This window comes from Phyllopteryx taeniolatus, chromosome 19 (genome assembly GCF_024500385.1).
Source record: "Phyllopteryx taeniolatus isolate TA_2022b chromosome 19, UOR_Ptae_1.2, whole genome shotgun sequence".
Lineage (NCBI taxonomy): Eukaryota > Metazoa > Chordata > Actinopteri > Syngnathiformes > Syngnathidae > Phyllopteryx > Phyllopteryx taeniolatus.
The window spans coordinates 2,290,685-2,496,076 of NC_084520.1; the positions used below are offsets into that span (position 1 = coordinate 2,290,685).

General features: G+C 44.4%; 3 protein-coding genes and 2 long non-coding RNA genes across 29 annotated transcripts in view; 3 read left to right on the forward strand and 2 right to left on the reverse strand.

Moving 5' to 3' along the window:
* Positions 1-12,316: 12,316 nt before the first annotated feature.
* On the forward strand, positions 12,317-102,420 carry LOC133469204 (1-phosphatidylinositol 4,5-bisphosphate phosphodiesterase delta-3-A-like). Its single transcript, XM_061755983.1, has 16 exons — positions 12,317-12,629; positions 15,532-15,587; positions 21,072-21,183; positions 33,018-33,246; positions 33,726-33,855; positions 33,971-34,196; positions 34,657-34,858; positions 39,409-39,553; positions 57,319-57,471; positions 63,490-63,585; positions 63,688-63,841; positions 79,627-79,743; positions 82,746-82,924; positions 90,625-90,760; positions 97,375-97,524; positions 99,901-102,420. Exons 1-16 carry the CDS (start codon positions 12,539-12,541, stop codon positions 100,047-100,049), a joined length of 2,325 nt encoding a protein of 774 aa, XP_061611967.1. The 5' UTR covers positions 12,317-12,538; the 3' UTR covers positions 100,050-102,420.
* Positions 102,421-113,968: 11,548 nt separating this feature from the next.
* On the reverse strand, positions 113,969-119,113 carry LOC133469318 (uncharacterized). 2 transcript variants are annotated; one of them, XR_009785672.1, is made up of 3 exons: positions 118,976-119,113; positions 118,051-118,272; positions 113,969-114,136 (listed from the first exon to the last, which is right to left on the reverse strand). It is a non-coding gene; the product is annotated as an uncharacterized LOC133469318 (long non-coding RNA). The 2 variants fall into 2 exon arrangements; XR_009785673.1 differs by having other exon boundaries at positions 118,962-119,098.
* Positions 119,114-119,528: 415 nt separating this feature from the next.
* Positions 119,529-173,438, forward strand: galk1 (galactokinase 1). 3 transcript variants are annotated; one of them, XM_061756215.1, is made up of 8 exons: positions 119,529-119,866; positions 122,019-122,208; positions 131,366-131,485; positions 138,175-138,310; positions 142,238-142,419; positions 149,181-149,337; positions 154,038-154,200; positions 173,100-173,438. In XM_061756215.1, the coding sequence occupies exons 1-8, from the start codon at positions 119,702-119,704 to the stop codon at positions 173,172-173,174; spliced, it is 1,188 nt and encodes a 395-aa protein (XP_061612199.1). In that variant the 5' UTR covers positions 119,529-119,701; the 3' UTR covers positions 173,175-173,438. The 3 variants fall into 3 exon arrangements, with proteins under 3 accessions (XP_061612199.1, XP_061612200.1, XP_061612198.1); XM_061756216.1 differs by lacking the exon at positions 131,366-131,485; XM_061756214.1 differs by lacking the exons at positions 138,175-138,310; positions 142,238-142,419; positions 149,181-149,337; positions 154,038-154,200; positions 173,100-173,438 and adding exons at positions 127,358-127,482; positions 132,147-137,026 and having other exon boundaries at positions 119,664-119,866; positions 131,388-131,485.
* A 9,497-nt stretch (positions 173,439-182,935) lies between these two features.
* Positions 182,936-188,880, reverse strand: LOC133469316 (uncharacterized). The gene is made up of 5 exons (XR_009785671.1): positions 188,609-188,880; positions 184,831-184,917; positions 184,164-184,258; positions 184,019-184,066; positions 182,936-183,163 (listed from the first exon to the last, which is right to left on the reverse strand). It is a non-coding gene; the product is annotated as an uncharacterized LOC133469316 (long non-coding RNA).
* A 5,254-nt stretch (positions 188,881-194,134) lies between these two features.
* The window catches only part of llgl2 (LLGL scribble cell polarity complex component 2), a 137,209-nt gene continuing 125,951 nt past the window's right edge, over positions 194,135-205,392 (forward strand). For 7 of the 22 annotated variants that reach the window (XR_009785640.1, XR_009785639.1, XR_009785641.1 and 4 more), the window contains exon 1: positions 194,136-194,432. The gene's annotated coding sequence lies outside the window, so the exon portion shown is untranslated. Of the gene's footprint in view, positions 194,433-205,392 lie in introns of all 22 variants that reach the window. The other 15 variants (XR_009785646.1, XR_009785648.1, XR_009785647.1 and 12 more) reach the window with 6 other exon arrangements.

Here is a 205,392-nt window from a genome sequence, read left to right on the forward strand (position 1 = left end):
TGTCGCTTTGACATCTGTGGTCATGAAGTCCTTTGAACGTCTCGTGCTGGACCACCTCAAGAGTGTCACAGGTCCCCTGCTGGACCCCCTGCAGTTTGCCTACCAAGCGAACAGGTCTGCGGATGATGCAGTCAACATGGGACTGCACTTCATCCTAGAACACCTCGACAGTGCAGGGACCTACGCGAGGATCCTGTTCGTGGACTTCAGCTCAGCGTTCAACACTATCATCCCTGAACTCCTTTCATCCAAGCTTCTCCAGCTCAGCGTCTCACCTGCCATCTGCCAGTGGATTTACAGCTTTCTGACGGGCAGGACACAGCAGGTGAGGCTGGGGGAGACCATCTCATCCACACGCAGCATCAGCACTGGGGCGCCCCAAGGTTGTGTCCTCTCTCCGCTGCTCTTCTCTCTCTACACGAACGACTGCACCTCAGCGAACCCGACTGTCAAACTCCTGAAGTTTGCAGATGACACCACTGTCATCGGCCTCATCAAGGACGGTGACGAGTCTGCATATCGACAGGAAGTGGAGCGGCTGGAGCTGTGGTGCAGCCGACACAACCTGGAGTTGAACACGCTCAAGACTGTAGAGATGATCGTGGACTTCAGGAGGCATCCTTCGCCACAGCTGCCCCTCACGTTGTCCAGCCACCTTGTGTCAACCATCGTGACCTTCAAGTTCCTGGGAATTACAACCTCTCAGGACCTGAAGTGAGCGACTAACATCAACTCCGTCCTCAAAAAGGCCCAGCAGAGGATGTACTTCCTGTGGCTCCTGAGAAAGCACGGCCTGCCACCGGAGCTGCTGAGACAGTTCTACACAGCGGTCATCGAATCAGTTCTGTGTTCTTCCATCACAGTCTGGTTCGGTGCTGCTACAAAAAAGGACAAACTCCGACTGCAACGGACAATCAAAACTGCTGAAAGGATTGTCGGTACCCCCCTACCCACCATTGAGGACTTGCACGCTGCCAGAACTAAGACAAGGGTGTGCAAAATCCTCTCGGACCCTCCGCACCCAGGTCACACAGCTCTTTCAGCTCCTTCCCTCAGGTAGGCGCTACCGATCAATGCAAACTAGAACTAGTAGACATTCCAACAGCTTCTTCCCTCTTGCGATCAACTTCTTAAACACCTGACCTACAATTCCATTACAACATGCTGGCAATTTTTTGACTTCGTTGTCACATTTCTGTGGGGCCAATTATGTATTACTCGTGCACTCACTGTAGTTGTCTCGCCATGCTGCACTATTTGCATATACTGGCCACTCTTGCCAGAGTAGCATCTGCTCCATTGCACACTGTTTGAGGAGTATCTGTAACATTTGCACAACCAACATTGTCCCAGATTATCGCACTACTCGTCACTTTAAACCGCATACACTCCTTGAAGTCTCAGCGCCCCTTGCACAATGGTCATTGCACCGGTCTATTGCAATATTAGTCATTCGAACTGCTCTAAGTGCTAGAGGACTCTGCATCTTTTTGCACAATTGTTTTTTGTCAATGTCTTTGTCTCCAAAGTGTTCTGTAAATTGACTGTCTGTTGTACTAGAGCGGCTCCAACTACCGGAGACAAATTCCTTGTGTGTTTTGGACATACTTGGCAAATAAAGATGATTTTGATTCAGCCACCCCCCAGCTCACACTGCACCCGACCCATATGGCCCCTCCCACAGGTGGTGAGCCCATGGGAATGGGGACCCACATTACCCTTTCGGGCTGTGCCTGGCCGAGCCCCATGGGTGCAGGCCCAGCCAGCAGGCACTCACCTTCAAGACCCACCTCCAGGCCTGGGTCCAGAGGGTGGCCCCGGTGACCACGTCCGGGCAAAGGAAACCTAGATCCATTTGTTTTATTCTTCATAGGGCTTGACATAGAGCCATGCTTTGTTTTGTACGTCACCTCGGACCAGTTTGGCATGGGTGACCCTACCAGGGGCGTGAAGCTCCAGACAACTTAACTCCTAGGATCATTGGGCCACACAAACCCCTCCACCACGATAAGGTGATGACACAAGGAGAGGAAGTCCAGCATCCCCCAAGTTAAATATTTCACTCGTACAAAGGGTCCTCATTCCGCTCCTACGGTGACGTCACTCGGAATGTGCTATGGTTTATCACTAACCTATGATAACTCAGTCGTTAAAACAGAATTACAGTAGTAAGTTTTGCACCCGCTTTGAGTATTTGTCATGACTGAGTCCTGAGCCGATACCTCGGCAATGCATCAAGATAAAAAAAGAACGTGTCCAAATTGTCTCAATTATCTTTTTCTTTTTATTTAATTTGAATTAATGTCTCTCTACATGATACCTTTTCTTCTGACTATAAGTCAGCAGTGGTTCAAATCTAAAACAATTTTATTCTTGACTTTAGAAATTAAGTTTAAGTTGGGGATCGAGTACCAATCCAAGGTAAACCATGAGGACCCCCTGTACAATTGTTTTTTTGGGGTTTTTTTCATTTTCTAAATTTATATGAAAACTTTGTGGTGAATTTATTTTTTAAATCGAGAAACACATTGACTCTGTTCTTGAAAGGTTAAGCACCAACTGATTTTTACTGAGCCACTACCTGACCTCGACCAGCGATATACTGTAGATAGAGCATCAACACTCTGCTCTGGTGTTTTGGCGGGGGCATCAAGAAATGCATCATCTGGATACATTTATAAAGAGATTAAACAGCAATGGTGCGAGTCCTGTGGGTGGCCCATTTGTGTTTTTCCATCCATCCATTTTCTGAGCCGCTTCTCCTCACTAGGGTCGCGGGCGTGCTGGAGCCTATCCCAGCTGTCATCAGGCAGGAGGCGGGGTACACCCTGAACTGGTTGCCAGCCAATCACAAGGCACATACAAACAAACAACCATTTGCACTCACATTCACACCTACGGGCAATTTAGAGTTGTCAATTAACCTGCCATGCATGTTTTTGGGATGTGGGAGAAAACCGGAGTGCCCGGAGAAAACCCACGCAGGCGGGGCCGGGGATTGAACCCCGGTCCTCAGAACTGTGAGGCTGACGCTCTAACCAGTCGTCCACCGTGCCATTTGTGTTTTTAGAAATGGAAATTTATCTTGAGCTACATTAACACACTGAACCTGTGCCTGAAGAAATTATGCAAATCAACATATTGTCTCATTAGCGATATTAAAATTGTGTAATTTGGACAAAAGTAAGTTATGGTTGACTAGAAAATAATAATATAAAGCAAATGTCAAAATGATGGATGCCGTATGTGACGTCATCGCTTGTTGCCGGAAATGTGTCAGAAGAGACGTCATTGTTGCCTGAAATCTAAACTGGAAATCGAATGTGGCGCCACCGGTTATTGTTGCCGGAAGTGCGGAAGGTGTGAAATGTGATCAGAAATCAGAAAGGATGTCACCATGTTTCAACATGTCTAGACATATTCTAAACATGTTTAGAACAAGTCCTAGACTTGTCTTGACTCGCCACACCCACCATAAACGCCACAACCCTCTTCCACCAGTAGAGGGGCCTTTCTTTTTTCCCCCAATAAAACAAACAACACCCTCTGAAAACATGCCCAGATATGTCCAAACCGATGGTCGATATCTGAAAGATCAGCCTCTCTGTATTGATCGTGAAGACTTTCTACATGGCTATGCTCTTTATGTCTAATTTGAAACCTAATGATGACAAAGGGGCTCTTCCCCCCGTCTCCACCGGCAGTTTAAGGTTAGAGATGAGATTCAGAATCCCCTTCCCCCATACAACCACTCTCATTGTGTACGCTTGCTATGACTCTATTCTCAAAATAAATTCAAAAAGACAGGTGTTGGTGGATTATTACTAAAAGGATGAACGGAGCTTGAAACGCTTATGAAATGCCTGCAAGGCAGATTATTCGGCGGCGTGTACGCTTCTGATGAGTTACAATTTTTACAGCCTACACCCCCCGTATTCTACATTGTCAATACTCATCCGAGAAACCTCCCGAGAGAACACTGGCTGACTCTCACCTTAGAAAAAGACAGGATAGGTACTTTTTTGATGCATTTGGTTTTCCCCCCGAATTTGAATATTACCCACAGACTATAAAATCATGCTTGGAAAACCATTCTGAGTGTATATTATACCATAACCGTCATCTACAACAGGAGCTGTCAGTCACTTGTGGTCAACATTGTGTTTATTAATTAACCAGTAGAGGCTGTGGTCTGTCTTATCAAGATGTATTGGCTTGTTATACCGATATGTAATTAAAAATTATGCTATGGTATCCAAGTTTTTTAGACGGCATCCGCTTTATCCACGCCCACCATGCAGCGGTCAGATGTCATGTTCTTTTCAAAAATAAGAAAAATGGCATTGTGTATAACCATTTTGTTGCTTTTCTAATATTTGTATTCAATATAAAGACAAGAAAATGTACAAATACATTGTTTCTCATTATTAAATATTAATCATCATTAAGGGGAAAAAACCTATCCTCTTTACTCGAGCGGCGGATCTCTTCTTTTGCCTCTTTCTCTTTTTACTTCCCGATGTAGACAACTGCTCCGGCATATCATTCTGATGAGCTACAATACCATCGTTTCAGTTGTCTAAATTGATGACATGCTTGGGGATTAGAAATAGACGTCTCGGGGATGTTTAGCTCATAGAGGGTGTGTAGGAACTCACTCCATCCTCAAGTGGGGCGATCTGTATTTTATTTTTTTTACCCGTGACAGCTAAATGTTTGAGTAAATAGGTCATATGTGATTCTTTTACAGGCTGAGCTTTAAAGATAAATTTGCACCATTGGGTCCAACCTTTTCCATCATCCATTCATTTTCTCAAAACATAATCGGTGTTTTTTCGATACCGTGAGGGAATAGTTTGAACATCTTGCCACGGCTGTCGTCACTTGTTCGTTGTTAATGGGCTTTGTTAAACCTGTGGTTAACTCGTCCTTAACGCTCGTCCTTCATTCTTTGTTTGACAAGCGTTAAATAGCATTGCATCAAAACTTCATACTTTTAATTTTTTTCATACCGAGTCATTGTTCAGTCCTCTAAAACGTCTTTCATTTTTGAAACCAAATCTCGCTCGGCCGTCTGTCGGATAGCTGGTTCGGGTCTGCATTTGTTGAAGGAGTGATAAGAAATATTTTCTGAGCACTTCTCACACATTTAAAAAACGTTTTTTTTAAATGGTATTATTCAGTCTCTCCTTATTATTCCGCCGAGGACACTTCATAGAACAGGTGCTAGTGCAGCCAGCAACGGGAATACAAAACCGCCCCATTGTGTTAGAGCACTGTGGGGGTTTTTTTCAGGCTATTTTTTTTTTTCTTATCAGCCAATAGTCTAATAATACTCTTTTCTTCTTCCAATTTCTTGTACTGTGAAGGTGAACGTGGGATATGACCTTTCAAAAGATTCAAACCGATTTCACAGAAAGCCTTAATCAAATCCGGTGGACTGTGTGACAATATGTCTTGACGCCTCTTTGGTGTGGCGTGATACAGAGCTTAGAGAAGCGATGCATCTTAGCCTTTACCAATGTAGACAGTAGGCCACTGACCTGGGAGCACATCGGTTCTCAGATGGAATTGTTCTGGACAGGTGGGGGTTAAATAATAATAATAATAAATACCCATGGGCATCTCGCGTGGCGTCTTCATAGCTCTCTAAAAAGTATTTTTTCTTTGTAGGGAAAATCTGATGAGTCAAAACAGCTGTTTGTAATTAATCTCTAGGATATTTAAACAATATCATATAATTACAATTTAAGCCGATGGTCCAGCTCTACTTGGCTTGATGGAATACATTTTGTGTCAACATTATAACACTCATGTTCTTATGATGCCTATACTGTGTGAATATTTTCACTTCCGGCTGTTCTGAGGCTAGAAAGATGAGGTCATCGAGGATGATCAGATGGCTTTGTCGAGCTGGAAACACGTTTTCATCCTCAAAAGAAGCAGGCAGACCTTCGATGAATTTGATCTTTTTATTCAATTTTGTAAGTTCATTGTACATGGGTAATCCCGAAACTGTTTGACTATCCAAAATCTCTTGTTCCTTTCCTTTCACAATATTTTGGACATTTCCAACTTTGTGGGAACAGTTCGGAGATGGCCCCTTCCTGTTCCAACATGACTGTGCATCAGTGCACAAATCAAGGTTCATAAAGACATAGATGAGAGAGTTTGAACTTGACTGGCCTGCACAATCCTGACCTCAACCCTATAGAACACTTTTGAATGAATTAGGGCGGAGACTGAGAGCCAGGGCTTCTCGTCCAACATCAGTGTGTAACCTCACTAATGCACTTCTGGGAAAATGGTCATACATTTCCATAAACACACTCCTAAACCTTGTGGAAAACCTTTCCAGAAGAGTTTAATCTGTTATAACTGCAGAGGGAGGATCAATGTCATATTAACTTCATATCTGAGTCAAGGCAGGTGAGTGAATACTTTTGTCAATTAGTTTACCTTAAAACTATTTATTTAACTATTTAATATATTTAGAAACAAAACACAACAATACCCTTGGTTCAACTTTAAGGTCTAAGGTCATATCCGTACATATAATGTCAGCACTCACAGCTTGTGACTTTGGATAGATTTTTGTCACTGCCAGAGAGCAATCTCTTCTCCACTGGGGCACTGTTCATAAAAACAACTACATGTGCAGATGCCTTATTTTTAGTGTTGAGAGTGACAGATCTCAGACCCAGACGTTTTGCCATGATTGCTTCAAATAACTTTCCCAAGTCACGTTGAACATCCATCCATCCATTTTCTGAGCCGCTTACCCTCACAAGGGTCGCGGGAGTGCTGGAGCCTAACCCACCTATCAACAGGCAGGAGGCGGGGTGAACCCTGAACTGGTTGCCAGCCAATCGCAGGGCACATATAAACAAACAACTATTCGCACTCACATTCACATCTACGGGGAATTTAGAGTCTTCAATGAACCTAGCGTGCATGTCTTTTGGGATGTGGTAGGAAACCGGAGTACCCGGAGAAAACCCACGCAGGCACGGGGAGAACATGCAAACTCCACACAGGCGCGGCCGGGAATCGAACCCCGGTCCTCAGAACTGTGAGGCAGATGCTCTAACCAGTGGTTCACCGTGCCGCACGTTGAACATGTTAATGCATTTTCAAAAACACCATCCGGAAATGTGCAGTAAGTGGGGCACAGATGAAAACATAGGGAGTCTACTCTGACAAATGTACTTTTCATATGAATAAATCATACTGTATATATTATAAATATGATATGTCCTAGAGATTGGAGCATATTGGAATGTCTTCAAAAGCAGTCAAATGGTTTGGTAACTACTTGAGTGGGAGAACACAAAGGGTTCAGGTTGATGGTCTTTGTTCAAACCCCTTAGCTATTTGAAAGGGGTCCCAATTTTATTGATTATTTATATAAATGTCTTGTGTCATAAGGTAACTGATGCCAAATTTCCCTTTTGTATGGATGACACCGTTTTATATTGTTCAGCTTCATCATTAACAAGTGCAATAGAACATCTTCAATCTGCCTCATCTTCATCAGGTGCGCCTTGTACTCAATTCTGACAAGACTAGAATGACGTGTTTCCAAAATCAAGGAATAAAGAGGACGTTTGTCAGATTGTTACACAAAACGAAAAAGTGATTGAACCAGTTCCTGTGTACAAATACCGGGATTTTATTTGGAAGAAGATTTGTCATTTGAACAGCATATTGAGTGTCTCACAAAGAAACTTTGCAGGAAATTGGGTTTCTTTTATAGCGACAAAGGATGTTTTTCCTTTAGAGCTAGAAAAAAAAAACTTACACAGGCAATTTTCTTTCTGTAATGTACTAGGTTGACATTTTATACAGTCGTGCTAAAAAATACCGCTCTCGGACACTTCCTGTATCTGGTCACGCCATTCGGTTTAACCAACGCCCCTGCAGTTTTCCAAACATTTATTACTGACGTCCTCCGTGACATGCTCAACCGGTTCGTGTTTGTATACCTCGATGACATCCTCATTTTCTCCCGCTCCCCCGAAGAACACCGCATCCATTTACGCCAAGTCATTTGGACAGACCACAAGAATCTCTCTTACCTCCGTTCCGCCAAACGCCTTATCCTCGACAAGCTCGCTGGGCTCTGTTCTTGAGCAGGTTTGATTTCAATCTCTCCTTCCGTCCTGGCTCCAAAAACAGCAAACCAGATGCCCTGTCTCGACTTTACTCACCCCCCACCAGCCCTGACAAACCGGAACCCATTCTTCCTGGTTAAGGAGGCCCAAAAGACTCACCCAGATCCCAGGACAGGGCCTCCAAACCCCTTGTTCGTACCAGATTCTGCACGCTCTGACGTTCTTCAGTGGGCTCACAACTCCAAACTCACCTGTCATCCTGGCATCACCCGCACCATTCAGTTCATCCAGCAGCATTTCTGGTGGCCCAGCCTTGTTCAAGACACCCGGTAGTTCGTCCAAGCCCGAAGTAAGTCTTCACACCTGCCCCTAGCTGGGCTGCTGCGTCCATTGCCTATCCCGAGCCGCACTTGGTCCCATATCGCTTTGTTACCGGTCTACCTCCTCCTGAAGGTAACTCTATCATTCTCACTATTGTCGATCGCTTTTCCAAATCCGTCCATTACGTACACCTCCCCAAACTACCATCCGCCTTCAATACTGCTAACCTCCTTGTCCAGCATGTCTTTAGACTCCACGGTATTCCCATCGATATTGTCTTGGACAGAGGTCCTGGGTTCTCCTCCATGGTATGGAAGGAATTCTGGAAAGCGGTGGGCGCAGCAGCCAGCTTGTCGTCATATCATCCGCAGACCAACGGCCAGACGGAGCGGGCAAACCAATCCCTTGAATCTTCCCTCCGTTGTGTTGCCGCACGCAACCCCTCCTCCTGGAGCTCATTCCTCCCATGGATTGAGTACGCCCACAACTCACTCACCAGTTCCGCTACCGGTATGTCCCCATTCATGATTACCAAAATCATCAATCCCACTTCCGTCCAGTTGAAGCTTCCACAGTCCTTAAAGAGTCACCCAACCTTCCACATCTCGTTGCTCAAGCCTGTCTCCACCTGCGCCCTAAACCCTCTGGCCGAACCCCCTCCATCCCCCCGGATTATTGACGACCATCCAGCCTTTACGGTGTCGCGCATCCTCGACGTGAAGCCTAGGGGTAGGGTTTTCCAGTACCTGGTCGACTGGGAAGGGTATGGGCTGGAGGAGCGATCTTGGATTTCCCGGAAGCTTATACTCGATCATACCCTTTTGGACGACTTCTACGTGGCTCACCTGGGAAGCCTGGCAGGACGCCGGGAGGCGTCCGTTGAGAGTGGGGTACTGTCATATAGTGCCCTGCAGTTCCATTATTGGAGCCGGGAGGGCGCTTTGCGTCGTCTCTCTCTCCCCCCTCCCCTCTCTGTTTTCAGCACCTGTCTCCAATCAGCCTCATCACCACTGGTATATAAGCCTGTTCCAGGAAATCCACGCCAAAGTATTGCAGTTACTTCCAGCGGTACCATGGCCCATTTACCTCACGTAAGTCACTCTATTCATCGTTCCTTTTTTTGACTCCTGTGTCTCCTACACTTCTCGGGTTCTGATCGGGGGGGGGGCTGTGCCTCCTAATCACGCCGTTCCAGGTCTCACTGTCATTTCCAACGTGAGCATTGAAGTCCCCCAGCAGAATGATGGAGTCCCCAGCGGGAGCGCTCTCCAGCACCCCCTCCAAGGACTCCAAAAAGGGTGGGTACTCTGGGTACTCTATTACATTTATAATCATGTTTATTATATGAATTTGTTTCTTTTAAAAAAATCCAATTGTGTATAAAACTGTGGGTCTGAAATCAAGATATGAATCCAATTTTATGAAATTAAAAGTGCCTCGATATTGTCATGGTCTTGTCTCTGTATAAAATAATGAGCTGTTGGCCTTAAAATGTAATTTTGAGACAGCTACATGAATCCACGCCATTTAGCCAGGCTGCTAGAGCGCTTCACTTCCTCATTTGAGTGTAAACGCACCCGATTGGATGCTTAACCCATGTGATCATGTGGGTACATCACGAGAAACACTCCATACAAATACTGACATCAATGCAAAAACAAATTGTCTTACATACTTCCCTCTCTTCAAATGAAATGTCCACATTTCAAATGAAAACATATTTCAAAGGCTGCTCAGAAATATAAATCATTTTACCATATCAATAAGCAGAGAAACTGAAACTAAGTAGGTTGGTACTTGGCTGTTTCTAAACCTGCGTAGCCTTTAAGAGTGTTCCTGTGTTTGACTTGACTTGAATTTTTGGACTCAAGCAAATAAATCACTGTTAGTAGGCAGTATTCCATCCCATTAAATAAATATGACAATAAATACTGTAGGTGGCACGGTGGGCGACTGGTTAGCACATGTGCCTCACAGTTTTATGGACTGGGGTTTGAATCCAGCCTCGCCTGTGTGGAGTTTGCATTTTCTCCCCCTGCCTTTGCGGGTTTTCTCCAGGTACTGTTTCCTCCCACATTCCAAAAACATACATGGTAGATTAATTAAGATTAAAAGCCTTTGAATTGGCCGTAGGTGTGAATGTGAGTGTGAATGTTTGTCTATTTGTGCCCTGCGATTGGCTGGCAACCCCTTCAGGGTGTACCCCGCCTCTTAGCCAGTCAGCTGGGCTAGGCGCCAGCATGCTCGTGAGGCTAAGCGGTACAGAAAATGGATGGATGGATGGAATAAATACTGTTAATTTAGTGAATAGACACTATTGTTATTGTGAGCATAGCATGATTATTACTGCTGAAATAATAGTGTTTTTGGAGGTACCGTCCACGAATGTAAACATTGTATCGATGAGGATAGAAGTGCACAGTAATACTGTATATGATTTGAAGATGTCATTTTCACAAAAACCTGTGGGAAAACGTACATTAACTAGTAAAGCCAATTGAGAAGGACTCGACCAGTATGAAAAAGCGAGCTGTTTCGGTTCTCCTGCTTTCACCTCTTCACCCCACATGTACCGTGAACTTTCCTGCAATACTGTGAGTCTTACTGCAATACCGTGAGCTGGCCCATGATATCGCAATATTTTATCCTAGCGTGAGATTAATACACTGATAATACCGAACTGCAAGATACAGTACAGTATTGATATCATTCCATCCCTATGAATTAACTGTATGTGGGTCTTGTTTAGCCAGTTGTGTCATAGTTTTGTTTTTGTTTTTTTTACTGCTCAGGCTCTATTACAGGTGCACATACATACATCTTCTGTTTATGACAATATTTTAAGGTTATAAATAGGCTTTACACGATCGGGATTTTTGGGACCGATCCCCGATCAGCAAGTTTTAAAAAAACAATAACCGATCAAAAGATGGAGCAATGTGTCTAGTTACATGACTTGAAGCATTTAGATGACGTTCCCCATGACGTAGTTCAGTTGTGCAAATAATTTACGTGTTGTTTGTCTGACACACCGCAAATTAGTCCCACACCGACGACGTGTTTTTTCACCGACAAGATTGAAAAAACTTTATTGGCCGTCAGATAGTTACAGTACTGCGCAGCAAAACACGTGACAAGGCTAAAAATAAGCAGAGCTTTTTTTGGATTCACACGCGACCAAACATCAGTAGTGTAGCAAGGCAGGAGACGAGAGTGTCAATTTACTGTGTGATTCATTGGCTCATCTGATCACTGGCCCCGGTCAGACAACTTCAATATAGAGGCGACCACAGTAATCCAGGATTAGCACTTTATGTCGGGAGAGTAAAAATCTTTTAAAAGTGTTTCGGAGAAGAGCAGTCTTCGGCACACTGAAACGCTGGTTTTAGATCACGTGACTTGGAGGCTGCTGGACAATGTTCAACCAAGAGATGGATTGGACGGCTACAGCATAATATCTATCTGTAAACATGCCAAATGACAGTGAAAGACAGTAAGAAATGTCAACAAAGCCACATCATGAGTATTTCCTTGTATAGTTGCAACACTATAATATAATTTTACACTAAAGTAATCCGATTATCATTTACCTGATGTCAAGCTATTGTAGTTCACAAACTGGAAATACGTAGAAATGTTTTTTTTTTTTTTTTTTTGGGGGGGGGGGGGGGTAAAACAAATGGTAATGAATAAAACACGGGTCAACATGATTTTTAGTAGCTGAATCGTGTAATTGATCGTGTTTTTTTTTTCTCAGGATAGTCCATTACGGTATTTGATTATTTAGTCTACATTTTAGTAGTAGCATATCGTTTTAGCTAGGACTTTCAAAATTTTATTTTGAAAGTGACGCCTACAGTGCGTTACTGGCGCTTGACGTTTGCCAAATACTGCAGAAAGGTCCAAGCAATACTGATGGATGAATGAACGGATGCTTTTCCCAATCCGTATTTTCGTGACGTCAGCAGCGAGAAGGTTGGGTCAATGTATTTCCGACTACAGCAGAATAAAAAGTATGCGTGTATAGCAAGACACCGTCAACTATACAGCAGTGACTGAAGCGACGCGGACTAAAGAAAGTGAAGCAGCTCCTCCTAAATATTATGCTGGGGAACAGAAGGAAAGCAGCCCCCGTGCGTAAGAACGCCACCGGGACGTCCGATTCCAAGGCCATCGATCCCATAAGGAGTCTCGGTAAGCCTTTGTGTGTGCGCGTGTGTGTCGTTCAACGCAATTGAACTCATGCTGCAGTTCATGTTAATTCATGTTAATTGGTCGTCAGACAGACCAAGAGGGACTGGAATACAGCTCGTCATAGAATAATTCACGTTTAAATGTGGAATTAACAAATACAATACAAATCAAAGTCCGAAGATATTTTTTTTTTGCCCCCCTACAGATTTCATTTGAACGTTTCCTTGAGTCTCCTGACCCACAATCATAGGCTTTTCTAGAACAATTACTAAAATGAATTGCAGCAAATTTGAGATTTTTAAAAAAAATTGTTATTTTTAAACAAACTAAAAAAGTGTAAAACCACAATACCTGGTTTTAACGTAATATTTGAACAACAACAAAAATAATTATGAAAAATACAGGAACCCCCCATCATTGCCTTAAAAATGGTTTGCTCCTGCGTTGCTAGCCTATTTTCATCTCCCAAAATGAATCCTAGCACCTTCCCGTCCCACATCAACTGCCGACGAAAGGACAATGAATATTTTCTTTAATTGGGATTCAACTTTAGATGTCTAAAGCTCTCTTCAAACACTTGAGTTACTCTTAATCAGAGTAAAATACCCTGCAACTCACAGTGATAAAAAATAGCTAATTCAATTTTGAACTGTTTGACCGATAGATAGATAGATATAGATAGATCGATAGATAAATTATGTTCAGTCGCTAATTTAAAATGCTAAAAAAAATCACTACTTTATTACAGTGTCATGTATTAAAATGGCACAAACACAGCCCTCGCTAGCCCTGTCCATCAAAGTCTGCCGCAATCACATGACGCCACCACCGTACGAAAAGCCTTTAACTTAACAAAAGCTAACACCTGTGTCACGCCATCTTTCCGAACTCATTTTCACAGGTGAGTGATACAGTCAATACAACAATGAGCAAACAAAACCCGTATATATAGGCGGAAAAGAATCTGCACGCACTGACCTCATGCCTTTCTTCTGCAACAAAACATTACAGCGATCAATTTGTACAAAACAAGCCTACTCAAATGTATCTAACCTTAATATAGTCACTCATTATAGTCTAAAAAAAGACTTTCGCTATATGTGACAATTGCGCCGCAGAACACGTACTAGTTTAATAGGGAAATGTCCTCATTCTCCGTCGCTGATGTCAGCAGGCTCACACAGTTTGGACCTAAATGTGTGTGGGCCAAAATCTGTCTGAAAATCAAATAATTCATCAGAAATCAAGCATAAAATGATGACTGAGTTTATTTTGAGGGATTTTTTTTTAAGTCTGGAACTATGGAATAAGTGCCAATGTTCTCAGCATTAGAGAGGTCCTTTAAATTATGTTAGCATCAACCACAGAGGCTGGGGCACGGGAACAAAGTCAGCTCCAATGCTCAATCGACTGAAGTGAATACATGATACAGGATAATTGTTTTACAGTCAAATATCCTGGGGGTGTTAATGCCCAAATCTTTATATATAGGTGTTTTAAAGTTTGGTATCAATCAATGTATTACAATAGTGCGGGGGGTGGGGGGGGGGATTGGTGCACATAAACATTGAATTTCTCGGTTCTACTACTGTCATGTAGCTTGGTCTACAATTTTCTCAAGGGAAAATCAACTACAGTACACATTAGTGGTCACAACTCTGCATTCTGTCTGCCTCCATGAACACATGTGAGCTATTACAAGTTTCTAAACCTCCTTCAACTCAGACCACTGAAACTGCTCCTCCCATCTTTTCTTACTTTTATTTGATGTCTCTTTTACTTATTTTAAGGTCCCATTAGGTCATTTAGTTTCAGTGTATGCAGCTCACCATGTCTTTCAATCGTGTGCAAGTTGGGTATTATTTGGTTTGTTGAGAGATGTTATGATGTTATACTAACCTTAGGGTACAGTATCTTGCATATACAGCATATACTGTACTGTAACATGGGTGGCACGGTGGATGGAACGGTGATGCATACAGGATGATTCACAGTCAAAAACATCTGTTTGAATCTGGCCTTTCTATGTGGAGTTCTGAGTCTGTTAATTGAAGACTCTAAATTTCAATAGATGTGTATGCAATTGGAGTCACTGATGGTGTAGTGGTACACTCGCCTGACTTTGGGCAGCGTGGGATCAGTTCCCACACAGTGACGGTGTGAATGTGAGTGCAAATGGTTGTCCGTGTCTATATGTGCCCTGCGACTGACTGGCGACCAGTTCAGGGTGTAGTCGGCCTTTCGCCCGAAGTCGGCTGGGATAGGCTCCAGCACCCCACAACCCTAACCAGGATAAGCGGTGTTGAAAATGGGTGGGTGGATGTATGCAATTGTGAATGGTCGCTTCCCTATACAACCCCAATTCCAATTAAGTTGAGATGTTGGGTTAAACATAAATATAAACAGAATACAATAATTAGCAAATCATGTTCAACCTATATTTAAGCATGGTGGTGGGAAAATAATGCTTTTGTTGCTTAGGCACACAGCATTGTTGGAATATTGTGTTTTGGCCCATAAAAAAAATGTGTTGATATTTAAATTTTTCATTTAGTTTTAGGTCATCACTGAGTTCTCTAACAAGAAAAAACATCAAAATTGGTCCAAAACCTTTGAAAGACACCCAAATAAACATTGTGGTGAGGCCTTTCAATCCTATCGAGTTGCCAGACAAAAAATACTTTCCTGTTGTCAGTGGCAAATTTTATTACAGTTTTCCAGGGGGGACTACATTTTGGGGCATCATGTTTGTAACCCTTAAAATATATACAGGTACATAAAAATTCTAAATACAACAATTCCAAGTGGCTAAAAAATACCTCAAGAAGTAGAGATTGAGGTAATTCATGTTTACTGTACCTTTCCTTTCCTTAACAAATGTTGCTGTTTTTTTTCTTCGTAGGATTGCAGGATGATGAAGATGTCAAGTGGATGTTGAAGGGTTCCAATATGGTAAAGGTATGAGGTATATTGAATTGAACTTGGTCAGTATTAGGGGTTGCACAACTTCAGATTTCATCGCTAATGTGATGACCACCAAGTCGAGATTGACTAGTTGACAACGCCTTTGATATTTTTTCAGTTACAGTACTGTAGTATGAGTACTGCAGATAATTAGGCTACCTCCGGTGACAATGGTAAAGACAGCTTGAGTGACATAGACGGAACTCTTAAGACACTACGGGCCCTATTTTCGTGACCGGCATGAAACCAGCGGAGTGGGCGGCGCAACTGTGCGCCAGGACTGGTGTTAGTAATTTCATAGATCAGCGCAGCCTGGCAGATCTCCGAGTGGGTGGGCTGCGCCACTTTGGGTGTTTTAACAGCTGACTTCATTCACCACTAATCACAGCGGCTCCTCTCATTCCCTCCCGGGTACAAGCAGCCCTGCCTTTAAATCTGGCGCAATGCTTGTCTGAACAAAGACATCTCTGTGCAGAAGAGGACGATTCGCAATCGCAGGGATCAATAGCAGATCCAATCTGCTATTGGCCGGTGTGGCAACAGACAATGCAAGCAGGTACCCTTATTAATACAGAATGAGCTGGTGATTACCGCTGGCGACTTAAATATGTCCGCCAATCTCTCAGTATTCGTCTGCCTGTGCCCTGATCGAAATAATCAAAATCTCGTGAGAGTGCCCAAACCTTGCGCCCAAAATTTAGACGCGGTTTAGAGCGACTTTCTGCCACCAAATTGTCACTCCGCCGGGGGCATCTCCAAGGACACACCCTCGCTGTGCTAAAATGCCCAGCTTGGTGAACACTGCTCTGCCAAATTGGCAAACATGCTCAGCAAGCCTTGCGCTTGCGCGAAAATTAGAGTGCGCCAACACTTGAGCCGTGCCACAAGATGCGATGTCTACGAAAATAGAGCCGTTTTATTTTTCCTGGAAAAGGCATATTAGCAAGAGGAGAAAAATCCTCGTATACCCAAAAACTTAGTTAGCGTCTTTAGAAAACATGTTGTAAATCATGAAATTTCATTTGCGACACATACCAGTAAAGACATTTTGGCATTAAAAGTGTGAAAAATCTTACTGAAGAATTTTTCTCTTAGAAACAATTTTTACCTTTTGAATGACAACAACTGCCAATAATTCAAATACTCATATCAGTAAATTTAATTTATTTTTTAAAAGGAAATTCAGTGGGGTATGTCTTTACTATTATTAGTGAAATTATATTAAATTAACTTTGGGGGCTGGACTCAATTTTTGAAAAATCTAATTAATTAGAGGCTTTGTGATTAATTAATGTTGATTAATCGCATTTTAATCATATAACAATATTTGTCCTAATAAGCAACATGGTTTATGTAAATGTATTTTAGTGGCCGACTGAATCAAATAATTGACAGACATGAATTTTGTTAAATCTAGAAAAATGCATTTAATTGCATTTTAATACAAAACAGTAGAAAAAACAAATAGAAAATATCCCTGGCCATAGGTAAACAGACTTAAAGCGACATTTTAGGATATTTTTTTTAAATATTATTGCCTTTAAATGGTTTCTGCATGGCAGTTGAAATATTGGATCACATCTGATTGAAGTGCTTTGGTGGTATGAAAATAGCTTTTTGCACAATTTGCACAAAACCACGCTTAAGTGTCACAGTTGGGCTTTCGTGGTGTTGGTGTGGAGGCAAAAGGTGGAGGACCCAGATGCAGTGAAGTAGGAAGGCAAGGCAGGAGTGCAGGAGGAGTGCGCTAAGAACTGTTACACACATTAAGATTTTTCAAATCTTAAATTCTTATTTTTCTGTGAAAGACCGGACACAAAAAGATACAAAATGTGGCAGTTAACTGTTTTGCTCATATTGTGTGTGCTTTGCTCTGATAATCTCAACACAAAACACGACACACCTAAAAATTCTGTGACACTGCCGATCTCGAAATCATGCGTGATCTTGCAAAACCGACCCCCGGGTTTGCGCAGATCTTTGCCAGAGCCGTGTAAAATGGCGATTTCCTCAAAAAACGACTTGCTTTGGAAAACACTTTGTCTTCTGTGGAACCCACTTTTATACAGGAAAAAAAAAATCAAAAAAACAATATCGGGTAAGATGCGCTTGTTTTTCCTTTTGTGGTCGACACAGTGAACAACTGGTTAGCACATCTGCCTCACAGTTCTGGGGACCGGGGTTCAAATCCCGGCCTCGTCTGTGTGGAATTTGCATGTTCTCCCCGTGCCTGCACGGGTTTTCTCCGGGCACTCCGGTTTCCTCCCACATCCCAAAAACATGCGTGGTAGGTTAATTGAAGACTATAAATTGCCCGTAGGTGTGAATGTGAGTGCTAATGGTTGTTTGTTTCTATGTGGCCTGCGATTGGCTGGCGACCAATTCAGGGTGTACCCCGACTCTCGCCCGAAGATAGCTGGGGTCCAGCACGCCCGCGACGCTAATGAGGAAAAGCGGTACAGAAAATGGATGGATGGATGGAGTCAGGGCGCTTTCTTGATTCACTATATTCTGTTCCACGTCACAATTCACTGCGTCAGAACTTGGTCGTAAATATTGAGCGCGGTCATAATTTAAGATTGTCGGCCTCACCCTGTTTCAGACCATAAATTTAGGACGAGTCCACTTTTAACACACATCAGACCTAAGGACAATCGTATAAAATAATCTAATCGTTTTTTTTTTTTTTTTTTTTTTTTAAATGAAATTTGCCTCCCATCAGTCCTAGCATGGGAATTGCCATGCCATTTCGTAGCTGAGCGCTGACGTTTGCATCAGTGTAATCGGTTTATATGGGTATGGAAAGTATTCAGACCCCCTTAAAATTTTCACTTTTTGTTATATTGCAGCCATTTGCTAAAATAATTTAAGTAAAAAATGTTCCTCCTTAATGTACACACAGCACCCCATATTGACAGAAAAAAATGAATTATTTATTAAAAAAGAAAAACTGCTATTGGCCGGTGTGGCAACAGACAATGCTGCCACCACCATGCTTCACTGTTGGGACTGTACCGGACAGGTGGCCGACTGGTTAGAGCGTCAGCCTCACAGTTCTGAGGACCCGGGTTCAATCCCCGGCCCCGCCTGTGTGGAGTTTGCATGTTCTCCCCGTGCCTGCGTGGGTTTTCTCCGGGCACTCCGGTTTCCTCCCACATCCCAAAAACATGCATTAATTGGAGACTCTAAATTGCCCGCAGGCATGACTGTGAGTGCGAATGGTTGTTTGTTTCTATATGCCCTGCGATTGGCTGGCAACCAGTTCAGGGTGTACCCTGCCTCCTGCCCGATGACAGCTGGGATAGGCTCCAGCACGCCCGGGACCCTAGTGAGGAGAAGCGGCTCAGAAAATTGATGGATGGAAGTTATATCTTGGTCTCATCAGACCAGATAATCTTATTTCTCACCATCCTGGCGCCCCGACAGGTGGAGGGCTCCAGTAATGGTTGACTTTCTCCCATCTCCCGACTGCATCTCTGGAGCTCAGCCACAGTGAGCTTTGGGTTCTTCTTTACCTCTCTCACCAAGGCTGTTCCCCCGATTGCTCAGTTTGCCGGACGGCCAGCTCGAGGAAGGTTTCTGGTCGTCCCAAACGTCTTCCATTTTAAGGATTATGGAGGCCACTGTTGCCCTGCGACTGACTGGCGACCAGTTCAGGGTGTATTCCGCCTTTCGCCCGAAGTCATCTGGGATAGGCTCCAGCGCCCCACGACCCGAACCAGGATAAGCGGTGTAAAAAATGGATGGATGGAGGCAACTGTGAGCAGCAGAAATGTTTTTGTAAGCTTGGCCATATATGTGGCTTGCCACAATTCTGTCTCTGAGCTCTTCAGGCAGTTCCTTTGACCTCATAATTCTCATTTGCTCAGACATGCACTGTGAGCTGTAAGGTCTTATATAGACAGGTGTGTGGCTTTCCTAATCAAGTCCTATCAGTATAATCAAACACCCCTGGACACCAATGAGGGTGTAGAATCATCTCCAGGATAATCAGAAGAAATGGAGAGCACCCGAGTTAAATATATGAGGGCACAGCAGGGGGTCTGAATACTTATAACTGTGATATTTCAGTTTTTCTTTTTTAATAAATCTGCAAAAATTTCCACAATTCCTTTTTTTTCTGTCAATATGGGGTGCTGTGTGTACATTAATGAAGGAAAAAATTAACTTAAATGATTTTAGCAAAATAGTGAGAAATTTAAGGGGAATACTTTGCGTACCCACTGTGTATGTGTGTCTATATATATATATATATATATATATATATATATATATATGTATATACACACACACACACACACACATACACACACACATATATACTGTATATGTATATCCATCCATCCATTTTCTGTACCGCTTATCCTCACTAGGGTCCCGGGCGTGCTGGAGCCTATCCCAGCTATCTTCGGGAGAGAGGAAGGGTACACCTTGAACTGGTCCCCAGCAAATCGCAGAGCACATGTTGCCTCCATCGTATCTAATAAAATTTATTTGGCAAAATGCATCAATGGTAAAAGAGCACTTCGCCAAGATCTGCCTGAAAGGCACAGGCAAATAAATGTCAGCTTTACATTTACGCCAGTTAATCTGGAATTCAGCATGAAAACAGCTTTTGTGTAGAGCATATTTCCTCTGACACTTGCATGGGTTCTTCCGAATAACTTTCTGGCCTTGTGCCACAGTTCAATATATAATATAAAACCTAAATTGCCACTGCCAGGGGCGGCACGGTGGACGACTGGTTATGGCATTTGCCTCACAGTTCTGTGGACTGTGGTTCAAATCCCGGTCCCGCCTGTGTGAAGTTTGCATGTTCTCCCCGTGCCTGCGTGGGTTTTCTCCCGGTACTCCGGTTTCCTCCCACATCCCAAAAACATGCATGGTAGGTTAATTGAAGACTCTAAATTGCCCGTAGGTGTGAATGTGAGTGCAAATGTTTGTTTGTTTATATGTGCCCTGCGATTGGCTGGCAACCAGTTCAGGGTGTACCCCGCCTCCTGCTCGTTGATAGCTGGTATAGGCTCCAGCACTCCCGCGACCCTTGTGAGGATAAGCACTTTATAATATATATAAAGTGGGTACGCAAAGTATTCGCCTTAAATTTTATAACACTTTGTAATATTGCAGCCATTTGCTACATTTTTAAATTAATTTTTTCCTCATTAATGTACACACAGCACCCCATATTGACAGAAAAAAATGGAATTGTTGAATTTTTGGCAGATTTATTAAAAAAGAAAAACTGAAATATCACACAGCCATAAGTATTCAGACCCTTTGCTGTGACCCAGTAGGTGTGAATGTGACTGAATGGTTGTCTGACCTTGTTAGCTGTCAGCAGGCATATCATTTGGTTCTTTCTCCACCACCACCATCACAGGATAAGCAGTACAAAAAATGGATGGATGAAGTGTGTGAGAAGTAGCTGGGCCAAACAGAAATAAGAACTAACTGATTAATAATTCCTGTGTATAGGTCAGATCAGCTCATTGGCAAAAGCCACGTACTCTGAAGCTGCTGGAAGATGGCGTCACAATTTGGTGCCAGTCCCACAAAACTTTCAGTCGAGCCAAGGAGCAGCAATCGTGTAAGTGTTTTGCATTTTCACTATAAATTATATTCCTTCATTAAGACATTTGTACTGAAAACAACTGCCATTTGTCAGAGTGTAAGTTGAATTACCTCATTAAGTATGATAAATTTAAATTAAATTAATTAAAAACAATACAGAACTGATTTAGAATCCATCCATCCATTTTCTACCGCTTATCCGAGGTCGGGTCGCGGGGGCAGTAGCTTTAGCAGGGGCGCCCAGACTTCCCTTTCCCCAGCCACTTCATCCATCTCTTCCGGGGGGATCCCGAGGCGTTCCCTGGCCAGCCGAAGGATGTAGTCTCTCCAGCGTGTCCTGGGTCGTCCCCGGGGTCTCCTCCCGGTGGGACGTGCCCGGAACACCTCACCAGGAAGGAGTCCGGGAGGCATCCGAATCAGATGCCCCAGCCACCTCATCTGGCTTCTCTCGATGTGAAGGAGAAACGGCTCTACTCTGAGATCCTCCCGGATGACCGAGCTTCTCGCCCTATCTCTAAGGGAGAGCCCGGACACCCTGCGGAGGAAACTCATTTCGGCCGCTTGTATTCGGGATCTCGTTCTTTCGGTCACGACCCACAGCTCGTGACCATAGGTGAGGGTAGGAACGTAGATCGACCGGTAAATCGAGAGCTTCGCCTTTCGGCTTAGCTCCTTCTTTACCACAACGGATCGATACAAACTCCGCATCACTGCAGACGCTGCACCGATCCGCCTGTCGATCTCCCGTTCCATTCTCCCCGCACTCGTGAACAAGACCCCAAGATACTTGAACTCCTCCACTTGGGGCAGAATCTCATCCCCGACCTGGAGAGGGTACGCCACCCTTTTCCGATTGAGGACTATGGTTTCAGATTTGGAGGTGTTGATTTTCGTCCCAACCGCTTCACACTCGGCTGCAAACTGGTCCAGTGAGAGTTGGAGATCACAGCTTGATGAAGCCAACAGAACCACATCATCTGGAAAAGCAGAGATTCAATACTGAGGCCACCAAATCAGATCCCCTCTGCTCCTCGGCTGCGGCTTGTAATTCTGTCCATAAAGTTATGAACAGAATCGGTGACAAAGGGCAGCCTTGGCAGAGTCCCACCCTCACCAGAAACTAATCTGACTTACTGCCAGCAATGCGGACCAAACTCTGACACTGGTCGTACAGGGACCGAACAGCCCGTTTAAGGGGGTTCGGTATGCCATACTCCCGAAATACCCCCCACAGGACTTCCCGAGCGACACGATCGAACGCCTTCTCCAAGTCCACAAAACACAAATAGAGTGGTTGGGTGAACTCCCATGCACCCTTGAGGACCCTGGCGAGGGTGTAGATCTCGTCTCCTGTTCCACGGCCAGCAAAAAAACCACACTGCTCTTCCTGAATCCGAGATTCGACTTCCTGACGGACCCTCCTCTCCAGCACCGCTGAATAGACCTTACCAGGGAGGCTGAGGAGTGTGATCCCCTGTAGTTGGAAGACACCCTCCGGTCCCCCTTCTTAAAAAGGGGGACCAGCACTCCAGTCTACCAATACAGAGTTACTGTCCCCGATGTCCAAGTGATGTTACAGAGGCGTGTTAACCAGAACAGCCCCACAACATCCAGAGCCTCGAGGAGCATTTTAACCACCGCGGTGACGTCAACTCCAGGGAGAGGAGAGCCCACCTTAGAGATCCCAGACTTTGCTTCCTCATGTCAGTAGTATTGAGGAGGTCTTCGAAGTATTCTCCCCACCCACGTCCCGAGTCGAGGTCAGCAGCGCCCCATCCCTACTATACATAGTGTTGATGGTACACTGCTTCACCCTCCTGAGACGCCGGATGGTGGACCAGAATTTCCTCGAAGCTGTCCGGAAGTCATTCTCCATGGCCTTGCCGAACTCCTCCTACGCCTGAGATTTTGCCTCAGCGACCACCAAAGTTGCATTCCGCTTGTCCAACCGATACCCATCAGCTGCCTCAGGAGTCCCACAGGCCAAAAAGGCCTGATAGGACTCCTTTTTCAGCTTGACGGCATCCCTCACCGCTGGTATCGACCAACAGGTTTGGGGGTTTCCGCCACAACAGGCACCGACCACCTTACAACCACAGCTCCGGTCGGCCGCCTAAGCAATGTACAGGCACCGAGCCGGAGGGAAATAAGTATACACTCACCTACTCGGCGCCTCTCACCGGGGCTGGTACCAGAGCCCAGCTGTGTGTGGAGGCGAGCCCAACTATGTCTAGTCGGAACTTCTCGACCTCACACACCAGCTTGGGCTCCTTCCCTGCCAGAGAAGTGATGTTCCACGTCCCTAGAGCCAGCTTCTGTAGCTGGGAATCGGACCGCCAAGGTCCCTGCCTTTGCCCACCGCCCACCTCACACTGCACCCGACCCCTATGGCCCCTCTGACAGGTGGTGAGCCCATAGAAAAGGGACCCATGTTACCCTTTTGGGCTGTGCAGCCATGGGTGCAGGCCTCACCTTCGAGCCTCTTCTCCAGTCCTGGCTCCAGAGAGGGTGTAGGGGTTCAGGGTGTAGTCCGCCTTTTGCCCGAAGTTAGCTGGGATAGACTCCAGCGCCCCGCGACGCTGAACAGGATAAGCGGTGTTGAGAATGGTTGGATGTTATGTCTATTTTGGTTAAGTGTAATTGGTACTTTCTCCTCTCTATGGGCACACAGCTTCTTACATTCTCCTTAGATGTGGGAAAGGGAAAGGCTGGGCCTTTATTATAGACTCTCCAAGTTATATTTAAATCTTGAATGGCAGCTGACCCAAAAAATAGCTCAAACATTGAGATTATAGGGCATGCCAACCCTTTTGGTTTTATAACCCATGGATTACTGCTCTATAGTTACTCTAACAACTGAAATACTATGCTTGACTCACTCTACTATTAAAGGTCTTAAATTGTTACAAGCTCTGATGTAGAACATTGATGGGTCACTGTGTATAACAAATCATGCATGTTTTTGGGATGTAGGTTTTTCCCTCAATATTCGATTAAAATTGTACAAAGATGGACCTGCACATGTACAGTACATTCTTACAAATGTTGAACAGAAAGAATAAGCAGATGAATCACAACCTTAAGAGGGTGGATAGACGTCAGTGTCCAAATGATCATCGGAGCTATAGTAGGTTGTCGGGGTATCCTGAGGCAAACCAGTTCGAGGTGAAGGGCCAGATTGGACCTGGACATGACATGGACACAATGAGCCTGATTCACTAAGATTAGTAATGATCACATTTCTTTTTACGTCCATGTAGAGTCACTTCAGTTTGAGCAATTTCTCTGCAATGTGTAACAATGCATTTAAAACTTACAATACACCTGCAAAACTGCGCTGGGAGAGGCCAGCGGCAAAAGTCACCATATGATGAAATAACCCAGATACATGAAAATTCCTTGTGTGTTTTTGACATACTTGGCAATAAAGAGGATTCTGATTCAGATTCAGATTCTGAATCTGATTCAGATTCTGAATCTGATTCAGATTCTGAATCTGATTCAGATTCTGAATCTGATTCAGATTCTGAAATGTCATAGAAATTGAAAATGCATTTTCCAGGTTCCGGTTCAGGGTGTACCCCGCCTCCTGTCCGAAGATGGCTGGGATAGGCTCCAGCAGCCCGTGACCCTAATGTGGATAAGCGGTAAAGAAAATGGATGGATGGATGGATTTTCCAGGTTCTTGAGAAGTTGTGCAAAAAGTCATGGAAATATTGTGTGAATAATATTTATGATGCATAAAACAAATACAATGATGGAGCATGGGATTAAAATGGAAGTGCAACGCCTTTATACAGGAAATGCGACAGTTCATAACATTAGCGTCAAGTGGAGCGTTCAACTACACTCTCCAACATCATATAATATTTGAGAACAAAATACCAGGAAAGTGTCATTTCGATTGAGAGGTTTCAACTTTGGATACAGAAAGACCCTGATAAAGGACGTGCGTAAAGTCGGCTTTCCTCAAAATCTTTTGATGAAACCAACATGGCAGAAGTGGAACTGGTAAGCCACATGAAGGGGAAGAAGCATATGGCGGCTGCCAGAGACTGCAAAAAAAAGTCCATCAGGGAGTTTTCAGGTGATGGCATTACATGTCATTACATACAGGACCACAGACGGCCATGGCTGCGTGGTCTGCGATTCCAGCAGCAAAGCAGACAAAGTAGGATGTACCAACGACAACAGTTCTAAGAGCCCAAGTTTTGTGGTCATTAAAAATCATGAACTCCTACTATGAATATGACAGCCAGATTGCGAGCAGGTTTGTGTGTGGTGAGAAATAAAATGCAGTTATATGTGCACGTACGGTCTTGCCCTGTATTTTAAGAAGCTACTACTTAAAGAAGTGTCCCAAGAAACTGCATACATTCTGTTACTTGATGAAAGTCTCAGAAAGCATTTGCCGTTGAATAAAATTAACATTCAGATTAGATTGTGGGATGGACCAGAAGTCAAAACTAAATACATTGGCTCTGAGCTATTGAGGTACTCTTCAGTCGCCGATATAGTTGAAAATTGAGCCAAATGCTGTCTAAGAGTGGGGTGCATTTTGTCCTGCAACTGTCCACATGTTAAGTGGAAAGTTTTTGAACTGACTCAAAAGGAGGTGAATAAGAAAGTGGACATATGTCGGTTCATGTGGTGTACACATTGTGCATAACTCATTTAGTGATGGAGCAAAAGCTACAGGCTGGAGAATCGATCATGCCCTCTGGAGCATGTACTGGCTATTTCATGACTGCCCAACTCTTCCGGGAGATTTCACTCACCCAAAATATTTCACTCTCAATTGCATTCATTACTGCAATGGTCAAGTTCTGCAGGCACCACTGGGTTGAAAATGTAAATGTATCCAACCGTGCTTTGCAGCTTTGGCCCCATGTGAAAGCCTATAGAGCTGGGGCGCAGGGGAGAGCTACCAGATCCGAAGAGTCAAACTTTTGAGGTTGTGAATAAAAGTGAAAAAGATATTTTTATCCCAAAAGTAATGATCTTCAACAGCATCGCACAAGAGATGGTCTGACGCTGCCAGATAAGCCTAGGCATGTGACCCTTCCTTAGCTGGGACATCTACAATATTCGATGAAAGCTAAGCATTCTCATATCATTGCATTGTATCACTGGCTGCCGTCATTACTGACGTCATTCCTATTTGAGGCGTATATGTATGATTCTCACTTGCAATGCCAACCTGGTTGCAGACAGTCTTTGAGACAGGGGTATATATATATATATACAGTGGGTACGAAAAGTTTTCAGACCCCCTTAAATTTTTCACTCTTTGTTATATTGCAGCCATTTGTTAAAATCATTTAAGTTCATTTTCCTCATTAATGTACACACAGAACCCCATATTGAGAGGACAAAAAACGGAATTGTTGAAATTTTCGCATATTAAATAATAAAAACTGAAATATCACACAGCCGTAAATATTTGAACCCTTTGCTGTGACACTCATATATTTAACTCGGGTGCTGTCCATTTCTTCTGATCATCCTTAAGATAGTTCTACACCTTCATTGGAGTCCACCTGTGTTTGAATATACTGATTGGACTTGATTAGGAAAGCCACACACCTGTCTGTATAAGACCTTATAGCTCACAGTGCATGTCAGGGCAAATGAAAATAATGAGGTAAAAGGAATTGTGGCAAGACACAGATCTGGCCAAGGTTATTAAAAAAATTCTGCTGCACTTAAGGTTCCTAAGAGCGCAGTGGCCTCCAAAATCCTTAAATGAAGATGTTTGGCACGACCAGAACCCTTCCTAGAGCTGGTCGTCCAGCCAAATTGAGCAATTTGGGGAGAAGAGCCTGGGTGAGAGATGTAAAGAAGAATCCAAAGAGGCTGTGGCTGAGCTCCGGAGATGCAGTCGGCAGATGGGTGAAAGTTCTAGAACGTTAACCATCACTGCAGCCCTCCACCAGTCGGGGTTTTATGGGAGAGTAGCTCGACGGAAGCCTATCCTCAGTGCAAGACACATGAAAGCCGACATGGAGTTTGCTAAAAAACACCTGAAGGACTCCAAGATGGTGAGAAATAAGATTCTCTGGTCTGATGAGACCAAGATAGAAATTGTTGGCCTTAATTATAAGTGCCATGTGTGGAGAAAAACAGGCACTGCTCATCACCTGTCCAATACAGTCCCAACAGTGAAGCATGGTGGTGGCGGCATCATGCTGTGGGGGTGTTTTTCAGCTGCAGGGACAGGACGATTGGTTGCAATCGAAAAAAAGATGAATGCGGCCAAGTACCTGGACGAAAACCTTCTCCAGAGTGCTCAGAACCTCAGACTGGGCTGAAGGCTCACCTTCAAACAAGACAATGACCCTAAGCACACAGCTAAAATACCGAAGGAGTGGCTGCAATATAAAAAAGAGTGAAAAATTTAAGGGGGTCTGAATACTTTCTGTACCCACTGTATATATCCATCCATCCATCCATTTTCTGTACCACTTATCCTCATTATGGTCCCAGGCGTTCTGGGGCCTATCCCAGCTATCTTCGGGTGAGAGGCGGGGTACACCCTGAACTGGTTGCCAGCCAATTGCAGGGCACATATAAACAAACAACCATTTGCACTCACAATCACACCAACGGGTAATTTAGAGTCCTCAATCAATCTACCATGCCTGTTTTTGGGGATGTGATGTGATTCTTCTTTTCCTTTCGGCTTGTCCCGTTAGGGGTCGCCACAGCGCGTCATCCTTTTCCATGTAAGCCTATCTCCTGCATCCTCCTCTCGAACACCAACTGCCATCATGTCTTCCCTCACGACATCCATCAACCTTCTCTTTGGTCTTCCTCTCGCTCTCTTGCCTGGCAGCTCCATCCTCATCATCCTTCTACCAATATACTCACTCTCTCTCCTCTGGACGTGTCCAAACCATTGAAGTCTGCTCTCTCTAACTTTGTCTCCAAAACATCGAACCTTGGCTGTCCTTCTGATGAGCTCATTTCTAATTTTATCCAATCTGGTCACTCCAAGAGCGAACCTCAACATCTTCATTTCTGCCACCTCCAGCTCTGCTTCCTGTTGCCTCTTCAGTGCCACTGTCTCTCATCCGTACATCATGGCTGGCCTCACCACTGTTTTATAAACTTTGCCCTTCATCCTAGCAGAGACTCTTCTGTCACATAACACACCTGACACCTTCCTCCACCCGTTCCAACCTGCTTGGACCAGTTTCTTCACTTCCTGACCACACTCACCATTGCTCTGGACGGTTGACCCCAAGTATTTAAAGTCCTCCACCCTCGCTATCTCTTCTCCCTGTAGCCTCATTCTTCCCCCACCACCCTTCTCATGATGTGAAACCGGAGTAACCGGAAAAAACCTACGCAGGCACAGGGACAAGATGCTAACTCCACACAGGCGGGGCTGGGATTTGAACCCCAGATGCACTAACCAGTTTCTGCCTTATATATATTATCAAGAGGAAAATGAGGGGCACCAGACCCAAAGACAAAGAAGAAATTTGAGCTTCCATAACTCCCAGGGAATGCCACAGGCTGATTACCTCAATGCCACAGCGCATTGAGGCAGTGATGAAAGGAAAGGAATTCCCAACCAAGTATTGAAGAGTAACATTCCGTTTTGAAAGTATTTTTGACTGATTTAATGTGACCCTAATTTCTTTCTTTTTTTTTTCTACAAAAACTGTGAAGTAAACGGTAATTTCTTTATAGTATTCTTATTCTTTGAATTCCTGATTTTGTGTGTTTTATGAGCCGGAAGCCCAAATTATGTAAAAATAAACAAATAAATACCAGAAATTTTTTAAATTGTGGGCCCTGAATCGATAATCTATGAAATTTCAAATTATTGAATGGAAATATGGAAATAAATGAACTTCCATCCATCCATCCATTTTCTGAGCCGCTTCTCCTCACTAGGATCGCGGGCGTGCTGGAGCCTATCCCAGCTGTCATCGGGCAGGAGGCGGGATACACCCTGAACTGGTTGCCAGCCAATCGCAGGGCACATACAAACAAACAACCATTCGCACTCACACCTACAACCATTCGCACTCACCTACAACCATTCGCACTCACACCTACGGGCAATTTTAGAGTCTCCAATTAACACGTTTTTGGGATGTGGGAGGAAACCGGAGTGCCCGGAGAAAACCCACGCAGGCACGGGGAGAACATGCAAACTCCACACAGGCGGAGCCGGGGATTGAACCCGGGTCCTCAGAACTGTGAGGCTGACGCTGTAACCAGTCGTCCACCGTGCCGCCAAATAAATGAACTTTTCCAAGATATTCTATTTTTTTGGAAAGGGTCTTTACAAAAAAACAGACAAAAAGCTGGCCTTCATTTACTTGTCTTAAAATATGGAAAAAGCGGCATTTTCCAAAGTCTGTTGGAGCTCCTGCCTGGCAGTTTGTTTCCCCTTTCACTGTCAACACCAACCGATTGGCACTAATAACCCACCATTGGAGGGCCCCAGCTGGCCAGGTGTTCAGCTCCACCGGCCTGCGTTGTCACCTCCAACGCGGTCTAGGAGCACGTCCAGGCCTACGTGAGCTTGCGCCTCTCCGGCCGAACAGCATTCCTTAGCGGGACCGAGATGGTCCGGCCGCGGACCTCACCACCTACTCACCCAGCCACCTCCAAGCGACTGTCCAGCAAGCACCAAGTTTCTCCAGCCTGCTTCTACTCTGCCATGCGCGGCTCAGCGGAAAAGCTTAAAAAAACTAAAAATCTGTTAATCTAAGTTTTAATTTGCAATGTATTTTTGTGAGGCACAAAATGTGAATTTTGACTCCTAAATTGCGATTTGACTCTGCTTATTTTGAGCCTTGCCGAATGCTGCATACGTCCAGTAATGGCTGCTCTGTAAATGGGAAAAGTAAACAAAGATGTAACATTCACACTAGTGACAAATGTCTGTGTCAAACAATAAGTGTTCATTATCACAGCCCGCCGACTCAAGAGTTCCTGTTAGTCTTCAGAAGACCCTGAGAGACAGGAGACACTAGGGAACCTACTTTACCATGGTAGTTTTTCGTGGGAGAAACATACGGGGAACTCAAACAACCAGGATAAGGGACTTTTCCACCAACCAGCCCAGGAACTTTGTGCTCCTGAAAGTAAAAGGTTCCTGTTCCCCATGTAAGTTTGTCTTTCCATCGCACTAATTATAACCCCAATTCCAATGAAGTTATGTTAAACATAAATAAAAACAGAATTCAATGATTTGCAAATCACGTTCAACCTATATTTAATTAAATACACTACAAAGACAAGATAGTTAATGTTCGAACTGATAAACTTGATTGTTTTTATCAAATAATCATTAACTTAGAATTTTACGGCTGCAACACGTTCCAAAAAAGCTGGGACAGGTGGCAAAAAAGAAAGTTGAGGAATGCTCATCAAACACCTGTTTGGAACATCCCACAGGTGAACAGGCTAATTGGGAACAAGTGGGTGCCATGATTGGGTATGAAAGGAGCTTCCCTGAATTGCTCAGTCATTCACAAGCAAAGATGGGGCGAGGTTCACCTCTTTGTGAACAAGTGCGTGAGAAAATAGTCGAACAGTTTAAGGACAATATTCCTCAGCGTACAATTGCAAGGAATTTAGGGATTTAATCATCTACGGTCCATATCATCAAAAGGTTCAGAGAATCTGGAGAAATGACTGCATGTAAGCGGCAAGGCCGAAAACCAACATTGAATGCCCGTGACCTTCGATCCCTCAGGCGGCACTGCATCACAAACCGACATTGGTGTGTAAAGGATATCACCACATGGGCTCAGGAACGCTTCAGAAAACCAATGTCACTAAATACAGTTCGGCGCTACATCTGTAAGTGCAACTTGAAACTCTACTATGCAAAGCAAAACCCATTTATCAACAATACCCAGAAACCCCGACGGCTTCTCTGGGCCCGAGCTCACCTAAGATGGACTGATGCAAAGTGGAAAAGTGTTCTGTGGTCTGACGAGTCCACATTTCAAATTGTTTTTGGAAATTGTGGACGTTGTGTCCTCCTGGCCAAAGAGTAAAAGAACCACCCGTACTGTTATGGATGCAAAGTTCAAAAGCCAGCATCTGTGATGGTATGAGGCTGTGTTAGTGCCAATGGCATGGGTAACTTACACATCTGTGAAGGCACCATTAATGCTGAAAGGTACATACAGGTTTTGGAGAAACATATGCTGCCATCCAAGCAACGTCTTTTTCATGGAAGCCCCTGGTTATTTCAGCAAGACAATGCCAAACCACATTCTGCACGTGTTATAACAGCGTGGCTTCGTATTAAAAGAGTGTGGGCACTAGACTGGGCTGCCTGCAGTCCAGACTTGTCTCCCATTGAAAATGTGTGGCGCATTATGAAGCGTAAAATACGACAACGGAGACCCCGGACTGTTGAACAGCTGAAGCTGTACATCGAGCAAGAATGGGAAAGAATTCCACCTGCAAAGCTTCAACAATTAGTGTCCTCAGTTCCCTAACGTTTATTGAATGTTGTTAAAAGAAAAGTTGATGTAACACAGTGGTAAACATGACCCTGTCCCATCTTTTGTGGAATGTGTTGCAGCCATAAAATTCCAAGTTAATGATTATTTGCTAAAACAATCAAGTTGTCAATTAAATATCGGTTGAACATGATTTGTAATTCATTGTATTCTGTTTTTATTTATGTTTAACACAACGTCCCAACTTCATTGGAATTGGGGTTTTAGTTCAGGGTAGCTTAAGCAAATGAGGCTGATGTTGCTCAACACAATCATCAATAATAACCACAACATGAAGGAAAGAGGTTAGCTAAGAAGAAGTGGGATACTGAGAGGACGAAAGAGAATGAGCTGGATTGTGTCTTTGTAGCTGCATTGTGTCTTTGTAGATCTGGAGAAAGCCAATGACAGACTACCCATAAAGGAACTGTGGTACTACATGGGGAAATATGGAGTGGCAGAGAAGTATGTTAGAATAGTACAGGACATGTAATGTATGAGGGCAGCAGAACAGTGCTGAGGTGTGCTGTAGGTGTGACAGAGGAGTTTAAGGTGGAGATGCGACTGCGTCAGCGATCATCTTTGAAATGATGTGATCTGCAGTGAAAGCAGGGAGCAGGTGGGGGAACATTTAGAAAGGTGGAGGAATGCACTGGAAAGGAGAGAAATAAAGATTAGCCGAAGACATAATATACTCTATGTGCTTGAATGAGCGGGGTGGAGGGGGAAGAGTGAGGCTATAGGGAGAAGAGATAGCGAGGGTGGAGAACCTATACTTAGGGTCAACAGTCCAGAGCAATGGTGAGTGTAGGAAGGAGGTAAAGAAACTGATCCAAGCAAGTTGGAACAGGTGGAAGAAAGTGGCAGGTGTTATGTGGCAGAAGAGTCTCTGCTAGAATTAAGGGCAAAGAAAGTGGTGAGGCCAAAACATAATCTACGGATTAGAGACAGTGCCAGTGAAGAGACGAAGGAGAGCTGTAAGTGGCGGAAATGAAGATGTTGAGGTTCTCTCTAGGAGTGACCAGGTTGGGTAGGATTAGAATGAAATCATCAGAGGGGCAGCCAAGATTAGATGATTTGGAGACTAAGGTAGAGAAAGCAGACTTTGATGTCCACAGGAGAGATGATGAAATATGGAGCTGCCAGACAAGAGAACTAGAGGAAGGACTCAGAAAGTTTGATAGATAGATAGTGAGGGAAGACGTGAGGACAGTTGGTGTTTGAGAGGAGGATACAGAAGATAGGCTTACATGGAAAAGGATGATGCGCTGTGGCGACCCCGACTGAGTCAAGCCAAAAGAAAAAAAAGAAGAAGAATAGTACAAATAACTTGATTTTTTTGTTTCTTCTCTCTTCATCTCCCTCCCAGTCTCTGTCACAGAGGTGGAGTGCGTATGTGAGGGCTGTCATTCGGAGACATTGAGGCAGATGGTTGGTACAGTTCCTGAAGGACGGTGTTTGACGGTGGTCTTCAAAGGTCCCCGAAAGAATCTGGATCTTCTCTGCCAAAACCACGAGGAGGCTTTTCATTGGACCCGTGGCATCCGGACACTGCAAGAGAGGATTAGCAACATGACCCACAAGGAGAAACTTGATCAATATCCTTAGATAAAAGTGGAGTATTCTGGCCATGTTTTTACAGTATGCCACATGCAAACAGCCAGAATTAGGTATATACAAGTATTATGTGTAATTATCTGTTTTGTAAAGTCAAAAAGCCATAAAACCTCTAATAAGAAATTATACATAGACACATTTATTGTTGATGAGTTTGACAATTCACCATTAGAAGAGCTAATTATTATTCAGACGATTCTTTCGATATTCTAAAACTCTTTCAACATTGATGAGATGATAGTGTTTGTACAAACTAAGCCCAGTTTTTACTATCTTTTACAGATCTTGTGTTGGAACTCATTAGTTTGTGGTCAGAGTGTTGTAGCTGGTTGGCGTACATTAAATCCCTGTAATCCAATGTTAGTTTAAATTCAACACAAGCCGTCTAAATATTATCATCAGCTGTGTAAAATAGAATTTTACTCGAGTGTGACATCTTCCTTGATCATACATGTTTTACCTGGATTCATGCTTACCTGAGTCGGGCTGATAAGAATCGTGATGATAAAATGAGTTATGAGGAAGTGCAGACATTGCTACAAATGATCAATATTGACTTGAGTGACCAATATGCTCGCGAACTTTTCCAGGTGTGTATCCTGCCACATAAGACGATTATTGTTTAACTTCACATCTACTGTATTGTTAACACAGAATCATTAACAGTTGTATTATGTATCTTACTCTCGCATGATTCTTTAACAGAAATGTGATCACTCAGCCGATGGCCGATTGGACCATGGGGAAATCGAAGTTTTCTGCAGAGAGTTGTTGCGGAGACCTGAGCTAGATGCTGTCTTTATGCTATATTCCACCAACGGATGTGTCCTCTCAACTGCAGACCTGAGGGATTTCCTGAATGATCAGGGGGAGGATTCTTCATTCACACATGCCCAAAGCCTGATACTCACTTATGAACTTAATGAATGGGGTATGCTCCTAAACATAAACATTCAAAGTCATGCGGTATGTGTTCATTAACCCTCTGATCAATTTGACCCATAATCCAAAAATGACCAATTAACAATGTTTACATCTACTGATTAACTCTTAATTACTCACAATTTCAATCACTTTGTAACGTTGATTCCAATTATTAAGCCACTACACTTACTACGCAAAGAATACTTGATACTAAAATAAAATTTCCTTTTCATGAAAACGTTTCATGGGTCAATTTGACCCACTGCATAAGGGGATTTCAAAATTGTTTTTAAAAAAAAGTTCCAAAAACAATAATAGCGCAGGCAAACAAGTTTCCAGGTGAGCTACAAAAAAAATTAAAAAGCATTTAAAATAGAATTGAATGGAATCCCATTGACAAAAGATATCCACAAGGAAGTTCATTAATTCCCTTGTTGTCATGTTTTTTGCCTTTTGCCCAAACACAGCTCAGAGGAACCATTTGATGACACTCAATGGTTTCACCATGTATATGCTGTCCAAGGAGAATTCTGTGTTCGACCCAGACCATGTTTGGGTTTATCAAAACATGAAACAACCTCTAGCACACTACTTCATCTCCTCTTCCCACAACACGTACTTGACTAAGGACCAGCTGACCGGGGAGAGTGGCGTCGAGCCATATATCCGGTAAGAAAGAAAAGGAATCGCTACCATTTTTTAGTATGTATTTACAGTGCCGTGAAAAAATATTTAACATTTTTGTGTGCATATTAATCACACTCAAAGGGTTTGGCTCGTCAAGACAATTTTAAAATCTCACAAAGACAATCCAAGTAAATCCAAAATGTAGTGCGAAAAAGTCATTTATAAATCATGAGTTATCCGTGATAAACCAGTTTTGGGAAAGCTCAGTTCAATTTCACTGGCCACACCCATGCCTGATAATCACCAGATATGTTGAATCAAGAATTAATTTAAATACTACCTGTCAGACAATAATGAATGTTCTCAAAAAGAAATGCTTTGGGACTCCAGATAACCACTGTCAGAACCATTATCCACAGACAGAGAAGACTGGGAACAGTGGTGAATGTTCCCATGTCAACCAAAATTACTTCAAGAGTGCAACAATTAATCATTTAGGAGGTCACAAAAAATGCAAAGAGAAAAGAATTGCGGGCCTCCTTTAAAGTCAGTGTTCATGACTCAACCATAAGAAAGACACTTGGCAAAAAATGACCCCCAAGGGAGCGTTCCAAGGCAAAAACCACAAATGACAGAAAAGAAAACAAAGACTCATCTTGCATTTGCCAAGAAACGTCTTGATGATTCCCAAGTCATTTAGAGACATTTTCTATAGATGACAAGACAAATTGAACTTTTTGGAAAGTGTCCCATTCCATCTGGCATAAAAATAACACAGCATTTGATAAAATTACCCAAACCCAATTTAACACACAATTGGGTATATTTCTCCACTCTTTTAGCTCCTTGTCGGGCTGAATAAGACCAACAAGAAAACGATTTATCCTCCTTCTTTTCCTTTTGGCTTGTCCCGTGAGGGGTCGCCACAGCGTGTCATCCTTTTCCATGTAAGCCTATCTCCTCCATCCTCCTCTCTAACACCAACTGCCCTCATCTCTTTCCTCAGTACGTCCATGAACCTTCTCTTTGGTCTTCCTCGAGTTCTTTTGCCTGGCAGCTCCATCCTCATCACCCTTCCACCAATATACTCACTATCTCTCTGGACATGTCCAAACCATCAAAGTCTGCTCTCTTTAACTTTGTCTCCAAAACATCTAACCTTGGCTGTCCCTCTGACGAGCTCTTTTCTAATCCTATCCAACCTGGTCACTCCTCGAGAGAACCTCACTATCTTCATTTCCGCCACCTCCAGTTCTGCTTCCTGTTGTCTCTTCAGTGCCACTGTCTCTAATCTGTACATCATGGCTGGACTCACCACTGTTTTATAAACTTTGCCCTTCAGCCTACCAGATAATCTTCTGTCACATAACACACCTGACACCTTCCTCCACCCGTTCCAACATGCTCGGACCCATTTCTACACTTCCTGACCACACTCACCATTGCTCTTGACTGTTGACACCAAGTATTTAAAGTCCTCCACCCTCGCTATCTCTTCTCCCTGAAGCCTCACTCTTCCCACTCCACCCGTCTCATATATATGTTCTGTCTTCGGCTAATCTTCATTCCTCGCCTTTCTAGTGCATAGCACCTTTCTAACTGTTCCTCCACCAGCTCCCTGCTTTCTCTGCCGATCACAATGTCATCTGCGAACATCATGGCCCATGAGGATTCCAGTCTAACCTAATCTGTAAGCCTATCCATCACCACTGCACACAGGAAGGGGCTCAGGGCTGATCCCTGATGCAGTCCCACCTCCACCTTAAATTCCTCTGTCACACCTACAGTACTGCTGCCCTCATACATTGTACATCCATTCATCCATCCATCCGTTTTCTGGAGCGCTTATCCTCACAAGGGTCGTGGGTGTGCTGGAGCCTATCCCAGCTATCTGCGGGCGGGAGGCGGGGTACGTCCTGTACTGGTCGCGAGCCAATTGCAGGGCATTTATAAACAAACAACCATTCACACTCACATTCTCACCTACGGGCAATTTAGAGTCTTCAATCAGCCTACCACGCATATTTTTGGGATGTGGGAGGAAACCGGTCTTCAGAACTGTTAGGCAGATGTGCTAACCAGTTGGCCACCGTGCCGCCACTCTCGTACATGTCCTGTATTATTCTAACATACTTGCATGCAGTACCACAGTTCCTCTCTGAGTAGTCTGGGTAGGCTTTCTCTAGATGTACAAAGACACAATGTAGCTCCTTCTGACCTTCTTTGTACTTTTGCATCAACATCCTCAAAGCAAATAATAAATCTGTGGTACTCTTTCTAGGCTTGAACCCATACTGATGCTCGAAAATAATCACATCTGTCTACCCTCCACTACTCTTTCCCATAACTTCATTGTGTGGCTCATCAACTTTAGTCCTCTATAGTTCCCACAGCTCTGCACATCACCCTTGTTCTTAAAAATGGGCACCAGCACACTTTTCCTCCATTCCTCAGGCATTTTCTCATCTGATAGAATTCTGTTGAACAAGCTGGTCAAAAACTCCACATCCACCTCTCCTAGATGCTTCCATACCTCCAAAGGTATATAATCAGGATCAAGTGCCTTTTTGTTTTCCATCCTCTTTCGTGACTGTCTAACTTCCCCCTTTCTAATCATTGCTACTTTCTAGTCCACCACACTTGCCTCTTCTACTCTTCTTTCTCTTTCTCTCATTTTCCTCATTCATCAACTCATCAAAGTATTCTTTCCCTCTGTCCACTACTGGCACCAGTCAACACGTTCCCATCTCTATCCTTAATCACGCTTACCTGCTGCACATCCTTCCCATCTCTATCCCTCTGTCTGGCCAACCTGTATAGATCATTTTCTCCTTCTTTATTGTCCAACCTGGCATGCAAGTCATCATATTCCTTTTTTTGGCCTTCACCACCTCTACCTTTGCCCTTACGTCGCATCTCAATGTATTCCTTTCTCCTCTCCTCGGTCCTCTCAGTGTCCCATTTCTTCTTAGCTAACCTTTTCCTTGTATGATTTCCTGTACTGTGAGGTTCCACCACCAAGTCTCCTTCTCTCCTTTCCTGCCAGAAGATACACCAAGTACTCTCCTGCCTGCCTCTCTGATCACGTTGGCTGCAGTGGTCCAGTCTTCTCGAAGCTCCTCCTGTCCACCGAGAGCCTGTCTCACCTCTTCTCGAAAAGCCGCGGAACACTCTTCCTTTCTCAGCTTCCACCACATGGTTCTCTCCTCTATCTTCCACCCCACCACCAGAGTCATCATACACACCACCATCCTATGCTGTCAAGCCACAATCTCCCCTACCACTACCTTACAGTCAGTAACATCCCTTAGATTACATCATCTGCACATGATGTCATCCACCTGTCTGCTTCTGGCTCCGCTCTTGTAGGTCAGCCTATGTTCCTGTCTCTTCTGGAAGAAAGCCATTTCCATCCTTTTTGCAAAGTCTGTCACCATCTGTCCCTACAAGTTCCTTTTCTGATTGCCTAATTCACCCATCACTTCTTCATCACCTGTTTCCTTCACCAACAGGTCCATTACAGTCTGCACCAATCACGACACTCTCTCTGTCTGTGATGCTCAGAACTACTTTGTCTAGCTCCTTCCAGAATTTCTCTTTCACCTCTACGTCGCATCCTACCCGTGGGGCATAGCCACTAATCACATTATACATAACACCTTCAATTTCAAGTTTCAGCCTCATCACTTGATCTGGACATTCTGAGCTAACTCTTCCTTTAAAATAGACCCCTACTCAATTTCTCTTCCCATCTACACCATGGTAAAATACTTTGAACCCTGCCCCTAAACTTCTCGCCTTACTGCCTTTCCACCATCTCTCCTGGACACACAATATATCAACCTTTCTTCTAATCATACTTTCAACCAACTCCCGAGCTTTTCCTGTCATAGTGCCAACATTCAAATTCCCCAAATTCAGTTCTAGGCTCTGTGGTCTGTGCTCTCAGTTCTTCTCTTTCTGCCTAAGAACCCACTTTCCACCTCTCGTGTGTCTTCAACCCACAGTAGCTGAATTTCCACCGGCGCCCGGTAGATTAACGGTGGACGTTGTTAACCCGGGCCACGACCAATCTGGTATGGAATTCTTTGGCTGAATGCTCTTATTTGTTTGGCAAAGTTTTAAGCCAGATTTCCTTCCTGAACCAACCCTCTGTATTTATCTGGGCCTACAGTTTGTACTGGCTTTTGCCCCCATTGCACTGGATAAAAAAGTTTTATCCTCCATTTTATTCAAAATTTTGTTGCATTAGTTCCAAGTTTATAAACTTAAAACTGTTCAATTTGATCTGCAACATAAGAAGAGGGTTTAATGAATACCTTCTGACAGTGTCGCTCAAAACAAAGTTATTAATGCAATATAAAGGTTGCGTGTTTCGAAAAGCTGTTGTATTGGGTATCATTCATCATTGTTCTGGTCTGTGTGTGTCTAAATTGCTACTTTAAGAATGATCGCAGTCTTGCGCTAATTCATGAAGTATACCTATATCCCATGTGCTCGTAGTGTAAATTGCAGCTCTTGCTGAACTACAAAATAAAATATAAAAGAACATGTTGTCAATCACATACACAAAGTTATCTCATTTCTTTTAGAGTCCTGAATCATGGTTGTCGCTGTGTGGAGTTGGACTGTTGGGATGGAGATAAAGGACAGCCAGTCATCTACCATGGCTACACGCTCACCTCCAAAGTGCCTTTTGTCGACGTCATAGAGACAATCAACAAGTATGCATTTAAGGTAAGGCCAAAACACATTACCATTCAAAATGAACAAATACAGGTGTCTACCTATTGCTCTCCCCACTGAACATCTATTTTTTACTCTGTTGAGCAGTAAAAATGTGAAGCTTGTTGTACAGATTATATAAACAGCGGAACCTCGTTTTTACGGTCCTTGATTTCATGGATATCTGAAATAATAGACTTTGGACAGGACATGTGTCCAAAAATAGCTTCCAATTGTCACTTAAACTGGCGTTGACAAAGCGTCAGTTCCAGAATTGAAGGCTGTTTTCTGGCACTGTGGCGCAATATTAGGCTGAGACACATATTTCATACACACATATTTCCGGGCATTGACCTATGGGAGCCATGTTGAATGCGTACATTCCCAGGCATTGTATAGATGGCAGTAGTTCTTTCTATGGTCACACAGAGCTCTGTGCAGAGAGTGCGCACATGGCTGCAGTGTTAACTTAAGGAGAAATATGTAACACAAGTCTCCGGAGTCTGGAACATGCTATTATTACATGCTATACAGTAATATTTTTTTGTCAAAGCCGTTCGTCTATGGCAACAGATTTGGAAATAGGAAGCCCACTCATTTTTCACAGCTCATGAATGCGACTGCCTTGACTCCAATATCAGTACGTCAACAGTGTCACCATCCAGCACACCAGCGTGGTAAGTTTGGATAAAACTTAAATATTCAACATCTCAAACATTTTCATCTTTTTTTATATTTATTTACAATAACTTTGTACTGCAGAGGGCGTTTTAGGCCACAAAAAAAGTACAAAACAATAATTTTGGACTGTACACTAATGTGGGCGCCTATGGTTACAAAAAATGTTTTTCAATAAAACAAACAATCAGCTGTAATGGACAGCTAAATCAAATTTCTGTTGTATATATATTTTTTAGGCGGCACGGTGGACGACTGGTTAGAGCGTCAGCCTCACAGTTCTGAGGACCCGGGTTCAATCCCAGTCCCCACCTGTGTGGCGTTTGCATGTTCTCCCCGTGCCTGCGTGGGTTTTCTCCGGGCACTCCGGTTTCCTCCCACATCCCATAAACATGCATTAATTGGAGACTCTAAATTGCCCGTAGGCATGACTGTGAGTGCGAATGGTTGTTTGTTTCTATGTGCCCTGCGATTGGCTGGCAACCAGTTCAGGGTGTACCCCGCCTCCTGCCCAATGACAGATGGGATAAGCTCCAGCACGCCCGCGACCCTAGTGAGGAGAAGCGGCTCAGAAAATGGATGGATGGATATATTTTTTAAAAAGTGCTATGCTTGTAGGCGGCACGGTGGACGACTGGTTAGCACATCTGCCTCACAGTTCTGAGAACCCAGGTTCAAATCTGGCCTCGCCCGTGTGAAGTTTCCATGTTCTCCCCATGCCTGCGTGGGTTTTCTCTAGGTGCTCCGGTTTCCTCCAACACCCCAAAAACATGCATGGTAGGTTAATTGAAGACTCTAAATTTCCCATTGGTGTGAATGTGAATGCGAATATTTGTTTATTTATATGTGCCCTGCGATTGGCTGGCGACCAGTTCAGGGAGTACCTCTTCTCTTGCCCAGAGTCAGCTGGGATAGGCTCCAGCATCCCCGTGACCCTAGTCAGCATAAGTGGTACGGAAAATGGATGGATGGAGGGCTATGCCTGTACTATTTTTGTAATTGGGTGACAGTTGTAAAATGGATGGAGTTTTCAATTGCCAAAATGTCATCTCATCCCACAGTCATCAAGTTGATGTCAGAATTATTGGCCCTCTTTTTGAAATAAATCAAACTCATATTTTTTCGATTTACATGACCTTTGTTAAATTGTTGAATTCGGATTAATGACGATGAAGTAAGAGTATATTTAGCCAAACATGGCATATTTACTGTGTGGGAACATTCACCGTGGCTTTTTTGGCCTTGTTTCTTAGAAAACTACACCCACTCAACTAAACATATGCAGGGAGAGAGGAATTGTAGTTAATTTTTTAAGTAAAGGAGAATTGAATTTGCGAGTATTTTCTTGAATGCCCTTATCTATTAAATCTGGGTACCTTGCAGTGCTTGACACTAACTTGTTTTGCTCCCTCAGCACTGTGGCTAGTGGCTTCCCAGAGTCAGTACCCACTTGGTATTTTTACGAGCCACAATTTTTTTGTTGGATAATTATGTTTAAAATGATTAAAAGTACGCCGGTTTCCTCCCACATTCCAAAAACATGCAAGGTAGATTCGATGAAAAGACTCTAAAAATTGCCCGTAAGTGTGAATGTGAGTGGGAATGGTTGGTTGTTTTTACAGTATATGTGCCCTGCGATTGGCTGGTGAGCAGTTCAGGGTGTGCCCTGCCTCTCGCCCAAAGTCAGCTGAGTTGGGTTCCAGCACATCCTAAAGTGACACATCAGGAGGATAAGCGGTACATAGAATGGATGAATGGATGATTAAAGCTTGATGAAATAACTACTCCAATTTAATAGCAATTGAAAAGTTCCATTTGTAGCCACTGGGTATTTGCAAACAACTCAAAAGTGAATGCTGAAGACAACATTAAAAAGTGTAAAAGAGTTGACTGTTTTTAAAAAAAATAATCCATAAGGTTATTTGACTTTATTAAAAGGGACTATACATTTTAACAGTGCAGCTGCTTTCGAAATATATAATATTTCAAATTACTACTAAATACATTAGTTAGAAGAGTTCCATTGTTTTTGTTAATGAAGGCATTAACTTGGGAATTTATGGGCCCCATCAAACCCTGCATGGCAGTATGAAGTAAAGTGGGTCTTATATTTATTGGGGAGTGGATATGGGAGTTATGTGAGAGACTATTCAGGAATTATGGTGGTTGTACTGTTCATAAAATGAGTTGCCTGGTAACCTCCAGACCTGTTCAATCAAGAAATCACAAAAGAATCTGTCCGGCAAAGTCAAGCCGGACAAAAGATTTAAAAAAGCTGCAACAAAATGACATGATCCAAAGAAATTCCAGATCAATGGAGAAATAAAGTAATTAACATCTGTCAGTCTGGAAAGGGTTAAGAAAGCCATTTCTGAAGCTTTAGGGTGTCAGCAAACCATAGGGAGAGCCATTATCCTCACATGGAGAAAACATGGAACATGGAAATGAGGAAGAGACTAGGCAGAATTTGCATCCATGGCAGGTTCCAGCCGGCACGGTGCTCGACTGGCTAGCACATCTCCCTCACAGTTCTGGGGACCGGGGTTCAAATCCCAGCCACGCCTGTGTGGAGTTTGCATGTTCTCCCCGTGCCTGGGTCGTTTTTCTCCTCCCACATCCCAAAAACATGCGTGGTCGGTTGATTGAAGAGTCTAAATTAGGTGTGAATGTGAGTGCGAATAGTTGTTTGTTTTATGTGCCCTGCGATTGGCTGGCGACCGGTTCAGGGTGTACCCCACGTCCCGCACGAAGATAGCTGGGATAGGCTCCAGCAGCCCGCGACCCTAGTGAGGATAAGCGGTAAAGAAAATGGATGGATGGATGACAGAGTTCCAAGGTGAAAACCACTGTAGACGAAAAAGAACATAAAGGCTTGTTTTACTTAAAAAAAAAAAAAAAAAAAAAAAAAGTAGAATGTTATATGGACTGATGAGATGAAAGTTTTTGGAAGGTGAGTGTCTTGTTACATCTGGCGTACATGTACCACAGTATTTCAGAAAAAATACATCATACCAACAGTCAAACATGGTGGTGGTAGTGTGATGGTCTTAGGCTCCTTTTCGCCTTCAGGACCTGGAAAACTTGCTGTGATTGATGGAACCAGGAATTCTGCTCTTCTACAGGAAATCCTAAAGGAGAATGTTCAGCCATTAGTTCGAGACCTCAAGCCGAACCGTGTCCGTATATTTGTCTGATATTTACATTTGTTTGACGATTTTAAACAAAGTGGGGAAACGATACAAAAATATAAGGGGGACAATACTTTTTCACGGCACTGTACTTTGAGAAGTGTCTCAATATAGTGGGAGCTGGCGTCTCTCCGCACTGAACCGCCTCATCAATGCTGCATTCTTCCAAATTTGGAATTTGTGAGGTTCGTTTCAAAAGTAAGCTGAATCACATGGGTCTTGCGTCTGGGCAGCATACTGCACCGACTGCGTCGATGATAGTTTTCACACATTGCTGTGGAACCTTCGAAAGTTAGGGGTAGGTTGCAGGCACAGCAACAGTAGTCGAAGCTTGCAGTGCACATTTGAATGTGGTAAGTATGTTAGGTATTGTGCATTTTCCATCTTCGCGGGAAACCGTGGTGCAGCTGTGTTTTTTTTTTTTTATCAGGAATACACGACGGGCCACAGTATATTCCGATTCAACCACGTCAGTCCCAGCTAATACAACTAGAGGTGGTTGAGTTTTCAACCACTTGCATAAGTCCATAATACAAATGTCAGTAATTATCAAAAATACTCGCAGATTCACTTCGAAGTTAAAAAAAACATTGTGTGGGACTTTTATGAGCCAACATGATGTGCATGTCACATAGGCCTATGCATTACACAGTGGCCTGACTTTTTTTTTCACCAATGCTGTGATAGGCCGTTGAAGATTAGGTTCCCATCAATCAAAAATAATCACACCATTGTTTTTTATATTTTTAATGTCTTAGTGATAAAGAACTCAACATTAGTATTTCTTAACACAAAGGAATTACCAAAATACCCCAAAAATGTTTGCTTATAAAGAAGTGGCAGGGTACAAGCATCTTGATGGGCGGGCACGCCTCCCTATGGCATGCCCCCTCTGTCTTAGCACCTCACTGTGGCACAAGCATAATGCCTGAACATCATTGGACATCAACCGTGGACTTATGTCCAGCATCTATTAACATCCACTTGTACTCATGCTGTTGTCATTTAAACAAAACGAAGAAAAAATACAGAATGAGTGTGAACCTCTGACTTACACATTTCAAATTCCAAAAATAATACCTTACCGTTATTATATCAGCAACCTTGTCATCAGTCTGAAGTGAGTCTCCCCTCACTCACAGTAGACCCGATAAAGGGGTACTTTATGGCCACATGTTTATATTTCTCTCTGTTGACAGGTTTTTGGCAAGAGTGATTGTCCCTTGGCTGTCATCATGTACTATTGTTGGTGTGTACCTGTAATTATTAATCCCTCCTAGTAACTGTATACTGTGTATAAAAGTATAGACACTCCTGTATGGTTGAAGCCAGTGCCATGTATTCCGCCTCACAGGTGGCGAGGGCAACTGTAGGATGTTTCTTCATTATCATGAAACTAGAGAGCTATTATTGATAAGAATCACACAGTATCCTGTGGGATTGCACCTGTCGCTGGTACCAGCTGCCCAGTCAGCATGACTGTAGGCCTTTGGACCGAGTTTCTCACTGTCATTTCTTTTAAAACCTAATCCTTTTTCAGAAGCGCCTTTGAGGTATCTTAGTACGTGTTTCACATGAACCCACTGCTCCTCTGTAGGGTCACCAAAGTACTGTGATAACCTGCTCACCACAAAGCACAAACAGCCTACAACCTATTACAACCGGAGGGCCTATATTTCACTAACAAGTTCTCTTTATGTATGTTTTGCTCAAGAAAATGAAAAAAGTAATTTCCAATCATATCAGTTTTGGCGCATTCTGTAAATAACTAATGCCCTGGGAATGCCCCTTTTACGTTATCAAAATCCCCTCCTTGAGCCGTCACCTTATCGTGGTGGAGGGGTTTGTGTGTCCCAATGATCCTAGGAGCTAAGTTGTCGGGTCACCCATGGCAAACAGGTCCCAGGTGAGGGACCAGACAAAGCACGGCTCAAAGACTACTTATGAAGAAGACAAACTATAGACTCAGTTTTCCCTTGCCCGGACGCGGGTCACCGAGGCCCCCCTCTGAAGCCTGGAGGTGGGGCTCGAAGGAGAGCGCTTGGTGGCCGGGCCTGCACCCATGGGGCCTGGCCGGGCGCAGCCCAAAAGGGTAATGTGGGTCCCCCTTCCCATGGGCTCACCACCTGTGGGAGGGGCCATAGGGGTCGGGTGCAGTGCGAGCTGGGCGGTGGCCGAAGGCGGGGAGCTTGGCGATCCGATCCCTGGCTACAGAAGCTGGCTCTAGGGACGTGGAATGTCACCTCTCTGGCAGGGAAGGAGCCTGAGCTGGTGTGTGAGGTCGAGAAGTTCCGACTAGATATAGTCGGACTCGCCTCCACGCACAGCTTGGGCTCTGATACCAGTCCTCTCGAGTGGGGTTGTACCCTCTTCCACTCTTGCCCACAGTGAGAGGCGCTGAGCAGGTGTGGGTATACTTATTGCCCCCCGGCTCGGCGCCTGTACGTTGGGGTTCACCCAGGTGGACGAGAGGGGAGCCTCCCTCCGCCTTCGGGTGGGGAGACGGGTCCTGACTGTTGTTTGTGCCTATACACCAAACAGCAGTTCAGAGTACCCACCCTTTTTGGAGTCCTTGGAGGGGGTGCTGGAGAGCGCTCCCGCTGGCGACACCACCATTCTGCTGGGGGACTTCAATGCTCATGTGGGCAATGACAGTGAGACCTGGAAGGGCGTGATTGGGAGAAACGGCCCCCCCGATCAGAAACCGAGCGGTGTTCTGTTGTTGGACTTCTGTGCTCATCACGGCTTGTCCATAACGAACACCATGTTCAAGCATAAGGGTGTCCACACGTGCACTTGGCACCAGGACACCCTTGGTCGCAGTTCGATGATCGACTTTGGAGTCGTGTCATCGGACTTGCGACCGCATGTCTTGGACACTCGGGTGAAGAGAGGGGTGGAGCTGTCAACTGATCACCACCTGGTGGTGAGTGGGCTCCGATGGTGGGGGAAGATGCCGGTTCGACGTGGCAGGCCCAAACGTATTGTGAGGGTCTGCTGGGAACGTCTGGCAGAATCCCAGAAGGAGTTTCAACACCCACCCCCAACAGAACTTTGCTTATGTTCCGGGGAAGGCTGGGGACATCGAGTCCGAGTGGACCATGTTCCGCGCCTCCATTGCTGAGGCGGCCAACCGGAGCTGTGGTCGTAAGGTTGTCGGTGCCTGTCGTGGCGGCAATCCCCGAACCCATTGGTGGACACCAACAGTGAGGGATGCCGTCAAGCTGAAGAAGGAGTCCTATCGGGCCTTATTGGCCTGTGGGACTCCTGAGGCAGCTGATGGGTACCGGCTGGCCAAGCGGAATGCAGCTTTGGTGGTCGCTGAAGCAAAAACTCGGGCATGGGAGGAGTTTGGTGAGGCCATGGAGAAAGACTTCCGGACGGCTTTGAGGAAATTCTGGTCAAACATCCGGCGTCTCAGAAGGGGGAAGCAGTGCACCATCAACACTGTGTATAGTAGGGATGCGGCGCTGCTGACCTCGACTCAGGACGTTGTGAGCCGGTGGGGAGAATAGTTCGAAGACCTCCTCAATTCCACCGACACGCCTTCCCATGAGGGAGCAGAGTCTGGGTTCTCTGAGGCGGGGTCTCCTATCTCTGGGGTTGAGGTCACCGAGGTGGTTAAAAAGCTTCTCGGTGGCAAGGCCCCGGGGGTGGATGAGATTCGCCCGGAGTTACTCAAGGCTCTGGATGTTGTAGGGCTGTCCTGGTTGACACGCCTCTGCAACATCGCGTGGACATCGGCGACAGTGCCCCTGGATTGGCAGACTGGGGTGGTGGTCCCCCTTTTTAAGAAGGGGGACCGGATGGTGTGTTCCAACTACAGGGGGAACACACTCCTCAGCCTCCCTGGTAAGGTCTTTCAGGGGTGCTGGAGAGGAGGGTCCGTCGGGAAGTTGAATCTCAGATTCAGGAGGAGCAGTGTGGTTTTTGTCCAGGCCGTGGAAGAGTGGACCAGCTCTACACTCTTAGCAGGGTCCTCGATGGTGCATGGCAGTTCGCCCAACCAGTCTACATGTGTTTTGTGGACTTGGAGAAGGTGTTCGACCGTGTCCCTCGGGGTGTCCTGTGGGAGGTGCTTCGGTAGTATGGGGTACCGAACCCCCTGATACGGGCTAGCCAGAGTTTGGTCCGCATATCCGGCAGTAAGTCGGACTCGTTTCCGGTGAGGGTTGGACTCCGCCAAGGCTGCCCTTTGTCACCGATTCTGTTCATAACTTTTATGGACAGAATTTCTAGGCGCAGCCGAGGCGTAGAGTGGGTCCGGTTTGGTGGCCTCGGTATTGCATCTCTGCTTTTTGCAGATGATGTGGTTCTGTTGACTTCATCAATCCGTGACCTCCAACTCTCACTGGAGCAGTTCGCAGCTGAGTGTGAAGTGGCTGGGATGAGAATCAGCACCTCCAAATCTGAGACCTTGGTCCTCAGTCGGAAAAGGGTGGCGTGCCCTCTACAGGTCGGGGATGAGATCCTGCCCCAAGTGGAGGAGTTCAAGTATCTTGGGGTGTTGTTCACGAGTGAGGGAAGAATGGAACGGGAAATCGACAGGCGGATCGGTGCAGCGTCTGCAGTGATGCGGACTTTGTATCGATCTGTTGTGGTAAAGAAGGAGCTAAGCCAGAAGGCGAATCTCTCGATTTACCGGTCGATCTACGTTCCTACCCTCACCTATGGTCACGAGCTGTTGGTCGTGACTGAAAGAACAAGATCCCGGATACAAGCGGCCGAAATGAGTTTCTTCCACAGGGTGTCTGGGCTCTCCCTTAGAGATAGGATGAGAAGCTCGGTCAACCGGGAGGATCTCAGAGTAGAGCCGCTGCTCCTCCACATCGAGAGGAGCCAGATGAGGTGGCTGGGACATCTGATTCGGATGCCTCCCGGACGCCTCCCTGGTGAGGTGTTCCGGGCACGTCCCGCCGGGAGGAGAACCCGGGGACGACCCAGGACACACTGGAGAGACTACATCCTTCGGCTGGCCTGGGATCCCCCCGGAAGAGCTGGATGAAGTGGCTGGGGAGACGGAAGTCTGAGCGTCCCTGCTAAAGCTACTGCCTCCGCGACCCGACCGCGGATAAGCGGTAGAAAAAGCATTGATGGATGGACATTGCCAAAATCAATACGCCACCATTTCTCGGTGGGACGTCAGCAACAGAACTTGAGACCAAATTTGCTGTACAGCTTGTGTGGACAAACAAATGTACTGTACTATAGAGTAGTAGTATTTACTCATCTTTTATACTGTACATTGTCGCCTTTGGGCTGTCCCCCCAACTCCAAAATGACTTCTGTTCAGGAAATAAAAACAAAACAGGGCAGCACGGTGAACGACTGGTTCGAGCGTCTTCCTCACAGGGGTTCAATCCCCGGCCCCGCCAGTGTGGAGTTTGCATGTTCTCCCCTTGCCCGCTTGGGTTTTCTCCGGGCACTCCGGTTTCCTCCCACATCCCAAAAACATACATGGTAGGTTAATTGGAGACTCTAAATTGCCCCATAGGTGTTAATGTGAGTGTGGATGGTTGTTTGTATGTTCCCTGCGATTGGCTGGCAACCAGTTCAGGGTGTACCCCACCTCCTGCCCGAAGATAGCTGGGATAGGCTCCAGAACTCCCGTGACCCTTGTGAGGATAAGCGGCTCAGAAAATGGATGGATGGATGAAAAACAAAAATGCCATCTTGCTTGAGTTTTCAAACACCGTTTTGTTCAACCTGGTATTATACCTTATATTGCTACCATATACCGTTTCACACTCACATGAACACAACAGCTTCCCAAAATTATGTTCAATCACTAATTTAATATGCTAAAAAAATACTAAGTTATTAGACTGTCATTGATTAAAATGGTACAAACACAGCGCGGTGCTGGATGGTGTTTGCCGTGATGACAGCCATGCACATCAGTCTGCAGTCATTCGATGCTACCAACCTTTAGTGGATGAGATGCCTTCAAAGAATGTGCATTCGGGGCTTTTCCACCAACCAACCCAGAAACTGGTAGCAAAAGGTTCCTGTGGTCCATGTGGTTTGTGTTTCCATCACACTTATTAGTTCAGGGTAGCTTAAGCAAATGAGGTTGATGTTGCTCAATATTGACACCTAGTGGATTTTTAAAAAAGCTGTTATTTCAAGCTTTCAAGTTCATGTCTTGTTTTATATCCTAATCTAAATTTAAAAAATTTATGATACCTTTAAAACCTAAACCTTTATCCAATTGAGAGCTGATTCTCATTTGCAATACCAAACTGGGTGCAGACAGTCTTTGAAGTAGGGAGTTTTATTATATACAGGTATATTTCAATAAATTAGAATATCCATCCATCCATTTTCCCTACCGCTTAACCTCACTAGGGTCGCGGGCTGCTGGAGCCTATCCCAGCTATCTTCGGGTGGGAGGCGGGGTACACCCTGAACCGGTCGCCAGCCAATTGCAGGGCACACATTCCAACAGCTCCTTCCCTCTTGCGATCAACGTCTTAAACACCTAACCTACAATTCCATTACAACATGCTGGCAATTTTTTGACTTGAGTTCGTTGTCACATTTCTGTGGGGCCAATTATGTATTACTCGCGCACTCACTGTAGTTGTCTCGCCATGCTGCACTATTTGCATATACTGGCCACTCATGCCAGAGTAGCATCTGCTCCATTTGCACACTGATTGAGGAGTATCTGTAACATTTGCACAACCATCATTGTCCCAGATTATCGCACTACACTACCCTTTGCACAATGGTCATTGCACCGGACTATTGCAATATTAGTCATTCGAACTGCTCTCAGTGCTAGACTCTGCATTTTTTTGCACAATTGTCAAAAAATAAATAAATGTACCGACATTACCAGTTAACTAGCAACCCTTTACTGCTCAGTGACTGTTTTTTTTTTTTTTTGTCAATGTCTTTATGTCTCCAAAGTGTTCTGTAAATTGACTGTCTGTTGTCGTACTAGAGCGGCTCCAACTACCGGAGACAAATTCCTTGTGTGTTTTGGACATACTTGGCAAATAAAGATGATTCTGATAGAAACAAACAACCATTCACACTCACATTCACACCTACGGGCAATTTAGAGGCTTCAATCAACCTACCATGCATGTTTTTGGGATGTGGGAGGAAACCAGAGTGCCCGGAGAAAACCCACCCAGGCGCGGGGAGAACATTCAAACTCCACACAGGCGGGGCCGGGATTTTAACCCCGGTCCCCAGAACTGTGAGGCAGATGTGCTAACCAGTTGATTACCGTGCCGGCTAAATTTGAATATATTTATTCTTTTTTATTGAGATGATATACCTAAATAGTGCAACAGGAGCTTGCAGATGACTATCGATGTGATTTATCAGCTGGAAAATGCAATAGGGACATGAGTCTGAAGCCTTACACTGTTCAACTACAAATCTGAGAACAATAAATCACATCTACAGTCATCTGCAGGCTTCTACATTTATTTATACGTATATTTATTTATTAAAAAAGACATGTTTTTCTAATGTCTTGGCCTTGACGCGGTTACAGTTTTTGTCATGTTCTCCAGCTTGAGGGAACATCCACTCACATGCTTTTAATGGACGTTTTATTCACCGTGTGCGATGATGTAATGTAATATTTAACGTGTTACTATATCACATTGTAGAGTTTGTATATGTATTTGCTTCTATTTTGCTTTGTTTTACTCTGCTCTCTGCAGCCAGGTTTGCATTGCAAATATTTTACCTGACTGACTTCATTGACAGCTGTTAGTCAGTTTTTAAATACAGCAGTGTGAAGTATTTCTGTAAATGTTTTTGGATTAAAAAAAAAAAAAAGACTACATTGCAAATATTTATTTGTTAACGTACAAACACAGACAAAAGCCGGGTTTAATTTCCTTATCTTGCACTATGGCAAACGTGGCATTTTTTCCGCAGGCTGGAAGAGCTCCTGCCAGAAAAGGTTTTTTATTTATTTTTTTGCCCCGCGACTGACTGGATTGGACCATCAGAGCGTCCCCACTGGCTAGCTTCACGTTCATCTCCTCTAACCCGTCCGATGAAGACTTTTATTTAACACAGTTTTGTTAAAGCAACAGCTCAATAAAAAGTTACAAGTAGTTAAAAACATCATTGCAGACCAGCTCTGGTAGGAAGCCGCAATGTTTTCAAGTTGGTAAACGGTGACGTCACCGCATATTTAGGCCAAGACGGAGCATGCGCAGACAGCGCAGCCCAACACCATTCTGATTCACGGTTTACATAATAAAAATTTACTTCTGATCCATTTGACAAAAGCAATATTCCACCACGGCGGCACGTTGGACGACTGGTTAGAGCGTCTGCCTCACAGTTCTGAGGACCGGGGTTCAATCCCCGGCCCCGCCTGTGTGGAGTTTGCATGTTCTCCTCGTGCCTACGTGGGTTTTCTCCGGGCACTCCGGTTTCCTCCCACATCCCAAAAACATGCATGGTAGGTTAAATGACAACTCTAAATTGCCCGTAGGAGTGAATGTGAGTGCGAATGGTTGTTTGTATGTACCCTGCGATTGGCTGGCAACCAGTTCAGGGTGTACCCCGCCTCCTGCCCGATGATAGCTGGGATAGGCTCCAGCATGCCCGTGAACCGAGTGAAAAGAAGCGGCTCAGAAAATGGATGGATGGAATATTCCACCACTGGGAATCTAAATGAAATTCCAATTCAGATTCTGCCTTTTTATTCCAATTGAGGTGTTTATATGGAGCATTCTTATTCAGTTTGGACTTCTAACCCGATTCTAATCGGAATACAAGGCTCCATGTAAACTCGACTAGTGTAAAAAATCTGGCATTGGAATTAGCACCTCCGAGTTGGAAGCCTTGGTCCTCGGTCAGAAAAGAGTGGATTACATGCTTTAGGTTGGGAGTGAAGTCCTGCCTCGGGTCAAGGAGTTTAAGTATCCTGAGGACATTCCAGTAAACGTGCATATGCTGCACCAAGATGTTAGGGTGGACAGAATTGATCCAAAGGGTAAAGCTCAACTGGTTGATTTGCATTACTACCCTCGCCTTTGGTCACAAGCTCTGGGTGGTGATCAAAAGGACAAAGTCGAAATCAGTTGTGTGAGGCACGAGGTCATAAAGTAATCTAGTCCAATCCGGTATCATATTTGGGCCTACTTAAATTTACAATGTACTGTATATGGTTCTTTTACAAAAACATTGTTAGTACTGTATGTAAACAGACAATACAGAATTCTCCTTGGACAACAATTCATAATAATTTTTACATACATGCAAATCAGTTGCCTTTTGGCAAAATTCGCTGTTTTGAACTCTCAAAATAGGCCATTTTCTTGAATCGTATAGATCCGGTGAGTTTTTCCTGGGGGAGGTCGCTGTCACTCTCGTCATAGACTGTTTCGTACTCCTTGAACACTGGCAGCTAGATCCATTCCACACATCCACCATCCACACACAGATGTAATTGTAATATTACTCTGCGGCGGACTAATATGCGAGCGCATTGGACTGAGGTTCCGCCTGTGCGCTCGGGACCTCCTAAATCACAGGAGTTGACGAGACCAGAAAAAACACTTCCGCCGCTTCTGCTGTTAAGAAGTAACGATGCTTTTACTCCGTTACAATGATCTAAATGTTGCTTGCTACTTTTCTTTATCTATTATTGCTTATTTATCAACTATTTTGTGCGCAAAACTACTACTTCGACTTCCGTATTGGGCGCTGTTTGCACCAATCCAATTGAAGCGCTAGTGACGTGTAAGTCTAGTTCACCAATCAAACGACACAAGAAAGTCACATGACCTCACACAGGGTCTTCTCTTGGGCTTCCTGGGCATAGGTATTAACACTAGATAAGCCAGGACGAAGGAGAGGTGGAAAGTTTATTCTTAGGCAGAGAGAGAAGACGGAAGCACAGCGCCTAGAACTGAATGTGGGGACTTTGAACGTTACGAAAATCTCAGGAGTTGGTTGACATGATGATGAGGAGAAAGGTTGATATATTGTGTGTCCAGGAGAGCAGGTGGAAAGGCAGTAAGGCTAGACGTTTAGGGGCAGGGTTTAAATTATGGGAAGAGAGATGGAGTAGGGGTTACTTTAAAAGAAGCGTTAGCTAAGAGTGTCTTGGAAGTGAAAAGAGTATCAGATCAAGTGATGAGGGTGAAACTTGAAATTGAGGGTGTTATGTATCATGTGATTAGTGGCTATGCCCCACAGATAGGATGTAACCGAGAGGTGAAAGAGAAATTCTGGCAGGAGCTAGATGAAGTAGTTGTGAGCATCCCAGACAGAGAGCAAGTCTTGATTGGTGAAGATTGTAATGGAGATGTTGGTAAAGGAAACAGTAATGACGAAGACGTGATGGGTAAATTTGGTATCCAGGAAAGGAACTTGGAGGAACAGATGGTGGTAGACTTTGCCAAAAGGATGGAAATGGCTGTAGTGAACACTTTTTTCCAGAAGAGGCAGGAATATAAAGTGACCTACAAGAGCGGAGGGAGAAGCACGCAGGTGGATTATAGTTTGTACAGATGATGTAACCTGAAGGAGGTTATTGACTGTAAAGTAGTGGTAGGGGAGAGTGTGGCTACACAGCATAGGATGGTGGTGTGTAAAGTGACTGGTGTTGGGGAGGAAGATTAAGAAGACAAAGGCAGAGCAGACCATGTGTTGGAAGCTGAGAAAGGAAGAGTGTTTGGCGGCTTTTCAGGAAGAGGTGAGACAGGCTCTTGGTGGAAAGGAGGAGCTTCCAGAAGACAGGACCACTACAGCCAAGGTGATAAGAGAGACAGGCAGGAGAGTACTTGGTGTATATTCTGGCAGGAAAGGGGAGAAGGAGACTTGGTGGTGGAACCATACCGTACAGGAAATCATACAAGGAAAAAGGTTAGCTAAGAAGAAGTGGGACACTGAGAGGACAGAGGAGAGGAGTAAGGAATACATTGAGATGTGACGTAGGGCACAAAGGCCAAACAAGAGGCATATGATGACATGTATGACAAGTTGGACACTAGGAGAAGGAGAAAAGGACATTGAGAAAAACAGTCACTGAGCAATAAATGGTTGCTAGTAACCTGAGCCCCTTCCTATGTGCAGTGGTGATGGATAGGCTTACGGATGAGGTTAGACTGGAATCCCCATGGACCATGATGTTCGCAGATAACACTGTGATCTGCAGTGAAAGCAGGCAGCAGGTGGAGGAACAGTTAGAAAGGTGGAGGCATGCACTGGAAAGCCGAGGAATGAAGATTAGCTGAAGTAAAACAGAATATATGTGCATGAATGAGAGGGGTGGTAGGGGGAAGAGTGAGGCTACAGGGAGAAGAGATAGCAAGGGTGGAGGACTTTAAATACTTGGCGTCAACAGTCCAAAGCAATGGTGAGTGTGGTCAGGAAGTGAAGAAACGGGTCTAAGCAGGTTGGAACGGGTGGAGGAAGGTGTCAGGTGTGTTATGTGACAGAAGAGTCTCTGCTAGGATGAAGGGCAAAGTTTATAAGACAGTGGTGAGGCCAGCCATGATGTACAGATTAGAATTAGTGGCACTGAAGAGACAACAGGAAGCAGATCTGGAGGTGGTGGAAATGAAGATGCTGAGGTTCTCTCTAGGAGTGACCAGGTTGGGTAGGATTACAAATGAGCTCATCAGAGGGACAGCCAAGGTTAGATGCCTAGAAAGAGTACCACAGATGCATTATTTATTTTCCTTGAGGATGTTGATGGAAAAGTACAGAGAAGGTCAGAAGGAGCTACATTGTGTCTTTGTAGATCTAGAGAAAGCCTATGACAGAGTACCCAGAGAGGAACTGTGGTACTGCATGCGGAAGTCTGGAGTGGCAGAGAAGTATGTTAAAATAATACAGGACATGTACGAGGGCAGCGGAACATTGGTGAGGTGTGCTGTAGGTGTGACAGACGAATTTAAGGTGGAGGTGGGACTGCATCAGGGATCAGCCCTGAGCCCCTTCCTGTTTGCAGTGGTGATGCATAGGATGACAGATGAGGTTAGACTGGAATCCCCGTGGACCATGATGTTTCCAGATGACATTGTGATCTGCAGTGAAAGCAGGGAGCAGGTGGAGGAACAGTTAGAAAGATGGAGGCATGCACTGGAAAGCAGGATGAAGGGCAAAGTTTATAAAACAGTGGTGAGGCCAGCCATGATGTACGGATTAGAGACAGTGGCACTGAAGAGACAACAGGAAGCAGAGCTGGAGGTGGCGGAAATGAAGATGTTGAAGTTTGCTCTCGGAGTGACCAGGATGGATAAAATTAGAAATGAGCTCATCAGAGGGACAGCCAAGGTTTGATGTTTTGGAGACAAAGTTAGAGAGAGCAGACTTCGATGGTTTTGACACATCTAGAGGCGAGAGGTCGGTATATTGGTAGAAGGATGATTAGGATGGGGCTGCCAGGCAAGAGAATGAGAGGAAGACCAAAGAGAAGGTTGATGGATGTCATGAGGGAAGACAGGGCATTTGGTGTATGAGAGGAGAATGCAAGAGATAGGCTTACATGGAAAAGGATGACACACTGTGGTGACCCCTAACGGGACAAGCCGAAATGAAAAGAAGGAGCCAGCCCGGCTGAATGTCGTGCCTGAGTGGCCACCATTTTGGGAAGGTCGTCGTTACCATGAAGGCAACGGCACACTACTCTCGTTTACATTTCGACGAACAAAAACAACAGCTTTCATGTATTTTAGTATTTGTCTGGCACTGTCTGGCCAAATGTGCATATCAGAATCAGAAATTATTTCAGCTCACTTATAACTTTAGAAAACACCGTGCAGTAAATTGCAGATGTGTTGTTGTAGTTTTGGCTGTGCGCACACACACTCACACAGCAAAATCCGAATTTGCACATGCACACATTTTTTTATTTATTTTTTTATTGATGTTCATGGCTGTGGTTAAAAAATCAAATGTTACTCACTATTTACTCAATTATTTCACTGTGTACTTTTTACTCTGACTCAAGTAATTTTTTGGAGGACTACTTTTTACTTTTACTTGAGTCACATTATTGTCAAGTAACAGTACTCTTACTTGAGTACAATGTTTGGCGACTCTACCCACCTCTGGAGCGGACATCCTCTATTGCTACTCTTCCATTTAAGCAACATTTTTGCTCATCAAATCAGCCAGTGTTGTATTTGTTGCACTGTTCTTTTAAATTTTCACGCTGCCGTGCTGCGGGTCGTGGCCCTGGTTGTGGTCCCAGTGGACCCACAAAGCACACGTGACATCAACGACAAGAGTTGATCCGCTTGTACATATTGTATTATTCAGGAAACGCGGCTACAATGATCTAATTAGTTTACGGATGTTAATGTTAAATGTATTAAGCAACGGAGCAATGTTAGGGATTATTTCACAACACAGAATGAACTAACTTCAAATTCAGAAATGGACAATAAAACATAAAAATATTGTACTTAATATTTTCCTGGAGGATGCATTTGGGATTAGCCTTTGATGTTGGTAATAGTGAAAAATGAAGTGAAACAGATAATTATTTTAGTAAGTTATTTTACAGAATGAGTGCTTAAAGAGAAGGATGCTATTCATGTGGCACAGATTGAAGAAGTGCAGTTGCAGGTGGAGTTGGGCCTGGCTCAAGTTCTATAGGCCAGAACAAAAAAAGCAAAGAAATTAGGCAAATTTAATTGTAATCTTAAATTTGTACATCAACATATACTTGAGTGGTGTAAATAAGTTTTTCTGCATGAAGAATTTTTATTTATTTATTTATTGCCTTATTGTACTCTTCAGAGTCATCCAGATTGCTTAATTTATCTTAAAATAAAAAAAACTCTCTGCGGGGGCCCGGGGGATCCCCCCAGACCCCCCCTACAATGTTTTTTTGTTTTGTTTGTCACCTTCATGCCTTTGATGTTTGCATGTCTGTTTTTTATAATTCCCACCCACTTTTTCATGATCTAGGCATCACCTTACCCTCTGATCCTTTCCTTGGAGAACCACTGCTCTGTGGCGCAGCAGGCGGTGATGGCTCGACACCTGCAGTCCATCCTTGGGGACAAACTGCTCACCAAGGCCATTCGTGGCCTCGAATCCAACATCCTGCCTTCACCGGAGGTATGTTTCATAACTGAAAAAGGCAATCCAATGCAGATTATACAGATCTGTTTAAATTCATGAATGTGCTAGATGTATAAAGTACTGTAAATTCTAGGTGTTCCAAAAACAGTGGCATAATCCAGTGTTTTAACAACTTTGCTTTCACCAGGGCGGCACGGGTTAGAGCGTCTGCCTCACAGTTCTGAGGACCGGGGTTCAATCCCTGGCCCCGCCTGTGTGGAGTTTGCATGTTCTCCCCGTGTCTGCGTTGGTATTCTCCGGGCACTTCGGTTTTCCCCCACATCCCAAAAACATGCATGATAGGTTAATTGACGACTCTAAATTGCCCGTAGGTGTGAATGTGAGTGCGAGTGGTTGTTTGTTTGTACGTGCACTACGATTGGCTGGCGACCAGTTCAGGGTGTACCCTGCCGCCTGCCCGATGATAGCTGGGATAGGCTCCAGCACGCCCGGGACCCTAGTGAGGAGAAGCGGCTCACAAAATGGATGACTGGATGGATGCTTTCACTGGAACATAATACAATAATAAAATGAATTAGAATATTGTGCAATGATATTACAGTACAGTATTTCAATTATACAGATTAATTAAATACATGAATTGGCTTTCTGAAAAGTGTATTATTTTCTACATTCAAAAGAATGTTGATTGGTTCTTGGGATATTGAATTTGGGGGTTTTGTTCGCTGTATGGTATAATTACCAAGATTACTTAAAGGTCCCCTTTCATTCCTGTTTTTCTATTTAATTTTGATAATCTTGATGTCCTTTTAATGCAGCCCTATGGGGGGAACAAGCCAGTGCAAACTGTAGGCCGGTCCCAAGCCCGGATAAATGCAGAAGGTTGCGTCAGGAAGGGCATCCGGCTTAAAACTTTGCCACACAAATATGAGCATTCATCCAAAGAATTCCATACCGGATCGGTCATGGCCCGGGTTAACAACGTCCGCCGTCAACCTGCAGGGTGTCGTTGGAAATTCAGCTACTGTGGGTGGAAGTCGAAGAAGAAGAAGTGAAAATCAGGTTCTTCGGCAGAAAGAGAAGAGGAAAGCACAGAGCCTAGAACTGAATGTGAGGACTTTGAATGTTGGGACTATGACAGGAAAATCTCGGGAGTTGGTTGACATGATAATTAGGAGAAAGGTTGATATATTGTTTGTCCAGGAGACCAGGTGGAAAGGCAGTATGGCTAGAGTTTAGGGGCAGGGTTTAAATTATTTTACCATGGTGTAGATGGTAAGAGAAATGGAATCGGGGCTATTATATAAGAAGAGTTGGCTAAGAATGTCTTGGAGGTGAAAAGAGTATCAGATCGAGTGATGACGCTGAAACTTGAACTTGAGGGTGTTATGTATAATGTGATTAGTGGCTATGCCCCACAGGTAGGATGTGACCTAGAGGTGAAATAATAATTCTGGAAGGAGCTCGACGAAGTCGTTCTGAGCATCCCAGACAGAGAGAGTCGTGATTGGTGCAGATTGTAATGGACATGTTGGTGAAGGAAATAGGGGTGATGAAGAAGTGATGGGTAAGTATGGCATCCAGGAAAGGAACGTAGAGGGACAGATGGTGGTAGACTTTGCAACAAGGATGCAAATGGCTGTAGTGAACACTTTTTTCCAGAAGAGGAATACATTGAGATGCAACACAGGCCAAAGGTAGAAGTGGCAAAAGCCAAACAAGAGGCATATGATAACATGTATGCCAGGTTGGACACGAAAGAAGGAGAAAATGATTGATACAGGCTGGCCAGACAGAGGGATAGAGATGGGAAGGATGTGCAGCAGGTTAGGGTGATTAAGGATAGAGATGGAATTATTTTGACTGGTTACAGCAGTGTGCTAGCTAGATGGAAAGAATACTTCGAGGAGTTGATGAATGAGGAAAATGAGAGAGAAGGGAGAGTAGAAGAGGTGGACCAGGAAGTGGCAATGATTATTAAGGGGCAAGTAAGAAAGGCAGTTGGTCTTGATGACATTCCTGTGGAGGTATGGAAGCATCTCGGAGAGGTGGCTGTGGAGTTTTTGACCAGCTTGTTCAATAGAATTCTAGCGAGTGAGAAGATGCCTGAGGAATGGAGGAAAAGTGTGCTGGTGCCCATTTTTAAGAACAAGGGTGATGTGCAGAGCTGTGGGAACTATAGAGGAATAAAGTTGATGAGCCACAGAATGAAGTTATGGGAAAGAGTAGTGGAGGCTAGACTCAGGACAGAGTATTTGTGAGCAACAGTATGGTTTCATGCCTAGAAAGAGTACCACAGATGCATTATTTATTTTCCTTGAGGATGTTGATGGAAAAGTACAGAGAAGGTCAGAAGGAGCTACATTGTGTCTTTGTAGATCTAGAGAAAGCCTATGACAGAGTACCCAGAGAGGAACTGTGGTACTGGATGCGGAAGTCTGGAGTGGCAGAAAAGTATGTTAGAATAATACAGGACATGTACGAGGGCAGCAGAACATTGGTGAGGTGTGCTGTAGGTGTGACAGACGAATTTAAGGTGGAGGTGGGACTGCATCATCAGGGATCAGCCCTGAGCTCCTTCCTGTTTGCAGTGGTGATGCATAGGATGACAGATGAGGTTAGACTGGAATCCCCGTGGACCATGATGTTTCCAGATGACATTGTGATCTGCAGTGAAAGCAGGGAGCAGGTGGAGGAACAGTTAGACAGATGGATGCATGCTTACATGGAAAAGAATGACGCGCTGTGGCGACCCCTAAATGGACAAGCCGAAAGGAAAAGAAGAATCTTGATGTCCTTTTATCTGGTTTGCATGATAATTTTGGTTGGAAATGCCAAGAATATCCTTTTGCAACCTAGTCTAGTTGGTTTTGTTCCACTTGGCATTTGAGACAGTTGGAATTCTTATTATATTATGTGACATGTAAATGAGCTTTGCTCTGATTGGATTACTCATCTTCCCTAATTTAAATATGGAAAACAGCTTGGGTCTGATTAGCCCATATCACTGAGCCTGCTAGATCAATGTCACCCTTCTATGCCTAGTTCAGACTCGAATCCCTCGCATGCGTTTCATCATGGGAGTCATTTATACACCCGTAACACACATTCAAATACAGTCTATAAGTACACATATGATGTGTTTTACAACAACACTTTGCTACATTTGCAACTTCCAACGCAACCGTGATGGCTAAAATAGCAAGGCCCACACATAGTCGCCAGCAATGGTCATCTGGCCACCCCCATTTACATAAATGGGAACAAAAGACGAGCTCAAAACAGTCTCCTTGGCCCATCTTACATCTCAGCCATCCCACAGTGGCAACAATTACACCCGTGAACTGGTGTACTGTGCCTCACAATGACCTACACGTATTAAACGGACACCCGGGCCATCCCGCCAGCGCCGCGGCGCCACACAGACATGCTGCCCCAGTCCTCCTCAGCGGCCATGAGAGAGAACGCTCCACAGAACTCCCGTCATGCTCCAAGAAGCCGCGGTGGAGCGGCGACGACTCGGCGGCCCAGAGGTGAGGACCTCCACCACTCCGGTGCTCTCGCCGTCCTGTGGGGAGCAGCGGCGCACTCCCGCTTCGCTGCCCCCGAAGAGGACCAAGGCGGCACATCGGCACGGTGCGGTCAAGACGAGTTCCCAGTGTGCACAAACCACTGTGAAGCACAGTTCACCAAGCGCTGGACCGCTGGCCCACCAACAGAACGTGAGCCGGCCGAGACACAGAGGCGGCGATGCTCGCCCTTTATAGAGTGTATTTTTATGGCTCTGCAGTGGCTGAGACTCGGTCGTTTAATTTTCTGAAAGTGAAGCCCTAAGACATCCATTCATCCATTTTCTGAGCCGCTTCTCCTCACTAGGGTCGCGGGCGTGCTGGAGCCTATCCCAGCTGTCATCGGGCAGGGGGCGGGGTACACCCTGAACTGGTTGCCAGCCAATCGCAGGACACATAGAAACAAACAACCATTCGCACTCACAGTCATGCCAACGGGCAATTTAGAGTCTCCAATCAATGCATGTTTTTGGGATGTGGGAGGAAACCGGAGTGCCCGGAGAAAACCCACGCAGGCATGGGGAGAAATTGCAAACTCCACACAGGCGGGGACGGGGATTGAACCCTGCACCTCAGAACTGTGAGGTAAATATTTCAGTTACAAAAAACAATGTCATAAATATTAAGATAAAATATGTTTTGCAGTGGCGGCACGGGGGACGACTGGTTAGAGCGTCTGCCTCACAGTTCTGTGGACCCGGGTTCAATCCCTGGCCCCGCCTGTGTGGAGTTTGCATGTTCTCCCCGTGCCTGCATGGATTTTCTCTGTTTCCTCCCACATCCCAAAAACATGCATTAATTGGAGACTCTAAATTGCCCGTAGGTGTGACTGTGAGTGCGAATGTTTGTTTGTTTGTATGTGCCCTGCGATTGGCTCGCAACCAGTTCAGGGTGTACCCCGCCTCCGATGACAGCTGGGATAGGCTCCAGCACGCCCGTGACCCTAGACCCTGAGGTGAAGCGGCTCAGAAAATGGATAGATGGATGGATGTTTTGCTGTGAAAGTTCAATAATAAGGGTGCTATAATCAAATCAGAGATGACCTACACCATCCATCCATCCATCCATTTTCTGAACCGCTTATCCTCACAAGGGTCGCGGGAGTGCTGGAGCCCATTCCAGCAATCATCGGGCAGGAGGAACTGGTTGCCAGCCAATCGCAGGGCACATATAAACAAACAACGATTCGCAGTCACATTCACACCTAGGGGGAATATAGAGTCTTCAATTAACCTACCATGCATGTTTTTGGGATGTGGGAGGAAACCGGAGAAAACTGACCTACACGCACCTTGCAAAAAAATGCAAATGGTTTGTTCCACCCAGCACATTTGTTGCAAGGTACACAGTGGTCTGGGTACACACAGTACACACGAAAAGAGAAGATAAAGGAGAGACAGGCGAGGTAAAGAAAGCTAAAAGTAGGCCGCCAAATGTTTACTTTTTTTTTTTTCAAAGAAAGGTTGCCAAATGTTAAAGCATATACAGTAACTGATGAAAAACCATTGTTTTAATCAGACCTTCATATCCAAGCTCCAATACCTATTTGTAACTATTAATCTATTCATTTTAAAAACATGCTTATTAGGTATTATAGGGATTATGTTCAACACACTTCTGGATTCGGCAAAACAAGTTGAAGCACTTTCTTCTGGCTCAGGGAAATGGTGGAGCCCTATGGCAGTTGACCGGGATAAAGCACTGTAAGAACTTTAAATGTCTACAATGTCTTCTGTTTTACACAAGCTGTCTTCAAGAGCTACCAAAGACGACAATATCCTATGTTTAGGCTTTGTTGTTTGTGTTTACATACTGTATATCATATCATATATTTGTATAAATAAATGAGGTACATGTATTTAGCTTTTGTCTGAAGACACCAGCCATAAAGAAAACCACATTTTAACAAGTTCCGATTCAAACCATCATATCATCAACCCAAAGTTATGCTAGTTAGCGCAGCATACACAGGAAGTCTGCTAACCTGTTTTTCCGGGTTTGATGTTTCACATTGATGATATTAATGGTGATATAATACTTTAATGTAACGTAATAATTTAGAAATGTAGTTAATGTATCCTAGCTGCTAGGATACTTATGTCATTAATTAGATATTTAAAGGGCCCAGGACATTTAATGTACAGTAGCCTTAGCAATTTCCGAAATAACCTATAGAAAGGAAATTATAATAGTTATATTTATTGTAGTATATCTAGTTTGGGGGTCCTAAATAGGCCTGTATTTTGTTATGAACTGGCCTGTCTTTTGTTATGGACTGGTTAGTAATGGAGTTATAATGCGATACAACCAATGTTTATCGGGATTTTTTTCTGACAGATTTCTGACACTTTTGAATGAAACACACCCTGCTCAAGTTGACCCAGGAACATTGTTCTTACAGATAAATTAACGTAACAGAAGTGTTGAACACCTTGTTTCTGTGCGTTTTGTGTGGGTAAGCTGTGTTTGTGTGTACTGTGTGCAGGATCTTAAGGGTAAAATCTTGATTAAGGGGAAGAAAGAGAATACAGCGGAGGAGTGCACATCAAGTTTGTCAGACCTCAGCTCGTCAGATGAGGAGGTCAGCCAAGCTGAGAGCAGTATTCATGAAAGGAAGAAAGATGACAAGGTGAAGGTGAAGATGTATTGGGAGTGACCAGTTGTTTGTTGTATGTAATTCTAGCCAGCTGTGTCTAAGATGAGTCCAGAGCTGTCAGCATTGGTCGTGTACACTCGCAGTGTACACTTTAAAAGCTTTCAACATGCTGCCAAAGCCCCGGAAAGCCACATGTCTTCATTTTCTGAAAGTGAAGCCCTAAGACATGTCAAAGACTCAGGTATTGTATATACTGTGTATGTATTGAAAGCTACGTACTTTAAAAGTGTATGAAGGAACAATTTAAATACCTATATGACTAAAAGACAAGTAACAGGTATCTTGCCAAAGCGTCTTTCCAAGCAAATTTGATGTCTACCTTCTCACTAGTGACCTTTTGACTGAGGGGTTCCTTCTACTTGTAATGTTCAAAGACAATGAACAATAATCAGATGGGCTCAGTAATTTGGATCAGATTGGTCTGCTTAGGATAAAATCTCAAAATAGGGTATTTCAAACCAGGATATGTGATCCTGACCCGAGTGAAATTGGCATATGGATTTGGTAATCCAATCCTACCCAGAATCCCGATCAAATGCTGTTCTTGGGAAAGTCAAAATTTCAAGGTAGAAATTTAGCTTAGTTATGATGCTAAAGATCGGGATCATCCTGATCCTACTTGAAGGGTGGCTCAAGCAAGAATTCAAGGTGGATAAAGTGATGATAGGACACACGGCACATTGTACGGTGTACTAACACTGACTGTCAGGCTAGAAGGAGGGAAACATGTCATGAGGATAGGACCCAAAAATGCACAACTACAAAACAAATGGACAGTTTCAAAAAAGAGAGGTTTAATATACGGGCATAGGTCGGTACACAGGCAGCCAATCCAAAAAAGGCAACAGTATCCAAACACATGAGGCAAAAAGGCGAGGTCGATAATCGGAACAGGGTCAAGTCTTACTGTGAGTCTGTGACGTGGAAACAAGGAATGCTGGAACGCGACGACAAGGTACAACGAACTGGCGACGAGAGAGAATGAGACACGAGGTTAAATACAAGGGGTAATTAGGGTGAACGAGGCACAGGTGGTGAAGATGCTCTTAGGAGCAGGTGTGTGTGAAACAGGGGGAAGACAAAAACCGGAACACACACCCATGACAAAACAGGCATAATTACTTTTTGATTTCCTGTATTTTTCCTGGAAAACAGAACAGATGAAACATGTAATTTTAGAGTACAATATAATTTAAAATGAAGTGCCACGATAAGAGCCGCTGCATAAGATCAATAATTAACAAAATACATAGTAATAGGATTGTTGTGATGCTAAAGATCAGGATAATCCCAATCCTACTTGATGGGTGGATCAAGCAAGGATTCAAGATGGATATAGTGATGATAGGACACACGAGCCATTGTACGGTGTACTAACACTGACTGTCAGACTAAAAGGAGGGAAGCAGGCATCATTAAATTTTGATTTCTTATATTTTTCCTGGAAAACAGAACAGATGATTCATGGAATGTCAGAGTACAACATACTTTAAAATGAATTGTCACCACAAGAGCCGCCGCACAAGATCAAAATACAAAGTAATATTACAGAAATATAGTACAACCGACCTAACCAATTCCCACAGTTATGGAATTTAACTCAAAATACAAATAGATTTTCTGTCGCGTGTGGGGAGTAGCTGGACCCAAGAGCAGGCGGAGGCAGATGTAAAATGATGAACAGTTTATTGAGGAAAGGTTGTGCAGGTGGTCCTGGATGTGTTGGCAGGCGGCTGCGTGGACAGGTGGCAGGCAGTGGACAGAACAGGCGGCTGTCTTGGTGACAGGAATGACGTGGGTCAGGAACACAGGGGAGCACTGGGAATGAGGAGACACGAGTTAACAAGGGAAGCAAGGAACAGTATAGCTTACTTGACATAAGGTGGGCCATGGTACCGCTTTGAGAGGCTGCAATACTTAGGCGAGGATTTCCGGGAACAGGCAGGTTTATATACACCGGTGGTGATGAGGCTGATTGAAGACAGGTGCTGAAAACAGAGAGGGGAGGGGGGAGAGAGAGGAGACAAGTGCCCTCCCGGCTCCAGTAATGGACCTGCAGGGCAGTGTATGACCTTTGAGCCACTTTTACAAGACCCTGACCAAGAATGCTCATTATTGGAGCCGCGTAGAAGTCGTCCAAAAGAGTAGGATCGAGGATGAGCTTCCGGGAAATCCAAGAACGCTACTCCGGCCCGTACCCTTCCCAGTCGACAAGGTACTTGAACCCTCTACCCCTAGGCCTCACGTTGAGGATGTGCGACACCGTGAAGGCCGGATGGTCGTCAATAACACAGGTGGGTGGAGAGGGTTCGGCTGGAGGGCTTAGGGCGCAGGTGGAGACAGACTTCAGCAAAGAGACCTGGAATGTGGGATGAATTTTCAGATACTGTGGAAGCTTCAATTGGACGGAAGTGGGATTGATGATCTTGGTAATGGGGAAGGGACCAATGAAACGCGGAGTGAGTTTCCGGGACTTTGTCTGAAGCGGGAGGTCGTGAGAAGAAAGCCAGACAGATTGGCCCACCTTGGATTCGGGCATCGGGGACCGATGACGGTCTGCAAGTTCTTTATTGCGTGCGGCGGACCGGGCCAACGCCGCTCGGACATCTTTCCTCACCGCCTAGATCCTTGACGACGCCGACTGGCAATGCCTGCTCCTGTTCTTTGAATAACAGGGGGTGGTAACCATAGCAAGGCATGAATGGGGACATACCGGTAGCAGAACTGCTGAGGGAGTTGTGGGCGTACTCAATCCATGGGAGGAATGAGCTCCAGGAGGAGGGGTTGCGTGCAGCAACACAACAGAGGGCAGATTCAAGGGATTGGTTTGCCCGCTCCATCTGGCCGTTGGTCTGCGGATGATATCCTGACAACAAGCTGGCTGCTGCGCCCACCACTTTACAGAATTCCTTCCATACCAGGGATGAGAACCGAGGACCTCTGTCCAAGACAATATCGATGGGAATACCGTGGAGTCTAAAGACATGCTGGACAAGGAGGTTAGCAGTATTGAAGGCGGATGGTAGTATGGGGAGGTGTACGTAATGGACGGATTTGGAAAAGTGATCGACAATAGTGAGAATGATAGAGTTACCTTCAGGAGGAGGTAGACCGGTAACAAAGTCCAGAGCGATATGGGACCAAGGGCGGCTAGGGATAGGCAATGGACGCAGCAGCCCAGCTAGGGGCAGGTGTGAAGACTTACTTCGGGCTTGGACGAACTCCCGGGTGTCTTGAACAAGGCTGGGCCACCAGAAATGCTGCTGGATGAACTGAATGGTGCGGGTGATGCCAAGATGACAGGTGAGTTTGGAGTTGTGAGCCCACTGAAGAATGTTAGACCGTGCAGAATCGGGTACAAACAGGCGGTTTGTAGGCCCGGTCTTGGGATCCTGGTGAGTCTTCTGGGCCTCTTGAACCACCTGCTCGATCTGCCAAGTGGCTGCTCCAATGAAGCACAAGGAAGGAAGGATGGGTTCAGGTTCGTCAGGGCTGGAGGGGGGTGAGTAAAGTCGAGACAGGGCATCTGGTTTGCTGTTTTTGGAGCCAGGACGGAAGGAGAGACTGAAATTAAACCTGCTCAAGAAGAGAGCCCAGTGAGCTTGTCGAGGGTTAAGGCGTTTGGGGGAACGGAGGTAAGAGAGATTCTTGTGGTCTGTCCAAATGATGAATGGTAGTTCAGTCCCCTCCACCCAGTGCCTCCACTCTTCCAAGGCCCATACAATGGCCAGTAGCTCTTGGTTGCCGACGTCGTAGTTCCCTGCCCCGTGTCCGAGGCGTCAACCTCGACCACGAACTGGAGGGAGGGGTCGAGTGGCAAAGAATGGGTGCACAGTTGACTAAATGCTTGGGATGCTGCCGGGGTCCACTGAAAGGGGGAGCTGTTGGATGTGAGGCTAGTGAAGGGAATTGCGACCTTGCTGTAATTACGGATGAATCGACAGTAGAAATTTGCGAATCGAAGGAAACGTTGCAGTTCTTTGCGGGTGGTGGGAGTGGGCCAGTTAACGACGGCTTGGATCTTAGCAGGATTGGATTGATAACAAAGCCGAGGAAGTGTACGGAGGAGAGATGGAATTCACATTTTTGGGGTTTAACATACAGGCGGTTTTCAACAGGCGTTGGAGGACTTGGTGTGCATGACGGTGATGTTCTTCAAGGGAGCAGGAGAAAATGAGAATGTCATCCCAATAGACAAAAACAAACCGGTTCAGCATATCATTGGAGGACGTCGTTAATGAAGGTCTGGAAGACAGCGGGGGCATTAGTCAATCCAAATTACCTGGTATTCGAAGTGTCCGAGAGCAGTGTTGAAAGCGGTTTTCCATTCATCCCCCTCTCGGATACGGATGAGGTGGTAGGCGTGCCGTAGATTCAACTTGGTGACTATCCGGGCGTCGCAGAGGGGTTCAAACGAGCGGTCGATGATGGGGTATCAGAGGAAGGGATAACAAAAAGTGAGATGTTCTCACGGTGATTACCCGAAATGAGCAAGGTGAATGGCACTGTTTGGTGGGTAATGGGGAAGATGATTCGGCCATCCAGGGCTGGGACTTTCTTCGGGGACAGAAGTGGTTGGAGAGGGATTTGTAGCTGGTGAATTATTGCTTCATGAATGAAATTGTCATCATTCCGGAATCTATCAGGGCAGTAATGGAGGTGTTCTGAGCAGAAACTATAATGCAAGCGAGAACGGTCATGCGAGAGGGAGAGCTTGAGGGAATGGAGGTTTGGCTCATCACGACACTCTCGGGTCGCGGTGAGCCTGGTCTTTTGATCGGAGGGGGCATGAGGAAATAAAGTGACCGGCTTGACTGAAGTAGATACACAGCCGCTGGATGACTCGACGCTGACGCTCCTGTGGGTCTAGACGCGTTTTACCAATTTGCATAGGCTCTGTGGTAGCTACGGGGAGTGACGGAAGTGCGGGAGACGGTGCAGGAGGCGGGTGGGAAGCCGACGGTGTGGTGCTCTGAGTGGGAGGATTCTTACATACGCGGACCCTCCCCTCTCGTGCTCTCTCTCACAGTCGGTTATCAAGCCGACTGGAAACGGCGATGAGATCCTCGAGAGAGGAGGGCTCGTCCCGGACCGCTTGCTCATCCATGAGTAGGTCGGAGAGGCCATTTTAAAAAATCCCCCCAAGCCCCGCATCGTCCCACCCGCATTCACCTGCCAATATCCGGAACTCAATGGAATATTCCACTGCATATTTAGCACCCTGCGCGAGCGTGAGGAGGCGACGGGTGGCTTCTTTGCCGTGAACTGGGTGATCAAATACTTTGCGGAGTTAAGCGGAAAAAGAATCGAATGAATGTAGTACCGGAGAGGAGTTTTGCCATAATGAAGTGGACCATTTTACTGCTTTGCCGCAGAGGAGGTTAGTGACATATGCTACTTCGGAACGTTCGGTGGGATAACTGTACGGTTGGAGATTGAATACGAGTGAGCAATTAAGAATAAACTAGCTACATGTACCTAAGTCCCCGGAGTAGGGCTCGGGCGGAGGGACATGAGGTTGTTTGTACAGGAAGTAGGGTGGCTGCAGGCTTGAGTACTTACAGGGGGTTGAATGGATTACATCTGTTGGGAAAGGAGGGAGACGTTGCGAAAGGGAGTGGAGCGTTTCGGTGATTTCTTGCAGGTTTTTGTCCTGTCGTCCAATGTGGGTCCAATGTTAGTGCGTTCTTCAGAGCCTCCGGAGTTGCTGGGTCCATAGTGGCCTAAGTAGTCTGTCACGTGTGGGGAGTAGCTAGACCCAAGAGCAGGCGGAGGCAGATGTAAAATGATGAACAGTTTATTGATGAAAGGTTATGGAGGTTGTCCTGGATGTGTAGGCAGGCGGCGGCGTGGACAGGTGGCAGGCAGTGGACAGAACAAGCAGCTGGCTTGGTGGCAGGAATGATGTGGGTCAGGAAAACTAGCGATGACTGGGAACGAGGAGACACAAGCGTTAACAAGGGAAGCGAGGAACAGTATAGCTTACTTGAGATAAGGTGGGCCGTCGTACCGCTAGGAGAGGCTGCAATACTTAGGCAAGGATTTCCGGGAACAGTCAGGTTTATATACACAAGTTGTGATGAGGCTGATTGAAGACAGGTGCTGAAAACAGAGAGGGGAGGGGGGAGAGAGAGGTCACAAAGCGCCCTCCCGGCTCCAATAATGTAACTGCAGGGCAGTATATGACATTTGAGCCACTTTTACAAGACCCTGACCAAGAATGCTCATCCCCCGCCAACCCTGAAAGGTATGAAACTAAATCATACCAGAAAAAAATGGCATCCAAACATTAATAATTAGTGATGGAGCTGTCAAGGATGTGAAACGTTTTTGCAGTGAGAAGAACACCAAAGTACTGTGTTTTACCAATGACAAGGTGTCTGATATCTCTAAAAAAAAAAAAAATCTTGGAGATCACTAATCAGCACACAACTGTGAAATATGTTATTATACACAGGGGCCCTGGATGTTCTCAAGCAGCAATCAGAGGTACTGAAGCGAGATTTCATTGACCTCCTAACAGAAGTGCAATGTTTGGATGCTGAGGTTTTTATTAGTGGACCTCTCCCACTTGTACGATTTGGAGATGAACGTTTCTCTAGGCTCAGTCAATTAAATAAGTGGCTCAAAGAAGTGTGTACGGCACTATCCGTGAGTTTCATTGACAATTTCTGGATTTTTGGGGAGCGCAGACATCTTTAGGCAGATGGTTTCTGTCTAAATAGACAAGGGGTTAAGTTATTGGCTGCCAACATTTTTTACTGTGTACGTCATTCAGCGGCCCAAAAAGAAAACACTGGCCTTGGTGACAAGGCTGAAGGACAAAAAGATGTAGCTGTTCCCAAACAATCGGAGGAACAGGCGATGAGGCGACACGAGGTGCAGACGGATTCACCATGGTCATCCAAACAATCGGAGGAGCGAATGACAAATGAGCATGTTGAATCTCCCACACCCACTCCCTGCCCCATTGGAGCAAAGCCCAACGCAAAACTCACTCTCAACTGACCTAAATTCTCTGCGAGGTGTGACGGACAGGATGAAGACGATTGTCAATTTTGGAATCCAACGCACACCACGCCAAGATCTTCCTCCCATTCCCCCTCGCCTGCAACCACCATCCACGAAAGGTTTCTTTATACTAGCGTGAACAGCGACCGCGCTGACGTCACTGCGGCTGTCCCGCGCGTAGTTTGACTTTATACTCTAGCGCAACCCACGCGCGTAGTTTGACTTTATACTCTAGCGCAACCCACGCGCGTCGCTACGGCTGGTATTGGGACGCACACCACAGGATGGAGTTTCCTCTACATTTTTTGGGGCAATTTCCGGTAGCCGCTTTTACTTTCCTTTCACTAACAAGGAACAAAGCAACAACAAAGGGCGACCGTGGAACAGTGTCTGCTAGAACAAATGGACCTAGATGATGCGTTTAATTATGCTGCAAAATCGATCGAGAAGGCGGCGGCATAGATGGTATGTAGAACCAAGGGGCACGCTGAGTACGTTATCACAGCATGTGACTAAAACGGACCAATCACGAGAGATGATCTCCGCGGCGTTCGGCGCGCAGCAACATTTTCTGCCAATTCGTCAGTCACGTGATGCAATGCAGGCGTTGTCGGCCGCACGACCGTGGGAGTATAAAGAGGCCTTCAGATGCGAAGGGCCCCTCCTCCACCCATGAAGAAACGTATCTGTGAATCTGACTGATATCTCCGGGGTCTTTTCCAGAATAAGTCAGACTCCTATGGAAATCAGGCATTTTGGATCCCTGTAATTCCAAGGGACAGAAAGTTGGTCAAAGAAATATGGCACAAAAAAAGTAGAACTTCAAACGTAGTGAGGATAAAATGTGAATCGATCAAACCATTGTCTCCAGTTATCTCTGCGAGACTAGCTCTTTTCAACATCAGGTCACTGGGTAATAAATCAATGTTGATTAATGACATCATTACAACCTATAATCTGGACTTTTTGTTACTAAATGAAACGTGGTTAACAGAAAGTAGCTGTAATACGATTTTAAATGAGGTAACACCAGCAAATTTTAATTTTATGAACAAGTGTCAAATAGGGGAAAAAGGCGGTGATATTGCTGTTATTTTTAAGTCATTAATTCAGTGTAAAGAAATTATACTGGGTGATTAGAGCTCTTTTGAATATCTGTGTTTTTTTAGTTAAAGGTGACCCAAAGGTTATTGTTTTAATAATTTATAGGCCTCCAAGATACAATAGAAAATTTATGGAGGGCTTTTCAGAACTGCTGTCAGTTATTTGTACTGACTACAACTATTTTGTCATAACGGGAGACTTTAACATTCATGTTGACAATAACAAAAATCTAAGAACTCTCTGCTATACTAGACACATTTGACCTCTCTCAACATAATAAGAGTCCAACCCACACTCCAGGTCACATCTGGTCAGACCTGGGGCCTCATGTACAAAGACTTCCATGGATTTCCTACAGAAACATGGCGTACGCTCAAATCCAGAAAACGTACGCATAAAAATATCCAGATGTATGAATCTGTGCGTACGCATGAATCCAAGCACATTTCCTTCGTACATCCTAATCAACGTGGAAATGAGCCCACATGTTGGAGTAGCCGACTCCTCCCTGTCCACGGCCACATTTAAATATGCAAATCATATTTAAATGAAAACTGCTCCTGAGATCCCAATCTCTGAATGATCAGAAAAAAGGGAAAATGAGCAAGGTAATGAAGAAAAATAATTTTTATGCCTGTGAAGTTGCTCATTGAAGTGGAGGCGCGCAAGAAAATCTTCTTTTGGGCACACTGTCGTCCGGCGTTAACAACACGCGAAGAGGAGCGAATGGGACAGCACGTGTGCGGCTGTCGATGCTGTGTGCTCGGAACAGCGCACACACGCTGAACTAAAAAAGTAGTGGTCAGACATTAAGGTGGATGTGAAGCGGAGAGGAGCTGCCCACCGCCAAAGTGTGCCCAAAACAGACGGAAGGACCTCCACTGAGGGCTTCACCCCATTTGAGGAGAGAGTCGCTGCAATCATGGGTGACGCTGCTTTCTCAGGGGTGCTGGGAGCACATGTGGCTGACTCGAATTACCCCACAAGGTTAATACCAAGTATTTTTTATAACTCACAACAAATATGTTCATACAGTAACCTACACTCAGCCCTGTGAGATAAAGGTTAATGCGTAAATGTTGTATGTATGGTATTTGTAATAAATCTTTTCAATTCAAATAGAAGCACATCAGCATATCAAAAAGGATATCAAAAACTTTGACTCCTTCTTGATTACTCAATTTATTATTTTAATACACAGGAGAGGACACGCACATTGAAAAAAAAGCTTTTTTTTTTGGAGAAGAGGGGTAAATTATGTCATTTTAACACATTTGAATCATGTGCAACCGATTTACATGTTCAAATTAAGTAAATTGAAAGGACTCTTTATCACTGCAGTCGCAGCCACGTGCTACAGTACATGTTCGCGGGATTCGTCCGTCATCCCCAAGGTCTCCGACGCAATTACGCTCCAACCGGCTGCTGCTGCACCCGTGCAGACTGATAAAAAGAGTCCTTTGAATGTACTTAATTTGAACGAGTACAACGGTTGCATGTGATTAAAATGTGTTAAAATGAGATAATTTACACCTCTTCTCCTAAAAATGTTTCACTTTAACACATTTTAATCATGTGAAACCAATGTACATGTTCAAATTAAGTAAATTCAAAGGACTTTTTTTTTTCCAGTGCATGTGCTGGAGTCACAAGAAATGATCACCTTGATCAATTAATAGGTGTCCTCACAAATATCAGTGAGTCATTAAATACACTGGTTAACAAGTGAATTCAGAGTCCTTTCATCTTTTACATTGTTGAAATCAAATGTTGTCGGGCATGAATTGTTCATCAGTGCTAATTGTTCATGTGTCTCAGATATATTATAACAGTTTCCTGGCAACACCTCTAAGTGTCGCCAAAGCACCAAAAGCTGTAGAAACGTGCGTATGCCAGCCATGAAGTTGGCGTGAGACACCGCACATTTCCACGGTCATTTCACTCTTCATACATCTGAACTTTGCCGTGAAAAAGAACGTACGCCACATTTTTGTGCGTACGCACCTTTTGTACATGAGGCCCCTGGTCATCTCTAAGGATGTTGAAATTTGTTGACATTAAGGATATGGCTATTTCTGACCATTTTTGTATATTTTTTTAATTATAGAGTCTTCCATAAGTTCAGACAACCTCTGTCTATAAAGAAAAGGTACATAAATGACCACCATTACCAGTACCACCATTAAGTTTATGGAGACCATTGTTGTGTCACAAACTGTGAATGGCTGAGACAGTTGATGAACCTTTGGATAGTTTCACCTGTAAAATCTCAAATGTCATGCACGCTGTCGCTCCTATTAAAACTAAGACAATCTTGAGGCGACCTAGAACATCGTGGAGGAGCACAATGATGGTAAAGACCTCGAAATCAAAGTGTAAGAAAGCAGAACGCTAGTGGAGAAAAACTAAACTCCAAATTGACTATGACGTCTACAGACAAAGTCGTTGTAATTTTAATCAAGAGTTAGTCAGGGCTCGACAGCAACACTTTTCTGAAATCATCAGTAAGAACTTCCACAATACTCGCACTCTGTTTGCTGTGGTTGTCAAGCTCACAAACACCCCCCCCCCACCCCCCTCCGAATCAGATAGCTCCAGAAGTCCTAACAGCAGATAAATGCAATGAATTTGCTTATTTTAGTGAAAAATTACAATCCATCAGGTTAAATATTACTACAAATCAGCAAAATGATAAAATGATACTACATCTGAAGCCACCCAGGAAAAACTCTATAACCATGTCAGCATTTCATACAGTTGACCAAAAAACTGTAGAGAAAACGGTTCAGTAGCTGAAACCATCAACGAGCTGTCTTGACTCAATAGCATCTGACTTTTTCAAAACTATTGCAAAGTCTGTGCTAGCTGATTTGCAGCAAATAATCAAGTGCTCACTTCAGTCAGGCGAGTTTCCTAAAGCTCTTAAAGTAGCTGCCATTGAGCCTCTGCTAAAAAATAGAACGCTGGAGTCTTCCATGTTAGCAAGCTATAGACCCATCTCAAATCGCCCTCTCATAGCCAAGATTGTTGAGAAATTTATTTTTAATCAACTCAGCAATTTCTTGAACTTAAATAGACTTTTTGACAAATTTCAATCAGAGTTCTGAACTCATCACAATACAGAATCTGCTCTTATCAAAGTGCTAAATGATATAAGGTTGAATACTGACGCGGGAAAGGTGTCAATTCTGGTCTTGTTGGACATCAGTGCGACTTTTGATACAGTAGATCATAATATACTGCTGAACAGGTTGGAAATGTGGGTAGGACTAAATGGAATAGTCCTTAAATGGTTCAGGTCCTACCTGGAGGAAAGGAGTTATTTTGTAACCATTGGAAGTGTTCAATCTCATCGAATGGCAATGACCTATGGGGTCCCTCAAGGGTCAGTTCATGGACCCCTCCTGTTCAGCCTGTATATGCTACCCTTGGGTCAAATTCTTTAATTTTGATTATCATAGCTATGCAGATGACACACAGTTATATCTAGCAGTGTCTCCAGATTACTACAGTTCAATTGAGGTGTTGTGTCACTGTCTAAAACAGATAAATATCTGGATGAGCCAAAATTTTCTTCAATTAAACCACAACAGCCGGCACGGTGACCGACTGGTTAGCACATCTGGCTCACAGTTCTGGGGACCGGGGTTCAAATCCCGGCCTCGCCTGTGTGGAGTTTGCATTTCTCCCCGTGCCTGGGTGGGTTTTCACCGCGAACTTTCTATGTGCCCTGCGATTGGCTGGCGACCGGTTCAGGGTGTACCCCACCTCCCGCCCAAAGATAGCTTGGATAAGCCCGCGACCCTAGTGAGGATAAGTGGTAATGAAAATGATGGATAAACCACAACAAAACTGAGATAATTGTTTTTGGCAATAAAGAAAAGAGGATTGCTGTTAGTAAATAAAGTCACTCTCTTTAAAAACCAAAGACCAAATCCAAAACCTTGGTGCTCTGATAGATTCCGACCTGACTTTCAACAGTCATATCAAATAAATTCCTAAAACCGCCTTCTACCATCTGAAGAACATATCCAGAGTGAAGGCTTGCATGTGTCAAGCAGACCAAGAGAAGCTCATCACATGCTTTTATCTCAAGTAGACTTGATTTTGTAATGGCCTGGACTCCCTAAAAAGAGCACTAAACAGCTGCAGCTCATTCAGAATGCTGCAGCTCGGGTTCTGACCAGAACAAAGAGGTCAGAGCATATTATTCCAATTCTAAAGTCTTTACACTGGCTTCCAGTCAGATTTAGAATAGATTTAAAAATTCTGCTACTGGTCTATAAATCACTAAACTGTTTAGGTCCTGAATACATGAATGAAATGCTAATGGAATATATACCCAGTTAGGGCTCTGAGATCGACAGACTCAGGACAAATAGTGGAGCACAGAGTCCAAAGCAAACATGGTGAAGCAGCATTTAGCTATTATGCTGCACACAAATGAAATAAGTTGCCAACAGAAGTGACGTCAGCCCCAAGTGTGTATGTTTTTAAGTCCAGCTTAAAAACTCTTCTTTTTTCCCATGCTTTTCAGAGCATTTCCACTTTTAAATGATATTGCTTGCACTGTACGCTGCTTGAATTTTTTTTGTTTCCTCTGTTTTAAATGTTTATAAGCTGTTTTTTTTCTTTGTTTTGAAATGCTTTTAATCTTGTAAAGCACATTGAGTTACCTTGTGCATAAAATGCACTATATAAATAAAGTTGCTTTGCTTTATTTACGGTGGTATCCAGGAAAGCAGGTTCTGGGACAGAGCAATACAAGTAATCATGAGTGAGTTCAACATCCATCCATCCATCCATCCATTTTCTGTACCGCTTATCCTCACTAGTGTCGCGGGCGTGCTGGAGCCTATCCCAGCTATCTTCGGGCAAGAGGCGGGTGCACCCTGAATTGGGCGTCGGTGTGGGCCTCTGGGGATGCTGGGCCTATTTCGCCCTCCTCCTCTTGGGTCGGGTTTTGTCTCTGTTGCCCTCCTGCGAGGGGGCGGGCTTCTCCCGGTCCTTGGGTGCCGGGTAGCTGCCCGCTGGCCCCACTCCCGGGTCTTCGGGTGGGGGCCTTGGTGTCGTGGTGCTGCACCCCTGGTCTGTGTCCTCCTCTTCCCTCTCCTAGGGGCGCTCCACCATGGTTGTCGACTCTCTCTCACTTGGGCTGTGTAAGGTCCCCAGCTGACTTCGGGACCTATGGTAGGGTGTCGGCGCCTCCCGCCTTGTACCTTGCCTTCTGGTCACTGGGTGGTGGTGCAGGGCTGGGGTGTTAGCTGTAGGGTGGGGAGGGGCTGTCCCCCTTTGTGGTCTTCCAGCCGGGCCCGCAGAAATCTAGCCTCTTACTTCACACACACTCCACATTTTTATTACTCACACAGTCCATATTTTACACATTGGGCACATTTACATCTCATTCATAGTCCCCTGTTGGGCTAGCACAAATTGATGAGGCGGATGCCGGGCCACGTCCTGGCACATCTGTGCTGGTCTACGCTCTGGTCACGCTCCTTCTTGGGCCTGCCAGTCCTCCAGTTTTAATGCATCATACACCCGTCAGTGGGAGGAGAGCAGTGTCAGGCTGGGGAGGACACTCTGCCAGGTTTTCCGGCACTCCAGTCTGCTCTCTGGCCCGCCATACCTTTCCCCCGCAGATTTTTAATGCACCACATACATTCGCACCTTTGGAGGTGCCCGGTACTCTTGCCCCTCCCTTTGGGACTGGTCGGGCACTTTGGTTAGGCTGGGGGGACCGCCCTGGGTCCTGGGGAGTGGGTGGCGTCTCCCTGGCTGGGTCCCCCGTGGGATGGGCTCGCTGGCTTGACCCCCCCTTGCGGGTGGAGGGGACCGGACCATCCCTTCCTCAATGTGCCTGCTCAGTAACTCCATACACCAGTTGACTAACATGCATGTTATATGGTGCTCATTCACTAATAAGTTCCATAGACATGGCTATAGGGTAACAGCTGTTTTTTACGTTGTACCTCGGTATACCAAAATTGAGAGGCACATGTAACAGCCCAAAAGTGGGGGAAAAAAGTCTCTTGGGGCCAAAGACATGTATTGGTAGATACGACAAACCCATTTTGAGCTCCATGCTAACTCCAACGCTAAGCTAGGGAGGTCGAAGTTCACTGTGTGTACGGCAAGAAAACCAAAAGACTAACGGTGCCTCTAAATTATGCTGCTTACAGTTGTGCAAAACAGCATACAGTTATGACAAGGGAACTGGGAGTCCCTTTCTCATGAAAAAATATATTTAAATATATTATTTTTTGCTTTTTTAAAAATCTTGTTTTTTGGTAGCATACGCTTTGGTGTTGACAAAACAGTACCCCTAATGAAAATCGATTGAGGAATAAGCAAGTGACTGACTTAATTTCAGTGTCCATGTAGCGCCTTCTATGGGAACGTCGACCTCCCCAACGTGGCCGCGATATAGGCAGGTCGGTTAGCCGGGCTGCTTCATTGCGCTGCCGTTCATATCTATGCATGGAGTCATACTCTCAACCCAACAGGAAGTCTGCCATTTTAAATTTTCTTTCACATTCACTTCCACATTTTGACATACTTTCTGCCTTTGATAGAGGTCATATTTTAACTAACTCCTCCTATAGAGTTCATCCGATCGACTTCTAACTTTGTGTGTTTTCTCTAAAGTTGTTGACGATGAAAAGTTATTAAAAGTTTTTGATTTTGTCGAATGCCGTTGCTATGGCGATGCGACAAATTTTAATGTTTCGCCGTGACAACAAAAGCTGTTTTCACCTCACCACAAATACCCATATCTTTTCCAAATGTTGCACACTTTATCAGTCCATAAGACGCCTACAAACAATTTTTTACTCATAGTCATCGCGCCACCTACTGTCAAACTTGGCATACCCATCAAAATTTCTCTTTATTCCTGTATATACAGTACCTTGGAAAAGTATTCATACAATTCAACTTCCCACATTTTGTGACCTTATAATCAGAAAAGTCAATGTATTTTGTTGACATTTTATGTGACACACCAACACAAAGTCATGAAGTGGAACGAAAATGATTTACCGTTTTCTACATTTTACGTGAATATAAATCTCAACTGTGCTGTGCATTTGTATTTCTCTTCAAATGATCTACAACATGCCCAATCGGCCAGTACCTGAATGTGCCAGTACCCCAACGTGGCAAGGGGTGCGACGGCCCTTAATAGCTGCTTGTAGCTCTAGTTTAAATTTCTTTTTCATTTCTGATGCTTTTGGATAACTAGCCTTTTTTAGGGAGGACATCATTGCTGTACCTGAAAACCAACACAACAGAAGGTTCACAGGTACGGTCCAGGACTGTCACAGAGAGAGCTGAGCCAGAAGATGAAGCTCTCAATTTAATTAAATTCTAAATCAAAACATTTTCATCCCCACCCTCACCTATGGGCACAAGCTTTGGGTTATCACAGAAGGGATACGGTCGCGGATTAGTGAGTTATGTGTTTCTATATGATGACTACCAAATGAGTTTATACTGGTTTGTGACTTTAATAGGAAGGGGAAATTGGAATCCTAATTGTTGGTCATGACCTGGGAGGCCCCTCATCAACGGCTTTAATTTAAATTTAAATGTAATTTCTTTTTTTGAGCTAATTACTCATGAACTTTGACATTTGGCAAGCTCCTTAATTACCAACTAATTTGAGTGGCCCTCCACCTAATACATGGACACAAAGATTGACAAAACATTGCATACAGCAATGTAAAAAAAATTTAGAAAGTAAGGTTGTTTGTTTTACTGTACATGTTTGACATTTTGTAGCAGTTCAGTGAAATCAGTTTTGTGTGGTGTTTCTTCAGCGTGTTGGATTTCTTTGTTGTTACCCTCCAGGGATGTATTTTGTGCGTCACAATAGCCACCATCTTAGCAGGATCTACCCCTCAGGACAGCGGCTACAGTCTTCCAACTATAACCCTCAGGAAATGTGGAATGGAGGCTGCCAACTTGGTAAGACCCCTTAAAATACATCCAGTTAAAACAAAGAAACATACAGGATAATGAAGCTTCATGACGTCATAGATTCTGAGGTCTTATGTTTATATTTTTCTTCGAGTCTGGTGCTATTGCGTCCAAACATAAACCCCACTCACAGAGCTTGTTAAAGAAGCTTGTTATCCATCCATCCATCCATTTTCTTTCGCTTATCAGAGGTCAGGTCGCGGGGGCAGTAGCTTTAGCAGCGAAGCCCAGACTTACGTCTCCCCAGCCAATTCATCCTAGTCTTGCAGGGGGATCACGAGGCGTTCCCTGGCCAGCCGGGAGACATAGTCTCTCCAGTGTGTCCTGGGTCATCCCTTGATTCTCTTCCCGGTGTGACGTGCCCGTAAAACGGTCACCACCCACAGCTCGTGACCATAGGTGAGGGTAGGAACGTAAATCGGTAAATTGAGAGATTCGCCTTTCAGCTTAGCTACTTCATCACCACAACGGACCGATACAAAGTCTGCATCACTGCAGACGCTGCACCAATCCGCCTGTTGATCACATTGTGAAAAAGACCCCAAGATACTTGAACTCCTCCATACAGGTTATGGACATAATTGGTGACAAAGTGCAGCCTTGTCCAACCCTCACCGGAAACGAATCCGACTTAATGCCGGCAATGCAGACACCCGTCGTACATGGACCGAACAGCCCCTATCAGAGGGTTCGGTACCCCATACTACCGAAGCACCTCCCACAAGACTTCCCAAGGGACACAGTCAAACGCCTTCTCCAACTCCACAAACACATGTAGACTGGTTGGGCAAACTCCCATGCACCCTCGAGGACCCTGCCAAGGGTATAGAGCTGGTCCACTGTTCCACGGCCAGGTTGAAAACCACAGTGCTCCTCCTGAATCTGAGATTCAACTTCCAGACGGAACCTCCTCTCCAGCACCCCTGAATAGACGTTACCAGGGAAGCTCAGGAGTGTGATCCCCCTGTAGTTGGAATACATCCTACGGTCCCCCTTCTTAAAAAGGGGGAGCACCACCCCAGTCTGCCAATCCAGAGGCACTGCCCCTGATGTCCACGCGATGTTACAGAGGAGTGTCAATCAGGACAGCTCCACGACATCCAGAGCCTTTAGGAACTCGGAGCGGAGCTCATCCAACCCCGGGGCCTTGCCACCGAGGAGCTTTTTAACCACCTCGATGACCTCAACACCAGAGATAGAGAGCCCACCTTAGAAATCCCAGTCTCTGCTTCAACATGGGAAGGCGTAGCGGTGGAATCGAGGAGGTCTTCGAGGTATTCTCCCCACCAACTCACAAGGTCCAGAATTGAGGTCAGCTTGCCCATCCCCACTACACACAGTGTTGATCGTGCACTGGTTTGCCCTCCTGAAACGCCGGATGGTGGACAAGAATTTCCTCGAAGCTGTCTGGAAGTCATTCTCCATGGCCAGCTGGTACCCATCAGCTACCTCTGGAGTCCCACAGGCCAAAAAGGCCCGAGAGGACTCCTTCTTCAGCTCGATGGTATCCCTCATCATAGGTGTCCACCAAGGTTGCCGCCACGACAGAAACAGACCACCTTACGGCGACAGCTCCGGTCGGCTGCCTCAGCAACGGAGGCGCGGAACACGGTCCACTCAGACTCAATGTCCCCCGCCTCTCCCAGGATGTCGGTGAAGTTCTGCTGGTGGTGGGAGTTGAAACTCCTTCTGACAGGGGATTCTGCCAGACGTTCCCAGCAGACCCTCACAATTTGTTTGGGCCTGCCAGTTTGGACCGGCATCTTCCACCACCATCAGAGTCAACACACCACCAGGTGGTGCTCAGTTGACAGCTCCGCCCTTTTTTTCACCCGAGTGTCCAAGACGTGCAGCCACATGTCCGATGACACCACCACAAACCCGATCATCAAGCTTCTGCCTCGGGTGGCCTGGTGCCAAATGCACGTATGGACATTTGAACATGGTGTTCGTTATTGACAATCCGTGATGAGCACGGAAGTCTAATAACAGAACACAGCTCCGGTTCTGATCAGTGGGCCGTTCCTCCCAATCACACCCTTCCAGGTCTCACTGTCATTGCCCACGTGAACATTGAAGTCCCCCAGGAGAACAATAGAGTCCCCAGTGGGAGCGCTCTCCAGCACCCTCTCCAAGGACTCCTAAAAGGGTGGGTACTCTGAATTGCTGTTTAATGCTTCGGCACAAACAATAGTCAGGACCCATCCCTGCACCCAAAGGCGGAGGGAGGCTACCCTCTCATCCACCGGGTTGAACCCCAATGTACAGGCGCCAAGCCGGGGGGGCAATAAGTGTACCCACACCTGCTCGAAGACTCTCAACGTGGGCAACTCCAGAGTGGAAGAGTCTAACCCCTCTTAAAAGGACTGGTACCAGAGCCCAAGCTTTGTGTGGAGGCCAGCACACCTATATCTAGTTGGAACATCTTGACCTTACAAACCAGCTCGGGCTCCTTCCCTGCCAGAGAGGTCACGTTCCACATCCCTTGAGACAACTTCTGTAGCCGGGGATCGGATCGCCAAGGTCCCTGCCTTTGGCCACCGCCCAGTTCACACTGCACCAGACCCCTATGGCCCCTTCCACAGCTGATGAGGCCATGTGAAGTGGGACCCACGTGACCCTTACAGGCTGTGCCTGGCCGGGCCCCATGGGAGGAGGCCCAGCCACCAGGCGGTTGCCTTCGAGCCCCACCTTCAGGCCTGGCTCCACAGGGGGCCCCAGTGGCCCGCGTCCGGTCAAGGGAAAACGTTCTCTAATATTTGTATACATCATAGGGGTCTTTTGAGCCGTGCTTTGTCTGGTCCCTCACCAAGGACCTGCTTACCATGGGTGGCCCTGCCAGGGGCATAAAGCCCCAGACAATTTAGCTGCTAGGATTATTGGGACACACAAACCCCTCCACCACGATAAGGTGATGGCTTAAGTAGTCGAAAGTCGAAAGCTTGTTACGAACAGTGAAATCATACACTTTTGTGTTGTTGTTTTCCCAGTGGCTCTAAATTTCCAAACTCCTGGGGAAGAGATGGATCTAAATCGAGGCAAGTTCTTACAGAATGGTCAGTGTGGCTACATTCTGAAGCCCCCTTTCATGTGCCAGCCGTACAGCACCTTTAATCCCGAGAATGTTGGTGGAGGTCCTGGCCATGCACCTGTTCTGCTTACTGTTCGGGTAAGAAAACTAACCCAACAGCTATGAATACCAATAAAAGCAAAGTTTGCATAACACCTTTCATAAATACATCCATCCATCCATCCATCCATTTTCTGAGCCGCTTCTCCTCACTAGGGTCGTGGGCGTGCTGGAGCCTTCCGGGCAGGAGGCGGGGTACACCGTGAACTGGTTGCCAGCCAATCGCAGGGCACATACAAACAAACAACCATTCTCACTCACATTCACACCTATGGGCAATTTAGAGTGTTCAATTAACGTGCATGTTTTTGGGATGTGCGAGGAAACTGGAGTGCCCGGAGAAAACCCATGCAGTTGCAGGGAGAACATGCAAACTCCACACAGGCGGGGCCGGGGATTGAACCCCGCTCCTCAGAATTGTGAGACTGACGCTCTAACCAGTCGTCCACCGTGCCGCCCCTTTCATAAATACAATAAATATAATTTTCAGTTAAAAAGTCAAACTCATCATTAAATGGAGATCTGGGATTTTTATTGGACAGCGACACCATGTCAACATCAGTTGCTTTTGCACTCCAGATTTACCATTGCTAAGCTATTTGACTGCCAGAAGGGATAATCATAAATTACTACCTCTTTCAGTGTTATGATGCAAAAATACTAGCAAAGTGTATAGGTTTACGACTTAAATCTGTTCTGATTAACCTTCACCTAGACCAGTCAGGTTTTTTCCATGTCAGAAATATAGGAAATAATATTTGATAATTGCTAGAAATCATTGAAAACTATAGTGTGGAGAAAAAGAGGGAATGTTTTTTTTCATGCAGATTTGGAAAAGGCCTTTGATAAAATAAGTTTAGATTTTGTTTGCAGACTCTTGCAAACAAAATCACTTTTTTTCCACGTTGGTGACTCCAACGATAAATTGGGTTAAAGCATTCTATAATGAAACAAATTGTAGAATCATCAATAATGGCCATATTTCATAGATTGTGCCATTCTAAAAGGTGTTAAGCAACCCCCATATTTATTTATAGTTGCTATAGCGATATTAGCTATTAAATTGAGATTAGACAAGAATATAGAAGGGTTTTACATTATTAATATTGAAAATAAAATGTCTATGTATGCGTACAATACTAGCTTCCTTATCAGCCCAAAACCTCCACTGTCTACAAAAACATAGCTTAATTACGATAAATGTAAACTACTTTGGTAGTTGGTAGTTTAGTTTAGTTTGGTGGTCTGAAAGGAACTGGTTTTAAAATGGATTGTAATGCACCAGTGGTGTGAACTGATGGACCTGTTAACGTACTATGTATTGTTATCCCAGAGAAACTGGGAGACCTATGTTCAGAAAATTATAATAAAAAACTGAAAAAGCCAAATCTTACAATTATGGAGAGGAAAATCAATGACACTTTACGTGAAAATCTCTATCATTAATTCTTTGATAATTCCACAATTTATATATCTGTTCATGTCATTACCATCTCCACCACAGTCCTTTTTTGTAAGTTGTGAGCAGAAGGTCTTTGGGTTTATCTGGAATAGCAAACCTGAAAAAAATCAAATCAAAAATCAGTGAGTAAAAGGCAAATACAGGCAAATGGGGAAGGGGAGGTTGGAGTGAAGGAGTCTTACACCTCAGTCAAACACCCCCTGTGTTTGTGATAAAACGGTGGCAACACTATGTCTATAAAAACTGATGTTCCTCCTCAGAATACAGAATGGCATTCTGGTGTTCTGTTGGATAAACGCCATTTACTGTGACAAACAATTATTATATCCTTTTTTAATAACTAATGCCCTCTCATTTCTTGCATGCAGATGACTTGCTAGGAAATTATTCAAACGAAAACGATAAACGAAATGATGCACTCGTAGTGGAGTTTTCAGTTATATAAACCAGAAAAGAGAGAGGAAATTTTACAGCAAAGTATTTTGTTTAATTAAAATTTTTCAATTGATGGAAAAGCTTTATGTTGGGGAAAAAATATTTAAAAATTAAATGTATTTCTGTTCACGATATTGTGAATGACAATGGTAAAATTATGGAATATTATGACTGTAGAGCCATATATGGTCCAGTTTGTTCAGTTTATTCATTAACTCAATTCACTGGGTAGAAAATCCATCTATCCATTTTCTATACCACTTATCCTCACTAGGGCCACGGGCGTGCTGGAGCCCTATCCCAGCTGTCTTCGGGCGAGAGGCGAAGACCCTGTAGTGATCGCCAGTCAATCGCAGGGCACATATGAACAAACAACCATTCTCACTCGCATTCACACCTACGGCCAATTTAGAGTCTTCAATCAACCAACCATGCATGTTTTGGGATGTGGGAGGACATGTGTCCAGTACCCGGACAAAATGCGGGAGAATATGCAAACTCCTCACAGGTGAGGCCAGGATATGAACCCCAGTTCTCAGAACTGTGAGGCAGATGTGCTAACCAGTCGTCCACCGTGCCGTCCGGGAAGAAAATGGAAACAAAAAAATCAACCACCAATACAAAAAATTAAAATGGTAGTAAAGATTAACACTACATAGGACAATATATGGTTTTCTAAGTTTTCTAATCTAAGTCATTTAGGATTGTTCTGTACAATGCATGCAGGAGGTGGGAGGATATGTTTGATTGCCCCTTACCATGGGAAGGGATATTTAAATTAATTTATAGCGCCAATGTAGATGTACAAAGCCTTAGCCTCTCTTATACCTGGGGACTTTATTAACTTCAGTGATGCTGTAAATTTAATTATAGGAAAACAATTTATTTTTAAAGCTGAGTAGATTTTCACTCAGTATAACAAGGTTTAAAACTTACATGAGGCAATACAGAATATGGGAGTGTTACATGGTTGAAACAAACCATGAAGTCAAAAATTATAAGTGGGAAAATTGTCATGGTCTCTCCCTGCAGTTCCTTTTTTGGTACTTGGGTGGCGTTTTGTGCCTCGCCTTTCCCTCCCTCTCTCACTCTCCCCTGCAATCAGCACCTCCTCATTTGCACACCTGTTATCAATCTGCACTCATCTGCCTGCTTTTAAGCCCATCAGATCCAGGAATTCAACGCCAGAGTATTGACGTTCATCTGTGGTACACAGGCCTATACTCACAACTACTCTCGCAAGTTACTCAACTCCCCGCAATTGTGCTTACCCCATTTTGTTCTTCTCCGTCTCCAGTGGTCCTTCCATGTCACCTGCCATGCCATCCGTTCCGGCCACGGCGCCAAGCTGTTTCACCTGCTCGAGCTCCCACTTCCTGCATGTTCCCTGGTCCGACCAACCACCATCACTCCTCGAATAGCCGACCCCTGAGATATCCCTTAATAAACCATTTTCATCTACTTCCTCCGCATGCGGCTGCTTTTGGTTACAGTCCAATATCTTATGGTTATAGACCGTGACAGAATACTCTGGGCCAAACATTTACTCAGCAAACCCAGAAGCATTGAGCAAAATGCTCACCCAGCAAGGCGACCACATTGGCAGACAGGGCAAAGCTCTCCGCGGGATTATGGACTCCCTCAACAACCTCGTACAACAAGTTTCCTTCATATCCTCCCAGATGCACTCCGATAACCCCCACTTCAGCAACCCTCCCGAGAGTATTCCTCCTGAGCCTGAAGCCTTGGATAAACCCCTCCTCCCGTTCAAAGAGCCTCATATTCGTCCTCCCGAACCGTACTCGGGGATCTAGGTTCATGTAGTCAATTCCTGCTAACCTGTTCATTAATTTTTTTACCTACAACCGTTAAGTTATCCCACAGATAGATCCAAAGTCGCATTCATTATCAACCTTTTATGCGGCAGATCTGCTAAATGGGCAACCGCACTGTGGCATAATTCCTTGCTTCCTTCGACTCTTTTTCGGCCGAATTTAAGAAGGTCTTCGACCACCCCATTCAGGTCAGGTAATCCACTCGACGCCTTCTAGCTCTCACGCAGGGCACTAGTTCCGTGGCCTCCTATTCCATTAAGTTTAAGATTTTAGCGAGTGAGTGTGAGTTGGATGACGCTGCGTTGAGAGGAATCTTTTTTAAGGGACTTTCGGAGCAGCTCAAAGATGAGCTCGTAGCCATGGACGAGCCCTCCTCACCCGAGGAATTAATCTCCTTAACTATTAAACTGGACAATCGATTACGGGAAAGGGCAAGAGAGAGAGAGGTTCAAGCGCACAGTTTTGCACCCTCCGTGGACACCGTGCTGCATCCTGATTTCCCAGCCGCCTCCACCCCTTGCTGCTGAAGAGGAGACCATGCGGCTCGACGGGACAATATTAGACCCTCGGGAACGTCAGCGCCGCTCTTGCCAGCATTTATGCATCTATTGCGGACAGCCAGGTCATTTCATTGCTACATGTTCCATGAAGCCAAAAGACCAGGCTCACCACAACCCGAGAACGCCGTGGTGAGCCAAACCAACACCTCTTCAAGCTCTCCCTCCTGCATGACCGTTTCTTCATTTGTCCTTGCCTCTGAAGGTAAAACTCCGGTTCCTGCCCTTATTGACTCCGGCGCTGACGTTAATTTCATTCATGAGGGTTTAGCACGTCAACTCCAGCTCCCTCTCAAAACGCTTCAGGTCCCTAAGAAAGTCACTGCCCTGGAACAACGACTCATCTCCCCTGTCATTCACCAAACTGCCCTGTTTAAATTACTTATATCTGGTAATCACTGGGAAACCATCCAACTTTTTGTCATTCCTTCCCCGGAAACTCCATTAGTCCTTGGTATCCCCTGGCTCAAGAAGCACAACCCCACCATCGATTGGACCTATCGATCACCGGGTGGTCATTCCCATTGTCTTCTTTCGCCCGTTCCGCCCTGCGGCAAACCTCAGCCACCTGCCACACCTGTCGACCTCTCCCGGGTTCCGGAAGAATACCACGACCTCGCTCCTGTCTTCAATAAAGATCTTGCCATCTCACTATCCTACTACTTAGGACTGCGCTATCGACCTCCTGCCAGGAGCCCCTCTCCCCTCCAGCCGTCTCTTCAACATTTCCCATCCTGAGAAAAAGGCTATGGAGGACTATATCCGTGACTCCCTTGCTTCCGGACTCTTCCGGCCCTCTTCTTCCCCTGTGGGGGCTGGCTTCTTCTTTGTGGAAAAGAAAGACAACACTCTGCGCCCCTGCATCGATTTCCGTGGACTTAATGACATCACCATGAAAAATAAATCCCCGCTGCCCCTCATTGACCCTTCATTTGAACCCCTCTGCGACTCCCAGATATTCACCAAATTGGACCTGCGCAACGCATACCATCTCATCTGCATTAGAGAGGGGGGCGAATGGAAAACCGCTTTCAATACACCCCTCGGCCGCTTCGAATACGTAGTCATGCCCTTCGGGTGAACCAACGCCCCCGTAGTTTTTCAAACCTTCATTAACGACGTCGTTCGTGATATGCTCAACTGATTCGTCTTTGTCTATTGAGACGATATCCTCATCTTCTCCCACTCTCCCGAGGAACATCACCTACATGTCCGCCAAGTCCTCCAACGCCTACTCGAGAAAGACTCTTTGTGAACCCGGAAAAATGTGAATTCCATCTCTCCTCCGTACACTTCCTGGGCTTCATCATTGCCAAAGGACAGTTACAACCACACCCGGCAAAGATCCAAGCAGTCGTCAACTGGCACATTCCCTCCACCCGCAAAGAACTACAACGTTTCCTAGGCTTCGCTAACTTCTACCGTCGATTCATCCATAATTATAGCAAAGTTGCCATGAAATCCTCTCTCGCATCTATTCACCCCCCTCCAGCCCAGCAGAACTGGAACCCATCCTTCCTTCCTCTTGCTTTATTGAGGCAGCCACTTGGGACGTTGAACAAGTGGTAAAGGAGGCTAAGAGAACCCAACCAGATCCCAAGACTGGACCTCCAGACCGGCTGTTCGTGCCCAATTCCGCAGGCTCTGACGTCCTTCAGTGGGCCCTCAATTCCAAGCTTACCTTTCACCTCGGAATCACCCACACCATCCAGTTCATTCAACAACACTGGCCCACTCTGGTTAAAGACACCTGGGAATTCGTCCTTGCCTGCTCCGTCTGTACCCAAGGAAACACTTCACATCGGTCCCCAACTGGTCTGCTGCGCCTCTTAACCTTCCCGAGCCGCCCTCGGTCCCACATCGCCTTGGACTTTGTTACCGGCCTGCCCCCCTCTGAAGGTAACACCATCATTCTTACCATTCTCGATCGTTTCTCCAAGTGTGTCCATTACATTCCCCTCCCCAAGTTGCCCTCTGCAATTGAGACCGCTAACATCCTAGTCCTGCATGTATTCTCCACGGCATCCCCATTGACATTGTCTCGAACCGAGGTCCTCAGTTCTCCTCCCAGGTTTGGAAGGAATTTTGTAAGGCAGTGAGCACAGCAGCCAGTCTGCCCTCAGGTAACCATCCACAATCTAACTGCCAGACGGAGCGGGCGAATCAGAATCTGGAGTCTACCCTACGTTGCATGGCTGCACGCAACCCCGCCTCCTGGAGCACCTTTCTCCCATGGGTGGAATATGCCCATAATTCCCTCACCAGCTCCGCCACAGGTATGTCTCCATTTATGGCTTGTTGTGGTTTCCAACCACCCCTCTTTAAGGAACAAGAGCATACTGTGGTGGTTCCTTCAGTGAGGGAGCACCTACGACGGGTACAATCCATTTGGAAGGACGTCAGGGCTGCCTTACGTTGGACAACCGAAAGAAACAAGCAGTTGGCAGATCTGCTTCACTCCCCTAGCCTGTTTACAAGGTGGATCAATCGGTTTGGCTCTCCTCCCGCCACCTTCACTTCCAGACCGAATCACGTAAGCTCACGCCACGATTTATCGGTCCCTTTCCGATCACTAAAATCCCACAGGGAGGTGGGAGGGTACTGTCATGGTCTGTCCCTGCAGTTCCTTTTTGGGAAATTGGGTGGCGCTTTGTGCCTCGCCTTTCCCTCCCTCTCGCTCTCTCCCCTGTAATCACCACCTCCTCATCCGCGCACCTGTTATCAATCTACAATCATCATTGCCTGGCTTCAATCCCGCCAGATCCGGGAATTCAAATAAGTATTGACTTTCATCCGTGGTACACAGGCCTACTCTCATGACTACTCTCGTAAGTTACTCAACTCCCCGCGATTGTGCTGACCCCATTGTGTTCTTCTCCGTCTCCAGTGCTCCTTCCGCGTCACCTGCCTCGCCGTCCATTTCAGCCATGTCGCCAAGCTCTTTCACCTGCTCAAGCTCCCGCTTCCTGCATGTTCCCTGCTCCAACCAACCATAATCACTCCTCAAATATCTTACCCCCGAGATATGCCTTAATAAACCATTTTCATCTACTTCCTCCGCCTCCGCCTTCTTTTGGGTCCAGTCCAATATCTTACGGTTATAGACCGTGACAAAAATATTAATAAATGTTTAGGTCCATACTAAGAATAACATAGAAATCCTGGGTTTTGATCTTGGTTAAGACATTTGCAAATTGCAATTTTGTTGTTGCTGTTGTTTTGCTGACATTATTACTTATTTTATTTTTATGTCTTCATTTTTGTATGTGTGTATGTGTTATGCTGATTGTTTATTGTTTTGTGTGTTTATTGCTTATTGGTTTTATTGTTGTTTGTTTGGATGTCACTGTTCTGTTTTGTGTTGTGATATGTTACTGGATTTAATCAACTTAAAAAAAGAATCACTACCTTTTTACCTAAGATTCATTCATTCATTCATTGTTATTCCAGGTTATTTCAGCACAGCAGCTACCTAAGCAAGAGAGGAACAAGCCTTCAGATATTGTGGATCCACAGGTTTGGGTTGAGATACATGGTGTTCCAATAGATAACAACAAGAAGAAAACCCACCACATCCAAAATAATGGTATGTAGACTGTAACTACTACAAGTACAAGGCAATTGGGCTGAAGCTTTATATTCTCACATGAGCAGAGTTACTTATTCTCCCTTTACAGCAATACACTTCTCCCAGAGGTCCTTACTTATGTGCACTGGGTATCATTGGATCTTTGGCCAATGTCTTGTCTATGTAGACCTCCGCAACACTAGATGGCAATTATACTGTTCTCAGATTTTAGCTGGTTTTTTTTTCAGGAAGTTGTGGGTTACTATATACACACACACACACACACACACACACACACACACACACACACACACACACACACACACACACACACACACACACACACACACACACACACACACACACACACACACACACACACACACACACACACACACACACACACACACACACACACACACACACACACACACACACACACACACACACTAGGCACGGTGGGCGACTGGTTAGAGCGTCAGCCTCACAGTTCTGAGGAGTGGGGTTCAATCCCCGGTCCCGCCTGTGTGGAGTTTGCATGTTCTCCCCGTGCCTGCGTGGGTTTTCTCCGGGCACTCCGGTTTCCTCCCACATCCCAAAAACATGCATTAATTGAGGATTCTAAATTGCCTGTAGGTGTGAATCTGAGTGCGAATTTTGTTTGTTTGTATGTGCCCTGCGATTGGCTGGCAACCAGTTCAGGGTGTACCCCGCCTCCTGCCCGATGATAGCTGGGATAGGCTCCAGGACGCCCGCGACCCTAGTGAGGAGAAGCGGCTCAGAAAATGGATGGATGGATGGATTTTATAGGCAGTTAAGGAAAGAGAACACATGAGGGCAACGCACTGTGTAGGCACCCAGTCAACATTGTCCCAACAGGACTTCACAAAGGGGCCACGGTTCCTTGCCTTGCCCCCTGTTTTGACCAACTGAGTGACATTGGGGAAGGCACCTGGGACACTGTAGGGGAGTGAGTTTTTCAGGCGGGAGATTAACAGCTGCGGCAACACCCACGAAGGAAACATAAATGTCAAAAAGAGACAACCATAGCAGAACAATAGTGAGACAGTCTAGATATTTGAACACAAGTAACAGTGAGGACATGCAATAACTGACCAAGAGAACCAGATAAGAGAGGAGAGAAAAGGCGTGGGAAAATTAGCAAGGCAGTGCGAATGTCAAGTGGTGCAGTGGGATTCCTTTTTAGTGTCTAAACACCTGTAAGAACCTGTGAGTTGATATGTTAGTATAACCTGTCTTGTTATTAGTGATTCCAGCACAAGTAATTAAAAGTCTATAGTGTTTCTATTGAACTTATTAGTGAATGAACACCATATCACGTGCATGTTAGTCAATTTTGTATGGAGTTGCTGAGCGGCACATGGAGGGAGGGTGAGGCCGCCCCCCAGCCCCCAATCTACAAATAACTGTTGCAATGTTACTTGTGTTCAAATATCTAGACTGTCTCACTATTATTCTGTTGTGGTTGTCACCCCTAGTCCCCTTGTTCACTCTGTCCCTCTGTCTGTCCCCTAAAACCCTTTTCTGTCCGACTGCATTTTCAATAAACATCAGAATGATTAAAAAATTAAAAAGGAGAGGGAGAATTTCAAACTCCCCAGTTGCAAAGCAAAACTTTCCCGTCCAGCAGGGGACCCAACCAGGGGGACGCCACCGACCAACCAGGACCCAGGGAGGTGCCGAGCCCGACCGAAGCTCCCCGACCAGTCCCAAACGGAGGGGCACGGTCACCGGACCACCTCACCCCAGGTGCCCCTATCATCCCCGGAGAGCATGGGGACCCCAGCCACCAACAGGGCCCAATGCAGGAGCCGGCCACCACCCAAAAAAACGGTCGTAGCCCGCCAAAGCGAGCCCAAGTTAAGCGCCCATCGTGAGTAGGGTTGGGCATCGAGAATCGAGAACCGACCGGAACCGGGACGAACGCCTCGGCCCCCCCAAACCAGAAAAACCCCGGCCCCCGGCCCCGACGCCCACAGTCCACCCACCCCAAAGAAGAAGCGGCGAAAAGCAACGAAGAAGCGGCGAAAACGAACGAAGAAGAACGCGTATGCAGACGGGCCCTCGCCCAATGGCGGCGAACAAATGCGCCCTCCAACCCCGCCAAAGTCAATGACCAGCCGCCCCAGTGCAACACCCGGAACAAGACCAAACCGCGAAAAAAAGGAGGCCCCCATGACGTGCAGCGCCCGACGCGCCCCGAGCCCCAGCCCATACAGCACAGAACCCCAGCGAAGCCAACTCCCAGTTAACTGGGCGAGCGAAACCACAAAACACATCCATGCCAACACACAGACAGCCAACAAGACAAACGGCTGGCCGCACCTCATTCCTCAGTGCCCACTCCAGTCCCCAATGCAAGCGCCGACGACAGGAAAAAAAAAGCTCAACACTAATCCAAAACCTTTAAACATTTTTTAAAAAATTTATCGGCATTACCACATTACTGGTAACCTCTTATTTGCTCAGTGTCTGTGTTTTTATGTCTCAAAAGTATTCACTGTCAGTTGACTATCTGTTGTCGTACTAGAGCGGCTCGAACTACCAGAGACAAATTCCTTGTGTTTTTTATACTTGGCAAATAAAGATGATTCTGATTCTGAAATGTCATTAGGGCACAAAATGTCACGACCGATGAGGTTAACAGGGCAATTCGGAGATAGAAGGAAACGGTTTGAAAAGGACAAGGGACCCCGGGTACATGGGAGGTCATGAGATAGTGGCCACTCTTCAGATGACCCCGAGAACCCCAAAAAAGGCACACCTCGGATCTGTTCGTCAGTAGAAGGTTGGAGTGGCGCATTCAAGGTGGAGTACCTGGCTCCCATATCAAGCATACATGAGTAATGGATGCCGTCGGTAAAGATGGACAGTAGCGGTTCGGCGTAAAAATGGGAACTCAGGGACGAGCCTGTGGAGGAACTGTGGCACCCCTATTGGGGAAGCTTTGCGGCAGGCGCCGTCCAGATGGCGGGTACAGGAGAAGGTCCTGTCTCGGAAGGTGGGGGAGGCTGCGCTAGGGGCAAGATGTGAGGCAGATAGACATTGTGTTGATACACAGGGACAGCAGTGGTTTGTTCCAAAAGATAGGGTCCATTTCTGACCAAGTGTCAAGTGCTTACTGCAATAAAAGCGAGGAGAAGAAGTGGACGAACCCTTGGAACGCGAGCCACCGCAGCGGGAACCTCCTCCCCGACCACGTCCGTAGCCCACAAATCCCTGCTGATAAGTCAGAGGCCACTGGGGGACCAGATAGGGCCCACAAGGCAGCGGGACTGGGTCAGGGGGCTGAGGAACGGGCGGCATAAACGGAGGACCAGATGGGGCAACTGGTGCCGCCAGGGGTGGTACTGATGACACCACACGCATCTGTTTAGGATTTTCAGCCTTTACCTTAGTTTTGCCTTCCGCTAAATGGGTCTTGACCAGCTGCAGCTGAAGGTCTCTGAGCTGGTTGGTTTTAGACTTTTCAGCAGCAGTGGCACGCTTTTTCAAGATTAGTGCACACATGATCTGCCCAATCGTCATAGGACATGCGCCTGAGACCCACCACAGCGCATAGCTTTGTTTGGACGGGGTTTGGAGACCGGCAACTACCTGCGCCCTAAAAAGAGGATATACAGAGCTGGTGGGTTGGACAGGGTCTTCATCCAAGGTGTCATGCCACAGGGTGGTGACTCGCATCGAATAAGCACAGCCCAGTTCTCTGGCCAAGGGTTCAGTTAGTTCATGTGAAGAGGTGTAAATAGGGAACAAGGTGTGCAGTGCAGTCCAGATATCATCAGAGGCGCGCGTTCAAAAAGACAGCGGTCGTTTCGCCTTTCAGTTCCCGTGTGGCAGGAAATTTCTCAATAGCCTCCGGTCGCAGTCAAGACTGCACAAATAAGCAGTAGGGCCCCATTTTCAAGAAGAGGGAAAGAGGAAGTCATTGACTTCAAGTCATGATGTCCAAAAGGACAATAGGAAACCCCGACTGCATCAGGCGAGGCCTTCTCTATAAGCGGGGTCCATGCATAGATGTTGTTTTGCATGCAGATTCGCTGGTCGGGGCGTGCTGGTAATGTCTGTAGGAGCCCATGCAAGAGAAGGGGTGAGTAATATATGGGGTCCCCCTCAGGCACAGGAATGGATGGAGGGGATAAGACAACGCGGCAGGTATCCTTAACCAGAGGTGAGTCGTTGATTGGTGTGATCATCGCTTTAAAAGGATTCATTGGTGTCAATCCAATATGAGGAGGAGGCTGAGGAGGGCCCGTGTCTTTGGGTAGAAAAGCTGATAGGATGCTGCAAGAAGGTGCTAAAGGGACAGGTGGGTGACCAGGGACCTCACCCCGTGGTTTACCGAGGGTCAGTTGGCCACCCAAAACAGTGATGGTGAATGGTTCAAGTGTGTTAAGAGTATCAGGAAGATGGCGCTGTCGCCATACGTTGAGGAGCTGTTTTGGCAAATCTTTTCTGACAGATGAAGTAAGGAAGCAATCTTGTCTTTGTGGGTTTTTATTACAAGCAAAAAAGAAAAGTCTTTGCAAAGAGTGGAAAAGGTACAAGTCTTACGAGTTGTCACCCCTCACTGAATCCAAGCAAACAATCACCTCGGTTATACACAAGTGAGAGAGACAGAGAAGAAAAGGAAAGCAAAACAATTATTTGTCCAGCTGCACTCAACTTATTTTTATCGAAAAACAGCTAGTAGTCACAACATGGAACAATAAAGAATGTGAAAGTTGTATAAACTAATAGAAGTAATATTTGGTATAGATGAAACATACATTTTCCAACTCAGCTGCCTGCAAGTCCGGTTAGGGAGGTGGGCACTGAGGACAACTGTTATCTGATCCCAAGGCCTCCGCCTGCTGCAAGGGTTTATCAACTTCCCTTATCACTGGCAGTTGAGATGCACTGGTATCTGCAGCAGCAGACAGTTTCTTGTTGACGATGACAGATTTTAATTCACAAAAATAGAGCCTACACTCTGCTTGCATTTTTTCTGCTTCCAGAACAGAGAGCAAGCCGACAGTTCTTCTGTCTTATGATCGACAATGGCGCTTACTTGAGAACCAATCTTATCAATGTCGCGCATGGTTGGAGCTACACCAAGGGCGGTTCCCAAATACCCACGAGCCTCATGAAACCATTTCACAGCCTTCCTAATGGACCTGTCCCGCTCTCTCTGATCAACCTTACTGTACCACCTCATCGCAGTCAAATAAAACATTCCTCCCACTGTAGTGGGAGGCAATTACTTAAATTTATCCATTGCATCAATTTCCCACAGCTGTCCTCCAAAAAACTAAAATAATTTCTTAATATACAGCAAAAAAACAAAATCCGAGGCCTGATCCTCGGTCACAGTCCTTATAACACCAATATATGCACAAACATGTTAATAACACTGACCCGGTCCCTCTGGGGTTTTACCGCGTCCTCTCAATAATAGAGGGCTGGACGCTCCCACAGCGTTTTCACCCCCTCGGGTGGCGCCCTCTTGTTCCTTCCTTATATTGGCGACTTTCTAAAACAACAAATAATGAAAATATACTCCTTGCCGATATTTAAAAATGACAAATCGTATTGAGTATATTCAATTAATCAGACGGTTTATTATGACAGGATTAATTACTTACGGATTACTGAACGGACAAGAACACCAACTAAAGAGAACAAAATTGTTCCTACCTTAGCCTGGGTGGGTGGATTGTCCGTCCAGTTCTCCACAAGGAGAGGGGAGTGGAGGTTCAGTACGGAACTCAACAGCCGCTTTTCTCACATCCCACTTCTGACACCATCTGTTAAAAATTGGGGGGGGGGAGATATTAGCCAAAAGTATTTCTACCAACCAATTGTGAGTTCTTTTATGTGAGAAAACATCAATGAAGTTCCATGAGACCAAATGGACAGTTGTCTGTCATTTATTGGCAAAAAGTAACTATGCGTTGGAGACAGATAATTTCACGAGTAGTGCAACCATGTGGTTGCCTAAACAAAGGGGTGCTATCTATCTTATACTCTGAGTAGGGGGTAGGGTGAAAGGTGCCAAAAAATTCCACTCCTTATAAGGTAAACAACAGATGTTAAACCTTCAGAGATAAACCCAGACAATTGACTTAGGCTTGCGAATATACAGTCAATCTTTTCTGTTCCTTCTCCCAGGCTACGCCTGTCTAGATCTCACACAACCTTCTTTATTTATTTTGATATACAGGCATTATATCGTTATAAAAATAAGTGTATATCAATGCTGGTACCTCAGTTATTGAGGGTTTTATGCCACAGATAGGGTCACAAAAGACGAACAGATCCGAGGTGAGGGACTTAACAAAATGGAGTTTAAAAGGTTTCCCCCACCCAGTTGTTCCTGGTGAGAGGCAACAAGCAGCTGTATGGGGGCATACTTATTTCCCCCGAGTTTGGTGCCTTTATGTTGTTGTGGTGTGTTGTGGACGAGGGTAGTGTCCCTCCACCTCGTGGTGGAGGTGCCAGGTCTAACTGTTGTTTGTGCCTTTGAACGTGTGTCTGGCAAATTCCCAGATGAGAAACAGATTCCAAATGCCTAAAGTAAATGTGTGTAAATGGATGTGAATACATATTGAATTCTTCTATTGTTGTTCCAGGTTTTAATCCACAGTGGGACTGCACCTTTAATTTTACCATCCATTCTCCTGGCCTGGCTCTCGTTCGCTTTGTGGTTGAAGATCATGACTATACTTCAAGTAATGACTTCCTTGGACAGTACACCCTACCTTTCACAAGTCTCCGCACAGGTACAGTATTTGTGAGAGAGCAGGCTCAAATCCTGACTGCTCAGATTGAGGGGGCAGGGAAAAATGTGGGGTGGGTACCAGAGAAGTCTTTGTGTCCACAGCTCTAAAGATGCAAGACTTTACTCTCATTAGGGACTTTGCTGAAAAAATGCAATGCAGGCCTGCATGACATGAAGCTGCTCACTGTATGAGGGTGGAAATCAAGCTCTTAACTTTCAATTAATTTATCTTGGCAGCAACATTGATTCATTCCATCTACCCAGCGCAATACTGGCACCAGTCAACTCATTTCCATCTCTATCCTTAATCACCCTAACCTGATGCACAGTCTTCCTTTCTCTATCCCTCTGTCTAACCAACCGTGTAGATCTTTCTCGTCTTCTTTAGTGTCCAACCTGGAATTCATGTCATCGTATGCCTCTTGTTTGGTCTTTGCTACCTCTACCTTCACCCTACGTCACATCTCCATATATTCTTTTCTCCAATCCTCGGTCCTCTCAGTGTCCCACTTTTTCTTAGCTAACTTCTTTCCATGAAGATGATGATGATGATTTCCTGTACTTTGAGTTTCTACCACCGAGTTTCCTTCTCCCCTTTCTACCAGAAGCTACACCAAGTATTCTCTTGCCTGACTCTGATGACCTTGGCTGTAGTGGTCCAGTCTTTTGGGAGCTCTTCCTGTCCACCAAAAGCCTGTCACACCGCTTCTCAAAAAGTCGCACAACACTCTTCCTTTTTCAGCTTTCACCGCATGGTTCTGTGCTCTGCCTTTGTCTTCTTAATCTTCCTCCCGACCACCATAGTCATCTTACACACCACCATCCTATGCTGTATAGTCACACTCTCCCCTATCACTACCTTACAGTACATCAGATGTCAGTAACATCCTTCAGGTTACATCGTCTGCACAAAATATATTCCACCTGTGTGTTTCTACCTTCACTCTTGTAGGTCACCCTATGTTTCTGGCTCTTCTGGAAGAAAGTGTTCACTACAGTCATTTCCATCCTTTTTCCAAAGTCTACCACCATCTGTTCCTCCAAGTTCCTTTCCTGGATGCCGAACTTACCCATCACTTCTTCATCACCCCTGTTTCCTTCACTAACATGTCTTTTACAATCTGTACCAATCACAACTTTCTCTGTGTCTGGGATGCCCAAACCTACTTCGTCTAGCGCCTTCCAGAATTAATCTTACAGCTCTAGGTCACATCCTACCTGTGGAACATAGCCAGTAATTACATTATACATAACACCCTCAATTTCAATTTCTACCAGCGCCCTGTAAGTTAACGGCATCAGTGGCGGGCCATGACAGATTCTTTGGATGAACACTCATATTTGATTGGCAAAGTTCGAAGACGGATGCCCTTCCTGACGCAATCCTCTGCATTTATCCGGGCTTGGGACTGGCCTACAGTTTGCACTGGGCATGTTTAGTTATCCAAAAGTGTCAAGTGAAAAAAATATCAACGGACAAACATGTGAAAGAGCAATTTCAAGGTGCATTGTAAATATTGATTACTAATAGAATAGAATAGAATAGAACAGAACTGTAATGTCATTGTCACAGGAACAATGAAAATCAGTTAGGAAGTTGATTCTGAGAAGTCTGGAAAAGAGACAGGCAGAAGTGATCCAGATGCAATGGTTGTTTGCAAAATAAATGCTCCCCAAAACCACACAGGATTCTAAGCAGGTCGATATTTAACTATTTTCACCACATTGCCAGACCATCTCCCAATATCTGAAGAATAGTGCTGAAGAAATACCTACATTTCCAGATTTTCAGAATTTCCCACAGGCTCAATACAGTATCTATGTACTGTATGTATCTACTAACCTACCTTAAGAACTAGGATAAATTTTTGTTTGTAGGAGGACTTCACACCCACCCATATCACAAGATTCATCTTATATTTCAATACAGTGGCACAAAGTGGAGATGGTTGGTTTTAAATAATCATCTCCATTCTTTTGAGCATCAAACACCATAAATGTTTCTTTCATTTTAAAACCTTAAAGTCTTGTTGAATCACGGTAACTGGAATCTTGGTTGAATAAGTTTTATCCCTCCCCTAAAGATGGTCTCATACCCAGGGTAAAGTGGCCACTCATGAGACGTTTGCTATACCGAGCAGGTGAAAGACAGGTCATTACGCAAAGTGGTTATTCACCTGGCAACAACCCTCTGTGACCACCCCCAAGGGACACCCCAACCCCAGAGACGTAAATAGGGGAACTCTGCACACATTTCAAAGCAGAAAGTTTGTTTTTACAACTACTTTTAGTGGGTCAGTTTGACCCATAACCGAACAAGAGGGTTAAAAAAAGTTAAAGATGTTTCCCCTAACATGCAATAATTCGGCTCTTACAGGTTATCGCCATGTCCGTCTGCTCAAGCAGGATGGTTCCAGCCTTTCACCCTCCTCACTCTTCATCCACGTCAAGATTGTTGACTGTCAGAATAGCCCTTCCAAGTCATCTAAAGGACTGGCCAGTGCATCTCAAGCCGACAAGATCTAATGCCATTCTGTAATGATTATGTGTTACCTTTATTTATTTTTAAGCAGTATGCAGCTCTCTCGCTCTCTCTCTCTCTCTCTCTCTCTCTCTCTGTCTGTACATATATATATATATATATATATATATATATACACACACACACACACATACATACATACATATATACATTAGTGGTGGGACTCAAAAAAATAATCTAATTAATTGGAGGCTTTTTAATTAATTAATCCTCATTTTAATCATATCACAATATTTGTCCCAAAGAGCATTTTTTCAATGGATTTTAGTGTACGACTGAATCAAATAATAGACACAGATGTGAATACTGTTGACTCTGGAAAAATGCATTTAATTGTATTTCAATACAAAACAAATTTAAAAAACATATAATATTCCCTGGTCAAAATTCAGTAGACCTAAACGTAAAATTTAATTTCCGGATACTTTTTTTAATTTAATGTGCAAACCCATTGGCCTCACAATACCTCCATGACCACTACTTCTCCCTCTCTTTCAGCCAGTTGCTAAGACACTAGCCTGTCACATTACCAGAGCTCAAGGCAGCTCTCTTTTTTGTAACTATGTGACCTGCAAGTGGGAACAGCTTCTCACGTGGAACAGAAGTGCCAGGGCTAATCAGATACTTGTGGGCCAGGACAGACAGATGTGAACGAGTCCCTGTTCGACTGTACCACCACTGGAGTGGGCAGACTGTTTTGCTGATGGTACTGCTCTGTACAAATTCAGGGCACTGCTACACAGGGCTTCCTCATCTGAAAAAATTTAAGAGAGAAAAAAGCTCTTTTTCCTTGCTGGCTACTGTGTGGTGGTATGCTTACACTGTTCCAAAGCTGGTCCAAACCTCTGCTTGCTTTCCCCTTGCAAGACATTTTAAATATTTAAAGAGTAGGTCAAGCACAGCGGCCATCTTGAGCCATTCGTGGTTCAGTGTAGCTACACGTTGGGATAAGTCCTTTGTGAATGCTGTCTTGAATTTCACAGTGTAGGTTGAGTCATCCTCGGAGACCTCCATGGTGCGGTACGGGTGGCGGAGAGCAGGTAAAACCACTGAATATGAGACATATCTCACATCTCCAAGGGGTTCAGTCACAAATCTGCTGTAGACTTCATGAAATTAATTATTAATCTACAAAATAACTTTTTAAAACAAAACAATACATCCCATTAAAAATAGTTTCATTTACCTGCATGGCTCAAGGCCAGTTGCTAGCTTTTGGAGTTTTAGCAGCTCTGATGGAGTTAATGTAACTAGCTTGTGCTTCAGTTTGACTGAAGCAGCAAAAACAGCCTCTTGATTCTTCAGTCGACGAGAGATCCTTTCCAGCGTTGAATTACACCTTGTGGCTACATCCTTTGCATTTAGATGGTACCGGAGGGTTGAAATGTTTCGGCGGTACCCAAACTCCTTTTTGCATAATCTGCAAAAAACAACCCTTTTTATCACAGCTTCCATCGGGTGTTTATTTTTATTTTTAATTAAATTTCTCTTCCAACAGTCCTTCGTCCGATTTCTCCATTGTGTTAGCAGTTAGCAGAGGTGGGTAGTAATGCGCTACATTTACTCTGTTACATTTACTCAAGTAACATTTTCCATAAACTGTACTTGTCAGAGTACTTTAAATGCACCATACTTTTTACTTTTACTTGCGTATTTATGTGAAGAAGGATCAATACTTTTACTCCATTACAATGATCGACATGCCGTTCGCTACTTTTATTTCGTCATTCTTGCGTGTCCGCATCTATTCTTAGACTCCATCTTCGACTTCCGCATAGGGCGCCCGTTGCACCAATCAAACGGGATCACTAATGTCATTTGACTCCAATTCACCAATCAGACGACACAAGGCAGTCACATCACCGCACACGTAGCCTTCGTGAGCCAATCAAAATGACAAATTTTTCACCAATCAGACGACACAAGGCAGTCACATGACCACGACTGTGTTTATTTTACAGACTCCAAAAAACTTTATCATGCAGCTCTTAAAATTTGACTGCCCAAACTTGGAAATTTCAGCCCACTTCTAACATGAGTAAACACCTTGCGGGAAGTTGCAGATGTTTCTATTGTTGTTTTGGCAGGGGATATGCAAAATTAGCACTATCCCTATGGTGTCGCATACACAATCGATAAGTCTGTACAGCAAACAGCTTCTTCATGAAGTAATTTAAGCGAATAAAGCAAATAATGTTTCTGTAGGGCCCAATGTGTCTGGTGTTGGTTTTTGGCCAGTTAAAAATTGAAATGGTGGCAGCTGTGTGTCGACTCCCACATATTATTATTTTATTTTATTTTATTTGATGTTCATGCTCTGATTAAAAAAAAAAAAAAAACAGAAGTTACTCACAAGTTACTCTTTGCTTGAGTAGTTTTTTCATTGAGTACTTTCTGTAGCGTATATGGGGGTTAAATAAAAATGTAATTAATTTGGAAAACGATACGAAGGAAGGTAAACGCCTGCGTTCAGTTCCGGGTTAGTCCCATTTACGCTAAAATCAAATAAATTTGTCTCGTAAAGGCGAACCATGTCACTTTTTATATGTATAAAATTTAGGGAAAGTGACGAGAAACCTTTTTTTATCAGTCTCATATCTAAAGATTGCTACATTTTATGAAATATGAGTTCTCGATGACAGAGGCTTGCTTAAACTCAAAACATACAGAATACACAACCAAGGGTGGAATTTTATAGGATGTTTAATGACATCTACATGAGATGTAGAGGGAAATACACAAAGGGGGTCTAACTGAAGAAAGAAAATAACACTAATAATGGTAAAAAGCAGAAAAATAGGCATATGAAAAGGGAAATAGAACATCGTGTGTTGGACTAAAGTTCAAAACGCAAGTGTTTAATGCATCCAGTCCGGACAAGCGAGGGAGAGAGAGAGGACACAGTTGGGATTTTGTTTGAAGCTAGTAATTTTCCCAAAATTATTAGGTACTGATATTGTACAGTCTGGCAAACACTGGTGTGTTACTTACGAACGTAGATCGGCTGGTAGGTGGGGTGGTCTGTCTTTCCCTGTCTTGGGTCAGGGCAAGCAAGTTCAGAGAACTCACGTTTGGCTGGGAGTGTATCTGGTAGCTCAGCAGCAACTGTTCTGGAGGCTTAGCAGCGGCGAACCACGGAGGCTAGGGAACCGGATCTCCATTCCCTAGGCCCGCGGTTCCCGAGCCGTGTGCCCGAACAAAGACAGGCGAGGGGTGGCCGAATTTTTGACATGTGACATGTGAGGCCACGGCTCGGCTTTGCAGTTCCTCTCAACGGCAGCAGGTGTCGCCTTGTGTGCACATTTGTCGACCCGTCCCTTCGCTGCTGCTAGTTCAAACGAAGAAAAGGACTCTAAACTGTAATAGTTTATTTTCTCTGTGCTTTTATTTCTGAGTAAAATAAGAAAATGAGCTCCATAAATTTCAATTTTAAAACATCTGGAATAACTGGGGTATTCCAAAACCTTTGACCGGTAGTGTACATGTTTGCGTAGATGTCAGGCTTATTTAGGTCCATTATAAGATATCACTTCAAGCTGTTTAGGTGTGATGTGTGTACAAGTAGAGATAGTTAGGGTGTAGTTATTTGATCTTTGTATTAACCCTCATGGTATTTTGCGTAGTATTTCTGTGTAAAACCTCTAAATATCTTAGTAAGTATAATTGTTGCATAATGAGATATAAACAATTCTTATTTGTTATTATTTGTTTCTGGCACTTTTGTATAATTAAACATATCCTGGGTCAAAATGACTCAGGGACATTATTGCAGTGCCACAACAAAACGGTTAAAGAGTTAATGCGTCACTTGAATGCCTAAAATCACCCCCCAAAAAATCTTAATGCTTGTGAGTCTGTTAAAAATATATGTAGTGTTTATTCAAGGAGGTCAAGTTTTATAATAATTGCAACAGTTTATTATCCATCCATCCATCCATTTTCTGATCCGCTTCTCCTCACTAGGGTCGCGGGCCTGCTGGAGCCTACCCCAGCTATCATCGGGCAGGAGGCGGGGTACACCCTTAACTGGTTGCCAACCAATCGCAGGGCACATACAAACAAACAACCATTCGCACTCACAATCACACCAACGGGCAATTTAGAGTTTTCAATTAACCTACCATGCATGTTTTTGGGATGTGGGAGGAAACCGGAGTGCCCGGTGAAAACCCACTCAGGCACGGGGAGAACATGCAAACTCCACACAGGCGGGGCCGGGGATTGAACCCCGCTCCTCAGAACTGTGAGGCTGACGCTCCAACCAGTCGGGCACTGTGCCGCCAGTTTTTTATTTATATTTATATTATATACAGTATTACAACTTTTATGATTAATGTGAAAGTTTGTCGGAATTAAGTCTGGTATTCTATTCCATGTGTAATTAAAAGGACCCGGGATTTCCCTTTAAATACTTTGTTGTTTTGACCAGGCTGTATGTTTAGAGATATTAGTATTATTGAAAATTTCCAGCAATTGGTTATCTGTAGAAGTGCACAAACTATGCTCTATAGTTGAAAGTCTAAAGTTGAGTATTTATTAACCATGATATTTATTAACCAATATTAATATTTTACCACTTGGCTTGCATACTTTTCATTTACACGCATTCTCCCATCAAGACTTCTGACCTGGGGACTGAATTCTGAGGCTGGCTGTAAATCATGGAGAATGGAGGTCCTGATACTTGTGAATGTCTTTGACATCCAACAGAAAAATGTAGCACACTTTAATTATGAAATACTTTACATAGTGGATGTGTCGTCATCAGTTGGGACGTGTGCGCCGCTTTGTGCTTATGACTCGATACATTTGAAAGTTCATCAATATGTAAAAAAAAAAAAAGGCACAGATCAGTGGTGCCTGTAAAGATATGATATGAAGTGTCACCTGGACACAAGGGACCACTGTTGCATAAGGACTTCACTTGACATGGACATGCTGCCTGGACTATCGAAATACACTTTTGGAAGGACGACCCACACATGCACAGCTTCTTATGGGCCGCAGAGACTGCTCACAACTCAAAAACAGCTTCGCAACAGGAATGCAAATGTTTGGACAAATGAGATGTTCTCATTTCATGGAGTCGATTAAAGATGCCATGTGTCAGAATCACAAATTGTCTTTGTGGTTCAATTATTATAATGACAACACGTCCACTATGAAGTGGTTTTATGTTTCATCCATCCATCCATTTTCTACCGCTTATCTGAGGTCAGGTTGCGGGGGCAGTAGCTTTAGCAGGGACGCCCAGACTTCCCTCTCCCCAGCCACTTCATCCAGCTCTTCAGGGGGGATCCCGAGGAACACCTCACCAGGGAGGCGTCTGGGGGGCATCTGAATCAGATACCCCAGCCACCTTATCTGGCTCCTCTCAATGTGGAGGAGCAGCGGCTCGACTGATATCCTCCCGGTTAACCGAGCTTCTCACCCTATCTCTAAGGGAGAGCCCGGACACCCTGCGGAGGAAACTCATTTCGGCCGCTTGTATCAGGGATCTTGTTCTTTCGGTCACAACCCACAGCTTGTGACCATAGGTGAGGGTAGGAACGTAGATCGACAGGTAAATCGAGAGCTTCATATTTCGGCTTAGCTCCTTCTTCACCACAACAGACTGATACAAAGTCTCCATCACTGCAGACGCTGCACCGATCCGCCTGTCGGTCTCCCGTTCCATTCTTCCATCACTCGTGAACAAGACCCCAAGATACTTGAACTCCTCCACTTGGGGCAGGATCTCATCCCCGGCCTGGAGAGGGCACGCCACCCTTTTCCGACTGAGGACCATGGTCTCACATTTGGAGGTGCTGATTCTCATTCCAGCTGCTTCACACTCGGCTGCGAACTGCTCCAGTGAGAGTTGGAGATCACGGGCTGATGAAGACAACAGAACCACATCATCTGCAAAAAGCAGAAATGCAATCCACCAAACCGGACCCCCTCTACGCCTCGGCTGCGCCTTTAAATTCTGTGTGAACTGGCCACCAAAAGTTTTGCTAAACAAAAACACCCTCCCTCTAAAGCACAAGACTTGGGTGTCTTCTTCACAAATGAACCACCACAGATGGAATTAGAGGGACCTACATGCGACACGCGTGCGACGGACACACAATGCTCTGGCGATGTTAAACCCGACAATCAAAAGAAGACATTTAATCCAAACAACCAATCTCTGCCCACGTACAACAATGGTCCTTGTAACCAACAATGCCAATCCAGTGATAAATCAAAATCATGGAATGACCGCAACTCCAATTCGTGCCAAACTTACATGTGGAAATAGGGTACACGCAACAACCAGCCTAAATTTGACTCGTATAACCAAGACGCTTAAAACGACTAATGACAACTGGGAAAAGGGCTTCCAAACTAACAGCTCCCAAAGGGAACTTAGTGCCGTGGCAAAAGAATTACTTGAGGTGCTCCGCAGCCTGTCCAAAGACAAAAGGCGGGACCCTCATTATGACTAGGTCTGACTGAGTCAAACAGGACCACAGAGGACGTGATAGGTCAACCAGGTAACCTCCATTGTTCCCCCAGTGACCTGTCAAGTGCCTCTGTTACCCCGGTTGACTCCACGACAATCTCACTTTGCCATAACCTTAGCGGACCACTTTTTGACGGCCAATCTCTAGACCCCGCTCGTGCCGTCCAAATCGTCCGACTAGACCCAGGCGAGGCCCCTGACTCGCTTGACATTATGCTACTGAATAACGTTCTGCCATTCCGACAGCTTTTGTGTGAACTAACCGCTAAAGGTACTTCTCGGAAGTTCTATTTAACCATTAGACAAGCACATGAACCTGTCCGCAAAGCTCTGATTGACCCTGCGGCAAACATCACTGTTATGTCCTACACTGTGTTCAATTAACTTCTGACATTGTTACAAGCCAGTGGCCGTGACCTTCAACTGCAACGCTGCGCACTAACTAGTTGTACATTTTCAGTGACTAACACCGAGCTAAGCACATTAACGATGCTCCACTGGACAATTGGCCCCATGACGTTAGTCCATCCGGTCTACGTGTCTCCAATTGATTCCGTCCCCCTGCTCATCGGCCAAGACCTGCTCTGCCGCTTCGAGCCACTAATTGATTACAAAAATCTTCAACTGTGGGCCCAGGTAGAACAGGGGTTACCACCACCAACTCGGGAACTGTCCTCTGACTGGTGCCTGGTGTTGAACCACTCGGAGGACGGCGACCTGTCAGGCCGCACTCCTTCAAGTGATGGCACCCCCACCGAGTCCCCTGTATCTACCTCACCACCGCTGAACCAACTTAGAGAACTCGACACATTTCTCTGTCACCTTGTCCAACCCCCGCACGAAGAGCACTACTGCCCCAATGTTGCTGGTGGGATTAATTTGCATGACTGCCCGACAGACAACGTCATGCTGGCCTTGTGGGCGGACAAATCGGCAATCTCTCAGGCACTGTTTGACACCCTACAACTGAAGCATCCTGACCTTCAATTAACGGTGACAACTTTTCGCTTTCCCGTTAATACCGTGCCGCCATCTGCTGTCACTGCAGTGGGCGTATGCGCCTTGAACCTGCAATGGAACCATCGCTCGTTAACTCACTGCTTCCTAGTAGTGCCCAATTTGCCGCATAAAACGTATTTAGGTGCGGATGTACTTGTAACGTTTAAGTTGACACCATTAACAATGTTTTGTGGTCGCGTGATAATACCAATTCCGCTAACCGTGTTTTTCGACCATTAAACCTTAAGTCGGGACAAATGTCGTCGACGCTTTTGAGCGTAGACAAAGTTATAGTTAACTTCCCTATTCGACTTGTCACGCGTGCTAACCAATCAGTAACCGGTCCCCATGTGTTCTTTCATCCTTTGCCGGGGTTTAACGACCTGGGTTTATTGCTACATGCCGCACCCCTCCTAGACGCTTCCCGGACCACCATGCTGCTAATTCACATCCACACAAGGAGAGACATCCACATCCCCAGATCTACTAGGCTTGGCCTCTTGAACTGCTCCGATTTCCACGACTTCAACCTCACGGTCCCCATGATTGGTCACCTCCCAAGAGACCTCACCCCATTGCCTATCTCTGGTCAAGTACAACTCACTGTTCCTTCGCGAAACATTGCTATCGTTGCAGTGGGACCTATTGAGGGTGATGACATCATCAGAGTGGACCTGGCTGCAAACCAACACCTGGTAATCCTTCTGCTCAGTACAATCCCAACTGCACCGAAAGCGCGTCTCCCGCAACTCCTCCCACTCCCTCATATTCCTTGGGAACCAACTCGCCGACGGCGGTAACACCGTGTGATAGTCACCCGCTCCCTTATCCCGACTTTGAAACTCACGTGCAGCAGGTCCTAGAGGATGCTGACGCCCTGACTTCCGATGACGAACGACAGCGTTTGAGGGAAGTGCTAATCAAACACGCCGCTTTGTTCTCTAAAGACTCACTAGACTGCAGCCTAACTGACTTGCACATGGTCCGCACTCTGACCCCTCCAAAACAACCGCAACCAGTTGACGATCTTACAAAAGGGGTACCGCACCTGTGATGTCAAACTGGTCCACCAGGGGTCATTCTTGTGACCTTCTCTCGACCGTTTAAGCCCACTCGACCCCCTAATAAATAGTAAAGTTGGGCCCTTCGAAACGCATTTTTTGTACTCAGTCCCTAATCAATGGACCTCATATTCAGCCATCACATTGCGCTTCATTGTGACTTCCCTACGGAGCTGGCCCGCTCCTTCAATGGCCGCTGAGTCATCTTGCTTCTTTCGTGACTTTCACACATGCATGGCTTCAACAGCCCAGGACATGTTGGTTCTCTCTCTTCTCTGGACCTGGCAAAGTCCACCTCTGTGCCATTTTACGCGCCCAACCCACCCTTTGCACCTTTAGGCAATGCCATGGACCCCTCTGTTGCACCTGCAGTAACCACTGGTGATGAACGCCTCCTTCTATTGATGGTTCCCAGCCTTCCTCTTCTATTCTGCATCGTTTGTGATGTCAAAGTTGCCAAAGTTCGTTTGATCTTTCTGTGGCTCGCCTTGGCGCACGTCACAGTCATTCGTGGCCTCACGTGGCCTCAAAGGGGGGTCACACGAGCACCGCCCATGATGGACCATGCACGAAACGGAAGATGGTCAACACACTGAGGCCGGACCAGTCAAGCAGGTCCAACCTATGTGACAGCATGCTTTCTACGCCAAGGACTGCACGAAGTCCGCCAACGCAGACGCCCGACCAAGACACCGGTAAAACTGAACACACTGTTCTGCCGTAAACCAAAAACATAACGACCAAAATAACATGTGACGCTTGTAGCCTTGGTACCATCGAGACACAACCTCGGGAATTCCAGTCTGAAATCCCCACCACTCGACAACGCATGGCTAACGAAGTAACCGATTCCTGGTCGCTAAGCAACATGCTAAGAGTAGCCATTTTAGTTCCCGACACTTGCAGTGCAACCCTTAACCAAAATAGGCAGATCATAACCACTCTGTTGTCGCTCCTCGTAACAGATTATGCTCACACACAGACTGCTAACAGGTTGATGAATGACAGGCTACATGAAATTGCTCCCTCAATAGACAACATAGCAATGGGTAGAATTCCTCCACACTAGGTACCCCTGAGCTTAGTCGAAAGCATCCTTTCTTAAGCTCTAGCATGCCCCATTAGCCCTGTCCTTTTTCTCTCGGGAGTTCCACTATCTTGTATGTAAACACTGAGTTCCGAGAAAAGCCTTCCTTGTTACTCTCCCAATTATCGACTCCCGCAACATCTATCGCCCAAAAGACGTAATTAATGTTGGGATCTGGCAGGGCAACACTTACATCCGAGTCAGTACTACCGTGGTAGTCGCCCATCAAGATAGTAATCCTGATTTGTATCTGGCGCCAAATTTGCACGTGCATCCTCACAAAAGACATCCATTACCTGTGTCCCAGGAAGCAGTTCATCCAAGATGTAGCAGATGGGATTTATGGCCTGAAGCCCATGAAGGATGGGTCACGGTGTAGAGCAGAAGCTACACCTCGCTACCAGCTTGCTACTACTCACGCGGAAATTATTAATTAAAAATTATGAGAGCGAAATCGAGATTTCTAACTTTTTGGGACAGTACAAATTGGAGGTTGATCCTGAGACACTTAAACAGATTCAATTTGAAGGAGCTCAGACGGTTGACATAACCCACATTGACAACATGCATGACTTTCGGCATCGCCTACCTGTTCTATTGAAGGACTCAGAACTTGCAGGGTCTTCTGAACCAGTGCTCAAATGCGTGACCCAAAATTTTCCGTCGGAAAAGAATGACTGAACCCAAACCTAACCCCATACAGATAGGAGAGGAGGTCCTCCTTGACCTAAATTGCCCCCAGACCTCTCTACCCTTTTGAATCTTGACTAGGATTCGGCTGTCCTCAAGATTAAAACCTCTACTTGGCACCTTCCCTCTCCTTGATTGATGAGTAGGGATCTACACCTAACTGCTGTGTCCCCTGTGTGCTAAATTGAAGCTACCTCTTCTTTTTCTTTCTTTTTCCTCTCTAGAGCCGTGTTGAGTTTCTCCGTTTGTTTTGTGTTTGTTTATTTTTACTGAAAACCTAGTGAATGTATACCTTTAGTTTTAGCTTCTTCCCTGCCCTGGATTACTGGTCTCACTGCCATCCCAATATACACACATCTATCCACACACGTCTATCCTGACACCGACACCTATATGCACATATAGGCACTCCTTAAATAAGAAGTTGTCATGGACAACTGTTATCGCCATAAGGGGGTGATATGGCACTACCGAACAATGCAACCTAAAACTAGCAGACATTCCAACAGCTTCTTCCCTCTTGCCATCAACTTCTTAATCAGCTAATTTACAATCCCATTGCAACTTGCTGCCAATTTTTTGTCTTGAGTTTGTTGTCGCATTTCTGTCGGGCCTATTATACATTAATCGTGCACTCACTGTAGTAGTCTTGCCACGCTGCACGATTTGCATATCTGTTGTTGACCAATACTGGCCACTCATGTGCTTGAGTAGCATCTGTAACATTTGCATAATCGACATTGTCCCAGATTATCGCACTACTTGTCACTTTAAACTGCATCCATTTCTTGAAGTCTTGGCGCCCTTTGCACAATGGTACTATTGGTATATTAGTCATTAAAACTGCTCTAATTGCTAGAGGACTGCATATTTTTGCACAATTGTAAAAATAAAAAAATGAATAAATAATAATAATTGTACCGGCATTACCAGATTACTAGCAACCTTTTATTGCTCAGTGATGGTTTTTTTCTATGTATTTATGTCTCAAAAGTATTCTCTGTCAATTGACTGTCTGTTGTCGTACGAGAGCAGCTCCAACTACCGGAGACAAATTCCTTGTGTGTTATTGACATACTTGGCAAAATAAAGATAATTCTGATTCTTGGTAACTGCATTGTTGTGTGTGTTCCTGCCAACCTTCCAAAGAGACGCCGCCTAGATCTGCCATCGAGCTAGATAAAGCTGACGAAGGGGGGATATGTAACGGCCATGGCCTCACCGATGGCACCGTGACCCTAACCCCGGGCAGAGCTGCATCGCTGTCTCCGCTCCACCACCGTGACAGGCAAACACAAGGATGCCTGGTTTATCTCCCACGGACGCTAAATGAATTACCAGCCAGTCTGAAGGAGCTCATCAAAGCTGAGACACGGACAGCTGGTTTCTCACTCGGACGCTAAGTTAATTAACTTTCACCCCACCCCAGAAGAGTCTCACCAACAAAGACTTATTTTTTTGGGACACTGGCTTGATGACCAAGAAGGTGAGAAACCAGCTGTTTGGTGGCTCCCCATTAAGCAATAGTGACATTTGTTCCTTCTATCTGGGAGAATGGATGGCGCACGAGCGACACCCCCAGGTGGCGGAAAGCTACTGCAACTCTGGAGAGACTAATCACAATCTTCACTGCATTTTAATGTTGTATGATATTTTAAGAAATTTGCATGAATGTTCTTAGTGTTCACCATCACAATAGCGCTTGTATAGTGATTGTATTTCTGCAAATTTGAATGTCTGATGTCAAATCACACCACACAACACAAATGCGACATTGCAAATTACAGTGTTCTCAACAACCACATCCAATTGAAACATTCATTACAGGGATTAAAGAAGATGTGCTTGTGACAATGCAAAGATAGCAAATGGTCTTGTTATCTTAAATCCAATAATGAATATTTTATCCCACTTGTTGTAAACCACAAAATAATCCTAGGATGGAAAAGAAAGATTAACACAGTCATAGTACACAATCTTCTGTGGGGCTTAAAAAATGAGTGAAATTGCTCAAAAATGCCCAGCAGTCTAGGGGTTCCCATCTCAGGAAACGACTGGCAGTGAATGAGTTAAAAAGGGGACCACCACCCCGGTCTGCCAATCCTAAGACCCTGTTCCCAAGGTCCATGCAATAATGCAGAGGCGTGTCAACCAGGACAGCCCCACAACATCCAGAGCCTTTAAGAACTCAGGGCGGCTCTCAACCACCCCTGGGGACCTGCCACCGAGGAGCTTTTTAACCATCTCGGTGGCCTCAATGCCAGAGATAGAAGAACCCACCTCAGATTCTCCAGTCATGCTTCCTCATGAGAAGGCGTGTTTGTGGAATTGAGAAGTCTTTGAAGTATTCGGCCCCAGGTCAGCAGCGCACTGTCCCCACTATACACAGTGTTGACAGTGAACTGCTTCCCCCTCCTGCGACACCAGATGGTGGACCAGAATTTCGTCGAAGCCGTCCAAAAGTCAGATATCATCTGCGGGAAGATTGCTTTTTTGTTCTGACACAAGACTACAGATACCTTTAATATTAGTGTTGTGCTGTATTGCTATTGCCAGTGGTCCGATAAATAGCGTGAATAGCAGGGGCGAGAGTGGGCATCCTTGTCTAGTTCCTCTTTGTAAAGTGAAACATTGACCCCATTTGTGGTGACAGTTGCTTTGGGTGAGTTGTATAACGTTGCGATCCAGTGAGTCACCAAAGCCAAGTTTGTAAAGTATATCAAAAAGAAAAGACCAGTTCACTTTTTCAAAAGATTTTTCTGCATCTAGTGACAAGACAATTGTTTTTAGATTATTACGCTGAGACATACTTATTAGGTTTATCAGTCGCCTGATGTTGGTAGAGCGCCGTCCTTTAATGAAACCTAATTGAGGGATGTTTTGGTTATTGAAAATTATTTCGTCGTTTTTATTCGGCTTCAATTCGGATATTCGGATGAATATAAGCTATTGTAGTATTTGTAAGATATATCATTAATATCCTGTGGTGATTGAGTAAATATGCCATTTGAATCTTATATAGTTGTAATTTGTGTTTTTTCTTTGTTACGTTGCGATACATTTTCCAGATATTTTATTGTGCTCGAAATTTGTTTATTTTAGCTGTTGTAGTAGGAACTCTGTTCTTTGATAATATGCAATCAAGTTGTTGTTGAGCATTAGAAAGTTGGTTCCTAAGTAGGTGTGTCGGATTCATTGCGTATTTCTCTGTGAGTTGTTTGATTTCCAGGTTGTGTATTTTACCATTTTGGTTTATTTCTGGAGATCGAGATTTTATGCTTTTAACTACTCCAAGGTATTGTTTTTTATTTACTCTTAGATATTGTTTTATTCATCATGTATTAAATGCATTATCATGCATCAGAAAACAGTAAGGACGTATCAAAGTGTATGTGTGAGTTGTTACAGAGATAATGTGTTGCATCATTCTGAAGCATCATTCAGTGCCAGCCCTCCCAGTTAAGATGGATGTTTGACTTCTAAAGAAGTCGATGGCAGTGAATGTGTTAAGTACATTTGCAATGTCACGATACAATTGTATCAATTTTGACTGGACCCAGAAGCAGGTGGAGGCTGAAGAAGTTTGTGGAGAATGGTTTATTGAGATTGGATTCGGTGTTGGACCTCTGAGGTGCAATGGTGGACCGTCGAGACAGGGAACGTGCGGGGAAGCGGCGGCGTGAGCAGGTGGAAGAGCTTGATGGCGTGGTTGGAGAGATCAGCAAGACGGGGAGCACTGAAGGAGCACTGAGGACGAGGAAGAACATGGAGGTCAGAACAATTGCGAGAAATGGCGTAGCTTATGTGCGAGTAGAGAGCCGGTGTACCATGGGTGAACATTAATACTGGCCATTAAGTAATGGCAGTGGAGTCCTGGATCTGGCAGGCTTAAATGCAGACAATAATGAAGGCTGATTGATAACAGGTGGTGCTGATTACTGGGAAGAGAGAGAGAGGGAGAGAGGGTCGCAAAGCACCACCCAAGCTCCAACATGGGAACTGGAGGGCACAGCTCATGACAGTACCCCCCTCTCAACCGACGCCTCCTAGCGTCCTGCCCGGCTTCGTAGGGTGAGCCACGTAAAAGTTCCTAATCAGGGAGTCATCAAGAATAACCTTGCGGGAGATCCAGGAGCGTTCCTCCTGAACCATACCCCTCCCAGTCCACTACGAACTGGAAGCCCCTGCCCCTGGGCCTCAGATCAAGGATACGCGAAACTGTGAAGGCCGGATAGTTGTCGATAACTCGGGAGCCGTTTATTCCTCTCAGGAGACTGAGTTAAAGCCACCCTGACGTCCTTCCAAATGGATTGGACCCTTCGCAGGTGATCCCTTACCACCACCGCATGCTCCTGTTCCCTAAACAACGGATGTTGGAAGCCGTAACAAGCCATGAAAGGAGATGCAGTGACAGAGCTGGTGAGGGAGTTGTGGGCATATTCAATCCATGGGAGGTTCCGTGGAGTTTGAAGACGTGATTGACAAGGAGGTTAGCGGTTTCAAAGGCAGAGGGTAGCTTGGGGAGGGGTATATAATGGACATATTTGGAGAGCCGATCAAAAATAGTAAGAATGATAGTTACCTTCAGAGGGAGGTCGGCCGGTAACGAAGTCCATGGCGATGTGGGACCAAGGGCGGCTCAGGATTTGTAAATGGCGCAGCAGACCAGCTGGGGGCAGCTGCAAAGTCTTGACTCGGACACAGACGAAACAGGCTTGGACGAACCCCCGGGTGTTTTTCATCAGGCTGGGCCACCAAATGCGTTGTTGTACGAATTGGATGGTGGGGGTTACTAACGTCAGACGAGGGGAAAGAAAGCACAGGGATGTAGTTTCTGGGAAGTGGGAGGTGTTGACCTCCACAACAAATTGGAGGGAGGGGTCGGGGTGCCTCAGGATGGGGGCAGTGGTGAATAAGTGTTTTTAGCTGGTCAAAGGCTTGGGATGCAGTCCACTGGAATGGAGAACTGATGGAGTTAAGGTTTGTGAGAGTAATAGCCACTTTAATGGAATTGTGGATGAAGCGGCGATAGAAATTGGCGAACCCCATGAAACCTTGTAGTTCTTTGCAGGTGGAGGGAGTGGGCCAGTTGACGACTGCTTGGATCTTACCTGGGTCTGGTTGTAATTGTCCTTTGGTAGTCTAGAAAGTGTACGGAGGAGAGGTGGAATTCACATGTTTCAGGTTTGACATAGAGGCGGTTCTCAAGGGAACGCTGGAGGACTTGGCGGTGATGATGGCGGTGTTCTCCGGGAGAACGGCAGAAAATGAGAATGTCGTCTAAATAGACGAAAACAAACATGGTTCAACATGTCACGGAGGACGTCATTAATGAAGGTTTGGTAAACGGCGGAGGCGTTGGTTAATCTGAACGGCATGACCAGCTATTCAAAGTGTCCAAGGGGGATATTTGAAAGCAGTTTTCCATTGATCCCCCTCTCTGATGCGGATGAGATGGTATGCATTACGTAAATCCAATTTGGTGAATTATCTGGGTGTCGCAGAGGGGTTCAAATGAGGGGGTCAATGAGAGGCAGTAGAGATTTGTTCTTTGTGGTGATGTCATTGAGTCCACAGTAATCGATGCAAAGACGGAGTGTAGTATCCTTCTTCTCAACAAATAAAAGCCGGCCACCACGAGAGAAGAAGAGGGCCGAATGAGTCCAGAAGCCAGGGAGTCACGGCTATAGTCCTCCATAGCCTGCTTCTCAGGTCAGGAAAGGTTGAAGAGACGGGTGGAGGGGAGAGGTGCTCCCGGCGGAAGATCGATCACGTAGTCATAGGGCCAGTACAGGGGTAGTGAGATTGCAAGAGCCCTACTAAAGACAGGGGAGAGATCATGATATTCTTCTGGCATGCGGGACAGGTCGCCCGGTGTGGCAGGTGGTTGAGATTTGCCGGAAGGCGGCATGGCAGAAAGAAGACAATGGGAATGACCACCCGGTGATCGATAGGTGGGTCCAATCGATGGTGGGGTTGTGCTTCTTGAGCCAGGGGATACCAAAGACGAACGGAGTTTCCGGGGAAGGAATCACAAAAAGTTGGATGGTTTCCCGCTGATTACCAGATATAAGTAATGTAAACAAGGCAGTTTGGAAATGGCAGTGAGGACTCTTTCCGGGGACCGATAGGTGGGTCCAGTCTATGGTGGCGTTGTGCTTTCTGAGCCAGGGAATTCTGAGGACTAACGGAGTTTCACTGGAAGGGATAACGAAAAGCTGGATGTCTTCATGGTGATTACCTGAGATAAGTAAAGTAAACGGAACTGTTTGGTGGGTGACAGGGGAGATGAGTCGCCCATCCAGGGCTGTGACTTTTTTCGGTGACAGGAGCAGTTTGAGAGGGAGTTGGAGCTGACGTGCTAAATCCTCATGAATAAAACTATCATCTGTGCCGGAGTCAATGAGGGCAATTACAGGTGTGTTGGGAACGGTACCAAAAATACATGTGCGAATGGTCATACTGGAGGGAGAGCTTGGGGAGGTGTTGATTTGGCTCAGCACAGTGCTCTCTGTACTTATTTTCCCCTGCAGCAACAGCTCACAACAGGTTGCTTAAGTAGTAACACACACACAGATACTTACAGTATCCATAGCGAACAACAGATCTTCCTGTAATCAGTCAAACAACGCACTTTCACCAAACACTTGGCCGAGATTCCAGCATTCGTCTCTCAAACACCACACACAGACATAAACATACACGCACCAACAAATATAATGCTAATTCTGTCAATTTGGTTTTGGAGCGAGGGAGGACATATTTCTAATTTAAATGAATCTATCAATTATACTTCATAGTTTCATACATGAACTCCATAAGTGTGTATATGAATGTCTGGTGGTGACTGTAAATTAAATAACTAGCCTAAGCGAAGCAGTGTTATCAGCGCCAAGCGCGTCTTCATTGCAGAAAAATAACAAAAAGAAATTCACATGCGTGTGTCTGTATATCGCCAGTTAAGCGCTGCTCTGTCTTTGGGGCCGCTGGGAGTCAGCCAGAGGACGAACCGGGTCCCCCACCATCGATCACCACCATGAGCGCCAAAGCCCTTTTTTTTCTCCTTCGGACAGTCTCTGATCTAATGTCTATCCGATGTCCCTTCTTTCCACAATGAAATCCTCTGCACCGTCCGCGTCCCATTCCATGTTCAGTGCCCAGCCTCAACCTCCTCAAATCTGGTTCACCTGTCCGGTGCCGGCGGTGTAGGAGGGAGGCAGGCTGTGTGAGAAGAGGCGGGGGGGAACCGCAGAATTGCTGCGTGTGGAGGGCCATGCTGTGGGTCGCAGGAGGCAGTTGCGTTGTTGGTCTTCTTCCAGATTGCACTCTTCTTGATCTTTGTCGTAGGGTGAGGCCACTGTGGAACCCATCTTGCGACAACAACCTGACATCCTCCCCTTGGCCAACTCGAACAGATCAGACCACAGGCGATATACAGTTATCAGTAACTTGCCCTACAGAAAGCCCTGTCAGAAAGCTTCTGTCCTTGTTCACATCTAAATCACAGTCAACCACATTTCCAGACATTTGACAGTTTTTTCTAAAAGTTCTGCATCCTTGACTAATTCTTTGTTCTTTGTCAACCAACTTTTTTTTTTTTTAGTTGTTACAGTACACCATATGAAATGTTCAGATTTTCAAGGAATTAAAATTTTCTTTACTGTAATTCTTTGTTTGGAGGTCAAAAACTCCGTTTGGATCCTGAGGTGATAACCGACATCCAGAGCACCGGCAGCCACCCCCACCCCCGCGTCCTTAATTCTTTGGGTGGAGGCAGGACTCCTGCGTTGGTCCTGGATGATCAATCACTCCCGGGGTCCCCTGAATCGTCGATCAATCCTGCGGTCCCACTTCTGACACCCACTGTTTTGGCAAATCTTTTTCTGACAGAATAAGTGAGGAAGCAAAAAAGAAAGAAAAGTCTTTGCAAAGAGAGGAAAAGGTACAAGTCTTACGAGTTGTCACCGCTTACTGAAGTCTAAGCAAAACAATCACCTCCGTTATACACAAGTGAGAGAGACAGAAGAAAAGCAAAACAATTCTTTGTCCAGCTGCACTCAATTTATCTTTATCGAAAAACAGCTACTAGTCACAACATGGAACAATAAAACATGTGAAGGTTGTATAGACTAATAGAAGTAATATTTGGTATACATTAAACATAAATTTTCCAACTCAGCTGCCTGCAGGTCCGCATAGGGAGGCGGACACTGAGGACAACTGTTATCTGATCCCGAGGCCTCCGCCTGCTGCAATGGTTTATCAACTTCCCTTATCACTGGCAGTTGAGATGCACTGGTATCTGCAGCAGCAGACAGTTTCTTGTTGACGATGACAGATTTTAATTCACAAAAATAGAGCCTACACTCTGCTTGCATTTTTTTCTGCTTCCTCTAACTGGTGTTGAGTGAGAGAGACAGGGAAGCAAAGGGAAGCTAAACAATTATTTTTGTCCAGCTGCACTCAATTTATCTTTATCGAAAAACAGCTAGTAGTCACAACATGGAACAATAAAGCATGTGAAAGTTGTATAAAACTAATAGAAGTAATATTTTGTATCTATAAAACATACATTTTCTAACTCACAGGCAAGTCCAAAGTCAAGTCCCAAGTCGAGACAATCAAGACCCGAGTCAAGTCGCAAGTCCTACACTTTGAGTTTCGAGTCCTTTTGAGTCATCCATCCATCCATTTTCTGTACCGCTTTATCTTCACTAAGGTTGGAGGCGCGCTGGAGCCTATCCCAGCTATCTTCGGGCAAGAGGCGGGGTACACCCTGAACTGGTCGCCAGCCAATCGCAGGGAACACATAAACAAACAACCATTCGCGCACACATTCACACTTAAGGGCAAAGGTGTAGCCCGCCTCCTGCCCGATGATAGCTGGGATAGGCTCCAGCACACACGTGACCCTAGTGAGGAGAAGCGGCTCAGAAAATGGAGGGATGGAAGTTATCTTCGAAGTGAACTGAAAGAACAAACGGGAAAAACTCGCGCTGTGTAGTTCGTCCGAGTGGAGCTGCCGTAGTGTGACGTCATCTGCAGGCGCGCAGCCCACTGGAGGACCCCGAAATAAAATAAAATAACCGACACCGACACATTTAAGTCACATACTATTTTTCCGGTCTGGGAGCAGTAGGGCGTGTTCTACCGGGATACAGTAGCCAATCATAGTGTAGAAGCGCGTGTCCTGGAGCCAGTAATATTGGAGGTGGGCTTCTTCTGCTTGTAAACTGTGTGGGAATCCTAATAACGTTGTACCTACACCGTCAACACGTAGCACTAGTTACTGCTAAAACTAACTTCAGCTCAATGGCCAGTCCGGTTCCAAGTTTGGGTCAGCTTGTTTCGCATGCTACTTGTTTGTTCAAAAAAAATTTCGGCGATGAGGCTCCTAAAATTGCAGCATGTGCACCTGGGAGAGTCAACCTGATTGGAGAGCACACGGACTACAACCAGGGATACGTTCTTCCAATGGTAAATATCTTTTGTAGATAGTGTTACTAAAATGTTCAAAATACCTTTTTATCAAAATGGATATCATTCGATAGAGCAGTGTTACACGAATAAGATGAGCCCCAGTTTGTAAGAATCGGATAAGGATTACGAATGTTATGCCACTTTGTATGTCGAAAATTTCGGAGGAGATTGTTCGGCGGATTGCATAAACTACTCGGCAGCGCATGATAACAAATTCTGATTTGTTTTTGTTTTGTTAAATCTAATCTTTTTATGTAGTCGTACACGGTACAACAACAAATGTGGCTTCTTCTTCTTCTTCTTCTTCTTCTTTTTAAATCGATAAGAAATAACGCAGAACAGTATGCTAGTATATATAAAAAACATAGTATGTGAATAGTATACAATACAAGCAAATTCCAGGGGGTTCAGTTGCCTTCAAATAATTTAAGTTTTACAAATATTTGATCGTTACGGCGCCCCCCTGGTGCCAAGGTATGAGAAAAATAAAATTCATTGATAATCTGTTCCCTCAGTTTAGTAAACTGTACCCTCAGTTTAGTAAACCGTACCCTCGGTTTAGTAAACCGTACCCTCTGTTTAGTAAACCGTACCCTCGGTTTAGTAAACCGTACCCTCAGTTTAGTAAACTGTACCCTCAGTTTAGTAATCTGTACCCTCAGTTTAGTAATCCGTACCCTCAGTTTAGCAAATGTCTGGGGCTCTGTATACCTACGTATATCTGTCAAGTGAAGTTAATTCTATTTGTATGTTATATTCTTACTCGTGTGAATTCTGTGTATAAATTGTCATGTCGTGATATAAACTACATCCCATTTTTTCAACTGAAAGGCAATATTGCTGTAGTTCGAGGGGGTTGATCATTATATAGCAGTACTAGCAGGACCGGCTACAATTAGCCTGCGTGTTTCCTAAACACAGTACTAAATTGAGGGTACGGATTACTAAACTGAGGGTACGGATTACTAAACTGAGGGTACAGTTTACTAAACTGAGGGTACGGATTACTAAACTGAGGGTACGCTTTACTAAACTGAGGGTACGCTTTACTAAACTGAGGGTACAGTTTACTAAATTGAGGGAACAGATTACTAAACTGAGGGAACAGATTATCAATGAATTTAATTTTTCTCATACCTTGGCACCAGGGGGGCTCCGTAGATCGTTTTAAGAGCATTTTTGTTGCTCAAATCATTTATAAATTTGATATAGGAAACAGTATCCTTATGAAAATGTATGAAAGTAGGTTTCTGATTGCTATATTTGCCTTTGTGAATATCAAAGTTTGGTCCTTTTTATTGACAAATTAATTATTAAAAACATCTTTTTTAACATGTTTTCTAAAAAAAAAAAGAAAGAAAACTTTACTGAAGGCCAAAATGGCCTTGTAACTTCTTGTTCAGTACATTATGCTCATGTGTGATATCAACAAGAAAAGCTAAGCCATGAGCCATTTTCGGATCACTAAGCACAGGAACAGTCACCTCACAGTTCTGCATAAAATATTTCACTTCTGCTCTCAACTCGAGGAATATTTATTATATTTATTTTATTTTAATATTTTCATATTTGTCAGACCCACAGAAAATCTTAACCTAATTGAAAAATTAAAAAACACGGTGATAAAGGGGGCGGAACGGACTGGTTAGAACGTCTGCCTCACAGTTCTGAGGTCCGGGGTTCAAGCCCCGCCTGTGTGGAGTTTGCATGTTATCCCCGTGCCTGCGTGGGTTTTCTCCGGGCACTCCGGTTTTCACCCACATCCCAAAAACATGCATGGTAGGTTTATTGACAACTCTAAATTGCCCGTAGGTGTGAATGTGAGTGCGAATGGTTATTTGTTTGTATGTGCCCTGTGATTGGCTGGCAACCAGTTCAGGGTGTACCTCGCCTCCTGCCCGATGATAGCTGGAATAGGCTCCAGCGCGCCCGTGACCCTAGTGAGGAGAAGCAGCTCAGAAAATGGATGGATGGTAGTAAAGGGATTTCCCAGCAACGTAATTTGAAAATGACAAGTATTACCTTGTGAGAAACAATGAGAAAACGCAATTTTGGTGGACTGCCGCGTAATTCACGTACCCTATTTCTGGGAAAGAAAAAAAGGGGAAAAATAGCGGGCGTTTTTCTGATTTGCATGTGTTTGAGCCAGGCACTATCCCTGGTCACTGTGGTGGTTGGAAGTGCCTCATCTGGTCAGGAGGCTACCATCGTCACTGCGAGCGAGGAAGCCGATGAGCCAAGGAAGGTGGACTTGACCCTGCCAATTGAGGGATTCCCACTGTCTCCAGGGTTACCACACTGGACAAACTATGTGAAGGGCGTTATGCATCACTACAGAGGTAACCACCCCCCCCCCCCCCCCCCCCCCCCCCAAAAGTCATTTGCATTTATGTAGAGCCAATTCACAACTGAAAGCACTTTACTTAATATGGAGCAGGCGTACTGTAGATGCTGCTCACACAATAAAAAGCCATTGGAACCCCACATATGAGCAAACGTGACTACACAGGCAATGGAATACTCCCATGAAAAAGAACCCTCCAACAGAATAATGAAAATGGAAACTAGGTGTTGAGGGATGCTTGTCTAGACATTCAAAATACAATAATTTTTTTTTTTTTAACTGACATCAAAATAAGATTAATACCTGTAGTGAGGGAAAAAAGCCTGCTTCAAAAAAACTTCAAAACAAAATAAAATTCAGTAACTTAAGTTAGTCTATTCAATCATCAATTGTGATTTTTGAACAGATGTACACAACGATGGAGACTTAGACTAGCTAAACTTAATGTTAGAAAAAGCAGCGTCACAGATGAGATTTTTGAACTGGGTAGACCAAATGTACAAGTTGAACGCACCATTAGTCGTTACACACAAACACCAGGCTAAATGCATGCTAAATGCAATGTAAATTAACTTACTCTCTTGTTTTACTGGAGGTGTTTGTTGCCTTACGTAATGAAATTGGGGGCGACAGATCGGGGTCACGATGAATCAGGAGGGAGTAAATCACATATTGTATGTGCAAGTCTGAAGTCTTAACTTTCTTGTTTCAAGAGAGTCCCAAGTTACTATGGAAAAAAATTAAGCAAGTCAAGTCCAATCCCCACTAAATTTTAGGCAAGTCATCACTTAGTTTATGCAAGTCTCAATTTAAGACATACTGTCTTTCTCAGTGACAACATAAATTGGAGTGATAAAAAACACAAAAAAAGCACATATATAACATCTTTGCATCTATAAAAATTAACAACAAATTAGAGTATGAAATACATTTATATATACTTATATTATTTAGAAGCATACGCACGTTAGGGCTGGGTATTGTTAAGAACCTCATGATTCGATTTCGATTCCAAAGGTTGCGATTTGATTTGACTTGATATCCACAATAGTCTTGTTCCTGTTTTTGTAATCTCTGCCTGGTGATCCGATTGTGCTTTTTAACAAGTGAAAACAAAATAGTATAAGAGAATTTCTTGGATGTAGTTGGAACACACCATCCGGGCCCCCTTCTTAAAAAGGGGGACCACCACCCCAGTCTGCGAATCCAGAGGCACTGTCCCCGATGTCCACGCGATGTTGCAGAGGCGTGTAAACCAGGACAGCCCCACAACATCCAGAGCCTTTAGGAACTCCGGGCGAATCTCATCCACCCCTGGAGCCTTGCCATGAAGGAGCTTTTTAACCACCTCGGTGACCTTATCCCCAGAGATAGGAGCGCCCGCCTCAGAGAACCCAGACTCTGCTTCCTCATGGGAAGGCGTATCGGAGGTCTTCGAAGTATTCTCCCCACCGACTCACAACGTCCGGAGTCAAGGTCAGCAGCGCCCCATCCCCACTATACACAGTGTTGGTGGTGCACTACTTTCCCCTCCTGAGACGCCAGATGGTGGACCAAAATTTCCTCGAAGCCGTCCGGAAGTGTTTTTCCATGGCCTCAGCGAACATGGTGTTCGTTATGGACAATCCGTGATGACCACAGAAGTACAATAACAGAACACCGCTCAGGTTCTGATCGTGGGGGCCATTCCTCCCGATCACGCCCTTCCAGGTCTCACTGTCATTGCCCATGGGAGCATTGAAGTCCCCCAGCAGAACGATGGAGTCTCCAGCGGGAGCGCGCTCCAGCACTCCTTCCAAGGACTCCAAAAACGGTGGGTACTCTGAACTGCTGCTTGGTGCATAGGCACAAACAACAGTCAGGACCAGTCCCCACACCCGAAGGCGGAGGGAGGCTACCCTCTTGTCCACCGGGGTGAACCCCAACGTACAGGCCGGCTCGGGCTCCTTCCCTGCCAGAGAGTTGACATTCACCGTCCCTAGAGCCAGCTTCTCTAGCCGGGGATCGGATCGCCAAGGTCCCCGCCTTCGGCCACCGCCCAGCTCACCCTGCACCCGACCACTATGGCCCCTCCCACAGGTGGTGAGCCCATGGGAAGGGAGACCCATGTTACCCTTTCGGGCTGTGCCATGGGTACGAGCACCACCTCCAGACCTGGCTCCAGAGGGGTGGCCCGGTGACCCGCGTCCAGGCAAGGGAAAACGTCTTCCTGAATTGTTTGTCATCATAGGGGTTTTTGGAGCTGTGCTTTGTCTGGTCCTTCACCTAGGACCTGTTTGCCATGGGTGACCCTCCCAGGGGCATAAAGCCCCAGACAACATTGGGACACACAAACCCCTCCACCACGATAAGGTGACAGCTCAAGGAGGGGGCAATATCTGAATTTGCATTTGAATATACTAAGTACTTACTCTTTCTCAAGTAATTATTTAAAGGGTTACTTTTCACTTTTAGTTGAGTCATATTATTATAAAGTAACAGTACTCCTACTTGAGTACTCTATCCACCTCTGATAGTGATATATATATATATATACATATATAGTGATGCACCGAAATTTCGGCCGAAAATTATGGTGGCCGACGGTCAAATGTGCCACAAAAGGGATGCAGGAATGACGCAAAGCAAAAAACACACAAGCACATAAAACAATAGCAAAAGAAAAATGCAAGATAAAAATGCTGTGATCACAAAAATAGTAAAAGAAAAATGCCGCAACATAAAAATGCTGCAATCACAGAAAACAACAACAAAAAGAAAATGCTGCAAACACAAAAAAACAAACTCAAATCCCCCAACAACTTCGAGAGAAATGCTGCAAGTTCATGTTACACAACTGAAGTCTACCAGGTCACTGAGGGGGTGTGACCAGTCCTGTGAGACAACTGGGTGCGTCTCATAGATATGAACACTAGTTACACCAGCGCTCTGGCCAGCGCCCTGTAGCAACCCGGCTAACCAATGCGCCTATGTGGTGGCCATGTTGGAGAGGTCATTGTTCCCATCGAAGGCAATGTATGGGCGCTGAAATTAAGTCGTAACTTGCTCGGTTCTCTTAGTTTTTTTAAAATTAATTAATAAATTTTTTATTTTTTTTTAACATGTCCTGTTCAGCTGCATGGCCTTGCAAAATCTTTGTGCTCGAACAGTTTTGCTGTGAAACAGAGGAGTTTGAAATACTCCCTCTGCTTATTATTCTGATGTTTATTGAAAATGCAGCCGGACAGAAAAGGGTTTTAGGGGATGTCAGAGGGACAGAGTGGACAAGGGGACTGAAAACCACAGCAGAACATTCGTGAGATAGTCTAGATATTTGAACACAAGTAATATTACAACAGTTATTTGTAGATTGTGGGGTGGGGGGGGCAGACCCGGTGAGGACAAGCACTAACTAACCAAGAGAACCATGTAATAGAGGACAGAAAAGGGTAGGACAGGAAGTAGGAAAATGAGCAAGGCAGTGCTACTGTCGAGTGGTGCGGTGGAATTTTTTTTAGTGTCTAAACGCCTGCAAGAACCTATGAGTTGGTATGTTAGGATAACTTGTGTTGCTATTACTGATTCCAGGACAAGTAATTAAAGTCTATACTGTTTCTATCAAATTTATTAGTGAATGAATACCATATCACATGCATGTTAGTCAACTGGTGTATGGAGTGGCTGAGCCGGTACATCGAAGAAGGGTGAGCCTGGGAGGTGGGGGGGGGGGGAGCGAGTCAGCGAGCCTGTCCAGGAGGGGACCCAGCTCGGGGGACAGAGGGACGCCACCCAGGACCCAGGGAGGTCCCGAGCCCGACCAAAGCGCCCTGACCAGTCCCAAGGGGAGGGGTACGGCACCGGACAACTGCCCCCCCCCCCCCACCGGACAACTGCCCCCCCCCCCCCCCCCCCCCCCCCAAACAGCCCCCCCCCCCCCACCCCACCCAGCGAGCCCGACTGCTGACACCTCCCCCACCACCCCCGGAAAGCATAGGGCCCCAGCCACCACCAGGGCCCAACACAGGAGCCAGCCGCTACCTAGTAAAAATGGTCATAGCCCGCCAAAGCAAGCCCAAGTTAAGCGCCCGTCGTGAGTAGGGTTGAGAATCGAGAACCGACCAATGCCTCACCCAGCCCTGGAACCGCCCATACCTAAAAACCCCAGCCCCCAGCCCCGACGCCAACTGTCCGCCCACCCCGAAGAAAACCAACGAAGAAGCGGCGAAAACAAACAAAGAGGAACGCGGACGGAGACGCCCAACGGTGGCGAACAAAAGTGCGCCCCAAACTCGCCAAAATCAATGACCAGCCGCCCCAGTGAAACACCTGGAACAAGACCTACCACGCAAAGGAGGCCCCCACGACGTGCAGCGTCCGACGTGCCCTGACCTCAGCCCACACCGCACGGAGCCTCAGCGAATCCAACTCCCAGTTAACCGGCTGAGGGAAACCACAAAACACGTCCATGCCAACACCAAGACAGCCAACAAGGCAAACGGCCGGCCGCACCGACGGTCCTTAGCGCCAACTCCAATCCCCAAACCAACGCAAGCGCTGACGACAGAAAAAAAAAAAAAAATTTAAAATACATTTAAAAAAAAAAAAATTGGGACCCTGAAGTCCAACCAAGGGAGTTGTGAAAACCCACCACCCACCCTATTACTATGGTTTCCTGTGGCCTTATGTACAAAAGGTGCGTACGCACAATAACATGTTCTTTTCCACGGTAAAGGTCAGATGTATCAAGAGTGAAATGACCGTGGAAATGCGCGGTGCCTCACGCCAACTGCATGGCTGGCATACGCACGTTTCTACAGCTTTTGGTGCTTTGACGACACTTAAAGGTGATGATGGGAAACTTATAATACATAACTCTGCACAACAGATTAACACACCCGCATGCCTGCAATTACACGCGTGGATATAAAAGCATGCACAAAGTGATGCAGAAAATACCAATAACAACAATGGCTGGTTTAGCTCTCCTCGAAGACGTTGCAAACGGTGCAATAAGGAGAGAACGTCAGTTCAAAGACAGAGAGGATTTATTATGAATGATGACAACTGGCTCATCAGCTGATTTAGTTTCTCTAGGGCAGTCCTTTTGGTACTGTGCTTTGGAGCGCGACACCGCAAGAAGCAATGCGCTGCCTGTGCCGACACAGGTGCTGACCACGCTGGGGTTCCTAGCAACCGGGGCATTCCAAAGGGAGCTGGCAGATCGATCAGGACTGTGCCAGTGGACACTGATGCCAGCCATGCGGGACGGAATTATCCACTTGTCCGCCAGGTATATCCAATTCCCTTACAATGCAGTTGAACAGGCCCAGACTAAAGCACAATTTGCAGCAAAAGCTGGTTTTCCTAATGTAATCGGAGCTAAGTCTAGTTCACCAATCGAACGACACAAGAAAGTTACATGACCTCACACGTCTTTTATTGGGCTTCCCGGGCATAGTTTTTAAGACTAGATAAGCCAGCCCGGCTGACCGTTGTGCCTACGTTGGCCACCATTTTGGGAAGGTTGTCGTTACTATGAAGCCAACAGCGCACTACTAATGTTTACATTTAGACGAACAAAATCAACAGCTTTCATGTATTGTAGTTGTAGCATTTATAGGTCAAATAAGAATTTAATTAATTTAGGAGAAATTAATAAACCGGGAGCGACGCTTGCGTTACTTCCGGTTTATCGGCATTTTAAATGTAATTGTTAAAATCAAGCTCATGTCTCGAAAAAGGGCACCACGTCACTTTTTACAAGTATAAACTTTAGGAAAAATGACAACAAACCTTTTTATCCTTCTCGTAATCTGAAGGTTGCTACACTTTACGACATTTTGAGTCCTAGGTTACAGAGGTTTACTGAAACTCAGAACACACACAAAATACCACTAAGGGTGGAATTTTATGGTATATTTAATGCAGCACACAACTACAACTAAAAACTACAAAAAGAAAATAACACTAAGAAAAGAGGACATCGTGTGTGGTCGCTGAGCTAAAATAAATGAGCGGGTGAGCGTTTAATGCGTTGTCAGAGCGAGAGAAGGCAAAGTTGGGATTTCGTGTGAAGCTAGTAATTTCCCTAAAATTATTAAGCACTGGTGTTGTACATCATCGTAAGGATTGCAGTGTCGACTCACGAACGCAGATCAGCTCTGCTTTGCGGGTGGTCTTCCTCCAGACCTCAGGCAGAAATTAAGCATGTTTGCTTAAGAAAAAACAGAAATGGAAAAGGAAAGTTGTTGTCCTGTTTGGGATGCGTTCATAATTTTCCTGCTGGTTGAACTGGTGGCGGGCTGAGCTCTGGCCCTCAGAGGCGTGCGGGACCGGTACGGGATGCCGGTAGTTGCGCGCTGAGGCCCCGCCGACTGATCGTGCCTACGGAAAGCGATCGGAGCCGCATGGCCGGCTTCTTCGATCGAAAACGGCGCCGGCTTGGTTGCGGCGGGCGTTTGCACACGTGGCTCCCGGAGGTGCCCAAGGACAAAGAAAACAAAAGATAGGTGAAGGGGTTGGCCGGAGGCCACCCAGCTGGCGAACTGCCAGCAAGGTACGAGGAGAGGAGTAACAAGACTAGACTCAACTCACAAAGGAAGGTGTGAATTCAGAGTAAAATACCCCAGAGGTGGGGCGTAGGAAGAGGCATTGGAGAAGACCACAACCATCAGCCTGAATCTTGTCTACAAATTTGATCAAATGGGTTTTAAAATAATATTAATCTAAAACACTCCCAACCTTGTGCTATCACGCATAGAATCATTGTTTAAACTTTGGTCGTGGCAGATGGGTTGCCTATTGTTCAATACAACATTTCGTACTGTTTGATTTCAAATCATGAGAAACAACTTTCAAAATCTTGCAGAGGACCTGTCAAACAGAATAGTGACACAGACACCAAGGCACGCATTTGGGATATTTCTACAGAGTTTGTAAGATATCAAAACAGACATTTTATCTTCCGTTAAACAGCAAAGGCACGTCCACAAGTTATGGCGCTTGTAGTTCCTCTCAACGCCAGTGGGTGGCGCCTCACATGCATGTTTGAATATTACCCACATAGTCTTCCTGAAGGGAGTGTCCCTCCAATCTTTTGGTCGGGGAAGGAGTCTTTTGAAGACAGTAATCAAGATTTGACGGGAAGCTGCTAATTACGTTAAGGTCCACTTGACGTACACCAGGCACTGTCCCAGGCGCCATCTTACAGCAGGGCAGCGTGGAGGAGTGGGGTTCTCAAGTGGTTGCGAGTCTCTGTGGCGCCTCAATTTGCGGAGCGCATGTCCGCTATGTAGTATATATCTGGCAATGTCTGCCCAAATGTGGATATTTCAGCCCACATATAACTTGAGAAAACAGCTTGCAGTAAATTGCAGATGTTGTTTTGGCTGTACACACACACACACACACTCACACACAGTAATATTAGAGTTTGCACATTCACATTTTATTTTGTTATTTTTATTTTATTGATGTTCCTGCTGTGGTTTAAAAAATCAGAAGATACTATTTACTCGGTACTTGAGTAATTATTTCACTGTGTACTTTTTACACTTAGTTTTTAGGAGGGCTACTTTTTACTTGAGTCACATTATTGTCAAGTAACAGTACTCTTACTTGAGTACAATATTTGGGTACTCTACCGACTTCTGGAACGGACATCCTCTATTGCTTCTCTTATGTTTAAGCAACATTTTTGCTCATCAGATCAGCCAGTGTCGTATTTGTTGCACTGGTCTTTTGTATTTTCGCGTTGACGTGCTGCGGGTCGTGGCCCTGGTTGCAGTCCCAGCGGAACCGCGAAGCACACGTAACATCTGCGACAAGAGTTGATCCGGTAATGAATTAGGAAACGTGCCTACAATTATCTAATTAGTTTACGGATGTTAATGTTAAATGTATTCAGCGACGGAGCGATGTTAGAGATTATGTCACAACACAGAATGAACTAACTTCAAATTCTGAAATGGCCGATAAAAACAGAAAAATACTGTACTTAATATTTTCCTGGAGGATGCGTTTGGGATTAGCTGGTAATAGTGAAAAATCAAGTGAAACAGAGAGTGATTTTAGTGCATTCTTTTCCAGAATGAGAGTGCTTAAAGAGGAGGATGCTATTCATGTGGCACAGCTTTAAGCAGGCATCATGTGCAGGTGGAGATGGGCCTGGCTCAAGTTGGAGCCCAAAACAAAAAAGCAAAGAAATGAGGCAAATTATATTTAAATCTTAAATTTTTACATCAACATGTACTTGAGCAGTGTAAATAAATGTTTTTCTGCGTGAAGATTTTTTTAAATGTTGCCTTATTGTACTCTTCAGAGTAATTTTTCTTTTGCTGTTGTTTTTTATGATTGCAACCTTTTATCTTCCAGCATTTTTATTTTGCTGCTGTTTTCTGTGATTCCAGCATTTTTATCTTGCAGCATTTTTTCTTTTGCTGTTTTTTCTGTGATTGCAGCATTTTTATCTTGCAGTGTTTTTCTTTTCCAATGGTTTTATGCACTTATGTGTTTTTCGTTTTGTGTCGTTCCTGCTGTGCAGCATATGGCCATTTGCAGCGCATTTGCCCCTGTTGGCCACCGTAGAAAATAGCCCAAAAGTGTATTCGCCGAAAGTTTGGGTTCTCAGTTTCAGACGAAAAGACTTTTGTCACTGAAATAAAACGACTGAAATAACACGTCACATGTTGTATATTGATGGCCGATGTACCAGTGTGTACACCTTAAGTTAAGAAACGTTTGCTATTATCAATCAATTCCAGATATAGAGCTTTACTGACAATCCAGTTAAATTGACTGAGAGGTCACTATATTACACACAACATACAGTCACGGTTTGATAAGGACAGTGCACCAAAGATCAACAATAAATGTCAAATAAGATAACCTTTATTCGTCCCACAATGGGTACATTTGCATAATTTCAGCAGCAATAGTGGATACAGGAAATACAAAAATAGCTAACAAAATAAGACATTTGGCAGCAAATGTGTCCACCATTGCAACAAATACTAGTATATGAAAATAACAAATATTTAAGACATAATTTATTAACGATTACGATTATAGAGTAATGATTATATTTTGAAATCATACAGTATGCTGAATTATTTGTATCCTATTACATAATATTCTGCAATAACTGTGCTGCGGTAATGTCTTCTACTTCTCAGCATGCCCTCTCCCTGGTTTTAGAGCTGTGGTGGTGTCCAGTGTCCCACTTGGATCAGGTCTGTCCAGCTCGGCCTCTTTGGAAGTAGCGTTTTACACATTTCTGCAGCAACTGAGGCCAGGTCAGAGTTCAATAGTTACACTGTGTTCAAAGTTATTAAGAATCTGTTGTTTTTGTTCATTTTTCACAAAATGTTTTTAAAATAAATAGTTCCTGCATATTCGCTTCTATAATAATCAGGAACAAAACCATCACTATGAAAAGTTACTCAGAATACAGTGTTCCTAATTATTATGTACAAATGTTTAAATAAATTCTAATAGGTTGTAAAGAACTTCAGTGATAGTTCTGTCATTACATGGATCTAAAAACAAAAATGTGAACATCCATCTGGACCAGGCACAGTAGCAAGCCAAACTCAAGTTTTTGTTTGATTTTAATCCTATTTGCTTAACAAGTGAGGTATAGGTAATCAAGTGAGGTATAGGTAATCATTGTCATAATTTGGTACCTAAGGGCGCCCATTGCACCGGGAGTGGAATAGTTGGGCAATTTTATAATTTTATAATATATATAATGTATAATCGAGCTAGAAACCAGCTGACTAAAGAAATTAACATTGCAAAGAGGAACTATGCAGCAAAGTTGGAAAAACAGTTTAGCGCAAATGACTCTAAATCAGTCTGGCATGCATTCCAATCGCTGACTAATTACAAGCGACGATCCCCCCAAGCTGAGAACAATAGCACACTAGCCAACGACTTGAATACCTTCTACTGCAGATTTGAAAAGGACAGTTTCACACCACACACCCATCCGGCCGCACCCCCGACCACAATCACACCTCTGACTTCTGCGTTAACCATCCATGAACAGGATGTGAGACGCATCTTCGAACAACAAAAGATTAAAAAAGTGGCAGGCCCTGACCATGTGTCCCCATCCTGCCTCAAAGTCTGCACGGACCAGCTCGCTCCAGTCTTCACTCAGATCTTCAATAGATCTCTGGAACTGTGCGAAGTTCCATCCTGTTTCAAATGCTCCACCATCATTCCAGTCCCCAAGAAACCTGCAATCTCGGGTCTGAATGACTACAGGCCTGTCGCTTTGACATCTGTGATCATGAAATCCTTTGAACGTCTCGTGCTGGACCACCTCAAGAGTGTCACAGGTCCCCTGCTGGACCCCCTGCAGTTTGCCTACCAAGCGAACAGGTCTGCGATTGATGCAGTCAACATGGGACTGCACTTCATCCTAGAACACCTCGACAGTGCAGGGACCTACGCGAGGATCCTGTTCGTGGACTTCAGCTCAGCGTTCAACACAATCATCCCTGAACATCCAAGCTTCTCCAGCTCAGCGTCTCACCTGCCATCTGCCAGTGGATTTACAGCTTTCTGACGGGCAGGACACAGCAGGTCAGGCTGGGGGAGGCCACCTCATCCACACGCAGCATCAGCACTGGGGCGCCCCAAGGTTGTGTCCTCTCTCCGCTGCTCTTCTCTCTCTACACGAACGACTGCACCTCAGCGAACCCGACTGTCCAACTCCTGAAGTTTGCAGATGACACCACTGTCATCGGCCTCATCAAGGACGGTGACGAGTCTGCATATCGACGGGAAGCGGAGCGGCTGGAGCTGTGGTGCGGCCGACACAAGCTGGAGCTGAACACGCTCAAGACTGTAGAGATGATCGTGGACTTCAGGAGGCATCCTTCGCCGCAGCTGCCCCTCACGTTGTCCAGCTGCCTTGTGTCAACCGTCGAGACCTTCAAGTTCCTGGGAATTATAATCTCTCAGGACCTGAAGTGGGCGACTAACATCAACTCCGTCCTCAAAAAGGCACAGCAGAGGATGTACTTCCTGCGGCTTCTGAGAAAGCACGGCCTGCCACCGGAGCTGCTGAGACAGTTCTACACAGCGGTCATCGAATGAGTCCTGTGTTCTTCCATCACAGTCTGGTTTGGTGCTGCTACAAAAAAGGACAAACTCCGACTGCAACGGACAATCAAAACTGCTGAAAGGATTGTTGGTACCACCCTACCCACCATTGAGGACTTGCACGCTGCCAGAACTAAGACACGGGCGTGCAAAATCCTCTCGGACCCTCCGCACCCCGGTCACCAGCTCTTCCAGCTCCTTCCCTCGGGTTGGCGCTACCGATCAATGCAAACTAGAACTAGTAGACATTCCAACAGCTTCTTCCCTCTAGCGATCAACTTCTTAAACACCTAACCTACAATTCCATTACAACATGCTGGCAATTTTTTGACTTGAGTTCGTTGTCACATTTCTGTTGGGCCAATTATGTATTACTCGCGCACTCACTGTAGTTGTCTCGCCATGCTGCACTATTTGCATATACTGGCCACTCATGCCAGAGTAGCATCTGCTCCATTTGCACACTGATTGAGGAGTATCTGTAACATTTGCACAACCAACATTGTCCCAGATTATCGCACTACTCGTCACTTTAAATCGCATACACTCCTTGAAGTCTCAGCGCCCTTTGCACAATGGTCATTGCACCGGACTATTGCAATATTAGTCATTCGAACTGCTCTAAGTGCTAGAGGACTCTGCATTTGTTTGCACAATTGTAAAAACAAAAACAAAAAATTTACCAGCATTACCAGATAACTAGCAACCCTTTACTGTCAGTGACAAGTTTTTTTTTTTTTTTTTTTTTGTCAATGTCTTTATGTCTCCAAAGTGTTCTGTAAATTGACTGTCTGTTGTCGTACTAGAGCGGCTCCAACTACCGGAGACAAATTCCTTGTGTGTTTTGGACATACGTGGCAAATAAAGATGATTCTGATTTTCATGGCACATTGAACCCATCATCCCGGACCCGTAACATCTCCGCCACCGAGTAACAAAGCGGCGGAGTTGCGCTTGTGAGTTATCATAATCCACAATCCATCGCCGGTCGGTCAGTGTGTCGACTCCTCAGGCACGGAGAGCTAGCAGGTTGGCAGCAAAATGAGGTCCAAGCGTTGACTGCTTTGTGGGACACACCTGACAACAAGCCACAGATCGAGCAGGGTAGCCACACAAGGAAGTATGGGGTCTTAATGGTCCATATTTCACTAACAAATTGACTTTATGTATTTTTTTTCCCTCAAGAAAATGAAACTGGCAGTCATATCCAATAATGTCAGTCTATTTTGGAGCAATTTGTAAATAACTCATTGCCTTTGGAACACCCCTCTTTCATCCCCAAAATTGACACCCCTCCCCATGTCTTGGTGTGATGCAGGGGACAGAACTGGAGACCAAATTCACTGCATAACCAGTGTGGAAAAGGGAATGTACTATGCTATAAAGTGATAGCATTTAGTCATATTTTCTGTATTATCGCTGTTGGGTGGAATCCCCCCCACCTCCAATATGACAACCTTTTTGGAAAAAAACAAAAACAAAAAAACAACGATGACTGGAAACCCCGCATAGCCGGTTTGGACAAACGAATGCACTATACTATGAAATGGCAGTATTAACTCATATTTTTTATATTGTAGGTGTCGGGTGGAATCCCCTCACCTCCAAAATGGCAACTTTTCAGGAAATAAAAAAAAAAAAGACAGCTTGCTTGAGTTTCCAAACACCGCTTTCTTCAAGTTTGTATTATATTGCTTTTGCTGTAATATACTGTATCATTTCACTATTATATAAACAACAGCTATCTCACTTAAACAACAGGTAGCACCGCGAAATTATGTTGAATGGCTAATATGCTGAAAAATCGCTCATTTATCAGGATGTCATCATTAAAATGTTACAAATACAGCAGACGAATGTCATATCCTTTCAAGCCTCATGAACCCAAGCATTCATATTGACTTAGTGTCCCAAAACTGTCACCAATCATCACCAAAATTGTTGTGGACATCTCTACTCATAGCAGCTTCAACCTTTGAAAGTATTACAATAATCGGCCCAACAAAATGGACGAGCTTCATCTTCTGATAAAGACCAGTAAAGACTTCGTTCCGCCGCCATGTGCTTTACAGAGACTTGGCTTTGTGAGGCTGTACCCGATGGCGCCGTCGTGCTTCCCGGCTTCAATCTTCACCGGGCAGACGGCGACATGGAATCATCAGGGAAAACAAAAGGCGGCGGGATATGCTTCTATATCAACGAAAAATGGTGTACGGACATCACGGAGCTCAGCAGACAAAATATCTATAGGATATCTATAGGATAAACCATTCTAAAAAGATTAGAATTTTTTTTTCTGTAGACATCTTTTTTTTTTTTTTATTACAGAACTATGGAATAAGTGCCAATGTTCTTTCCATTAACAAGTTCCTTTAATGTTGATGTGGAAGGGGGAGTCGGGGTTGTTCCTTGGGCCCCCAAATGACTAACTATGGCCCTGGGCCCAGCCACCAACGCCTCTGTTCGGCATGACAACCAAGCTCTGATTAGCGGCTTGTGCATTGATGAAGAAGGCAGCTAGCTCGCTGCGAGAACTAATGTGGATGGCAGGACACATTGACCATTGACACCTCAAACGGCGGATTGAAGCATTTCACAAATTGGGGGGGGGGGGAACAGCAACCCACTAACTACGTTCACACACGCCATAATGAGCGAACACACTTCAACTTTAATCAGGCAGCTTAAACCTCCAGGAATATTCTAAATGTATGCCTTGATGTCTGTGCCATTAATGTCGGTTTACAGGTTCGACTACAAGACTTTGAGAACTGACCTCTTGATCTGAAGCCAAACATTCCGAAATGATGTATTAAACAATCAGTTGATTTGCCAAGATTAAAGTTTAGACAATCATTCTATATGCTTGATCTATGAGTAAAAGTACAAAGTTGGGAGTATTTTAGATTCATATGTGATTTTTAAACCCATTTTCTTTATGGGCCAAATTGGAGACTAAGTTCGAGTCGATGGGCATGGTCTTCTCCACTTCCCCTGGGTATTTAACCCTTCGACTTCCGCCTTCTCGCTCTCTTGTCTTCTTGGCCTCAGCTGCGGGGCGGCTTCGGCCAGCCCCCCCCCCCCCCCCCCCCCCCCTTTCCTTTGTTTGAACCATGCAGTTCCGGCCAACACGAATCCTCGAATGGTGACTCTGCTTCCTGGCCTCTACTTGTCCACCGCCAGGCAATCAGAGAAGCTGCTGATAAAAGTTAGTTACGCTTCTAGCCAAGCGTGAACTCTCTGATCTACCAGCGGTCAATGAAAAAGGCAGGAGCGAAACGGTCACATTCTCCCACCAAACGCGTGAAGAACAACTTCTTTTCCCCTTTTTGTTTTTACTTTTTGTGCATCTTCTTCTTCAATTAAACCTGCTTCCTTTCCTCTTGAGATGCTCTGAGACTAACCATTCCCAGGGCCAACTGATCTATGGTCGTGAGTAGAGCATGACAATCGTCAGAATGTACAAAATTAGTGCCTAATAATTTTGGATTAAAATACCAGCTTCACACAAATTCCAACTTTGTACTAGCTCAACACACTGTAACCTATTCACGCACGTTTTTAGTCCAGCCACACACGATGTCCTATTTTTCTTTACGTATGCCTATTTTCCTTTTTTATTACCATTATTATTATTATTTTCTTTCCGAAGTCAAGCCCCTCTGCATTGTTTTCCCTGTAGTTTCCCTTTTCGATTTAATTAAATGTTCGATAAAATTCCACTTCCTGTTGTGTTTTGTGTGTTTGAGTTTATTAGTTAAACCGCTGTAATCGAGAACTCGTATTCCATTCATGTAGCAGCCTTCTAAATTACTGAGCTTGATCGAGGTTTTTCGTTGCTTTTCCTAAAGTTTACACATATAAAAAGAGATGTGGTGCCCTTTTCGAGACAAAGAGAGTTTGATTGTAACGTTAAAACGTAAGTCGAACGACACCGGAAGTAAATGCAGGCGTTCGTTTCTGGTGTATTCTTTTCCAAAATTAATTACGCTTTTATCCAAAACCAAGATACACTATAGTATCACTGGTGTGACCAACTGTTCATTTTCCAATAGCTCATTCTAAGGGGAAATCTGAGAGTTGGATTGAATGTTTTATTGTCTTGCAGATTATACAGTACATTTGTCTACACGTTGTTTTCATTTGTTATATACAGGAAGTCCTCGATTTACGAACGAGTTCCGTTTCTACGCTGTCGACGTAACACAAACTTCCACGTAAGTCGGATTTCACCGTGAAAGTCTAAATTTACGGCGAAATACTTCTGTTACGGGTATTGTCCCACATGATTGTGACAGCAAGCCCAGTGTGTGTGGGCGTGTGCGACGGCACTGCGCAGGAAGGAGTGGGCGCCGGTGCGAGTGTGTACAGTAGCAAGTGTAGTGACGGCGACCGGGGAAGAGTAGCAATTAGCGGAGGACCCGTTGACGTTGAATGTGCAGAGGAGCTAATAAAGCCATTAAAGCAGCAAATCGGTGCGTCGTGCCTTTATTGTTGCCGGCACCCAGCTCAGCTGTGCAACGAGAGAAGAGAGTTAACCCCTGCATCTCCTGACCACGGTCAGGTGACCGGAACAGGAAAGGTTAACACTTTGTATAAAGAAACTAAAATAAATTAAAATAAAAAAATAAGATGCTGTACTTACCATTACTTTTGAGAGTATGAAAAGAGGAGGGCGAAAAAGGCAAAGATACTCCCGGCGCACAAACACAGACAAGCACTATGCACCAGCTAAGCAGAAACACTATGGTGCTGGGACAAAATGGCAGACGAGGCACGGGCGTCGTAAAGTCGAAACGTCGTAGGTCGAGTACGTCGTAACTCGAGGACTTCTTTTAATTAGATTTCCTTTGCTTTTGTTTCTCAATAGATGATGGAGACAACTTATCCAAAGCAATTGCATGTCAGCAGGCGGAACACACTCATGCTGGTGTGCCTTGTGGCATTATGGATCAGCTTGTGTCAGTTCTTGGGATGGAGGGGCATGCTTTGCTTATTGACTGCAGGTATGGTACATTTGGAGGAGGAAAAACGTGAACTCAGAGAACGCAGACCCTTCTAGGTCTGATCATTTGTCACCTGCAGAATGAATGTGTTGATTGAGATGTAAAAGAATGTTCTGACAAAGAAAACGCCATTGTGTTGTAGTAGTTTAAGCAGACTGTGTTGTCTACAGTAAGATGCAAATAAGATCCCATTTTATGACCAATTTATGCAGAAATAAACATAATTTCAAAGGGTTCACATACTTTTTCTTGCAATCGTATATTGCATTTAAAAAAAATATGGATGGATATAATCAACACAAGGCGGCACGGTGGACGACTGGTTAGAGCGTCTGCCTCACAGTTCTGAGGACCAGGGTTCAATCCCCGGCCGCGCCTGTGTGGAGTTTGCATGTTCTCCCCGTGCCTGCATGGGTTTTCTCCGGGCACTCCGGTTTCCTCCCACATCCCGAAAAAAAAACATGCTTGCTCGGTTAATTGACAACTCTAAATTGCCCGTAGGTGTGAATGTGAGTGCGAATGGTTGTTTGTTTATGTGTGCCCTGCGATTGGCTGGCAACCAGTTCAGGGTGTACCCCGCCTCCTGCCCGATGATAGTTGGGATAGGCTCCAGCACGCCCGCGACCTTAGTGAGGAGAAGCGGCTCAGAAAATCGATGGATGGATGGATAATCAACACAAGAAAAGAACAAAAATTAAGCAAGCAGAAGTTTTGTTCACTTTTTTTTTTAAATGGCCATTTAGTCACAAACATACGTTAATAGAAGGGTTACTAGCTAATAGAAATGCACAATAACTATTGGACCGATATTGGAAAGAATGATGTCACACCGATAGGTCTGATATCGAATAAACGATTGGCTCGCGACCAGTTCAGGGTGTACCCTGCCTCCCGCCCGAAGATAACTGGCATAGGCTCCATTAGCCCGCGACCCTCGTGAGGATAAGTGGTAAAGAAGATGGATGGATGGATTATATTTTATATGAATAAAAAGGTGTTCTATTACATGACCTGTTTGATATAAAATACAATTAGATACAATCTACATAAGTCGGCAGTTCCTGCTCCAGCTTTCCCTCAGTTTGGGAGTACTTGGCCTGGAAATCGTTGAAGAACCTTGATATAAACTACAACCCCAATTCCAAAAAAGCTTGGACAGGGTCATGTTTACCACTGTGTTACATCACCTTTTCTTTTAACAACACTCAATAAACGTTTGGGAACTGAGGACACTAATTGTTGAAGCTTTGTAGGTGGAATTCTTTACCATTCTTGCTTGATGTACAGCTTTAGCTGTTCAAGAGTCCGGGGTCTCCGTTGTCGTATTTTACGCTTCATAATGCGCCAAACATTTTCAATGGGAGACAGGTCTGGACTGCAGGCAGGCCAGTCTACTACCTGCACTCTTTTACTACGAAGCCACGCTGTTGTAACGTGCAGAATGTGGTTTGGCATTGTCTTGCTGAAATAAGCAGGGGCGTCCATGAAAAAGACGTTGCTTGGATGGCAGCATATGTTTCTCCAAAACCTGTATGTACCTTTCAGCATTAATGGTGCCTTCACAGATGTGTAGGTTACCCATGCCATTAGCACTAACACAGCCTCATACCATCACAGATGCTGGCTTTTGAACTTTGCGTCCATAACAGTCCGGATGGTTCTTTTCTTCTTCGGCCCGGAGGACATGATGTCCACAATTTCCAAAAATAATTAGAAATGTAAATATAAATTAGTAAAACTGTGTTCGCCACCTGTCATCCATCGCTTCCACGCCGCTCGCAACTTCACTTTGAACGCCCTGTTTACACGGATGTCCAGCGATTGGAGTTCGTGAGACAAGCTTCCTCACTTGCACTCAGTCGAATGGTGACTTGAGACGCTTCTCCCGGCTGTTCTATGCTCATTAATCCATTGCTCGAGTTGCTCTTCCAACTCGGGCCACCTCACCTTGTTTCCGCGTTTTGTTTTTATTTTTTTCCGCGGAAACGTAGCTTCGTCTTCTTGACTTGGCGAAGCTTGTATTCCTGCTTCCTCCACTTGCGAACCATGGATTTGCTGATCTTGAATTCTGTCGCGGCTGCTCGATTCCCATGTTCCTCCGCGTAACTGACAGCTTGCAGCTTAAACTGTGCTTCATAAGCGTGTCTCTTTGTAGGAGCCATTTTCGGGGGTCTTTAGCCAAACCGATGTTGTTTTGCACAATGCACACCCCGGCGCTATATACCTACTGGGGGCGTGGCTTTAGCGGCCTCCTTCACACACCCTTCCCCTGTCCTCAGCCACATCCGCTTTTCCTCTGTGTAAGCAGCGTGTCGGCAGGAAATACTAAAAAAAAAAAAAAAAAAAAACACACAACATTTATAGATGTTGGAACTCTGTGCACACATAAGGCCCGCCGCATTATAAGGCGCCCCGTCGATTTTGGAGAAAAGTAAGACTTTTAAGTGCGCCTTATGGTCGTGAAAATACGGTATTCTGTTTTTATTTATGTTTGACAGAAAGTCCCAACTTCATTGGAATTGGGGTTGTAAGTGCCGGGAGTTCAATGCTAATTTTCGTTAGCTCGTCAATGGTCAACTTTCAATCATTGTGTGTTAGCTTTGAGCTAGCGATTTTTGTGAACAAAAGCGAAGAAAGAAACAAAGGCTGTAATGTATTTGAACATTCAATAGGTGTAATTCTTTTGTTGAAGTGTCAATAAACGACCTTAAGCAAGCAACATTCACTCTTACTCCTTGCTACTATGTTAGCACCTTAGCAACCTGTTGTTGTGTTTTCGAGGGCTCTGCTTGGCCATTCGGGCGATGCTGGTTAGAAGAGCTGGAACAGCGCATGCAATGGACTGCTTATATAAGCGTGGTGAAATTGGAAATTTTAGATCCAGTCCGATGCGATATTTGTTTTTTTGCTGACATCGGACTGGTTTCCGAACTCAAAGATTGGATTGGGACACCCCTATCCATCCATCCATCCATTTTCTGAGCCGCTTCTCCTCACTAGGGTCGCGGGCGTGCTGGAGCCTATCCCAGCTGTCATCGGGCAGGAGGCGGGGTACACCCTGAACTGGTTGCCAGCCAATCGCAGGGCACATAGAAACTAACAACCATTCGCACTCACAGTCATGCCTATGGGCAATTTAGAGTCTCCAATTAATGCATGTTTTTGGAATGTGGGAGGAAACCGGAGTGCCCGGAGAAAACCCACGCAGGCACGGGGAGAACATGCAAACTCCACACAGGCGGGGACGGGGATTGAACCCCGCACCTCAGAACTGTGAGGCTGACGCTCTAACCAGTCGGCCACCGTGCCGCCGGGACACCCCTAGTTACAGTAAAACTTGACTCTCTGGTCACTGCTGGCATTGTTCTGTCTTTTACAACCCCCTGATAGTACGTTGAAAGTCGGCAAATTCCAGAGCCTACTTGACACCCCAAAACTTCATAAACCTTTTTTATAATTACTATTATACTATGTAGCTACTCATGGTTACATCCATCCATCCATTTTCTGAGCCGCTTCTCCTCACTCGGGTCGCGGGCGTGCTGGAGCCTATCCCAGCTGTCATCGGGCAGGAGGCGGGGTACACCCTGAACTGGTTGCCAGCCAATCGCAGGGCACATACAAACAAACAACCATTCGCACTCACAGTTACACCTACGGGCAATTTTTAGAGGCTCCATTCAATGCACGTTTTTGGGATGTGGGAGGAAACCGAAGTGGCCGGAGAAAACCCACGCAGGCACGGGGAGAACATGCAAACTCCACACAGGCGGGGCCGGGGATTGAAACCGGGTCCTCAGAACTGTGAGGCTGACGCTCTAACCAGTCGGCCACCGTACCGCCCTCATGGTTACAGTTAAAGGAAAAGACATAATTGAGTCCAGGCTGCAAGTCACCCATGTATGGCTTCAATGTCCTTTGATGTAGGTCTCTGGAGTCCATTCCTGTGCCGTTAACAGATCCAGGACTCGTCTTTCTCATCACCAACTCCAATGTGAAACATTCTTTGGCAAGTAGTGAGTATGCCTTGAGACGAGCACAGTGTGAGAAAGCTGCCTCCATCTTAAGGAAACCCAGTCTAAGAGATGCAACCATGAATGATCTGGAAGGTATGAACTACAATTTTATCATCTTTTTCCAAACTATTCTTGTCAGCTCTTTATTATTTAGTCAAGCCATCATCATTCTTTGTGCAGAGTTCCTCTTCTGTTTATTGTCCACATTCTTTATATTCTTCTTCCAATAGATTTTTTCTTACAGGTTTGTCATATGTATAACCCCAATTCCAATGAAGTTGGGACGTTGTGTTAAACATAAATAAAAACTGAATGCAATGCTTTGCAAATCATGTTCAACCTATATTTATTTAAATACACTACAAAGACAATATATATAATGTTCAAACTGATAAACTTTATTGTTTTTAGCAAATAATCATTAACTTAGAATTTTATGGCTGCAACACGTTCCAAAAAAGCTGGGACAGGGTCATGTTTACCACTGTGTTACATCACCTTTTCTTTTAACAACACTCAATAAACGTTTGGGAACTGAGGACACTAATTGTTGAAGCTTTGTAGGTGGAAGTCTTTCCCATTCTTGCTTGATGTACAGCTTCAGCTGTTCAACAGTCCGGAGTCTCCGTTGTCGTATTTTACGCTTCATAATGTGCCACACATTGTCAATGGGAGACAGGTCTGGACTGCAGGCAGGCCAGTCTCGTACCCGCACTCTTTTACTACGAAGCCACACTGTTGTAACACGTGCAGAATGTGGTTTGGCATTGTCTTGCTGAAATAAGCAAGGGCGTCCATGAAAAAGACATTGCTTGGATGGCAGCCTATGTTTCTCCAAAACCTGTATGTACCTTTCAGCATTAATGGTGCCTTCACAGATGTGTAAGTTACCCATGCCATTGGCACTAACAAAGCCCCATACCATCCCAGATTCTGGATTTTGAACTTTGCGTCCATAACAGTCCGGATGGTTCTTTATAATCAGAAGAGTTGTCCAAGAGCCAAGGACCACCTGTGGAGAGCTTCAAAAAGACCTGGAATTAGCAAGTACTGTTGTCACAAGGAAAACGGTGAGTAATTTATGGAAAGAACTGGAACTCAAGGTCCATAAAAGCAGCCCACGGAACCTTCAAGATTTGAAGACTGCTTGTGTGATGCCTCTTTCACATTGCTCTGGGTGCGGCCCCTATAGTTAATTATAGGGGCCCCTAAATGATGGCACTGGCCCTCCGGTCATCATCCCATGCGGGGTTAGGTGGTTTATTCGGTTAGCTTGCATTCTCATGGCCATTAGTGCCAATGGCAGTACATCCATCCAATTCAATTTGTGATCACTATCTGCTTTTATTTTTGCCAATTTACGTGCAATTTGCATGTTCTACTGCTCTTCCCCCTTGCGCAATGGTCCTGGCCATGCGCATCAAGAACAGCAATTCTGACCAGTGCTGTAGACAGCACAAAATGGCCCCCACGACTACGGCACAGGTCTTTCTGTGGGCCGTCTTGGGTGGTTTTGTAGGCACCACGTTTGAGCCACGTACTGTGCTCATTGACGCCGGATCTGTGCTGGGCGTCAATCAGTGAGGAAAGAGCAGTGAGAGGCTCGCAATCTTCTGCCACTAAAAGAAAAGCAGTAGTTTCCATATAGGCGGCGCATTTGGCGGCCTCGTAGGCAAGGTTATTGCCTCGAGTTAATGCTATTATCTCGGCTAGCTGTGCTGAGCAAAGCTGATGAACTTTTTCTGCTTGTACCTCAGGGAAAGTGGCATCATCATTCAATTGGATCATAGCATATCTTGCATGATTTCCAAAACAAGAGCCATCAACAAAATATATGGGGTCCGCAACAATTGGCTGGTTGTGTAGATCATCTCTTAGTTTTAAAAAGGTTTCCGTAGACAGGACTCAATCGTGAGGCACCTCTTCATTAGGTAAAACCATTCGTATAGCGGGGTTAACTGTACTGCAGCATTGAATAGTTAATTCAGATGCCGATAGAATTATCTCATCGCTTATACGCCTGGGCTGAGTTAACAAGAAAGGTGGGCTAGTTAGTAGTAATTGGTGAGACGTGTACAGAATTACAGGGTGACCCATTTTGACCAAAGAGGCTTTTTGAAATGCATAACCGGCAGCGGCCAGGCCCTGGTAGCAGGGTGCTTGTCCAGCCTCTACATTGTCAAGTTTGGTACTAGTTAGCATCAACACCTCACAAGCATAACCCATTTTTTTCTGCAACATACAACAGAAAAGGCTTAGAATAGTCTGGGTTACCAAGCGCTGGGGCATGTTGTAAGTTTTGCTTGAGAGCTAAAAACTTCGTTTAGCACAGGCGTCCCACTGGAGGACAGCCGAGTTATTGGTTATAATAATTAGTTGCCCTTGCGGCACGAATCATGCCACGCAGTGGGGTGGCTTTGATTGCATAATCACAGATCCAGGCCCTGCTCTATCCAGCCATCACCAGAAAAGTCAGCATTTGGCCTACTGACTGTGGTTGCAGTATGTGGTGACAGTTGCTTTGGGCGAGTTGTACTGTATAACGTTGCGATCCAGTTAACATATGAATCACTAAATCCAAATTTATGAATTACTGCAAAAAGAAAAGACCAGTTAACCTTGTCAAAAGCTTTTTCTGTCGTTCTGGTGCGACTATTTATATGAGGGCGTCTTCGAGGTTGTTTATTTTCTGCCTCATTTCAGGGTTCAGGGGTGGCAGCTCTCTGTTCTGCGAAAGGTCCGGTGATTTGGCAAACGATATGTTCTTTCTTGTCACCTCCGGGGACAGCTGTCTTTTTTCTTGGAGGGCGATGAGTCGCATAGACAGCTTCTTCTTTTTAGCAAGCACCGCATCACTTAGCAGGTGGCACGCGTCTTTCCATCTTGCCTCCTCAGCCAGTAGTACAGCCTTGTATTGTCTCACGTTCTCCTCAGCTTTGCTAGTTCTGCTCCCCTTGAAGCTGATCAGATCAATGGACTTCCGCCTTGTTCTGTCGTCTTGTGGTTCCTGGGTCATGCTGTCATTAAGTAAGTTAAATAGATTGGGATGTGGGTACGATGTATTATTAGCCCATGGTGTGTGCCTCACTAGTCTCATTCCCTGGTTGTGTTTTCCATGTAACAGTAAATCCAACCTCCAACCTTTGCCTGGGACCCCTCCGCTTGTTTTTCTCCAGTTAACACGTATTGACCTCAGGGAATGATGTCATTAGAGATATATGGGGTCGGTTTGTCACGCCATTCTAGCGCAGGGTGTAATTTTAGCGCTCCCGTGGCAGAGTTTGTATTTCGGGGTATTTGTTAGCATTCCGCGGCACAGTGGCGACTGGTTAGCACATCTGCCTCCCGGTTCTGAGGACAAAAATCCGGGCTCCCTTCTGCGGAGTTTGCATTTTCTCCCTGTGCCTGTGTGGGTTTTCTCCAGGGACTCTGGTTTCCTCCCACATCCCAAAAACATGGAAGGTAGGTTATTTGAAGAGCCTAAATCGCCCATAGGTATGAATGTGAGTGTGAATGGTTATTTGTTTATATGTGCTCTGCGATTGGCTGGCGACCAGTTCAGGGTGTACCCCACCTCTCGCTCAGAGTTAGCTGGGATAGGCTCCAGCACACCCTAGTGAGCATAAGCGGTATGCAAAATAAATGAATGAATGAATGTTTGCATTCCACTACAGGCAGCTCCGAGGTCCCATAAGTACATTTCCCTTCTTCCCTAAACCACCTCAGCACTTCACTTTCTATATCCCGCTTTCGTAACCTGGCTGCACTGACATCCCGTGCTTTGTAATGCTTGTTTGTCTCAATTTCATTGCAACATGCTGTCACGAAGGTCCATTTCCTTGGCCACCTTCGCTGGCCTGTAGCTCGTTTGTGGCCTTTTTCACAATAGTGTTTGATCTGTTGTGCAGGATCTGGGTGACGCTTTGTTACCAATGCCAGTGGGGTCTATACAGAGATCCCCTTAGAAGTCTCAGCCCTCATGTCTTGCCTCGCTTGTGAGGTATCTGGGGCCTCGTAAAAAAGGTGCGTACGCACAAAAACGTGGCGTACGTTCTTTTTCACGGCAAAGTTCAGATGTATCAAGAGTGAAGTGACCTTGGAAATGTGTGGTGCCTCACGCCAACGTCATGGCTGGCGTACGCACGTTTCTACAGCTGTTGGTCCTTTGGCGACACTTAGAGGTGATGCTGGGAAACTGTTATAATAAATCTGCTCATCCGAGACACATGACAAGGAACGATTAATGCCCGGCAACATTTGATTTCAACAATGTAAAAGACGCAAGGACTCATTTAACCAGTGTATTTAATGAAACACTGATATTTGTGAAGACACCTATTAATTGATCAAGGTGATCATTTATGCCGCCTATTGCCCTCACAATCTCTTCTTCTGACTCCAGCACATGCACTGAAAAAAATTGTCCTATGAATTCACTTAATTGAAACATGTACATTGGTTGCACATGATTAAAATGTGTTAAAATTACATTGTTTTTGTTTTTTAGGAGAGGAGGGGTAAATTATGTCATTTTAACACATTTTAATCATGTACAACCAATGTACATGTTCAAATTAAGTAAATTCAAAGGACTCTTTTTATCAGTCTGCACGGGTGGGGACACAGCCAGTCGGGCGAGCAGCAGCAGCCGGTTGTCGGAACGTAATTGCGTCGGAGACGCCAGAAACGGTGGATGAATCCTCCGCGTCTGTGATGCCAGGGAGGCTGGACGAATTCTCCACGTCTGTGACAGCAGACACCAGGGATGGTTGACGAATCCCCGAACATGTAGAGCACGGCTTGAACTGCGTGTCCTCTCCTGTGTATTAAAATAATACATTGAGTAATCAAACAGGAGTCAGTTTAAACTCTTTAATATGCTGACATGCTTCTATTTGAATTGAAAAGATCTATTACAAATACCATACACACAACATTTATGCATCAACCGTTATCTCATAGGGCTGAGTGTAGGTTACTGTATGAACACATTTGTCGTGAGTTATAAAAATAAATGGTATTTACCTTGTGGGGTGATCAGTCACCTACATTTTGCTCCCACCACCCCTGAGAGAGCAGTGTCACCCATGATTGCAGCGATTCTCTCCTCGAACGGGGTGAGGGCCTCCACGCCAGTGCCTCCGCCTGTTTTGGGCACACTTTGGGAGTGGGCAGCTGTCCTCCGCTTCGCATCCACCTTAATATCTGACGACTTCTTTTTTAGTTCAGCGTGTGTGCGCTGTTCCCGACCCCCCCCAGGTTTGACTGGGGAGCTCACGGTCACTATCCGCCCTAGGTTTTATGAGGACAAGTATTTTTCCAGCCGTAACACCCTGTTTTACTTCTTTATTTATCTGATAGTTAAACCTTATAGTGCATCTGGAAAGTATTCACAGCCTAATTCTGAATTTCTACACAAAACATCCCATAATTAAAATGTGAAATTCTTTGGTGTGAAATTTTTGCAAATGTATTGTAAAAAAAAAATCACATGTACATAAGTATTCACTCAATGAAATGCAAATACATTTTTGTCTTTTTTAAAATGTGATATTCTGGATTTTCTTTTTGATACTCTGTCTCTCATTGTTAACATAAAACGACCATTAAAATTATTGACTGCTCATGTCTTTGTCAGAACTTACAAAATCATGAGAGATCAATAATTATTTCCTCCACTGCATATGCTACTTTGTGTTGGTCGACCACATAAAATCTGTGGGTTGTATGATGGCAAAATGTGAAAAAGTTGGTATGAATACTTTTTCAATGCACTGTACGAGTGTGGTCACGAAACGTATTACATTCGTACCTAGAGGCACCGCTGTAATTTGATTTGACATTTGCTCTGAGCTTCACAATTGCTTGTTTTTCTGCCCATAGATGACGTTCTGGTTTTCATGTTGGTCACACACCTCTAACTTTAAATGTAGTCTGCACAGGCAAAACTCAAATTTGAAACTGAAAATGGAAAGAGAATAAGTTATGCATCAGTACGAAATATGAATCTATGACAAACAAGGACAATATTCGCCCTTCCTTTGCATTTGTTCGTTTTTCAAAAGACAATCAACTAACTGATGTTGAAAATTAGTGCAGTACTCTTCCGGGTATGCCTGATTGCCTGATTGTTTGTATTTTTTAACCGTCCTTTCATGTTTGTTTCTTTGGTACACTGTTTTTGGTCTTTGCAAATTGAAAAATTAATAAATAATAAATAATAATTAAAAAAAAGAAAATAATGGAAATAAGGCCAGCAGAGGTAGTATTCCATTTAAAAATATATATATATATTTTCGTGATTTATTTATTTTTTTAAATGGGTCACTTTGACCCGTAACATAAGGGGAGGGATAACAAGGTACAGAGGGAGGTTTGACAATTTAAATGACTTGCACTGTTTTTTCTTTCTTGACAATCAGTAACTGAAAGATCGAGCTTGAGCCACTATAGTCCTCTGCACTACCAAGTGAGCTCTCGAAGGCTGTATGATACTCATGTCATGTTGGTTGTGGCTATACTTTATTTGTTACTTGGAGGCGACCAACAACATTTGAATATAAAAGGTTGTAGATATTTTCTGATGTACATTTTAGCTACTTTCATCAGGCCACTCACACATTTTACTGACTAAAAGATGGAATTTTGTCTGATGAAATCCATAAACAATTGCCTTAAAGAACGAGAACTGCCCTTTGTTCTCACAGAAAGTCATCACGTCTACTGTTTTTTTTTTACATTTTCTGATTGACTCCATCATGAAGCCCAATTAAGAAAAAATATATTATTCGATACTATTCATATTCCCAGTTCCGCCTGGCACAGCAACAAGCTAACGTCTCCTCTCTCTCCAGCTCAAGAGTCAAGGGCTCAACTAGATGATGTGACGTATCGTAGAGCTTGTCATGTGATTGGGGAGATCTGCAGGACTCTCAAAGCAGCTGAATCCTTGAAAAGAGGTGCCTACCAAGAGTTTGGCAAACTCATGGTGGAAAGCCACAACTCCCTCAGGTACTGTAAAATAAATTTCATTGCTGTTCCTAGTGCCTAGTGTCTATAAAATGTGTTCACACCCTCCGCATCCATTGCCTCAGTTGATATTCTTCAATATGGAATTATCCATCCCTCCATTTTCTGTTTCTCCCACATCCCAAAAACTTGCATGCTAGGTTAATTGACAACTCTTAATTGCCCGTAGGTGTGAGTGCGAATGGTTGTTTGTTTAGATGTGCCGTGCGATTTTTTTAATTTTTTTTATTTTGTGACACTAAGTTTTAAAAAAACACTTGGGCAATGATGCTATTAGGCTAACGATATGTTAATTATGCAGTACTAGGAGTTACTGTCAAGAGAAAAGTATTATTGAATCAAGTTAAAGTTTCTCACTCCTGTCCTGCCTTGTTATGCTATGTTCATTTCCTGTTTATGACCAAGGTAAAGCAAAACATCTATGACAATACTGTTCCTGCTGTATATGCAAATACAAATACTGTACAACAAATTGAATATGTTCATTGAAGCTATATGGCTTCTACTGTCCTAGACGCAACTTATCTGCCAAATACTCTAAGTTCTATAGTCATTCATAGTCAGTCGTTCATCCAAAGAATTCCAAACCGGATCGGGCGTGGACCAGGTTAACAACGTCCGCCACCGGCGCCGTCAACCTGCAGGGCGCTGGTGGAAATTCAGCTACTGTGGGTCGAAGACGAAGAAGAGGTGGAAAGCGGGTTCTTCGGCAGAAAGAGAAGAGGAAAGCACAGAGCCTAGAATTGAATGTGGGGACTTTGAATATTGGGACTATGACAAGAAAATCTCAGGAGTTGGTTGACATGATGATTAGGAGAAAGGTTGATATATTGTGTGTCCAGGAGACTAAGTGGAAAAGGCAGTCAGGCTAGAGGTTTAGGGGCAGGGTTTAAATTATTTACCATGGTGTAGATGGGAAGAGAAATGGAGTAGGGGTTATTTTAAAGGAAGAGTGAGCTAAGAATGTCTTGGAGGTGAAAAGAGTATCAGATCGAGTGATGAGGCTGAAACTTGAAATTGAGGGTGTTATATATATAATGTGATTAGTGGCTATGCACCACAGGTAGGATGTGACCTAGAGGTGAAAGAGAAATTCTGGAAGGAGCTAGACGAAGTAGTTCGGAGCATCCTGGACAGCAAGAGAGTCGTGATTGGTGCAGATTGCAGATGTTGGTGAAGGAAATATGGGTGATGAAGAACTGATGGGTAAGTACGGCATCCAGGAAAGGAACTTGGAGGGACAGAAGGTGGTAGACTTTGCAAAAAGGATGGAAATGGCTGTAGTGAACACTTTTTTCCAGAAAGGCAGGAACATAGGGTGACCTACAAGAGTAGAGGTAGAAGCACGCAGGTCAGAATCATCGTTATTTTATCATCTTTACTTGCCAAGTATGTCCAAAAAACACACAAGGAATTTGTCTCCGGTAGTTGGAGCCGCTCTAGTACGACAACAGGGAACACTTTTGAGACATAAAAGTATTGACAAAAACAGTCACTGAGCACTAAAGGGTTGCTAGTCATCTGGTGATGCCGGTACATTATTTTTATTTACTTACATTTTTTGGGGGACAATTGTGCAAAAAGATGCAGAGTCCTCTAGCACTTAGAGCAGTTTGAATGACTAATATAGCAATAGTCCGGTGTGATGATCATTGTGCAAAGGGCGCCAAGACTTCATGGAATGTATGCAGTTTAAAGTGACTAGTAGTGCGATAATCTGCGACAATGTTGATTGTGCAAATATTGCAGATACTCCTCAGTCAGTGTGCAAGTGGTGCAGATGCTCGTCTGGCATGAGTGGCCAGTATTGGTCAACAACAGATATGCAAATAGTGCAGCGTGGCGAGACGACTACAGTGAGTGCACGAGTAATATATAATTGGCCTGACACAAATCTGACAACAAACTCAAGACAAAAAGAAATGGCAGCATGTTGCAATGGAATTGTAGGTTAGCTGTTTAAGAAGTTGATTGCAAGAGGGAAGAAGCTGTTGGAATGTCTACTAGTTCTAGTTTGCATTGATCGGCATAGCGACAACCTGAGGGGAGCAGCTGGAAGAGCCCATGACCGGGCCTTGTATGAGTGCCCGTACAGTACAGGCATGTACTGCCTCTGAGTCAACTCATCTCTTTGTTTGGCATGCAGGGAAACCTTCTCTCACGCGCATCAACATTAAACAACGCGTCTTTCCGCTGCCGATATGGCTGTATTTTATTTTATTTTTTATTTTTATTATTCTTTTTTTTAATGGATATTTTGGAAAAACCCGCGAAGCACTGAAGCCGCAAAACGTGAAGCGTGAAGTGGCGAGGGAACACTGTATTGGTAGAAGGATGATTAGGATGGAGCTGCGAGAGGAAGACCAAAGAGAAGGTTCATGGACATGAGGGTCTCATCTAATTCGTCCTGGGGGAGATGATAGGCTACATTATAGATAGTAAGAGAACAACTTATTCCTGTTGTGAGGGTCATTTTGGTTATAAGATGTCTTGAGCTAATTAATTTTAAAGGTTGCTGGTTTTTTTATGATGTACATTTTAAAAAATCACATGAAATAAAATGTCCAAGAGCAGAGAATTGGATGTACGGCTTTTGACGTGTCACCACCATGAACAGGTCCGGACCTGACTTGAAAAAGGACAGGTGAAAAAATACATTGGTGGCCAATGCACCCTTGATTTGGGGAACGAAAGCGGTCAAAATCACTGAATTGATTGCAAGTGCATCTGATGTCTACTTTCAATACATACATACACATACTTACATACAAAAGAGACTACTTCGTTAATGTAACTGTTGTTGCTGTTGTTGTTGTGGATCCTTGATAAATAGGCCTACACCATAAGCATTTTTCAGTATACTTTATGTTATGATTGCTATTTAGTAGGAGATCACAGCTTTGTTGGTTTCTTTCTAATGTTGATGGGGGTTCCCATCGGGTGCAGTGTATTTTTGACACAACAGTGGGGAGACCTATGCGGCATATGCCTCTATGCAAAAAATAAATACAAATAAAGTTATTTTTGCTTTATTATGAATTATTATTGTGAGGCACTGCGTGGATGACAACAATTACGACATTTTCCAGTCTTCTCATTGGAGAATGTTAAAAATAATCTGCCGCACATTGGCACAATAATTTAAGGTGAAAATTGAACGTTAAATTACACATCTTACCTGAATTATGCCCAGGAAGCAGAACTGAATGAGATTTCTGTCCAAATACGTCCCGTCAAACAAACCATGGTCCTTCAGGTCAGCAAATAGAGATATGTAGAATTAAATTGTTCCCTTCTGAGGAAGCCCCACCAACTCACGATGCACTGATTAGCTTAGCCAGGCATCCACTTGCGAAACATGAATTTGTTGATCTTGAATTCTCTCGCGGCTGCTCGATTCCCATGTTCCTCCGCGTAACTGAAGCTGTGCTTCGTAAAGCGTGTCTCTTCGTAGGTGCCATTTTTGGGGGTCCTTAGCCGATATATACCTACTGGAGGCATGCCTTTACCGTCGTCTTTCACGCGTACCCTCCCCCTTTAACGTCCGCATGCTGTCCTCAGTCACGTCCGCCTTTCCTCTATATAAGCAGCGTGTCGGCAGGAAATGCTCCCAGTCAGTCAAGCGGAGCGCTCATCAAAGTCACACAACAACATTTACAGATTTTGGAACTCGGTGCACACATAAGGCGCGCCGCATTATAAGGCGCCCCGGGCGTCCATTTTGGAGAAAATTTAAGACTTTTAAGTGCGCTTTATGATTGTGAAAATACGGTAATCTGTGGACTGCCTCCATGTAGTAGCCTCCAACAATTTTTGCGCCACTGCTGGTGGTGAACGCATTCATCCAGATGATTTTGCGGGAAAACCTGTCAATGCAGCCGTTAATACATACTATACCAAATGGTTTCAGTTTGTCGTATGAGTCGAAATGCCAAATGTAATTGGGAACTTTTGCGAAATAGCTTCGGCGATGGAGGCGTCTCCTTCTTCTGAGTTCAACACCTCTTGGGTCAAATTCTTTTAAAATTAATCCATCCTCCTTGCATTTTGTGTACATCCACCTGTCCCCACAGAGTTGCCCAGATGTTTGTAAACGTTCATGGATACAATTAACTACATGAGCCAAAGTGGTGTATTCCTTGCGCTCAACCAGACAACAAGACTTCAAAATTCGTTTTAAATGTCTCTCAGACACAACATAATGGTGACAACTTGCAAGTAAAGCAGCAATGTCCTTATAATAAAGTCCCAGGTGAAAATATACCCGAACTAAGTCCTGCACTGTCATTGTCACACAGAAATGCAAACCGAACTGTATAAGAGTCTTTTATACATCCACACATGCAATGGACTATACTTTCTCGTTAGGATGAGAAAGAATCTCATTCAAACAAGAAAGTTTCTCATTGTAATGAGGAAGTTTCCCGTTATGAGTAAGCTCCGTTCAAAACGACTCAAAGAAAGAAAATATAAAAATATAAAGAAAATATTTGCATTGTTCGAAGCTTTTCTGGTGGTGTGTTTGTTTTGGCTGAGATGTTCCCGACAAAATCAAAATGTTCTTGACAAAATATCCAAAATGTTCCAGAGAGTTTATGATAGAGGTTGGTATCTCTGTTTTTCATTCAATGTTTTTTCAACGTAGAGATAAATGCTTACTTTATGGCTGTCCCTTTTGTCAGAGATTTATATGAGGTGAGCTGCAAGGACCTGGATGATCTGGTGTGTGCTGCCATGGAGGTGGAGGGAGTGTTTGGCAGCAGGATGACTGGTGGAGGATTTGGAGGTTGCACAATAACTTTGCTGAAGGCCCATGCCATTGACAGGACTATACAGAACATACAGGTAAATACATAAAGCATACAATAACTTCCTGTCCTTGTGTAGAAAGAAATCATGTACTTTATATAAACATGACAAGTCTGCAATTATCATACAACTTCAAACAGACAAACATTTGACTTAAATTGTAAATATCTATTATTTCAAAGCTGTATGTAGTCTTAACGTCACCTCATTGATAATTCACTTTTTTAAATAAACATAGCACGTTAAAACTCATTTTAATTTGTAAATGTAAAAATAATCATTTTCATGGTGTTTGTTGAGTAAATTTAAGACAAGCAGAAAATGCAAGCAGGGGCAGTCACTGTGGCTCTGTTGACTAGTACATTGTTAAATCACGCATAAGTGAGGACACGGAGAATAACAGCGACATCCATCCATGTATTTTCTACACTGCTTGCCCTCTTAGGGTTGTGTTGTGGGTAGTGGTGGGCGATATGACATAAAATCCATATCACGGTATAAATTGAATCCCTTCAAGGTAACGGTATATATTGCAATATAAACTTATGTGTAAAAATTATAATGCACATATTTTTGAATGGGTTGTATCAATCTTAAGCAAAGCTAAATTGATAAAAAAAAATATATATATATATATACCCAACAAAACAAAGCCATGTAATTTTGAAAACCTATTGTGCTGATCTCAAACATTCAAACTCAAAAGAAATTTCTGCACTATATGGGGACCAACAAATACAATTAGCATTGCTGATATTAGCAATATGATATAATAGTATAATATAGTATTTAATATAATATATGAACGTACTTTAGACATTAGGCTCCTCCTGGCTTGACGTCTGAGGTAGTGTACACGGTTGGTTTTCAGACGTGTGTGCCTGGTGTGCAGCTGCAAATCTTTTCTCTCCATACAATGTTTAAATTGCAATACCCGCTAAATGTTCATGGGTAGTTACTGTTGTGAGATTGACTTATGTCCATCCAAGGCTGCCTTACATCCTCTAACGTAGTGTTGACGTTAGTGATGGGCACGGCAGTTCTTTTGAGTGTACTGAATCACTAGAATCAGTTCGTTAAAAAGATTTATTCAAAAGATTCGATCACCGAATCGTTTTGTTCTTTTCCACAGAATCATTCAAGTGCTTCCTCATTCAGTTCATGATTCAGCCCTGAGGTTCACGTTCACTAAGGACTATATGTTGTTGTTGTCATGTATTGTAAACTAGGAAAGGTGGTGAGATTATTTAAAAATAAAATAAAATAAATAAATAAATAACTTAAGCCAAGTTATCACCTACCTATCTCTCTCTCAGCAAGCTCTCGAATACCCAGCTTCGGTCGTGACTCGGAACATCCGTGGCGAGCTCAGCTACCGCACATGTCCTTCAGCGTCCCCTCTACATCCACACAGCGGCGAGACTTGTCTGCTTTCCACCGCGGTGGACAGCGTCTTTGACCAGCACCCGGGTTTCTTGCTCACCCATCTTACTGTTATTGTCATCTGATTAGTGTAAAGCGTCTATGAGTGTCTTGAGAATTATTATTATTCAACAAAAATCTTTAATAATGGCATTAGAGACACAGAGGGGAGGATATGTATGTGTACATATAGACATTTATTATTAATTTACATTTATTTTAAATATGTGCGCTTGTTCGGTGGCGACTGGTTAGAGTGTCTGTCTCACAGTTCTGAGGACCAGGGTTCAAGCCCCGGCTGTTTGGAGTTTGCATGTTCTCCCCGTGCCTTTGTGGGTTTTCTCCGGGCACCCCGGTTTCCTCCCACATCCCAAAAACATGCATGGTAGGTTAATTGACAACTCTAAATTGCCCGTAGGTGTGAATGTGAGTGCGAATGGTTGTTTGTTTATTTGTGCCCTGCGATTGGCTGGCAACCAGTTCAGGGGGTACCCCGCCTCCTGCCCAATGATAGCTGGGATAGGCTCCAAAAATTACAAATAAATCCCACTGGTGTGAATCACTTCGCTGTTTATGTATAATATTTATATATACAATTATATACAATTAATATAATATGATGTATTCCCTGTAAGTTTTCATATAAAAGTATAATTGAATTGCAAATGAGTATTACGGTTATAATACTAAACAATACCAATTCTGTTAGTGAGAGAGAATAATATGTATGTACATATACGTATGTGTTATTTAAAATTTCTTTTTAATCTTTTCAAATAGATCTCCCTGCTGCTGCCGCTTCAGCTTGCCTTGCACTGCCGAATCCAACTCACATGTCAGTCTCCTGTCCTCTCATGACTTTGTGTAGTCTGTTAAGATTATGGCGACACCGTCCGACCCACGCCCCGTATGTGTGCTTGTTTTCATGTGCTTGACTGACTCAAGATTAGCCATTAGCTTGAAGAAACGGCTGCCAGTGAAAGCTATCCACCACCCCAGTGTCGCTCATTTCCATGACTTACTCTCTGTGGTAACGCATTCCCCGCCAGATTGCGGTTAAAGGCTACTGTACTATCGAAGCACTTAATCTGGTGTTTATTTTAGCAGTTCACTGCTCATCCTTGTGATAACGTTGCTTATTTATTGCAATGGAGGCGAAGATTAGTGACGACACAAGCGTCAAATGCCAGTCCCTCGGCGGCTTTTCCCCCTTCTCTTTTCTCTTCTCCCTCGCAACTCTTGTCCTTTCTCCGCGACGTGCAGTCACAGTCAAGAACAGCACTATTGAAGGCAACTTTCTTGGTCATGACAGTGTGCAAGTCGTGGGGGATATATATATATATATTTTTTTTTTATTCTCTCCCAACTTATTTTCCCTCCCCGCTCTTTCACCCGAGCGCCGCCGTAGGTATACGCAGCTCGAAGGTGTGTGTCTTTCTTTTGTCCATACTGATGGGTGGATCTTGTAGTGCATGATGCATATGCATTTTTATACTGGAGCAGATATGATAATGCTATCAAAAAGCGTTATTAAGATTAGTGCTGGGTATGATATGGCCTAAATTTGATATCACAATATTTTTCAACTGTCGATATTCGATATGACTTGATATTTATTGTATTCAAATGTATAAATGTATAAAACTGGCCCAGACCAAATCTGTTTACATTATAAAGTAGAAGCTTTATTTACCAATTATAAACATCACAAAGAAATAAATTACTTTTCCCTGCACGTATTTCAGAATATAATGATCTCAAAATTAGCAATGCACCGAAATGAAAATTCTCGACGAAAACAAAAAAAAAAAAAGAAAGAAAATGAGAAATTGCTTTTATAGCTGTGACTGCAGAACTGCCTACGTATAGAAATTCACTTCCAGAACAATTTGTTTGAATTTCCATATTTTTTAAATTATGTCATGAACATTCTTGCGGGACAGTTATTGCAGTATATTATGTAATCCATCCATCCATCCATCCATTTTCTGAGCCGCTTATCCTCACTAGGGTCGCGAGAGCGCTGGAGCCTGTCCCAGCTATCATCGGGCAGGAGGCGGGGTTACACCCTGAACTGGTTGCCAGCCAATCACAAGGCACACATAAACAAACAACCATTCACACTCACATTCACACCTAGGGGCAATTTAGTGGGAGGAAACCGGAGAAAACCCACGCAGGAACGGGGAGAACATGCTAACTCCACAGAGGCGGGGCTGGGGATTGAACCCCAGTCCTCAGAACTGTGAGGCAGACGCTCTAACCAGTCGATCACCGTGCCGCCAGTATATTATGTAAGAGGATAAAGATAATTCTGCATACTCTTTAATTGCGTAACATAACCATTACTCTAAATTTGTAATCATTAATATATTATGGCTTCGATATTTGTTAATGGGATGTATTTCTTAGGGTTCGGCTCTGTTAAAGGTGTTCATCACTTAACCATTAGGTGGCAGTAATGCACTTAAACATGCACAGTCTGCCGTAAATCAAGAAGAAGATGACGACACGAAGAGGAAACGTGGCATCATGCAGAACGAATACAATGCAGTGATCTGGAAATAAAGCGAATAAAAAAATAAATACAAGACGGATTCTTGAGAACGCCACACTATGCAAACCTAACTGTCCAGAACAGTCAGCTCAGACAGCGACAGCCGGCCCACTGTCAAACTATTTGCGTGATCGGCGATCGCTCACGCAACGCAGCTAGCTAGTAGCTGCTAGTGCTAAGATTGACAAATCCCGTGAACACTTTCAAATCCGTCCATGGAAGGCAACCTACTATCTTGTAATTTTACCACCCCGTTCACGGAGCGAACACAAAAACACAAGCGCTTCCATTGTAACCACGATTGCTCCCCGGTGTAGCGTATGTGCGGGTTACCTAAAAATGTAATTAATTTGGAAAAAGATTAAGCCAGAAGCGACGCCTGCATTACTTCCGGTTTAGCATGATTTTAAGTTTCAGCGTTATAAATCAAGCTATTTTGTCTCGTCAAAGGGCACCACATCACTTTTTAGATGTATAAAACTTCAGGACAAAGTGACGACAAACCTTTTATTTGTCTCGTAATTTGAAGGTTGCTCCATGAGTTAGAGAAGAGTTCTCGATAACCAGAGGTCTTTTTTGTCGAACCAAAACACACAAACTGATATAGGTAGTTAATTTGTATAGCAATTTTAATTAGATCTAACATGGGAATCTACAAGGGAAACAATGCAGGAAAAAAACAAAACAAAGGACAGACGAACATTGGCAAAGGAGACTGAATTGTGATATGAGGATGGAATGCACGTGCAGTGACAATGCAGAGAGTTGGGCGTTCCTGTTCTCGTTAATTTAAACCCAAATATATGTACTTTTAGATAGGTTTATAAATATATATTGTATGCCAGTCTGAAGGTATGCTCTCGTACCGTCAGAACGTTGTGAAGTCTGTGTTGTATGAAGAAGCTTCTGTTGTCTGAGTGACTTTATCCTTTCCACAAGGCCTTCTCCATTGGCAGTTTGCCAAATAGTGCCTCAGTTTATGTGATATTTTTGAATTCACTAACAATAATAGGGGGGGGAAAACGGCCACAAATTATCACTCATTTCTTAATGTTAAGTTTTGCACTCCGTCACACTTGTATGTATTAATTTGGGTGGTATGAGTTTACCCCCTGGTGTAATTCCTCGACCAAAGAAACCAACTAATAGAGACAGGCTTGTTTAGTGCCTGTTAAACCCCAATTGTGCATGCTACTTTCAGTGAACAAACCATCAAATAGTCTACTGCAGTACTAAAGCACTACTTCCCAGCTGAACTAGGTTCTTGAGATGATCATCTATACTATGCTTTACTATTGCTGTTGTTATATATTATTATGGTTACATATTGTTAATATGTCTAATCTTCTGCTGTGTGGCACCGTGTATTTTCTTTACACTTATATTCCCACCAAAGGTTCAAATTGCACAGTTTAAACACACACGTTCACCTATTTCCCTCCCTTCAAACGCACAGAGAAAGAGACAGCAAGCATGAGCGCGGCAGTCAGAAAGACCAAGACCGGTGGGGGTGAGAGAGAGAGACAGAGAAAGAGAGGCCGGGGGACGGAAACCCCCAGCTGTATAAATGTTTCCTTTGCTATGCTGTAGCAGACAAATGGGTGTAACCCCTGATTCCTGTACATGTAAATACAGCTTTGAATTCCCTAAGGAAACACATTACACTTGTCAACAACTCTTTAGAACTGATCAGTGCCCCCCTTTTCTTTTTTCTTTCCATTCGCCTTCCCAACCATTCAGTGCTCCCGAGCCTCATCTCCTTATCTGTAACATCTACCTCTAAGTCCTTTGACAACTCATAAACCTAGTCACATGATAAACAATTCTTAAACTTGTCCCTACTTTGCATGTTTATATCAACCACTGACAAGATCAATTCTCAATTCAATTCACAGTTTAAGCTGAACTTTCTTCATCCATCTTCCTCCTTTTGTTCCATTAGAGTCTCCACTCCTTTTTTCCCCGACTCACATTCTACAAATTTGCCTCTTCGTATCATACCTTTTTTATGTCTCTCATATGTTGCATTACCAGTTCAAACGGCTTTGTGGTTCTTTCCGCACTTTCATCAATCTCTTCTCTAACCTGCCTTTTCTGCTCTTCTTGTTGCGTCACCCATTTCTTAAACATTTCCATAATTTCTGTTATATCGACTGCTTTATTTCCCAGGGTGCTGTCATCCAAATCCAGCAACCCCCCCCCCCCCCCCCCCCCCCCCGACCGGGGCTTTTCAAATGACTTGTGGAATCGCTATGCTTCCTGAGTCTTATAATCAGGATTTTACTCTTGTTAACCCGCGTGGGGGTATATGTGGCGTCCTTGAAATTGCCTTTGCTTTCTGGGTCCGACTGAGGCGGGATGGCCACTCCCTCCACAGCTGGGGTCCTCATGACAGGACGTACTTTTCCTAGGGGAAAAAAGTAAATTTGCAATGGAACCAGTCAGTTATGATACTTTTTGTTGTTTTCTAATCATCCTTCAACTGAGTGGTCATCTTTTAATGTTGTCTGTTATTTGTTTTTTTTATCAAACCCTAAGGTTGTGTGGAATTGTCTCTGTTTCTGTTCCACCAATGTTATCAATTGTGATTAAGTAGGTGGTGGTCCTCCAAAAAAGTCCAATAAGGCCATCTTTTACTGCTCCCTTCACCCCATCATGAATAAGCTGTACTGTTATGTCCACATCTTTTGAGTGGCACCCGTTCGCACGACGGGTGACCACGTGACAAAGCGCATACCCGCACGTACCGGGCGGCTCCCTCGCAACTGTTGCCATTTTCTTTTTCACCGCAGGGTGGTGCTCCAACACTTGGGCATCACCCGTCCCCATTCTAGAATGGTCCGCCATTCTGTAATGATGAGCCGAAATGCTGAAATTTCACTCACAACAGATGTTAATTCCTTATTTCATTTTCCGTACCGCTGATCCTCACGAGGGTCTATCTTAATCGCGCTTTTTTGTCCTATTTATTTTAAACCCCTAACTGGTGTTTTCAGTTTCTGTAAGAGGCTAATTGTTTATTTCTATTGTCTGCAGACGTTAAACCTTTTTTCTGTTGCTTTTGAAGCAATTACAGAATCCAAATTGTTTATTTTAATTGTCTGCAGACTTTAAACCTTTTTCTGTTGCTTTTGAGACAATTACATAATTTATTCTTGGACTTTTGTAGGAATTTTCCTCGTATTTTTTATGGTGCTTTTAAAACTTCTGAGATTCACTTTTTTCTTTTATTATGTGAGCTGGTCTAATTTCGTCTCTCACGGGACGTCTAAACCCACTTTGGTAGTTTTTTGCTCGAGTCTACTTTATTCCACCGTGTAATGGACTTTAAACCCAAATGTTGCTTCTATACACAGAGTGGGGTCACGAAACGCAACTATTTTGTGCACAGGTATTTCTACCTTGACTCATTTCCTTAATCTTTTCCGCCTTTGTTGTAAAAACCTTTGAAAGTTGTAAATACTGGCAACTCTTCCTGCTTTTGTTTTGAATCATGGACGACGCTGTGATTATGGGAATTTAAACCTTTCAGAAATAATTAACCAATTATTTCTCGCCACTTAAACCTTTTTTTTTTCAGATGAATACGCCGATTAAATCCTTGGACTCGAAACCATTTAATTAAGGCACGCGGACCAAAACTGGGAAATAGGCGAGGCAGATGTGCTAACCAGATGCCCACCGTGCTGTGTGTGTGTGTATATATACAAATTTATATATACGACTGTTTACGAACAGTTTTACATACAAAATTTTCATACTTATGTTTTATTTTCGGTTTGCAAACGGTCTTGGTATGGACGAACGGAAGGGTCTACTGTATGTTGTGCTTCTACTCGTGCTGTGAGAGGATCATTGACTCTGTGACACTTGGATGCAAGCTGAAAACTAGTTGTCTGCTGCTCGGCACAAGGCGAAAATCTGTTCTAGGTGCAAATCTGTACTAGATGGAAGTTCCACATCCTCGATCATTCAATCACAAATCTAATCGGGCTTGTGACTAATGTGACGGTGCTTGAAAAGGGATCAACATCCTTTCTGTGGACAGATTTTTATTCAAGGCAAGTGACGTTTAGCAAGAAGTCATATGTTAAGAGTGTAGCATCGTTGTCTAGGCTGCAAGGTAACACATGTAATCTGTTCAGCCATCTGACAAAAATGGCAAAACACTGGACAAGAAACGTGAATAAATGGTTGTTTCTAAGATGTGAATGAATTTGTAGGAATTTGTGAAAGTGTCGGAACTATTGCATGTCTTTTTCCGTTATTATGATTGTAGACGTGTATAATGGGTTTAATGAGTAGTTAGGATCATTTATGCACTTGTATCGTTCATAAAAAGAAGTGGGCCATCAATATTTGCTCTGCCAATAAGGATTGCTTTTACTATGACTGCCTTAAATTTTAAATCAACTTTTTGAAAATAAGAGTTAAAGCACTGCTGTTTCAGCATTCGAGATATTTACCCGCATAAAACTAAGGCACAAAAAAGAAATGCTAAATTGGAATTTATTTGTTTTTGATGTGACTTTACCATTATTGATGAAATTATATGAAAATGACCCATGTCATTTATTTATACAAATATGATATGATATACATAAACACGAAAGTAGCCGAGACATCGGCTCTTCGGGGCTTTCCCACCACAGAAACCTTTGCAGGAAATTCCCTAGCTACCCTGGTCGCTTGAGTTGCCCCTTTTTCCCCACCGAAAAAAACTATCAGGGTACGGAAGGTTCCCCTTGGATTATTTAGTTCCTCCTGGCGGGTAGGGTCTTCCGAGAGCTACCAGGAACTCTTTGAGGGGGTGGGCTGTGCTGACGAATGCTGATTGGTTGACAGACCTCTGTAGGCGTTTACTTTTTCATTCACAGAGGAATAAGAGGCTTGAAATACATTGAATAGGAAAACTTCGAATCGTGGATCAAGCGTGGCGGCCCTCGCGGCAGCATACCTCACCACGGGCTCACGGCGAGATCTGCCGCCGCCCCGACGGCAAGGTCCGCCGCTGGCTGACTCGGTTCCACGAAGAAGTGGAGGTCCGAGCTCAAGCAGGCGTGTGCGACATCCTGTCTCCCCACCCCTCGCAGGTGAATCTACACCGTGTAATACAGCTGTTGAAACTTACAAGGTAAATAAAACGGGCGTTGAGAAACTGTCAATAGTTCAATATCCAGAGTAGAGTCCTGCTCACCATTATTGGCAGCCCTTCATTTTTTGCATAACCTGTATAATAGCTTCAGAAATAAATGGAAATGTACCAAACTAATATCATCGGGATCTTTTAATTGGAAGTCCAAAGTAATTTAACAAATATATGTGTTTTTTCAATTTAGATATTGTAATTTCAAAGAAAAAAACAGAATACAGCATATGCAGCAATATTGGCACCCTTCGATATTTGGTTGCACACCATTTGGCAGCAATGAGAGCCTCCAAATGTTTTTTTTGTATTCATCTATAAGCTTTTTGCACTTCTCAGGTGGTATTTTCTCCCATTCTTCTATTGCAATTTTTTCAAGCTCTTGATCATTTGCAGGGTTGTTTTCCCCGATGGCAGATTTTAGCTCCACCCAAAGATTTTCAATTGAATTGAGATCATGACTCATTGCTGGCCATTTTAAAACAGTCCATTTTTTTTTATTTTCAACCATTACTGTATCCTTTTGGATGTGTGCTTTGTGTCTTTGTCTTCCTGGAAGACCCATGATATTCCCCTCAAACCAATTTTTCTTACACTGGGTAAGACATTTCGCTCTAAAATCTTTTGATAATTTTCTGACTTAATGATATCTGTGATACAGTCAAGGCCTCCAGTACCAGATGACGAAAGCAGCCCCACAGCATTATGGATCCTCCTCCATGCTGGACTGTTGGCAGGGTATTCTTTTCATTAAAAGCCTTCATTTTCGATCCATCCATCCATTCTCTACCGCTTATCCGGGTCGGGTCGCGGGGGCAGTAGCTTCAGCAGGGACGCCCAGACTTCCCTCTCCCCAGCCACTTCATCAAGCTCTTCTGGGGGGATCCCGAGCTGTTCCCAGGCCAGCCGAAGGATGTAGTCTCTCCAGCGTGTCCTGGGTCGTCCCCGGGGTCTCCTCCCGGTGGGACATGCCCGGAACACCTCACCAGGGAGGCGTCCGGGAGGCATCCGAATCAGATGCCCCAGCCACCTCATCTGGCTCCTCTCAATGCGGAGGAGCAGCGGCTCTACTCTGAGATCCTCCCGGATGACCGAGCTTCTCACCCTATCTCTAAGGGAGAGCCCGGACACCCTGCGGAGGAAACTCATTTTGGCCGCTTGTATCCGGGATCTTGTTCTTTCGGTCACGACCCACCATAGGTGAGGGTAGGAACGAAGATCGACCGGTAAATTGAGAGCTTCGCCTTTCGGCTTAGCTCTTTCTTTACCACAACGGACCGATACAAAGTCCGCATCACTGCAGACGCTGCACCGATCCGCCCGTTCCATTCTTCCCTCACTCGTGAACAAGACCCCAAGATACTTGAATTCCTCCACTTGGGGCAGGATCTCATCCCCGACCTGGAGATGGCATGCCACCCTTTTCCGACTGAGGACCATGGTCTCAGATTTGGAGGTGCTGATTCTCATCCCAGCCGCTTCACACTCGGCTGCGAACTGCTCCAATGAGAGTTGGAGGTCACGGCTTGATGAAGCCAACAGAACCACATCATCTGCAAAAAGCAGAGATGCAATACTGAGGCCACCAAAGCGGACCCCCTCTACGCCTCGGCTGCGCCTAGAAATTCTGTCCATAAAAGTTATGAACAGAATCGGCGACAAAGGGCAGCCTTGGCGGAGTCCAACCCTCACCGGGAACGAGTCCGACTTACTGCCGGATATGCGGACCAAACTCTGACTCCGGTCGTACAGGGACCGAACAGCCCGTATCAGGGGGTTCGGTACCCCATACTCCCGAAGCACTCTCCACAGGACTCCCCGAGGGACACGGTCGAACGCCTTCTCCAAGTCCACAAAACACATGTAGACTGGTTGGGCGAACTCCCATGCACCCTCGAGGACCCTGCCGAGGGTGTAGAGCTGGTCCACTGTTCCACGGCCAGGACGAAAACCACACTGCTCCTCCTGAATCTGAGATTCGACTTCCCGACGGACCCTCCTCTCCAGCACCCCTGAATAGACCTTACCAGGGAGGCTGAGCAGTGTGATCCCCCTGTAGTTGGAACACACCCTCCGGTCCCCCTTCTTAAAAAGGGGGACCACCACCCCAGTCTGCCAATCCAGAGGCACTGTCCCCGATGTCCACACGATGTTGCAGAGGCGTGTCAACCAGGACAGCCCCACAACATCCAGAGCCTTTAGGAACTCCGGGCGAATCTCATCCACCCCCGGGGCCCTGCCACCGAGGAGCTTTTTAACTACCTCGGTGACCTCAAACCCAGAGATAGGAGAGCCCGCCTCAGAGAACCCACACTCTGCTTCCCCATGGGAAGGCGTGTCGGTGGAATTGAGGAGGTCTTCGAAGTATTCTCCCGACGTCCCGAGTCGAGGTCAGCAGCGCCCCATCCCCACTATACACCGTGTTGGTGGTGCACTGCTTTCCTCTCCTGAGACGTCGGATGGTGGACCAGAATTTCCTCGAAGCCGTCCGGAAGTCTTTCTCCATGGCCTCACCGAACTCCTCCCATGCCCGGGTTTTTGCTTCAGCGACCACCAGAGCTGCATTCTGCTTGACCAGCCGGTACCCATCAGCTGCCTCAGGAGTCCCACAGGCCAAAAAGGCCGATAGGACTCCTTCTTCAGCTTGACGGCATCCCTCACCATTGGTGTCCACCAACGGGTTCGGGGATTGCCGCCACGACAGGCACCGACCACCTTACGGCCACAGCTCCGGTCGGCCGCCTCAGCAATGGAGGCGCGGAACATGGTCCACTCGGACTCGATGTCCCCCGCCTGCCCCGGAACATGAGCAAAGTTCTGTCGGAGGTGGGAGTTGAAACTCCTTCTGACAGGGGATTCTGCCAGACGTTCCCAGCAGACCCTCACAATACGTTTGGGCCTGCCACGTCGGACCGGCATCTTCCCCCACCATCGGAGCCAACTCACCACCAGGTGGTGATCAGTTGACAGCTCCGCCCCTCTCTCCACCCGAGTGTCCAAGACATGCGGCCGCAAGTCCGATGACATGGTGTTCGTTATGGACAATCCGTGACGAGCACAGAAGTCCAATAACAGAACACCGTTCGGGTTCTGATCGGGGGGGCCGTTCCTCCCAATCGCGCCCTTCCAGGTCTCACTGTCATTGCCCACGTGAGCATTGAAGTCCCCCAACAGAACAATGGAGTCCCCAGCGGGAGCGCTCTCCAGCACCCCCTCCAAGGACTCCAAAAAGGGTGGGTACTCTGAACTGCTGTTTGGTGCATAGGCACAAACAACAGTCAGGACCCGTCCCCCCACCCGAAGGCGGAGGGAGGCTACCCTCTCGTCCACCGGGGTGAACCCCAACGTACAGGCGCCGAGCCGGGGGGCAATAAGTATACCCACACCTGCTCGGCGCCTCTCACCATGGGCAACTCCAGAGTGGAAGAGAGTCCAACCCCTCTCGAGAGGACTGGTACCAGAGCCCAAGGTGTGTGTGGAGGCGAGTCCGACTATATCGAGTCGGAACTTTTCGACCTCACACACCAGCTCGGGCTCCTTTCCTGCCAGAGAGGTGACATTCCACGTCCCTAGAGCCAGCTTCTGTAGCCAGGGATCGGATCGCCAAGGTCCCCGCCTTCGGCCACCGCCCAGCTCACACTGCACCCGACCCCTATGGCCCCTCCCACAGGTGGTGAGCCCATGGGAAGGGGGACCCACGTTACCCTTTCGGGCTGTGCCTGGCCGGGCCCCATGGGTGCAGGCCCGGCCACCAGGCGCTCGCCTTCGAGCCCCACCACCAGTAAAGGCTTCATTTTGTCGTCTATAAACGTTTGTGTGCATTTCCAATAAGCTCTATTTTTGTTTCATCTGTCCGTAAAATGTTGTTCATCAACGCCATCCTATGCTGTCTAGCCACACTCTCCCCACCACTACTTTACAGTCGGTAACCTCCTTCAGATTACATCGTCTGCACAAGATGTAATCCACCTGCGTGCTTCTACCTCCGCTCTTGTAGGTCACCCTATATTCCTGCCTCTTCTTTTACTACGAAGCCACGCTGTTGTAACACGTGCAGAATGTGGTTTGGCATTGTCTTGCTGAAATAAGCATGGGCGTCCATGAAAAAGACGTTGCTTGGATGGTAGCATATGTTTCTCCAAAACCTGTATGCACCTTTCAGCATTAATGGTGCCTTCACAGATGTGTAAGTTACCCATGCCATTGGAACTAACACAGCCCCATTCCATCACAGATGCTGGCTTTTGAACTTTGCGTCCATAACAATCCGGATGGTTCTTCTTTGGTCCGGAGGACCCAATTTCCAATAACAATTTGAAATGTGGAATCGTCGAAACACTTTTCCACTTTGCATCAGTCCATCTTAGATGAGCTCGGGCCCAAAGAAGCCGGCGACGTTTCTGGGTGTTGTTGATAAATGGCTTTTGCTTTGCATAGTAGCGTTTCAAGTTGCACTTACAGATGTAGCACCGAACTGTATTTTCTGACATTGGTTTTCTTAAGTGCGGCACGGTAGCCGACTGGTTAGAGCGTCAGCCTCACAGTTCTGAGGACCCGGGTTCAATCCCCGGCCCCGCCTATGTGGAGTTTGCATGTTCTCCCCGTGCCTGCGTGGGTTTTCTCCGGGCACTCCGGTTTCCTCCCACATCCCAAAAACATGCATTAATTGGACTCTAAATTGCCCGTAGGTGTGACTGTGAGTGCGAATGGTTGTTTGTTTCTATGTGCCCTGCGATTGGTTGGCAATCAGTTCAGGGTGTACCCCGCCTCCTGCCCGATGACAGCTGGGATAGGCTTCAGCACGCCCGCGACCCTAGTGAGGAGAAGCGGCTCAGAAAATCGATGGATGGTTTTCTTAAGTGTTCCTGAGACCATGTGGTGATATCCTTTAAACATTGATGTCGGTTTTTGATGCAGTGCCGCCTGAGGGATCGAAGGTCACGGGCATTCAATGTTGGTTTTCGGCCTTGCCGCTTACATGCAGTGATTTCTCCAGATTCTCTAAATCTTTTGATGATATTATGGACCGTAGATGATGAAATCCCTAAATTCCTTGCCGATGTACGTTGAGGAACATTGTCCTCGACTATTTTCTCACGCACTTGTTCACAAAGAGGTGAAAACTCGCCCCATCTTTGCTTGTGAATGAGTGTACAATTCAGGGAAGCTCCTTTTATACCCAATCACGGCACCCGCCTGTTCCCAATTAGCCTGTTCACCTGTGGGATGTTCCAAACAGGTGTTTGATGAGCATTCCTCAACTTTCTCAGTCTTTTTTGCCACCTGTCCCAGCTTTTTTGGAACATGTTGCAGCCATAAAATTCTAAGTTAATGATTATTTGCTAAAAACAATAAAGTTTATCAGTTTGAACATTAAATATCTTGTCTTTGCAGTGTATTCAATTAAGTATAGGTTGAACATGATTTGCAAATCATTGTATTGTGTTAAACACAATGTCCCAACTTCATTGGAATTGGGGTTGTACTTTTTTTTTTAAACCCCAGAAATCTGTGGATTGCAGGTTTAATCATGTGCAACTGAAAATTAAGTGCAGAAGGCCACATCAGAATACCCTGACTTTTTTTCTTATACATTTGGGTGTTTTTAGCAGGATGAAAGGAAATTAGCCCCAGAATGTAACCAAGCCTCAGAATCTGTTCCTTTATGTGTGTTTTGGCAAATCTTTTTCTGGCAGAATAAGTGAGGAAAACAATCTTGTCTTGGTGGGTTTTTATTTCAAGAAAGAAAGAAATCTTTGCAAAGAAAGGAAAAGGTCGTCACGAGTTGTTACCCCTTACTGAAGCCCGACCAAAACATCCCCTTCGTTATAAGTGAGAAAGACAGAGGGAAGGAAAAAAAAAAAAAAAAAGAAATACACCCCTCTCATTCCCACAACATTCTCACACAATTAACTTCGTCCAGCTGCACTCACACTTATCTTTATGGGAATGGGTGCATGCAAAGGCTGAGAAAGGAGGAGAAAAACAGGGAGTAGTCAAAACAATCCAGGACACACGAGTGCTGTGCTGACTATGAGCTGTGGAACAATAAAACATGTAAAGGTTATATAAAATTATCCATCCATCCATCCATTTTCTGTACCGCTTATCTTCACTAGGGTTGCGGGCGTGCTGGAGCTTATCCCAGGTATCTTCGGGCGAGAGGCGGGATACACCCTGAACTGGTCGCCAGCCAATCGCAGGGCACATATTAACAAACAACCATTAGCACTCACATTCACATCTACAGGCAATTTAAAGTCTTCATTCAACCTACCACGCATGTTTTTGGGATGTGGGAGGAAACCGGAGTACCCGGAGAAAACCCACGCAGGCCCGGGGAGAACATGCAAACTCCACACAGGCGGGGCTGGGATTTGAACCCCGGTCCTCAGAACTGTGAGGCAGTTGCGCTAACCAGTCATGCACCGTGCCGCCTTGATAAAATAAATAGAACTAATATTTGGTATATATGAAACATACATTTTCCGACTCATGTGAAATTCCAACATCTCACTGCAGATTTAGGGCCAATCCCAATTCTACCACAATTCGCACACACCAAATCTTAAGAGCGTGATTCAACAGAACACCGGCATCTTTACGAACAACCGTGAGTGCTAGCACTAGCTTGCTAGGTTACATAACGTTTTGTTGCCTGCTTGCAAGCCGTATCGTATTAAAAGTATGTGAAGATACTTCGAGCAATCCTTGAACAAACGTCTTCTCCTGAGCACCGGTGACCACCACCACCACACGTTTTCCCCCATTTTGTTATTTTTTTGACCAACACAATACACTCGCAATCCATTGTTGTTGTCGTGGCCGTGGTCACAAGTGTATCTGGTCGCGTTTGATTTGACAAAGCCCAGTGATCGTAAATGACGTCAAGCTAGCTTTTGGATTCAAATATACTGCATTTGAAGGCGATGCGGAGTAAATGTCTTTTGCGGAGCCAATCAATGACGTCATTGATCGGGTCGATGAATTATGACATTAAAGCCGATCAGCCGATCATTAGCATAAAATGCTAATGGTCGGCTGATACTGATCAAGCCAATCACATCGGTGTGAAGTCTAGTTTCTAAAGATGACTGGTATTTTAAAATTGTTTATAATAAATGTTTCCTTCCACGTGACAGCGTGCATACAGTACATTTCTATATTTCATCTTTATCTCAAATTTTTAAAACACACATTTTTATAAAAAGGACAATATAACAAACTGACTTTATGACCTAACTTCAGCCAATAAATAACACCAACAACAACCATCACAAAACAAATACCTAACCTAACATTTGTGAACATCCATCCATTTTCTTCCGCTTATCAGAGGTCAGGTCGCGGGGGCAGTAGCTTTAGCAGGGAAGCCCAGACTTCCCACTCCCCAGCCACTTCCTCTAGCTCTTCCGAGGGGATCCCGAGGTGTTCCCAGGCCAGCCGAGAGACGTAGTCTCTCCAGCGTGTCCTGGGTCGTCCCCGGGGTCTCCTTCCAGTAGGACGTGCCCGGATCACCTCACCAGGGAGGTGTCCTAAACAGATGCCCGAGCCACCTCATCTGGCTCCTCTCACTGCGGAGGAGCAGTGAGAGGATGACCGAACTTCTCACCCTATCTCTAAGGGAGAGCCCGGACACTTTGCGGAGGAAACTCATTTCGGCCGCTTGTATCCGGGATCCTGTTCATTTGGTCATGACCCACAGCTTGTGACCGTAGGAACGTAGATCGACCTGTAAATTGAGAGCTTTGCCTTTCGGCTTAGCTCCTTCTTCACCACAACGGACAGATACAAAGTCCGCATCACTGGAGACGCAGCACCGATCCGCCTGTCGTTCTCCCGATCCATTCTTTCCTCACTCATGAACAAGACCCCAAAATACTTGAGCTCCTCCACTTGGGGTAGGATCTCATCCCCGACCCGGAGAGGGCACTCCACCCTTGTCCGACTGAGGACCATGGTCGCAGATTTGGAGGTGCTGATTCTCATCCCAGCCACTTCACACTGCGAATAGCTCCAGTGAGAGTTGGAGCTCACGGCTTGATGAAGCCAACAGAACCACATCATCTGCAAAAAGCAAAGATGCAATACTGAGGCCACCAAACCGGACCCCCTCTATGCCTCGGCTGCGCCTAGAAATTCTGTCCATAAAGTTATGAACAGAATCGGTGACCAAGGGCAGCCTTGTACAACCCTCACCGGAAATGAGTCCGACTTACTTAGCAATGCGGACCAAACTCTGACACTGGTCGTACAGGGGCCGAACAGCCCGTATCAGGGGGTTGGGTACCCCATACTCCCAAAGCACCCCCCACAGGACTCCCCGAGGGACACAATATGGACCTTCTCCAAGTCCACAAAACACATGTAGACTGGTTGGGCGAACTCCCATGCACCCTCAAGGACCCTGCCGAGGGTGTAGAGCTGGTCGACTGTTCCACGGCCAGGACGAAAACCACACTGCTCCTCTGAATCTGAGATTCGACTTCCCGACGGACCCTCCTCTCCAGCACCCCTGAATAGACCTTACCACGGAGGCTGAGGAATGTGATTCCCCCTGTAGTTGGAACACACCCTCCGGTCCCCCTTCTTAAAAAGGGGGACCACCACCCCAGTCTGCCAATCCAGAGGCACTGTCCTCGATGTCCACGCGATGTTGCAGAGGCGTGTCAACCAGGACAGCGCCACAACATCCAGAGCCTTTAGGAACTCCGGGAGAACCTCATCTACCCCCGGGGCCCTGTCACCGAGGAAATTTTTAACGACCTTGGTGACCTCAACCCCAGAGATAGCATAGCCCACCTCCGAGACCCCAGACTCTGCTTCCTCATGGGAAGGCGTGTCGGTGGAATCGAGGATGTCTTCGAAGTATTCTCCCCACCGACTCACAACGTCCCGAGCCGAGGTCAGCAGTGCCCCATCCTCACTATACACAGTAGATGGTCCACTGCTTCCCCATCCTGAGAAGCTGGATGTTGGGCCAGAATTTCCTCAAAGCCATCCGGAAGTCGTTCTCCATGGCCTCACCAAACTCTTCCCATATCCGAATTTTTGCCTCAGCGACCACCAAAGCTGCATTCCACTTGGCCACCCAGTACCCATCAGCTGCCTCAGGGGTCGCACAGGCTAAAAAGGCCCGATAGGACTCCTTCAGCTTTGGTATGGATGAACTTGACAGGCCTGCACAGAGTGCTGCCCTCAACCTAATAGAACACCTTTGGGTTGATTTTGAATGGACAGTGAGCCAGGCCTTTTTGTCCAACATCATTGTGTGACCTCACAAATATGATCCTGGAAAAATGGGCAAAAATTCCCATAAAGTCACTCCTAAACTTTGTTGAAAGTCTTCCCACAAGAGTTGAAGCTGTTTTAGCTGCAAAGGTTCGACCAACATCATATTAAACAATATGGACTTAGAATGGGATATCACTTAAATGCATATGTGAGATAAGGCAGGTGAGTGAATACTTTTGGCAATATAGTGTACATTTATGTACCTCCTTATCCCTTCCGCCGTCTTGTCAGCAAGCTTTTTGCCTGTCAGCGTGGGCGGAGTCCGATATGCCTCGCTTTCAAGTGAGCTCCCCGACCACACTTGCTTTCAAGGGCTATCCACCCCTTCGTCTTTGCCCTTCTCCTAGGAATTGGGATATTCTGTCATTCTCATGCACGCAAAAGACCAAGGGCTAAGACGAAGGGGAAGGGCTAAGAAGCAGAATTGGTATTGGCCCTTATTATTGGCTGTTTTTGATGCTCATTGGATGTGTGTGTGTGTGTGTGTGTGTGTGCTTGCTTTTTGTTCCTCGACAGGAGCGTTACAGTGGAACCCCAACTTTCTACGTTGCAACTCCTTCAGAGGGTGCTCGGGCTCTCAAGCTGTCCTGAATTCTGCCAATGCATAGAAAAACCTTTTAATTTACATCTAATGCTTCTAATGACCCCGCCGCCCCCCACCCCCAATTTTCCCATTAAGACTCAGTGGAGCTACACAGTACAATTTATGGGGGTCCCTTTTCATGATACTGTACTGTAAGCAATACTGACGGTTAAATACTGTCCATGGATACAATGTTTTACCTTTTGTTTGTTGTGCATTTTTGTGATGCTCAAATGTTTTTTTTTAATTGAATAAAGAGATTTTAACATCCACCCATTAATTTTTTTTGCACCTCACTGTGTAACAACAACAGACAACCACAGGCAAATTAGGGGCTGATGGAAACATGGAACCTTTTGATATATTTGATGCCAGGATACTTTGGGATCTTCATTTTGTCCCGAAGTCTTTTTGCAGGAGCAGCCATCTTGTCCCAAAACCCAGTCTCGAATCATGTACATCCATCTAGCCATCCATTTTCTTTACCGCTTCTCCTCACGAGGGTCGCGGGCTGCTGGAGCCTATCCCAGCTATCTTCGGCGGGAGGCGGGGTACACCCTGAACCGGTCGCCAAACAATCGCAGGGCACATTGAAACAAACAACCATTCATTCTCACATTCACACCTACGGGCAATTTAGAGTCTTCAATCAACCTACCACTCATGTTTTTGGGATGCGGGAGGAAACCGGAGTGCCCGGAGAAAACCCACGCAGGCATGGGGAGAACATGCAAACTCCACAGAGGCGGCGCAGGGATTTGAACCCCGGTCCCCAGAACTGTGAAGCAGATGTGCCAACCAGTCGTACACCGTGCCGGCATCATGTACATTACAAAATTGTATTACTTATGGGTAAGGGTTTGGCACCTTAGCGATGTAGTATGGTGGATCTATGTGCCTTATTATTTGTGATGGCCAGATGACACTTTGAGACTTTCCATCCAACCGGTAAAAAATTAGGCTTTACACGATCAAGACATTTTGGACCGATCAGCGAGTTTAAAAAAGCGATAACTGCTCACCAATCCGATCACAAGATGGAGGAATGTGTCTATTTAAATGACTCGTTCATTTACTTTATATACGTGTGTACTTAATTGCTCAAAAGATTATATTTACAATACTTAATGTATCTTTGTTCATCTTTTTATGCCAGTGAGGCATAGTGACAGACGGAAAAAATGAATGGTCTTCTATTAGATGGCAGGAAGTACATACAGTAATTAATGTGTCCACTTTTTGTGACATTTTTGTTTGTTGGTGTGCTGTGAGATTTTTCAATTGTAAAATATGTTCCTTGGCTCCATAAAGGTTGGAAATCACCGCTCGAATCAGATCATGTATTCTAATCAGTCAGGTCAAACCAACATTACAACAACAGAAATAACGACGGCTAACTTACTGTAATTAAATTACTTCACACACACCAAAACTTTAGAGCAGGATTCGACAGAACGCCTACGTGTTCACTTACATCCGTTAGTGCTAGCACTAGCTTGCTAGGCTACATAACATTTTGTTACCTGCTTGCAAGCCGTATTGTATTAAAAGTACGTGAACATTGCTATGCCATTTGTTCTCTGTGCGTTGTGCATGGGCAGTGTTGCCACAGTTACCTTGAAAAAGTAACTTAGTTACTTTACTGATTACTTGATTTCAAAAGTAACTAAGTTAGAAAAAAGTAACTTTTTTAGTTACTTTCAGCAGCTGCCAAGTGCAAAAAAAGCATTAGCTTAACCGTACCCATTACTCAGTAATGTACGCCACACAACTTACAGAATGATGTCAACAACATGAACCGATAACTTAAATATTAGTGTAGTTGAAGCCACATTAATTGAGCAACTTAGTGCAGACTTGACATGCCAACGCAGTACAGTAAGTACCTAAACGTAAACAAGCACACCATTCTCAGGCCACTTCTCTAAAAACTCTTAACTGATGGATGGATGGGTGGATGGATGGACGGACCATGAAGGCGACTGTGTCCGTGCATGCGTTTGTGGGTACGTAAACGTGGAAAGTGAGTGACAAACACACGCCAATGCTCCCACCACAGTAATTTTGATGTGAAGAGCGAGAAAACTTTTTGGCTCCCAGTATCCGGAAGTGTTTCTTCTTCTTCGGTTTCGTGAAATAACGTGAGACTTCGAGATCGGCAGTACAACCTAATCTTTATGTGTGTAGTCTGCTGTGTTGCGATATCTTGGAGCACACCACACACATGACGACCAAAACTGTTGAATGCCCGATTTTTTAATCTTTGTGTTTGTGGTCTGTAGCAGATAAAAAAAAATCTTTTAAGAATGGAAAAATCTTTGTGTGCACCAGGCCTTAAAGGGACACTGTGTAGGAATGAATCTCATTTAGCATTGAAATTTTGTATTGGATCCAAATGAATAGTGCGCTCTAGACTTTCAGTTTTTCAAACATGTATTGCAACAACGGTAGCCGCGTACAGGTATATCAAAAAAACCTCGAAGAACAACAGCACTGTCTAACAAAAGCGAATGAAAAAAGTGAAAAAAAAAAAAAAAAAGTTAATTTAGGCAGTGTTGACTTGTCGAGGAGAAAGCTGGCAACTTTAGTTTCAAGATGGCAGACTGTCATGGCGCTCCCCTAAATGGGTCACCACTCTTATGTATAAATAAATCCAAAATTCTTCGCTTACGAGAATGTTTCATATTATTAACGGAGGTCATAATAAACCAACGATAACACATATAAACGCAGACATCGATTTTGGCCTGTACACAGCTGAATATGTTACACAGTGTCCCTTTAAGAGAAAAAAAAGACATGTAATGCCTGCCGTCATCTAAAATTGACCACCTGTCCCCCAAAACCGGAAAGAGTCCATCAACGTCATGAAGTGCTTAAATGCAGACCATTTCCATGGATCTCAACATTCTGCTATTTTTTGAACAGGAATCAGGAATTTCAAATTGAGTTCAGCTATTCATGTCAGGGGTTCATTCATTGCGATGCCGCCATAGAGAGCTACGCCAGCCCGACTAACCGTGCCTACGTGGCAGCCGTGTGGGGCTAATACAATGAAATATTGATGCGTCCCTGAAAGGTGGGACTGACCACACCTTGACTGCCCTGGATCAAGGAGGTCTGAGATTCCTTAAAGTGAATGGGATGCATATTACATTTTGGACATGTATGTAAAACAATGACAATTTGCCAACCCCAGACAAACTTAATTAAGGTCTGTAAAATATTATCCATGACTCTTACCATGTCAATCTCATATTTCCTCTTCCTGGAGATGCGGAAGACTGGTTGCAGAGATCCGCAAGCCATTTGAGCGCCTTCGTTGGTATAACGCACAAATCTGCGACCATAACTGCAAAGATGAATTTAAAACATTTACAAAACATGCTGCCCCATAGTCCTACTCGATGTCCTACTAGACTTCAATGTTTAAGCGGACCAGGGGCCTCATGTACAAAAGGTGCATACGCACAAAAACGTGGCGTACGCTCTTTTTCATGCCAAAGTTCAGATGTATCAAGAGTGAAATGACCGTGGAAATGTGCGGTGCCTCACGCCAACTTCATGGCTGGCGTACACACGTTTCTACAGCTTTTGGTGCTTTGGCGACACTTAGAGGTGATGCTGGGAAACTGTTATAATAAATCTGCACATCGGAGACACATGAACAATTAGCACTGCTGGACAATTAATGCCCGACAACATTTGATTTCAATAATGTAAAAGAGGCAAGGACTCAAAATTCACTTGTTACCCAGTGTATTTAATGAATCTCTGATATTTGTGAGTACACCTATTAATTGATCAAGGTGATCATTTCTCATTTCTTGGACATGCACTGTAAAAAAAAAAAAAAAAAAAAAGTCCTTTGAATTTACTTAATTTGAAGATGTACATTGGTTGCACATGATTAAAATGTGTTAAAGTGAAAACAATTTTAGGAGAAGAGGCGTAAATTATGTCATTTTAACACATTTTAATCACGTGCAACCAATGTACATGTTCAAATTAAGTAAATTCAAAGCACTTTTTTTTTCTTCAGTGTGTGTGTCCTTTCCTGTGTATTAAAATAATAAATTGAGTAGTCAAAGAGGCGTCAAAGTTTTTGATATCCTCTTTGATATGCTGATGTGCTTCTATTTGAATTCCAAAGATTTATTACAAATACCATTCATTACGCATGAACCTTAATCTCATAGGGCTGAGTGTAGGTTACTGTATGAACACATTTGTTGTGAGTTATAAAAATACATGGTATTAACCTTGTGGTCTGATCAGAGTCAGCCACAACTTCCCATTCCGAGAAATAATTTTTCTTCATTACCTTGCTCATTTTCTTTTTTTCTGATCATGCAGAGATCGGGATCTCAGGTGCAGGGTTCATTGAAATATGATTTTCATATTTAAATATGGGCGTGGACAGGGAGGGCCCGGCTACTCCAACATGTGCGCTCAATTCTTTGTTGATTGGATGTACGAAGGAAATGTGCTTGCATACATGTGTACGCACAGATTCATACATCTGGATATTTTTGTGCGTACGACGTTTTCTGGATTTGTGTGTACGCCATGTTTCAGTTGGAAATCCACGCAAGTCTTTGTACATGAGGCCCCTGGAGATTGAAGGGTACTGGGGTCTCAAGTACAAAAGGTGCGTACGCACAAAAACGTGGCGTACGTTCTTTTTCACGGCAAAGTTCAGAAGTATCACGAGTGAAATGACCATGGAAATGTGCGGTGCCTCATGCCAACGACATGGCTGGCTTATGCACGTTTCTACAGCTGTTGGTGCTTTGGCGACACTTAGAGGTCATGCTGGGAACCTTATCAGAAATCTGCACTTCAAAGACACATGAACAATTAGCACTAATGAACAATTAATCCCCGGCAACATTTGATTTCAACAATGTAATTGAGACAAGGACTCCGAATTAATTTGTTAACCAGTGTATTTAATGAATCACTGATATTTGTGAGGACCCCTATAAATTGATCAAGGTGATTATTTATGCTGTCTTTTGCCTTTACAATCCGTGACTCCAGCACAGCACGGGTGAGGTTCTCCAAAAACCCAAACTCAACAAACCTAAAGGTAAGGGGCTGGGGGTGGAATAACGAAAGGCAAATTAAACATGTTATGGTGATATACACTAAATGTGTAGTAGCATCATACACCTGTAAAATCAAATGGAACCTCCATGACAGTATACCAGGAGTACTGCAAAATGTGCAAATACATCAAAACTTTATTTTTTCTCTATGCATGCCATCACAAAGCTGATGATTCTTATGACAGTGAAGGAAATGTATAGCTCCATGTTTGGAATATAAATCACTGTTGGACATTCCCCCCCCCCCCCCCTGCAATCCTCTCGATGTAAAGGAGCAAGGACTCTACTCTGAGATCCTCCCGGATGACCGAAACCATAGGTGAGGGTAGGAACGTAGATCGACCGGTAAATTGAGAGCTTCGCCTTTCGGCTTAGCTCCTTTACCACAACGGACCGATACAAAGGCCGCATCACTGCAGACGCTGCACCGAGCCGCCTGTCGATCTCCCGTTCCATTCTTCCCTCACTCGTGAACAAGACCCCAAGATACTTGAACTCCTCCACTTGGGGCAGGATCTCATCCCCGACCTGGAGAGGGCATGCCACCCTTTTCCAACTGAGGACCATGGTCTCAGCTTTGGAGGTGCTGATTCTCATCCCAGCCGCTTCACTCTCGGCTACAAACTGCTCCAGTGAGAGTTGGAGGTCACGGCTTGATGAAGCCAACAGAACCACATCATCTGCAAAATGCAGAGATGCAATACTGAGGCCACCAAACCGGACCCCTTCTGCGACAAGAAATTCTGTCCATAAAAGTTATGAACAGAATCGGTGACAAAGGGCAGCTTTGGCGGAGTCCAACCCTCACCGGGAATGGGTGCGACTTCCTGCCGGATATGCGGACCAAACTCTGACTTCAGTCGTACAGGGACCGAACAGCCCGTATCAGGGGGTTCGGTACCCCATACTCCCGAAGCACCCTCCACAGGACTCCCCGAGGGACACGGTCGAACGCCTTCTCCAAGTCCACAAAACACATGTAGACTGGTTGGGCAAACACATGTAGACTGGTTGGGCACCCTCGAGGACCCTCCCGAGGGTGTAGAGCTGGTCCACTGTTCCACGGCCAGGACGAAAACCACACTGCTCCTCCTGAATCTGAGATTCGACTTCCCGACGGACCCTCCTCTCCAGCACCCAGCGGGAGCGCTCTCCAGCACCCCCTCCAAGGACTCCAAAAAGGGTGGGTACTCTGAACTGCTGTTCATAGGCACAAACAACAGTCAGGACCCGTCCCCCCCACCCGAAGGCGGAGGGATGCTACCCTTTCGTCCACCGGGGTGAACCCCAACGTACAGGCGCCAAGCCCGGAGGCAATAAGTATACCCACACCTGCTCGGCGCCTCTCACCGTGGGCAACTCCAGAGTGGAAGAGAGTCCAACCCCTCTCGAGAGGACTGGTACCAGAGCCCAAGATGTGTGTGGAGGCGAGTCCGACTATATCTAGTCGGAACTTCTCGACTTCACACACCAGCTCGGGCTCCTTCCTTGCCAGAGAGGTGACATTCCACGTCCCTAGAGCCAGCTTCTGTAGCCGGGGATCAGATCGCCAAGGTCCCCGCCTTCGGCCAACCCCCTGCTCACACTGCACCCGACCCCAATGGCCCCTGTTGGATATATCTCGCCCAACACCTATAAAAATAGACACAAAAGGAATGAAGACGCTGGGTTCTTTTTGCTTATGAGGAGGACGTATGGGAGATTGTTCGGTTACAGTCTCCTATCATGCTCTAAACAATCTCCCCCGTTGCTCCTGTATTTTATTTGAAATAGGGAGGTATCTAAGTTACAAGACATAACATACTAAGTTACAAGACATAACACACTAAGGGGAGGGTTTCAAGTTGAAGACATGAGACCAACACCCGGCCACGTGTCCTTGGTCAAGGCGCCCCTCTCTCTGATGATTCCTGCTGAGTCATTTTCTTGAAGGCGAGACATCTTCCCCTCCTCCACGGTCCATCAAAATCGTCCATAATACTAATGCAAGCTAAGCAAATAAATGATAACTTCTACAATTTATTTAACATTTCCTTCCTGTTTATCATGTATTTGCACAAATTCTCATATCATCTTACAGTCACTTCATTTTGATTTTTAACTGTAGAATCATTTTTATGAAACAAATACTCAGAGTAAACTTGTCATACATGAATGTTGTAGTTTAAACATCGTAATCACCTGGATCAGGAAATAAATCAGGTAAAGCAAAATCATCATCATCATCGTCATTATCAACAACCAGTAAAGGATACATCTGCTCCATACTGTTCTCCATGGGGGTAATTGCTGTGGTAATTAATCTACTGATTAAAGCCCGATTGCATGGGATAAAACAACATCCACACAATGTCAGAATGGCTGCAAAAACAGCAATTGATGAAATTAGGGTTTTGTATTTACCAAAAACGTCCATCCAGCTGTCCCACAAGGAGGTGTCTACACCAGAGTGGTTCTTCATCTTGTGATTGAGGGTCCGTAGACCATCGATGGCTATGGTCAAGCTGCAATCTGAAGCAGTATTGTTTGGAATGTATGTACAACATTGTTCTCCAAACATACCGCTAGCATGTCGACAGCTATGCGGTTTTGGAACGTCATTAAAGAGGTAGCTTTGAGCTGCTCATGTACAGCTTCCAACCCACTCTGAGTCCAATTTCCTAATCTCTGTACATTGAAGTGGATATAGTTTATCCTATCAACATTTTTATTAATCCTACACCACCAGCATATGAGGGACTCAAATCCTCCTGCAACTTGGTCAGCTAATTTGTATTTTAATTTTAATTGACTAGGAACCCCACGAGGAACACCTATGGCGTCAATGTATGTTTTATGTTGGATCATTTTGCCCCTGCCAGGATAAATCTCTTTTTTGTCTATGTTCTCGATTTGACAACAACATTGGTGCTTTTTTTTTTGTTACGGGATATATAGGATCCCATGATTTACACCTCTCAGTTGGTATCATTCAGGGTGGGACGTCCCATATACCATCCATCCATCCATTTTCTGAGCCGCTTCTCCTCACTAGGGTCGCGGGCGTGCTGGAGCCTATCCCAGCTGTCATCGGGCAGGAGGCGGGGTACACCCAGAACTGGTTGCCAGCCAATCACAGGGCACATAGAAACTAACAACCATTCACACTCACAGTCATGCCTAAGGGCAATTTAGAGTCTCCAATTAATGCATGTTTTTGGGATGTGGGAGGAAACCGGAGTGCCCGGAGAAAACCCACGCAGGCACGGGGAGAACATGCAAACTCCACACAGGCGGGGCCGGGGATTGAACCCAGGACCTCAGAACTGTGAGGCTGACGCTCTAACCAGTCGGCCACCGTGCCGCCGTCCCATATACCACATAAACAAAACCAACACCATAGTAGCCAAAGTTGCTACGTAACAACCTATCGAATCTCGTAACCAACGCGGGTGTGCCATTCTGCTGAGTTCTCACTAAATGGGTTGGTGTCTTTTTTCTTCACTGACCAGCAAGCGTTTTCAGAATCTACACATCTGCTCCCGCTCCGTTATCAGACTTTTGCTCACCTTCCCTATTTGAGTACTCAGCTGAAATTACTCTTTTACAGTGTGTTAAATGAACCCACGTGTTTCTTTCTGCTATTTTTTAGGGCTGTAAAGTGTTGATGTATCTGTGCCACCATCCCTCCGGTTGAGACATGTGACACACCATGGCTCAATATAGCAGCCCATTTGAATAGGTTTTTTTGGAATTATTTGTTTCCCTTCTGTGCTAATGTAAATTTCATTTTGTAGTTTTGCACTTTGTTTTTCCCAATAATTGCGTTCTTGTTGTGGAATACGCATATTGGCTATCAGTATAGATTGTAACATCTTTATTTATCATTAGTTTGCATGCCTCGGTTAATGCTACTAATTCAGCAGCTTGTTCAGACAATTCCTGACAATCATGCTGCGTGCCTTCATCAGGTAAGGGTATGAGTGTGGCTGGATTTAAGGTTGTGCATCACTCAACAGTCAAATGTGGTTGTGACAGCAAGATGGCCCTGCAACATAAATGTCTTGCAGGTGATAAAAACGCCATATTTGTTTGCAATAGGAGAGCAGACACTGTATGTGGGACCTTAAGAGTTAATGGATGAAATAACACAATTGTGGAACTGCTCTCCACTGCCATCGAGGCTGCCACAACTGCTCTGACACAATGCGGTAATGCACACGTCACGCTGTCCAATTTAGTCGAAAAATAAGCTATTGGTCTTAGCTTATCACCGTATTGTTGTGTAAGTACGGAGGTCATGTCATAGCTTTTACAATCTACCATTTGAATGAATGGTTTATCATAATTTGGAAGGGCCAGCGCCATACTGGACACCAAATGTTTAATGTCACAGAAGGCCTTTTCTGCCTCTGTATTCCATTGAACAGGTGATGTCATTTTAAGGTTGTCTTCATACATTAATTTTGACAATGGTGCAACAATTTCTGCATAGTTTGGAATCCATGCGCTACAATAATTTGTCAGACCTAAAAATGACCATCTGTTTCTTCGTCTGTGGTGTAGGGGCTTTTAAGACTATAGCTTTCCTGTCTTCTAATATAGTCTTTCCTCCTACACTTAAATTATGGAATTATGAATCCAGCTCAAAGGACAATTTATTTAACAACAGGTGGGAAGCCCTTCCCATGGGAAGGGGGACCCACGTTACCCTTTCGGGCTGTGCCCGGCCGGGCCCCATGGGTGCAGGCCCGACCACCAGACGCTCGCCTTCGAGCCCCACCACCAGGCCTGGCTCCAGTGGGGGTCCCCGGTGACCCGCGTCCGGGCAAGGGAAAACGAAGTCCTCAATATCCAGGCTTGACAACTCTGACCATGTTCCGGGTTTGATTTGCTGGGCAACAGTCCTGTTATGAATTTAAAAAATAAATACATAAAATGAAAAAAAAACAGGAAAGTTGACTGCCAACCGACACAATTTGGGCAAGTCTGAGGAACGAGACTGTCCATGAACAAACAATATGAAAGACTTTGGGCACGTCTGAAAAACGAGACTGTCCATGAAGAATGGTGACAGAGCTTGGCCAAGCCCGAGGAATGAGACTGCCAGCAAAAGTTTTTAGTAGGAACCTTAACACGTATTGGTAATCTTGGTGTATGAAGCCTTGTCCCTTTGTTTGGTATAAGGAATCCATGAAAAAAAAATTTTTTTTGTTGTTGCTTCATGACCTACAGGGAAATGAGTCAAAGGTTTTCCACCATCACACAACAGCTCACCCTTTGTTAGTATAAAGTCCTTATATTTCTATGGGTGTAATATCTTGGCTATAGTACAAGTTCACTTACACACAGTCGAAAGTGCCCAGGTTTCCACAGAGGGAAAATCAGGGCAGCCTTCTTTTCGGAATTGTTCTTAAGAAAACATTATTTAAGATTAATTTTTCTGAAGACCTTCTGCTTGTGCATGATATTTTCCCTTTAAAAATTATTATTTGAAATTGTCAAATTTCATATTTCCTTTGAGCTGTGTGATACAGTGTGTTATATTTTTTGTTTGATGAGTCCACAAATTATATGTTAATACTGTTGGTTAAGACTATTGGATGAGAGAGGAGAAGGTCACATGAGCAAGGTGGAAGCCACGTTGGTGGAATATGGAGATCCACAAAGTAAACGTCCTTGCCCTAAGGAATATCACCTATTACAGGCTGTTCCTTGATCCAATTTGTCACACAACTGCTGTATATTATCAGTACACAAACCTGATGCTGAACATTCTCCTCGCTGAGCCTCAAGCAAGCATTCCCCACCTGTTTAAATTTGTGTTTATTTGTATTTCTTTTTCATGAGTGTTATCCATTTAAACAAAAATTGTTCTAAACTATTAAATCCATGTTCTGTTTTCACCTGAGGGTTATTAGGTTCTCTCGGGTGAGGCAGGTGTGCTGAACCTTCATGATGATTTCATTGTTTGGCCTCTTCTCATCCAGCACATAGTTAACCTACACATAAGAGTATACAAAGACGATCAAGGATTTCCACACAAAAAGCATAGAAATTAATTTGAGAAGGTTTTATTTTTAAGCTTAGGGTATTGTTTAGAAAAAAGTATTTTCTAGACTTTACACCGATTTGATCGGGCTGATCGGTATCGGCCCGGTTTTTTAAACTCACTGATCGGTGATCGGTCCCAAAAATCCTGACCGTGTAAAGCCTAGTATTTACAACTGCTCTTTGAGTGATACACAAAATGATGTTTTAAGTTGTGCGATTAGTTATTTGAAGAATATTTTCACTGTACAAAAGAAGACAGAACAATATCTGAACAACAAAAAAAAGAATAGTAAGGCAACATACTAAGTGATCTTGAAGAGGATGACACCCTACTGTTGCCCATGTGGTGCGACAGAGCAAAAGGTTGGAGGTCCGAGTCAAGGACACCCTACTGCTCCCCACAGTAGTTAGCCATTTCAGCATTTTGAATGCTAATGGCCAGAAATGTGTACATTGTTGTTGTTTTTTTTTAATCAGTATTTTACTTCTAGAATGAAGAAGTAAATCAAAGGTTATATACCCAGAGTCAAACCAGAGGATGCAATGCTGGAGTGTGAAAAGAAGCCAGTGGCTGCTATCACAGTGGAGGGCGACGAGAGGCTGGAGGCTGCAAAAACAAATGGACCTTATTGTAAAAAAAGAGAACCTATTACATTGTTTTTTTAAACGAAATACAGTATATTTATATTTAAATACAACCCCAATTCCAATGAAGTTGGGACGTTGTGTTAATCATAAATAAAAACAGAATACAATGATTTGCAAATCATGTTCAACCTATATTTAATTGAATACACTACAAAGACAAGATATTTAATGTTCAAACTGATAAACTTGATTGTTTTTAGCAAATAATCATTAACGTAGAATTTTATGGCTGCAACACATTCCAAAGAAGCTGGGACAGGGTCCTGTTTGCCACTGTGTTACAACACCTTTTCTTTTAACAACATTCAATAAATGTTTGGAAACTGAGGACACTAATTGTTGAAGCTTTGCCCGGTGGAATTCTTTCCCATTCTTGCTTGATGTACAGCTTCAGCTGTTCAACAGTCCGGGGTCTCCATTGTCGTAGTTTACGCTTCATAATGCGCCACACATTTTCAATGGGAGACAATGGCATCGTCTTGCTGAAATAAGCAGGGGTGTCCATGAAAAAGACGTTGCTCGGATGGCAGCATATGTTTCTCCAAAACCTGTATGTACCTTTCAGCATTCATGGTGCCTTCACCAATGTGTAAGTTACCCATGCCATTGGCACTAACACAGCCCCATACCATCACAGATGCTGGCTTTAGAACTTTGCATCCATAACAGTCCGGATGGTTCTTTTCCTCTTTGGTCCAGAGGACACGACATCCACAATTTCCCAAAAAATTTTGAAATGTGGACTCGTCGGACCACAGAACACTTTCCCACTTTTCATCAGTCCATCTTAGATGAGCTCGGGCTCGGAGAAGCGTTTCTGGATGTTGTTGATAAATGGCTTTTCCTTTGCATAGTAGAGTTTGAAGTTGCACTTACGGATGTAGCAACGAACTGTATTTACTGACATTGGTTTTCTGAAGTGTTCCTGAGCCCATGTGGTGATATCCTTTGCACATTGATGTCGGTTTTTGATGCAGTGCTGCCTGAGGGATCGAAGGTCACGGGCATTCAATGTTGGTTTTCGGCCTTGCCGCTTACATGCAATGGTTTCTCCAGATTCTCTGAACCTTTTGATGATATTATGGACCGTAGATGATGAAATCCCTAAATTCCTTGCAATTATATGTTGAAGAACATTGTCCTTAAACTGTTCAACTATTTTCTCACGCACTTGTTCACAAAGAGGTGAACCTCGCCCCATCTTTGCTTTTGAATGACTGAACAATTCAGGGAAGCTCCTTTTATACACAATCATAGCACCCACCTGTTCCCAATTAGCCTGTTCACCTGTGGGATGTTCCAAACAGGTGTTTGATGAGCATTCCTCAACTTTCTCAGTCTTTTTTGCCACCTGTCCCAGCTTTGTTGGAACGTGTTGCAGCCATAAAATTCCAAGTTAATGATTATTTGCTAAAAACAATAAAGTTTACAAGTTTGAACATTAAATATATTGTCTTTGTAGTCTATTCAATTAAATAAAGGTTGAACATGATTTGCAAATCATTGTATTCTGTTTGTATTTATGTTTAGCACAACATCCCAACTTCATTGGAATTGGGGTTGCATATGTTTATAAAACACATACCTACAATGGCTTTTCTGTTTGAGTCAAGGGCGACATTTCCTTTGAACATTTTCTTAAACTCGTCCAGACGAGTCTGGTTAAGTCTCTCATTGTGGTGGTGTAATATCTTGCTCATAAGGAATATGTGGATTGATGGGGAAAGACAGTTCATGAAATAATTGTAATCGTATAATAATTGTCAATTCAGACTTGTGTGCATTCATAAATAATAGCAAAAAGTAATAATTTGACTGTTTTGATTGAAGGAACTTCGTTAAGGTTAATGGATTGAACAATTACACTTACAGGAACAGCTCAATAAATTCAAATATGTTTGAAAATTCCATTTATTTCAGTACTCATACATTACAGAGATTCATTAAACATTTGGAAAAATACTTTCCAGAGGGCAATTTATACCTAATTTCTACATTAAAAATAATGTTGTTTCTTGATTGTTTGTCACGTAATATTCTAGTTTCTAGGGATGGTGAATGTTTAGTTTGCTGTAAGCTATTTAAGTAAACTATTTCACTCTGACTTTGTGTAGTGCTTCCCTATAATATGAATTTCAAGTTTTGAAGAACTACCTAAATACATAAAGCTTTTGACATTTATTTAATTTATTGATGTACATGCAAAAATGAAAAAAATATGTTTTATTTACAAATTCTTAACATTCGTCTCACCAGCAAGTAAGGTAATCACAGCCAAAACTGTGGCTATTGTTACACTACAAGGGAAAAGTGAAAGCCTAATGTTATGGAGTAGGCTTCGTGGTTGCGCTTCTCCTCACTAGAGTCGCGGACGTGCTGGAGCCCATCCCAGCTATCATCGGGCAGGAGGCGGGGTACACCCTGAACTGGTTGCCAGCCAATCGCAGGGCACATACAAACAAACAACCATTTGCGCCTACGGGCAATTTAGAGTCTCCAATTAATGCATGTTTTTGGGATGTGGGAGGAAACCGGAGTGCCCGGAGAAAACCCACGCAGGCACGGGGAGAACATGCAAACTCCACACAGGCGGGGCCGGGGATTGAACCCCTGTCCTCAAAACTGTGAGGCTGACGCTCTAACCAGTCGTCCACCGTGCCGCCCGTTTGGGAACTGAGGAAACTAATTGTTGAAGCTTTGTAGGTGTAATTCTTTCCTATTCTTGCTTGATGTACAGCTTCAGCTGTTCAACAGTCCAGGGTCTCCGTTGTCGTATTTTACGCTTCAAAATGCGCATTTTCAATAGGGAGACAGGTCTGGACTGCAGGCAGGCCAGTCTAGTACCCGCACTCTTTTACTATGAAGCCATGCTGTTGTAAGACGTGCAGAATTTGGTTTGGCATTGTCTTGCTGAAATAAGCAGGGGCGTCCATGAAATTGACGTTGCTTGGCTTCAGCAGTTCCGTTTCCGCTCCCAGCCGACTGCTCCCCTCACGGCGGCGGGCAGCGGCCAAGCTAAAAGAACAAATCATTACATAAACTGATTCAGTTCATTCCGTTCACTAAAGAGATTCCGTTCTTCTGAACGAAACGTTCACGAACGAAACAACACTATCAAACGCTGGCCATGACCGACTGAGATAGCCTGCTGCTAACGTCCTCTTCTCTGTTTTTTTTGGGTCTCACTTTTTCTACAACACCGGCATCATTGTTCTTTCGGGTTTTTTGCCGTCCACACAAAAGGAATGAACTGAAGACTTTGCCCCTACTAGCTTATCATCGCCGAAGTCACGCATCTGAAACCGAACGTGTCGTATCTAATCTGTGTGGAGCGTTGTTTCGTTCGCGAACGTTTCGTTCAGAACAATGAATCTCTTTAGTGAACGAAATGAACTGAATCAGTTTATGTAATGATTCGTTCTTTTAGCTTGGCCGCTGCCCGCCGCCGTGAGGGGAGCAGTCGGCTAAGAGCGGAAACGGTTAGGGTTTAGGGTTAGGGTTAGGGTTAGGGTTAGGGTTAGCGTTGAGGTTGAAGTTCACTCAACGTTCACCGAAGGACTATGCGTTGTTGTTGTCATTTATTGTAAACTAGGAAAGGCGGGGAGATTTTTTTTAAAATAAAAATAACCTTCGGCTAAATTATCACCTACCTATCTCTCTCTCTCTGAGCAAGCTCTTGAACACCCGGCTTCGGTTGTGAGTCGTGAACATGCGTGCAGCGAGCTCAGCTACCGAACATCCTTCCGTGTCCCCATACGTCCAGTTAGGCTCTCGTCAGCCGGCGTGACTTTTCTGCATTTCACCGCAGTGGACAGCGTCGCTGACACCAGCACCCGCCAGCCGGACTTCCTGCTCACTGACCTGACTGTTATTGTCATCTGATTCGTGGAAAGCGTCTTTGAGTGTCTTGAGAAGCGCTATAAGAGTTTCATTTATTATTATTATTATTAAATAAAATGCTTTAATAATCACATTCGAGACAGGGAATGATATGTATGTGTACCTATATACATTTATTATTAATTTACATTTATTTTAAATATGTGTGCTTGTTTTCATGTGCTTGACTGACTCAAAAATTAGCCGTTAGTTGAAGCTGCTCGTGGAAGCTAGGTTAAAATCACTCATGAGTACGTTCACTGCATAGTACGTCGTTCCTGAACGAATCACTCTTCAGTTCTTCAGTTCCTCAGAACACTAGTTCACTGAATGAATCATTTTTTTAGTTCCTCAGTACACCGTTTACTGAACGAATCACTCAGTTCACATAAGTCCCTCCCCCGCCTGCACGCCGCTGCCTGACGCTGGCTGCTCATTGGTAGTTCGCTGAAATTCAGAATGAAAGTTTTTGGCGCAGCTGAGCTCAATAAAATAAAATTGTGAATCACTTCCCTGTTTATATACTTATGTATAGTATTTATATATACAATTATATAAAATTAATATAATATGATGTATTGCGTTTTCTCCGGGCACTACGGTTTCCTCCCACATCCCCAAAAAACATGCACGGTAGGTTCATTGACAACTCTAAATTGCTCGTAGGTGTGACTGTGTGTGCGAATGGTTGTTTGTTTGTATGTATATATATCAAATCAACAAATAAAGTGTTTGTGACTATGTCTGATTGTTAAATCAGTTTTATTGCACTGAAAGGAAAACAAAAAGAAAACAACAATCAACAAACAAGTTTGGACATAGAAGTATAATTGCAATTCAGCATTACAATGACAATAGTACCATAGAATATTAATTGCAGTAGACAGAGAGGATAATATGTTTGTGTAGATTATGTCCATATATATGTCATTTTAAATTTCCTATTCATCTTTTCAAACAAATGAGTATGTTCACTGCGTACTACGCCGTTCCTTGCGAAAAACAAATCACTCATCGTACTAGTACATTGCTCCTTAGCGGATGGCGAATGAACGAATCACTCTTCAGTTCCTCAATACACCAGTACACCAGTTCACTGAACGAATCACTCAGTTCACTTAAGTCCCTCCCCCGCCTGCACGGCGCTGCCTGACGCTGGCTGCTCATTGGTCATTCGCCAAAGTGATGACAACGCTGGCGAATCGCAAATCACATGGCAGTACGGTTAATGAAGTCACGCCCCCGCCTGCAGGCTGGCTGCTCATTGGTCATTCGCCAAAGATTCAGAAATGAGTGACAGAACGCTTTCAACAGTTCCATTTCCGTTCCCAGCCAACTTGCTTGCCTGGCGGCGGAAGGTGGTGGCCAACCGAATAGAACGAATCATTTCATAAACTGATTCGGTTCAGTTCCTTCACTAACAAGATTCGTTCTTCTGAACGAAACGTTCGCGAGCGAAACAACACTAAACTGGTGTACTGAAGAACTGAAGAGTGATTCATTGAGTGAAGTGGTGTACTGAGGAACTGAAGAACTGAAGAGTGATTCATTGAGTGACCTGGTGTACTGAGGAACTGAAGAACTGAAGAGTGATTCGTTCGTTGAACATATCGTTCGCGATCCGTTAGACAAGCGTGATTCGTTCATTAAACTTCTTCATCTGTGATCCGCTAAGGAGCGATGTACTCACGATGAGTGATTCGTTTGCACAAGGAACGACGTACAGTACTCATGAGTGATTTTAACCGTAAGTCCTGACTTCCTCGAGGGGATAGCTTTCACTAGCAGCCGTTTCTTCAAGCTAAGCGCTAATTTTGAGTTTGTCAACCACATGAAAACAAGCACACATATTTAATACAACCCCAATTCCAATGAAGTTGGGATGTTGTGTTAAACATAAATAAAAACAGAATACAATGATTTGAAAATCATGTTCAACCTATATTTAATTGAATACACTACAAAGACAAGATATTTAATGTTTACAAAGACAAGATATTTCATGTTCAAACTGATAAACTTTATTGTTTTAGCAAATAATCATTTACTAATTTTATGGCTCCAACACAATTGCTCAGTCATTCACAAGCAAAGATGGGGTGAGGTTCATCTCTTTGTGAACAAGTGCTTGAGAATGGTCGTACAGTTTAAGGACAATGTTCCTCAACGTACAATTGAAAGGAATTTAGGGATTTCATCATCTACGGTCCATAATGTCACCAGAAGGTTCAGAGAATCTGGAGAAATCACTGCATCTAAGCGGCAAGGCCGAAAACCAACATTGAATGCCCGTGACCTTCGATCCCTCTGGCGGCACTGCATCAAAAACTGACATCAATGTGTAAAGGATATCACCAGATGGGCTCAGGAACACTTCAGAAAACCAATGTCAGTAAATACAGTTCGGCGCTACATCTGTAAGTGCAACTTCAAACTCTAGTATGCAAAGCAAAAGCCATTTATCAACAACACCCAGAAACGCCGCCGGCTTCTCTGGGCCCCAACTCATCTAAGATGGACTGATGCAAAGTGAAAAAGTGTTCTGTGGTCCGACGAGTCCACATTTCAAATTGTTTTGGGAAATTGTGGATGTCGTACCAAGGAGGAAAAGAACCATCCGGACTCTTATGGACGCAAAGTTCAAAAGCCATCATCTGTGATGGTACGGGGCTGTGTCAATGCCATGGGTAACTTACACATCTGTGAAGGCACCATTACTGCTGAAAGGTACATACAGGTTTTGGAGAAACATATTCTGCCATCCAAGCAACGTCAATTTCATGGACGCCCCTGCTTATTTCAGCAAGACAATGCCAAACCAAATTCTGCATGTCTTACAACAGCATGGCTTCGTAGTAAAAGAGTGCGGGTACTAGACTGGCCTGCCTGCAGTCCAGACCTGTCTCCCTATTGAAAATGCGTGCCGCATTTTGAAGCGTAAAATACGACAACGGAGACCCTGGACTGTTGAACAGCTAAAGCTGTACATCAAGCAAGAATGGGAAAGAATTCCACCTACAAAGCTTCAACAATTAGTGTCCTCAGTTCCCAAACGGGCGGCACGGTGGACCACTGGTTAGAGCGTCAGCCTCACAGTTCTGAGGACCGGGGTTCAATCCCCGGCCCCGCCTGTGTGGAGTTTGCATGTTCTCCCCGTGCCTGCGTGGGTTTTCTCCGGGCACTCCGGTTTCCTCCCGCATCCCAAAAACATGCATTAATTGGAGACTCTAAATTGCCCGTAGGTGCAAATGGTTGTTTGTTTGTATGTGACCTGCGATTGGCTGGCAACCAGTTCAGGGTGTACCCCGCCTCCTGCCCGATGATAGCTGGGATAGGCTCCAGCACGCCCGCGACCCAAGTCAGAAGAAGCGGCTCAGAAAATGGATGGATGGATGAGTTCCCAAACGTTTATTGAATGCTGTTAAAAGAAAAGGTGATGTAACACCTTGGTAAACTTGACCCTGTCCCAGCTTTTTTTGGAACGTGTTGCAGCCATAAAATTCTAAGTTAATGATTATTTGCTAAAAACAATAAAGTTGATCAGTTTGAACATTAAATATCTTGTCTTTGTAGTGTATTCAATTAAATATAGGTTGAACATGATTTGCAAATCATTGCATTCTGTTTTTATTTGTTGAACACAACGTCCCAACGTAATTGGAATTGTGGTTGTAAATGTAAATTAATAATAAATGTATGTACGTACACATACATATCATTCCCTCTGTCTCTAATGCGATTATTAAAGCGTTTTACTTAATAATAATAATAATAATAATAATAATAATAATAATAATAATACATTAAACTTATATAGCGCTTCTCAAGACACTCAAAGACGCTTTCCACTAATCAGATGACAAAACAGTAAGGTGAGTGAGCAGGAAGCCCGTGTGGCGGGTGCTGGTGTCAGCGACGCTGTCCACCGCGGGTGAATGCAGAAAAGTCACGCCGGCCAGCGAGAGCCTCGTAAGGGGACGCGGAAGAATGTTCGCTCGTTTAGCTCGCTGCACGCATGTTCACGAGTCACAACCGAAGCCGGCTGTTCGAGAGCTTGCTGAGAGAGAGATAGGTTCACTTAGCTTAAGTTTTTATTTTTTATTTTTTTTAAATCTCCCCAATTTTCCTAGTTTACAATACGTGACACCAACAACGCATAGTCCTTCGGTGAACGTGTTGAGTGAACGTGAACCTCAGGGATGGATCATTAACTGAATGAGGAAGCACTTGTATGCTTTTGTGAAAAAGAACTGAACGATTCGGGGAACGAAATCTATTGAACGAATCTTTTTACAGAACTGATTCGAATGATTCAATACACTCAAAACGACTGCCGTGCCCATCACTAAATTATGTGGCTCCGCCCACAGATAATATTGGTAGATACGACACACTAATTTTGAGCTTCGTGACGACGGTGACACTGAGCGAGGGAGGTCAAAGTCGGCAGTGCATTCCATGTGTGTGGGCGGCAAGAAAACCAAAAGACCAAGGATGCTGGTACATTGTGCTGCATACGGTTGCGTAAAACATCGTACAATTACGACAAGGGAACTGTTAGTCCCTTTCACATGAATAAATAAATTGTTGCTTTCTTTCCAAATGTTTATTGATAGCATACGCTGTGGTGTTGAAAAAAAAACCCCCATTAACACTCATGAAAATCAGTTGAGGAATAAGCATGTTACGACTTAATTTCAGTGTCTATACATTGCCTTCTATGGGAACGTCGACCTCTTCAACATGGCCGCCATAGAGCACTTCGTTTAGCCGGATTGCCTCATTACACTGGCAAACCTACGCATTTATATCTATGATGCCGCCTTCCTGCGTGGACCCGTGATTGGTCAGGATTTTTGACACTGCTCGTGCAACCATTGCACAGTATTGCATGTCAATCATATTGACATCATCAACATCTTACTGTACCCGCCCCCTCCCCCCCGGGTACGTCTAAAAAAGGCAACATGTCTCCTCAATTTTTACAAATTATATTCATGAAAACATTTTCTGTATTTCGCTATGTTTTATGTCTTGAAAGGAAAAACAAAAAAACAAAATCTGTGAAACTTGTTTTAGTTTTATGTTATTTAAAATTTAATATTGATTGTAAAGGAAGTGAAACATAAAATTGAGTGGCAGATTAAGTTTATAGGCGTTTATTAGTATATATACTTTAGACTTGTGGCACTGTAGTCTTTTAATGCATGTATTAAAAGTAAGTGTCATATATTCGATGGATTCTTTCTGAAAAGAAACAGGAGGCTTACGGATGCGGAAGTGGGCGGCACCTTGTACCGAAGTTCTTGATGCTCTATTGAACACAAGCGGGAGGGCGGAGTCCGTTTTAAAGCGTCTTGTCACGGAGGAACCACTATCGAACCCAGGAATACTTTTTAACCACTTCAAATGTAGTTTTTGTTGTTGTTTGCACTCATACGGACTGCGTCGTGGATTCTTACAGCACATTTAAAACCCATTTATTCGACACAACGAGGAGTTTCCACTCAAATACCGGACAGTGAAACTAACAAACCCACTACCGATTTAAACATCTGAGTGCAGATTAATTCGGCAACGGCCGTTTGGATTCAGGTAGGTAGAGTACTGCTAAACCATTTTCTATACCACTTACACAATTCAGAGTCGCGGGAGAGTGTGTTACTTCTTCTTAGTAGCGCCACAGGTGTTGGTTTACCGGCATGAAGAACAACATGCAGTAGTTTTCCTCAAAGCCACCTGTTTCTCTTCCACATTGAACACGCTCAAGTCACGACGTTCATATGTATCCCTAAATTGCTAACTGGCTAACCTTAGCCTAAACACACAAAACTGAATTAGAAAGTGTTTATATATATATATATAAATTATATAAAATATTTTTCAATTTCCATTCCTTCATTGAAAAATAGGACAATATTTCAAATTGACAGTGCAGGAAATGCACAAATATAAATTCATTGATTCAGTCACTGGGTTGGTCCATAACATCTGTCAGAAAATAGGCAAAAGTGTTGATCATTTTTTTCCAAAGTAAAATCTAATGGTTTCGAATGTCTTATTTTGATTTAAAACAAAGATAATCAGTCTGCTTTATGGAGGACAACATAAATCTGAGAATATTTACTACTGAGAGGTGGGAATTTTGAGGATATTAGGGCTGCACGATATTGGAAAGAAATGACATTGCGGTATAATATGTTGGGAGGTGAAATAATACATGTGGGGAAAAGTAAATTTTATATCCAAACGACTTCAAAGTTCAATTCACCATTCCAAAAATGAACTAGTTCAGTTCACAGTTCAGAATTCAACATTTTGAACTAAATTCACCGGTCCAAAATTGAATAAGTTAATAGTTATTTTTTTCAATATTGCATGTTGCTATTTTGGGCTAGTATGACGATTTGGAATTCAACAACTCAATCTTAGGGCCAGGGGCAAAAATTCTACTTCGAGTCCCTCCACGTCATTGCCACAAATTAGTAAAAAAAAACAAAACTATTTTCTCGGGCACATGTCAGTCATGGGCCTTTAGGATTGTCGTCACTCCCCCAGCCACATTCCCTACTACTTCCTGTGCCCTTGCTTCATACAGTAAACTGCCTTCAGCAAACAGTCCTAGACAGACCATTTGTAGAGCAATAGCATCTTGAAACACCTATTTTGAGTTAAGATGATAAAAATTGCAATTGAAAATACTCTGCAAAGCAACTCCAGTACGGTAACGCTCTAAGAGGGAGTTGAGTAGTGTTGCATAATGACGGAAATGTCCTTCTTTAGCAAGGTGTGTCTCTCGAGCAGGTATGCTGGGAAGTCCTTTGGGACAACAGTCTAGTTTCAGGTTACTGTGTTTTGTGAGTGGTGGCGGTTTGGGCATTTGGGGGAGCTTTCCATTGCTGGTTTTTCTTTTTTTTTCAAGCAAATGCACAGAAACCTGTAGACTTCAATAAACAATATACTATGTATTATTAAGGATTAAAGTACTGGAAACTCACATTCATCCCAGAGGTGTGAAAAACAAAATTTGAGTTACCCCTTTTCTGTTGACCATGTCGACAAAACAGTCTCAAACAGTTTTATGTATTTTAAAAAATATTAACATTGAACAGTTTTAGAGGTTCACTTTCTTCCTCTCTTATACTGTATTCAACTCCCCTATTTTTTTTTTGCTCAGTGATAGAATTGAGCTCGAACTTGTCCTGGCAGAATTTTCTGCCATCTTCAGATTTTGAGAGGTTATGTTTCTTCAAAACCTTAATGCTTTATCTCATAATGGCCTTTCACATTTGCACTTTTAATAACTACTGTCAGTGGAAGTATTAACAAAGATGACTCTGGTTGGCTGTTCAATTAAAATCTTGGGGGGGAGCGCCATTCATTCAAAATGTTCTCTCCATTTAGCAATCATTTTCTGAACTTTCTCCTTTTAACTGCCACACTGAAGTCTTTTTCTCTCTCACCTGCTCCATCTCCCTTCATCTTTCACTGTCTGGTCTGTGCGCAGTCAGTGATTCCTGCCTGAAATGCAAACTTGTTTGGCTGAGTAAGGTTGTGTGGGATGACTTAACTCATTCATTCATCTTCCGTTCCGCTTATCCTCACCAGGGTCGCGGTCGTGCTGGAGCCTATCCCAGCTATCTTCGGGGCGACAGGTGGGGTACACCCTGAACTGGTCGCCAGCCAATCGCAGGTCATGTCTAATTAATTGGTCTGAACATTTTGTCATCCACCAAACTACAACTGTAATGCCTATGCTGGTTGCACCACTTAAAATAGAAGCGCCCGAAATTACTTGGATACCGATCAATTTCAGGCATGAGTCCTCTTATGATAGATATAGCCACCCAAATATTTGATTGGTGAGACTTGTGTCAGTGACAAATTACCAGGTTTTTTTTTTTTTTTTTTTTGTGGGGGGTCGTGGGGCATTTTTGGGAGCCTGAAATGTATTTTAACCATGATAGAAGTGCGTGTAGGAAGTGAAGAATGTTGTGGGCTCCAAAATGTTTTTTAATTCGTTGGAAGAACAAACAGTATTTCCATTGTGTACTTTACCAACCCAGCAATGCAAAGTTTTACTACTTCATATACAGTGGAATCTCGGATTACAAACTACCGTATTTTCACGACCATCAGGTGCACCGTATTAAAAGGCACAGTCTCAGGTACGGGGTCTATTTCTGTATTTAACACATACATAAGGCGCACCGTATTATTGGGCGCAGGCATGGTCAAACATACGCTAGTTTAAAACATACTGTAGCATGCATGCACGCTAAAACAATGTTTTTAAAAAGGCAGTGGGAGCAAAACTGAGTTCGGTTGTACTTTATTGAAGTATTTAACAATGTACTCACGTTTTTTGATCAATCCTCATCCACAAATCCATCAAAGTCCTCATGTTCTGTATCCGAAATGAACAGCTGTGCAAGTTCTCCATCAAACACGGCAGGTTCCCTCTCGTCATTGTCAGAGTCAGTCTCGTTGGTGTGCGGCTCCTCAGAAATGATGCCAGCTTTAACGAAAGCTCGAATAACAATGCAAGGAGACACGTTAGCCCAAGCATCCACAATCCATTCACAAATTGTAGCGTAACTCGCCCGGCGCTGCCTCCTAGTCTTAGTAAAGCTGTGTTCGGCATTTGTCATCCATCGCTCCCACGCCGCTCGCAACTTCACTTTGAATGCCCTGTTTAAACAGTGGTGTCCAGCGGTTGGAGTTAATTAATCCAATGCTCGAGTTGGTCTTCCAACTCGCGCCACCTCGACTTGTTTCCGCGGAAATTCAACTTTGTCTTCTTGACTTGGCGAAGCTCGTTTTCCTGCTTCCTCCACTTGCGAACCATGGATTTGTTGATCTTGAATTCTCTCGCGGCTGCTCGATTCCCATGTTCCTCTGCGTAACTGATAGCTTGCAGTTTAAACTGTGCTTCGTAAGCGTGTCTCTTCGTAGTTGCCGTTTTCGACTGCGGTCAAGCCAGCCTCCACTCATAAAGTAGCAGTCAAGCCAGCCGCCCTTAATTTTGTTCATACTAGTTGACGACTTATTACCCTAATGCCTAGTATAAACAAAATGAGGGGCGGCTGGCTTGATTGCTACTTTATGAGTGGAGGCTGGCTTGACCGCAGTCATTTTCGGGGGTCCTTAGCCAAACCGATGTTGTTTTGCACAATGCACATACCGGCGCGATATATCTACTGGGGGCGTGCCTTTAGCGACCTCCTCCACGCGCACGTTTCCCCCTTTAACGGCCGCATGCTGTCCTCAGCGACGTCCGCTTTTCTTCTGTATAAGTAGTGTGTCGGCAGGAAATGCTCCCAGTCAGTCAAGCGGAGGGCTCATCACACAACTTTTATAGATTTTGGAACTCTGTGCGCACACAAGGCGCGCCGCATTATAAGGCGCCCCGTCCATTTTGGAGAAAATTTAAGACTTTTAAGTGCGCCTTATGGTCGTGAAAATACGGTAAATTCGTGTCTTGACCCTGTTTTTAACAACAAAACTTCTTAAACCAGATCATGTTTCCCATTGAAATGAATTGAAATTCAATTAATCATTTCCAGCCCCCAAATTAAGTTATACTTGGGCTTGGTAAACACAAAAATGTTTCCACTCTTAAAAGATTTTTATTATCTGACCCCAAACATAAAGGTAATAAATTGGGCATTCAACAGTTTTGGTCGTCATGTGTGTGATGTGTTCCAAGAATCTCAACACAGCAGACCACACACATAACGATTCTGTTGTACCGCCGATCTCGAAGCCTCGCGTGATCAGACATGATCTAACAAAATTGAAGAAGAATAAACACGTGCCAATGTTTCCTGACTGTTCCTGAAGGTTGCTGGAGCAGAGAGCCTTGTAAAATGGCAATGTTCTCAAAAAATTACTTGCTTTGGAAAATACTTGCCATCTGAGGAACTCACTTTTCTACATAACACAACATTGGGTAAGACATTTTTGTTTTCATTTAAGGTTGCTTCCGTTTTAGTCAGTCTTGGGTGCTTCTTGATTGGATACATTCTGTATCACGTCACGTTTCTCGGCATCATGACTCAGGAGAAGTCTGAGTCCTCTACACAGATGAAGAGTTTTGGTCAGAAATGTTGAACACGTTCATTATTTAGGATTGTCGGCCCCGACCTTTTTTCGGACCCTAAAATCGGGACAAATCCACTCTTAACACATATCAGACCCAAGGAGAATCTTATAGGATAATCTTATATGACGTAAGATTGTCTGGCGTTTAATGTGCGAGGTCTGGAAGGGGCAGAATCAGCACAAAAACAGTCCGATTGTCTTTTACTTTTTTAAATCACTGTGTAGTTAAAAATAAATATAGTACAATATAAAAATAGGTGAAAACAAACTTATAAAGAAATACTGAACAAACATAAGTCTTGCTTAATTTAACTTTCCCTAAGGAAGGAGAGGGGAGGAGTACGACAGCTCCTCCATTGAAGAAGCGTCTTCTTCCATAATAACTCGAGGAAATTCTGTTTGTCTTTCGTCTGTTTCTTTTCTAATTCATTGGTTGATTTTGGCACAACAAAGAGATCCAGGGAAACTTGTCTTTTTCTGTTCAGAAAATAAATCTGAAAGAAGGAAATCATTTAAATGATTAATTTCCCTGTTGGCCAATTTTGATAATTTTTATTGATTTTTGATTTCCTTGCTCATGCTATCTCCAGCAAGCACTTTGTCATGTTTTGGTCAGTCTAATAAAGTGCAAAAAAACAACAACAACAAAGATACACTGCCTACCTTATGTATTGTGTGACGCAAAGACAATGAAGGTGGCACAATGGGAGAAGAAGCACAGCACAGATCTTTCCGCTCATCCACAAGTGCTTCCTGACACTATTTTTTTAGCAGTTTCCCTTTTATTCAGAGCCATTCTGTTTGTTTAGCCCTTTGTTTACTTGTTTAGAAAAAGATTTGCACGTCAATAATGTACTTAGTTCTGTTTTCATTCATAAAGAATCACTGCGGTTGCTGGTCCCATCTGTGAATGGCTGAATTCACTTAGGTGGAACTTCTGCCGAGCGGACACGTGGACAGCTATTTTGATGTGATTACGCCGACATTAACCATTCATTGTCTGAATTAAAGAGATGCTACAGTTCAATAAATAACATACTATAAATAGTATTTTTTGATGAAAATATTAAGATTTCTGGACTTCTTTTACCACTTCAATCACAAACGCCATTAGTAGTACGAGGCAAAACTTATTCGCTGATTGAATTAATTCTCAAATTCCAGTGATAAAATTAATCCAGAATCAAAATTTTCGCATTTGAATGGAAACCAAACAAAATAGAAATCAGATATTTTATTCTGACAGGGGCTGCAATGAAGCGGTCTTTCGGCAAAAATCCTTTGTTTACTTCCGCATTTGTACTTACTGCGCATGCGCAGTTGTATGGCAGACAAAACAAGAATCTCTGCGGAGCGAACCGTCCGATGAAGAGGTGCTGCACGAATGTTCATGGCAGGCTGCGACCGCAGCAGATTAATTGGATAAAGTTAAGCAAGATTCATTCAACACATCATGGCAGATGATTGACGAGATCAACTTCTAACTAGCAGCTAAGATAACTCGCTGGCTTAGTAGAAGCCAACAGATCTTCCCAGCCACGCAGCCAGCATGGATTTACTAATTTTACTGAGCTGAGGCCAATATAAAACATACCACAGTGAAGCGGCGAAGGATGATGGTTAAAGTAAGCCATTTTTAATTAAAAAGAAGCATTTTGGCAACAGCTTTTTCTGGAGGAGAAATACACTCTGTCTTTTACGCTCATTGTGACTAAATCTGCGATGCCAAAAAACTGCAGCCAAGACTTAAACTGGGGACCTATAGATTGTTTTCAAATAATCAAATTACATTATTAATTTGTTGGACAATAACATGACTTTATCTCGGAATAGTATGATGAGTAAGGATTTGTTTTCTGGTTCGTTATTCATTCGTCAATGCTAATAGCGAATTGGGATTGAGACGGCAAGTCCAACCTCTAGTTATTAGATTTGTGATTCAATGATTGAGGAGGGAATGGCAGGACTTCCATGTGCAATCGGAACAGTTTTCCGCCTGCGCCGCGGTGCAAAGCAGACAACTAATTTTCAGCATGCATCAAAGCGTTATGCAGTCAATGATCGTCACGCAGCACGAGTATAAGCACAACATAGATACTTCCGTTCGTCCATACCAAGACCCTTTGCAAACCGAAAATAATATGTAACTAGAGGTAATTTTTCGAATTTTTTTTTGGCCGTAAACAGGGTCGTTTGTAACAGATCGAGGTTCCACTGTATCTTCGAAGACCATGTGTATCCGTAAAGGTTTAAAAAAAAAAAAATGGAAAATTTCTACAGTTCATCCACATGGTACCAGTGTTTTGGGATCCCCAATAGAATCATTTTTGTAAGGCGGACCCAGAGGGAATACATTTGAAAACGCTGCCCTTTCATTTCCATGTGTACAACACATAGTATCCATCTTTCCTGAGACAATGATGTGGTAGTCCCAGTTTTCTTGTGACCGTGCGCTTCTTCTTCTTCTTTTCCTTTCGACTTGTCCCGTTAGGGGTCGCCACAGCGTGTCATCCTTTTCCATGTAAGCCTATCTCCTGCATCCTCCTCTCAAACACCAACTGCCATCATGTCTTCCCTCACGACATCCATCAACCTTCTCTTTGGTCTTCCTCTAGCTCTCTTGCCTGGCAGCTCCATCCTCATCATCCTTCTACCAATATACTCATTATTTCTCCTCTGGACGTGTCCAAACCATCGAAGTCTGCTCTCTCTAACTTTGTCTCCAAAACATCAAACCTCGGCTGTCCCTCTGATGAGCTCATTTCTAGTTTTATCCAACCTGGTCACTGCGAGAGCGAACCTCAAAATCTTCATTTCGGCCACCTCCAGCTCCGCTTCCTGTTGTCTCTTCAGTGCCACTGTCTCTAATCCGTACATCATGGCTGGCCTCACCACTGTTTTATAAACTTTGCCCTTCATCCTAGCAGAGACTCTTCTGTCACATAACACACCTGACACCTTCCTCCACCCGTTCCAACCTGCTTGGACCCGTTTCTTCACTTCCTGACCACACTCCCCATTGCTCTGGGCGGTTGACCCCAAGTATTTAAAGTCCTCCACCCTTGCTATCTCTTCTCCCTGTAGCCTCACTCTTCCCCCACCACCCCTCTCATTCATGAACATATATTCTGTCTTACTTTGGCTAATCTTCATTCCTCTTCTTTCCAGTGCATGCCTCCATCTTTCTAACTGTTCCTCCAGCTGCTCCCTGCTTTCACTGCAGATCACAATGTCATCTGCAAACATCATGGTCCACGGGGATTCCAGTCTAACCTCATCTGTCAGCCTATCCATCACCACTGCCAAGAGGAAGGGGCTCAGGGCTGATCCCTGATGCAGTCCCACCTCCACCTTAAATTCGTCTGTCACACCTACAGCACACCTCACCGCTGTTCTGCTGCCCTCGTACATGTCTTGTATTATTCTAACATACTTCTTTGCCACGCCAGACTTCCGCATGCAGTACCACAGTTCCTCTCTGGGTACTCTGTCATAGGCTTTCTCTAGATCTACAAAGACACAATGTAGCTCCTTCTGACCTTCTATGTACTTTTCCATCAACATCCTCAAGGTAAATAATCCATCTGTGGTACTCTTTCTAGGCATGAAACCATACTGTTGCTCGCAAATACTCACTTCTGTCCTGCGTCTAGCCTCCACTACTCTTTTCCATAACTTCATTGTGTGGCTCATCAACTTTATTCCTCTATAGTTCCCACAGCTCTCCACATCACCTTTGTTCTTAAAAATGGGCACAAAACTCCACAGCCACCTCTCCTAGATGCTTCCATACCTCCACAGGAATGTCATCAGTACCAACTGCCTTTCCATTTTTCATCCTCTTTAATGCCTTTCTAACTTCCCCCTTACTAATCATTGCCACTTCCTGTTCCACCACACTTGCCTCTTCTACTCTCCCTTCTCTCTCATTTTCCTCATTCATCAACTCCTCGAAGTATTCTTTCCATCTAGCTAGCACACTGCTGGCACCTGTCAACATATTTCCATCTCTATCCTTAATCACCCTAACCTGTTGCACATCCTTCCCATCTCTATCCCTCTGTCTGGCCAGCCTGGAGAGATCCTTTTCTCCTTCTTTAGTGTCAAACCTGCCATACATGTCATCATATGCCTCTTGTTTGGCCTTTGCCACCTCTACCTTTGCCCTGTGTCACATCTCAATGTATTCCTTTCGCCTCTCCTCGGTCCTCTCAGTGTCCCACTTCTTCTTCGCTAACCTTTTTCTTTGTATGATTTCCTCTACTGTGTGGTTCCACCACCAAGTCTCCTTCTCTCCTTTCCTGCCAGAAGATACACCAAGTACAAAGTAAATCAAGCTCATGCGCATATTCAGCTCAACCAATCAGAGGACTATGTAGTTGAACCGATCACAGTATGGGAAAAATACCAACTTGGCTCAGCCTGCGCAAATATCTAAAACCTGATTGTTTCACCATTTCAATAGTGTGTGTGTGCGTGTGTGTGTTTTACCTGTTTGACGCCTGCACTCGGGATTCTGAAGGCCATGGGCAGATTACATTTACATTGCAACACATAGAAGCTGAAATCTGATTGGAGCAAAAAAAACAAAAACAAACATTCGACTTAATATAGTACTGCACATGACTGGAAGCTGTAGCAGCTCAGGCACGCACAATGAAATTAGGACTAAAGACTGTTGGAAATGAATTAATATATTGTATATATATTTGATGGTTTGGGCATGTCCAGAGGAGAGATAGTGAGTATATTGGTAGGAGGATGATGAGGATGGAGCTACCAGGTAACACAGCTAGAGGAAGACCAAAGAGAAGGTTGGTGTTCGAAAGGAGGATGTGGGTGATAGGCTTACATGGAAAAGGATGAGGCGCTGTAGCAAAACCAAGGTGTTTTTTTAAAATGAAATTGACACTTTTATACTAAATCTATGTTAGAGAGTCACTCTATGGAGTGAATATGGGAACTTTAAATTGATTATGATTCAGTTACTGGTTTGCTCCGTAACATGTAAAAAAACAAAACAAAAAAACAAAACAAAAAAAAAACAGGTCAAAATGTTGTTTGTTTTAAAAAGTAAAAGCAGATGGTTGCAAATTTTGAAGAAAAACAAAGATAATCAGTCTGCTTTCATGGAGGACTAAAGAAATCAGAGAGTATTTACTGTTGAGAGGCTAAAATAAATTTAAGTTAAACAATGGCTCTAAACGATGAATCAATTGTCAAAATAGTTGTTTAATTTGATAACCAATTAGTTGTCTATTTTTCAATTAATTGTTGCGTGTCTACACTTTTAACAGAGGTCTGGCTGGAACCGTGTAACTACAGTAACAAAGAACAGCAAATTAGCAGGGAAATTAATAAATGTCTACAGAGAAAATAATATATAGTAACAGGTACAGTATGCAGTAAATGTACAGGACACATCCGAAAACTGGAAATTTATCAGTACGTTACCGTTTCTTTTGAGTACTGCACAATAAATGCTCTCAAAATTACACAATATTTTTGGTTTTGTTTTTGTTGTCATTTTTAAAAACAATGTAGCTTTTCTAAGGAATGTACAACTCATTTAGAAATACCTCCATTATCATTTCTACACTTAAATTCATATCGCGCGAGACCATGAAGGGATTACATTTATGCCATGGTATGAATTTTATGGCAGATCGCCCAGCCCTAATTATCTTTTAAAATCCATTTAGTTTTTTTAGAGAACTATACAACTAATAAATACTTTCATTATAATTTTTACCCTTAAGTTTATATCGAGATATATATTGTTACTGTGAAGGAAATTAATTTATACCGTGATATGAATTTTAGGCCATATCACCCTGTCCTACTTGTAGTAATAATAATAGTAATAATATCAATGATGATGTTACAATTCATTTTGGGATTAAACCTGCTCTCGGTGCTCTCCTTAAAATATTTTCCCTATTAAATGATCGATTACTTACGAGTGTATTTTGATGACGTCAAGGATCTGTCCGTTAACGCTGCACTCACACTGACAGACATTCAGTATGTATCAGATTTTTATCCACATTTGGAAGAGGCCTGATTCTAATCTCAGGATATCTGATTCCATGCATTTTGTTCTCTCTTTACGGGTCGATGATGCTCCTCCAAATTGTGTCATGGTATATCCCCTTTTTCACAGGCAGGTCAATATATTTACTATTGTTGAGAATTCAAAAAGAATAAAAGCAACAATGAACAGGAGGGCCTGTACACCCCCTTTCTCATGGCGGATCCAGGATTATCATCAAACTTTGACACCATACCACTTCCACATGAGGCAAAAGTTTTTTTTGGTTAGGCAAAAAAAAAACTTGGCTATTTAGCTTTGCCCAATTGTCTAGAATACCTGTTTCTGATTTGGGGTCTTTTGGGCAAACTTGCCCAAAATGGCTGCTTCTAAACAAAAATGGCCGACCTAATCCTGTTT

Bases quoted from the DNA above. Each gene is read 5' to 3' on its own strand.
- LOC133469204 (XM_061755983.1), top strand. From the start codon at position 12,539: ATGCTGGGGAACAGAAGGAAAGCAGCCCCCGTGCGTAAGAACGCCACC. The intron at 21,184-33,017 runs GTAAGTGTTTTG...TCTCCCTCCCAG, and splicing joins AGCCAAGGAGCAGCAATCGT to TCTCTGTCACAGAGGTGGAG. The intron at 82,925-90,624 runs GTAAGAAAACTA...TTGTTATTCCAG, and splicing joins CTGTTCTGCTTACTGTTCGG to GTTATTTCAGCACAGCAGCT.
- galk1 (XM_061756214.1), top strand. From the start codon at position 119,702: ATGGCCAGTCCGGTTCCAAGTTTGGGTCAGCTTGTTTCGCATGCTACT. The intron at 119,867-122,018 runs GTAAATATCTTT...TGTTTGAGCCAG, and splicing joins AGGGATACGTTCTTCCAATG to GCACTATCCCTGGTCACTGT. The intron at 127,483-131,387 runs GTATATCCAATT...CCCTGGTTTTAG, and splicing joins ATTATCCACTTGTCCGCCAG to AGCTGTGGTGGTGTCCAGTG.